At 38.1% G+C, this 227,828-nt stretch overlaps 10 protein-coding genes and 1 pseudogene across 15 annotated transcripts; 4 read left to right on the top strand and 7 right to left on the bottom strand.

Annotated features, from left to right (window-relative positions):
• Positions 1-21,434: 21,434 nt before the first annotated feature.
• LOC114462073 (TSC22 domain family protein 4-like) lies at positions 21,435-56,853 on the top strand (annotated as a pseudogene).
• Positions 56,854-67,803: 10,950 nt separating this feature from the next.
• rubcn (rubicon autophagy regulator) lies at positions 67,804-88,561 on the top strand. Of its 2 annotated transcripts, XM_028444312.1 has the most exons (21): positions 67,804-67,993; positions 69,853-70,006; positions 70,608-70,691; positions 72,028-72,187; positions 72,329-72,435; positions 73,690-73,912; positions 75,194-75,628; positions 76,597-76,692; positions 78,112-78,227; positions 78,358-78,556; positions 79,228-79,335; positions 79,897-79,971; positions 82,164-82,224; positions 82,334-82,472; positions 82,672-82,817; positions 83,080-83,144; positions 83,472-83,710; positions 83,956-84,017; positions 84,110-84,263; positions 84,341-84,434; positions 86,599-88,561. In XM_028444312.1, the coding sequence occupies exons 1-21, from the start codon at positions 67,962-67,964 to the stop codon at positions 86,733-86,735; spliced, it is 2,886 nt and encodes a 961-aa protein (XP_028300113.1). In that variant the 5' UTR covers positions 67,804-67,961; the 3' UTR covers positions 86,736-88,561. The 2 variants fall into 2 exon arrangements, with proteins under 2 accessions (XP_028300113.1, XP_028300114.1); XM_028444313.1 differs by lacking the exon at positions 79,897-79,971.
• Positions 88,562-89,658: 1,097 nt separating this feature from the next.
• LOC114461695 (5-hydroxytryptamine receptor 3A-like) lies at positions 89,659-95,701 on the bottom strand. The gene is made up of 9 exons (XM_028443981.1): positions 95,647-95,701; positions 93,888-94,048; positions 93,756-93,800; positions 93,479-93,585; positions 92,528-92,697; positions 92,252-92,412; positions 90,913-91,123; positions 90,064-90,273; positions 89,659-89,984 (listed from the first exon to the last, which is right to left on the bottom strand). The coding sequence occupies exons 1-9, from the start codon at positions 95,699-95,701 to the stop codon at positions 89,659-89,661; spliced, it is 1,446 nt and encodes a 481-aa protein (XP_028299782.1).
• A 1,808-nt stretch (positions 95,702-97,509) lies between these two features.
• On the bottom strand, positions 97,510-105,846 carry LOC114461694 (5-hydroxytryptamine receptor 3A). Its single transcript, XM_028443980.1, has 9 exons — positions 105,801-105,846; positions 104,883-105,046; positions 104,741-104,785; positions 104,538-104,647; positions 101,552-101,721; positions 101,229-101,389; positions 100,394-100,604; positions 98,880-99,170; positions 97,510-97,761 (listed from the first exon to the last, which is right to left on the bottom strand). The coding sequence occupies exons 1-9, from the start codon at positions 105,844-105,846 to the stop codon at positions 97,544-97,546; spliced, it is 1,416 nt and encodes a 471-aa protein (XP_028299781.1). The 3' UTR covers positions 97,510-97,543.
• Positions 105,847-115,499: 9,653 nt separating this feature from the next.
• On the bottom strand, positions 115,500-148,282 carry LOC114462541 (5-hydroxytryptamine receptor 3A-like). Of its 3 annotated transcripts, XM_028445450.1 has the most exons (13): positions 148,264-148,282; positions 147,405-147,410; positions 144,516-144,544; positions 141,738-141,747; positions 131,862-131,916; positions 129,767-129,927; positions 129,143-129,187; positions 122,515-122,621; positions 122,241-122,410; positions 118,447-118,607; positions 118,152-118,362; positions 117,153-117,362; positions 115,500-115,905 (listed from the first exon to the last, which is right to left on the bottom strand). In XM_028445450.1, the coding sequence occupies exons 5-13, from the start codon at positions 131,902-131,904 to the stop codon at positions 115,604-115,606; spliced, it is 1,410 nt and encodes a 469-aa protein (XP_028301251.1). In that variant the 5' UTR covers positions 131,905-131,916; positions 141,738-141,747; positions 144,516-144,544; positions 147,405-147,410; positions 148,264-148,282; the 3' UTR covers positions 115,500-115,603. The 3 variants fall into 3 exon arrangements, with proteins under 3 accessions (XP_028301251.1, XP_028301249.1, XP_028301252.1); XM_028445448.1 differs by lacking the exons at positions 141,738-141,747; positions 144,516-144,544; positions 147,405-147,410; positions 148,264-148,282 and having other exon boundaries at positions 131,862-132,000; XM_028445451.1 differs by lacking the exons at positions 131,862-131,916; positions 141,738-141,747; positions 144,516-144,544; positions 147,405-147,410; positions 148,264-148,282 and having other exon boundaries at positions 129,709-129,824.
• On the bottom strand, positions 132,644-148,330 carry LOC114462540 (5-hydroxytryptamine receptor 3C-like). The gene is made up of 10 exons (XM_028445447.1): positions 148,233-148,330; positions 144,482-144,566; positions 141,694-141,854; positions 140,813-140,857; positions 139,849-139,955; positions 139,575-139,744; positions 135,845-136,005; positions 135,550-135,760; positions 134,886-135,095; positions 132,644-133,073 (listed from the first exon to the last, which is right to left on the bottom strand). Exons 2-10 carry the CDS (start codon positions 144,522-144,524, stop codon positions 132,772-132,774), a joined length of 1,410 nt encoding a protein of 469 aa, XP_028301248.1. The 5' UTR covers positions 144,525-144,566; positions 148,233-148,330; the 3' UTR covers positions 132,644-132,771.
• A 457-nt stretch (positions 148,331-148,787) lies between these two features.
• Positions 148,788-159,398, bottom strand: LOC114462539 (5-hydroxytryptamine receptor 3A-like). Of its 2 annotated transcripts, XM_028445445.1 has the most exons (20): positions 159,324-159,398; positions 159,160-159,220; positions 159,027-159,078; positions 157,940-158,103; positions 157,550-157,594; positions 157,365-157,471; positions 156,658-156,827; positions 156,383-156,537; positions 155,980-156,190; positions 154,645-154,830; positions 154,348-154,517; positions 152,275-152,338; positions 151,686-151,852; positions 151,077-151,121; positions 150,883-150,989; positions 150,562-150,731; positions 150,309-150,472; positions 150,008-150,218; positions 149,204-149,410; positions 148,788-149,118 (listed from the first exon to the last, which is right to left on the bottom strand). In XM_028445445.1, exons 1-20 carry the CDS (start codon positions 159,335-159,337, stop codon positions 148,835-148,837), a joined length of 2,754 nt encoding a protein of 917 aa, XP_028301246.1. In that variant the 5' UTR covers positions 159,338-159,398; the 3' UTR covers positions 148,788-148,834. The 2 variants fall into 2 exon arrangements, with proteins under 2 accessions (XP_028301246.1, XP_028301247.1); XM_028445446.1 differs by lacking the exon at positions 159,324-159,398 and having other exon boundaries at positions 159,160-159,243.
• A 2,100-nt stretch (positions 159,399-161,498) lies between these two features.
• Positions 161,499-163,302, bottom strand: LOC114462298 (receptor-transporting protein 3-like). The gene is made up of 2 exons (XM_028445024.1): positions 163,064-163,302; positions 161,499-162,011 (listed from the first exon to the last, which is right to left on the bottom strand). Exons 1-2 carry the CDS (start codon positions 163,228-163,230, stop codon positions 161,681-161,683), a joined length of 498 nt encoding a protein of 165 aa, XP_028300825.1. The 5' UTR covers positions 163,231-163,302; the 3' UTR covers positions 161,499-161,680.
• A 3,015-nt stretch (positions 163,303-166,317) lies between these two features.
• Positions 166,318-178,412, top strand: dynlt2b (dynein light chain Tctex-type 2B). Of its 2 annotated transcripts, none has more exons than XM_028445043.1 (5): positions 166,318-166,452; positions 168,693-168,826; positions 169,600-169,669; positions 177,657-177,720; positions 177,817-178,412. In XM_028445043.1, the coding sequence occupies exons 1-5, from the start codon at positions 166,406-166,408 to the stop codon at positions 177,892-177,894; spliced, it is 393 nt and encodes a 130-aa protein (XP_028300844.1). In that variant the 5' UTR covers positions 166,318-166,405; the 3' UTR covers positions 177,895-178,412. The 2 variants fall into 2 exon arrangements, with proteins under 2 accessions (XP_028300844.1, XP_028300845.1); XM_028445044.1 differs by having other exon boundaries at positions 177,812-178,412.
• A 10,109-nt stretch (positions 178,413-188,521) lies between these two features.
• On the bottom strand, positions 188,522-196,528 carry nmur1a (neuromedin U receptor 1a). The gene is made up of 3 exons (XM_028444986.1): positions 196,434-196,528; positions 190,586-191,517; positions 188,522-189,569 (listed from the first exon to the last, which is right to left on the bottom strand). The coding sequence occupies exons 2-3, from the start codon at positions 191,493-191,495 to the stop codon at positions 189,178-189,180; spliced, it is 1,302 nt and encodes a 433-aa protein (XP_028300787.1). The 5' UTR covers positions 191,496-191,517; positions 196,434-196,528; the 3' UTR covers positions 188,522-189,177.
• Positions 196,529-208,700: 12,172 nt separating this feature from the next.
• Positions 208,701-214,483, top strand: hykk.2 (hydroxylysine kinase, tandem duplicate 2). The gene is made up of 5 exons (XM_028444968.1): positions 208,701-208,835; positions 210,764-211,072; positions 211,908-212,050; positions 212,163-212,343; positions 213,974-214,483. The coding sequence occupies exons 2-5, from the start codon at positions 210,769-210,771 to the stop codon at positions 214,423-214,425; spliced, it is 1,080 nt and encodes a 359-aa protein (XP_028300769.1). The 5' UTR covers positions 208,701-208,835; positions 210,764-210,768; the 3' UTR covers positions 214,426-214,483.
• The last annotated feature ends 13,345 nt before the right edge of the window (positions 214,484-227,828 follow it).

Raw genomic sequence — 227,828 nt, 5'->3', positions numbered from 1 at the left:
CATTTAAAAAGCCTATTTTCAATCAAAGCACAGTCATGCAGTGATTAGTTCATCTGACTCACACCATGAAGGCCTTCTCACTCCTCACCATCTCCGGATGCTCCCTTTCGTATTTTTGTGTGGAGTTTGCATTTTCTCCATACTTGTGTAGGTTTATTTTCACGCCCAAAAATATATCTTAAACATGGGCGATATTATCGGCCAATATTTCTATACTTTATCAAACTAATGAGCTTGATACTCCTCTCAGGGTGCACAAAAACAACTAAGATAACACTAGCACTTAGAGAAAAGTTACTTATCACACTTTTGCACATACCTGATGAGATTACTTGTTTCAAAAGTGTCTCATAAGCTTAGTCAGACAAACTTTAACCCCTGATTTATCTGGGTTATTATTTTGGGCTCTATTTTCATCCCAAAGTAAAACAGAATTAAATTATGCTGAGCAAAGCAGCAGCTGTTGGTCAGGTGTACATTAACCTGGTTACATCAGATTGAGTCACTACAGTTGAGAAAAAATGGTATCAAGAGTGTACATTGGTTCATATTATACTGCCTAATGACAGTTGACTTACTTGATGTAATGTATTATGTCACAAATGTAATTCTACTACATTTATTTGTGAAACAGATCTAATGTTGATTATTTTAAACTTTGTCCTCTATTTAAAAAAATAAAATAAAATTTATGATCAAGTTAAATCAGTCAAACGTAATGTTTTCACTGTGTATTGGTGACTCATACACACAGTCCTTGTTCAGAGCTTCTTCTTTTTTTAACCAACAGCAATAAACAAAAATGAAGTATTTTTTAATCTCTACAACCTGATCCTTTAGCTCTTGCAGAGGAATGACAGCAGAGTTACTAATTCACCAGGAAATGCAAAAAAAAAAAAAAAAAAAAAAAAAAAAGGCGGGACGCTCAGCCAACCACACTCAGTTACAGCTCTCCTATTGGTTTATGACAGTTTCCATGGCCACTTGTGTTTACTGCTTTGTTTTGAGCCTTTAACAAATAGTGTCCCTACCTGGTTTGCCTTCGGGAAAGTCTGGTTTTATTTATGTGAAGCTACAAGTAGCACTTTGTATTTTGTCCTGTACATGAAATATATACGTTCATTATTTTATGCCAGTGTTTGGGATTGCCTGAAAAGTCAAGCTGCAGCTTTAATTTAATGTTTACTCTTTATGACTGTCTTGTGTACATGTGTTTGTATAACTGGTCATCTATCTATAAAGCAAGGAATATCTGTATGTCTGTCTGTCTGTGTGTGTGTGGGTTCCTCAAATATCTCAGTGGACCAGGATCAGACTGCTATGAGACTTTCAACATGGCTGCTGCTTGGTTCAAGGGTGTGCAACATCAGATTTGTTTGGACTGCAATGATACAGTTAATAAATTATTTCATAAATTGTCCACCGGGGCAGAGCTACCACAGTCACGTCATCAGTCCTACCTCAACAGTGATGATATCATCAGTCCTACCTCAACAGTGATGATGTCATCAGTCCTACCTCTACAGTGATGATATCATCAGTCCTACCTCTACAGTGATGATGTCATCAGTCCTACATCCACAGTGATGATGTCATCAGTCCTACCTCTAAGCAAGGAATCTCTGTCTGTCTGTCTGTCTGTCTTTCTCCGTGTGTGTGTGTTCCTCAAATATCTCTGCAGATCAGGATCAGACTGACCTGAAAGTTTCAACATGGCTGCTGCTTGGTTCAAGGTTGTGCGACGTCAGATTTGTTTGGACTGCAACGATACAGTTAATAAATTATTTCATAAACGCTTTACAAATTACTTGTGCATCTAAACTGATTGTTGTGGAATAATGACACAAAACGACCGAATGTGTTCTGGTCTGAGGACATCCGGATCCGCAAGGACAGTACACTGGAATTGAAATAGATGGGGTTCCACTCCCTACAGTGTCCTTGTTAAAAGCCAAACAGTACAAAAACACAATAGTTATCACTCGACACATTTCACAACAAAGCTAAATGTCCCTGACGTCCCACCTTCAAACACAACCTCATTTGGCCACCAATGAAAAAGCTACTCAACCTCCCACTTTTCTATAGCAATACATACTTCCTACGGGCACTGCACTGCACTAGTATTACAAAAGGTGGTAAAACTAGTCTGAGTTGTCCTTGCTGGTAGTTTAACTCTCATTTAGTAGACTTTCTCACTGATAAATTGGAGTTCACGTAAATAACGTTATATTATCATATTGTAATATCATGCTATATTGATGTTATATTGCATACAATATGTTTAATATTTGACTGGAAAATTTTTCATAATTTCCAAATTTTGCACACTAAGATTCTTCTTAGACTGAAAAAATAAAATAAAATAAAAATTGTGATTATACTGAACATGTACAGGCTTACATACTGTATCACATTTATAAAATTGAAATCAAAATTCCATATTTTCCTTAACTAAAGTGGTTTTAAACAAGCCATTTTATATTCTCCTTTTATCAAATCTGAACTGCAGATAGATATCTTCACTAAACATACAATTATAATGAAACTTACGCAATTCCAACACAAGTGCCTCAATTCAGCACTTATATATTTATAAATGTTTACTGATACTTCCACGAGAAGCTGCCAGTTATACAGACTGTGTTTTGTTTTGTAACTATTGTTTCGCTGTTATTTGCTCATAAGGGAAAACCATTTCCAACCTGGGCTAAATCCTCTCAACACATGTTGGCCCCACAGCCTAGTATATTGGCTTTGATTTCCTTCATTAACTTATTTGTCCTTAATAGCCTACTTTGTTCATAGAAATAAAGGGTGAAATGCTTTCTAAAGTAAGTAGCTGACATTTTTTTGTGAAAGTTCATGTTGTGTGATTTATTGTGCGTTATCAGCTACTGTTGTCCATTATTTCACTAAACACTGTTGTGAAACACTTAACTATACGACGAAAAATGTCTTTTACACATTTATTAATAGATTTTTTAATTGATACACATCCTCATCACATCACAAAGTCTGTGCGAATCTACTCTTCATCACTGCAGTGGCTCGGATCACTGTTAAGGTCAAATTTTCTTTCTTTTTTTTGAAATCCCTATCAGACTGAATTATTTATTCATGATCTCAGTTCGCTCTTTGCCAGGCAGGGAAGTGGAAGATAACCTATTTTTAAACCACGGTGAAACAGACTGTGGGCTGGAACGTTTCTCATTTTCTACAAAAATCTATGGCTGAAAAAATAATTTGTTCCTCCCCATTGCTCATGATTGCTCAACTTTGTAGTTTTTATGGTCAAAACACAACATAGTGGTGTGTGTTTTTACCTCCCAGATTTTTTTTTGTGTATGATACAATCTCAGTTACACAGTTAGTGTTACAAGCCCAACAGCTGACAGATATTGCCCCAGTCAAGTTTTCATGCAGCACCGACGACTGAGATGATTACGACCTTTGACCTTTGGAATTTATAATGATTTTCACTTCCTTAAATTGTTAAGATAGACTTTGTGTGTGTTTCTTCCTGTAAGTGATAGGCTAGCTGATATAATGTTTTGTGACATGATGACGTTGATGATTTGGAACTTTCCGGTTTCTAATGCAATGCTTAAAATATTATCCAGCAGCAGGTGGGAGTGACGGTGAAACACTTTTTCCAAAAAAAAAAAAAATGTGTGGTCTTTGCTCACCTGTGTTCCTTTGTGTTCACAGACAAAGGGAATCAATACCAGCCCTGCATGGGAGGGAAAGAGTCAGAGCCAGACTAAAAGACAAGCTTTGATGGAACAGGGTTCTATTGTCACAGGAAAAAAAAATATCCTACAAACTTACATATAGAATCAGAAGTACTAAAGTGCATTATGAAAAAAATTTATTATTATTTTTTATTATATCTCAGCAAAACCTCCGTCAGATGAAAAGGCCTCACTTGTCAAACCAAATGCCTCAGGACGTAAAACACGACATGCAGTTGTATTTTGAAGAAACCAAAAATACACGTCATCATCAATATGTGCTGCTTTGGTTACGAGTTGAAAACTGTTATTTTCTATTTATTTCTAAAGATTAAGATATATCAACGTTTCATTAAAAAAAAAAAATGTATTAATCAAACAATATGTTAATATATCCATCCATCCATCCATCCATTTCCTGACCTGCTTGTTCCTGTTTTCAGGGTTGCGGCGGTCTGCTGGTGCCGATCTCCACACAGACAAACAACCACTTATATTCCCATTCACTACATTGATATATCTTAACTTTTTTCTTTTAAAACAAGTTCTAATGAACTATGGCTGGGCCTGCGGAATGTCTCCATGCCGAATAGCACGTACCATGTTCCCGAGAATTCAGTGAAATGACTCGGCTCCACCGAGTAAAACAAATTAAATTGTGTGACGTAAAATCATAATATACATTGAATTGCCTTTGAAACGATACATCACACGACTATCTTCCGATAAAGTTAAAAATGACCGGGAAAGGAGGTGGGCCCCCATCCCCCCCTATCAAAAAGGTCTCCGAGAGGCTCTTGACATCCACTCATAGAATATACATGTCATATTACAGCCCGATTCAATGAGCATTAACAGAGGAGTATTCATTTGGCGCCTCCGTGGAACATACAGAGTAAATTACCGATAATCGGGGTGGGCCCCTGGGCCCCCTACCCCATTTCAAAAAAAGGCTCCAAGCATCTCATATTCTTTCATAGAGTATTCATACAAAACTGCATTCCGATCTAACAAGAACTAACGGAGGAGTAGTCGTTTTAAAAATGGGTCCCCCTGGTGTCCCCCTGGCACCACGTACAGGGTAATGAGCTCCATTTATACATTGGTATAAGCCAATGATTTGGTACCACCAAGCATTGTAGTATAGACTCGCAAATAAATGAGAAATCGACTTTTGTTTTTTTCTTTTCTTTTAGGGCCCCTTGGGACCTCCCTGGGCCCAAAAGTGAAAATCAGGCTCTGAGCGTCAATGCGTACACATCCATAGATTATACCAAATTTCAGCCTGATCAGTTCACAAATAACAGAGAAGTAGCAATTTTAACTAGTGTACACAAGAAGAAGAAGAAGAAAAAAAACAAAGTGAGTGGCGTTTTGAGTCCGGAAGCCCAGTGTCATGTACTGAGTGTGCATCGTACTGAGAATGTATATGTGCATGCGCGAACATGCGCACTACCGGTAAATTAATTTTTGTTAAAAAAATAATAATTCATTTTTGTTTTAAAAGTGAACAGACACGTTTTATTTGTTTATTGGATTAGGGTTAGGGTTAGGGTTAGGTTAGGGTTATAATCTCAGTATGGAGGTAAACTCAGTACGTGACACCGGCCCAAAAAGGAAAGAACGACTTTTCCACTTCTTCTTATGAACTTCCGGTTCCTTCAAAACAGACAGCCATGTTGTGTTTTACGGACTTAGGAGACTTTTATTCTGAAGTCTGAGTCTGTCTCATATGACGGCGTTTCATCTGTCAGAGGTTTTGCTGAGAAATGAGTGCGTTTGTTCTGATAAATGAAATTCTCCTAACACCTGATATCTCACTCTGAGACCTGAGGATGTCCTCAAATGTACACCGTAATATTGTCTTTGGACAACAAATTGAGTGAATAGTGTCAACCCAAAGGAAATTCAAAGGGAAATGAATCGTAAGCCTGTGACCCATTTTATGTTCCAACCCACAGGTAGAAAAACACAGTTCATGGCGAAGGTAAACAATTATGTTGCAACAGAAAACACACTTGATTACATCAGCAACATGCTTGCTTGGCTGTAATAGATTTTCACTCAGAGGTACAGATACAAAGATTAAAGGGAGTTAGACATTGTAACACATGAAGAGCCAAGCTAGAGACCTCCACTACTTAACTTAGCTGGTCCTGACTGAATCCATTCCTGGTCATACATACAAATTCCTTCTGAAAAGCACTCACATGCCCACAAACATTACTTTTATTCTTTTGAATACAGCAGTTTCTATGAACACCTAAAGCATACTTCTATGTTAAATATAAAGACAGATATAACCCTAAAAGCACTGGAGAGCATTGAAGCCGCCCTGCTTAGTTTAATTCCTGCTCCTCCTTTGGGATGAAAATGATCATTTTCTCTCTCTATAAAAATTCTTAAAGTATGTGAATCATCCAACACCCACTTTATTTTCTTCCTGGAGAACATACTCAGCACTATACAAAGAAGTAAATATTTGTTGACCAAAAGTGAAACATTATCTTTTAATCACACAGGTGTTGTTCTGGGTCACTGCATTTCCAGTCCATTCTTCACTAATACAGTGGAATGAGAAAGTAGAGGCTTCTGGTGATAGAGAACCACTGTTTACAGTATGATTCAAGAAGAAAGATGAAGTGAGACTTATTCTGGAAGCACATTTTTAATGCTGAGTTCAGTTCCCTGTTTCACTGCGTTTTTGAATACATTTATTCAAGCCATTACTGGAACCTAGCAACTAGATAACCATTATTAAGTCACCGACACTTTTCTAGTCCAATGTTCAAATCCTAAGAAATAGAGATGGCGTTGTCAGGAAAGAGATGTTTAAAAGATGAACCTCAGTAATCCTGCTAAACGTAACGTACTTGACATGTTAGCAGAGCTTATTTTAGCACACTTTTCTCTGAACTCTACAGATCCATTCCAGGACCATGACTGTAAGCTGGTGTGCAAACACTGTGAGCGACTTTGGTCAGTGCTGTGGCATGCATGTGGTCATCGATGGGGTGTAAATTCTTCTGTTTATTCCCCAGCTCCCGCGGTTAAATGCTCAGTGGGGGTTTGCACGTGCATATTTATGGAAGAAAAACAATTTATTTTTTTAAATTTTTTTATTTGTATAGTCATCTTAAAGATGTAAATCCTTGTTTTAATCAGGAATAAAAATGAGTTAAAAGTGACCAAAAATGGCGGAAAAGGAGGAGAAATGGGATTTTAAAAACCACAGAAATTGGTTCAAAGTTGCAAATAAGAGTGGCCAAAGTGTCAATATTGGCTTACTTAATTTAAAATGTACGAACAATTGGTTTGTACTGGCAAATAATGGACATGACAAATCGTGAATGTGGGTAAGTTGGCAAAAATAAAAATAAAATATGGTAAATAGAGGTTAAAAGTGACAATGAAAAATGGTGGAAGGGGTTTATACGTGCTGAAAATGTCTTGAAAGTGGAAAAAATGTGATGGAGAAATGGCAGGAATGAGAGTAATGTTGCAAAAGGGCATGAAAAGGAGCAAAAATATGGCATGAAAAAGTGATGAAAAAAGGTTAAAATATGGCAAGTTTGGTGTACTGTAGTTGCAAAAAAAGGGTGTTTTGCAAATAGTCCTCGTTTCTTGAATGCATCTGGCGACCCCCTTGCAGTGTCTCGCGACTTCAAATGGGGTCCTGACCCCAAGGTTGAGAACCCTGCTTTAAATAATCGAAAAGTTTTGTCTCACCTAACAATTGCACACCAGAAATGAAAGAAATAACAAACTAGTCATTTTGAGAGCTGCCTAAACTAAATCCTGAATGAGATAAAAAAAAATATTAAGAGAAGCTCTAAGTCATTCTGTATGTATGTGTGCGCAGTTTTATAGTTTTGTTTGCTGAAAAACAGGATATAGCAAGGAATAGTTTGACAAATTTTGTGCTACAGAGGAGCTGCAGGACATTTGCTCAGCTGTCTCTGTAAACTTTAAAGTTTCTGTTGCCAAAAGAAGTGAAAGAGCAGGTATTCGGCTTCACACACCCTTTTCTTTTGAAACTTTCTCTCTTTTACCCCCACCCAACAGGTGGAATTGTAGCAAACCGTATGAAAACATGTGATACGAGCACTCATCTTATAAAGTAGCCAAGTGCAGCGCAGAACAGGACACTTTTGGACAATTTTAATGAATAATTTTGAAGCAAGTTTGGAGTAGACACATACAGTGGTGTTCCTGATTGAATTACAACAATTTTGTAAAGATGAGTGGGCCAAAATTCCCCCACAGCGTTGTAAAAGACTCATTGCAAGTGATCGTAAACACTTGATTGCAGTAGTTGCTGCTAATGATGTCCTAACCACTTATTAGATTTAGGGGGCAAACACTTTTTCACACAGGGCCGAGTAGCTTTTGATTTTTTTCTTCCGCATTAATAAAACCCTTCATTTAAAAACTGCATTTTATGTTTACTTGTGTTATCTCTGACTAATGTTTACATTTGTTTGATGATCTGAAACATTTAAGAGTGAAAAACATGCAAAAAAGTAAGAAATCAGGAAGGGGACAAACACTTTTTCACAACACTGTATATAAGGTCAATACAAATAGCATCAAAGTTGGTTTTCTTTTTCATTTGACTAGTAAACATACCATACACAGATTCTAACACCCCATGTGCTGTGATCATCATTAGGAATGAACAGCCTCCAGCAGGTTCGAGTCAGCATTTCAAAAAATCAAACTCTATAATTGCCATACCCGTTGACAAGGAAACATTCTTCCAGGTCATGTAATGAAACACCTTCAGTAAAACCCATCTCCTTAAATGAATGGAGGTCATTTGCAAATCAAATGATTGTGCATCAGCATTACGCAACATGTGCATTTTTGCATTAGTTTGTTTGGCACGAAAGACCTTTTATTTCATTTGCATGTGTGCGTTAAGTGTTTTATTGAAATATTAAGATGTGGACTCAACAGATTGGATTATGTTAGCTTATGTCTTTGTTGTTTGGTAGAGCACATTATCCTGGCAGAGGAAACACAAAGCTGTATTTTTATACATCTAGGAAGGAGGGCAAGGGTTAATTAGGGGGTCAACATGGACTACAACTGGCAAACTGCATTGATTTGAAGTATTTTTTAAAGCTAAACGATAGAACACATAAGTAATCTAAAGGTCTGTTTATGAATGACAACATCTATTCTAGTTGCTCTTCTTGAACAACACAATTTAATAGTGGATGGATACTCAATATTTTTTTATTTCTATATTTAATCCTTATTTAATTAACTGTATTTTATTTAATTATGTATGTTTTTCTTTTTTCTTTCTTTCTTTGTTTAGTGCTTTTTCTTTTCAGTTGTAATTTTCTTGAGCCTCCGTAACAAAATAATTTCCCCCGGGATAAAAAAAAAAGTAATTCTTATTCTGATTTTAATGACTCTAATGAGGAACTTTTCTCAGCGGGGGACAATAATGGTCCAGCGATTAGGCCACAGCGATTAGCTTGATTTCTTCCCATTGTACATTTTGTTAGGTTTCTCAGGTATGGTAAAATTATTTTAAAAAGTATTGATGTGAGGGAAGAAAAAGAAAATTTGTATTTTAATCTTTTTTTAAAAAAATATATAGGATATTTCTCTTACTAAATGTAACTTTAAGCATAGATGAACCATATGTGCCTGTTAAGTGTGTCCAATGCCAAAAATCAGTTACATTAAGTCCCAGTTCAAATACACTTTAACTATTGTTGTTTCACTTCACCTGCCAATGCTTAGTTAAAAAAAAAAAAAAAAAAAAAAAAATACTGATAATACTTGTTTATTTATTTATTTATTTCTTTTCTTTATCTTTTTTTAAATTCTGGACTAAGAGTCTGCAAAAAAGATTGATGACTTACATGGGTGATTTTAATTTGAGCAAATAATGACAAAATTAACTGACTAAGTTATTATTGTCAGTAAACTGTTTGAATGACAAAACTTTAAATATCCCAGTTTAAAAACATCATTAGGTAACTTGTCATTTGTATCAAAGGTTCATTAAGTTGCACTTTTTGACCAATTTCTTTGGAGTTTCTGAATGAAACAGTTGAGGAGCCTCACCAACAAAACTCACAAAATTATTGTATTATTCCCTGTCAAACTGCACTTTATAAATCAACAGTTTGGATACATTTATGTTTTGTTATCATTGTGTTCTATATCAATACTAAAAATCAATAATCTATAAATATATGTAGCCTAATCTTTCTGCGTTTTAATGACATAATCTTCTTCACTGATGTTTTTAGTGAAAGTGTGTTTTCCTGGTTTTCTCTTTGCGCACTGCTGCCACCTTGTGGTTAAACGGTGTATCACAGCTATGGTGCGTTAATAACCGCAGTGAAACACAGGTGGTGCTCTAAAGTCGTTGATGAGGAAAAATATGGCAGATTAAGAGAGGAAATAATCCTCAGGCCCCAGAGAATAGGACTCTGAGTCAGACAGTTAATACAGGTTATATTAAAATGTGTGACAGGTAGATAGGAATTAGGGAAAAGTCATTGTGTCAGAGCTGGAAAAGTGTGTCCTTCACAAAGCCGGTGCAGAAATACACTTATCACCTCTAAAAACGCATATTTGCTGTTTTCTAATCATATAAACATTGATTTCTGGTCATTTCAAAATATTCAATATGGCATCTTCCTTAAAAGTAAAAAAAAAAACATAAATTTTTGATCAATAATTCAATTATAATAACAAATAACCATATACACAAATGCAGATTTGCTAAATGCCTCCCGTCATGGTCTGCTTTAACACAGGAGAAATCATTGTTTCAAAGATTATTTGATGAAATTGAAAATTGAACATTTTATGATTTGATACTGAAATTAAATGTATTTATATATTTATTTATTTTTAAAAACCTTGTACAGTGTTGAACTGCATTTGGTGGTGCATTTAGTACATGTTTGTAAATCTTGTTCATTGATGTATAACTGAGGAAGATATTGCATGTAATCCTGTTTGTTAACTAAGGAAAAAAAAAAAAAAAAATCCTCTAAAAACACATTTATTTAATTAAATGAACACATTGTGTGGTCAGAGGTCATTCAGTGGCAAAAACAACCGAGTCATCCAACTGCAGAACAAATAAGCTCTGAGATAACTTAAAATAAAAAGGTTTATCAAGTCTACTGCCATTTGAAATCTGTGTATGGCTCTTATTTACTTGTAAACCCAAAACCACAACAGACAGTCCTCATAGTCCTCCCTCCACCCACCTTTACTTGGTTTGTGATTGGTTGATCTGAGCAGATTCGTAATGGACCCGAAAAATCCCTGAGACTCCAATGAGACAACATAATCTCCTCCAAGCCTGGTGATTAAAAAGTAAATCTCTCAGGATTAGAAATACAATAAGAAATTGACATGATTAAACAATACTATAGAAGCACATGGTATAAAGTGAATGGCTGTTGTGTCAAAGGTCACAGGAAGTCATTAGGTTAATGGAATGGAAGGAAGCTTAAATAAAGCATCTCTGACATGGACTTCACGATATCTGCTGTTTTGGATTATTGGGTTAGACTAAAAAAAATAAACAACTATTATATTTTTTCTCCAGCATAAAAGGTTATGTTTTTATTCATCATTCTGAAAATATGCACTTTGACAAACTTGATTCATTCTCTATAACAAGCCACTGTTTGATATTATTGACATTCTGGGTTTTTGAACATATGGTTCGGCAGCCAGATCAGGTCCATCATAGTTAGGATTGTTGTGGTGAATTATAAAGTGAGCAATAATCTTTAAGTAAATCCTTGGAGACTGTTTATAACTCAATAAGTCTGTGTCACATGTTTGACCAATACAACATCCACTTGGCACCAGAATGATAAACATCTTTTGATGCATACCATACATTAAAATCCTCGAAATCCCTTCCTTATATATAACACATTATAATTCTATAATTTTATTTCAATTATTTTATTTCATCATCTTTTGATCAATGTTAGAAAAAATTTGAAGGATTTTGAAGACGTTCAAAGATGTGAGGTTCAGTGTCTCTGTGTGGACCCCAACCTCTATGACACTTTTTTTTTGTCTGCATATGTTGCATATGCAATCTTTTTGTGACAGCTATGCATGTTCTTTTCTCATGAAAAATTGAATAAACACATTCATTAATTGCTTATAAAGCACAATTTTATTAGAGGGGCAAAATACAATTCTAAATATATTATGTTGTGTAGAACTTTGACAGCATGCACAGACAATAATTACAATATATTTAATATTTACTATATATTAAGTTATTGTAAAAAAGACAAGGCAGTGTTACACCCAATGAGGGGGGAGAAACAAGGGAGAGAGAGTTAGGGGGGGACATTAAGGAAGAAAATAGAAAGAAGCCATTTTTGGTTTGTGCTATCGGTATAATCTGATGTTACTATGATAGTTCTAAGTCTTTGTTGATAGTTACACTGTGACACTCCTTTAAGAAACAGGTTAAACGTCAGCTCATGTTGAGAGGGATAATGACCTACAATCATTAAGAGAGGTACTCAATGTGAAGCACTCTCTTCAGTTGCATTGTAATTTGTCGCTGCCGGCGTTGTGGGTTCCCATAAGGTACACTGAGAGACGACACAGTGTGTCATTAGCACAAACGGAAGACACATCATAAATCGTTCAGTTAACGTGTAAAGGTGTCCAAGCTTTTTTACTCTCTCAATGAAAAGGTTTTGATTTTGAATGTTTGCTGGTCTGCGCGTTGGCTGTCCTAGTTTCTGTAATAGTCAAGTCTCAACCAAAAGCTTTTTAATTAAAATATAGATTCATTCAAACTTGCTTGAAATTTGCATTTACAGAGGGTTTTTATATATTTGTTTAAGTTGTGTAACAAAAAAGTCACTCATTCATACCTGTGTCTATGTTTGGAGATATATGCTGGTTTTTGCAGAGCAGTCGACTGAATTAATGGAAAGCACAAATAATTACACATTCGGGCAAAACAACAAACTGCCGTCTTGGGAAAAGACATATTATTACTGTCAAAACACGTTGAGTAAAATGAGTCAATTGAAAGATCTAGAGTACAAATATGAGTATGGACATATTGGCTCGCAGAGTTTACCCAATCCACAGATTCCTGTTTACACTCGTTTGAATTCTGCGAATCGCTGCTCTGTGACACATCTTTGCCGCCCTCACTTCAGATGACTTTTCATTCCGTTTTGTTATTGGATCAGCGTGGCTCTGCCCTCCTGACTTTCCCATCAAAACATACACAAGATGGGTGTGTGATAGTCTATTGTTCCCATGCTCTGGCACACATTTCCACATTCAGGAATCACAGTGTTCCAGCCTCATGGATCCACTGGGAATCCCTCAGGCCAAGAGATCTCTGCTGTTCTTTCAACAAACCAATGTTGAAGTCACTTTTAGGATTATAGACATAAATCGGGCTTTTTTGGAAATGTTTCGCCAGTTTTTTTCTCAATAATTTTACAGTTTTCAGGCCATCAGGCACAGACAAGAATAATGAAAATTAAATCTGCACCTTCCTTTCAATCAATATCCGTACGCAGCGCCCCTATTTGGCCAGTTTAGGTCATGTGACTAAGACTAAACCTAACCCTAACCCAAACCCTAACCCTAACACTAAAAATTGTTGGAATTTGGGTTAAAACCTAACCCTAACCCTAAACCTAACCCTAATCATAACCCTAACCCTAAGACGCTACGTGTACTTCGGTAAACGTACCTGGGTTGTCCGTACGGAAACCATACAAATAGACACTTTCTTTGTCGTAAGTGGACCGCAGATTTTAGGCAAGAAAATTAGTAATTTATTCATTATATTTCTCTAGTTTGCACTTCCATGTATAAATATAATATAAAATATGTACGGCACTGATAATATCAAAGCAATAAGTGACAGATCAGTTCCTGCAGGATCTTTATTTTTAATTTATTAGATTTTGTGACCATTTTTTTTTATGTATTTTGGGGAAATCTTGTGTAATAATTTGTAGAAAATTGCAGAATTTGGAAAAAATGAAGAGTTCTTTTAACAATTTCAGTTTAAAATTGACTGTCATCGTGTGATATAAGCACTTTTCAGTGATTTTGTGTATTAATTTGGAGATATCTAGCTAAGATATCTAAAACTGAATTAGTTGGGAGTTCACACAATGATTCATGGTTTCTCTGACTTTCTTGCTTTCTGCTGAGGCAGAACCAAGACACAAACATAGGACAAGGAAAGAATGGTGAAGGTGGTGCTTATAGTTCCCCAAGTGATGGAAATCAAAATAGGAACAAGCTGCATATGTTGAAATATCTCAGCATGATCATAATCAGGTAATTTACTCAGCACTTACATGATACATGACCTATAGGCCTCATTGCAGCTGTTTTCATCCTCATCTAAAGAGCTGCTAACTGCTGGTAAATGGGCCTACTTCTGGTTAATAATGTCATTTTTTCTTTGTATGTCTGTAAGGCTAGTTGAATGGGCCGTGGAAGGCTATTCTGCATTTTGAATCTCATGTTTTCAGATTTGAATCTGTGGAGATTGCATGTGCTCCCACTGCAACACATTTTTTTTCTTTTTAAAGTCTGATTTCCCTCCACAGTCACGATGAATCAGTTGGAAGCATCGCAGTTTAGTTATTTTTTTTACCAGTGGTTCTCTAACTTTTGAATCCAAGTGTCCCCATTGTCCGACAACCACATTTTGTTCAGAATTCTGTGAAAAAACAACTATACAATGAATAAGTGATAACACATTTTCAGGAATCTCATTTTGTAATTAAATGGAAATGAAACATTATTTAGTGCTTCCTGAATAGATTTATTCCTATAGTTTTGATCATTTCCGGTCATCCCCCTTATGTGGACCAAGACTGACTCTTGTATTTTCAGTACATGTTCTAGTGAAGATCATTTCTATCATCATTCTGTGTGTTTTTGGTCATTTTGTGTATTTTGTTGTTGTTTCATTATTCATTATATTCTTATCTTATTTTGTGTGTTGTTGGTATTATTGAAGTTGTTCCCTCTCAGTGTGTGTTTTTGGTGTCGTTGGTTATTTCTTATCTTGTTTTCTACGTTTCTCTGTTATTTTTGTGTATTTTGTAGTAATCTTGTGTATTTTTCCCTCATTTACTATGTCTTGTTGTCGTTTGTGGTTGCTGGTAATAGTATGGATTTTTCTTTGTTAGTGCATGTGTTTTTGGTGTCATTTTATGTATTTTGTTGTTGTTTGTCTGTTCGTTTTATTATTCAGTGCATATCTCTCTTATTTTGTGTGTTTTTGTTGACGTTTTGTGAGTTGCTGGTAATACTTATTATGATTATAATTTTTAACTAAAAATAAACACTATAAAACCCCTATTTTTGCTCCATTTTCTGCTTTCATTTGTTAATTCTCTTTCTCTCTCTCAAATACCCCCTGTAGTGCCATCACTTACCCCTAGGGGTACATGTACCCCCATTTGAGAAACACTGGTTTATACTGAAGTCTAACAGTATGAAAGCAATGGGTTTTAATGCAGCCACGGGTAAACACATCCGGACCTTTCTTTAGGGATTTTGCAGGTTTTCGCTGAGCTTCTGTGGGGTTTTTCCGCATAATAGGGGTTATAGAAAGTCAAATATATTTACTTCTCCAAGAACAAGCTTCAGAGAAGACAAAATTAAATGTAAAAGTTTATATTTACGCACTGTGTCAGCTCAAAGCCCCAAAAGGCACCACTAAAGGTGGTTAATGCAGTAGTTACAGTGAATCCCAACCTGGTATTAAGAGCCTACAGCAGATTCCTCTCTAATTTTGGCAAAATAAAGCAACACTGCACTGAAACTGACTTTGTTTTTAAATTTCCATTCCATCAAATTAATGTTACACAAGCAGATGTTTCAGAAATTATCCCAGAATGACGCCACACTGACTTACTTGTCTGTTTATGTTGTATTAATCAGAGTACTCTTTGGTTCTCTACGTTGCAGAGCCAAAGGCCTCCCTGTGGTTTGTAATGAAAAGAAGTTACAAAACATGTATTTGTACCAGTGTTTCAAAATGGGTTACAAACTCTTTCCCCTTAAACGTTTGTAGCCTACATTGTCATACTGTCTTTCAGTGCATCATTACAATTTACTCACATTCAACATTATATAATGTCAGTCTTGTGTAATAACCCGGCTCTAAGTCCTCCAATGAAGTTTTCCTAAAAGAAACCATGAGGTAGTGAAAAGTGATGACTGTGCGCAGCTTACCTCAATAGAAAGCTTCAAGATACAATCTCAGAATCTGAACTTGTTTTGTGAATGAGGCGCTTATTGCTTCTGGCAGCCAAAAGTACTGAAAAGAGTTCAACTGAAGTAAACTCTTACATCGGTTTAACCACTCCCTCATGTGTTTGGATCTCTTAGATGGCATTAGCTGTTATCTGATGTACAATGTCAGTCATTTAAAACTGCTTGTATTTGAAAGCCATGACCACTTTTAAAGAGAATAACAAAACTGAACAAAACTCGTGTCCATTTAAAGTCTTATTTCATCAAGTCGTCCTGGACTAAATGCTTGTATAGGAAACCTTTTTGGTCCCTTTATAACAGAATTAGACAACTTTTATCATAGCGGGGTCCACAAACATGTGAATATATATAATTCATGGGCCACACATCAACATTTATATGAGCATTTCGAATAATGACGAGAAAACTAGAAAACCAGTCAGTATCTGGTGTGACCACCATTTGCCTCACGTAGTGCAACACATCTCCTTAGCATAGAGTTGATCAGGTTGTTGATTGTGGCCTGTGGAATGTTGGTCCACTCATCTTCAATGGGTGTGAGAAGTTACTGGATATTGGCAGGAACTGGAACACACTGTACGCCGATCAAGAGCACCCCAAACATGGTCAATGGATGACATGTCCTGTGAGTATGCTGGCCATTCAAGAAATGGGATGTTTTCAGCTTCCAGGAATTGTGTACAGATACTTGCAACATGGGGGTGTGCATTATCATGCTGCAACATGAGGTGATGGTCGTGGATGAATGGCACAAAAATGGTCCTCAAAATCTCGTCACAGTATCTCTGTGTATCAAAAATGCCATCAATTAAATGCCTGTTATTGTTGTCCATAACATACGCCTGCCCATGTCATAACCCCATCGCCACCACTCCATCCACAATGTTGACATCAGCAAATCGCTCACCCAAACAACACCACACACGCTGTCTGCCATCTGCCCTGAACAGTGAAAACCGGGATTCATTTGTGAAGAGAACACCTCTCCAACGTGCCAGACGCCATCAAATGTGAGCATTTGCCCACTCAAGTCGGTTACGACGACAAACTGCAGTCAAGTCGAGACCCCGATGAGGACGACGAGCATGCAGATGAGCTTACCTGAGACGGCTTCTGACAGTTTGTGCAGAAATTCTTTGGTTGTGCAAACCAATTGTTGCAGCAGCTGTCCGGGTGGCTGGTCTCAGACGACCATAGAGGTGAACATGCTGGATGTGGAGGTCCTGGGCTGGTGTGATTACACGAGGTCTGCAGTTGTATGTACTGCCAAATTCTCTGAAATGCCTATGGAGATGACTTATGGGAGGGAAATGAACATTCATTTCACAGCTAATAGCTCTGGTGGACATTCCTGCTGTTAGCATTCAAATTGGACGCTCCCTCAGAACTTACATCATCTGTGGCATTGTGTTGTGTGATTAAACTCAACATTTTTAGAGTGGCCTTTTATTGTGGCCAGCCTTAGGCACATCTTGATATGCCATACCTGTGAGTTTGGATGGGTTATCTCTACAAAGGAGAAGTTCTCATTAACACAGATTTAGACAGATTTGTGAACAATATTTGTGAGAAATAGGTGTGATTTGATCTAAAACATTTTCTATATACACAAAATCAAAAACAAAAGTGTTGCTTTTATATTTTTGATCAGTATATATATTTTTCTCCAATTGATTTTTGGAGTCATTTTATGCATTTACTTTGGTGACCACACGACAATAGACTAAGGGCCGCAAGTTGCCCATGTCTGCTGTATACCAATTGTCTTCTGTCTCACAGTACTACTACCTATGCCCAAAGGTGTCCTCCAGGTTGAGCTGCTGCTGAAAGTGAATGCAGACCAGGACCTCACACCCGAAAATACAGGAGACACAACGCCTGGCTTGTTAACGTGGTAGTGCGCTGAAAGTGGACCCTGCATGCAGGGCTGTGACGCACCGCAGCACAGCATGGTAGTCTTTGCCCTGAGACCAAAGCAAATAAACATAACCAGCTAAGCAAACATTCAGGGCTGGAGCTGGGTGAGCCTACAGCAAAGCCAGCTACTAAAGGAAGGCGTCCAAGTATAGTACGCTTTTAGGGCTGATGTTGCAACACTGTTTTTACAAGGAGTTGTTTCCATGGCCATTTAGAGAAGAGTAAAAGGAAATGTTTACAATGAAAAACATTTTTAATCCCAACAAAATTTGAGGGCCTCTGATGATTGAGCTCAGTGTAAATCACAGACAAATTACATTAAAAAGTCTACTTTGAATCCACGTGGCCATCATGTTACCACCAGGTTTAACTCATATACAACAATTGACTTGTGTTGTTAACAAAAATCAAGCCTTGATATTTTGGCACACTGACAGTTTTTCTGCCCTGTACAGTAGTGCATCCCACTCCCTTTGAATCAACCCTTGTTTCGAGTTGTTTTCTTCACCTCCTCAAGCTTATGTGAGAACAGCATGAAATTGTTTTTGTCAGATAGACCTTGTGAGTTTGAGTTTGTTTCATTATGTAACTGTGTAATTCAATGATTAGTCAGTCAGGGCCGTGTTGAAGCAAAGGGATCTTTTCAACTTCTCTGTGGATGGTTGAAGGCCAAGGGATGGTGGATTACTAGGATTAGTAACACTGCCCTGTCTCTTAGCTTTATGCATTGTACAACAAAGTTGATGCAAATAAAATAAAAGTCACTTTTCAGCTTGATTACATTTATACAACTTTTATGGGAGAAAACTGACAAATGAATGTATTTATTATTATTACATATATCATGTAAATAGAGATGTTTGATATTAGCTTTTTGTCAATACCGATTTGCCAATAATGTATTACACTTCTTTTTTTTTTTTTTTGGTGTGGGGGGGTTTGAGGTTTTTCCTTTTAATAAAATCTAATGAACCTTTCCTAGGGTCACAATTAAGCAAAAGAATAGATGTATTATTACCTTTGTTTTTTTATTAGTATTTTATTTATTTATTTTTTGACAAGAACAAAACATGCTTGATGTCATAAAAAGTTGAATTCATTCTGTAAAAAGAAGATCCTCTTCAGTATATTTTCTCCTGTTTTTTATTATTCATATATATGTATTATACATATAGGGCACATATCTGTAGGAAAAAAGATTCTGCGTTATACTTAGGGATGGTGAAATTAGGCCATGCTTATTCTTTTAGACAATTCTAGCTAAACTATGGTGCAAATGTCAAAAACTAAGTGTGCCTTAAACCTGCTAAGAGGTTATTTAAAGCACAAATTAAAGTAGAAAGCTATTATAAGGATGTAAAGTACAAACTTCAGTTTTCGGTTGAATTAATTGATACATTTCATGTCCCCAATTTCTTATCTACTTTATCAAGCCCTGTATTAGATAAGACTGTGTAATAAGGATAAACCAAATCAGAAAGTAAAGAGAGAAGGTTCTCTGCCTGCCAGGAAAACAAGGGTTTATTTTGTCACATCTGAAAAATCAATATCAGCCCACTTTCCCCTGCTTAAACATTTGCTGCATTTATTGCAAAAATAAAACAAAGATGCTCGCCCATTTTTTCTGCTTCTTGACACAATTTTCTGCTGCCTGATAGAAACACCCCACACACTAACACATACTATGAAAAGAGACAACCAATGTTCATTTCACCTGTCACTGGTGTTGATTCAGTGTGTACACCAGTGGGCGACTACCTCTCTATGTGACAACTTGTAAAATATTTTTTAAAAATAACCCAAAAAAAACAATAATAATTGTAAACATGTTCTTATCTTTTTTTTGTGGTTGTGGGTTACGTGCGTTCAGACACTTTCTGGCATCAAATGAATGAAGCCAGTAACAAAATGTATAAACAACCTTATCGTTGGACTTTGCTTTGTTTGTTGACATGTTTTTTTTTTTAATACTTAACCAATAATGTCATTCACTTTCCTGTTTTACCTCTACAACATTAAGGTCATTTTAAAAGATAATGTGTCATAATAATGATAATTAAAAAAAACTATTCTCTGTGTGAGAAAACAACATAAACTTAGTGACTCAAACTCGGGATTGTCTGATTTCCCTTTGTATCATGAGTTGATCTTGTGACAAACTGCCAAGCAGCTGATCCTCTGACAGCACTGATGCAATGACCTCTAAATATCACTGCGTAAGGGTCATGATCAGCAAATTTAGTCTGTCATTTTTGCAGTAATACCATTAAATCAATTTGTTGTGTGAAACCACAGTTATAACAATTCCAAAAAAAGTCACCATAGCTTCATAGGTGTGGAAGACTTTGGAGCTTGTGCTGCCTGAATGAAAGTCACTGTTATCTCAGAGTATATGATTGTCTTTATTTTTATATGGTGCCTGAATAATTAATGTGCTTTTAATTGGAAAAAATGAATGGATAAATTAATTTGCTGCTTTGCAATTGAGAAATAGGTTTGTTGCTAAGGTTGACGACAAGAAAGGCAATTATATAACACTGAAAAAACTTACAAAACGATACAAAAAAGAGGCTTACAATGTACAGGGATATTTAGATGAGTAAACACTTATTATTTTCCACTTTTCCACTATTTCTACAAAGAAACAACAAAAAGCTCAACACATGGATGCTTTGAACAGATAACATATGAACAGATAATAAGCACTCAAAAAATTCCTAAAATCCCATTGTCTGGGTATTTGTCAGTTTTTATTGAAACTAGTTGGTGTAACAAATGTTTAAACTATTTATTTGACAAAATGGAAATTAATCTCGGTGGACAATCCTTTACTTTTTTTAATAAATACTTTGAGACTTTCTTTGAAAATTAAACTTCAGACTATTTTTTAAAAAATGTATTATTTCCCCCTTTTTATTCTGCTTTGTTTTACACCTCTGGTAAAACGTTTTGTGCCAAACAGTCTCTGTCTAGTAGTAGTTTTACTATGTGTCAGATGTACTGCATGAATATTTTCTCTAACTGTACATTGGCCAAAGTGTGTTTAAACAATTAAAAAAGCACTGTAACAAATACAAGCAAAAACAAATAATACACACAAGTGTACACTATAAAGATACAGAAAGGAGACGCGCAGCAAGAACATACATATATAATTTAAAGAAGACCAAATATGTATACCTGGATCAATCTTATTCTTCCCAAGTTCACAATATTGCTGTATTTGTCACAGTCTGATCTGCTGCTTGGTTGCATGATAGGGACAGTCGTGTTATATTCTTAAATCACCTAAAAAAAAGCTTCCTCCCACCCTAACCCAGCAGATGACGCTTGGTCAACCGGAAGTGCGTAAAACCTTGCACAATAATGAAGTTTTTAAAGGTTTAAAACATATGTGTTGCAAGTTTGTTGAAGTTTGAGATAGTAAAAACATGTAGTACGTTTTTATTGATATAAATTAGTGTTTTTTTCTGACACGAAGTAGGTTTGACCTCGTTACCCAGGATGCACTCGGCTCTATGCCATCTTGTACAGTTAGCATAGCAGTCGTTAGCACAGAGCGTCTGTGGTGAGCAGTGATGTGTCAGCCTGCTGCTGAAACCTCAACAGCCTGCTGAGTTAAAGCGGAGTTAAAGGTGGATTTCCTCATTCTGCTGTTGGATTAGGAGTTTGTTATTGTGCTGCTTATTGACGTTGTTTACATCAAGATGTGGCACATGCAGGAGCAGAGGGACTGGACTCACGGCTAACGTGTTGCTAAACGGCTAAACAGCGAGAGAGAGAGGGGGCTGAGACCGGGTTCGCCTCAGACTCCAAACACCGGTGGCAGCTGCTCTTTAACCACCGTGACAAGGGCCTGGCAACAACTACTTCCACCACCAGGGACACCTTAAAGACAGGGGCAGCTGTCAGGGAGAGACGGGGAGAAAGAGGCTGGGCTCAGCCTGTGGAGCTACGCGGCGCTCGGAGAGATTTGTCCGGGGTTTCTGACACTTCTCGGAACGACATCGTCAAAGTTGAGCGGTATGGAACTGTCCTGTGACGTGTCTCTTACATGTGATCTGAAGCTGTAAAGAAACCAGAACGGCGGATCGTCTTCCGCAGATATATCCATCATGTCTAAAATGCCAGCTAAGAAGAAGAGTTGTTTCCAGATCACCAGCGTGACGCAGGCTCAGGTGGCGGCGAACAGCATCGCGGACGGCACCCAGAGCCTGGACGACCCGGACGTGTCCCGGGCCGAGATCGGTGGCTGTGACACTCTGAACAACGTGGGTGACCCGCACGAGGGTATTGTGAACGGGGGACTGTTGTATAGTAAAGGGAGTGGTGGTCGTATAACGCCTCACAGTGCTGGAGGAAGTGTGTCTGCTGCCGCCGCTGTGGCTCACACGAGCTGCGGCTCCCGTTTCCGGGTCATTAAACTAGACCATGGGACCGGAGAGCCCTTCAGGAGGGGCCGGTGGTCTTGTACTGAGTTTTATGAGAAAGATTCGGAATCAAATGTGAGTCGGACTGTGGACACTAGTATAAAGCCTGCTGCTGCAACCTTTGATCCCAGCACAGAAAGAGACAGTGGATTGGGGGCCAACAATGGTAATTCAGTGGTCACCAGCAGTGCGTTTTCTATACAGGTTTCAGAGAACAGTGCTGATAGTGGGTATTCTGTCTCTGCTGAGGCTCAGCATCAAGGCTATAGCTTGCCTCCTCAGATCGGCAGCGGAGCAAGTGCCTTCCAACCCGCAGGTTTTATGTCAGCATTGCAACAGGCTCAGGTCAGCGTGCACCCTGCTGGGCCACAAACGTTCCTCACCAACAGCCTCAATGGTATGCACCAAGTTGCCATGTCTCCCATCATAGCGGCGGTCACACAGCCCCAGCAGCTAGGCTACTCCACACAGGCTCACACAGACTATCATCAGCATCACTTTGGCTCCAGCATCCAGAACCCTCCCATGGCTTCTCTCACTGTGGGATCTCCTCCAGCCAACCAGATGCCCTCACCTGCAATCACCCCAGGTGCTGCTCCAGGAGTGCAAGGATTGAATGGTGATGCAGCCCAGCCTCACATTCTCCAAGTTGGAAATTCACCAGCTGTAACCCCAGTCCCAGGAATAGTACAACATCAGCCTTCAGGAGGGTCTAGCATCACCACAGCATCATCCATCAGCGCCATTACAGCCCAGAGTGGCAGTCAGAGTGTGCCTGCTAAAGTGCCCAGTACATCCAGCCCCCCCACAGGCCTGCTGAGTCAGGTACCTGCACATTAGGAGCCCTCGTCCAAGCGCAGGGTGCCCACGGAGGACCCGCAACTGTCACCCCAGCAACCAACCAGGAGGACGGTCGGCTAAAAATCAACGCCTTAACTCAACAAGTGCGGCTATTGTATCAGCAAGAGATGAGTGAAGCCTCTGCTCTGCTCTGATGGCCTCAGCCTGCCCACTCCTGCTGTCACAGCTTGTTTGGCATCCTATATTACCATGAATGTGGATGATGACAGGTAGAGAGTTTACAGTTTGACCAGCAGTAAATAATGCAGTGTACATATTTGGAGCTGGGCGACATATCGAGATTTGAGATATATTGCATTTTCTATTTTGGGGATATAAAAAAATGACAATTTCGCCTATATCAATATATATATATATATTATATATATATATATATTTTATATCTTTATTTTGTTTTACAATATTTGTTTTAGGAGTTGCTGCTTTCACTACTTCTCAGAACAGCATAAAAGCACAGTTTCATGGATTGCTGATTGCGTTGTATCCCAGGACCTTCCCCTAAACAAGCCACAATACAAAACTCACTCACACGTGCTGTCCCTTAGAGGAAATAAAGACTTAAGTGTCTCATATTGTGCAACTGTTCGTTGATAAATGTGCCTGTGTGGTGTTTTGCATAGTTTAATTTTATCCAGAATTGTCTTTCTAGTCAGACTTCATTTGAAATAAAATATTGAGGTTTATATTGTATATCACTATTTTGAGGAAAAAGTAGAGTTTTGGTCCATATTGCCCAGCTTTAGTACATATTAGTAAAAAACGCAGTTTGCCACTGATGATTAGGAGTATGTAATTGGGAAGTTTAATTTTGGTCACGTGCACTGACTTCATATATACATAGCCCTCAAATAATGATAAAAAAACAACAAAAAAACCCCCAGATCTGATGCATAAATCAAAGAGCAGCCTTATCTCTTGCCCGTGCTTTGATAAGTAAAGTTTAGAAGATGAGACAGAAGGGTGTGACACAAAAAAGTTTAAAGAACAAATCCAGGTAACAGGTAAGAGGAATTACTGAGATTGTTTTATATTAGAGGTGTCCCGATACGATATCGGTCCGATATCAGCCATAAGAAGAATATCGGATTTTATCGGACTGCATCTAAAATCACCGACATAAGCGCTCCAATAACATTTTCTGCGCCAGCTCTTCTATCCATAGGTGACTGTGGTTCACACTCCAACAAAGTAACCTACTGTTGCTGACTATTGTTCTCTGTTTGAGTAACAAAACTTGATCAAGCCTTTTCTAACATTCCACACTACAAAATAAGTAATAAAAGTATGTAAGATTTGTGCTGATATCGCATCGGATCAATATCGGTATTGGCTGATACGCAAGGCTGCAATATTGGTATCATAGCGGAAGTGAAAAAGTTGTATCGGGACATCCCTACTTAATATTGGGCATCTGAAAAGATACTGGATTAACACACTCTGCTATTCTGTCTGATTTTCATTCACTTACAGACTAGACCTGGGCAAGATATTGAGATTCAAGATATATTGAGTTTTCTATTTCTGCAATATAGAAAATTACCGTATCGCCTATATTGATGTATTTTTTATTTTATAACTTATTTGGGATTAAATTACTCATTTTAGGACTCGTTACTTTCACTCCTTCTCAGAACAGCATGAAAAGCACAGTTAGATGGATTTATGAGTGTGTTCTAACCCAGACCTTCCCCTAAACAAGCCACACTACAGAACTCACAGTGCTGTCCCTTAGAGGAGAAAAAGCTAAAAGTGGCACATAATGTGCAGCAATTTGTTAATAAATGCATCTGTATGGCTTTTTTTATCAGCAAATTTCACCCAAAAGGTTCTTTCTGGTGAAACTTTATGGAGTTAAAAATATGAAGATATATATCGTATATCACCATTTTGAGAAAAAGATATAGAGATATGAATTTTGGTCCATATCGCCCAGCCCTGTTACAGACTATATTTGGGTTTGGGGGTGTTATGTGTCTCAGTATGTTACATCATATGCAATTTCAGGTTTCGTGTAAATTTGCTTAGAGCTGCTTTCCAGTCCAGAGTGCTTGGATTTTATGCCTTTGGCTGTCTATCAGAGAATTTTGGCATACGTGTTTTTTTTTTGGCAGTTTTGTTAGTATCTCAACTCGAGCACATTTAAATAGACTTTTCACTTGTCTGAAGTTCCCTTTTAATGTTTACAGTCCATTTTAGGGTCTGTGTAGTGAGCAATGATGTGGCTGAACTGGAGATATTGCCATTCTTTTTCATTTCCAAGTAATCAGTGCTGCGTGGTGAGCAGTTAAAGCCAACAATAACTGAGCATGTACTATAGCAGCATACACTTGCCCACGTGTGCTGTTTGTGTCCTGAATTTATCTACTAGGCCTTAGTGTTTATCAGTGTGCTGCTTTTTGTTCATCCTGCACTGATGACAAATGATAAAATAAGAGTTTGTGTGTTTTGTTTTTGGAGAAGAAGTCTCGCTTTTTAGTTATCACTGGAGTCAGGGTGATTATGGAGCAGTTTGTTTACAAAGACACTTTATTCCAGCACCATCAAACATGTTGATAACATTCAAAGCACACTATTTGCTTCACCGATTTTCATTGTGTGTGTCGTGTGTGTGGTGTGTGTCGTGTATGTGTGTGTGTGTCTGTGGAAAGAGGTAGAATGACATCAGTAGAGGTCTGTGTAGTTATAGTGATGATGCCAGCAGGACAGGACAGGATATGTCAGAGAATCAGGAGGGACACAAACACACACTTGTAGCAAAGACTCCAGACATTTTCTGCACCATGTTTTAGATTGTTAGCACTTGTGTTATACCGATTGCTTTTCTTTATGTGTTGCCAAGATAGTACGCACATTTTTTTGTGTTCGATATGCTGGGTCGTGATGGCACCCTTCCCAAAAGTAGGTAATGCTTCCACTTCCCATAATGCATCATCATTTAAGGTGACTCCAAGCCTGCATCTGTATTAACTTACTTCCAATAAACCAGACACTTGGGAAAAAAAAAAAAAGAAGTGCGATTATTGCGAGTTAACATTATTATTATTGGCGTTAATAAGATAATGCGTTAACACAATAAAAATGTAATATTTGCCAGCAATATTTTATAAGCCATTAAAAAAAAACACAGAGCAAATCTACACTGGTAGAATTTATTAAAAAGTGAAGCTAGTGCACCAAAATGGGTGGAGTTTTAGGAAATAGATAGCATTGCAAAATGACACCAATGAGGTCCAGGTTTGAAACCCAGTGTTGCGCACGTCCTGTGCGGAACACTGGGTTTAGTTAACTAATGTTAGTGTTTAGTTAACTAATGCCTCTTTATTGATCTGAAAATAATTGTGTGTTGGCCCTGTCATAAAGGACCTTGTTGTCTCAAAAGTAATTCAGAGTGAAAAATAGTAGACATGGACATATATTTAGGTAACATGTAGTTTCTACTTTGTTTCAATAAATTCAATTTTTTTAATGGTTGATTTAAAGCCTGCTGCTGTTATCAGCAAATAAGTCGATAAACTTAGTTTATCTAGAGAGAAATAAACCAGCTGCCAGATTTATTGACCTCCATTGAACCTAACCTAAATTTGCCATTGGATCAAATGCTAATGAAAGGTTATTATAAGTCAGTAGTTCCCAAACCTTTTCTGCTGCGCCCCCCTTTGAAGCCAACCATCGTGACTGATTTAAAAAAAAAAGGGTAAAAAAAGACATTTTTAGAAAAAAGAAAAACATTTTGACAATTTTCCTACAAATCTCATAAAACATTTTCAATCACATATTTTAGAACAGTAGTAAAGCTCTTTAATTAAATAGTGCAAAGAAATAAAATGTTTCCAATGTTTCATGCTAAAGATTTAGCAAGGCCATTCTAGCTAAGGGAGAGTTTAGCATGTTTTTCATCATGGTTCTCAGCTGAATTGGTTGTGTGGGATATCATTTTTGCTGTCAACCAAAGGCCGAGAAGAGCTTATTATTTTATATTTTTTTTTCCTCAGGATTCCCTTCATAGTGTATCTCAGTTCTCTGAGGATTATAGATGCAAAGTAATCTGAGTTTGATTATTCTATTGTTCATTACATTTATTTAGTTTTAACATTCAGTCTTTCCCTTTACCTTTCAAACCCACAGTGTTTTGTATAGTCTTTGTGCAGTATTTGTTATTTATGGTAGTCTGGTAGGCTTTACACAAACAGGGTTTTTGGACCAATCACGGATCAGTGAGTTTAAAAAAAAAATATATATATATATATTACCGATCCGATCATATGAATTCAGGTTGTTTTCTTTAGGTACCATCCAAATTCCTTCAGTAGTACCTGATACAGATTCACGAAAAAAATAAAACGGTATCATTCTTCTGGACTTAACAGCAGCCTTGTGACTGTGAAGGAGTGGAAGAGTTGAAGAATTTCCAAGCAGGACATGAACATAACATTTGTTGCCGGTGTGTGTGGGGGTGTGCGTGACCCTTTGACTGCGAATTAATGTGCTGGTCGCTCGACCATGTGCGGAGTGAGGGAGCGCGTGTGAACGGAGCAGATCGATTATAAGCTGAATGCTGTTTTTAGTGATTGGCAAAATAAACATTGCTGCTGTTACATTAAACCGGAGTCCCATATCATACTCAATGACTGCTGTGAAGCAACTATAAGAGAGTTGGAGATGAAGCTGTGGAGGCAGACCAAACTGGAACTGCGTGAAGCCTCCATTAGCTTTAAGAGCAAATACGTATTTACTGACTGAAACAGACAGAAGTGTCCGCTATGAAAGCGAAAGTAAAGGAGAGGCATCACTCTGCTTTAAATCTTTCACTTTTAACATGCTCGGGCTGAATAAACAAAACAAACGTGCACACACACACAGGCGCTAACAGCAGACGCTGCCCCCACTTTCAGAGCTGGTAGACTGGGGAAGAAGTTCGGTGCTCCAACCGAGATACATTTTTGCCGTTCACTCATAGGTTTTCACTTTTGTGCACAAATGTGAGTGAAATAAAGCCGTGTTACGTAAAGCAAACAACTCTTTGGCGTAAATGAGATGATAAAACAATGAAAAGGGAGGATCGACAGAAAGTTTCATCACAACAATGACGTCATTGATCGGATCGGCAAATTAAGACATTAAAGCTGATCACATTAATTGCATAAATTGGAAAATAATGGCCGATTCGATATAGCCGATCATATCGGTGTAAAGCCTGCTATCTGATCTTCTTTGGGTATTGGAAGGAATTTCCTGAACTTGAGTATTTGAATAATTTCTGTTATTTTAATGGGGTTTTAATTGGGTGACCAACCTCTCTAAACATGTTAATTAAATTGTTTTAAGGCGTTTCGTCAATCCTGAGATTTTGTGCCTGTTCAGTGCTTGTACTAACAAGCTCCCTCTTAACTTTGCCACCAGCAGTTTGACAATCTTTACAGCAACTGTTGAGTTTGACAACAGGCCCTGGTCTGACATGGTTTAACTGTGTCTATGTGAGGCTGTGAGCTTGTATGTTGGTTTTAAGTTGTGTTTCAGTTCCGCCTGTTCACAAATCTGCAGCTAGTACCAAGAGCCAGCTTACCCATGTGGACCTCTACAAGTAACTGTTTCCAGACGTCCTGCATTACTGTAGTTGTTATGGGATGCCCCAGGCCACATTGGCTCTGTTTTTGTTGTGGACCTCTGACACTGTTATGGCCGTTCTGTCCTTCTCCTGCCATTCAGACTCTATTTTACTGAACTGATTTTCTATCCAGGAATTAAGCATTTTTGAAACTGTTCTTTCACAATTCATACATGTATTACCAAATGTTGAAGGGAACTTTAAAATTTTCTTTCCCATTTGTTAATATTTTGGAAGAGACAATTGATGGATGACTTGGCAGAGCAGTATTAACCCTGTAATCTGAGCTTGATGTGGTTAGGAGATCCCTTTCAAATTGAATGGATCTGCCAAAGGAAGTGGGTCCAGTACTCCCACTGGGGTTCAGCCCTGTGCAGAGCATGCTGCAGGCTGTTCCAGGAGTTAACACAATGCATGCAAATCGTGTGTTAGCTTTTCCTAAAAGATCTCACTACAGAACAGGTCGGACCCCATTTTGGAGTGGTTACAGTATGTTAAATATGTACACTCAGGCTTTTTTCTAAGAACGGCCTCTGAGCAAAGGGACAGTCTGTTGACAGATCCTTGTTACCAATCTGTTTTTGCGACATGCACGAGTAGGACACGGCTAGGATTAGGGTTTGTGTAATGATCTGCGCGTGATGCCATAACTTTAGGTTGGACGGCATTAAATAAAGATAGTCTAAATATCTAATAGTTTATGTATTATTCTGTGTCCTTTATATTGTCTTCATAATTTCTTGAAAAGTAATTAGGATTCTGTTGAAGCTTTAAATTTATAGCCGCTCGACAAATCCTATTTGTCTGAGCTATGAGTCATAATTTATCATTCTATATGACAACTTTAAATGACAGTAGCTGCTTTAAAACAAGCACCTCTTTCTCCTTTTATGAGGAATGATGTCATCACAACGTATCATTGAAACTCAGTGATTGACAATCACAAGAAATAGACAGTCAAAGGGAAGTTGTTACCTTCTAAACAGAAACGTGATCCAAAATACAAGACGATGATCATCATTCATAGAAATGCTGAAATAAATAAATGAAATTGGATGTATGATTTTGTTTTTCTTTTTTTGGTTTGTGGAATAAAGTTGTAGAATTCAAGGAAAATCATTCATGGATTAGATGCTAAATATACTTGCCAGTTAAAAATACTGATGCTCCAGCAGTAGAATATGGGAAAACAGTTATTTGCTTGTTTGTGTTCTGTGCAAACCAGCCTGTTTGAATTAAAAAGGTTTTTTTTTTTAGTAAAGTTGCCATTTTTTGTTGGTAACTGCAAATAATTTGTTTAAACAGGGTTTAAATGCTCTCAATATGTTCATATGTTAATATTTTGCCTGTGTGTGCAGTTTCTTGCTAACTCTGCCGGTAGTTCGTCCTCTCAGGTTTCCTCTTTTGTTGTTTCTGCCTGTTAGTTTACTGTAAACACAAATGTTCTGACAAAAATAGAAGAAAGTGGAAAAAGTAAGCTACTTTTAAAGACTGTGTATATGTTTTTTTGTAGCATGTGTGAAATAATTGAAGGCAAACTGCAGAAGTTGTATTTTAGTTTCAAACACTTGTGATATTATTGCTCATAAAGAGCTTTTGTTGTTCAGTTTGTGGGGGGGTGGGGGCTGGTGGAATCTTCAAGCTCACGGTTTGGGGTAATGTGGCGCAGTGATTCAGCAGTCTGAAGACAATGCCTCCTTGTAGAGCAGCACTTTTGAGGCTCACCACAGATCTGAGAGCTTAGCTAGAAAATAATGGAGAATATTCACATGCATGTTTGTGTGCCTTCCATGTCTTAGCTCTTAACAAGTGAACCAGTTGCTATAGGAAACCATACACAATGCGTGGTGTCATTTAGCTCAGAATGAGAAGCTGGGTTGAACAAGGGGTTTTTTAGTTCCGAGAGCCCTTCAGAGCCCAAGTTGTCTGCCTCACTGAGTAATGAGGATGTGTGGAAAGCATGGCAGGCAGCTGCCTTTTTTGTCATCCATCCTCTCTCAGTGCTATTTCTGACTTCCACCATGATTAAGTTCACTTATGCTCCTGGCAAATCAACTGTTTACCAGTGTTGTTGCTTGTGTGTTCTATGTTAGTACGGAATGAGATCTCCTAATAAAGACAATTACAGGGGAGTGTTCATGCTTAGCTTTTAACCAGTTTCAAGGGCCAGGAAGCAGTAATAGACCACAGTCAAATTATTTAGTTCAGGTTTTTTTTAACGTTTCTTTGTGAATCCCTCAAATTTACTTGTGGGGTATAAATTAGTTGGACACAATCAAGTGGAAATAGCAATACAACAACGATTACACTCACGCGTGCAACGCTTTGGGACAAAACCACACACATACGCTATTTTACCCCGTAAATGGTGTGTGGTTGAATGTGTCGAACAGATGGAAACGTCATATCTTGCTACAAAAGCTCACGATGTGACACACTTGACAAGAATTAAACCCTCACCTACATGTTTTGGAGCAATCTCACATTAGGGTCTTTTGATCCAATATTAATATCTGATATCAGCTCGAGATCAATAAAAAATTCAAGTATGGGAATGTATCGACCTGCATCTAATATCTCTGATATAATGTATGTTTTTATTAGATTTATTGAGATTATTTTCCAGGGTCTTTGAATTCATTTTCATTTAATTGTAGAATATTCTTACATTTAACTTACATTAGTTAATTTATTCCTAATACCTCCTTTGCTGACTATTGTTCTCTTGTTGAGCAATATCACTTGATCTAAAGTTTCCTAACATTCCACACTACAAAATAAGTAGGTATGGTTTGTGCTGACATCGGATTCATATCGATTAATACTCAAGGCTGCAATATCATAATCATATCGGAAGTGAAAAAGTTGTATCGGAACACCCTTAATTAATATCACACATTTTCTCATTATTTCTCCCCTTAAAACTGATTGCTGAATGTTTAGCAAGTGGAGCAACCGGAAGAGCATCTTAAATCTCGCACCAAATCTCATGCAATGCAAACTTGTGGGATTTCAGTGCATGATTTTAGCACATGATTAAATTGCTTTTACATTTTCAATGTCAGCCTTAATTTTTTGACCTAATGAACTGTAGTGACTGATAGTATAACTTTAATTTTGTATTTATCAATGTAAACTGATATATTTTATAAGTTTGCTATTCACTGCATTATCACAAAAACTTTCTAAGGGGTTTCACTTTGTCTTCCTCTTGCAGCGCTAAGTAAAGCTCAGCGCATCTTGCTCGGAACGAGAACTGTGGTCACATCTTGTCAGAATGATGAAGTTAAAATTTAGTGTCATATACAGCTTCCTTGACTGCTTTCATATCCTCCTTTACAGTTTGTCAAGCTCTCTCTGTCTCTCGTTCAGCTTTGTCTTTTTAAATTAATCTTGAGTGCATTCTCCTCTTTCTTCCATTTTGCAGCCTTTAGCAATGAAAGGGGTCTGAGGCATTTTGCCAGCATTGTGACATCTAGGGTTGTTTTTTTTAATGTATTATTCATTCAAACTATATAGTGTAGATTTGTAGTCAGAGTTTGTTCTAGTAATTGATTGTTCTGTCATTATATGCATTATTATTACTCAATCAGAATTTTAAAAATTAGGTTTTTATCTTATCCCATAACTAACAGATTAACATAGCACAAAAATCCTATTAGCAACACTAATTAAACAGTACATCAATTACTTCTTAATCAGTTCATTTGGTTTAATTGACAAATCGTTTCGGTCCTAAAAAGATTAATGCTGATATTTTTTACTTTATTCAGTTTTAAAAAGTATCTGAATATTATCATGTGCTAATTGGGGATGTTAATGTTCCATTTTGTAGCTGCAAGTTATCAGCACCACAAGACAGTTTAATTGTGCATCACAAATACCTATTCAGGCTTAAAACAGAATCTAATCAGAATTTATCAGTAGACTTTGAGAAAGTTTTATCTATTGAATTACTCAGCTTGATTTAGCCATTTACAGTATCAGCTGTTAATGGCCTCTTAATAAAATAGAGTAGCTAGACAACTATACAACTAGCTCATCAAGCCACAGTATCTGTAAGTAAATAAAAATACTTAAGATTATCTTACTTTGAAAACCTTAATGAAATTTAATATTACCCAATTGCTCAGTGAATTACTTGTAACTGCAATTGCTTTAATTAGTAATTTACTCAATTTACACCAATCTGGTTGTATTGTGTGTATGTATTTTGTTTATTCAGAAGATGCATTCACCCAACTGGAGACCACGCTGGCCTCCTGGTCAGCACTTGGGTGTTGAGGGATGACTAGTCTATAATGAACTTTCACACCACCCTGGCTCTGGACCTTTCATCTGAGTCAGCATCTATGATTAACATGTTCAAATACGTCACCCACATTCTTAACTACCAATGAGCTGTGAAGTATGATCGTGCCTTAAAAGCAAAATAAGCACGTTGCATATATGTTTTCAGATGTCACAGTACAAATATTTTTAAATAGAGAAACAATAAATGTTTTTGAATTGATACCAAGCTGGTGATACAGTGACATAAAATTATATATTTTTTAAAACTGAACGACATACACACACTACTTCACTGTTGCTTGGCTTGTTAGTTCGGTCTCCCGACAAGGGCAGCCGAGAAACAAGCACTAAACAATGGAAATTATTCAATCGTCGCCTCCAGTATTGTGAGTGTGGGGACTTCATCTTACAGGGAGCAGCTGAGACCTGTTAAGAAAGCAGTTTCTCACATCTAATTACTGAAATGTTTATTTCATGAGGGTGCAAAATCTTCAGAGAGGGTGTACAGTACAATTGAGCCTGTGTAGAATAGAACATATTTGTATGATATTAAAACTGTTTGGATTCATTTGAATTTAGTGATCCAATAATCTTGCAGTTTTGTAACTAATTTGTATGCAGTAAAATAGCCATTTTAATAAAATGGTTATAGAAAATAGAACATAATGTGTTCTATAATTCCTAATCCTGTCCATGGTCTCTTTAGGGTCTGGGAGCCTTTCCCAGCTTACTTTAGGCAGTAGACAAAGAACATTGTGAACTTGTTGCCTGTCTACGGCATGCCATCATAAATGCATATGTTAATTTCATGGGGAAAAGTGACATTCATAAAGAACATATGGGCTCCATATCAATGATTGGGGTGTGGCCACTGAGATTGACCTTTTAGATTGTAGACAGGAAAGCTAACCAGCTTTTCATTAATTGTCCAATGGTGAAATATTATTTCCCATTTAGGTTTTGAATTTAGTTATCCTAATGCCACTTTAAGGTTAATGACATCCAATTGTCACCAATAAAACTACATGCAAGGAAAAGTTCACGTTAGGGTATTTAAAGTAATGACCATTAGAGCCCGACTGGGATATGGGATTTCTAGGGCCTATACTGATTCTGTTTCACTGATAAGTGATGTTTGCCGATGTAGGGAATATGTTTGATCATCTCCAGAGATGGCAAGTAACAAAGTACAAATACTCCAGTACAAATTACTGTACTTAAGTAGATATTTCAGGTACTTTGTACTTTTAGAAGTATTTATTTCTCTGAGGACTTTTTACTTTTACTCCGTTACATTTTCAACATCAATATCGGTGCTTTCTACTCCTTACAATAACCAATAAGGCTCGTTACTTTACAGGTATACCATAAGCCTATATATATATATATATATATATATATATATATTTTTTTTTTTGGCACTGCGATACCAATGCGCATCAACTTTTTTGGGATTTGAAAGAAGCTGGAGAAGGCTGTCTGTGTGTGTGCGCGTGCGTGCAAGCGTGCGCGTGTGGTATGTGTCTCAGAGTAGGTCTGCCACTACGCCCACACCTGTTACACCACCAACGTGACCAGGGCAGCGCTGCACATACCATAAGCTCGTGCTCAGAGATGGAGAGGGGGGGTCTAGTATGTGTTGTGTATAGTAGGTGAGTTACTTATCCAAGGAGCACAAGAATTGTCTTTAATTTGAAGGGTTTGTCATTGAGCTTCACTGAATGCACAGTGTGCAACTTTTTCTTTTTTCCATTATTAATTTATTTGGCAGGGACATTGCACAGTGTTTATTGTACCAGGTAATAGCTAGAGAAGCTTAGTTATTTTCATCTGTAGTGCCTGGGTGTGCCACTCACAACACACTTGTAGAGTTAAACAATTGTTGCCTGAAGTGTTATTACATTTTTTTGATTAAGAGTTGGGAACTTTGAGAACCTGCTTCATTTTGTATTAATTTAATTTTACTTTTAAAAGTACTTTTGAGTACATTTCAGTCTTTACTTTCACTTTAGTAGATATTTGGATCAGTACTTTTTACTATTACTCAAGTCATTTTTTTACATAGGTATTTTATTTCTACTCAAGTAAGGAATCTGGATACTTTTGCCATTTCTGATCATCTCTGAAGAAGTATTAGAAGGTTGGTTTTAGTGAGCTTGTGTCAGTAATAGGGTTGTAACTAATAACTTTTTTCATAGTCAACTAGTAATTGATTATTAAAACGATTAATCGATCTCAGGGACTCATCCCTACCGCTGTCTGTATTACTTGCATTTTCAAATCAGGATGGTTAAATAATTATTTTAGATTGCTGAGAGTTTTCAGCCCATGCTGTCTCAGCAGCTAACAAGCTGAGGCAGAGATAGAGCCGAAGGCCAGTGTGGCAGAGTTCACTAGGCCAGCTTCACGCTCTAGGAGCCAATTCCACACTTTATTTAACCAGAGTCAAACTTATGAACTCGAGCAATTGGAAGTGAATTTGAGCAGATAGGGCGGATATATAGCTTCAAGGCAAGGCTATCAGGAGCTACACAACTGAATAAATCACATCACATTATGAATTATACTGGCTCATTGCCGCTTATGGTAACAATTATGTGGAACCAAATAAGTAATGAACACTCTGTGCTTAAGAGAGTGCTCATATCAGTGTGACATACTTTGAGTTATCTCTCCCTGACTGTACATGTTTGCCCATTTTTGCTAAAGTATCACAGTGTGCCTTTAGGATGTTGTGGTTTGTTCTCAGTGCTTGTCTACATTGAGTCAGAGATGCCCCACAGATGCCACAAAATCTTGCTTAACATCCTGGATATTGGAGCGTCTTGAAGGAGAGTGGGCGTGTTTGTGTCGTTGGCAGAGGTTATCTGCACAGCTGGGATTCTTATGAGACTGGGACCAGTGCAAAGAGTCACGTCCCCGTTCTGCTGCTAAGCCTTTTCCCTTGTTTCCCACAGCTCCCCCGAATCATCTCATATTAAGAAGATCTGCTCCAAGTGCTCAGTCAAGTCTCATCCTCGCCTAGAGTTTATTCAGTTAGATAATCAGGAGAAGTTAGCATTATTTGCATAATATTGACACCAAGAAAATCCCAAGTTGTATGTTCAGGGTTGTAATTTCCTGCAAAGCAACAGCAGCACAACAGTGGTTGGTTCAAACTTCAGTGTTTTCTCACGATATTGTATTGTGTTTTATTGAAAGATAAATAGACTGAAGAGTTTTGAAAGGGAAAAATGTTTTAGTGTCAATATTGAGTTTTTCTGCAACAATCGGTGGCTGAAATAAGTTATTTCTTTTATATAATTTCAAAAGAAGACGTAACAAAAATGTTTTAAATAACAGCAAAGATTATCAAAAGATTCCATGTATTCCGTTTTATTTTTATTTTGCAGAAATGCTGAACTAGAATAAACTTAACGGTAGTATAACCAACTTAGCATCTGCATTGCTTCACCCCATGGAATTCAATTCAGAGGGGCCAGCTCTTAAAGTGGGGTTTCCTAACCCTCTTCCCCTGGTCAGGGGTCTGCAACCTCTCAAAGGAGACATTTTGCCTCATCACACCTGGATTAAAGTCCTCCCGGAGCCGAAAAAAATACCTTCTCAATGAAGACAATACAGTGTATTCAATTCTATACAGTTAGAATTATATAGAATAACGTTTGATTTAATTTGATTTCATTTATATTTATCATGTAAATGGCACCTTAAAAACAGTTTAAAAAAGTAAATTGATATCAAGAAATAATAAAACAGTATCTTGCATCTTCAAATTCTTACACATCTCAGTTTACATGAACACAATGTTATATAAAGAATATTTTTGTTGTTAATGTATTTGAAGGGCCACAAAAAGTAACTTGAAGTTTGATAATACATGATCATGTGGTCAACAAATGTTAATGGCTAATTTCTTGCTAAACATAAAGCATGCCTATTTAATCTGTCCCCACACAATTAAAATCTCTATTTTCTTCCAGAATAGTGTTTTTGTTGGTTTAGTTATCTTACCAGGGATTTAAAACTTAAGGTTTGCCACAGGTGCAAGGAAAGTTACCCCTGCCCTGGGAGAACCACAGCTGAACATCTGGTCTGGCATCATAGTCCATCAGTTCTGGCCCCTCAATGCTGATTCTGATGAGGTCGTTCACAGTATCAGTGTGAAGACTGGCCCTCATATCTGACTTCATCCGAATTTGTGTTTAGAAGCCTCTCTCACAGACTGCCCCACCCCAAGTCCGATAAACGCGCCCCACACGCGCTCCGTCACACCGCTCGGTGTGCTCAGCGATTTTATCGCGATATTACATGACCCGATTTCGAAATCGCGGAGGCACGCAATTTTGATTTGCCGTTTGGTAGATTTTTTTTTTTTTTCAATCTTTGTTAGACAGCAATGCATTTTTTTTTTAATTTTTTGTTATTGCAATTAAATAAATTGCATTATTTTAATTGCACCCATTCAATCCATTCAATACATTTGTGACCACACACAGCCTGTCCGCCAGATGGCGGTAATGCGCCCGCATCAGGATTTTACTTTAAAAGTAATATTTTATTTAAACAAAAAGATAGATATATATATATATATTTTATTTATATTTCCAGTGCTTCTGATATTTATTCTTTGATAGCACTTGAACAGTCACGCAGACGCATCTATTGTAGTTCTAAGGCACAATTCCACTGCAATACTTTTTGATCAAGTAGAATAAGACAGTTTAATAATAATGCAAACCTTGTGCGCACCCACATAGATTGAGCTCTGGGCGGTCGCCCACATTGGACAGCAAAAACCGTCCCTGGCTGTACCACATATTTTTCAATTCTTCATTCTTTGTGGTGAGATTGTCCCTATACAGAGCTCCGTTTTGCCTGCTTCATCATTGCTGCAAACTGGCCGCCGTGTTGCCACGCTCCCAGCTGTAGCACTTTGAGATTTGTGTTCAAATGTAAACTGCATTCTGAATAAGATTTGTTAATAATATTTATCCCTAATTGAAAGCAGATTTTGATCATGTTAATCAAAAGTCTGAGATCTTTTCCTACTTGCGCCAGCAGTGTCCTGTGCATTGTCCAGTTTCATTTGCTTTGTAGATTCATACCTCCTTAACACGCCAAACAAACTGTAAAACTCCTTATATAATAACTGTATGACAGCTTCTGTTAGTTTTAATTGCTTTGTTGTGCACCTTCAGGGCGCAACATTACCTTTCAAAGGCCACTTGTCATGTAGGGAAAGTAGGGCATCCAATCAAATTGCTGCATGGCAAGTTAAGGTTTTGTTTAGAAAACCAAACTACTAATGCCTGAGGCAACTGGTTAACCATCCAGTTATCAACCACAAAAGTGGCCCGTGACGCATAAAGTTGAGGACCACCGCTTTAGTTCAAAGTATGTTTGCCAGTGTACTCTCAATTATCGCCTGACTGCAATGGCCAAATTAAAGGAAATATTAGAAGTATTAGTAATACATAGAAGTACTAGTAATATGATCAATGTGATCAAGAATCCCATTAAATGATTGCAACTGTACAAAAGGCAACAAAATCAGTCATCAGAAAACCTCTCAAAATGTTTATTTTCAAGCTTCATATTTAGCATCAACTAGGTGAGGAAACATCTGGTTGATGCCTCCATAATCATTTTTCAGACCATGATCATCAACAGCTCTATCAGGTGTTCACAAAAACCCAAAAAGGCATCACTTGTTCATGGAAACACATTTGGTTGACTAACTTGGAAGCGAAATTGATTGCCCTATATTGACACAGGTTATTTTGTCTATTATTGAAGATTTGTTTCCCAACCTGAGCTATTTAGCTGTCATGAACCTATGAGAACATAAACTAGGGCAACCTGCAAACTGCTTTAAAAAGTCCCGGGTCTATCCAAAAACTTTAGCACAAGGCTTTCTTGCCCTTAGGCCAAAGTGCTACCCAATACACTTCTATGTTTCGTTGTTTGATTCTTAATATTAGAATAAAGTGCATTTTTACAGAGCGTCACACACACAAAATGTGACTTTTCCAGGCTTTAATGAGAGCAGCATATTATTACCACAACTAAATACAGCATCACAACAGAAATAATAAAACTAGAAACTGGTTCTGGGTTTTTTTCCCCCAGTGTTTCCAAGAACTCAGTTTAGTACCCTGTAGTAAAAGAGCAACTAAACCCAAGTGTTGGGGTGACCTTTACAGTACTGGGGTCTGAATACGACCAGGCTGTAAAAACAACAAGGATTTACTGCCTGTAGTCCATTGACGGATGGCAACATGAAATCAGTCTCAGCTTACTTTGTCTCGTCTTTGCTGACTTGCATTACTGACTGTTGCCTAAACCTCTTTCAATGGTTTTGCTTATCTCATTCATTACATGATTGTGTGACCTCCTTTTCAAAATTCTCTTTTCCCAATAAAGTTAAACTCTTTGGTTCACTCACAGAGTTTAAGTCCCATGTGCCCACTTGAGAAATGGCGTTTCTGAGCTCTTTAAACTTCTGGTTTCTAAATACCTCTGCAATGCTTCAGGAAATGTGAAGGACCCAAGCTTGCTGTTTGAGGGGTGTGTCAGCATTGCGATAAATCTGTCAGGGCTCAGATGTAACCGTAAATCAGGTTTGACGATTTTCAGTTGAGTGGATTGAAATTTAACTTTACTTTTCTGGGGTTGGAACTTGGGATTTCTATCTCAACTCACTGCTAGCTTTTATTCTCTTGTCCTTCAGGGTTGTAAAATAGTTCCATTTACAGTTTGTCAGCCCACCTGCTTTTACTGTCAAACGAGGCTCCTGTGGAGCATTAATGCAATGTTTGCAGACGGCAGGGTGGGCGACCTGATCTTTAACCCTGCTTTAGCATGTTGTTAATGCAGATTCTTAAAGCTAACATCACGTTTCCACTATTTGTGCCACTGAAAGTTGTTTTTTATGTTCTATGATTTACCTTAAAATGTAATTTGTAAAACATTTTTGGGACTTGAATACATGTCTCTTTACTTCCGCTTTCCTTTTTTTTTTTTTTTACTGCAGTCTTTAGTTAAATGAAAAAAAAAAACATTAACCACAATTTTTATCACCACGGGCAGGTAGATTAATGTCTCTGCACATCTTTTTGTTATAGTACCTGTTGTTGGCATTTATGGTGAGGAATTATTATTTAGTGCCTAAGGTTGATGCGTGACAGGATTTAAGTCGGTAAAACTGATGTTATGCCACTTTGTTAACTATTCTCCAATATTTATTGTTAAATGACTGTAAGGCACATTTATCTTTTCATCAAAGCCAACTGAATTAGAATGGCTTTTAATTTAAAGAAAAACAAACAAACCCCAATACAAATGACCATGTTCTGTTAATTCACACTTTTTCTAGTTATAGCCTGTTTAAATTAGGGGTCTTCCGTTTTGGCTTTTAAAGGCAATCATCTGATGAAATTGGATTTCCTGGACTTTGCAAACAAGCCCGACTAGAATTTCCAATTTTGTGTAACCAAAGCAAATGTGTACCTCCTTTCCTCTGCGGCCTGAAATTGATATCTTGCAACAGTCGAGTGAAAAGATTTTACTAATCTACTGATAAACTGAGCAGAGGTTTGTCTGCTGTGCTGAACAGAACAACCAGTGGACAAGATATAACCTTTTCCTCTCATCTCTGTCTGGGTCAAACTGCTTCTCTTATCATTTCCTTTCTCCCCATGTTCTCTCCAATGTTGGTTTCTTTCAGCTTTTATTTATGTTTTCTTTCCCTCTTTTAGCTTAGCTGGAAACACAAATGCAAACCATTTGCTACTCCGGTGACAAAAAAAGGTTTCTTGAATATTGAAACCAAGAAAAGTCTTATTGTTTCATGTCTTGGTGAGGAAATATCAAAAATTTTTTCAGTCAAGGTACATCTTTTAATTTGAAAAAATCCAAAGGCACACCACCAACCAAAAATGTAAAAAAAAAAAAAAAAAAAAACTTTGTAGCCTATATTAACAATATACAGTCATTCTTATACAGTAAGTGTTTTTATTAGGAATCAAATGAACCACAACAAAAAAGTACAATTAACAATGTCATCATATATTTGATATATAAATTTATTATTATTATTATTGTTATTGTTATTATTATTATTATTATTATTATTATTATTATTATTATTATTATTAATAATAATAATAATAATACATATGTATAATTTAATTTGATGTTATGGATTGATGTGATGTTCAAGAATGAATCAAATCTAATTTATTAACATGAACGATGAGAATTGAGTGGCAGTTGTGTGCCGTTATTTTTCATTATTTGAAGAATGTTTTTTAGACTAATTAGGTGAAATTAAATAATTTCCCACGGCACACCTGACTATCTTTCATGGCACACAAGTGTGCTGCAGCCCAGGGGTTGAAAAACCCTGATTTACTTTAAAGTTTTATGTAGAAATGTTCCTGCTTCTTCTCAGTAGAAAGCACAGTAATAAGAATTAAAAAAAAAAAAAAAAAAATCCAATATTAAATGTGGTTCTCTAAGAATTCTAAATAATAAGTCACAGAATGTGTAAGCTTCCTTATTATTGGTTCTTGATTGTTCTAAAACATGTTGCTACCTGTTTAGTGACATCTGTCCCACAGGAAAAGAAATTTAACTGTGCTTTCTCGGGAACATTAAGGCGTCTGTGGTTTGCATTACTCACAAACCATCTTTGTTCCCTTGCGCTCTCTCATGGAGACTGCCAACAATCACTGGCAAACAAACTTTGAAGTGAAGGTGTATCAATTCATTCAGGTTCTTGATGTGAAACATGTGCCTGACTCATCATGTCATGAACGCTCTACCCCTGCCTTTTCCCAGTTTGTTTAAGGTCACTAAACGGAATCTTAAGCATGTGCAAACTAGTGATTTTCATTAAAGCTTTTATATAAAAAGCCAAACTAAGTGCAAATATTTACCCTGTACTCTCCATCGAGCTGCATTTCTGAAGCTAAAGGACTCTTATGATTTGATTAGATGTCACATGGCTTCAACTTTTTGTTAGATTATTCTCCCTCTGCTCCTCTAAGACAAATAATGCTAGTAAAGGTTGCATTTATAACAATTATGCCAGTGGTTATTTTTTGGATATATCAAATGATGAAAAGAAAAGAAATGGAATTTATTTTGAAACCAGTGAAGTGATTGTTTTTATATTTCATGATTTTTTTTTAGCTGTCTGACATTCATATATCAAACCTTTAAAATAAAACAAAGCAGAAAAAAGAAAAAGTATGAATATTTTTAAAAAATGCAATTTATTCACTATTTCCATTGGTAAAAACATTATGTGACACGAGAATAAAGCTGTTGATTCAGTTGTTTTGGCTTTGCTGTGAGGCTTCTCTTTGGACTGATTTCACCAAACGTGAACCTCGCCATGCGATGTGATGGCTCTCCTTCAGTGAGCACTAGGGTAGGGTAGGCAGGGCGTTCCAAATCGAGACCACCAATGACAATTTCATATGTTTCTGCGAGCAAGTGTTAATTCAATTTATTTCAATTCAACTTTATTTGTATAGCGCAATTTACAACAAAGTCATCTCAATGCGTTTATCAAAATAAAAAATTCATAATAAAGAAAAAATTCATAATAAAGAAAAAACTCCACAAAATCCACATGAACAAGCATTTAGCCATCTAACAAAATCAACATCGTAAAGCACCATTTAAAAAACAAACAATTATTTAATATAGCCTCCATACTCTCCCAAGATATATCTCATGACACGGCAGCGCATCCGTTGTTTGTGTTGGAAACACAGAAACACGGAGAAAATGACAACAACATGGAACAGCCTCAGTGAGGAGCATCCACAAAGTCGATCCTTCCTTTTGTACCATTTACTGTAGAAAATACCAACAGTTTTCTGACTTTACCTTTGCTGAAGGTCTGGTAGCTCAGGTGTCGGTCTCCCATCTTTTAAAAGCTGTAATTTTTCCTCGAAAAAAAGTTTCTTTATCGTCTCTAGCACCGTCATCCTGCCTGTAGTGTTATCCCGCCCACTAGCTAGAGAACATAGCAGCAGCGGTCACGTGATATCAATTCACTAATGCACTGTGAACCTACGTATAACATTTAGCATAGCGCAGTTACGTCCAAAGGCAGCGTAGAGAGCTGCCTTTTTACGTAAATGGTTGTCATCTTGGGGAACTGACTGCGCATGGGCAAACACATAAAAACACGCTATGGGAACAGAGGCAGATCAGCAACGTGCCTTTGAGAAGGGGTGTGGCCTCCTCCTGCCTTACAGCGGTTAGGAAATAGCGATGTTTAGCGATTTGGGTTGGGAAAAGCACCAAATGCTGACACTTTCAAACTTATAGGTATCGTAGTCAATTGGAAATTGAAAAATAAATCATTTATAAATATATTATAATTAAAACAAATAATCAAAATATCAATTCAGCCTTGAGTAGGCACTGCCTTCCTTGCCTACCCTGACTGCACGTCACTGCTCTCCTTTGACCTCAGGTTGTTCAGACTAACAGTGGCTGTTTGTTAAAGGTATTATGTGGCTACTCTTAGCATTCTGTGTGCCCAATGTTGCTTAACTTGATTTGCCATTGTGTCGTAGAACAGTGCTAAATTCAGGCTCGCTTTGTGAAATCTTTTTGGTTACAAACTCATTCTCAGCACTTAACCATCAAAGTTATTGACTTTGAAACATGCGTTTATGCGTTTGTCCTGTAAATGGGACAGAAATCAAAGTTATGCCATTTTTCTACTATGTTTTCTCGGTTTTCCACGTGATATTGGAATTAAGTAAAAACACTTAGGCATCAGTTTCCTAGACTTTACATTCCGCAATGAAATACTTGAAAATGTCAACAAACGGAATGATTATGGTGGAGATAAAAAACAACTTTCCCTTCTTTTTGGACTTCTATGAGGCCTATACTATGATTTTATCTTATTAAATAATAATCTGTAGTAGTGGCTTTAAATGATTGATGTATGTAGGTTAGTGAGCCACAGCACTCATAAATCTAAGAAAATCACTATATGCAAATTTCCTAACATTCCGATGCTGCGTGCTGCTGTTAGGTCCTGGGGCTCTTTAATATGGTATCAGTTAACTTCACAGTTAAAAGTCAACGTGTACAGTATGTGTATAGTCAGGTACCCTCGGGGTAGGAGCTCGTGTTTGAGAATCTTTCGGCTTTGGAGCAACAGTGAAAATTTTCTAACCACAGATAAGCCTTATAAGACTCCTCGTTCCTTCTTCATTGTCACAAGACATTGCCCCTGCAAGGTGGGACTTGTTGGAGGTGAGGGAGGAGGGTTTTTTCTTACGACAGTTATGGGTAGAAATTAGCATTCCTGGAAATGTTTGCTTCAGGAAGTCTCAATGTAGTCATTGTGCCTCATCACTAGAGGTATTTACTATGGCGTTGAGAAACTCCCATTATACATTGGATATTTTCAGTAATTGAGGATTAGCATGATGATTGATACACTTTTCTGCCTAATGTATCATTCTTTTCAAGTTCTAAGTTTGATTTAAACATGTTTTTAAATCTTGCATAATTCTTAAAATACTGCTGTCTTTAAGACTACATGGATAAGTTAATTTTACCCTCACTGCATTACGTCGTACACTTTGTCAACATTATGCGAGAGTGACTATGTTGATTGGCTGGATAATTTCAGCACAAGCCACTGCAGTGGAGCAGCAACCCTTTTACGGCCCTTTTCCACAATGAATTACTTTATGATTGAGGACAATAAAGATTAGACAGAGTTATGTCTGGCCTTGTTCACCTGACCTGTGGTCACAGGCAGAACTGTTACACAGCTTTATTTAAGCCTGACCAGATTTTTTGACCGCTGTTTATAGCACTGAAGCAAACATGTATTATTATGATGAGAAAGACAAGGAACAAACATTTCATCATGAGAAAGCTCCCAGTTAAAACCCAATTATTTTTCATTTACTTTTAAGTATCTTAGCAGCTATCAATCTTTATTTATATCGTGCAGATTACAACAAAGGTCATCTCATAGCGTTTTCAAAATATAAACTTTATAATAATAAGGGAAAAAACCCAACACGATCCACATGAACAAGCATTTAGCGACAGTGAGAAGAAAAAAGTTCCTTTTAACAGGCAGAAATCTCCAGCAGAACCAGGTTCAGAGGTGGCAACCATCTGCTTTGACTGGTTGGGCTTAGTAGACATGGTGAACCGAACGGGATAGAGAGATAGACCATCAGAGTGTCCCAGACTAGTTGGGCTGTGAACCATTGATCAGGAACTGTCAACTCCAGCTTCAAGACGCCTGAAACAGAGAAGAGAGAGACACAGACAACCACACACAGGAAGATATTGTAATTTGTATCAGCTTGTCTGGTACATCCTCAGTGGACTTGGCGTCTTTTCATTCAGTAAGTACACAATTTTGAGAGGATTACTCAGTAGTGGTATCACCCCTCTCTCACTCCTGTGGTTAGATGGGTATGACATAACGTGAAGCTGTGCAGTGCAAACTTAACTTGCCCCCTAAATTGCTGGAAAGGATTGATGGATGGTCATCATAATGATTGAAGACATTTACCAGTTGCATAACCAGCCGATGTCTCAATGATATTACTGTTCAGTGGTAATTTTTCCCACTTGTTGTTAACTTTATCTTTGGAAACTGGGCTGAAATCTGACCTGTTTTTTTATCCAGGAAAGGTTTGCTAAGTGCACACAGGATTTTTCCAAACTGGCATCATATCAAAACATTTCACCTGAGACATAATGACTATATTCATTCACTGGCCTCTACTCTTCATCAGTAAACTTCTATCAACAATTGCCACAGCACTATCCAAGCTGAGAAATGGGGAAAATATTAAAGACTGCAGCTTTGGAAATCTCTGATATTGTACAAATATTTTACTACAAAGGGTTTAAAGAAGCTGGTCATAATGAACTTTTAATTACAAATACAAGAGTCCTCTTTTTTTTAAGATTAAAACTTGCATAATAGTGACTGAAAAAATTAAATCTCCTATTTTAAAGTATTTTTTCCTTTCAGCTGTTCTGGCACAGTTTTTGCTTCTCCCTTTAAATCATGCCCTGCAATGTGGCTACATTTCAAGAGTCATTGTTCATTATCATATTATGTTTTGTAACTTTATCAAAAAGTCGGATGTGCGTTTGGCACCATTTGTACAGCCAACACTAATCTTTAGAAAGATATCTTACACGAGACAAAGCCTGTGATCGATTGACAAATGCTACACATCATACGGAGGCCTGTTAACTCGAAGGTGCCAGGGTTATGCTTCCGAAAGTGCTGTTATACTAATGCCTCTGTGTACGGATGCAGGAATTTTAACACATATTGAGGATCTGGCTGTTGTTGGGGTGATTATTTAAGCTGAGGGGACTCTTGCCCTGTTAGCACCACAGTGTTTCCATGTGGTGTGTCATGGTAGTGCTGGACTGAGGCTCTCTTTATCGCTGCTACTGTTGCTCAACAACCTCTGTCAACAGTTATTTTAGTCCGTAGAGAGGCCAAAATAACCTTCCATAAACCTCTGAAATTATCAGTGATGAATAAAGTTCATCTGCTGTCTGTAGAATTCAGATCCTATTCCTGCGAGAGTTTAAGCCCCCAGAGGACTCCAATTGCTTCTCATGCTCCCTCTCATCCGGGTTATACACAAAGATGCCGATTTTAATTGCCCATGTCTTTGGGGAGGTTGTGCGGACATGCTGGATTAGAAGTTGCTTGTGCACCAGTCTAGTAGTTACGTAACAACAGATGAGGGTGTGAATGGACCAGTTCTTTTAGTTTGTTTATGAGGAAGCCCAGTAGCAACAGACGCACCTACTCATGGCTTTGATTTAGTGCTGGAAAAGTTCAACTTCCCATTTCCCCTAAGTTTTGTCTTATTTTGTTTAGTTTCCATTGTGTCTCTGTTTGCCCTCAATCGTCCCAGTAACACCACTTCAGAAATCCCACCGTGTGCAGACAAACATGAACTTCAAGCATCCTGTGATTATCAACGTTGTTTGAAACAGTGCAGTACAGTAAATAAGAAGGAATATGCTTATAATAATGATTGAAGGGGAGGGAGTGAGTGTCTTGTTTGTGTGTGTTGTCGGTGCTTAGATTTTATTATTATCATTATTATTATTACATAATAGGGCCAAATATTGAATTCATTATTTTTTCTGTAGTTGACCACGATAGAAAAATTAATTATGATAAAATCAGTTGTTTATATTGCATTAACTACATAAAGTAGGATTGTAACGATTAATCGTAAGGCAGTTAAAAATCGATTCATAGGTATCATAGTTCACATTGATTATCTGAAAACTGAATTGCAGTACTTTTTTTAAACAGCAGAGGCACTATATATTTATCCTCTTGTCCATAGGACAAGAGGATACTACTTTCTTTCTGGCCGCTTTCTACTCTTAAACATGTTCATAAATGATTCCTTACCACTTTAGCAGTGAAAGAATATCTGCAATATTACGTGAATATCTGTAAAAGTCACGTTTTTCTATTAGCTCTGTCTGCTAACGCATAGCATCTCTTCTTCACTGCAAGAATCTGCATGCCAACTGACCACTGGGTTACTAGTGCCCTCTGCTGGTCCAAACAAATATCTGATGTAAATACAATGCCATGACTGTTTTTTTTTTTTTTTAAAGTCCAAAAAGAAAAATAACTATTATGCAGTTTTCCATTGTTTACTATAGAACCCGAATTTAAATTAATAGGCTTCTTCTTCATTTGTATTATTCCTTTATTTATTTAATTCAAGATTTATTTTTAGTTAAATTGCATTGTTTTAAATAGTTTATCAAGGGATTCTTCTGCCAATGAAAAATAAAAGGAAAATGGTACATTATTGTCTAGTTTTTTTTCCCCCAAAAAAATAAAGGAATATTTTTCAGTCATCATTTGTCTACAGTCCCATTTTGTAAAATAAATTGTGAGAGAATTGTATCGTGAACCCAGTATCGTGAATCGAATCGTATCGGGAGTTGAGTGAATCGTTACTTCCCTAACATAAAGTAACTGAAATTAGACAGACTGAGGTTAGTTTGGCCACAACCCTTTTCTGTAGATATTGAAAAAAATCAACTGGATTTTTCTGACTGATAACTACCACAAGGAAACTCACTGTTAAAAGCTGATATCCAGAGTTTCTGAGAAATCTATGTTTATGTATGATTCTTTTGAAATGCGAAAAAATATGTAACTAGTTTTTTACTATGGTCTACTGCCGGTGGTCTTTCAATTACATTAATGTATATAAGTACCTCCTTTGTCCTTTAGACCCTTATACAAAATGAAAGAATCGCCGAGTGCGCCCAACGAATAGGCTTTGACTTCCTGTTTTTGAGACTGTCAATCAAAGTGAATGCGGAACTGTGCACGGAAACAAGGCCGCGCGTCACAACAGCAAACAGGTAAATATGATTTTGGCTCTTACCTGACCCATAGACCTATATCAATGCGACTGGAAGCAACCTTGTTATCTTCCACGATGCGCATGCAGAAAAGTAGAGGTGTGGCTTCAGGTAGTTTGGCAGAGGCAAGGGTATGAAGTGAGGACGTTAAGGGCGGGACATCGAGACGTTTCTCAGAAACTCCGGATAGCAGCTTTAAGATACTAGTTTCTTTGTTTTCAAAGGTTTATCAATAGTGGAGCATAGTGTTGTGAAGCCTAGTTTTTGTACCGCGTCTGTTCTTGTTTTTGTTTTTTTTTTTCATCTTTTCAAAAACACCTACACTATTCAGTATTGCAACGAGCTGAGAGAGACATAACTGTGAACAAAAAGTCAATGTTTTCATTGGAGAGATTTTTTGTAGCTTTTGTTTTGAAATGTTCAGTGTTGGTTGCTATAAATATAAACAAGCAAAAGTCATTATGGTTTCTGACTAACATCTGCATAATGAAATATTACTTTCTTTGGGCTTAACGTGCACTTGAAAATCTGTATTCAAACACAACAAATTTGCTTATTTTTGCACACCCATGTGATGAACCAGCAATAATTGAAGGGATGATGACAATAATTTTAACAATTCTAGTGTAAAAGGCAGGAAAGTACAATAATGGGTACAATGCAACACATTAAATGTTAATTACATTTGATAGCTAACTGTTTTAGGAATGCCTTCCACAAGATTATATTCAGATGTTTTCATTTCCTTCTGTTGTTAATGAAATCAACTTCTGGTACCAAAAGCATGCAGACCGCTTCTTTTATTTTTTAATACCCTTAAAAGCTCAGCAAATTCTACTTTAGTACCATTAAAGCAGAACTAAGTAACTTTCACTTAGCGCTCCCCTGAAGGTCCCTTTTGGTTATGTGACTGTTGTAAACAGTTTCCCCAAATTGTTCACATGATCAGGCTGTACACCCGACTGCTCTGTTTTAGATGCGTATATTTTCTCATATCTTCACATATTACACATCTTTACTGGTAAGTTACCAGTGACATGACGGCTCTGAGCGCTCACAGATGGAGACGGAGCGGAGTCATCTCTGTGTTTATGTAGCGCATTAGCGCAGGTTGTGGCATTGTGTGATTGTGGGCTATTTTTAATTATTATTATTGACTTTTCTGCAGTGATTGTTTTAGGATTTCCTTTGGAAAACATAGGAAGGGAGACCAAATATAGGAAGTGACGGTGCGACTGTCAGTCTTGACTAGGAAGCGGCACATCGAAGTTTTTTTCAATACTAAAAATTCTTTCATTAACTGAGGTCTTAACAAAGTGGAATCGGCGACAACAGCAACTTGACCCCAAAGAGTTTGACAAGGCCACAGACTTTCTATCATAGTAGAGACTTCAGGTTAGCCCAGTGCTAAGATCTGTACAGCATTCATTGGTTTCTCTTGAAGATTCATTGGCTGTAGACGTGTAAAGCAAGCATGCTCCCACTTGACTCTAGAGCACAGATGTGGTGTTGGGTTGTTCTTATGTACTGGTACTTGGCCCTTGGTCTATTGTAAGAAACGTTTTGTGCTTCAGCGACAATGTTGTGCTCCTAATTCTCACTGGTTTAACATTTCATTACATAGAAAAAGTCAAACATAGATGAACAAGTTAAGGGTGGAGAAACCTAACTGGCACCCTAATACATTTGGTAAAGTGGGGAGTCTTTAAAAAGCAGGTGAGTCAAAGTAGAAAAATGTATCATTTGATCTCATAATAATGAACACATTAAGTTCTTAAACTAACGTCATGACTGAGCTGCTTCTGTATTAATGTGCATTTCACTTTTTATTTCTATCACAGGTCATGGGGGGTCTCTGCTCTCACCTGGTGGTTTAGCAGTGAAACTACGTGTCGTAAAATGAGCTCCTTGAACCAAACTCCAGAGAATAACAGTGAGCTAATTCATTTGTGGTTTCAGCCCCCTTCGGATTTCTATTGTTTGGAGCTCCACAAATTACAGTGGGGTGGGGGGGTTTAACACTGCTGGACTGAGGTTGATTTATTCAGCTGTCTCTCACTCAGTGAATGTTTGTATTCTTTTGGAGGGGAACGTGTGCCTGTGCATCTGTGTCCTGATGGGGAACACATTGGATTTGTGTTTCCGTGAGTCTACGAGTTAATCACTTGTAGGAAAAGAACCATACTTTGCTGATTCATGTGTTTGATAGTAAGCAGACCTTTATAGAAAATGGAGCTTGTATGCATCCCGTCGACGAGCTCTGGCTGTCTTTCTAGAGTTGGTGGTAGAAGAGCTGATGGAGCTGCTGTAAAACCTATAAAGCCTGGCCCCTGTGTTTATGGAACCTCAGAGCCTGGGCCTCTGTGGTGGCCCAGCATAAAGGTGGCTCTGACACATATCCGGGTACTGATGCTCCGGCCTCGGGGCCCAGAGGTGGAATTCGTCCCCTATTGGCCTATTGGCCATGTGTAGGAGGGTGGGAGCATCTGTGGACTGCTGCAGTCTGAGTGGGACGGCATAGAGGTGAACTCTGTCAGTGGTCCTTATATAAACCACCACGTGTCCCCCTCCTCGAATGAAATGTGCAGTTTGCTTTGTTTTCTTTGGATACTGAATGTCAACAACTGCAGTCACTCTGGCAGATCAAGCAGTAACTCAACAAGCTTATTTGATTCAACCTGCGTGACTCTTGTTTTTTTGTTTTGTACAAAAAACCACATTCCAACCAAAGCTTGCGTCCTTTCCTCTGACTGTACCAGATGTGTTGAGCTTCAAAGTGATGAATGTTCTCTCATTATCAGTGTTAGAATCACACATGTGAGCGAGATATGCAGCTCCTTTATTTAGCTGTCATCACATGCACGTGGATTTGTCGAGCTATACATAACGTCCAGTTTCAAAACATAAAATCTAAGTGCAAGGGCAATTTAGCTTTGCATGGTTTATAGGTCTTATAGTCATAAGAAAGATACTGAGAAAGGATTGTAATGCAATTTTGGAGGGAAACCATCTGCTGTCCATGACTGCCTTAAGTGTACACGCTTGGATTTTTACTCCTGTCAGACGCTCTGCCAAACTGTACTGAAGCTGCGTTGAGTTGCTGTTTGTTTTTGTGGCTTCTATTTTGTCTTCACCAAGTGGAAAATGGTGTTGGTATTTGTCTGAGATATTTATATTTTATACTTTGTATGCTTTTTCTGTTGAAGTCCATGTTCAGACTTCTTTTTTGATGTGATTGGTTTAAATTCAGGCACTGTAACAGGAACTCCAGACTGTTGTTTGTTTTCTCTTTTTTTTTGATTTGTTACAATAACAAGGGAATCAGCAGAGAAATATGAGGATTCCTTTTTCCCCTTATTTTATTCATAAAAGAACAATACGTATTACCTATTATTTAACTGCGTTTTAAATTTCAGGGAGTAAGTCAACAATGTCTAGCTTTACATCAGTGTGCTTTCTTAACATCAGGATTGCTTAAGGTGTGAATGAATAGAACGTGTCGATAACCCATTGAAAAGGTAATCTCCTTGTGTTATCACAAGGGCATGAAGTACAAGAATGAATTGAGTAGGTTCAATTTGAACTAACAGGTTACACACAGAAAAAGACTTTAGCAGCCAGCAAAGGTTTATATTAAAATCATTGTTGTGCTCAAGGGAAGAGATTCAACAGAAAACAAATTAAGCCTAAAAGGGAACAAAAAATTGCAAAGAAATCCGACTTCAGGATTCAAAAACACTTTGTCTTTTGAGTTCTAAATTTTAAAATTTCGATACTTCAAAAATGCTTTTTGAACTATTTAAAATGACTAAATACTGTGTGAGTGCTGGCTTAGAGTTTAAGCCAGAGGTTTCTTATCTTTTTTCGTGCCGCGACTCCATTTTGATATCACAAATGTCCGGTGACCCCCAGAGACATTTTTTCTCTGTCTTAGAATTAGTTTTTGATCAAGTTTATTCAAGTGTGTAGCCACCTACAGCTATTTTTATACTGCATTTTATTTGAACTAGATTTATACTTGAGAAAGTTTAGGATACAGTTATTGATATTTATTGGTGTGTGACGTGTGTATGAAAAAAATATTTTTTTAAAGGAAAATATATAATATAAATCCATTTTTTTAACCTGTTATTATTATTATTATTTATTTATTTATTTATTTTTATTATGTTTTTAAGGTTGAAAAACACTGGTTTCATCAGTAAATATAATCCCAACTTTTTTTGGGTCGTGATCCCATTTTGATAGCACAAATGTCCGGTCACCCCAAAGACTCGTAGAATTATAGAGTAGTCACCTCAGATATTTTTATACTGCATTTTATTTAAACTAGATTTGTACTTGAGAAAGTTTAGGATACCGGTATTTGATATTTATTGTGTGATATGTATTTGATTTTTTTTTTTTAAAGGCAAATATATACCTTTATTTTTTTATTTTTAAATGTTTTTAGGGTTGAAAAACACTGGTTTTGAGCAGTAAAACCTGGGTCAGTCAGTCTTTTTTTTTTAATTAGTGTCTGCTTTGAATTACCGACCAGCTTTTGTTAAATAAGTCTGACAATTCTCTGGAGCTTCTCAGCACAATTCTCTGCAGTCACAGTGAATAGTTGAAGTTGCGCAACACCGTGGGTTTCCGCCGAGTAGAGACTGTGTCGTGTGAGGGGAGGAGGACGGAGAAGAACCCTCCTCCTCCTCCTCACTATGTGATCAAACTGACAGTTGTTGGAAACGCTCAGTCACTTGTTGAACAGGAGTCACTGGTGTGTTTACGCTTGGTGATCCAGTCAGTGAGTGAGAGCAACTTTAGATACTTTAAAAAAACAAAACAAAAAAACAACAACAACCATGCGCAGCAAAATGAGCTACAGCCTGCCGTGCTCCCCGGGGTGCTCACGACCTACCCAGGACGACTGATGGCTTACAGAGCCAAGATGCAGCAGGTAATGACGCTTATAATATATCACTTGTAGCATATGTAGTATTTCTGAGTGTATGCGCGCGCTTCGACTGTGTAACTTTAACTTTTAACACATTTGGTGCATCCACTGTGTAGCAGCCTATGGATCACCAGCTGCTGCTAATCAGTGTAAATACATACATCCCCCCCTGCACGTGTCTGCGTATACGTACTGTACATGTGCGAATGAATGTGTGCGCGTGTAGGACGTGGTTGTGTGGTACGTGCATCCCGGGGGCTCCGCGCCGTACGTGCGTTTTGACACGCTTCCATGTAAATAAAGGGGAGCCTCCAACACGTGGTTGGATCCAGTGTGCTGACATCAGGATATTTACAAATTACACAGACACACACAAAACGTTATTCCAAAGAATCAATAATGCTTTTTAAATGTATGCATTATATATATAGTTAATGTAAACAACAAGTCTTCCGTTTTAAGCAGTGGCCACTCACGAGGCTCCGGAGTGTGTGCTCCACAGGGATACAGCGCTATCTATCGGACAGAAGTGGCGGTGTTTAGTCTTAGTCTATGTGTAAAGAGTACAAATATATCCTATTCAAGTAGAAGCACTGTTATTTGACTGAAATTGCGTTCAAGTACAAGTAAGTCCTACATAAAATGCTTAAGTACAAGTACAAAGGAACTCTGAAACTGAGAACATACCCAATACCCTGCTACTCAGCTGATGGTGGTGTTTGATTATTACACATAAAAGTTCCTCTTGATCAAAGTTTAGCAGATAAATCAAAGTTCCCACTGGGCTGTTTTAACAGGGTTTATTTTCCAGCTGGTTTGTTGCCACTGCTGCTGTCCTAACATCTCTATTGTTGTTGTTTTATCTGTGCGACTGCTTAATGATGACATTTGGTATCATCTGTGACGTTTAAGGAGCATTAACGCGTGAAATTTTATAGTGCCACAACATGCTGGTTGTGTGATGTCAAAACGGAGCACATGAGTGAATATGTGGGTCTCTATGCTGCTGGTGTCCTGTATATAGTATATGGTAGCTAGCTGTGTTAGCTTAGCTGCTGCTCTGTTCTATCATAATGTTGACTTTTTCAGCTCCGTGTAGCTGCACTATTTATAGGCAATATTCATTAAGTACACAAAACAACACAATGTCAGATTTACCTATTAGTAAACATAAGGTTATCTGCATAAGAAATAAACTTACTGTGACTGTATGTTGGAGTCAGATTTAGCTCACATTAGGTTTTGTTCACATTTCTCACTTTTCTACTGTGCTTTGTCTTTTTTTTTTTTTTTTTAATGAGAAGCAGCATTATATGTGACAAACACAGGTTTGCTGTGTGATTGTGTATGGTGTTTGAACCTGTTTATTCTCACTAATCTATTTGTTAAAAGTATCTCACGTTGATGATTGTGTTTCTTTTCCTCCACAGTGCTTCTGGGGCCAGTGTGGTTGCCATCGATAACAAGATTGAGCAAGCTATGGTAAGCATTTTTATTTATTTTTTAATTCCTTTATATTTTTGATGATTACCAAAGTCACAGACGTTGCTCCACCATGTTCTTGTGACATTCAGGACTCCACTTTGTGTGACTCGTGCACTTACGACACGTGTTGTTTTTTTACTTGATTGACTGCACCACTTAACTCAGGGACGTCAATGTCATTTTAGTTTAGGGGCCAAATATTGGCTGATTTATTCTCAATTGCGCTGATTTTATGTAGGAAAATGAAAAAATTAACACAATTGTGCCCGAGTTTCTAATTTCAGTTCCTGCCAGATCTTCACTTCAAAAAGATTTGATTTTGTAACCAATTTTTGTGTAATTAAGAGGAATTTTGTGGAATTGTTTGTGAGAAATTGCAAGAATTGTGGAAGAATTGAGAGTTCTTTCCACAATTTGCAATAAAAACAAATGACTGCCTTCATGTGAAATAAACAAGAAAAAACTGCAGGCCCCTAAAAATGTCTTAGTTCCATTAAATTGGTGAATTTGAGATATCTACAACTGGATTATTTAGTAATTTACACAATAACTCATGTTTTCCCTGTAATTTTTACTGTCTCCTGCAAGCGGAATTGGATGCTCTAAAGCAGTGTTTCTCATATGTGGGTGCGTGTACCCTTAGTGGTACGCGCTGGCACTACAGGGGATGCGTAGGAGAGAGAGAGAGGAAAATTAACAAATGAAAGCATTAAAATATGGGGATTTATGATGTTTTATTTTTAATAAAAAATATAACAAGCAACTCACAAAACGACAATAAAAACACACAAAATAAGAGAAAAATATACTGAATAATAAAAAGAACAGACAAACAATAACAAAGCACACAAAATGGCACCAAAAACACACACTAAGAGAGAAACATACTATTACCAGCAACACATGTAATGACAACAAAGACACACTAAATAAGAGAAAAATACACAAAATACACAAAAATAGAGAAACATACAAAATGACATAAGAAACAACCAAATAACTGTAAAAACTTACACGAAAACAACAACAAAAACACACAAAATTAGAGAATAATTTACTGAATCATAAAAGGAACAGACAAACAACAACAAAATACACAAAATGACAAAGAAAACACACAAAATGATGATAGAAATGATCTTGATTAGAACATGAACTGAAAATACAAGGATACGTCTTGGTCCCACATCATAAATACAGTTTCATTTCACAAAATGAGATTCTTTCGTTATCACTCATTCATTCCATCATTATGTTCTATAGTTTTTTTTTCATAGTATATTGAGCAAAATGCAGTAGTCGGACAAAGGGGGTACTTGGATTCAAAAGTAAGATGAAGGGGGACTTAAGCCAAAACTGTTTGAGAACCACTGCTCTAAAGGGCCGGTTTTGGCCCCCGGGCCTTGAGTTTGACACCTGAGACTTACAGTAACTGAAACGTGTTGCAGAAATATGTCGTCTTATCTCTTCATCCTCTCGTGTTCTGTCTGTGAGGAAAGTATGTAGGTTATGAGTGGTGCTAATTTGAGTCTTTGGTGTTTTTTCAGGACTTGGTGAAGAGCCATCTGATGTACGCTGTCCGTGAGGAGGTGGAGGTGATGAAGGAGCAGATCAAGGAGCTGTATGAGAGGAACTCGGTGCTGGAGCGTGAGAACGCCGTGCTAAAATCACTGGCCAACTCCGAGCAGCTCAACCAGTTATCCTCCCAGCTCAGTCACGGCAGCACGTCGCCCCCCCCTGCAGCTCCTCCAGCACCCGTTCCTCGCTACCAACATGGGCGCTCTGACTCACCAGGAAAGTGGACAGCAGAGCATCCCTCATCAGCCCAACATCACCTCAGCGTGATGCATTCAAACAAACACACACACACACAAATACACACGCACACACACCTCCCACAGACAGGAGCGGAGGATCCTGTTTGCGACTACCGTCCCCCCTCCACAGCATTAACCCGAAAAGGCTCTGCATGCTCCCGCTGAGGGAGGGGGCCGTTACCGCAACATCAAGGGACACTTTGTGAAGTCTTATCTAGCCTGCTGCTTGGCTGTGACGCTGCAAAGAGGAAGAAAAAAGAAAGCAGGAGAGCCAAAAGCACATCAAGAAGTGGAAGATGCTGCTTTCACCCTGTGAGGGACCAACGAGGTAACGACGGCCATGTAAACACCTGCAACAGGCCGTTCTCCTCACGTCCAAAACCTCCAGAGACACAGGAGGGGTCGTGGGTCGGGGGTGCAGCGATCAGCAGGTTGGAGGAGCTGCTCTCCCTGAGTGGAGGAGTTCAAAATCAGAGCCTTGCCTTTTTTTTTTTTAAAGAAAAAAAAAAGCTGCACCAGACGCTTGTGATGTAATTTTTCTGTTTGTTTTTCTTTCTCAAAGCCAACAAATGTTGATATAAATCAGAATAAATTGACATTAGTTCAGTTTTAGTATTTGCATTTATTTATTTCAGGGCTGCTATTTTCACCATGTAAATGAACAATGTCATGGAGATACTGAAAAAGACAAAAAAATACACTTCTGTTTTTTGGTATTTTAGAAACTTTCAGGTATTTTTTTTTTTCTTTATCTTTTTGCGGAAAGTAGACCTCATTAAGTTGGCAATAAATTCTATAAATTGTCTTTCTACTCATGCAGATAGTGCAAACACTAAAGCCGAGCTTATATTAGGTGAACTTCAGGTTGAATGTATATTTTGTAAAGTATTACGATCGGGGAGGGTTTGTACGCCTGTTGAGACGGATGAAATGTGACGTGGGTATTTTGATAAACAGAAATATTAAGTATCTTTTTTGAGACTTTTGTCAAAAAAAAAAGGAAGAACTCGATTGAACTGGGAGGGGAGGAGGGGGTTTCCTGGTTTGGGGGATAAAAAGCTGTGAAAGTTGTTTGACCTACTTTATAACCAAAGACACAAAGCTGTGTAAAAGTCTTTTTTCCCTTTTTTTAAACGCACACTTCTTTTCTACTCTGTCCTTTGCTTGAATATGATTTTCTGTTGTTGCTCTTTTGCATGACCTTATTATCCAACCACTTTCTTACCTCATGTTTTTAAACCAGCATTCTTATTTTTCCATTGGTTTGTGAGCGATGTGCAAGAGAGCAGAGAAGGTGGCAGATACGGTCGAGAAACAGGGTTTAAACTAAGAATTGAATGATTTGTGTACGTCGGCCTTATTCATTTTCATGTATTAATTCAATCTCATGTAGAGAAAAGGGGTTTATCTCAGAGTTTGCACTTGAATGCATCATTCAGGCTGTAAATGTCATGTGTCTGTATTCCGCTTGCAAGAAAAACACCTAGACATGTGCAACAAATGACCTGCAACTAGTTTCTAAAGCTGTTGATTTTGTAGGAGCGTATCATGGCATGTCTTGTTTGTGTCACATCCTGGTGCCTCTTGTGCAGTCCGGCTGTTCTCTCGATTACAACCAAATGACTTGGAAATCATACAATCTACATTGTCATGATTGTTTTCATTCTGTGATTTCAAACGGGCGTTTGTTTTTCTTTCCCCTCTATTGTTTCTGTTATTCATATTGAAGGAGATGCTGCGTACATGCCAAATGTACTGTGTGAACGTGATCACTGAGCCTTGCGGAAAATATCTTAACGATGCCCTTGTAATGTGCTGTTCAGACAATTTTAGTTTTCAGTCAAAAATAAATTACTGTTTTATTATGACATACGTGTGTTTTCTCTCTGCACATTCACTCCTTTCTTAAAGCACAATGACAAACACCAGGATGTTCTAAACCCTCACTTACGTCATAGTGTTGAGCTGAATGAATTGGGAAGAAAAGCAGAACGTGAATACAATGAAATAAGGACATCTGAGATTAAATTATGACCCGACCAGTGGAAATGGGCAGAAGGAGCCAGTAAAAGTGATTATACACCAATTTCTTTGTTTGATTTCAGGCTACTGTACACCCTAGCCTCACTGTGTGATGCCTGAAGCATGTATAATATTACTATACTCACTATAGGAAAACTAAGCTCCACGTAATTCCCTAAAAAAGGGTTTTTCAACTTTGGGGTCACCTGGAAATAAATAAGAGCACCTGAAATGTCCAAATTAAAAAAAAAATTGCTGATTATATATATTTTAGAATTTTATTGTATTTATTGCTCAAATCAATTTTAAAAATAAAATGGCACACAATCTCAAACAACTGTATTCTATACTACCATTTTCTCAAATATAAATTTAGTTCAAATAAAATGCAGCATAAAAATGTCTGAGCTGTCTCTTATTGTTACTTTGTGAACATTTGAAACAAATTTGATTTAAAAAAAATATGCAACCACTGCCATTAACAAATATCAGTCGATTATTAAAATTGTTTTGGGACTAAATTATTTTTCGTCAATATAGATAAAATATGTCTCACAAACAGCAGAACTGTATAGTTCATGTGTGTATTTGATATTTTTAAAGCCTCAAAGGCTTAAATTATGAAATTTTCTCTTCATGTTAAGGGCAGGAAGGCAAAAATCTAAATCCAGTCCTTCTTTGCTGAAAAAATGAAAGAAAAAAAGTGCACATTTGCATCTAAAAATGTAAACATAATAGTCTCTCAAAGATCAAGTCCTTTTTTGTCAAAAATGGTAAAGGAAAAAGTGTGCGTTTGCTTGTAAAAGAAAAACGCACGTCTTTGTAACAAAAAATTAACAACTACATAAAGGTAATGATAATGCAATTGAGCACACAAACAATTTACTGTAAATTTTTAAACTACAGCACTATATGATCTTGAACATGTAAGTTTATAACGGGTAGTACGTCAAAGCAAACGTGTGTAATTAAAAACATTTTTATTCTACTAAATTAAATGTAAGCACAAGTCAATGACTTGACCTTATTATGTACTTTGATCAATATATACAAAATATTAGTACTTTGTGGCAGAAAGAAGTAGAAAAAAAAGTACACTAATGTACAAGTACAATCTTTAGTATTAAAGTGTAAGTGTAAGTCTAAGCATTTATGATGAATATGAATAAACTGGTTTTTGCTAATGGATCATTTCAGTCAATAAATCTATTGAGTATTTAATCAACTATTAACCTGAGTCATCAGTTTTACTCTGAAATTAAACATTTCAACATCGATACTAACTCAGCTCCTCCTCATTTCTAAGGATGTGATTGGACATCAGCCAGAACAGGAAGTTCTGTCTGTTCTGCATCTTTTGACATCTATAATAACACATCAATGGAGTTTTTTTTTTTTCCCCTGCAGGCGGAGGGTGAATGACGTCACCTCGTGAGTGAGTGTGTGTGAAATCCAAGATGACACATTCCTTATCTGTTGCTTCAGTGCTGATTCAGAAAGGATTTATGGTTCATTACAGCCAAGACTAAAAATGCACAAAGACTGAGACAAGTAAAGAACTTTTACCAACTGTGTTTGTGTATTTTAATCTAATTGATGAATTAGTTAAACTTTACATTTTATATTGTTTTATAGCTTTTGAATCTGTAAAAGAGACACTGTGCAAGATTTGAAGCTCCATGTGTCTGATTTGGCTCCAAATGTGTGTGAACAAACACATTTAAATAGAATGAGGTCCTGGATCTCTCCTGAATCTTCTAAATCATCTCACCTGAAGCTGTTTAGTCCAAACCATTTGATTACATTTTGCCCTTCCAATACAAATTAAATACAGATCATTATCACATTTAAAGTGCCACAGAACTATGTATCAAATGCCCTTTTTAAACAGCTGAGTCTTTGGCTTTGAACAGGGGCAGGTCTTTGATGGGACGTAACTCAGGCGACAACGAGTTCCAGAGTTTTGGAGCTGCCACAGCAAAAGCACAATCACCCCACTGTTTGTGACGTGATCTGGGCACCTCGAGCAGGTAGTGTTGGGCAGAACGTAGGGCTCTGCTCGTCTGGTGAGGGGTCAAAGTTTCACATAAATACACTGGTGCAAGGCCATGGATGGAACTGAAAACAACCTAAAGACCTAAAATGGAACCCTGTGGCACACCAGAGGACAGAGAGGCTGTGGAGGACGTAAGGCAAGGCAAGGCAAGGCAAATTTATTTGTATAGCGCATTTCATACTCAAGGCAACTCAATGTGCTTTACATGATAAAACATTCAATTGTTTAAAATCAATAAGAACATTTAAAATCATCAGTAAAATCAATTAAAATCATCAGTAAAATCAATTAAAACCATCAGTAAAATCATCATTACATCAACAACATGACCAAAAATCTCTCTCTCAATCATATGCAGTAGAGAAAAAAAGTGCCTTTAACTTTGATTTAAAAATACTCACATTGGATGCTGACTTCAGCTCTGCTGGCAGTTTGTTCCACTTCTTTGCAGCATAACAACTAAAAGCAGCATCACCATGTTTACTGTGAACTCTGGGCTCCACTATCTGATCTGTGTCCATAGATCTGAGAGACCTGCTGGGTTCATACCTGACTAACATGTCACTGATGTATTCTGGACCAAACCCATTCACAGATTAATACACCAGCAGCAGAACTTTAAAGTCTATTCTGAGGCTGACTGGGAGCCAGTGTAAAGACTTTAAAACTGGAGTAATGTGCTCTGACCTCTTTGTTCTGGTTAAGACCCGAGCTGCAGCGTTCTGAACCAGCTGTAGCTGTTTGATGCTCTTTTGGGGGATTCCTGTCAGAAGACCATTACAATAGTCCAGTTTGCTGGAGATAAAAGCATGGACCAGTTTCTCCTGATCTTTCTGAGTCATTAAACCTTTCACTCTGGAGATGTTCTTTAGGTGGTAGAAGGCTGTTTTTGTGATAGATTTGATCTGACTGCTGAATGTAAGATCTGAGTCAATCAGAACACCAAGGTTTTTGACTTGGTCTTTAGCTTTTAAAGATCTAGACTCAAGATACTTGCTGACAGCAGTCCTCTTTTCCTTGTTACCAAAGACAATCACCTCCATCTTGTCATGGTTTAGTTGAAGGAAGTTTTCACTCATCCAGCAGTTTACTTTTTCTAAACAGTCACACAACACCTCAATGGGACCATAGTCATCTGGGTTCAGTGATAGATATAGTTGTGTGTCATCTGCATAGCTCTGATAATCAACCTTACAGTTCTGTAAAATTTGTCCTAAAGGAAGCATATAAAGGCTAAACAGAAGAGGTCCAAGAACAGATCCCTGAGGAACCCCACAGGACATTGGTAATCTGTCAGATTCAAAGTTTCCAATGCTTACAAAATAGCTTCGCTCCTCCAAGTATGACTTAAACCATGTAAAGTCATAGATCACTACAGAAAAAGATCTGTCCGTTAGGTAGGATTTGAACCACTGCAGCACAGGTCCCTGAAGGCCCACCTGCTGGGCCAGGTGGGTCAGGAGGATGGAGTGGTCCACTGTATAGAATGCTGCAGTGAGGTCCAGCATTTCCTACAACACTGGTTTTTTAAAGTCCAGAGACAACACGATGTCATTTTGCACTTTCAGTAGGGCAGACTCAGTGCTGTGGCGTGTGTTGATTGATGCAAAGATCAGACAATAAAACTGATTTTATCTCACTTTAAGGGACACCTAACCTTTTCCTTGACAGGCTGAGATAATGTCCTCAAAATAAGATGAACAGAAGGAACCCTAAACCCAATAGCTAGACTAGGGCTCGGCGATTTTGCGTAAAAAAAAATCTCAGATTTTTAAAGAAACATTTTAGTTTTGATTCAATTTTTTATTTTTATTTTTTCAATGCATTTAAAAATGACTGCAGACATCAGAAATATTGTCAGAAGTGCATTTCAATTAAAAAAATAATAAACTCTTCCCTTCTCTAAAAAATGAAAGCCACTCAAAGGGTAAACAAATGTAAACAAAGAGGGTGCTGCCTCACATCGCACTACGGTAACCCACAAAGACGGAATGCAAAAAAGTCCAAAAAAACTGAGGTGGGAAATAAACAAATAAATAAACAAATTATTATTATTATTATTTTAAACTTGAATTTGCAAAATAAAAATTTTTATCTACAAATTTGATAAATCGATTTTTTTTTTGCACAGCCCTAACTTAAGCCAATTTAACTTGATGCATTTAATGCTGAGGAGCAGCAACTCTACTTTGTGCTCCTCCAAAATGACTAAACCAATCAGCTGTAGCCAGGTCACCCCGGTCGCTCCCTAACTCTTAGCAAAGCTAATGTTATCTTGACACATTTAGACTCCATGTCAAACTGCTTCATTTAACTTATTTTTTCTATAATAAAATGTCTCCTCGATTCACGTTTTTAGGTTGGAGAAAGCTATTGTTATTGCTCAAATATGAAATGTAATGACAGAAAGTATCCTACTGTATATAAGCTTGAAAACTTACCTCCTTTCTTTATAAAACAATTTATTTCATCTGCATTTCTTTTTAAATCCTGTCAACCAACAACGGGAATGTTTTCCTCGACACAGAATGTGTGCAGTCACTTTAGTGTGTGTGCACGCTGATTCACCTTTGTTTCTAAGCTGACACTAAATCTACCATGTGTCAAAAATCTTCTCTACATTTTTTTTTTTGTTTTTTGGTCTGCCTTCAGGTGAGTGTCCCTTTTCTGTGAAAAAGCAATACATTTCATCAGCAGAGGAGCTTCAAGACACTATTTCTTTATGAAGAAGTTGTTGTTCAATAGTATGCATATGTATGCAGTTTATTGTATTGGTTGCTTAATCTATTCATTCATAAATAAAAATAAAACGAATAATTAAAAGAAAATGCTTATTTACCTAATTAAAGTTTTTTTTTCTGATAAAAAAATATGACTAATAAACAGTATTCTTATATTCATTCTCTGAACAAGCCTTTTAGCTGCAGGAAAGCTGGTCAGACTTGCTACATGCACGGTTCTCCTGCAGCAGCATGTTTTAGCTGTGACTCATAGACACACATTAGGGGCCGTGTTAAGAGATGGGTGTGTTTTCCATGAATCACATAAAGTGAACATTCATATTCTTTGTAATTAACTCGTCATCCTGCACTGGCAGGTTCAAATCTTGTCATAAGATACAATGACTATAATCATGACTCAAATAAAACATCACACACCTCACTCCTTTGCTAAGTGAAGGTTAACCAGTACAAATCAATTTATTCTAATACAATAATTTCATGGCAACTGCTGTGGTATGAAAAGTGGAGAAGAATATTCAAGACACTTTGCTTTTTCCGTCTTTGTTTGTGCTAAAAAAAAACCTCACAGTTTAGCTCGTAGTAAGTCCATCAGACTAAACACAGGTCCCAGGATTACTTGTTATATAGTATTTGTAAAATAACCCCTGAAAAGTATCAGTTACTTCTACAGGATTACTAATGGAAGTAGAAATATTCCCAAAGGCTTCTGCATTGTGGCTTCTCTCATGGAAACAGTGTACACTTGATGTTATGTAACTATATCTAGTAAAATACACATTTCAAAATGCTGAGCCAGAGAAAATCCAGTTCATATTTTATTTTCAGGTAAATCACATGTGTCAAACCCATGGCCCTTTAGAGTACCCAATTCGGCCCGCAGGAGAAAGTGACAGAAAACATGAATTATTGAGTAAATGAAACTCAACAGTATTTGAAGGGACTCACAATTTTCCCAGTTCTTATATCGCATGATTACAGTCATTTTTAATGTTAAACAGTTGAAGAAACTCAAAATTCTTATTATTCATTAAATAGAAAATGGTCAAAAAATCTAGGAAATTTAAAGTGATGATTCTGCAGGGACTGATATTTATCACTTATTGCTTGGATATTGACAGTTTCTTACATATTTTGTATTGTATCTATTCGTAGAAGTGCAAACTAGGCACAATAATGTTGAAATGACTTGTTTACCCGCATAAAAATCTCTGGCCCACTAGAGATTAAACAGATCTGTATTTGGCCCATGAACTAAAATGAATTTGGCACACTGGGATCTATCAATTGTAAACATGCAATGACAAGACTTAAAAAAAAAAAAAAAATCTAATACAAATAAAAACAAGCAAATATGCTAAGAAACTCTAAAAAAAAAAAAAAAAAAAAAGACAACAATTACTTATTCTTGTCATTATTGTGCTACTACTACACAATCCTTGTGTGCATGTGTCCTTTTGATTATTTAACATGTTTCTTGATGCAATAAAAACATTCTGACAGATTTTTCTTCCTGTCAGCAAAACATTCCATAATGAGGATGATGAACCAGGGAACTTAATTTTCCTCTAATGTCCCACAGCACGAAGGAAGGAAGGAAGTGTTATGTACAGTAATTCCACTTCTCTCAATGTGTATAGGATGCAATTGTGTTTGTGTGTTTGTGTGTGTGCTATACGGAAGGACAATTACTCACTCAAAATCTGAATAAATGAAACCGTAACATATTATTTTAAGTTGATCAGCTATTACTCCCCAATAACAATTAAATCCATCACACTAAGTTCAGTGAACCAGTGTTTGAACTCTTAACCTGTTTATAATCATATAAATATGTATAACCAATACTATCTCACGGTGTAAAGTTGGACAGATTCCAACCATTTCAATAAAAGATTTAGAAAGAATTTAGTCCAAGGACACACCATTTTATTTTTTTGCAATACAATATCAACTATAATATATCAAAATATTTTCCAAAAACGTGCTAAATGATGTAACACTACGCAAACCCCACTTTTATAATCCAAACCCAAACTTTTTCTCAGCCCAATGAGCAGTGTACATTTTGTTGACTAAAATGTTTCTTCATAGTTTTCTTCAAACTGTAGTTTTTAAGTAACAATAACTAGACCACGACTAATGACAAAAAAAATCAAGATGTATTGTTATATTTGTTGACTAATAAAAACTAATCTATAATGTTCACATGGATCCAATCACAACTAAGCAACTAAGTTTATTTTTTTGGAAATCAAAAATGTGTTTTGATTTATATTGAAGTAACTAAAAAAAAGCATAAACTCTATAGATTTTGGAGGAGACTGTGGAGGCTAGAAATGTCTTGTTGTGTGTTTGGGTGCCATAATAGGAGGAATAACGTTAGTGGACGTAAATTAAAGTTGTATAGGATTCCAGCGGACTCTCGTGCTCAGAAAAAAACGAAGAAAATTGTGGTTTTTTCGTCCAGGCTAAGCTCCGCCCAACAGAACACGTCACAATGTTTACAAACGATCAAAAGATCTATGCTTTATATTTTAGCTGACTATATCTGTAACAGATTTGGTCGACTAAAATCTTAATAACATTTAGTTGACTAAAACTAGACAAAATTAACACTGCGAACGTGGTCAAAAGAAGCCCAATTGGGAGGAAAGCCGTCTAACCTGGCAACACAGCTTCTGACTCAACACCGCCCCCTCGTGAAAAGTCTATGATCAGCCTTATATTAGGTTAAAGCTGTCTACTGAGACTATAGCGACACCATGTGGCATAAAAGTGTAATTACTGGCAAGTATAATTCAGCATTGATCAATTTTGATATATTACCTCCATATTTACGCACCACAATAACTACTTAGATATGTTCGACTACATATGAAGTAATTCTACTGACATTTAAACTGAATGGAATGCAAATTGCAAAGTGCTCATTTGATTTCCTGGTAAATGGAATAATTGCAACATGAAACCCTCAAATATCTGCCTCACAGCCTGGAGTTGGAAGTATACCGTGAAAGTGTGTCTTTGTGGAAGATATTGAAAGGCTGGGATTTTGGATAATGTTTTTACATCAGTCCAGAGGTGAAATATCTCTATTTGTGAAGTGAAATATCTTCACTTATAACTGATGAAGTTTAAGAAAATTAACGAGATACTTCAGTACAAAAATGCGGTATGGAGTTAGATTTATTGTGTCTTTATTATTCAATAGAAAAAAACAACAACTTTTAACTCAAAATAAATAAATAAATAAATCACTTCAATAATTAAAGAAAAAAGTGTTCAAATGCAAAAAAATAAATAAATATTTGAGACCAAATGAAATGCATTTCTTTGATTGAAAAGTTTTGTTTTTTATGGAAGCGATTTTTTTTTTAATTGAAGTTTTTCTGTTTATTGAAGTGATTGTTTTTAATTGAAAATTTTTGATTGAATAATAAAGACACAAATCTACCTCCATAAAAAGGGCCACATTAAGTCATGACAGCATTTAGAATAATGACCTATCTGAGCATTAATACGAGGAAAAAAACTAATGGTTTTTGTGGTTGTTCTTTTTGGACTTATTGTGTGCATTTACATTGGGGGCTGCACAGAATTAGATCGAGGGCCGCATATAACCCTCGGGCCGCCATTTGCCCATGTCTGAAATAGTGGAAGGCTGTGTTTATGAAAAAGAGGGTGTGACTGGCACAGAGAGAACATGCTCTTAAAAAAACAAGACCCACTACAGTTCAATTCAATTCAATTCTACTTTATTTGTATAGTGCAAGTTACAACAAAGTCATCTCAATGCGCTTATCAAAATATAAAATTCATAATAAGAAAGAAAAAAACCCCCCAACAACATCTACATGAACAATCATTTAAAACAGTGAGAAGAAACAACTCTCTTTAAACAGGAAGAGCTGCAGTACTATTTTTCACCAACAGGGGAGCATTAATCAGAGTCGTGGATATCTAATCATTTATTTTGCTTTATTTGTCATCTTAGAGTTGCTTCTAGCTTGAATAAAAGGAAACCCCAAATTATATACAGATTAGTGGTAAAAAAAAAAAAAACAAATTAAAAAAAAAAGACTTCGTTTAGCAGCAGTGTAAATGTTGTGGTTAAATAGTGGGCGGAGCTGTTCACACCCTCTCACTGACAGCTGGGCTCAGAGAAGCAGCCACTGAGGCCAGGCGGGCGGGGACGAGATGGCGGAAGCCAGGCGTTGGCGAGCAGCATTGCTGCGCTGATATTACACTCCGGTGTGCGTGGAGAACCAGGGAAAGCTGGCGGCTTTGTGCGGTGCTTGGTCCGGCCCCGAGGACATGGAGGCGGAGGGAGAGGCGCTGGAGCGCAGGTAAGTGACTGTAGCTAACGGGCTAATCGCTCGGTGTTCCGCTTCTCCTCGCGTCCCAGCTATCCGATGACTCACTTGTGACTGCGTCAGGTTATGTGCAGTTTTAATTACATAAAAATGAAATAAACATCAGTAATCCATGAATAGTAAATAATATGAACATGTATAGCATGATTTAAACTCGTTGGTTTATCACTAGCTGCACATTGATAGCTTAATGAAGCTACCGAGCTATGCTATGCTAATCGGACATGTTCAGGGTTGACAGCTTCATCACATGGGCTTTAGTTTTTATTTGCCTGTCAAAAGTCAACAAGCTGCAAATAAATCAGTAACAAAAGCTATTTAGTGTTACAAGACAGTTCACTCCCTGTCTATTTATTTATTTATTTATTTATTTATTGTTTTCGAGCATTACTGGTGAATCTGACTGTGTGGGAATTAGCAGCTAATGCTAGCTAATTTTTGAGGTTTACCATGTAAACACTGGATGCACAACATAGTGTTGTAACCCCAACCTTTAAGTAATTTAAATTAGTTACATTTCATGCGTAGTTCACCACATGACTGTTATCTCATCTCAGAAGCAGAAAGTTATTTTAATCCTTTAATGGGACATCATTGTGTAAAGTCCCTCATTTATCCAATAGCTCTTCTATGTGGTTAATGTTTGGACATGAAATAATAATAATAATAATAATAATAATAATAATAATAATAATAATAATAATAATGATGCTTCCTCACAAACATGTCTTGTCATATCTTTGTAGACCTTGTTTTATGCGTTTATATGTTCTAACAGAAGGGAGTCATGTTCTTTAGTTACTAAACTGTTTTTACATAGTTGGGTGTAATTGTTTTGCTAACCAAGCTTTTAAAGGGTTTATTTAACTGCAAATCATGGCTCATTCTACAGATTGTTTGAGTTACTCTCTAACCTCATTAAACCCTTCATGATTAACAAACAAGCATACACACACAGAGGCATAGCACATCTACACACAGCACAGATGTAATCAACCTAACATGCTCTGCAGAATGTAAAGAATGTTCTTTTCAATGTTGACTTCATTAATTTGCACGTGGTGCCTCAACTCGTGACGCTTTTGCACAATAAAAAAAGCTTATTCGGTACTTTTTGTTTTATTACTTAAACCATTTATTTAATTAATTACTTGTTTTTGTGGAAGTGTGCTTTACATGATGCTAGTATCCTATAGCCACACACTTTATGGTTAGAAATGGCTCTAAGGATCTCTTTTGGTGCCGTTGTTATAATACAGGGTTGATAAGTGTTTCTGTTTTTTGCTACTGTTTTTAGGAATAACAAGGAAGTTGTGGATGTGAGCCAGCACATTTTATCTGTGTGGGAAAGAGACTTGATATGTTTCTGTTCAGCATAATACTCCTCTCACTACTGTGTTGTACACTGCCAATCTTGAGTTTTCAAGTCATGGGAATTCATAGCCAGTGGGTTCAAAACAAGCTTTTAAACACAGTGTAAACATGGATGCCCAGATAAATCAACTGGCTTCATCAGAGTTTAGACCTTTAGTTCATCATATTTTAATTTATTTAATATCTGACTGAGATCAGGTTTAAGACCAGTCTACAGTCCTACATTATTGTTGGCAAGATACTTTTTTTTCCCTCAAATGATTTTGTGGTGCCGTGGTAAGTTTATGTCATTGAGTCACCTGATGTTCAGAGGTCACTGGAAGCTCAACCTGTAAAGAGCCTCAGCAGATTTTATTTCTGTGAAAATAGTTTTACTGACACCAGTAAAACATGTCATCCTCTCTCCTCAGATGTTCCACTTCCTCTCTCACTTCTCTGTGATTACTCTTGTCTTTCAGAAAGGAGCACTGGAAGCTTCTATCCAGCCTAAAGACCACGGTGGAGGGTTTGGTTTCTACCAACAACCCCAATGTGTGGTCCAGATATGGCGGTCTGCAGCGGCTCCACAAGGACATGAACAACATCCTGAGCCACAGACTGAAACATGAGCAGGTGAAAAAACCCAACTCATTTCAAGTTCCTGTTCAATGGATTTTATTGATTATTGTCCTGTCAGATGTGGATGGAAATCATGACCAATCACTTTTATTTCAAGCAAGATTTGTTACTCAAAACAAGGGTAAAGTACTTAATTTATCCCAAAAGCTTACGTGTCTTTTTTTAAAATTGACTTGCTTACATTGTTTATGAATGGACTTTTTTTTTTTTTTGTAAATCTCAGTTTTTTTTTTAGGTGGACTACAGATTTCTATATTTAAAACGGGATTTATGGACACTCAGTATCATATATTTCCAAAATCTCACATCATCTATAACCGTTAAGAGTCCTACTTCAAATAAAAAAAGAGCCATGTAGGTCATGTAGAAGCTTTGAAAAACATTATTTGTTATGGGTACCGGTATGTGACTTTTGGAGAAAAGAGGCTGGTGGTTAACAGGTTGAAGGACTTGATGATATGGCATTTTTTAAAATCACTTAAATCCTCAAAAATAATTCCATCAATAAAGTTTAGCTGAGGAGAACATGTTTGGAGGATAATGTTGGTTAATAAAGCTGACATTGTGTAAGCAGGTCATTGGTTTTATGTTGCAGGTCTACTACAAGCAGAGAGACTATTGGCGCTTTGTTTGGTACGTTCGTTACATCTGCCCTCACCTCGCCTTGCACGTCGAACAGGTTTGTCCTTACAATTGGTGTTTCTACTATTTTTAAGTAAAATATTTTTTTTTCTTCCCAACAATTGTTTTATTGTAGAACTTGGTGTGTAGTAATTTGCTATGTTCTCTTAATTTCTGTTTGTGTCACTAAACTGTTCACCTCTCAGCCTCACTCCACTCAACCACATATTAACAGGATTACACAACCGCAATAGGATTCAAAGGAGTTGGAAACTAATTATCTGGATTACTCTCTTTGCTAGTGATGCGCAGACATTACTCCCCACTCAGCCATGACATAACCATCATGTGACTGAAGTGTTTTCTCTTATCTCTCATTTCTCACTTTGTGCAGGCTGACAAATCTGCTTTGTTCATCGCAAAGGGTCAGAATTATCTGATAGCTGTGGTATTGAGCTTTTGGAAAGCTGCAGATAGAGGAAAGTGATTGTCATCATGTGACAACTGGATGATGAGCACAGAAACAAAGTTGACGGAATGATTCTTGTGGCAACATTTTCTTTTTTGTTTGCAGTAACTAGAAGTTAATGTTGGTATATGTGCAAAGAGCTTGTTCTTGGTAAAGAAAGCTACTCTGATATAGGCCATTTTTTACATTTTCACAACCAATCACCAATGCCATCATTTGCACCTTTGTTAGATTCAGGGGCCTCGCTCCTAAAACTGTGCCTAGGTAAGCACACTTCAGCTGGCGTATGCTAAAAACCAGGAAGTGCATACGCAAAAAAAAAAAACTGTCAGACTTGGTGTTCGCACGTGAGGAAACACCTTGCTCCGCCCATACGGTGCCTATAAAAGGTCAGGTGAACGCCCTTAATGAATATTCACTGACACAAATTTCACGGTGGACCGAGGGGTAAAACGAGTAGATGAAACACTAACCCCAACCAGTCGCAGCAGATGACTGTCACCTCTGAACCTGGTTCTGCTGGAGATTTCTTCCTGTTAAAAGAAACTATGAAAAGGGAGTTTTTTTCTTCCCACTGTCGCTTATGCTTGCTCATATAGTTTTCCTTTGTATTCTGAATTTTATATTTTGATAGCACTTTGAGATGACCTTTGTCGTAATTAGCACTTTATAAATAAAGTTGAATTGAATCATGCGGTGAAATCCTTGGATAAGTCATTGAAGCCAGGATTAGTGACAATCTGTTCCAGCTCAGATATTTTTTTAACTACATTTCATTATAGATATTAACAAATATGGTCAGTTGTGAGTGGGTCTGATTACAAAAAATGTCAACACAATGACTAACAGAACTTCTGGCAATAATTTCTTCAGTGTTTCAAAGGCTCTGGTAAGTGTTGTCTGATGTTCTGATGTCTGTGTTCAGTTCGCTCACCTGGAGCCAGTGGTGAGCAGTGGCGTACAGAGCGCAGGTGAAAGCCACAAAGCAGAGCGCTGGCTGCTCCACAGCTTACAGGTTCACGCCCTCTCCGCTCAGCTCCGACCACTCCTCAGGCATCCGGACAACACTCGGAAATATTACAATGGTGAGTTTCATCAAGCCAAACATCAATGTGCAGTTTAGAGATATGTAGTGAACACATAACTGCAGTGTCTCACTTTTGATTTTGACTTATTTCCGGTGGCAAATCATGCCCCAAACATCTGTATCTTTCTTCTTCTTTTAGACGACGCCTTCCTGTTGAGCAATCCTCACGTGACGGCCATGTTTCAGTGTCTCGAAGCTGTGGAGCAAAATAACCCCAAACTTCTGGCTCTGGTGGACACTGTCGAGGTCGGTTATGTCACTTTAACACACACATCACAGTAGTGCATTCCTTTAGAACAGTGATTCCCAAATACTGGTTCGAGTACCCCTAGGGTAGAGGTTCCTAGCCTTTTACGGGTCGTGACCCCATTTAGAGATCACAATTGTGCGTTGATCCCAGGGACATTTTTTCCCCCCCGAGAAATAGTTTTTGATCATGTTTATTAAAGTGTGTTACAAATACAGAGTAGCCAGGATTAGTGCACAAAGTGACAAGTGCGTCACCTCAGATATTTTTATACTGCATTTTATTTTAACTAGATTAATATTTGATAAAGTTTAGGATGCAATTATTTAATCTTCATTGTGTGTGATGTGTATTTGAAATATAATAATTCAAAAAATTATTAAAAATGGAATTTTAGTCTGTTTTTGCCTACTTTTTAAATTTTTTTTAAACCAATTACTAGACATTTCAGGCAATCCCACAAGGTGTAAAAACACTGCCTTAGGGGTACAGTAGCACATTGTGGGTTTTTTTCAGAAATATTTCTCAACTAAAAATAATAGAAAAAATGTTCCTCATTCCTTTTTAGCTCATTTTTTTATTATTTAAAATACATTTAAAAATAATATTAAAATGCAGTCTATTCTTGTCATTTATTGAACTAGGATTATTTCATGTTGTAGAGCAGTGGTTCTCAAACTTTTTTGGCTCTAGTACCCCCTTTCTCTTAATTCTGAATCTAAGTATCCCCTTTGTCCGACTACAACATTTTGCTCAGAATACTGTGAAAAAACAACTATAAAGCCTAATGATAGAATAAACGAGCGATCAGATTTTTTTAAAAGTATTTCATTTTGTAAATGAGTGGAATTAAATGGTATTTAGTGCCTGCTGAATAGATTTATTTCTATAGTTTTTATCATTTTCGGTCATCGCTCACCTGGTTTGCGACCAAGACTGACTTTTGTATTTTCAGTTCATGTTCTAATCAAGATCATGTCCATCGTCATTATTATGATTATTTTTAACCAAAAATAAACAATTTAAAACCCCATATTTTTAATGCTTGTTAATTTTCCTCTCTTTCTCGCTCTCTCTTTCTCAAGTACCCCATGTAATGTCATTGCGTACCCCTCGGGGTACACGTACCCCCATTTGAGAAACTGATGGTTTTTTTTTTTCTGAACAGAAGCACTGATGGTGTTTAGTAACTTAAATGTCAGGGGAACTTGTAAGATGATGCACTCATTTTCCAACTTGTGTTCACCTTCCAGCTGTCTCCATTGAAGAACTCTCCTTGTCTGGGCCTGTTCAAAGCCCAGAGTATGTACGCACTGCCGGGGGCCAGTGGGATCTGGAGAAGTGCTGACTCGGTTCCTTGTAGGCAAACTTTAAACCGGCGCCTGACGACCTCCAACTGCTGCCTTGGTGAGACCATGAAATGCAGTGATGAGAGGGCAACAGGGACAGGATCTCAAAACAGGACAAATGCCAGAGGTGAGAAAACACTTAATGCAGTGTTTTTCAACCTTGGGGTCAGGACCCCATGTGGGGTTGCCTGGAATTTAAAATGTGATAGCATGAAAGGTCTAGTACCGTAATTGATACACCAAAATAATAATTACTAAAAAACAATAATATTTAAACAATTATTTTTCCAAATAAATCACAACACAATATTTTTTTAAACTTTGAGTATTTATATGTTGACAGGAATAAACAAACAAAATACAAAATGAACATATGAGGTCATGGGATGAAAGAAATTTAGCATCTTTAAGATGTAATGTCACACAGTGAAGTTAAATATCTGTCTCATTGGCTAAATAAATACATTTTTTCCACCTTTTTTTTCCCCCAATTCTTTTTGGAGTCGTATGGAGTGGGTGTTTAACAATATTAAAAAAAGGTTAGCAGCAGTAGGACTGGTTTTCTGTGGCCAGCATTTTGTAATGGCCTTTTTACTCGCAGCCAGCAAAATCTTCAAGAGGTAAATGTCATCTTTACTCAGTCCATCAGGAATATGAGCAAGATAAAGAGATGTGAAGGTTGAGCTGAAACTAAAACCCAGTATATTTGAGGTTATTGTTCCTACGTCCTTCCAGAAGGTCTGAATAGAGGGACAGGACCAGAAAACATGGGCATGATCCGCCATCATTTCTCCACATTCCCTACAGCAAGTTGACAACACACAATCTTAAACAATTTTATATTTTCACGTTTTAAAAAAGTAAGTAAAATAAATTAACAAATATATGGATAAAATGCAGTAAAATAAATATTTGCATGTTGTCACTTTATACACTCATCCTGGCTACTCTGTATTTGAAACACAACATCACAAACATGATCAGAAACTATTTCTAAAAGAAGAGAAAAATTCTGGGGGAAAAAAATCAAAATGGGGTCACGATCCAAAAACACGTTGGGAACCACGGACTTAATGAAAAATAAAAGTGCTGGTTTCCCTGGTTTTCAATTAGTGTCCTTTTATATAAAGCTGTTTCGATGAGTGCATTTCACTTGTTATTAACTACCCATTAAACAATGAAACTTGAAACACTATATTTTTATTTACTGCTCATTAAATAGAAGAAAATGATTGTTTTCTAACCAATGCAGTGATGATCTGGGATGGTTATGATCTAAAATATAGGACAACTACTAGAATGTGAATAGACGGATTTTATACAAAGCATGTTGTGAAGTTGTATAATTTTTTATTTGGATAATAATCTTCATAAAAGTGTCCTATATATTTTTCCTCTTATCTTCCAGTGGACTCCCCTTCCTCAGCCAGCAGTCTTGGATCCCCCTGGGTGTGGGTGACCAGGCCAGGGGAGAAGGAGCCAGGGACAACTCCTCCTCCTGGCACATTGCCAGTCCCTGGCATATCTCTAACAGAGGCGCCCTCGTCCTCTCCAACGCAACCTGAGGGTGGAGACTCTGGAGACGCTGATTCTGATGATGGACCAGAGTACCTGGCCATTGGTAATCGGGGCCAACGCAGTCGGCGAGACTCGCGAAGCTCCACCCACAGCAGCGAGCGAGGCAACTCCACAGACCACATGGTGCAGCGGACCTCCCTGGCAACGGGGCCGGCTCCGTTTAGGCGCTCCTCTTTCTCAGAGGGACAAAGGGGGCAGAATAGGGGGCTTCGGGGGCATATCCGCTCCTTTTCTGACACAGGGCTCAATCAAAAACTCAGGAATGGTGAGTCAGTCTAGACATACTGTAGCTGCTATAATAATTAACAATATGGCTCGTTTGATAAGGTTGACCATTAAATAACTGGTACGACTGTAAAGTAATGGTAATTGATCAAACCAAACTTTAAAGCCGGTGTGAACCCATTCAACATGTTCAAATGCATATTTAACCTCTGTTTTTACGCAGACTGCTTCCTCCTCTTGGATATTAGTTAATATTCTCCTTATCTGCTCTGTTTTTGTCATCTCTTCTGTGTACTGCTAATGCAAAGGCGGCGGCCAAAGAAAAATCACCATAATAATAGAAGATCCAGTAGCAGGTTGGCGGTGCAGTTTCACTGTACTCCATCACTCGAACCCCCCCCTTCTTGTTTGACTCTGCATGATGAAGAGCGCATTCCTCACGTCTTTCATTTTCATTCCTGCTTGATTTTAAACCTTTTCAGTTTTATTTTAGTCACATTTATGTTATGAAGTCGTAATTTATTTATTTTTGTCATGCTACAGTATTGATGATCTTCAGCTGCCGTTTGGTTACAACATCGTTACTGATGTTCTGATATAAGTTGTTAATTCCCTTAAAAAATGTGTATTCAACTTTTTCCAGTACAACATGTATGAGGGAGGTATGCAGAATTTATGCACCCAGTTTAAACACGCATGTATATTGTAATCTGTGATTAAAGCCACACTTTTGTCCACTCTCTGCGCAATAACAAATCAGCGGAATAATGCAGACATTCAAATTTTATTGTCCTAAGCCCCCAGTGTATAAAGTGTTGGTTATGCCTCATCGACGACTGTGAGAAGTGAATAGGTTTTATCCATTGAAACATTAAATAATCGTCTCATCAATGTTTTTTCTCATTTCAACACATCAATTTTTATTCTAAAAACATTCATCAGTGAGTTGAAAATATATATTTTTTGTTGACGATTTGCTGTTTACATGTAATGTTTTCTGTGTTTCAGAATCTGCCGGCAGCAATTGCTCTGTGGACAAATATGGTTCTTTCTCACCTCAGCGCAGCGACTCCAGCACTCCTGGCTCTCTTTACATGGAGTCCAGTGAGTTTAAATTCTGCCTGTCTCAATGAATTTTTCAGGATGAACCCGGTGGTGACAGAAATTTGGCCACTGTATAACATATAGGTTTTTATCTAGTAGTTTAAGAGAGGATGAGCTGCTATTTGTCAAAGCAGAGTTTGTTAATTTTATGGGAGATTTGTCAAAGCAAGCAAGGTTAGAGAATGGATCTGGATCTGAGGACAACGTGCTGGCTGGCAGAGAAGTATTGATTTATTGAATTTGTAGATCAAAACAATTTTTATTTTGCAAATTTGAGTTAAAAAAAATATATTTTAATTATAATGTTTTTCTCACCACAGTTTTTTCGGACCTTTTTGTATTTTATCATGGGTTATCGTAGCGCGATGTGAGCCAGCCCCCTCTTTGTTTACATTTGTTTACCCATTAAGAAGGCTATATGTGTGCCACAGGCATGTTTAATTGTGGGATGCTAAGGAAAAAGTTCATTTTTTTAATTGTAATGTTATAAAATATGTAGTTATCTGATTTCTTAATCAGAAAATTTAAGCTACTGTGACGTTGCTGTTGCACTTTTGCTTAAACCTGGGTTAAAGCTTGAAATTGTTGAATGACAGAGCCTCATTTACTTTTTGTTTTGGGATTGTTCTATGCATTTTAACTCTTGAGGACAATCACAGCAATAAAGTTGCACTTTTGACAATATATCTGCATTCATTTTTAAGGGCATTGAAAAAAAATAAAAAAGCGAATCAAACTTTTTTTTTTTTTTTTTTTTAAATCTGAGATTTTTTTTTTTCAGGCTAAATCACCCAGCCCTAACATAACCACTTTTACCAGTCAGGGAGCTTTGGACCTGCTAAGTATGTTCTAGCAACATGTTTCCTTCCTGACTTTTTGATTTCAGTGTAAGAATTTTGTCTGAAAAGCTGAAAAGCAAGAATCAAGCTCCTCCCAATGTTGCTGTTGTTTTTTCCCCCAAAAGTGTTTTATTGAGGTTAGTAGTTATTGAGTGACCAATTGTTTGGGATTTTAAAACAATTTGTTCCCATAAACATTTGTTTCATTGTCTGAAGTGCCAGCTGACACCTAAACATTTTTATTTTTTTATTTTTTGGACTTTCAACATGAAGTAGCTGTTTAGCTACGTTTGTGTTGCAAAATGTTTTGATCGAAGTGTGAGGGTCAAAGCTCACCTAAGTTAAGAAATCCTGTTTGTTAAAAACACGTTTAATACATCTGGAACAGCTACAACGCCAGTATCCTACTTTCACTTTTACTCATTGGTAAAAGTAACGGAGTTAAAAGTTGTGTTTAGACACTCATTGTACAGAAAATTGTTATTGTGAAATCTGTAACCGAGCATATTTAAATCACAAGTGGCTTTTTCACAGTATTGGTTTCTGTGCTGATGTTTAGTTGTGTGTGTGTTCTGTTTAGATGGGTCTCAGTATAGCAGCGTGCCAGACGGGATGTTCAGGAAGCCATCTGAAGGGCAGAGCCTCATCAGCTACCTGTCAGAGCAGGACTTTGGCAGCTGTGCTGATCTGGAAAAGGTCAGAACAAGTCTTCACATACTACTGTTACTAAGAAACTTACTTTAGGAGATAGGTCAAGCTTAAGATTGGGACATTGTGATGAGTAATTTGTCTTCTCCTGATTCATAATCGCTTCTGTGCTGTGCAGGAAAATGCTCATTTCAGCATCTCCGAATCCCTGATTGCTGCTCTCGAGCTGATGAAATACAACCTGCAGCGTCAAGAGGAAGGCGGAGAGGAGGAAGGAGACAGCGACACTGAGATTCAGCAGCTTAAGCAGAAGATTCGACTTCGAAGGCAGCAAATCCGTCGTAGCCGACTTCCACCATGCTTGTCCTCCCAGCACAGTAAGTACCAATAGATGTTTGTCTGCTTGTGCTTTTAAGTACAGTACATTAAGTTTTTCAAACAAAACGTAATATCTTTGCTTTTAAGGTGTTTCAGTTACTGGAGACAGTTGTGTTTTTGTCTTTTTTTAAATTTTTTATTTATACCACCTTGTCTACACATGCTGTCAGAGGTCAACACTATATGTAGTTCAATATTTTCACAACGGCTATGCATGTTTTATTATTGTAATTAGATACTCTTATTTTATTGCATAATTGTGACCATCACCACCACCCCAAGTAAGGGTGAAAACAACGTTATTTAAAGGAGAATATAAAAAGAGAGGGCAGTGTTACACCTTAGTGATGGGGAAAGGAACAGGGAAGAGGGAGTCAGGGTCGGACAATGGAATGGGTTGGGAAGTTTTTTCTTTTTTCTTAACATATAAACATCTTTAATTTACATCGAGCAGCTTGAGAGAAATCTACCTAGAGTTGGCTTCAGAAATTACTGTTTAACATAAATCTCTTTGAAAACTGGATGTTTTTGTGACATTATACTGGTTATATTTGGTTCTCAAGCTCATTTTAAGACACAAAGCAAGTGCTGCATATATTTCTAAGCAAATAGTAAATATACAAAGTATGAATTTATTCATTTCTCACTTTCTTTCTTCCTTTGGGTACAGTTTTTCACTCTACGGACAGCGGAGGGTCCAGGAGGAGCTCTCAGGACTCGTGCCATGGTCTGTCTGATTCTGGTTCGGCGGAGGAGGTGGAGGAGTGTGAGCTACGAGGTAGAGAGAGGGAAGAAGAGACCAATAGGGGCAGAAGTTAGATTATCAGAGACATGTATGACAACATTTGGAGGTCAAACAATCTTTGGGTTCTATGAGGATATATAATAGGTGTTGATGACATTGCTTCCAATCATACCTTCTTTTGTTTCGCATATTTCAGTTTATAAGATGTTTGTTTTTTTTTCCAAGTTAAAATTCAAACATTTCACACATTTTGTAATTTCTTTTCATTGTTAATTCGATCATTTCTTTGTCTAAAGTCCATTTCCATCCTGGATGTTCATCCCCTCACATTGTGTTACGGACTAACATGTTGATCTGGGAGCAAAGATGGTCTTTTCATTTTGTTTGATGTTAGACTGGGCTTGTCATATGACCCCTCCTCTTTAAATTCCTCAGAGCATGTGTTTGATACTTTAAACAAGGACTTTCTGTTATAAGGTCAGAGTACGTGTGTGTATCGAGATCAGCCACACATGCGCACTCTGCTTTGTGGAGTGTTTTTAACGTTGGTATTTGAGGTCTCGGGTGTGTTCAGTCCTAGTTTGTGTCTCTCAGATGGCTGTGAGGGTCGATCCCTGCTGGCGGTGTCTCAGAATGGCCTCTCGTTGTCTCTTGCCTCCCTTTTCTCAGGTATCTTCAGGTTTTATGGCCGACTGTTGCTCCAGGCGATGCACTCAGTTCACTGCGCTGCTTTAGATGAAGAGAAAGCTGGTGGCTCTGCTCCAAACTGACGTACCCTAGATTTTTCTATTTTAGGTTTCAAAAGCTTATTAGTTTGAGCTAACCTGCGCACACACACAGACAGACAGACGGGAATACACTCGTAGCATAGATGTCTGTAGATACACACACAGCTTATTGAACCCTTTGATTAGCCCAGAAACTGCTCTTTATAGAAGCACAGGGTCACAAACATCACCACAATGATGCATGCAGCATTAGAGTTCCCAAATAAAAACTGTCAATCAATGCTCACTGAGGGCTGTGATTGGAGGAAACCCTCCTCCCTCCTCTCAGCTTTTAAAGGAGGGGCGGGGTCAACAGTGAAAGCGATGACGTAGGGGAATCTAAAGAATCCGTTTCAGCCAATAGCAAAATTTAATTATAATTGCTGCCGTTTAACCCTTAGTGGCCAGTATATGTGACATTTTACAACTAAATATGCAAAATTAAAATACTTTCACTAAAATGTGAAGAGTGGGACTAGGGTTACTAAACATCACTACTAATACCCAAATGCATATATATTCAGCTGAAAATTTTGGCATTTAGTTACTCTTTAAAATGAGAGTAAACTGAAATAAAGCTACTCAACGCTGCCAGTATTTTGGGTTTGTCACTTCATTTAATTAAGTGATATTCTTCCTGACTGAGCACAAAAGTAATACAAAACATAAAATACCACAGGGTGGAGGTTTATTACAGTGCCAAAATTTTAATTTGTATTTGTCAAAGACTATTAATGTAGAATACAAGAATGATGGAGAAGAGCAGCGTTCTTTTCATCTTAAGCGTTAACCAAACTTGAGGCCACTTTAGGTGTAGAACTTTTTTTAGTCTTTTCCAATTAGCTGTTAATATTATAAGCATGATTATTCATGTCCCTTTTGACTTGAACTTCATACTTGATACTTCCTACTTTCAGGGCTTTAGTATTTAATCTTGCTACAAGTAAAAGCCACTCCCTCTGAGTTTGGAGACCATCCAGCTGCTGCTGCTGCTCTTCATGTGAACTGTGTGCTTGTCTAGTTGTGTTGTTGCTTGTTGTGCGGTACTTGGTAGCGTTTTGGCTGTGCAGGAGAACGTTGTGTCTTGAGCTCTAGGGTTTAGATGAAGATCAATCATTAAGGATTGACATGTCCCTTGGCTGAAATTGCTTCACGGATAAAGTTTAGATTTTTAAGTGAATTGAGTACTGGTACTTTATACTATACAACACAAAACAACGTATACACACACACACACACACACACACACACATAGCAAAAGCCTCCGTAATGCCCAGCTTGTCCAACAATACAGGGAATGAAATGCATGCTCATCTTTCATCTCATAATCATTGTGTACAACAGCAGTGTCACCATTGTTCTGGGCCCTTTCACCTCATTATTCCATTGTTATCTTTAAATTGAGCTAATATCTGGAGATTGTCAAACTCAATATTCATAGCAGGACCATGTTGACAAGTGATTAAAGGCCTGCCATTCTTCTTCAAATATGCTTGAGTCTCTGATTACTCTTCTTTTTTCTAAGTCCGACCAATATTTCAAGCAGAATCAATAAATCGACCTTCCTTGATTTTTTTAAAAGACTCCTTATGTGACATCATTATCTAACAGAAAGAATGTAAACATGATTCTTCATTTGCATTCAATCTTTTCTCTCATGACACCATTTACTGACTTTAATTTAAATTGTAATTCACACTATAAAAATGAAATCCAGTACATAATCAGGTTCATCCTTTTATTTTTTATTTATTTTTTTGCCACGCTCTCCTGATCTGCCAAACCGTTGCTGCTTGTGTCACTTTTGTCTGCTTAAGTTTTAGGATTTTAACATTTGTTTAAATTTGCTTGCTTTTGCTGCCTTGCATTGAGATGCTTTCAAATGTTTTAATCTGTCACATTTGATTGTTTTTCATTTTTTATACTAAACACTGCTTTGCTCTAACACTGTTAATCGTCATAAACCTGTTTGTCTTTACCTCTTTAGGAGACAAATATGAACTAACTTGTAAATTATCAATCCTAAATGTGACATTATGTATGCATTTGAATCAAATAGTAGAGAAAGTAATAATATTTAACTTTTTCTTTTAGATGCTGATATCAAGCGCAGTGTGAGTTCCAGTGGAAGATCCTTCCTTAGCACAGAGTCATTGTGAGGCTTTTTTCTTCTGTATTCATTGGGTTGACATGTAACAGATTGAGGATCAAATGTTGCCATGGATTGTGTACTTGGTAAAACTTTGCCACTTTGTGCGTTTCAGCACTCCCTCCTACCAGACATACCAGTCCAACTCAGCAGAGTCGGTGGCCATGGGTTTGCTCCGGCAGTTTGAGGGCATGCAGCTTCCTGCAGCCTCTGAGCTCGACTGGCTGGTTCCAGAGCATGAAGCTCCACAGAAGGTAAAACACCCTCCATCCATTTTCTGACCCGCTTTTTCCTTTTCTGGGCCACGGGGAAGGTACGATACATCTTTAGGAAATGAAATTTTCGCAAATCGTACTTCACTTGTGCAGAGTAATGGTGGTTAAGAAGAAATAGAATTTCCAAAAATACAAAATAATCCAAGATAATGTGACCATTGATCTCTCTGTCTCCCAGCTGCTTCCCATTCCTGACTCACTGCCAATCTCTCCTGATGACGGCGAACACGCGGACATTTACAAGTTGAGGATTCGGGTTCGAGGCAACCTTGAGTGGGCGCCGCCACGTCCACAAATCATCTTTAACATTCACCCTGCTCCAAAGTGAGTCCTCCTCATGTTTAACTTTTCTAGACTTCCATTGTGTGTGAAGGTCCTCAGTCAGCCAGACCAAAAAGCTCTTAAACTCTTAGAGAACAACAGGTCAGTGTGAGCTCTAAAATTCCTCTATCACAACAATAAAACTGTCAAACACAGTAGAGCGAGGTTTTTGAGTCCCAATGAGATAATTGGGTCACCCTGCTGCCTGCTGTTGGTTATTTATAAACAATAAATTGAGTCTTGTTTTTTTATTTTTATTTTTCAGGAGAAAGATAGTTGTGTCAAAACAAAACTACCGCTGCGCCGGCTGTGGTACACGCATTGACCCAGGTATGACCAAATTGCATTAAAAACTATTCTAGCTTCTTCCAACTGTGTTACAAGATCAGGTAATTGACTTAGACTACCCCATTGAAGTACCCATGTAAATTTTTAAAAGCCTATCAGTTCAGCCTAATGAAAAAAAAAAAAGCAATATGGGAGAAAAATTGATGCTGGAAAATGGACAAGCCAGAGTGATGCTATTGAAAATTTTATTATAAGAGCAGCCATTTGCATAAACCTATTAATCTCTGTCAAGTGTGGAAAAATTCATACATTTATTTTTTTACACACTCATTCTCACGTCTGTGTTTAAATGTTCTGCCCCGACCTCAGATTACATCAAGCGACTACGTTACTGCGAATACCTCGGACGCTACTTCTGCCAGTGTTGCCATGAGAATGCCCAAGCTGTGGTTCCAGGCAGAGTGCTGAGAAAATGGGACTTCAGCAAGTATTATGTCAGCAACTTTGCCCGCGACCTGCTGAACAAGATCGCAGGCGATCCACTGTTTAATCCCAACGACATAAACAATGGCCTCTACAAGAAGGTCAAAGCACTGAGCAGCGTCAGGGTGAGTGTGCAAACACTTTTTAGACTATTTGGTGTTACTTAATGTCCGGGTTGGTGTCAATTATAATTTTAATTGCGCAATTGTTAATAAATTGGAAATTTGGGGAAAAATGCCAGTCAGCGTAATTGTAGTTCAGTTGTAATTAAACATGGATAATTAAAGACTTAATTGTAATTTTAAAATGTAATTGACCCAGACCCTGCATAATGTTGACTAAAATGAACATTTTCCACGTGTCCTTCTAGGATTTGAGGGTGCAGCTGTTTCACATGAAGAACCTCTTAAAGACGTGTCGCTTTGCTAAAGAGTAAGATGCACGCGTTCTGTTTTGTGTTTCACATTTGTTTTGGTAACTTTGAGGAATCGATGGGTCATCAGTTTGTTTCGTTTTGATTTCAGGGTGTTGGAGAAGTTTGACACCGTGCCAGGTCACCTGACCGAGGATCTTCACATCTTCTCTCTGAATGACCTCTCTGCTGTACGCAGCGGGGAGCTCGTACCCCGTCTGAAGGAGCTGCTTAAAGTGGGCACTCTGCACGTAGCTGGCTGCGTGGTGAGTTGGAGCATTTGTTTGCATCGTTCTTCTCTCGGGTTTGGTTCACCACCATCTTCTCTCTCTCTGTCCCTCAGCTATGCCAGGCCAAAGGTTTTGTGTGCGAGTTCTGTGGCAACGACAAAGACATCATCTTCCCCTTCCAGCTGAACAAGTGCCAGCGCTGCGAAGGTGAGCCTTCTGTGCTGGGCGGCCACAGAGCCCCCACCAAACCACTCCCCTGGAGAGAGTGGAAGTTCTCTAATCCTCGCAGGCTCGCGAGGGACCTTTCCAAGGGACAACAAGAGGGGGAGGGGGGAGAGGAAGAGGAGGAGGAGCAGAGGTGGGGTGACCTAGAGGAGGAGTCTGTTGCAGGAGCTGATAAAAAGGGAAAATTCCATAGTTTTTCTGCTGGAAAATTTGCTAAGATCTTTTCAATGAATGTGACTGAACCGAAGGTAGAGGAGAGGATGAAAGGGGAGCAGGTGTGTAACAAAGAAGGACAGGAAACAGGAAGTAGTAGTGTAAATGCTGAAGAACACACCAGAAAAGAAAAGTTTAACTTATTGAAAGCTCTTCACCTAAACCGATTTCAGAGGAATGTATTAAAACGACAGGACAGCGACGTGGAAACAGGCAGCAGCATGGAAAGCTTGGATGAAGTGGGTCAGGATGGCAGCGAGAGTGGGAAGGTGTCAGGGTTTGCCAGTTGGGTGAAGGTTTCCTCCAGCACAGAGGCGGAGGAAGTAAAGAAAACGGAACCGGAAGGGGAAGAAAAGTTAACACAAGCGTCGCTAAATAAAGAAGAAACAATTGAGAAGAAAGACCTTGATAAACCCCAGTCGTCTTCTGAAAGATATAAAAAACATCCACTTCTGAAAATCCTAAAACCTCCACAGCTGGTGGCTGCTTCTTCTAAAGCGACGGGCAAAGGACCAGAAGATCACGGGAGTGGAGAGAGTGAGGGAAACACAGAAGCACAAACTGAGGACCAGGAAACCATTGTTCAGACTAACTGGAGGGCTCGTAAAACTCGCAAAGCCAGAAGAGTCAGCAGAGGCAGAAGAATCCAGCAAAAACAGAACCGGAGTGGAAATAGTGAAAGGCTGGAAGATCTGACTAAGGAATGTAAAGTTGTTGAAACTTAATTATAAAGGAATAAGATAATTTAAGATTTTTTTTAGATTCCTTTAGGCAACTCATTAAAACACAAGGAATCTGAAACATGGAATCTGCTGCACATAAGAAGTGAGGCCTCAATTTTTTTTAATGTATTTATTTTTTGCAGGCTAAAATAACACATTATACAATTATTGGTTTGATTTCTCCCTACTCCGACACACTTGAAGCTAAAACAAGCAGAACAGTGGCTCTCCAGGACCAGTAACAAGTATTGAGGTTGATCTAAACATGTGTGACCTCTAATAAAGAGCTGCTGAATAGGATGAGACAGCATTATTAAAACATTATGTTCATGTTTACTTGATCAAAACAGAAATCAACTCCATAAAGTAGCGTCACATGCTTATCAGAGCATGATAAAGAGAGACAACAGGTCTTAGACATTTGAACGGACATTTAGTTTTAAAGTCTTATGTGGCGTAGTTTTGTGTTGTCTTTCCCTCCGGCGCTGACTCAGCACTAAGGTTGTGATGTCTGGCACTTGGTGAAGGCTTCATGTTTTTGGTTGTGTTTAGTGGGTGGCGTGTTTGGTGATCTTTGCACTGCTGGTGATCATCTCTGGGCGATAGACTGGTGTAGAGTTTAATGTCGTACTTTGGAGTTAGATTGTAACCTGAACGTGGACTACAAACTCCAAAGATCGATCTTTCTTTGTACCGCTGACTCATTAAATGTCTCACCTCAGTTCAGAGGAAGCATCAGTCTGTATCTATTGTCATAAAACTGAGTTTGTTTGATTCCTATTGTACCGCTGAGCCTGTAAATATGCTTTTTTTAATCTGAATTTTACACATTTCAATAAAGTCTTTATTTTTATTTGAGTGATTGCTTTGTCACCTCTTGAGTACATCAGTTTTGATTGTTGAAGATGGATCATAGATGGTGTTTCTTTCTGCTTTAGAGGACTGTGTGTGAGAGTGTGTTCTCAATGCTAAACAACAAGTTGAGTCGCGTAACGCTCCGTCCTGCTCTGTGCCCAGCAGACTCCACTCCTCCACCTTTTATATCCTCCTCCCACCTCACCTGCTCCTCTCAGCTCTCCTTGTGATTGGCTGTTTTCTCTTCATATCTATAAACTGGTCTGACTGGTTGGCTCTGCTCTCCAGTGTTTGGTTTGGGTGCAGCGTCCTGTGACTTGTTTCTTATTTGCTGACTCGCGTTCTTTGTTTTTCAGATTGCCATGCTTGTTTCCACCGAAACTGCTTCAGGACAGGTAACGACTGCCCCCGGTGTCGGCGGCTGGCGGAGAGGCGAGAGAGGATGGCGCGTAGAAACATGGAGGAGCAAGAGGACGAGGGAGGTGGGACGTAGCGATGGGATCAGAGGAAAGGGCACAAGGCGACCATGATTGTAGTCACTGACTATTTCTGTCTATTCTGATCCGTCCTGGAGTCCAACATGTTGGAAGAAAAACTGCTGCTACTTCGTTTTGTTTTGTTTTCACAACGTGCACTTTATCCTGTGACAGCATCCGAAAAGAAGGTTGGGTAGACGTTGCATACATTTCACCTTATTGTCTCCATTAAGAGGCTAATGATGACTTCTACTTAATAATCCACACAAGTGTTTGGTAATGTGGTGATCTTCTAAAGCAGCAGGCGTCTTAGGCAGACATTGGTTTTTAACTTTTTTTTTTTTTTTTTCATTTGCTTCATGATGATAATATTTCAGTTTTTTTTTTTTACCTCATAACAGAAAAGTCCTTTTTGCTAATTTTCCATCTTTCTTGACTGTTCCTCAGCAGCTCTGTGTGTGTAAATGTGTGAAGGATGAAACCTGCCTTACTGATATCTGACGTTGTTCTTTTTGCAGCTTCAGCCAAAAGTCAGATCTCTGTTCCTGCTCGTACTGTTTAAAAAGCTTGATCCACCTTCTGTGGTTTGATTGATGAATTAACCCATAAGTATTTATAGTGGGATCAATCAATCAGTTTGATTCACTGCAGATGCTGCGTTTAGAGAGTCCTGTTAATAACGTTATTTTGATCCTTTTTTTTTTGTTTCTTTTAGTGTTTTAGTCACGTTTCTGTGCCTCTAGGACCAAATGAGACGGAGAATGACCCAAATTAGGAAAGGATTATTCCATTTTCCAACGCGGGTGTTAGAAATGTTTTAAATGAAAGCACAAATGATCCTTATTCGTTTTGCTCTGTAAAGGAAGCTGTTAGTGTGTGTGTAGCTTTAAGAGAATGAAGAAGTCTTAACTGGTGCATGCAGTGGTTTGCACTGGCCTGTTTCAGCACTTGATTAAGTTTAATATGAGGTTTCTTAAGTTAATTTGCACTGATTCTGTGTGTGTGTGTGTGTGTGTGTGTGTGTGCGCGCGAGTGTTGTTAAAGGGTGAATTTGGGTGAGTGAGTGAGTGTCAGTTTGACCAATGAAGCTACTGAGGGCGTGGCAGCACAGTATTCCATTCACTGCAGCTGAGGCGTGATTGGACTTTTCCTTTTTACACATGGAGTTTGTGCCTCAAAGGCAGTTCCACCACCTAACAAAAAAAACATTTTTCCATTTTAACATGTTTATATTTTGAGACTGTTTAGTTTGCTTTCATAAGGTCTGGAAAATTAAGTAAATCTATTTCTATCCCTTTAATACAAATGCACTCCTTGCTGTATTTTCTGCTACTGTTTTTGTCCCAGGTTCAGATTGTTAATTTAAACTTCTACAGTCTCAACTAGAACTCCAACGCTTTGACCTTTTAGCTTTGTAACCTACTGTGTACTACAGAGTGGAGACACCATACAGTTAAAGTTGCTGCAGCCTTTTTAAACAGTGTCATTTATTAAGAACTTTGTCTAATCTAATGATCTTCAAAGCAATAAATCTGCTCCATGCATCCCCGAGTCCTCACCACCTGCTACTAACTTTGGGCAGACCAAGTGCAGCCGCTCGTCTCAGGTTCTGCTCAGGTTGTTTAAAACTGAATTCCTCTAGCGCAGTGACCACAAACACAGAAAAACATCCTCCACTGGCTGAAGGTTTACATTGCAGCTGCTTTAACATGAAGAAAGGAGGCTTTTTGTATGTGCACGACATGTTTCTTTCATTAAAATTTTAATGATCGTTGAGATTGTAACACACTGTTTCCGTTCTGTATTTATATTGATAATAAATGAATGGCTAGACTGTTGGAAAGCGTAACTGTTTTTCTTTTTTAAAAAAAAAAAAAAAAAAAAAAAAATCTAATTCAAAGAAATTGTTTTGACACCTAAAGGATTTAAAATTTTTTTTTTTTTACTTCAAATAAATTTTAGTGGCATTTAAGACCCGGGTGTAACAAATGGTGCAAATTACAATAGCTGTCAAATTTGAAGATTTTATGAAGTTCAGGTCAGCTCTCTTTTGCCACCCAGTGGAGAAGAGATGAAAAATACCAAGGATCAATCTCAGCTTTTCATAAGTTACTACTATTCTAATAAAGGGCTACTACTATTAATAACAATACAATATTTATTTTAATAGCATCTTTGGTACAAGTTTGTAATTTACAGGACTTTACTTAACTGCACAGAGAAGATACTGGTTAAAAATAAATGCACTGTTAAAAAAAGATGATGGAACAAATAAGATGTACACACTAAACAAAAGTAAAGTAAAAAAGCAATGTTCATATGATGATCTGATGTAGTTACTGGAAAAGAGAAACACAAAGAAGAGGCTCTCATTTGGTTCTTTTTAAAGGCACACCGCAGACTTTTTGACCTAAAGAGACAATGTGTGTAACATATACAGTAACATACAATATCAACAAGATCGTTTGCTTTACCTTTGTGCCTCACATCAGAACAAGAGTTAGAGAGATGTAGGCTGTAGCCTTGAAAGGAAGACGATGGTCACATAATTTGAGTGCCACAAAATAAGTTTTTTTAAAATAAATTAATTTATACATATTTTGTACAGTCACTGTTTTATGGTGCTTAAAATATTCGTATATTATGTACATTACATTAATGGTTGCATTTTTCTATGAATTTGGGAAAACTGTAAAGAAAACTTTTGGCCACTGGTGGGGGCAATGCTGCCCTCGCAAACTGTATATGACGATGTCGTCCATGAAGAGCTAGATTTATTTCTGTACAACACAGAAGAACTATTTTCTGCTACTTTGTTGTATTTTGGTTAACAACTGAACATTTCAGTGGGCTGTGAAACCAGCCAACTATTCGTGTGCTTGTCCTGTTGTGCCTTTAGGTCTAGAAGAAGATAAATCCAATGTCCAAGACGCCTTAGCCTCATGCCTTGTGTGAGTTGCTCCAAATGCAAATGATGGCGATGAAGCTGGTGAGGATGAAGATGATGTACAAGCAGAAGAGCAGACGGTCCACCACAATGCCTATCATTTGCCACTCCTGTGACGTGTTGCTACTCTGGAAATGTTTGTCCACCTGAGATCTGATGGCGGTAAGATCTCTGCTCAGTTTCTTCAGTAGATCCACAGACATCTCCTGAGGGTTGACCTGGGGAGGGGTCAAAGGTGGTTTTTCTGGCTTGAGTTGATCTAAGCTGCTCTGAGGGAAACCCTCCGAGGAGTTTGTGGTGCTGATGTTTTTTGCCCGATCTAGAAAGAAGACAAAGAATCCACTACTAAATATTATGATCTATGGTTGAATGAGTACGTATAAATAACGCAGCCTCACCTTCAGTCGAAGGCTTAATGCAGATGGTGAGGCGACTGGTCTTTTTCTTTCGAGGCAGACAAACGACGACAGCGACATAATTCAGAATCAGTACGCTGAGCCAACGGGGCACTGCGCTGTACTGACTGGAGCTGAACTGGATGTTGGTGATGAAAATAGTTTCCAGCAAGCTGGTCACCATCAGAGCCAGACTGATGGAGAAGAAGATGTCTGGAAGGAGAATTCAGGAGAGTTCTTAGATCCGGCAGCCATGAGGCCGCATGCAGCCCTTGAACTGATATTGTGCCGCCTCCAAAGTAAATGCACAAAATGAACCCCAAAGACATAGATTACTGAAAAATACACAAGATGACTCCCAAGACACACAAAATGGCAGCACAATCACACAATACATGTTCTTCTACACAAAATGACAACAAAATACAAAAAATTACTCCAAAATCATACAAAACAAAAAAAATATATGCAAATAAATGACAACCACAAAATGGCTGTTGTTTCCCTGTAATAATGCTGATTATTCTAAATTCTGACATGACGATGTGTCCCTCAGATCAATCACATTGTACTTAGGTATTATCATTGATCATACATAAGCACTGATGCGATGCATTGGTGGAGTTTACATTTAGTCTGTAGAGCTGCTGGAAGATGGAGGGAATGTTACATCATCCATCATTATCAAATCAATGACCAGCAGAATTTACTGCAGAAACTGTCATCAAATTCATCATGATTGGAATTTTTAAAAAAATCTTTACCAACACATTTGATAACTCAGTTAAGAGTGTTACTCTATATTGCAGGAAAAGCTCTTTTTAGGTTTGAACTTTTAAACTGAATGCTCACTTATGAGGGGTGTCGTCTCTCCAGTGACTGGCAGCAGGTCGTTCATGATGAGCAGGAAGACGGTGTACCCCAGGATGAGGGTCATCTTAAAAGAGGAGCGGTCCACGCTGTGAGGAGGAAGCAGGAAGCTGACGAGGTCCACAGTGACGAGGAAGCAGCTTGGAATCAGCAGGTTCACCACGTACAGGGTCGGTCTGCGTCTGAGAGTCAACTGAGGAAAAGACATAAAGGTTCTCAGTTCACTCACACTTAAGTCCATGTGTTTCAAACACAGGGCCACATTCAGCCCTGCATAGGGGCTCCGACTGTAAAGCTGCGTATGCTAAAATAAAAAGCAACTTTTTGCAACGTTTAACAAAAAACCATGTTACTTTTGGCCAGATTTACAGTAATACTTGTGAAATGTGATATTTATTTTCTCGTAAAGATATGTCAATGTTAAAACTCAATGTTAAAACTAAATGTTAAATCTAAATGTTAATATTAAATCTAAATCTAAATGTTACATTTAAATCTAAATCTAAGTGTTACATTTAAATCTAAATGTTAAATCTGAATGTTAAATCTAAATGTTAAATGTTAGATCTAAATGTTAAACGTTAAATCTAAATGTCACAACGGAAATAGAGCTTGTTCGTGTCAATTAGCTTTTATTTTGGTACTTACGGTGAATTTGCATATTAACTAAATATTTAGTTTCACTCGTGACATTTAGATTTAACATTTAGATTCAACATTTAGATTGAGATTTAACATTTAGATTTAACAATTAGATTTAGATTTAACAATTAGATTTAGATTTAACGTTTAACATTTAAGAATTAGATTTAACATTTATATTTATATTTGACATTTAGCATTTATATTTAACATTTATATATATATTTAATATTTAGATTTAACATTGACGTTATTTTTTTACGAGTTAAAAAAATATTACAAATATTGTTGTAAATCTGGTCAAAAGTAACTTTACCATAAGATATGATCAAATAAATGAAAATTTATTAGAATTTAAACAATAGTAACAGTTTTACAGTAAGAATTCCTTTTGTAAATTTTACACGTACTTCTACTTTTAATAGTCAAACACATGAAATTGCGGCTCCTATAAAGCAGAAGTGGAAAAATAGAGATGTGATCCATTGGTGACTTTTACTTGAAACAAAGTCCTTTTCTATTGTCTTTTTCCAAGTTTGTATACAGTCTTGTTTAATTGTTACAAATATGGCACATTGATGGTGAGGTTTTACTATTTGTAAGACAGAAGTCTAGGTTTTCTAGTATAGACTTCACTCCTGTGATAGCCTGAGTATGTTAAGAAGAAACTCATGCTCACAAAGTATTTGATCTCAGAGTAGTCTCCATCTAACAAGTGCAGCGTGGTTTCTGCTACACTTATCCCGACGAGCTCCCACTCCCCATTGGACGTTTGCACTTTTTTGGATTCAATCAGGATTTCCTCAGGCGTACTGTCCGGAAGCATCCGAATGTCATCAGCTGTTAAAGGACAGATTTATGTTAGTCATATAGTCTCATTCGATAAATGATCTAAAAGTCAGAAAACGTTGTTTCCTTATGTGATGGAAAGACAAGGACTTTCTCACAGCCTCACCAAAGTGAAGGTACGACCCAAAGGTCAGGGAGCAATTTTGGATGTCAAAAGGGAAAGTGTAGATCACAAGCTTGCAAGAGCTGACCACACTGATGGGTTGGTCATCATACACGTGGCCGGTGTTGTACAGGTAGGTGTGGGTAGTTTTAGGTGATTTGTCCTCACCCGTGCTGGAAGAGAAACCATTGAAGCAGTCAATGATCAACTGAAGTTACACCAACTGTGGGTGTAGATCACCTTGATTACCATGGAGATTTAAAATACAATCAAAGTTTCCAGATTTCCTGAGATGCATTGGATGTAAATTGTTTTGTTTTGTGGCTTATTTCACAGTTCACAAGATCTATAGTTCTTTCACCAGTTCATTATTTCACTATTAGTTTGACACTGGCTGTGTTGGAAATGACTCCATATATGCACTACAAACTCACTTAGTATACAATGTCTACTGTATGCTATATCTATGGTTTGGAGGATTTGGAGAAGCATTTTAAGCGAGCGAGTGACCAAGTACAATATCAAAATGTGGTCGTTTGAGCCATAAAACCCTCAGAGTCCGGCCGTTGTGCTACTGACTCAACTTCCGGTTAACTTCAAAATAAGAGCCCTATTTACAAAAGCGTTAAAAACAAATGAGAGACAAGAAGAGATGCTTTTGTTTTAAAAAGAGGATGTTTGATTTTTAGTTTGAAGCCGATCCAGGGACGTTTTTACATTTGGCTCGCATTGCATCATGGGGCGGTTGAAGATGACCCACTGTGCATTCTTCAAAAATGTCCCGATATAACATACAGTATATCCGGGTGTTTCTTGCGTACTAAATCTTTCCATATTACAATGTGAATGCACTACATACTCATTTTGGCCTCAGTAGTCGTAGTAGTAAGTTAGTGTGCCATTTTGAACACAGCCATTTTCTCTGACCAAACCAATGCATGGCTTTGAACTTACGCCTCAGCGATGAAGATATCTGGGGTCCAGAGCTGGTCCCGAGGCACAGACACCCGTTTGACTCCACATCGCTGTTGCTCCCAGCTTAACCCATAAATGTCCCACTCCTGCATATGAAAACACCAACCACATACATAATGACATGTAAAATGATAAACATCTATAGAAAGTCAAATTACATGTGTAAACACTGTTTTCTTTTTAAATGCTTCAAGTTCACATGTCACGTGTATACATTACATACAGTTGTATGTTATATGTAGTTTTAAGGACATACCAGGACTTGCCATAAAACTGAACTCAGGGTTTGAGTTTTTTCATCCTGCAGGTGAGGAGTCAAACAGGTCATGAGGAGTGAGTCACCTTAAATATAAGACGTGTCGGTAAACATGTACATGTGAGGACTCACCACTCCTAAAATTCCCACCACTGTGATTCCAAGGGACACGTTGAGTGGGTTGTTGTTACTATTTGAGGGTCGCACCAGCTTTTCTGAGAATAAATGCTTTTGCAGCTCTTTGAACAGGGACGAAGGCGTCGGACTGGAGCAGTTTAATGGTGCCGCGAAACCTGGCAACGCAGAGTGAAACAGACTCAATGTGAAGTGAAGTTTATTTTAAAACTGTATGCAAAGTCAACATTTAGGATTACAATTTGAAGGTTGTGGTCTGGGTTCAATAAAAAGATATTGATGAGGATATTTTGGGATCACTGCACTCTTTGTTAGATGTTTGATTATCTCATTTTGATTTAAATAGTCAAGAAAAAAAAAAACCCAGAAAAAAAACCCAATGTTTTAATAAATCTAAGGGACTCTAAAATAATAACATTCCTATTTGTAACATGCTGTTTATATGATCAACAACAACGAAAAGAAAAGAGCAATCTACCAAAAACTGAAATACATTAAATTTAGACATTGGAGGGCGGCATGTTGGTGTAATTTGCATGTTCTCCCTGTCTTTGCATGGGTTTGCTCCCGTACTCCAGGTTTCCTCTACAATCCAAAATCCTGTATGTTAAGGTCATTTAAGTTAGAGAAATGTCCCATAGGAGTCAAAGAGTGTGAATGATTGTCTGTCTGTAAATGTATAAACTTGTTTAAATATGTTTAAATAAGATACAAATAGACTCTCGTTCCCTTCATATGATTGCAGCAAAAAGCCCATTGACTTGTTACATTACGACACAGGCCGTATGTTTTATATCAATGAAGAGTAAAGCAAAGGTTTGTAGTTTTTAAAGTCATTTCTGCTTTTAACGTCTGTGGGATGAAGGAAAAGTTTGTACTTCAATAACAAGCAACACTGTAAAAAATAATTATATAACATGTGATATATAAAGAAGCACTTCTAAATCAGTGTAAAAAACAAGGTAGTGACAAAGCAATAGTGAACATTTAAGTTTCAGTATTTTGTGAAACATAGTCCCCGTGACAAGTTGTTCCCAAAGTCTGTATTTGCAGTTCAGGAACAGTAATTACATACACTTTGGCTACATACGCCTGGAAAATGATAGAATTTTGTCTAAAACACTGCGACAGCTAGTTTTTAGTTTAGTTCTTATTGTTAAGATAGAAAAGGACTAACATAGTAAATTTAACCTTTCCCAAACTTTTAATAAAGACACAGAAATATACAAAAATGAAATAAAGTCACCAAAACATAAAGGTTTAAAAATCAGACTTAATATTATGCACCTGAACAATCACATAAATAACTTGGATAAAAGTTGCAGAACAAAAGACAAAAGCTTTAAAAAAAAAAACAAAAAAAAACTAAAGTCTCTCAAGCACCTGATGTGTCCGATTTTAATCAACACAACCTGAACCCAATATTTATTTTGAAATGGTAAAACTACTGGTACTACTGTCAGTAACATTAAAGTTTATTCAAAATGTACTTGGTGGTGGTTTAGTTTGGTTTATGTGTTTTTTTGTGTGTGTGCAAATTACACATTTCAACACCTTTAAAAGCTGACTTTCATGCAGTGTTTTCTCATCCCAGCTTTTTTTCCTCTGATTTAAAAAATTTCTATTAGAAAATGTGCCTTTTTTTTTTTTTAAGTTTATCGTGATGAAATGCATCAATATAGGGTTCTGGAATAAGAGATTTTTGTGGGTGTTGAAAGTTCCTAACTCATCAGTTCTTGATATTTGACTATCTTACCTTGCAGCAAGAGGAAGCTGATGAAGATGATCATCATAAGCGTGACTTGTCCCATTGTATGCCTGAACTATGAGTAAAAAAATGTCAACAATGATCTTCTTCCAATGGAAACACTGTAGAGCAGTGATCAATTCAAAGTGAAATATATGTTCTCTTCTTGAAGCTAATAGTGATTCTGTGCTGTAGCGTGACTGTTTGAGATGCCTGCAGACACACACACACACACACACACACACACACCCCAGGACTGTATTTACAGAGCGAGTGTTCTCGGAAGGTCCCTGAATCCTTTAAAGAAGAATTCATGACAGTTGAGAGCAAAACAAACACAACAGCCTACAAATGGCTGCCTTGCTTTACCTTTAAGTGTTGTACAGTATTCCTCTAACTCTACCTTGAATATCATGGAAAAGAAGGAGAAGAAGGACTGGACTGTTGGCCAGCTGTCCAAGGTCCTCTTTTCCGATGAAAGTGAAGTGTGCCTTTCATTCGGGAATCAAGTTCCAAGTTTTTAGAGGAAGACGGCTTTTACTTTCATCGTAAAAGACGAGCTTGGACCACTGGCCAACAGTCCAGTCCTTCTTCTCCTCTTTTTTTTTTTCTGCAAAAATTGAAAAGTAAATGGTGATTTCTTCACAATAATTTTTTGAAATCCTGTTTTTGTGGGTTTCATGAGCTGGAAGCTCAAATTATGTAAAAATAAACAAATCAATACTTGAAATTGTTTAAATTGTGGGCCCTGAATCTATAATCTCTGAAATATTAACTTTTTAAATGGAATTATGGAAATGAAATAACTTTTCTATGATATTGTATTTTTTTTTTGGAAAGGGTCTGGATATATATACATATATATGGAAGATTTTGACGCAATGGAAGATTTGACTAAATTTAGGAAAGGATGTTGATCAATATACTGATTTTGGATCTTGGTTTGAATATCAAAAAATGCCAGTGAAATGTGGTGAAATTTCAAGAATCTTTATCTCATCGCGTAATCAATCGATCTTTATGAAATTTGATTTACAATTATGTCGAGTTGGTTCCTGAAATATCCCATCAAGTTTCAGCCAGATCCAGATTGTGCATTTTAATGCAATTTTCTGAAAAAAATGGGGGTGCCCATACATTTGGACCAACTGTATTGCTATTGTAATGATCAGAATCACTGATCCAGGATATTTGCAGCTTTAAGGTTTAATCTCTCGAATGCTTTTGTTTTATTCTCTTTTTGTTGTTGTTTCATGCGTTGCTGTTGTGTGAACAATGTGGCGTTTTATGTAAACTGTCAAGCATCTCCAATTTTATTTTCAAAATACTCATACAGATCACTTTTATTCAGTTTCACGTGGACAAATACATAAAAGCAAAAATCTAAATACACGTTTTTAGACAGACTTTACAAATTCCAATCAAAAACAATTTTTTCACATGATCTGAAAAAGATCTTAAATCTCATTCATATTTTTGAAAAAAACTTGAGTCTTTCTAAGACTCAAGTTTTGGACTCCGGGAATTAGTTATAGCAGTTGATTACTAACATGACAAGTATATACATATATTTTAATATACACTACCGATCAAAAGTTTAGAACACTCTAATTATTTGTGTTATTTATTGCAATTCAAGTCGTGCAAGTCCAGTGAATAGCCTGAAATGGTACAAAGGTAAGTACTAAACAGTCAGAGGTTGAAAATAAAAAAAGGTGTGATTTCCCAAAACTGAAAAATAATGTTCATTTCAGAAATATACAAATAGGACTTTTTCGGGGAACACAAAGTTGGGAGGTTAGGCAGTATTTACTACATACACACAATGGTTGACAGTGCCATTAAAACTACACCACTCCGTTTCAGGGAGTTTCCTCGACTTGTGATTGAACTCTCCCGTGAGCGACTAAGTCTGACTGATCCAGATGCACCACATGGAGATGATGACGAGGGCGTAGCAGGTGATGAGCAGCAGGTAGATGCGAAAGAGCAGGAAGTCGAGGACGTATCCCACATGGCACCACTGCTCATGCAGCTCGCCCTCCTTCTGCAGTGAGACCAGGTGAGTGCGCAGGTCGCTGAGGTGCTGGCAGATCTGCTGCAGCTCGGGAACCGCACACACACCTGATGAAAGGGAATGAAATTACCCTGAAGTCAAACCAGCCACTGTATACTTAATAAACGTGGATGAGATTTAGACACAGAGTTGCACGACTGAGAGCTAATGTTGGTTTTCATATAGCAAATAATACTTTGATAAACAAATATGAATGATGAAATCACTGAAATAATATCTAAATGGAAGATTCTACTGCATTATCACAATAACCCAGAAAAATGCTGCAGGCGGCTTTGGTCTGTGGTCATTTCTCAGGTGGAGGTGCAAGTTAGAATCCTGACTTTTGCAGAGTTTTTGCAACTGGCTCTTAACATATAATTATTTAACCCTTCGACTGTGCAGTTGGTCTTAAAGACTGTAGTTTGTGATGGATTCAAGCTGTTGACCTTTTTTGGGATAGGAAAAGTATAGGAGATTGAAAATTTTTTTTATTTGAAGTTTATACATAAGGTTCGTATTACGCGGTCATAATCTGTCATTAGCATGAATAAGGTGTAATCCGACAAATTATGACACCTTTGGAGCTATGTTGGCATTTTTGGGGTTAGGTGGAGGGATCTAGTGGTGTTAGGTAGGAATTGGGCTAAGGTTAGGGTTAGTGCAATGAATGACACTTAATGACAATCATTTGTCTGAATCTGTTAAGCACCTTTGGCAAAATCCTGCTAACAGACAAACAAATCATTAAAGAGTTTCAAAATAAAACATCACCAAAGTTTCAAATATGAGACTTATTACATATGATTTTGGATTCACTTTTTAAAGAAAACTACCTGTTATTACAGTTTAAAACCACTTCAGGGTTATAGTACGAGACACCATAGTGTGACCTAATAAGATTCAAGACGATCTGATGTGTAATTTCAAATTAAAAGCCTGTCAAAGTTTCAATTTTGAGACTTATTACATATGATTTTAAAGAAACCGCCCTGTTATTACAGTGCCAGGGATAAGTTTATGCTGCTATAGTATTTTATTCGATTCACTATCACAAGATACAGAATTTAAACTTCAAATAAAAAAGAGAAAATAAATAATCATTATCCAAAACTTAAATTAATTTTATCCCTGTTTTGTTTTGAATAAATATTATTCTCATATTATTGACTTTTAGTTTGCTTACCTGTGGTACTGGCCTGGTCGTGGTTGGGGGTTTGGCGTTCCGGTTGAATAACTCGTGGAGTTACGCCATCATTTAATGCTTCGGGTTTAATTCTCTCCATGGCTGACGGAGGATGGACCTCCTCTGGCCAGCGGTAACAGATGAGTCTGGCAATGTGTTTGAGAACAACCACCCTGACCCAGTTTGGGACCTGCCGGTACTTCATGGAGTTGTTGTGGAGGACGTTTGTGATGATGACGGTCTCCAGTAGACTGATCACCATGAGTGCCAGACACACAGAGAAGTAGATTCCTGAAGGCAAGAAAGGAATGCTTCAATTCTTCTTCTTTTTGTTTATATTTGTTATGTCAAATCTATCCCTATAGGCTGTTAACTCCTGGGTGAGTAAACACAAACGTCTACATGTGATCCTTTACTGTCATCTGCTTCTTTACATCAGTGCTTTAGAACAGACATTACGCATTCATGTCAACCCCAGACCACAACACATAATCAAACACAACTAATCCTTATTCGCTAACCACACGAACAACTTGAAAAATATTCTCCTGACCTGTGCAATCTAACAGCACTTCAGTACACTTTACTTTCAACCACCTTGAGATTCACAGTTTTCGTAACAAATTGCCAAAGTTCGATGCCTTTTCTTTCACCAAATTTAGATATAAAATTTTCCATCTCATATTGCCGATACTGAAACTTTCACATCTCGATTGCAAACAGATTGAACCTCGTTCCATGTCGAGGAGAGCAGGGGTTGTTTGCCCTTGAGTGCTATAGTGTCTGTGGGGTTGTGTGTGCGCGGGTGAACTTCACGTCGTGCTTATGTGTGTGTGATTGTAGTAGTTTACCACAGCTCAGCTGTCAATGCGCAGCGCTGTGTGCTGCCTTACTGGGCGTGTCTTAGCTGCATCAGAAGTAACGCTCATAATCAAGGCATTTTTTTTTATTTCAGCCCCTGGTGGCAGGTCAGCAGAAAGCAGAGGTTTGGGTACTCTAAGAATGTTGGATAAAATGCTGGAAGGCTGCTTGTTTCATTGGCAGGCCGAGGAGTCGAATCAAATAAATGGGCAAAGACATACTGTAGATGACTTTAGTCATCCGGATAATAGTTTAACGAGTAAAATTGTCAACATCCTGTATGTCGCCTGACATCAGAAACATCGATACCTTACCCCTTTTCAAATCTAAACTCAAAAACCATCTCTTCCAATCTGCCCAATCTCTTTAATTCTTATTCCTAATTTCATCTTCTTTTTTTCTTTACTGTTCTTCTTTGTAATATTCTGTTTTGAATATATTGCACTGCTTTTATTCTGTTTTTATCAAAAAAGTGTCCTTGGGTGGCCCAAAAGGCGCTTTTAAATAAAACGAATTATTATTATTATTATCATGTATCCTATTACACGTCTCAGAGTTTCTCTAAATAAAGTAGAGATGTGATAGAATCCTCATCACATAGTCACAGCAGTGGCTGTAAATCAGCAGGACAAGACACATCACATCTCTCTGACCTATGATGGGAGTGCCGTTTGCTGTGCTGGGCAGCAGGTCGTTCATGATGAGCAGGAAGACGGTGTATCCCAGGATGAGGGTCATCTTAAAAGATGCACGATCGACGCTGTGCGGAGGAAGGTAGAAGGACAGGATGTCGATGAGCATGAGGAAGGAGCTGGGAATCAGCAGGTTGACCACATAGAGGACCGGACGCCGCTTTATCACCACCTGGGAATAAGGAAAGGACTTTTACACAGTCTATTTGTAGAGAGAGACTTTATGAAAATGTGTCTGAAAATCTACAGACAAGCACCAGGAAGAATATAAAACCGGAATCTTCTGACAAGGAGCACCATTAACTGCGTACTCCTCTATAATGACTCGTCTGTGCTAGACCGTTTGATTGTATTTAGACGGTAATTCTAATGATCTTATTCCTTTACTTGCTTAAATGTGTAAACTTTTGATTTTTTTTTCAAAGAAGAAAATATTTGTACTCACTTTACTTTAATAAATGCAGTCCTTATTTAATGTTTTTTTTTTGTTGTTTTCTGCTGCCTCATGTCCCCACACATTCACAAAGCAATTTTAAAAGCTGCCAAACAACCAAATCAGTTTTCACAACTTCTTTTTTATTCATCTATTTCTATTCAGTTTCATTTAGTTTAATGTTCCTTATTTTCTTACTTGGGGTTCGGTCAAGACTTGAGTACTAAATTTATGCACCAAATTAATGTGTGAAGGGACACACAATGTCTACAAAGAGTTTCTAGTGTGTGTGTGATGGGATCTGTCCTTGTTTCTCCTGTTAAATAAAGTTGTAAAATCAAAGAAAGCCCTATATTATCTGACCCAGAAGGTGATGATGTCCCACTCGTCGATTCCAAACTGGAGGATGGATGTTTCTCCCAGTATGTCCACCAGCTCCCACTCTCCACTGGCTTCCAGGTACAGCTTTGAGTTTAGAGACATTTCGTGAAAAGTCAGAGCCGGACTGATCCGAACATCCCGAACTGTGAAAGAGTAAAAGAGCACCGTGAGTGAGAGCATTACTTTTTGATTTTAAATGTGTGTGTAAGAGATTATTAGATGAAAAATAAAGGCATTATTATGATCGTTAATTTATTAATGGTCGCTGCTGTCCCTTTATAGATGCCAAAGTAGCTCTTCCTCACTGGTGTGCATGTAGGAGCCAAAGGTGAAAGTGCAGTTCTGCACGTCAAAGGGAAAATTGAAGATCTCCAAGTTGCAGGCGGAGACGAGTCGCAGCATCCTGTCCCAGCGGATGTGACCTGTGTGGTTGATGTAGACGTAAGGACACGCCTGCGAAACATCATCGTCCACACTGCCAGTAAGACAGAACAGAGTGAGTCACTGAGCATAATTAATAAAAAAATAAAAAAATAAATACACAAAAATGTGTAGCCCAGTTTAAAGTTGTCAATTTAGACTAATTAACTTATTATTATTATTATTATTATTATTTTTAAATAAATAGTTTAAAAAAAACAAAAAAGAAGTATAAGTTTACACAAGGTTTTCTTTTTCTTTTCCTTTTTTGTAAAATGCTGTACGCCTGCGTTTGTTTGAGTTATACTGGAAAAAACGTGGACTGAGTAGTTTGGTTGTCAGTCATGGATTTTATTTTTTGGAATTGGTCAAGTTTAAGTTATTGTCCAATCAGATGTCGAGAGGCGGGACTTAGGTGTGCGCATGTTTACAGTCCTGTCATACTGTCAGATGTTGATGTAGCACTGGACAGTATTTTGTATATTTATCTGCTGATACGGAATGTTGAAGCATAAACTGCATGCGAAGCCTAATCGTCGTTAGCATGTTAGCATTGCTCGCTATTAGCCGTTCTGTATGCTAAGTAATGGAGCTTTGGCTGGTTACACGAGTTAATATATATTTTTTTAATGTGCAGTGGACCATGAAAGAGAGACTTTCTGCTGAAGATAGTTATTCTGAGGTTCCCACTACTGTGGAGCTGTTTCCACCTGCTGGTTCTACTGGTGTAGGCCGCAGCCTGCCGTCGAGTTGTTTTTTTTTTTTTTGTCTGCTAAGGACGCACCCAAAGCCTTTTTCGCCTGCTCGAGGTTCTGTAAGTACTGAAAACACTTGCCCTTTTTTGTGAGCTTGCACTGGCAAGTAAATAGGTTTAGGTTTGTATGGTCACAACAATCCCAATTTTAAAATGGGATACTGTGTATACTACTTCTGTTTTTTTTTTTTTTTAAGGATAATCAGAAATGATATTTAAGAAAATACTTGGTAGAATAAAAGTAACCATTATTTTTCTTACTAAGTTTGAGGCACCATCATCAAAGAGTTAATTCAGTAATGTTGTTATTTCACTGTTTCTCCAGTTTACCGTTAAAATTCAGTATTAATGCACCAAATCGCTCATCGTACATCATCGTGATAAAAGAGCTTTATTAATTTAGTGACGTGAGACGGGCGCTGCAAACGTAATAAATGGGTTATTGCCCAACGTTTTTCCACCTTAAACAACCTCATTACGAAATGAACAGAGTATGACTAAAATTAGGATAGGGTTATTTATAATATTAGTTTCATAATTAATCTGTCCTATTAAAAAATGTTTGACAATTTTTAAGTTAGATAAATTACGTTAACCCCATCTTATTCAATATGAATAATTTCCCTAATTGGGTTAAAAATTCTCGTCCAATCAACGCTTCATTGAGAGTGTCAAACTACAAAGTGCTGGTGTTGCATCTGCTTGCAGATGCAACACCGTCTTGCAGATGCAACAGCTTGCAGATGCAACAGCTTGCAGATGCAACACCAGCATCGCTGTAAGCTCAGGAAGCTGCAACACTTAGGGTTCAGAGCATCTGCAGGTGTCATTTGAGTCCCCCGAGTTTGTTATTGTGTTGATGATTACATCAAAACTACCTTCAGGACTTTAAACTGGTCCCGTCCCTGTTAGCAGCTTGGCCGCAGGTGTGATTGCCACCTGTGTGCGTATGAGTGTGTGTTGCAGCTTTACATGTTTTTTTTTTGCTTGTTTGATGAAGTTGAATAAATCTATTTAATTGTAAAGCAACAACCTCTCTCACAAGTGTTTTGATCTTTCACATTTCTAGTTTACTTCAATGATTAAACCTTATATACATTTTCTCTCTAAAAAGGCACATTTTCTGTTAATAGTGTGACCATATCTAGGGATGTAACAATTAATCGTAAATAGATTCATATGTATCACGGTTCACATCGATACTGTGAATATTGAATCGCAGTACTTTTTTAAAACAGCAGAGGGCTATATATATTCATCCTTCTCTTGTCCAGAAGTGTTGGCGGCGGGCGGAATCTGCTACTACTTTCTTTCTGGCCGCCTTCTACTCTTAAACATGTTCATGAATGATTCCTTACCCCTTTAGCACCGAAAGAATACCTGTAATATTACGTGAATATCTGTAAAAGTCAGGTTTTTCTATTAGCTCTGTCTGCTCGTGCATAGCATCTCTTCTTCACTGCACAGAATATCTGCATGCCAACCGACCACTGGGTTACCAGCGCAATCTGCTGGTCCAAACAAATATCTGACCTAAATACAATGAAATTACTCGTTTTTTTTAAAGTCCAATTGTTAATTCACAAAATACATTTTCATTGCACTTTTAAAAAGAAAAATAACTATTATGTAGTTTTGCATTGTTTACTATAGAACCAGAATTTAAATTAATAGGCTTCTTCTTCATTTATATTATTCCTTTATTTATTTCATTCAAGATTTATTTTTAGTTAAATTGCATTGTTTTGAATAGTTTATCAAGGGATTCTTTTGACAATGAAAAATAAAACGAAAAATAGTACAGTATTTTCTATTTTTTCCCCCCGAAAAAACAAAGGAGTATTTTTCAGTCATCATTTGTCTACATCATTTTGTAAAATAAACCGTGAGAGAATCGTATCGTGAATCGAATCGTATCAGGAGTTGAGAGAATCGTTACATCCCTAACCATATCTCATAAGAGGATTTCTGTGTGTTGTAAAACAATACATTGTTTAATCCATCACCATAGAACAAACTTATGGTTTATTTCAACAGAAGTTGGTGAGTTATTGTGTAAACGTTTAGCTCATAACTCAGATTTTTTGTGTGTGCTTGTTTTCTGTTATAAAACTTACAACTCATAGACAATGATGTCTGGAGTCCAGAGCTCCTTCACAGGGAGGGAAATCCGAGTGACTCCGTCACACTCCTCAGGGTCCCAAACCAAAAACTCATGATGCCAATACTGCCACAAATTCATAGGAGAAACGGTTCATCTTCAACTTGTGTCCACATTTGTTTAAAATATCAAACTACATTTTTTTTATGCATTTCTCACCAGCCTTAGCCACAGGAAAGTGGTAAGTATTTGGGTTTTCTCATTCTGTAATACATAAAACATTTTTACCGTTTCTGAAAACTTAAAATGTGGTATTTTATAGTAAAAATCTATCTTTGATTGAGTTGTTGTTGAGACTCACCACCCCGAGGACAGCATACAGGGTGAAGGAGATGTTAGCGATGGTGGGGTTACTCAGGTTCACCGCTGGCCTGAAGGGCTTCAGGTCGAACACAGCCTGCATGGACTCATGTGTTGGACCGCTGTGGCCTTCTTCACATGATAGTTTACCACAGCAAGCATACACTGATCACAGAGAGAGACAAGGCAACAAAATTCCACGACACCACATCACTCTCCAATTCTCAATTATCAAACCACAACCCAAAGCAAGGAAACCATTCAACTTTTCAAGGTTTGATATCGTGAAAAGATCCTGACCCAAAAGGTGTTTTTTTTTTTTTTTAAACCCACTGTCAGAATTCAGTTGCAAAAGCAGAAAATTCTGAATTTGTACATTTTCAGAAAATGAGTTTTTTTTTTTTTTCCATACTTTTTTTATTTAGGGGATATATGTCAAAGTTGAGTGGCTTTGACCACGGTGAGGATATCACCACTCAAAAGCCACTGAACTTTGATATGATTCAAATCACCTGAACTAAATTATGAAAAAACTCACTGAACATTTATAAAAAAAAAATGTATGCATTTGCATCACGTGCACTAATTAATTATTTCTTAATTAAATGTTAGGCGAAATCAGAAAAATGTTAACAGATCAACAAGTTTTATATTTACTTAACTTAAATTTACTTTACCAAATTGTACTTTGAATGAAAATAATACAAAATAATTGCCTAATGTGATAATCAATTAAAAATAGGTTAAGAAAAGTATCTAAGAAAAAAAAAAAATGTCTATGCTTGGTGCATGACTATGGCATCAATATTATTACACACCTTATATATCTGACATTCAATTAAATGTGAATCAATCTCCTTTTTTATCCAACCAAACTTCCCTTTAAGACAACTGTTTAAAAAAAGCAGGTTGTGGTTACCTGATATCAGAAGTATTCCTGCGATGAAGATGTTGTTCGGAGTCATGTTGTATAATAAAGATGAACTGCTCCTCATGCAGGTGCAAACACACTGGCTTGTTTTTGTTAAAGCTAGAAGGTCATTATAATGATGCCTATATATTCTCTAAGGAGACGCCCCATCATCAACCACTAGATGAACTTCAATGGAAATACTACCCAAAGCAAATTCCTCAAATATTGCAGAGGCCAGTCCAGTTTACAGGCCATTATAATGTTAAAGCAGTCAAAGCATTACTTTTGAATGTAGAGCATTGAATCAGAAAGTTAGAAACTGTAGTTAAATTAAACACTGAAGTGTATTATATTTGATTCATTAAAAAAAAACATGTATAACTTTACATTCAATTGGCCAAAAACATTGTGCAGTATATTATTAATAGAACTTTATAAACCAATGTGAAACTCATTAAAGTTGTGCAGATGGATCACAAATGAACACAGGATAACACCGAACTTGTTTTTTTCACACCTGTACAGTTTTTTTTATTATTTAACACCTTCTCCTGTGGGATATGTTTGTTTCTTCTGTTTTTTGTTTCATTACTTGCTCCAAGCGCCTGCATTGATTGCTGTGCAGTTTTGCAAAATTTTGTAGCACAAAAGCAAGATTTCAAAGTGTTACTTTGAACTTTAGTTAAACAGGGAGCTGATGTCAAGGGTCATGTTATACTGACCCAACAGCAGCCCTGTATTTTATTTCCTTCCACAACGCTGAATACATTTCTACCCAAGTATCAGGGTTTTTTTTTTTTACAAATTCTTCAGATTAAACATGTTTTTATTCAGCCTAAAATGTGTTGCATTTAGTATAATATGCTTCACATCCACATTTACAAAATAAGACAGAAAATCAGCATCAAATTGGGAATTATTGGTTTGCATAATGTTACGGCAGAATTTACGGTTGACCTCATTTGAGACATGATTCATTGCTCTGGTTGAATGATGGAATCCAGGAGGAGCATTGATGATTTTATATAAAAAAATGTTTATTCTAAACTAAGAAAAAAGGTACAAAATGGAACAAAGTGAAACAAAATTAGCGTCCGTCCAGGCGGACGTCCGAAGGAAGTGCCGCGCCCCGCCCCAACAGTTTCAAAGCTTAAGCTTTTTATACAGATAAGAAAAGGTCCCAACAGTGAGAGACAAAAGGGAGGGAGTCAGATGCCCATAGTGGCAATGTTGGAGGATGATGAAGATGTTATGAGAAGGTTTGGCTCCAGTCTTTATCTGTCTTGATAAGTGTGTACGTCAGTGTATGTCCTTGGCAGAGACTGTGCTGCACTGAGAATAATACTGTTCAAAAGTGTAAAGATTAATGGAGTCGTCATGTATTAAAACATGACAAATTGTACACATGAACATACATTTGAGGATATGATGATGAATATAAAATTTGCCATGACATTCCCCACTTTTGGTCGCCTCAACGACCAAATCAAGAAACAAAATTATTATATTCCACCTTTGCTGTCTGTCAGGGTTAACCATTAGCATCGTTATTGTCATACATTGGATATATTCTTCTTTTGTGAGGCACGGATATAGACATATCAAGAAAAATGTGGAAATAAACCTTAAAAAAAACTTCATCATTATTATCAATGGCATGAATCATCAAAAATCATCCTTTATTACATCTAGATAAGCAAAAATCATCATTTGCATCAAGGACATCACTCGTCTTCATCGGCTGAGTTCAGTGGTAACTGGGGTAACCAATAGCATCATGAGTGAAGAACCTTGAGTATTTTCCTCAATCGTAGCAGAAGGGTTTATGACTGTATTCCTGCAGCTAGGTGTGAGCTTGTCCTCCCTCAACCTAGCTATGAGCATTTGGTGTGGCTTATAAACAAAGCTAGGCCCTTGTTCTAGAGAGTTTTCTTGTGTGTGTGTCTCAGTGGCCTTGTCGGTTCCCCCTTCATTGTTCGGTCAGCCTCCGTCTCAGCATCAGCTGGTGTCGGCAATCATCTTGGATCCATGTTGCCTGCTCCGCGACCTTCACTGCTGTGTGGGTCGTTCCGGTCGGCGTTGTAGATGATTGGTTGTTGTCTGAGGAAGGGTAGTCTCCACACACCTGGCAACCTCTCTTGGGATCGGAAGGTACCTGAACAGAAGAGGGGGAAAAACACCGAAACAGAACTCTTGGGATTGGCTGGTACCTGAACACATGCGCGATCCCACTACTGAGGCTTTAGCTGGTACCTGGTACCTGGTAGGCTTTAGCTGGTACCTGGACAGAAGAAAAAGGGGGTGGGGGGGAAAAACACTCACCCAAAATAAAATAAAATAAAATAAAAAATAAAATAAAATAAAAAATAAAATAAAATAAAAAATAAAATAAAATAAAATAAAAAATAAAATAAAATAAAATAAAATAAAATAAAATAAAAAATAAAATAAAATAAAATAAAATAAAATAAAATAAAATAAAATAAAATAAAATAAAATAAAATAAAATAAAATAAAATAAAATAAAATAAAAGTTTAGGGGTGTTAGGTTTAGTTAACTAACTAAATGAATAGTTAGTATGGCCAGGAAGGCAGAGACAGGTCAGAGGTCAGGATCTGAGAGCTTTTCAGATCCTAAAAGGTGCACAATCACACAATGGTTAGGTGTGGGTTAGTGAGCTTTTAGCCATGCTAGCTCAATGTTATCTGTAGCATTCGCACGTGAGTGGGAAAATATGAGGCTGAAAGAAAAGCAGGAAGTATTAATTCGATTTTCTTTTCCTGGAGTAAGAAGAAGCATAGCTGGAGTTACAGTGATTATCTGTGGTACATCTACTTACCTGGTGAGAAGCAACAATTTGAGAACCACTGTTTACAAGGACATGCAAGTCGGACGGAGAAGGACATGCAAGTCAGACGGAGAAGTGTGGAGTGTGATTACATGTCTTCTCAAGATGAATACATACAATTGGGAGACATGGAGATGTGAGAAAGCTAAATGAGTTTAACCAAATAAATAAATGATGTTATTTATTTATTTAAATTGTTTGTTTATTTTCTTTGCTATCTCTTATTTGTGAAGGAGAAATCTTATTCTATCCTTTATTTATTCTGAATAATGTTAACACTCCACACCTATTTACATAGCCTAATTCTTTTATAGAGCTGAATTTGTCAGTTCATTTATTTCATTCATTTCCCTCATAATTATTATTTGAGATGTAATTTACTTAATTTTGAAGGTCAATTGGTGGCAAAAGTGTCTCCTATTCTGTGTCTGAACCAGAGTTTAGCAAGATTATTGGCCCTTTAAGGTTAGACAGAATTAAAGTTAAGTTGAGTCGAACAATCATATTGTCTTTTGCTCTCTGTATTTATCCCATTCGTGGGGGTGACGAGCCCCAGCACGGTTTGGAGAGCTTCCTTAAATGCTTGGAAGTTACTCAACTTTAAACTATCTCTTATTTCAATCAATTATCAAGAATTTCAGGAGGACCCTTTTTTAAATCTCAGGCGACCCAGATTGGGCCACCAACCCAATGTTGAGAACACTTAATTTTTCCCTTAAAAGTGTCTAAACCCAGTGAAGGTGTTTTATGGTCTTGCACGCTAAGTGCTGGTGGAACAAGAAGAAAATAGTTGGAGGGTTTGAGGTATATTTTCCTATGATAAAATATAAATCAAGAATCAGAGGGACGTTGGCCCCTCCCTTCCCTTTTTTTACATAAGAATACATTTGGATTCTTAAAACCATATGATAAATATCATTGGAAAATTACTTATCTGATCATTTTGGATGTGTCTCCGTTTTCCTCTCTCTTGTGTCCGCCTGCCTTTGTGCCCTTCAACCTCCTCGACCTCCTTCTCCTCAGCCATAAAGGTCAAAGCCAGGGTCAACTGTACGCTCCTTTTGGAAATTTGAAGATCTGTCCCCACTTTCGCAGTTGGATTGGAAGTCTCTGTAGTCTCTGGAATAGATATTATGTTAGAACATCCACAATATGTCATATTGTCACGTGTCTATTTCAATCTATTTCCCCTTTGTTTCCCAGTTACAGTTATGGACAATACTTCCCTTTAATTCTCATCCTTCATCATAACAAGCAGTGACCAGGCATGGCGGCTGGAGGAAGGATCGGAGTCGAGAAGGCGGTGGCATTCTGTTAGGAAACACTCAGAAACAGAAAGAGAGGAAACCATTAAGACTTAACTGGATAATTTAAAATATCTCTTTTCTTTAGTTGGATCTGATTCGTCTCCTTACAGCGACCTGTATTTTGGAAAAAGCTACATAATAACAACAACTAAGACGAAGACATAGACAAGTGCACACCACAACGAGTATACACATATAACAACAACAAACATGGACACTGAACATGTAAGGTCAGTCAAGGTCAAAGCCAGTCATTCCACTGAAAGTGGTATCATATATAAAAAATGTCGTTTGGTGTTTTTAAACACCCAGAAAAAACCCTTTAAAACCTGGTAAACTTTTAGAAGGCCCAAGGCCTAAAACCTTAATTTTTAACAAGCAGCAGTGTTTTCTGAACACCCCACTACATAATTGGCAAAAACAGGGAGAAGATCAAGTGCATCAAAACCCAGGAGGAAAAGAAGGTGAAACAGAGGAACATGTGTGGTCAAACAGCCATTCATCGGTCAATCACTCAATGACACGTCCACGGCACATTCGCACTCACAACGCGGTTCTCTCAGGCATACGTAACGTGTCATCATTCAGTCATTCATGCACCGCACACGTTCATGCCTCAATTTTCACGTCCATGCATTCACAAGGTTCTGCTGCAGTGTCTAAGTGGAATATAGGTCTCATCTAACCCACCAATGGCGACAGCCAGTCCACCTCGTCTCTCGGGGTCAATGAGCTCTTATTGCCCCCCCATGCTTGGCAACCTTTTAGTGTTAATTAATTGCTTTTTACTGGTATCGTCTGATTACTAAGAGGTACGCTCCTTTTTACTTCCGCCTTGGCGGAGTCTACACTTAGAGTATTGTCCCTTGCAGTACTGACAGTCTACTAGCTGCTGATCAGGCAGCAATCGCACGGCCATGCACAATAACCAAACTCAACCCCGGTCCGCGGGGGAAACTCAACCGCTGTCCATCACCAGAAATGTAAAAAAGAATCTCTGAATCAGCAGGAAACTCAACCACCGCTCTTGAAAAATAAGAGTTTGGGAATAACTCAACCACCATAAACTCCAGAAGTCTAAGAAAAAAAACCTCTGAATCGGCAGTCTACTCAACCGCCACTCTTGAAGAATAAGAGTTTGGGAATAACTCAACCACCATAAACTCCAGAAGTCTAAGAAAAAAACCTCTGAATCGGCAGTCTACTCAACCTCGGTCTGCAACCTGAGGGAAACTCAACTGTCAGAACTTTCTGGGCACCTCTAATATCACTCAACATTGAACGGAGCACGCAACCTCTAATAACCCTCACTCTAAGGGAACGTAGAAATTTGTTCAGAACGGTACTCGGTTACCAAGCATGTATCAAATCAGGTGGACCGCTATCCCCCGAAGAGTGCTTTCCCTAGCAAGGTTTATCCTTTTTCTGCACATTAAACCAGGACTTCTTGTTTGAAAAGTAATTGCCTATGTACTCATAGCAACTAATGGGACATTTTTTCTCAGGAAAAATTTGGTACCCCCCCCCTGCTGTCGAGTGGCTTTGGGCCGGCCAGACAGTCCGACGCGGTAAGGGGGAAGCGCGCAAAATGAAAACAATGAATGTTGAACTAGGCTGTCTGTCGCAAGCAGCTTCAAAAAGGGTAAGGTACAGATTGTTTACGAGGGTATCGGTCAAAAAAATGTCAAAATTTAAACTTGTTGAGGCTGCAGTCCTCAATCTCTGTCTCAATTTTCCTGAAATTGAGTAAAAACCAAAGAGAAAAAGAAGAATCGTTCAGAAATAACAAAGGAGAAAAACGTGTGAGCTCAAAAAAAAATCATGGCCAATAAAAATTAAAACTTCAGCTCCAAAAGCTGAGGCAACAGAGGGCTCTGTCTTCAGCGGATGTAACCATATCTTGCATTGTGGGGGCCCTCCCCTCAATCAAGAAAATAAATGAAAGAAAAGCCTTATCAGTAACACTATTTTCTTCCCCTTTGTTTGTTGTTTTCTCATAAAGGCCAAAGCAGTGTAAATAAATGAGCAACATAATGAATAAAAGCAAAGATAAATGATGGGCACACTTGATCTCATGTGGCAAACAGAAGGGTTCTGTGTGAAGTTCTGTGTTTCTCATAGTTATGAATGTGGGTGTGTGACTGTATGTCTGGTCTGTCTGCGTGTGAGAGAATAAATGAAAACAAAATAATCTAGTGCACAGTCAGAAGATAGAGGGGTTAGTATTGTGCGAAGGAGAAGCTTGTTGGCTATTTGCTAGTTGTCCCCCTCCATGCCAAAGTTCAAGGCTAAAGTGATTTAGCTCTACCACCAAAGGCTGTGGTGGACTTCTTGTTGCTTGGTATCCTTGTGGCTTTTGAAACAGTGTCTTTTTGGTGAAGATTTCCAGCAGACGTGTGACCAGTCTGCAGTTGCTGCCCATCATTCAGGCAGTAGTCGTGGCATTTAACTCGCAACTCATTGGTGGGGGAGTGTCCAACCACTCCGACGCCCACAGGTTCTCAGTCTTTGATGATGGGGCAGGATGTGTTAATCCAGCATTGGCATGCGGCCCATTCATAGACGATGAAGAGTTGACTTGGGACTGAGCGAGTTATTTCAGCATTGCTTTGCTGAATGGGAGTTGAGTCCTTGAGTCCTGAAAGGTCACACACCTTTGATTGTCCATTTCCTTCTGATGCTTGGTCCTTTGAATGATGTTGACATTCCATTAGCGTAAGAGTTGAAGGTGATTTCATTCTTTCATTGAAGATGTCGTTTCTTCAGGGGACAACCACAAAGCCAACAGAAACTAACAATTTAAATAATAAAAAATGATAATGATGGTAACAGTAATATTAAAATAAAATAAAATGAAATACTGTATTCATCTGTGTGTGTGTGTGTGTGTTGCCCATCAAACATGAAATCAAAATAAAATTTAAAATAAAAATAAAAATAGTGTCTGTGTGTAATGGCACTATTCTATCGGCAGGGGAGAAGTGAGAAATCACAATGTTGTGTCACAAGTGTGTAGTGCACTAAACTGGCCAGTGAGGAGCGCCACCTCTCTCTCTCTCTCTCTGTTGGGTGTGGCTCTCTGTGCGTGCGCGTGCCTGTGCGTGTGCGTGCGCCCGTGCGCGTGCCTGTGTGTGTGCTCTCTCTCTCTCCCTTTCTCTCTCTCTGTACGTGTGTGTGTGTGTGTGTGTGTGGTCACACGTCCAAAAAAAGAAAAACACAGCAGCGACGTGTGTGTGTGTTTGGCTCTCTGTATTTCTCTCCCTTTCAAAAGCTGACACTCGTCAAATGAAAGCATTAAAGCCAAGCCAAAGGGAGAAATCTGATTCCACGTTTAAACAAAATAAAAACAAAGATAAAAAAAAAGTAAAACTCGCCTGAAAGCATGATCTGAGTTCACATCATACCAAGATTGTATATGCGTATGCATACATTATTTGTTTATTGGGTTGTTCATCTGTTTGATTCACAGAAACACAATTTAGGTTAGATTCGGGGTTTTAATCTATTTTGCTTTCGGTACAGAGGTGAACTCAGATCATGGCACCGCTGGGATGTTTTGGAAACTTTGGTTGCCCGTCTATCTATGGTCAGGACCTCACAGGCTGTGGGTGTCCGAACAAAACAAAGTAAATAATGACCAGCCGTATTTTATGCCTAAACAAAATATCCGAGCCCGAAGAAAACCAGAGAGAACCTACAGCATTAAAAAGCATAGAACCTCAACCATTTGAGCCCTTCTCATGGCTATTCACTGCGTCAAAACACAGAACAGCTGAGGATCAAAATCAAAGCTCAAAGCTGAAAATCAATACAATGCTTGACTGGTTCCAAAAAAAAAATCAATACAGAGCGAATATATATATATGTAAATGAAAATTTATACATATATGTTTATAAAGGCAGCTTTACCTTAGTCCGAATTGGTGTTTGAGGTTCAACCGATGGTTCGTGCTCCAGTCTCTGTCCGAGGGCGGACCACCGCGGGCCAGCCCCGGGGCTTCAAATGTGTCGACCCAGTGCTGGTCCACGATCGACGCCCCACAGAGCAGAAGATGGATTCAGTTCGTCGACGCCAATTGTTACGGCAGAATTTACGGTTGACCTCATTTGAGACATGATTCATTGCTCTGGTTGAATGATGGAATCCAGGAGGAGCATTGATGATTTTATATAAAAAAATGTTTATTCTAAACTAAGAAAAAAGGTACAAAATGGAACAAAGTGAAACAAAATTAGCGTCCGTCCAGGCGGACGTCCGAAGGAAGTGCCGCGCCCCGCCCCAACAGTTTCAAAGCTTAAGCTTTTTATACAGATAAGAAAAGGTCCCAACAGTGAGAGACAAAAGGGAGGGAGTCAGATGCCCATAGTGGCAATGTTGGAGGATGATGAAGATGTTATGAGAAGGTTTGGCTCCAGTCTTTATCTGTCTTGATAAGTGTGTACGTCAGTGTATGTCCTTGGCAGAGACTGTGCTGCACTGAGAATAATACTGTTCAAAAGTGTAAAGATTAATGGAGTCGTCATGTATTAAAACATGACAAATTGTACACATGAACATACATTTGAGGATATGATGATGAATATAAAATTTGCCATGACAATAACAAAAGTAAGTCTAAAGCAGTAAGAATGAGAACTTTGCTTGTTTCTGTTCAGAGACACGGGTCTGTTGGTGTCTATCTCCAGTTGAGCTCAAAGGGCGCAAGTAGGAAGGTTACATGCTAGACCAGGGTTGGCCAATCCTGGTCCTCAAGAGCCACTATCCAGCATGTTTTAGATGTTTCCCTCTTCCAACACACCTGATTGAAATTACCAGGATTGCTATCAGGCTTCTGCAGAGCTTGATGATAAGTTAATCATTTGAATCAGGTGTGTTGGAAGAGGGAAACATCTAAAATATGCTGGATGGTGGCTCTTGAGGACCAGAATTGGCCACCCCTGCTCCAGACAGAGACACAGACAACCACACCCATTCACAATACAGCAAAGAAATGTGTTTGGATGGTGGGAGAAGACCAACACATGCACAATGTGCAAACTCCACACAGAATTGACCATTCAAGGACACAATTTCAGTGAAGCTGTGTGTTCGGTTACATCTCAATTTAACTGTCGTTCAATAGTCCATGGTCAAGCTCTTCTACTTTATATTATTGGTGACCCAGATAATGACAACAATGAGGAAGCTGATGGTGAACAAGTTAAACAATGGGCTTAGTTTATGGTGCTCAACTGGTTTTTTGTATTTTTACAATTTATGAGAGTTTAGACTGTCACGTGTGTAGCATTCATTATTTGTGAGGGGGTATCTCTTAATTCAAAAAGGAGAAAAACAAAAAAACTCCAATAAGCATAGCATCACATTTAAAGAGTAACTAAGCCCAAACCACTTTTTTCTGCTGTAAACAATATATTTGAGTTTGAAGTAGTGTTGTTGATTGATTCTTCTCAAACTTTTGACATTTTAGTTGTAAAAATGTATGAGTCATAAGGGGAAAAATCCAACTTTTGGAGGTCACAATTTACAAAATGTGGAATAGCAAGGGAAGGAGGAAACAGAAGTTTTTTAACTTAGGCCCTCTGAATGAGCTGTGTTCTTTTTTGTTCGTCTCAATGTAACTGTGTAGTTCAGTAGCCCATAGTCAAGCTGATTCTACTTTATATTATTGGTGACCCAGATAATGACAACAATGAGGAAGCTGATGGTGATGAAGATAATATAAATGCCAAAAAGCAGCCGGTCGATTATAACCCCAATCATTTGCCATTCTCTGGAAGTCCGAGTCCCTTCGAAGTGTCTGTCGAGGTGTTGACGAATGACTGCCACCCCTTTGCTCAGCTTCCTGAGTTCTTCCACGGTTGGGTCTGGATGGAGTTTCTCTGACTGAATGTTGCTGCAGACACTATGAAGGTCTCTGGATGAGATGATGCTGGGATCAAGTTCTGGTTGTAGTACTAAGAAAAAGACAATAGCAAAGTGATTAGAATTTTTCTTTGACAGATAATAAATTTGTAAGCCTACCTTTTTACAATTACAATTGAAAAATGTTAACATGTAAAATTTTTCTTTTAAATCTAAAAGACATCATCAAATTGGGGTTGAATAAATCACTATTTCTTTTCTGCTGTATGTGAACTAATGAAGAGACATCTGCATGGTAAACTAATCCACAAAATAAATTGATGAAAAACTCTTTTGTCTAACAAATTCTCTTACAAGCCATAAAGATGTCAACTTGAAGATTGACCAGAGACTGTAGAGGAGTGGATGTGAGCCCCTTCAACTTTTCCAAAGCTGCTTTCCCTGAGACCTTTGGACTGTGATGCCTTTTCCTTGCATCTTACCAGCCCCCAACGCAGCACTGAGCAGTAAACACAATTTTCTCTTCGAATGACAAAGAGGAAACTAAATATGCTATCAATGTTCATTTTCATTGGCAAATGAATTCTTCACGTTCTCTCCACCTTGAATATGCGTCTATTAGGTTTACACACAATGTATCACATCTGTTATCACTTTCCCTCTGACACCAGTATGTGGGGAAGACTACACGTGGCCACTGACCTCCACGGAGGTCTGCTTGCTTTGTCGTGTAACCGTTGTGCCTAACGCCGCCATTGTACTTTACTACAGAGTACATGAACGTGCATCCAATTTAGTCAGCCAGCCAATAGTAAAATCCCAAAGCAGCACTGTGGTTGAAGCAAAAAAAAAAAAGTACATTCTGCAGCTTTAACAAACAACAAATCTGTTTTCCCTGTGATGAATAGCGTGCATGTAAAAGGTTGCTAATTCAAAGTGTTCCTTGCATGGAACTGGCAGTTATTTGACTGTTATTTTACCAAAGATATTTTATCAACATTTCTGCAATTGGATGATTAATAAACGAACTGCCTTGCGGACGTCTAAGCGGGCTCTGCGTGGACCGCTCCGCGTACGTTTTGCCCAAATATGATTGGACCTTTAGACTAGTATTGGCAACAGTGGAAGCAAAGGATTGGTGCAATGAATATGAATTTGTTCAGTAATTCTTGGCAGAACAGATGTTATTTTTTATCTTCTTTAACACTTTAACCTGTAATGGCTCACAGTCTTCTACATGAGCTGATCCCAGCTAAAAACAATGTGCTCCCTCGACCTTATTTTAGTCCATTTAAAGGGCCAACATAAGGAGACGGACAAACACACACACACGTCATACCTTTAGGCTCTGGTGAAAGAGAGACTGTGAGGCGGGTGCTCCTCCTTTTTTGAGGTAAACAAACAATGGCAGCGAGGTATCTTAAAACCAGGACGCTGAGCCAGTGAGGCACTGGGATGTAGTTGTCAGACCTAAATTGGATGTTAGTGATACAAATAGTCTCCAGAAGGCTGGCCACCATCAGAGCCAGACTAATTGAGAAGAAAACATCTGGAATAGAAATGAATAGAGTCAGACATGCAATAACATGTTCTTAGGGGTAAGTACATTATTTTATAAACTTTGATCAGAACACATTGGATCAGTGTTAACTTGACACCTGATTTGGATTTAGTTTTAGTCATAGTCTTTTGACTTAAATTCAACTTAGATTTAGTTAAAATAAAGTTATTGCATCTAGTAATCAACTAAATGACATTAAGTTGTCAACTAAATCTGTAACATATTTACTTGACTAAAAACTTAATATCAACTAAATCTGTTACAAATTACAATATACATAGTTACGAATTAAAATATAAAGCATAAGTGTATGTATATCCCAGAGATTCAATTACCGTTTATTACCTGATATGGGATTGTATTAATGTTTGTAAACACACAGACAAATTTGACGTGATCATTACATAAAACCACATGGGCCGTTTTTGTCTATAAATGCAATTAGTTTTAGGTCATGTGTATTTTTTTTTTAAAAATTCGTCATAGTTGTCATTATTGTCACTTAAAAAACTTTAATCAACAACATACATTTTTAGTTAACAAAATGACCACTGCATTTAATTTTCATTGCAAGGTCACAAACAGACTTGCTGTTATACATCCATCCAAACATCCATCATGCAAAAACAAACAAAATGTTGTTTGGGATGTGGACACAGTGGAAACCACTTCTGATTTCTGATTTTATGTTAAACTGATCACTTCAACCTCTCAGATGTTCCTTTCATTGTAACTAAACTTCGTTTAATATGTGCTTTTATTATTGGTGGCACTCACTTAACAGCGGCGTTCCATGTCCAGTGACTGGCAGCAGGTCGTTCATAGTGAGCAGAAAGACAGTGTATCCCAGGATGAGTGTCATCTTAAATGCAGAGCGATCTGTAGTAGCCGGAGGTAGGAGGAAGCTGAACAGGTCCAACGTGATGAGGAAACAGCTTGGAAGCAGCAGGTTCACCACGTACAGGATCGGTCTGCGTCTCAGGATGAACTTATTGTGAGAAAAAGAAAATCAGGATACTATTAACTGAATGTCAGTTTATGTAAATGTTTTTTAAAGTAATAAATCATGTACATAGTATTTAATCTCAGAGTAGTTTCCATGAGCTATTTCCAAAATTGATGCAGTAATGAGTATATTTTTGAGCTCCCACTCTCCTTTAGTCAGAAGCACTTCTCTGGATTCTTGCAGGCTCAGTTCAGCACTGTGGCCTTGGATCATCAGGATTTCATCGGCTGTAAGAGATTTAACCGTTTTGAAAATGTTGTGGATTGTACAGGAATCAGAACAAAAACAATTACTCCAAGGATTCTGTTTTGATGGAACAAAATGTGATATGGAGCTGGAGAGAAAGCCTAAATGTGTTAGATTCAAATACAGAATCTGTGATCTTAGAGGCCCTTGCTGATGAGCTTTTATATTTGGTCAGTGTGGCAGCATTGTCAGCATTTAACTGTGTTGATTTTGACTTTACTGCAGATTAATGATTTATCAATAACAAGGAGTTCAACGATTGCAATTTTATAGCCGGTGTTATGGCAATTTATATATTAATCATCAAATGTCTGTTCATGTGTACAAGTTGTCATGTTTTAATACACGATGACTGCATTACTCTTTGCACTTTTGAACAGCTGAGTCATGTTAGCACACAGATAAGACACCAGCCTGAACCTTCAAGGTCAAACTCAAACTCTCACTCACTCACTCACTCACTCACTCACTCACTCACTCACTCACTCACTCACTCACTCACTCACTCACTCACATTCACATCACATACACACACACCAACTGACGCAGATATCAGTGGCGCCAGCCTTCCTCAATACATTCACCTCTTCATCATTCTCCAACGTCTCCACTGACCCCCTCCTTTTCTTCTCATCAGGGTGGAACTTTTTTCTCTATCTGTATAAAGCTTAAGCTGTGGAACTTTCCCAGTTAGTTGCTGGCTGCTTGCCCTCCCTCCAGAATGGAAGCTTTTTTGTACTCTTTTTCATTTAGTTCATAATAAATCATTTTTTATAAAATCCTCATGCTTTGACTGGACATCATCATTCAACCAGGGAACAAATCATGTCTCCAAATTAGGTCAACCGTTTTTTTTTTTTTTTTTAAAAGCCTGACCTGCCAATCCCGCTTTTTTTTTTTTTTTTTTTTAAAGAGCATACACCTTGAATATTCCAATTTTATTTTATTGTAAAACATTGAACAATATCCAAAAAACTATACAAACTTGTTGTTTTAACTGCACATGAGGTAGTTATCTCAAATATAAATTATAACTTTAGAACAAAGCAGTTATGATGTTTGAGGGTTGCAGTGATAAAAGGGAGATCAGAGTGTTTAATATGTATGCAGTCTATCTGTTCTATTTCTAGCCAGGTATTGTGGTATTCTTTTGGTTTTAGCCATTCTGTTAAATATTATATTTGGTATGCTATGTGATAATGCATGAAATTAGGGGCTTCTAAACCACCCTCGCTTTTATTTTTTTGAAGGCTTATTTTGTGTTTTTTTATTCCTAGCATAGAATTTTGTAATTGCAGAATCTAATCTTTTGAACCATTGCGTTGGTGGTTTCAGTGGGATCGTAGAGAACAGATAGTTTATTTTAGGTAAGATTTTCATTTTAACTGAGGCTATTCTGCCAAGGAGTGAGATGGGGAGATTGTTCCATCTCTGCTGATCTTCTGTGACTTTATCCAACAGCGGATCTAGGTTCAGTTTAAATAATTAATTTAAGTTCGATGATATATTTAAGCCTAGATATTTAATTGTATTTGTGGGGGAGGGGTATTGTGGGTTTTGGCTTGCCGGGTTCCATGAATTTTTTTGTTAATGGAAAGATTGATGATTTTGACCAGTTAATGGAATAGTCTGATAATTTAGAGGAGCTGTTTATTAGTTTAAATCTTCTAATGGGGATTGGGGTTCTTCCAGATAGAGTAAAATATAATCTGCATAAAGATTAATTTTGTGTTCTGAAATGGATGAGTGGATTCCTTTAATAACAGTATTCTGATGTACAGGTGCTGCAAGAGGTTCAACAAATATTCCAAAGGTGAGAGTGGGCAGCCTTGTCTGGTTCCCCTCTGCAGTGTGAAGCTTTGGGATGTTATTTTGTTTGTGGTTACTGAGGCCTTAGGTTTAGTATACAGGGTGGAGATCCATTGTATGAGTGATTGTCCCTAGCCAAATTTGCCAACGACAGCAAGGAGGAATGACCAGTTGACTCTATCGAATGCTTTTTCTGCGTTGAGTGTCAAGATTATTGTTTTCTTTTTAGAGTTCTGTGCCATGTTCATCAAATTAAACAGTCTTCTAACATTGTCTGAGGAGTGTCTATTTTTAATAAATCCTTTCTGGTCTTGGCACAGTATATAATTGACTATACTACTTTCTCTAACCTGGAAGTGAGTGCTTTGGAAATAATTTTTATGTCTGTGTTAATAAGTGAGATGGGACGGTAGCTTGAGGGTAACATGGGGTTTTTGTCTGGTTTAAGTAATAATTTAATGCTCGCTGTATTCATGTGGCCTCCTACGTCACCTTTATTTTTAATCTCTGTCACTACTCTAAAAAAAAGCGGAGCCAGCATTGACCAGAAATGTTTTAGGAATTCAGCAGGGAACCCATCTGGACCGGGTGCTTTGCCTGTTGACATGCTATCCAAAGCATTTTGTAGTTCTTGTAAGGTTAATGGTGAGTCTAAGGTGGTTTTCTGATCTATGGTGAGCTGTGATAGGTTTAAGTTATTGAGGAAGGTTTGAATATCTTCACGGTCAGGGTTTAAGTTTGATGAGTATAGGTTTTGATAATAATCATGAAAAACCTTATTAATGTCCTGAGGTAAGTTTAAAGTTTGACCTGAATTATCAGAAATTGCCGCTATAAAATAATTTTTTTTGTTGTGTTTAAGCTGATTTGGTAAGTATTTGCCTGATTTACTATTGTAGTCAAAGTTTTTGTTCCGTAATTGCTGCAAAATAAAGTAAGTTTTTTTTTTTTTTTTTTAGATAAAATGATGTCCAGATTAAGTTTTGTATTTTGTGGTTTTTTTCCATAAAAGTTCAGATAGGTTAGCTGCGTATTCTCCCGTAAGTTTCTTATTTTTTTCTTCAATCGTTTTTTCTGCTCTCTGTTCCTGTTTTTTCTCGTAAGAAGAGTATGATATAATCTTCCCTCTGATGACAGCCTTGCCGGTTTCCCAGAGTGACACACCCCGGTGACACCGGGGAGTTGTTTGTTAATAAAAAGTCCTCCCATTCTTTTCTTATAATTTTTCATTACATTAATTAAGTAATGAAGTATTAAAGCACCATAGAGAGGATAATTTTTGATTTGTCACACTGCAGGGTGAGGCATATTGGCGCATGATCGCTAATGATTGTAGGATGTATTTTAGAGGAAATCTTATGTGCGATGGAATTATTTGAGAGAAAGAAGTCAATTCGGGAGAAGGATTTATGCACAGGGGAGAAGGTGTATTCTTTTTTAGTTGGGTTGTTCAGTCTCCATACATCTCCTATTCCTAGATCTTCCATGTAATTCATTAATACTTTTGCAGATTGAGACAGTTTTGTATTTGGGGCACTTACTGGATCTGTCTAATGATGTGTTGAGTGCCAGATTGAAGTCACCTCCAATGATTAAAGATGAGTCTGCAGATAGGTCTGATAACTGACCGACTTTAAGATGTTTGGGAAGGTCGAAATAATTGGCGGAAAAGATCGTTTTCATATGCAAGGATTGGCCAATCGCCGATCCCCCAAAATAAGGGAAATCGGCCGGCCAATCGCAGTAACTGAGTACAATAAATCTCAATTTTTCCAAATCTGTTTATTATTGTTGTACAGACTTACCAGTATGGAGATATGGTCCAAAGGTCATAGTGCAGTTTTGAATATCAAAGGGAAAGGTGTAGATATCCAATTTGCAGAAACTAGCCACTCTGACGGGTTTATCATCAGTAACCTGACCATGGTTGTTCAAGTAGGCGTAAAAGGTTTTAGGGGATTTATCCTCTTCCATACTGAAAGAGACACAGGTAGACTGGTTAGAAATCATGTCATGGTTGGTTTTCAAAGACAAAAATACCTAAATAAATGTCGACTGAACTACAGAGGATAAACTTACAATTCAGAAATACTGATATCAGGTATCCAAAGCTTTTCCCGAGAGATGGAAACCTTTGAAGTTCCACATTCCTTCTCATCCCAGCTCAGTCCCTGTATGTTCCATTTCTTGAACACACAGACAAAATATTCCAGTAAACAAACAAACAGCTCTAACAAAAAAAACTATCATTAAAATTATTCTGCTGCAACAAACAAAAGAAAGCAATCGCCTTTTTTTTTAAATTATCAAGCACTTAATCAATTACACCTACAACAGTGTGTCCAAATTAAGCCTGAAAGGTTTTGTTCATCCCCGTTCTCAAACACGCTAAACAGAATCAATGTGTCTACAATCTGCAGGATTGCGGCCCTTGATGACCCTGACTGACTGAATAAAATAAAGAATGCTGCAACAATTGAGCAGAAATGTGGGTAGATTATATGTGCAAAGATGCCTCTGAGACGGTCCAGCACATAGTGACAATGTGTAAGATCCAGGCAAGACTTGCATGTTGACACAAAGGCATTTGTTTTGGGATAGTGTACAGAAACATTTGTATCCAGTATGGACTCAACGCTCCCAAATCCCCATGTGACACACTACCAAAGGTGGTTGAGATCAATAGGACTAAGAACCTTTGAGACTTCAGCTACCAGAATGACAAACAGCTGATGGCTAACCAAGCAGACATGCTGGTTGACAAATATTAGCATAGGGGAGTGGAGAACAGGAAAAAGTATATCAAGAAGGGTTAAAAGAATACTTGTAGCAGATTTGGAAGGTCAAAGCGTAAGGTGTTCCGATGGTAGTGAAACACTTGAGGCAGTGACCCCCAAAGTGGGAGAACGAAATGTTATGTCTATAACTTCTGTTCCCTGAAGGAGAGGAACGAGGTACAACACATATAGTATGGGATATCACGCCCCTGCGTGGCCTACTGAAGAAAACCTCTAATCACGCCTTGAAGGCAGATCTGTGATGACGTAAATGAGGCTCCGCCTGCCTCATAAATACGCTGTAATCACAGTCATCCTTCAGTTCAGTAGCCGCTCTTCACCGAGCCCATCTGTGTAGCGGGGCAAAGAAGTGTTGTACCTCGTTCCTCTCCTTCAGGGAACAGAAGTTATAGACATAACATTTCGTTCCCTTTCAGTCGATTCACTCGGTACAACACATATAGTATGGGACATGTATAAACGCCCCGCAGAGCAGCTATGAACCGGAAGCCAACCTCCAGCACCTCTAGTGCATGCTAGACCCAGTGGAAAGAACCGAATGGGCCACCGAAGGGGCCGTTACATCCAGACGGTAAAACCGAACAAAAGTGTGTGGTGATGACCAACTGGCAGCACGACAGATCTCACCCAAAGATACCCCCCTAAACAAAGCTCACGATGTACATACGCCCCTGGTCGAATGTGCTCTCACACCCTGAGGTAACTGAAGACCCCTGCTGTTGTAGGCCAGGGAGATAGCCTCCACAATCCAGTGAGAAAGCCGCTGTTTAGACAGGGCTTTACCCTTAGCTGGATTAGCAAAACACACAAACAGCTGGTCACATAAACGCACACTCCTAGTGCGGTCTATGTATTCACGTAGAGCACGTACAGGACACAAGGAATGTAACCTCCTTTGCTCCTCAGATGCAAAAGGAGGAGGGCAAAAACTCTTTAGCTCAAAAATCATGGAGCTATGAGCTGAAGGGATGATCTTAGGCACATATGCCATGTTTGGGCGTAATGTGACCTTAGAACCATCTGAAGTGAACTGGATACAAGAAGGATACACTGATAAAGCATGAAGATCGCCCACTCGCTTAGCAGAGGTCAAAGCGAGAAGTAGTGCAGTCTTATATGACAGAAATTTCATATCTGCTGACTCCATAGGCTCAAAAGGGGGGCCACAGAGAGCATCCAGCACTACAGTTAAATCCCATGAGGGGATGATGGATTTCACCACAGGCCTCAGCCGGCGAATTCCCTTTAAAAAACGCATGGCCAGCGGATGCGCACCTGGCGTCACTCCATTGAAACCAACATGGCAGGCAGATATAGCCGCCAAATAAACCTTAATAGTGGAAAAGGACAGACCTTTATCCAACAATTCCTGAAGAAAAGTCAAAACCTCCACAATTGAACACTGAAATGGGAGTACATCTCAGTCCCGACACCACTGCTCGAATGCTCGCCATTTATAAGCATATAAGCCACGAGTGGATGATGCCCTAGCACTCTGGATTGTTGCCACCACACTTGGGGGCAGACCCTGAGCCATTAAATTTGACCGTTCAACAGGTAGGCATGTAGCTGCCACAATTCCGGACGTGGATAAACCACTTCTCCACCTGCCTGCGAAAGGAGGTCCCTGCGTAGAGGAAGCTGCCACGGCTCCGCTGCCAGTAGATTGATTATCTCGGCATACCATGATTTCGCAGGCCACCGAGGGGCCACCAGAATCAGGGACAGACCCTGACGACGCACTTTCTCCAACACAGGCAGTATCATTTCTACTGGGGGAAACGCATACAGGAGCATGTTGGGCCATGGGTGCGCTAGCGCATCCATCCCCAGAGGTGCATTCTGGTCTGTTATGGAAAAGAACAGGGGGCAGTGGGCGTTTGCCCTGGAAGCAAAGAGGTCCACCTCCGCCCTGCCAAATCGAACCCATATCTGAGCCACTACCAAAGGGTGTAATCTCCACTCTCTCACAAGGGGACCCCCTCTGGAGAGAAGGTCTGCACCCAGGTTCTGGCTCTCAGAGACAGAAAATGAACACTGCCCCACATCAACAGAGAGTGAGTTAGTTTTATCAGGGGAAGTGATCGTGTACCCCCTTGCTTGTTTGTGTACGAGACCACTGTAGTGTTGTCCGTCCTGATCAGAACATGTTGGTCTGATAGCACAGAGCGAAAAATACTTCAGGGCCAAGAAAGCTGCCAGCAGCTCCAGATAATTTATGTGAAGCCTGATCTGTACTGAGGTCCAGAGTCCTCTCACTGCTGCTCCGTTGCACAGAACCCCCCATCCCATCAGGGAGGCATCTGTGGTCACCACTTTGCGAAAGCACACCCTCCCTACCGGGGAGCCCTGGCTTAGTAACCCGGGATCCCTCCAAGGGTGGAGAGCCATCATACAAGACGGAGTTATTATCAACATCCGCTGGAGGTGACGCTGTGGACACAGCCGGTGTGAGCGAGACCAGCGCTGAAAAGCGCGCATCTTTAACAGTCCGAGCGGCACTACAGCAATCATAGACGCCATCATGCCCAAAAGCTGCAGGACCAATCGGAAACGTAGTTTGCGTCCCAGTTGAAAATGAGCGAGGCAGCGGTGGAACGCGGCCACCCTGCCTTCCGACAGACGCGCTCGGCCGGTTGAAGAGCATATCTCCAGACCAAGGAAAGAAAACTGCTGACTCGTGGTCAGCGAGATCTTTTTCATGTTCACTGAAAAGCCCAGAGCTTGGATATGGGACAGAACAAGAGACAGATCTGCTGCTGACTGCTCTCTCGAACCCGCTAACAGAGCCCAGTCGTCCAGATAGGCTAAGACACGCACGCCTTTCTCCCGCATAGGAGCTAACGCCGCCTCGACACATTTGGTAAAGGTGCGAGGGGCGAGCGACAAACCGAACGGAAGCACAAGGTATTCGTAGGCTACACCTTCGAATGCAAACCTTAGAAACTGCCTGTGGTCCGGGTGTATTGCCACATGAAAATAAGCGTCCGTGAGATCTATAGTTGTGAACCAATCCCCCGGATGGATAGCGCTCAGTAGCTGTCTGAGTGTTAGCATCTTGAACCTGTACGTCCGCAGATATCTGTTCAACACTCGCAGGTCTAATATAGGACGGAGTCCCCCCCCTTTCTTTGGAATAATGAAATAACGGCTGTAACAACCTCTTTTCATCTCCGAAGCGGGCACTACTCTCACCGCTTTCTTGCTCAAAAGCGTGTGTATTTCCTCCCTCATTACCGCTGCAGCCTCTTTCTTTACCACTGTGTTTATTACAGAAGTGAAGCGTGGGGGTCTGACCCGGAACTGTAACCGGTAGCCCATAGCAACGGTCCTCTCTACCCAAGGGGTGAGTGCGCAGCGAGCGGACTGACCTGTAGCACTGTGGGTGGAGTGCTGCTGCCCTCTAGCGTGCTGGGGGGTAGCAGCCTCACCTGACCGACCAGGTTTACATGAGTTGGAGCTTGTTTTGTTTTTCTTTGTTTTTTTATACAAAATGCACTTTTTATTGAGTGCCACATGGGCATATTTGCAGTAGGCACAGAGTGAACCTTTAAAGGGGCACCGAGAAAGTGACGAACATTGCAAAACTTTACAGTTACCTGAGAAACATTCAACACCCCCAAACTGGGGTTTATAAACAGAGGTAACAGATGTGCATTTGTGTGCATGGGGGATTTGTGCTTGGGAGACTGTGTTAGGCGAGAACAATGCCTTTTGGGATTGGGCCCCTGAACAGAACTTGGCCGGCACCTTTTCGGCAGCAACAAAATAGGGACAGCAGCGTCTCCCTGCTGCTGAAGTCCCTCTCCACTCAGTCCCACTGCTAGGAGGTGTGTGGCTTCTTCCGCCTATGCGCTGGGCCCTTTTGGAAGCCCTGCAGCGGACCTTTGCTCCAAGCCGAGTGGTGTGGAGCATGACGAAGAACCTGCGGCACAGGAGGCTGCACCTTCCCCGGTTGTCCAAAACCTGACGGAGGTGTAGCCTTCTTGTAGGGCAGCGGAGGTGGCGCTGCAGGCCTGCGTGCACCTACCGATTGTTTGGGCTTAGCGTCACGCCTGGGTATGATGCTGCGCTGGGCTTCAGCTTGTTTCTTCCCTAACTCAAAACGGGCCTGAATGGCGTCAAGAGATTGCCCGAACAAACCCATGGGAGATACCGGCTCGTCCAAATAAACGGCCCGGTCTCTCTCTGGAACATCCGATAGAGTCAGCCACAGGTGTCTCTGTGACACCACGGTAGACGCCATTCCTCTGCCGAGGGAGAGCGCTGCACAGCGGGACACCCGGAGGATATAATCCGTGGCGACTCTCACCTCGTTAAGGAGAGGAGCCAGAAAGCTGTCGGGGGGAAGCAGCGAACTGAGCTCAGCCAGCCGCATAGCCTGATAGGTCTGCAGCATGGTGACAGAGCTCAGTGCACGAGCGGTGCCGGCCTGCGCTCTGTAGATTTTATCCAGCTGCGAGGAGGAAAATCTACAGTGCTTGGAAGGAAGCGATGTGGGGCCGCTCACGCCATGGTTGTGAGATGGCGCCAGATACGCAGCCAGAGAAGGCTCCATAGGTGGGTTGACTAAGCCAGCCTTTTCCACTCCATCCAAATCCAAAAACTGTCCATAGCCGGGCACCGTGACGCGTGTAGACAGTGGTTTGTTCCATGTCGATGTCAACTCCGAGATAAAATCCGGGAACATGGGCAGGCTATTCTTAACCATCCTAAGCTCGGGAGGGAGAAAAAATCCCGCAAACCGTGACGGTTTTTGAACCGGGGGAGGAGAGGGCCACTCCACTTCCAGTCCCTCAGCTGCACGGCGGCACAGAGAGTAGAAAGATGTGTCGTCCTGGTTAACCGGCGCAGTAGCGGCGGCACATTCCCCAGGTGACAACGCATCTAGCTCATCGTCCGACAAACCATGAACGTCCAGACCGATGTCCAGCAAGTCATCGTCCTCACGGTCGGCTTCTAGTCCTACCAGAGGCAGATTAGAACCTTCAGAGAACTCCGGCTCGACCTCGGCCAACCCGTGCATGTACTCCATGTGGTCAGCCCAGCTAGTAGCGGGGACTTCGACCACAGGTTCCTCATCATCAGACTCGGACGAAGCCGGGTCCCTAGACTCGGATAGGAGAGGGTCGTGCCGTGCGACCGCAGCTTTTCCCAGAACCTTCTCCACGAAAGCGACCCGCCTTTCCAAGGTTGAACGCCGAAGCTGGCGACAAAATGCACAGGACTCGGGCTGTGTCAACGCTCTCCTGGCGTGGATTATTCCCAGGCAGACGGGACATGCTTCGTGCTGGTCCTTATCGTGTAAGGAGAAGCCGCACCCCTGAGGACAGGGGCGAACAGAAAACTTCTTCTTTGCTTTAGCATTCGTGCTCATTTTGATACACCGAAGCTTGTTAATAGAATTAGCGCTCCGCGGGCAGCAGCAGCAGCTGCTAACACCAACAGGGGTAGTTAAATTAATTCTAAGTAGGCAGTAGCCAAGGCAGGGACAGAGCTAACTAGCAGCAGCTTGTTAGCTCCACTCGGTAGAGGTGTTCTTAGCGAGGTGAAGAGCGTAAGAACTGAAGGAGGACTGTGATGACAGTGTTTTTATGAGGCAGGCAGAGCCTCATTTACGTCATCACAGATCATCTGCCTTCAAGGCGTGATTAGAGGTTTTCTTCAGTAGGCCACGCGGGGGCGTGATATCCCATACTATAAGTGTTGTACCGAGTGAATCGACTGAAAGGGAACTTGTGGCTCTAACAGATTCCAGAAACAAATATTAAGCTTTAGTCCAAATTTCTGTAGTGATAAGCTAAGATAACACACCATGTAAAACACTAAATCTAAGAACAGAATTACTAAATACTCTGGAACACGGATATATTTTCTATTCATTTTGCATTTTTATCACAAAAACTTACCTGTGCGAGCCAAATGAATGTAGCCAAGGATTGGGATTTTTCATTCTATGGAGGAAACGTTTCTATTAAAAGGAAGAAAAGTTAAAGAATATAGTATATTCTGAAAAAAAAATAGCTTTTTGATTATTTATATTCAGATCCTAAAGAAAAAAAGACTGCTGCTTGTTGTCACATGTCTGTCATTGTTATTGTTGTTGCTATGTTTCATTTGTATTTAAACCCCCCCCCCCCAAAAAAAAAAAAAACGAAAAAACATAGTTTTGTACATAATCCCCTTACTTTCTTCCTTTATTTCAAAATGGTGAGTATGTATTTTTAAGTAATTTCTTTGTAAGTTAATCTTCTCTATTGTAAATGTTTGTAACAGTTGATGGTATTGACCAGACAGACAGGAAGGCCCGTAATTACATTTTGATTCAAGCATTAAAAAACAAAATCCTCACGTTTAAGAATGTTTTCCTGATGTGTAAGCTTTTCATTGTTCTGGCCTTGTGAGCTTTATTTAATAGGATAGTGATTAAAGCAGCTAACTTGTGGTTGATTTAGGAGACATTAAAAGTCCAAACCTGGAGATAGAGGTGTCTGCAGAGGCAGAGGGATTGGTTGTGCATGGCACGCACTTACCACTCCTAGAATCCCAACTAACGTGGCTTCCAGGGTGACTTTCAGTGTCTCTGAAAAGCTTTTCACCGGTCGTAGGAGTTTCTTTGAAAACACTTCCTTCTCCAACGAATCAAACAAGGCTTCTGGGGTCGGACTACTGCAGTTTAGCGTATCACCAAGTCCTGAGCAAGACAAAGTTAGATGCTGATATATGTATATACACAGTATGCATCTACAGCCATATTTCTTTGAAAAATGTGAAAAGGAAAAGATTACAACAGGTAATAAAAGGACATGTATGGTTTCTGTAGCAGCCAATGGAAGAGAAGAAAGGCGAGAAAGCCGATTGTAGAAAGACATATTAAAACAACAGATTACTGCTGCTCGGTGCATCAGAGAAGGTCCCCCATCAACGTAGAGAGCAGCATAAAGAAAAAAAGCTCAGGATTACTGGAACCAGCCCTAATTAAGCTAATTGAGCTTTTTATGCTAACAGAGGAATTTCAAACTTTCAAGATTTTACAGGAATCCAATGAAGAGAATCCATTACTGGAGAAATATGCTGTCACCTGCTTGTACCCATTAGTTACTCAATTACTCTAAACTGGAGCCTTTTCTTCATCTGTTATGTTTTCTGTCTACAGTTACTGCAGTTGCTTGTCAGTCGTAGTATAAACTATGACAGCAAGCAGTTCCAGATTTCATGAATCGCATTGCTCCCCCTGCATACATTTTTTTGCATTTCGTCCTCCCATATTTTTGTTCCCCCTGGGAGATCCGCCTACTATGCATATTAATTAAGGGGAAACACGCTAAATTGATTGAGGGCGCATTGGGCAGCGCAGTGGCAGCACACTCCTGATTTCCTGGGCTTTGTATTCCTTGTTAGCACTTGAAGTGACGTTAGCGCACATTTTAATACTACTAAACTTTTAGTGCTCTATTCTCCTGTCTGTACTTATGCACTTTTTTGTGCATCTGCTGTTACGCGCTTCTCTCCTACGCGTATTCTCTGGTCCAGGCTCCTGACACACCCACCGCACATAAGTAGAGCAAAACCGCATAGTCTGTGAATGAAGGCGGGCTGAAAGAAAGGAGGCGGTGATATCATTTTTTTGGGCTGTCTCGAAATCATGGAACATGGAGTTTTCCCAATCCTTGTAAATGTCTTTGAAATCAGTGAGAATGATGACGTTCACTTTTAATTTGTAATGCCTTCATTGATAAACAATGTAACAGGTTGATTTGATCAGATCATTGATCAGATTATTGCAGTGTGACTGAGGATCGGCCACATTGTTCTGTCTGAGTCACAGTTAAAATCCCTCTCCTTGTTCATCATCATCTCTGTAAAGTGTGACCGAGTTAGATGCACTGTAGATATGAGGAAATAAAGCGTCCGCAGAGCGTCCTGCTTTAATTCTGAGGAATGTTTGCAGTGAAAGAGAACTATTGGCTTCCATAATACGCAGTTTTAAATATAAATTGTTTAAAGCAACCTGAGCTGAGCCTCATTAAAATATGTGTTGGAACAGTTAATGCTCCATCCACATCCACATATGACAGCTTGTTTGACTCTGTAGTGGATCACTACTGTGACTTTAAGTTGGACATAGTATGAAAATAGTTGAACTGTGACCAACGTGGACAGAAGTCTGCGTTTGTCAGAGTTGATCACAGCTGCTGCTGCCTGACGCACGAGTCAGTGTGGCTTCAAATGTAACTAAGTCCATATTTCTAGTGCAATATAATGTTTCACCTGCGCTGTACTTATTCCAGGGTTAGACGCACGTAAGAGGAAAAAGACTTGAGCGTAAAGCCAGATTTTAATGGGAACACCCGCATTTCAGGGCTGCTCCACCCACAGTGCGTAACTGTGATGAAGATGCACAGCGATTGACTTAAGTGGGTAGAATAGCGCACAGCATAAAACAGCGCCGCTGCGTGGCTTTTTGGACTCACGCATGGGAGAATAGAGTCCATAGTGAATCCGCTCCTGAATCACTAATATTTGCTTAAAAAGGTTTTTTTAGAGCATATCATAGTTTAAAATCAATGTATGACATTAAATATGGCTCCTGCTTAAGCTCGGTGTGATAGCAGCTGTTTTTCTTACCTGGAAGCAACGAACAGAAGAAGAGAATCCAGGGTGTCTTCATTGTGTCTCTGTCACTCCGTTTTCAGTTGTTTCCACCATGAGACTGTGAGTGAATTCAGATCATACAAGGACTAAACTGGCTCCCTTCACTCTACAAACCATTTGCGTACTGCACATTAAACTAAAAACTTACCACGCAGGAGTGTTTGCAGTTATCTATGTACACAGTGACAACCATAACTGCGGGTGTAACTTATGTCTGTTTTTTCCTGTTAAATAAACTGCAGCACAAATTGTGCATCACATGTTTGACAAAATTTGACAAACAACACAAATCTAAAGAAAAGAGCAAAATATGTGTACGGCAATCTTTATTGAGAAGAAGTGCTGACCTAGTTTCTGTTTGTCATAGATTCTCAAATGTCAAAAACAAAACACAAATGTACAGCAGTACTGTATTCTATTTACTGTTTAAAATTTTAAACAATGGGCTTAGTTTATGGTGCTCAACTGGTTTTTTGTATTTTTACAATATATGAGAGTTTAGACTGTCACGTGTGTAGCATTCATTATTTGTGAGGGGATATCTCTTAATTCAAAAAGGAGAAAAACAAAAAAACTCCAATAAGCATAGCATCACATTTAAAGAGTAACTAAGCCCAAACCACTTTTTTCTGCTGTAAACAATAGATTTGAGTTTGAAGTAGTGTTGTTGATTGATTCTTCTCAAACTTTTGACATTTTAGTTGTAAAAATGTATGAGTCATAAGGGGAAAAATCCAACTTTTGGAGCTCACATTTTACAAAATGTGGAATAGCAAGGGAGGGAGGAAACATAACTTTTTAAACTTAGGCCCTCTGAATGAGCTGTGTTTTTTGTTCGTCTCAATGTAACTGTGTAGTTCAGTAGTCCATAGTCAAGCTGATTCTACTTTATATTATTGGTGACCCAGATAATGACAACAATGAGGAAGCTGATGGTGATGAAGATAATATAAAGGCCAAAAAGCAGCCGGTCGATTATAATCCCAATCATTTGCCATTCTCTGGAAGTCCGAGTCCCTTCGAAGTGTCTGTCGAGGTGTTGACGAATGACTGCCACCCCTTTGCTCAGCTTCCTGAGTTCTTCCATGCTTGCGTCTGGATTGATTTGTTCTGACTGAATGTTGCTGCAGACACTATGAAGGTCTTTGGATGAGATGATGCTGGGATTGAGTTCTGGGTATAGTACTAAGAAAAAGACAATTGCAAAGTGATAAGTATTTTATGTTTTTATTGGTACATTTCAGAATATACCATTGAAGAATTTCAACATATGTAATTTTTTTTCAGGCGGGATGTGATAAAGGCATGAATTAGAGTTTCAGCGGCGGGGAAGGAAAGTGAAGGGCGGAGACGAGAGATGTTTTTGAGGTGAAAAAAAGCGGTTTTCATGATTTGTTTGATGTGGTGGTCGAAGGAAAGGTTATTATCAAAAATGATACCAAGGTTAAGGCACTGAGAGGCGGGACACAGGGTAGAGTTATCAATGGTGAGGTGAAAGTCTGAGGCTGTCTGGGTGAGGGAGTTTTGACCAATGAGGATTATGTCTGATTTGTTACTGTCTAAGATCAGGAAGTTTTCTCGGAGCCATCTAAACCGTCCTCTGAGTCCCGGAGTGTGGCTATCGCTTAAAGGGGACATATCATGCTAAATCCACTTTTTTAGCCCTTAAATGCATTTTGTTTTATATTTAAAGTGTTTAGAAGTACAGAAAAGTTGAAATTAGTCTCTTCAGGTGCTCCGTTGATATCTTTATATTCTGTTTTGGTCATATTTTGCAATCTTTTTCGATTTTTCTATTCTCTATTACGTTTTTTGAACAATAACGTCACAGTATTTGCAGCGGAACTGCCAAATTAGGACATCGACTCCAGGCCCAACACTTCGAGCAATCCGCCATTTTTATTTCTCGCTTTTATTTTGTAGTCCAAGCTCAAGGATGCCGAAGTTATGAGAGGACAAGTCAAAATGTTCGGTTGTTGGATGTAGTAACCCACACGCTTCATTACACCGTCTCCCAGCATCAGAACCTTTTCGAAGTGCCTGGTTGAGTTTTATTTTTCACGGAAATGTACCCACATCTGTGGGTAAGGTCATTTTTGTGTGCGCGAAGCATTTCAAGGATGACTGTTTCAGCAACCTCTGCCAGTATAAAGAAAGATTTGCTGAAAGACTTTGTCTGATTGAGGGGTCAATTCCTTCTATCTTTGGAGACGACGAACGGAGCACTTCGGTAAGCTGTAAATAACGATAAAAAAGTGTGATAAGACGTCCCTGTTATTGTTTTGTTAGCATTAGCAGTTGCACCGTCTTCATATGTCAGCGGTGTGTGCTCGTTTTAGATCCTTGATCATATGGCCTACGTGATTTAATTTAAGTCTAAAGTTTTCATTAGTCATTTCATTTTGCCGTTTTTGTCTCCGAAAAGACTGTATTAAAATGCATTTTGTGACGTTAGCTTGGCACTAGTGTTAGCTTGGCGCTAGCGTTAGCTTGGCGCTAGCGTTAGCTTGGCGCTAGCGTTAGCTTGGCGCTTGTGTTAGCTCACTTGTTAACAAACTACAAAAATGGCCGAACAGGGTGGAGTTGAACCGAGTGCCACCTCTGCAACCTGAAGAGGGGGCGGGGTATGAAGTGTCTCATTTTCTCGTCTCATTTAAAGAGACGAGTTGCTCTCAGAAGCACATCAGAAAAGGGGCCTGTGGAGCTATAATAATGAGGAATTCAGACCCAAGCTTTGCAGTTCCGCTTTATATAGACCATAACTGTATGATTTATATGTAAAAAGGGAGGATTTAAAGGCATGATATCTCCTTTAACTGCCTGAAGCAGAACCCTGTTACAAGATGTTAATTCATCTTCTTTAATACTTTAACCTGTAATGGCTCACAGTCTTCTACATGAGCTGATCCCAGCTAAAAACAATGTGCTCCTCAACCTTATTTTAACCCATCTAAAGGGCCAACATAAGGAGACAGACAAGAAACACACACGTCATACCTTTAGGCTCTGGTGAAAGAGAGACTGTGAGGCGGGTGCTCCTCCTTTTTCGAGGTAAACAAACAATGGCAGCGAGGTATCTTAATACCAGGACGCTGAGCCAGTGAGGCACTGGGACGTAGTTGTCAGACCTAAATTGGATGTTAGTGATAAAAATAGTCTCCAGAAGGCTGGCCACCATCAGAGCCAGACTAATTGAGAAGAAAACATCTGGAATGGAGATGATTAATGAATAGAGAGTTAGTCATTACAGTTTAATTGTAATTATTTAACAAAAATATCAATATATTTTTAATATAGCTTTTGTGCATGTGTATTTCTTTTTTTAAATAGTCATAGTTGTCACTGTCACTTAAAAAAACTAATCAACTACATACATTTTTAATCAACAAAATGACCACTGCATTTAATCCTCATTGCAAGGTCACAAACAGGCTTGCTGTTTAGATAGGTAAAACTGAACTCTGATTTAGCATCCATCCATCTAACCATCCATCCAAACATCCATCATGCAAAAACAAAGTGTTGTTTGGGATGTGGACACAGTGGAAACCACTTCTGCTTTCTGATTTCATGTTAATCTGATCACTTCAACTTCTTAGATGTTCCTTTCGTTCTAACTAAACTTCGTTTAATATACGCTTTTAATATTAGTGGCACTCACTTAACAGCGGCGTCCCGTGTCCAGTGACTGGCAGCAGGTCATTCATAATAAGCAGAAAGACAGTGTATCCCAGGATGAGTGTCATCTTGAAGGCAGAGCGATCCGTAGTAGCCGGAGGTAGGAGGAAGCTGAACAGGTCCAACGTGATAAGGAAACAGCTTGGAAGCAGCAGGTTCACCACGTACAGGATCGGTCTGCGTCTCAGGATGAACTTATTGTGAGAAAAAGAAAATCAGGATACTATTAACTGAATGTCAGTTTATGTAAATGTTTTTTTAAGTAATAAATCATGTACATAGTATTTAATCTCAGAGTAGTTTCCATGAGGTATTTCCAAAATTGATGCAGTAACTTGTATATTTTTGAGCTCCCACTCTCCTTTAGTCCAAAGCACTTCTCTGGATTCTTGCAGGGTCAGTTCAGCACTGTGGCCTTGGATCATCAGGATTTCATCGGCTGTAAGAGATTTAAGCTTTTTGAAAATGTTGTGGATTGTGCAAGAATCAGAACAAAAACAATTACTCCAAGGATTCTGTTTTGATGGAACGAAATGTCATATGGAGCCAGAGAGAAAGCCTAAATGTGTTAGAATAAAATACAGAATCTGTGATCTTAGAGGCCCTTTCTGATGATCTTTTATATTTGGTCAGTGTGGCAGCATTGTCAGCATTAAAATGTGTTGATTTTGACTTTACTGCAGATTAATGATTTATCAAGGGGTGCACCAATTGCAATTTTCTGACCGATCACCTATTTTTTAATTTTTTTTAAATTTTTTTAAAGCCTGACCTGCCGATACCGATTTTGGCCAATCCTGGTTTTTTTTAAATTTTTTTTATAAAGAGCATACACCTTGAATATTTCAATCTTATTTTATTGTAAAACATTTAAAAATATCCACAAAATTATACAAACTTGTTGTTTTAACTGCACATGAGGTAGTTATCTGAAATATAAATTAAAAGTTTAGAACATTGCTGTCCAAAATACTAAATTATATCGCTTTCTTTAGTCTTTCATTTTTCACATAAAAAAAACAAAAAACTAGTTCATTAGGTTCCACTGCAGACCTGTTTACAGCTCTTTACAAAGTGCACAGCAGTATTTTGGTAAAACAAATAAAGAAAATCACAGGGTTTGGGGTAGATGATAAAATAATCTACAGGACAAACTAAAAAAACATCTTAAACCACCAATAAAGTGTCCTGAGTTTTAGGTTTCCTTGTAGTGCAAAAATTGAAAAAATGGCCAAATGCTGCAGCTTTGTGGATATTTAAATGTAAAAAATATCAATCTAAAAACAATCTGCAACAGTTTACAAGATAAAAAGCTCCTAAAATTCAAACATTCTGCAGAACTAATAAAGTGCAGCATGTGTAACATTTTCACAAGTCAACTCGTCTTTTTTACAGTCTATGGCAGTGGTTCCCAAACTTTTTGTGCCCAAGACACACCAAAGGACAAGTAAAAATCTGAAGGCAAAAAAGCAACATAGCTTTTATAACACGTGTTATCACTCATATCATGTACAATATCTGTAAATGTGCATAATTATGTACTCATAGAATGTGACAAAGACAACTATATTACTCATGAATTATTTATTAACAAAATATTAAAAAAAAAATGTAGGTATAGAGTTTGCCTCTGTAAAAATTATTTTTCTATAGTTGTATATTGCAATGTAAGCTTGTCACAAAATCTCACGGCACACCCTTTGGGAACCCCTGGTTTATGGTAATGACAGAATGAACATGGCACAATTTAGTTGTTCTCACACTTATTCCAGTCACTTGGTCATTAGTGGAAGCTTTTTATTCATGTACAAAGCCATGAACCCCATTGTTTTCTTTGTAGTCGCTTTGCTCTTTTCCCTCCTAAGCTCCAACAGCCGCCCACTGGCTGTTTGCTCCATTAGCTTTAGCATTAGCTTGATTTCTAGCTTCAAATGCTCCACACTCAGCGGTGTTGCAGTGTCTTATGGTGAATGAAGTAGCGTTTTGTTTGCAGTTCCACCAGGACTTATTTCCGCGTTACAGGAATTATAAATTGCGATCTTTTGCTCCCTTTTTTTGTGTACTACTGCGGACATGCTAAGCTAACCGTGCCTCCAACCCTCCATGACTGTTGTTTTTATCCTGTGTAGCAGAGGCATGCGCAGCACGCACATGCACACATGCCCTGTGGGCGGGTCTGTCAGTCATCTCACAGCAGAAGAGGACAGTGGCTGACTTTATGACTGACTTTATGACCGACTTTAAGACGTTTGCGGAGGTAGAATAAATTGGCAGAAAAGATCGGTTTCATATGCAAGGATTGGCCAATCGCCGATCCCCCAAAATAAGGGAAATCGGCGCAGATCGGCCAGCCGATCGCAGTAACTGTGTACAATGAATTGTCAATTGTCTCTGGTCTTTGGAGAGAGCAGACGTGTTTTCATTCGCTCCGATAACACGACCTTGGCTACAGCTGGCTACAGCTGAACAGCCTGAAAATTTGGGCCCAAGACTGAAGGAAAATGGTGAAAAAACCGCAGGGAGGCCCTTCAGAACCCAATTCGGGTTTGGAAGAGGTCAAGGAGATGATACGCGAGGGTCTACGAAACCTATCTGCCAAGATAAAGTCGTTGGAAAAGACGCTGGAAAACTCACTGAAAGAAAAGAATGAAAGAAATGCTGAAGAGATAAAATTGTTGAACGCCAGGGTTGAACAGCTGGAACAAAAGGAAAGAGAGAAAGATGTCATCATCACAGGCCTAAAGATAAAACCCAGGAGTTACGCGAGTGACGAAGAAATAAAATCGATTGAACAACAGGTCATTGACTACCTGGAGTCGAAGGACATTGTCCTGAACCCTGACAACATCAACTCCTGCCATCTCCTGCCAAAGAAAAATGATAACAGAGCTGTAAAAATAACCTTCACGAATATGAAATTCAAAGGAGAACTACTGAAGCAAGGAAATAAACTGAAGGTAACGAAGGTGTACATCAATGAAAACCTGACGAAACAAAATGCAAGCATTGCATCGAAGGCACGCCAAATAAAAAAAGGAGGAAAAATTGTGAGGACGTGGACAAGAAACTGCAGGATTTACATCACACCACTGGGAGAAGAGAACGGAAAACCAATCCTCATCAAAACGATGGAAGACTTGGGAAAATACGAAGGATCCACCTAAACAACAACATTACTGATGGTAATCATGGATATGGACCCAGATCTATATAAACACTGGAAACAAAACTCAGACTGTGATTATTTTACGGAGACTGAATTAAATGTGGAAACCAAGAGTAAAAAAGGTCTGTCATTTATTCATTTCAATTGCTAGGTCTTGGGGTGATTAAGGATTACATTAAATTTAAATTCAAACTGTTTATTGTCATATGTGCAGTTAGAAACACGTTTTCCTGTACAATGAAATTACTACCTTGCTTATGAACTAAGATATAATAATGTGTTTATACAAGTTAAATCTAACAGTGGAAAATACAACACTGCCAATAGAACTAACAACAGCTGGATTAACCTTGATGTAGAGACAAAACAAGCTGCAAACTTGTGTGTCCAAAAGAGACATTCCCGAGTGGTGACATTATGGATGAAAAGGGAAAAAAAAACTTCCAAACACCTTCGAAAGAGGAACTATTCTTGCACTGGAGGAATGCTAACAACGTCTGGCAGGGAACAAGGCCAACACGAACAACGATAGAGAGGAGGAGGAAAAAAAAAAGAAAAAAAAAGACAACACTGACTACAGATGAGAATACACAAAAAAGGACTGTTCAGAACAACTCAAGAATGTTTGACCAGAGAGACATGTAAACCCATGTAAATTTGCGATGGTAAAACAGGGGACGGGACCCAGATAAGCAAACTGCTTCTCTCGTCTCCTTTTTCGGCATGTACAAAAAAAAAAAAAAAAAGTGAATGTAACCATGGCGGAAATAAACTGAATAAATAAAATAAATAAAAAAAAAAAAAAAAATTCCAAATCTTTTATCATTGTTGTACAGACTTACCAGTATGGAGATATGGTCCAAAGGTCATAGTGCAGTTTTGAATATCAAAGGGAAAGGTGTAGATATCCAATTTGCAGAAACTATCCACTCTGACGGGTTTATCATCAGTAACCTGACCATGGTTGTTCAAGTGGACGTAAAAGGTTTTAGGGGATTTATCCTCTTCCATACTGAAAGAGACACAGGTAGACTGGTTAGAAATCATGTCATGGTTGGTTTTCAAAGACAAAAATACCTAAATAAATGTTGACTGAACTACAGAGGATAAACTTACAATTCAGAAATACTGATATCAGGTATCCAAAGCTTTTCCCGAGAGATGGAAACCTTTGAAGTTCCACATTCCTTCTCATCCCAGCTCAGTCCCTGTATGTTCCACTTCTTGAACACGCAGACAAAGACAAAATATTCCAGTAAACAAACAGCTCTAACAATGAAACTATCATTAAAATTATTCTGCTGCAATAAACAAAAGAAAGCAATCACCTTTTTTTTTTATTAAGCACTTAATTAATTACACCTACAATAGTGTGTTCTCAAACATGCTAAACAGAATCATTGTGTCATCATACAGCTCAGATAAAAAATTGGACACGCCTGATCTACAACCTGCAGGATTGCGGTCCTCGATGACCCTGACTGACTGAATAAAATAAAGAGTACTGCAACAATTGAGCAGAAATGTGGGTAGATTATATGTGCAAAGATGCCTCTGAGACGGTCCAGCACATAGTGACAATGTGTAAGATCCAGGCAGGACTTGCATGTTGACACAAAGGCATTCGTTTCTGGGATAGTGTACAGAAACATTTGCATCCAGTATGGACTCAACGCAGGCAATAAGAACCTTCGAGACTTCAGCTTCCAGAATGACAAATAGCTGCTGGCTAACCAAGCAGACATGCCGGTTGACAAATATTAGCATAGGTAGGAGAGTGGAGAACAGGAAAAATGTCTTATCAAGAAGGGTTAAAAGAACAATTGTAGTAGATTTGGAAGGTCAAAGCGTACAGTGTTCCGATGGTAGTGAAACACTTGAGGCAGTGACCCCCAAAGTGGGAGAACTGGTGGCTCTAACAGATTTCAGAAACAAATCTTAAGCTTTAGTCCAAATTTTTGTAGTGATCAGCTAAGATAGCACACCATGTAAAACACTAAATCTAAGAACAGAATTACTGAATACTCTGGAACACGGATATATTTTCTATTCATTTTGCATTTTTATCACAAAAACTTACCTGTGAGAGCCAAATGATTGTAGTCAAGGATTGGGATTTTTCATTCTATGGAGGAAACATTTCTATTAAAAGGAAGAAAAGTTAAAGAATATAGTATATTCTGAAAAAAAAATAAAGCTTTTTGATTATTTATATTCAGACCCTAAAGAAAAAAAAGACTGCTGCTTGTTGGTAGAAGGTAAGTAAAACCAAACCAATTTTAATGGACATTATTCAGGGAAACTTTCTGACTTGTAATAATAAATGATGCTTATTTTTTTGTTCCGTTTGTTTCAGATTTTTGGTGCCTTGTGTCCTTTTTTTCATTTGGATTGTTTTTCCTTTAGTTAAAGTTTAACACTTATATTGAGAGGCATTCCCTTCAAGCCTATTGAACGAGTTTTGGGTTTTCCCTGGCAGGCCTTTTTAAATTTACATCACATGTCTGTCATTGTTATTGTTGTTGCCACATTTCATTTGTATTTAACCCTCCCCCCAAAAAACAAAAACAAAAAAACAAAACAAAAAACTTAGTTTTGTACATAATCCCCTTACTTTCTTCCTTTATTTCAAAATGGTGAGTATGTATTTTAAGTAATTTCTTTCTAAGTTAATCTTCTCTATTGTAAATGTTTGTAACAGTTGATGGTATTGACCAGACAGACAGGAAGGCCCGTAATTACATTTTGATTCAAGCATTAAAAAACAAAATCTTCAAGTTCAAGAAAGTTTTCCTGATTTTTAAGCTTTTCATTTTCCTGGCCTTGTGATCTTTATTTAATAGAATAGTGATTAAAGCAGCTAACTTGTGGTTGATTTAGGAGACATCATTAAAAGTCCAAACCTGGAGATAGAGGTGTAAGCAGAGGCAGAGGGATTGGTTGTGCATGGCACGCACTTACCACTCCTAGAATCCCAGCTAACTTGGCTTCCAGGGTGACTTTTAGTGTCTCTGAAAAGCTTTTCACCGGTCGTAGGAGTTTCTTTGAAAACAATTCCTTCTCCAACGAATCAAACAAGGCTTCTGGGGTCGGACTACTGCAGTTTAGCGTATCACCAAGTCCTGAGCAAGACAAAGTTAGATGCTGATATATATATATATATATATATATATATATATATATATATACACACACATACCGTATGCATCAACAGCCAGATTTCTTTGAAATATGTGAAAAGGAAAAGGTTACAACAGGTAATAAAAGGACATGTATATTTTTCCTAGCAGCCAATGGAAGAGAAGAAAGGAGAGAAAGCCACCGATTGTAGAAAGAAACATTAAAGCAACAGATTACAGCTGCTCGGTGCACCAGAAAAGGTCCCCCATCAACGTAGAGAGCAGCATAAAGAAAAAATACTTAGGATTACTGGAACCAGACGTAATTAAACACTTTGGTAAATCTAACAGCCTGTTCTGCTGGGAGCTTTTTATGCTAACAGAGAAATTTTAAACTTTCAAGATTTTACAGGAATCCAATGAAGATAATCCATTACTGGAGAAATATTTCACCTGCTTGTACCCATTTGTTACTCAATTACTCTAAACTAGTCCTGATGTAACAAATGCATGCATTAGTGTCTCAGTGTCACTCTAAGCTAAGATGTTCCTGATCGCGCGCGCGTGTGTGTGTGAGAGAGAAAGTGACCCTCGGAGAAGAGATGGACACACGTCCAGCTTTTTCTCACAGACACACACACACAACTGGAGCCTTTTCTTCATCTGTTATGTTTTCTGTCTACAGTTACAGCAGCGATGATCTCTGCGTGTGTTTGCACCTGCTTGTCAGTCGTAGTATAAACCGTCACTGCAAACAGTTCCAGAGTTTATTAATTGCATTGCTCCCCCTGCATACATCTATTCGTCCTCCCATATTTTTGTTCCCCCTTGGTGGGAGGAAGAAACAGGAACGAGTGAGCTTTTGGTGCTACAGAGTGATATTGTGACGTATCCAGCAGCTCACAGCTCCACATACTAACACTGAACATGTATGGACATGAGTACATTATTGATAATGTTGAGATAAAACCATCAACTAACCGGGCCAAACGGGTCATCCCTGCGTGTGGGGGGCACACTTGACTAGAGCATGTGTTTTACTCATTGATAGTGTGGCGATGGTGAGATAAAATGATAAAAAGAACGGGGAACGCAGTGACTCTCTGCATGTCCGGGAGGAAGAGGAAGTTGCGTGTGTGCAGACTGATGGGAGAGAAACTTGGAGGAACGCCAAAATACAGTAAGAATTCCATTCAACTCTAACCTAGATAGATAAATAATAATAGTTTTTTCCATCAAAAGCCTGGTCTCAGTGTCTTGTTTTTGTTTTGTTTTATATAAGGAAACAATTTTCAGATGTTAGAGTTGTAACTAAAGCAAAAGAGCTTTTTTTCTCAGCTTTTTGCTCTGAAACTGAAGATTTCTGTAAAACTTGCTCTATTCAATGGCTGATTACAAAAGAACGAGACGAGCCAGAAACAAATTATTTTTTTTGATGAAAGTAGAGGCTTCAATCTTTCAGATTTCAGATAGTCATAGTAGAAATTACTCTGTGGGTTTTTAAAATCAGTCAAAATGCTTAAAAACGGCTGGGTAGAAAATCTGAAAATGGCTGGCATTGAATGAGTTAAAATCTGTGAGAATGATAAAGTTCACTTTTAATTTGTAATGCCTTCATTTATAAACAATGTAACAGGTTGATTTGATCAGATCATTGATCAGATTATTGCAGTGTGACTGAGGATCAGCCGCATTGTTCTGTCTGAGTCACAGTTAAAATCCCTCTCCTTGTTCATCATCATTGCTGTAAAGTGTGACCGAGTTAGATGCACTGTAGATATGAGGAAATAAAGCGGTCGCAGAGCGTCCTGCTTTAATTCTGAGGAATGTTTGCAGTGAAACAGAACTATTGGTTTCCATAATACGCAGCTTTAAATACAAGTTGTTTAAAGCAACCTGAGCTGAGACTAAATAAAATATGTGTGGGAACAGCTTATGCTCCATCCTCATCTGCATATGACAGCTTGATTCACTCTGTAGTGGATCAAACTGTGACTTTAAGTTGGACATGATATGAAAATAGTTGAATAACTGTGACCAACATGGACAGAAGTCTGCATTTGTCAGAGTTTTAATTAATTGCGCAGCTGAGTGATCACAGCTGCTGCTGCCCGACGCACGAGTTTGTGTAGCTTCAAATGTAACTAAATCTATATTTCTGGTGCAATATAATGTTTCACCTGCGCTGCACTTATTCCAGGGTTAGAAGTGCGTAAGAAGAAAAGGGCTTTCGCACACCGGAGAATGCGCGTAAAGCCAGATTTGAATGGGAACACCCACACTTCAGGGCTTCTCCACCCACAGTGCGTAACTGGGATGAAGGCGCACAGCGATTGACTTAAGTACAGGGGGAGAATAGCGCACAGCATAAAACAGCACCGCTGCGCGGCTTTTTGGACTTACGCGCATGGGAGAATAGAGTCCATAGTGAATCCGCTCCTGAATCACTAATACTCGCTTAACAAGGTTATTTTAGAGCAAATCATAGTTTAAAATTAATGTTGGCTCATGTATGACATTAAATATGGCTCCACCTTAAGCTCTGTTTGATAGCAGCTGTTGTCTTTCTTGTTATCTCATTCATGTAATCAACTTTGTTCCTATTTTCATGAACTTCCAGGATTTCTTACCTGGAAGCAACGAACAGAAGAAGAGAATCCAGGGTGTCTTCATTGTGTCTCTGTCACTCTGTTTTCAGTTGTTTCCACCATGAGACTGTGTGAGTGAATTCAGATCATACAAGGACGAAATTGGCTCCCTTCACTCTACAAGTTGTTTGCGTACTGCACATTAAACTAAAAACTTAACACACAGGAGTGTTTGCAGTTATCTATGTACACAGTGACAACCATAACTGCGGTCATAACTTTAGTCTGTTTTTTCCTGTTAAATAAACTGAAGCACAAATTGTGCGTCACGTTGGACAAAATGTAACAAACAACACAAATGAGTCATAAGGGGAAAATCCAACTTTTGGAGCTCACATTTTACAAAATGTGGAATAGCAAGGGAGGGAGGAAACATAACTTTTTAAACTTAGGCCCTCTGAATGAGCTGTGTTCTTTTTTGTTTGTCTCAATGTAACTGTGTAGTTCAGTAGTCCATAGTCAAGCTGATTCTACTTTATATTACTTTTGACCCAGATAATGACAACAATGAGGAAACTGATGGTGATGAAGATAATATAAAGGTCAAAAAGCAGCCGGTCGATTATAATCCCAATCATTTGCCATTCTCGGGAAGTCTGAGTCCCTTCGAAGTGTCTGTCAAGTTGTTGACAAATGACTGCCACCCCTTTGCTCAGCTTCCTGAGTTCTTCCACGGTTGGATGGATTTGTTCTGACTGAATGTCGCTGCAGACACTATGGAGGTCTCTACATTTCAGAATATACAATTGAAGAACGTCAACATTTGTAATTTTTTTTCTCTTTTATATCTAACAGTGACATCTGTCAGAAAACCCAAAAAAAAATTTAAATTGGGGTTGAACGTATCTCCATATCTTTTCTGCTTTTTTGTTTATTTTTCCCCTATTGGTTAAAGCTGCAGTATGTAGAATTGTGAGACTTGTATAGAAACAACCACGCTCCCCCCTCCCCTGCCTGTTTCGAAACCTTTCATCCCTTACCGGTATCCTCATGAACAACTGTGGAGCTCTTAGTGACTTTATTCTCAATAGAGACTTTTGATAAATGTAGGGACTTTATGTTGTGTTATTGGATAGTTTTCTGATGTTTTAAACTGAGACTCTGACATGCGTGCAGTCGTAAAATTTAACCTTTGAGCTCACTGGCCTTGTGGACTTTTGCAAGCTCTGTGTGGATCGCTATGTGTACATTCTGCCCTAGTATGTTTGGGCCTTTAGACTAACATTTGCAACAGTGGAAGCAAAGGATTCAAGCAATGAATGTTAATTAATTTACTCATTCTTGGCAGAACAGATGTGTGGGGTGTGTGTTGGTGGACTGGGAGGGGCAGAGGAAGTGGTGTGTGGGAATGGCTCTTGTGAATGGTTGAACGCAGGTGTGGCGGGGCGTTTTAATCCCTCTACCTGTATTTAAAAGCAGTGAGCAGCTGGGAAACAGAGAGCACACAGTGACAGATGTGGTGACAGCGAGAAGCAGCAGGACGAGCTGCTCAACCTGACCAAATACAGTATATGTGCTCTAATTGTGGGTGCACTCATTAAAAACATCTAAACTGTCCTCTGAGTCCCCGAGTGCGGCTATCGCCCAACCGCCTGAAGCAGAACCCTGTTACAAGATGTTAATTCATCTTCTTTAACACTTCAACCTGTAATGGCTCATGATCTTCATGAGCCAATTACAGTTAAAAACAAAGTGATCCCTCGACCTTATTTTAGTCCATCTAAAGGGCGAACATAATTGTCAATCAATTATAATTATTTTCATTATATATTATATATTATTATAATCAATTGTAATTATTTAACAAAATATCAATATATTTTAGTTTTCGTTCATGTATATTTCCTTTTTTTTTTAAATTGTCATAGTTGTCTTTATTGTCACTTAAAAAACTAATTAACATACATTTTTAGTCAACTGAATGACCACTGCATTTAATCCTCATTGCAAGGTCACAAACATCTGACCATCAATCCAAGCAGCCATCATGCAAAAACTAACAAAATTTTGTTTTGGATGTGGACACAGTGGAAACCACTTCTGCTTTCTGATTTTATGTTAATCTGAGCACTTCAACCTCTCAGATGTTGACAGTGTATCCCAGGATGAGTGTCATCTTGAAGGCAGAGCGATCCGTAGTAGCCGGAGGTAGGAGGAAGCTGAACAGGTCCAACGTGATGAGGAAACAGCTTGGAAGCAGCATGTTCACCACGTACAGGATCAGAACACTATTATTCACACCAAAATCAATTTTCTTACCATGAACAAACAAGCCAAATTTCACATATGCTACAGTGATTATATTAAGTTGAATCCCTTTAGATAGAAACCAATTCTGAACATCACTCCAAAAACTCTGCACTTTGTCACACAAAAAAGAAATATGGTCCAAATTCTCAGTGCCGATTTCACAAAATACACAGTAACCAACATCCAAATTAAATCTCTGCCTCAATAATACGTTTGTAGGGTAAACACCATTAAATCAAAACTGAATGAACTTATTTACATCTTATCTTCTTTCTTTCATACATTTTAAAATATTTGAGGATGTAATCTCTTTTAGCAGAGTTAATGGAACAGGAACTCAAAAAAACATTTTTATGTGTTGTTTCCCTTAAGGTTACAACATTCAACATCACTGACATACAGCTGTCTTAATTTGATAACTTTGGAATGTATTATATCTTGTTTAATCACATTCTTAAATGACAGTGGAATAGCCTTCACAATCTTGTACAAATGATCTGAATATATTCACCACAATATATCTATTGTTCCAGATTGGAGTGTTGTGTGGTGTGAAATTGTGTTTGAAAGTAAGTTTCTAATAAAGAAGCTCTTGTTTATAAAAATCTGAGAGTTTGACTAAAAAACAAAATCCTAAAATTTATGGAGGGTTTTTCCTGATTTGTAAGCTTTCCAATTTCCTGGTCTTGTGATCTTTATTTAATAGGATAGTGATTAAAGTAGCTAACTTGTGGTTGATTTAGGAGACATCATAAAAGTCCAAACCTGGAGATAGAGGTGTCTGCAGAGGCAGAGGGATTGGTCGTGCATGGCACGCACTTACCACTCCTAGAATCCCAGCTAACGTGGCTTCCAGGGTGACTTTTAGTGTCTCTGAAAAACTTTTCACCGGTCGTAGGAGTTTCTTTGAAAACACTTCCTTCTCCAGCGAATCAAACAAGGCTTCTGGGGTTGGACTGCTGCAGTTTAGCATATCACCAAGTTTGATGCTGATATATTTATATATGAATCTGATTCCGATGTTCATCAATGTTGCATTTATGTTCAGGGCAGTTCATGTTCAGAAGAACCCATTTAAATTAAAGAATTGTTAGTAATGGCATTTATGAAGATTTAATTTTTTTACCAAAGTTGTTTGTGGAATACCTGAAATTAAAGCTTCGGGCTGGCGATTTTCTCCAGATACACTTTTTAAGTTTTGGGTTGAAATTGTCTTTATGTCCTGACAGAAATTAAGATCTTACATGCACTGAAAAAGGAACGAAGAAAATCTGCCTACTGTAGCCCCCAGGTAATTTGAGTTTGAGACCCCTGGCGTAGAGTGACGTTTGCTCACGTTTTAATACCCCTAAACCTTTAGTGAATCCACCCCGAAATACCGCTCCTGTTTAAGCTCTGTTTCACACCAGCTGTTGTCTTTCTTATCATCACATTTATGTAATCAACTTTGTTCCTAATCTCATAAATTTGCAGGATTTCTTACCTGAAAGCAATGAACAGATTAAGAGAATCCAGTCTTCATTGTGTCTCTGTCACTCCGTTTTCAGTTGCTTCCACCATGAGACTGTGAGTGAATTCAGGTCATACGAGGACTGAACTGGCTTCCTTCACTTAACAAATAATTTGCATACTGCATATCAAATCGAAAACTTATCATGTAGGAGTGTTTGCAGTTGTTTATTTACACAGTGACAAGCAAAACTGTCGGTGATCATAACTTTTTTCCTGTTAAGTATGCTGCAGCACAAACTGTGCATCACATGTTCAACAAAATGTAACAAAAAAAAACTCACACAATGCAAAATATGTCCTCAGACAATCTTTATTATAGGAGTGAAAGTGCTGACAGTTTCTTTGTTTGTCAAAGATTCTCGAATGTCAAAAACAAAGCACAAATGTACAGCAGTACTGTGTTCTATTTACTGTAACTAACAAAATGAACAGGAATTTAAAAGGTTTTATGATGCTCAACTGGTTTTTTAGTATAGACTGAAGACGCTATAAGTTAAATGAACATTTTCTTATATATATTCCCGACATTAAACCTTATTTATGTTATTCCAAGTGGAAATTAAATCAACCAATTTATTCTTTATGTGAGTAGTTGTCGGATGTCACCCACAAGGTAATGATGGTGATGAAGCTGACTGTTATGAAGAGGATGTAAAGGATGAAGAGCAGGCGGTCAATGATGAGGCCGACCTGCACCCACTCCTCTGTGCTCTTGCTGCTGTTCAGATGCTTCTCCAGCTGGAGGCGGATGGCCGCCAGGTCAGAGGTCAGGGTCCTCAGCTCCTGCAGAGGCTCGTCCTCATTCAGCAGCTCCTTTGAAGCATCCCTGTCCTCCACTGGTGTGGAAACAATCATTTCTATCTCAGAAAAGACAAGACATAAAGATGATCCACTTGTCACTTTTTTTATTGGCTTGACGTAACATGTTTTGTTTGTAGATACCTTGCGCATCAACGTTCTGAATCACAATGTCTTCTCCATCTCTGGCCTTAAAAGGAAGATGCACAAGTGGGCCAAGAAAGTGAAACACCACTTTGACCCAGCGCGATGGAGACTGATACTGAACCGACCCACGGAGCAGGTTAGTAACAATGATCGTTTCCAGCAGACTCGCCACCATCAGAGCCAGACAGAGACACAAAAACACATCTGGAACAGCAAGACAGAAATGAAAAATGAAGCTCTTCCATCTTTATAATTTAAAATCATTACAGATATAACAACCATTAATATATAGTTAGATTCATAGTTTTACATTAATAACACTCACACAGAGAAATCGATATATGCTGTGTTGTTTTGCAGCTTTTTTTTTTTTTTTCATTATTATTTGGTTTACCCGTTCATTATATTTAAAAACCAAATTCCATTGTAGTTTGTTTTCTTCTTCTTTTCAAAATATGTTTAGATTAATCATTAACATTATAATAGTAAAAAAAAAATAATCTAAATTTTATGAGAAAAAAAGACATTGGCAGATACAGAGAACATGCAAGCTATACAGAGAAAAAACCACGACTTAAAATGCTTCATAAATTATATTTTTGTGCTTTCTTCATGTTTACTTTTGCAAAGGAGTGCTGAAGAAGATGCAAGTGTAATACCACTTTTCTGTCTTGCGTATTATTATTTTTCTTTTGTTTTATCCATCATTCATGTTGGTTGTGCTGTGTGCTCACACAGAAGTGTATTCTGTGTGAGCTCAGCAACCGTCATTAAGAATAAATTAAGCGGTCATTTACTGACTTATGAGAGGGATGGTGTTTCCAGTGACGGGCAGGAGGTCATTCATCATGAGCAGGAAGACGGTGTAGCCCAGGATCAGGGTCATCTTAAACAAGGATCGGTCCACACTCTTGGGTGGTAAGATGAAGCTGAAGAGGTCCAGAGAGATGAGGAAGCAGCTCGGCAGCAGCAGGTTCACAACATACAGGGTGGAGCGGCGCCGCACTGAAATCTGCAGCAGAGTCAACAGACATAGGTATCAGTATGGTAATATTATGTGTTAATATTGTTGAATATTGAATAGTTGTGATCAAATACTTACAAAGAATCTAAGCTCTTCGTAAATTTGTCCATACCCAGACACAAAATTGTATGATTTCGTTTTGATTCCAGTCAGTTCCCATTCTCCCATCGTAGCCATGATAGCTTTTGAATTTAAATACATGGATTCTACAGAATATTCGACCGCCAAATCAATCCCAGCCTCTGAAAGAGAGACAAGCTGAGTTTAGTTGTGTCAAAGCTTTTTGTGCAGTGATTTAATCCAAATATAAGCAGGTAAACCTGTTGCTTACTTGCGTGTATGTAGGAGTTGAAGCTGAAAGTGCAATTTTGAATGTCAAAAGGGAAAAGGTAGATGTCGAGTCTGCAGGAGCTGACGACTCTGACGGGCTGCTGATCCATTACAATGCCGTTAGAAAGCAGGTAAACGTAGGGGACGGAAGGAGCTGAGTTTTTTTCCATGCTGCACAACAAGTCACTAACTTTAAAATGCCCACATACAGCACAGGTGTGCCTCACAACGTCATGGTGTGGTCATCAAGGATTACTAAAATCAATTTAAAGTGTATTTCTACTGCTTCTCTTGTGCGTCTCAGTGTGAAGGTTGGACTTACAATTCATTGATGACAACATCTGGGACCCAGATTTTGTTCCTTGGAATGCTGATGCTTTCACAGCCGCATTCTTCCGGGTCCCAAGCCACAAACTCATTATGCCAAAGCTGGGGTATGATAGAAAAACAATGAATTTAAGTAGTGTTTCTAAGGAGCTAGTGAAATCATTAGTTGGTGAAGTAGATTGCACTCACCGTAGTCAGCCAGATATAAGTAGTTAGGAGTTGGGCCTTTTCATCCTGAAATATTTAAATATTTATTTTGATAGTTGAAAAAACAAAACAAAAAATAAACTTTGCACTTTGCCTTGAAATTAATATCAGCTTTAATAAAATGTCCTAATATTAGGGTGTCATCATTTGTTGCACCTATGTACTTAGTAGGTAATTACATTGTTTATGTTGAATTGGTATCTGTGCTAGAATTAAAGTTTGGAGCAAAAATCAACAAATGAGAAAGATACGAAGATTATTAAAACAGAGAGGAGGAGAGAGTCAACTTTCAATATTTGTAAAACTCAAATGAACAGAAGTACATCCTTGATATTTAAAACTGTTGACCTTAAAAAACCACTAACACTTGTAATGCTCAACAAATTGTAAACAGGTTTGTGTAAGCAAAGACTAACTGCGTAGGTGTGAAATGTAATGCATCTTGAGTAGCACTTCTATTCACTCTTTAGTACTTGTTTATTCAAGTTTGTTAGATACATGTTGTGAATATGACATATCTGTTTTGTTGCATGAAAAAAAAAAAGAAGAATTCAGATTATTGGATTTGGAGTTTTGCACAGTGTTTCTTACCACCCCTAAAATGCCATACATCACAAAGTCCGTGGTGACATTGAGAGGGGTTGAATAGAGTCTGACAGGTCGGATGGCGCTCAGCTCAAACACAGGCTGGAGGGCAACAAGCAGCGACATTGGACTCGGATCAGTGCAGTGCAGCATGGCAGAAGTGGATGGAGGTACTGATGAAAGGTTGTGTTTATGAAAAAGTGGTTAAAAAGAACACAGACCTTTTCCATAAACCTGTGTAAATAGTAATACCAAAACCTTGTTTAAACATTTCAGTGTGTGTCATTGTTTAATGAAGCTTGTGGGAATGCTAATTATTCTGGGTTAGCATTCAGAGCTACCCAAACTTCACCTGTTTATTGCCAGTCGAAGTTGGAATTTTCTACAAATATCTGAATAGAGCTTTCCCTCTCAACCTTTAAATATGAGACAAAACTGATCAAATCAAAACATAAAACGAGCGCCACAGTTCAGTGGCCACAGACAAAACTTTCCTGAATCTTTCAAACATTTCACATATTTTCATGTAGAATAGGTTTTAGGCTTTATCTGACAATGATTGCAAAAACTGAGGATGTTCTTTGGTTGCACTTACCACAGAGGAGCAAAGTGATGGAGAGGAACAGAAACATTGAAGGCTTTACTTTTGGTGGCCGGCACTAAAAACATTAGTTAAATATGGTTAGTCTCAGCAGTGTGCTTATGAAGAAAGCAGACCCTGTAAACACATTGATATTAATTTTTTATTTTGCACGGACACTGTCAGGAAAGGTTTGGGTTCATGGAATTACCAATACAGTGAAAATGTTAGGGGAACAGTGCTCAAAGAGTTATAAAAGGAAAAAGTCTATATGTATTTAATTGTGAGTAAAATACAGTGTAAAGTACTGTAGCCATTAAAACAGTAACTAATAAATTCAAAGGAACGATTTTAATTTTTTATTTTTTTTTATAAGTGATCAAATTTGTAATTTGACAGATCTGAGAAAATCATTACCTGTCTATATACTTATGATCTAAAACCAATTTTTTTAAGCTCTACATCCTGTGACGGCTCCTAATTACTTTGCTACTCTTTTCTAATGAACACATTTATAAGCCTCTGTTTGTTTTTGAGTGTCCTGAAGTAGACTGAGAGTCCTGGATCTGCACAGTTCTACAATCTGGATAATTTCTCGAGATTTATCAGCCATAGCATTAAGACCACCTGATTGTGATTGGGAAGAGGTCATGATTGATACCAAAACAACTTGTACAATCCAATGCAAGGACTCTACAAAACCTCTGAAGGTGTGCCGTGGTCTCTGGCACTAAGACAATAAAGGAATGTCCAGCACTCCTCAAAGATGTTTATTAGGATTGCGATATTGGGAATTTTGAGGCCATGTTCAACTTGGAGGGGTTTGTGCTATTTTGGCTTGTTAAAGCTTTCATTCTCTTGATGAAAACCATTGCTATCCCTGCCAATATGATCAGATAAACTCTACACAGGGTCTATAAGAACTCATTCATTTTCAAGTAACAAGCATTTCATTGTTGGAAGAATCCAAGTTTTCCCAGCTGGACATTGTACAAAAATCAATTTTCTAACTGCTTTGACCTCTTCAATTAGCCTACATGTGAAACTTTTGGTCCCACAGAGCATTTAATTCAGCCCTTGAGATGGTCATACACAAAATAGAAATGACAGGGAAAACCAAGATTATAATTATTATCTAAAACACTGCTTTGTTCAGTTCCAGCTGTTTGGGACAGATTTCTTTGTACTGAGTGAATTCTCTCCTAACTGCACGTACTGATTAATTAGAGCACTAAGAGCACAATCTAGGGATACAGACGGATTCATTTGTTTTAGAAAAATGGTGGATTAAAGTCCCAATTACGGTCATACTGGACCAAGTGGCCCCAAAACTATATAAGAATCCCTTGTAATTTGGCGTGGTGTGTTCTGTAGGTAAGCGCTGCTCGATACCCACTTATCCAATTCGAAACAAAATTTATGAAACATGCAACCTACCACATTTCAGGGGTCCATTATTGTCATTATTACCAGTGGAAAGATGTCAACACGTCTACCCCAACTGAATAATAAAGAAATTAGTGTTATTTATGTCACCTTTCATTGATCATAATGTTATGGCTGATAAGAATCATGCTCACCTTAATTTACAAGGCATGGGATGCAAATTTTAGGCATTTGTTAAGATTGGCTTCGAATACTAGCTTTCATATTTAAAATGAGTCAATCAAAAGCCATGTTAAATTGATCAAGATTTTTTTTATTTGGATTTACAAATGTTTTCTTTGATTTAAAACTACACAGAAAAAAAAAGAAAGTGTTCATGACTGCTTTGTTTGTAGTCAGCATGTGTAGGTACAATAATGAAAACTACATCTAATATTAATAGAAACACAGAAAATTCGAATGATCAAAAGCCGTTGTTACAAATCTGAACAATGAGCGTATGGTATAATGTGCTGACTCCACAATTTACACACTGCAATTGAACAAAAAGCCACAAGATACAAAAGTGGAGCCGTTTAAGCACAGACAGCACTTCTGTCTCTAGCCGTACGAGTTCACCCAGACAACAGTGATGGTAATGAAGCTGACCGTGATGAAGAAGATGTAGAAGCCAAACAGCAGGCGGTCTAGGATGAAACCCACCTGGAGCCAGTCCTCCGAGTCGGGATTGCTGCTGCCAAGCTGTTGCTCCACCTGAACCCGGATGGCCTGGATGTGTTTTCCCACCTTCTTCAGCTCCTGCACAGCTTTGCTCTCCACAGCTTGACTCTTTATCTCGTCTGGACCTTTTGTTGCCTCGGTTGTTTGCGGGCCTATTTCAAATCAACAAAACATTCAAAGCAGGAACGAGATCAAAAGGCTGAGGTTTCATTTATTTCCCTGGAGTTTGTTCTTTTCCATCATTAAAAATAGCCAATATTTCTTCCCATGTCCACGTACCAGCATGCTGTGACTTCTTGATTTTTCGTGGAATGAAGACAATAGGGCCAATAATTTGAAGCACAAGGACTTGGATCCAACGCGGAACCGAACAGAAGTTAACAGCGTTGAAGAGCAGATTAGTGATGAGGATAGTTTCCACCAGACTGGCCACCATCAGAGTCAGGCAGAGAGAGAGGAAGACGTCTGTGGCAAAGAAAGGAAGTGATGACTTTTCAGATTCAGGGAGACAATTCAATGGTGAACGTATTGTCATTGCCATGTATCCCATGGAGGATTACAGATATATTTTTGTTGACCAGGGCTGAGCGTATTAGCATTGAGGCTGCACTTTATCCACTACTTTTATCATTACCTTTGTATTTTTAAACTGTTTCCTGATCATTTTTTATAAATATTGTCTGGTTTATGTAAATCAATTTTAAGGAAATTTGAAGGATGTGTAGATACGGAAGTTAAGCTCGAGGGCTTGTAATCGGAGGGTCACCGGTTCAGATCCAACCTGGGCCATCACTGTGGGATGTTGAGCAAGTCCCTTAACCCTAACTGCTCATATTATATGTAAATACAATGTACTTTGATATCCTGTGAATGTGAGGACTGCATGTTGACACTATCCCTCAGAATCGCTTTGCTCTTTAGACCTGTGCAATAAGCAGATTGAATGGCAGGTCATAGGGGCGATTATTACCGCCATCAAGGTGGTAATATAGTCAAAGGTGTTTACTTGTTTGTCTGTAACAGGACAAAGTACTTAATAATGAATTTTGACAAACTTTTAATCAAAGATAGACCTTCAGCCATTAGGCCTACAAATATTCCAGTAAATTTTAAAGGGGATCCTGGTCATTATACTGATTCTAGTTCAGTTTAAAAAATCCCTATCTCACCTCATTGGCGAAAATTCATACCTCAGTTCGTAATTGTCTGAAATGTAACTGTTATGTCAGGTTGGCACCTCAATTATCTCACTGAGTTGTATTGGTACCAGACAGTGCATTTCATTGCGATTATTTTAAAAAAATTAGGGTGCCCATACATTTTTACCTACTGTATAGTTATTGATGTTGATAAAAATGTCTTAAGTATGAATGATCATGGTATCAGGATCACTGATCCAGATAACTGCCAATATTTGGCAAAGATGATAAATGGGGCTTGGCGGAGGTTTGTGCTCTCTGAGTGCGCTTGTTCTTGTTGCTACCTTTGCTGGTATCAATTTTGCATTGCACAAATCTGACCTCATCCTATGTCCACCTGCTCTGTATTTTGCGGGCCCATGCCTTGGATGCAATAGCTTCTTATCATCCAGAAACACAAGAGCCTGTTACTTACTTATGAGCGGTATGCTATTTCCAGTGATTGGCAGCAGGTCGTTCATTATGAGCAGAAAGACAGTGTATCCCAGAATGAGTGTCATTTTAAAAGAGGATCTGTCGATAGTCTGAGGAGGCAGGAGGAAACTGAAGAGGTCCACCGTGATGAGGAAAATGCTGGGAATCAACAAGTTCACCACATAAAGGGTCGCACGGCGTCTCAATCTGATCTAAAGAAAAGAAAAGAAGCAGAAGAGACCGATGAAAAAAGTGATGAAGCATTCTTTACTGTGAAGTGATGCAACTTTAATCTAAATAGGAAAAAAACACTACTCAGGTGTTTTTTCAGAAATCTGGGCTGGAATGTGTCAAACCTTATTGTCACACGATACAGTTTATAAAAAGATACAGATTCAACCTACATGAAATGCGATTTCGTCTATAGAGTATTCATCGACATTAAAGTCGTGGAAAGTAATATCAAGGAGCTCCCATTCCCCCAGTGTAGTCATTACACGTTTGGAGCGTTCTGTAATGTTTTTCACAGGGACACCAAGCATAATCTTGATGTCTCTTGCTGGAGAAAAAAATAAATGCGGTGATAACATTTGGAATGGTCATAATAGCAAACTTGATGAATGCCAAATGAACATCTATTTAAAATGAATAAAAATATAAATAATAAAAAAGTACCTACCATGGTGAATGTATGAGTTGAAAGTAAAAGTGCAGTTCTGTATGTCGAATGGGAAGGTGTAGATATCGAGGTTGCAGGAGCTGACAACTTTGACTGGGTGAGCATCTTTAACCCAGCCGTCATAGTCCAGGTAAACATATGGGACAGATGGTGCTGAATTTTCATTCATGCTGCAGGAATAAAACAACCACCAAAGGTTAGGTATGAAATTTCAGACTGGTATTTTATTTTTTATTTTTACTAAAGTGCTGATAAAAAAATATAATTTGCATTTCAGGAGTCTTGGAAAAGTCATAATGCGGAAAAAAAAGGAAATTGTTGCTAATAGATCACTGATACTCAAGCTTGTTCTTCACAGAATCTAAAAATCATGTTAAGTGATTCAACATTATTTTATCCGCAACACACATTTGTGTATCACTACAGAATACTTACCAATGCACTAATAAAGGATATCAGCTCTCTAATATATGCCATATCAGTCCTGTTTGAAACAATGTCTAATAACTGAAGTAGGCTTTAACTGAAGTAGTTCTTTAATGTAGAAAATAAATGAATTAATCAATCACAAAAGGGCATCCAACATTTTTCAAGTTGTGTTTTACCTTTCTCAATAAACAGGATGCTTATGTGACACCTGTTAACAATACAAATATAAAAGGCAAGGTTTGGTATAGCTAATAATGAACAAACATAATATAACTCACAATTCGTTGATTACAATATCTGGAACCCAGAATTTCTCTTTGGGTAGAGAAATTTTGTCGGTACCACACTCGATTGGATCCCAGCTGATAAACTCGTTGTGCCACCACTAAAATAGAGACAAAGATGACAGCGCGCTGAGAATAAACGCAGTGATATTCACAGCTTTTCTCCCTGTTCTACTTACATATTGTAACCAGATGTAAGTGTTCAAAAGCTGAGCCTTTTCATCCTGAGAGAAGAGAAAAGCATGGGTTTAAGTAAAAACAAAAACTAAAATAAGGGTTGCTGTAAAATCTTATATTCTAGTTTTGGTTTTTAAGGTGATTTTTTTTCTTTTAGCATCATTGGGTCTAAAAGGGAACAACTAAAATTAAATTATAATGAATGTGTCATTTATTAAAAACTCATTGTGTAGTGTACAGGATAAATACTTGCCAAGTGAGAAGTCTGTGCTATTTTTGTAACTAAACACCAATGAGTCATGACTTTGTTAACTTTCTTGACACTCCCTGTGTTCATTGTATTAATGCTCATCACAATGCTGAGTGTACTGTCAGCTATGAGCTAAACGTACCACTCCGAGAATCCCAAACAAGGTGAAAGTGACGCTGATGTTTGTGGTGGTGGAAGAGTTCTTCACAGGCCGTATGGAGCTCAGGTTAAAGACTGGAGTCAGAGCCTCAAGCAGAGCGGGATGAGTTGGCTCAGAACAGTTCATCTCAAAGCTGCTACACAGAGCTGATAGAAGGAATTAGAATATAGAAAGTACAACATGTCACTAAGCCATGAGTAATGATTTATTTATTAATAATGGTAATAAAACAAACCAAGCACACAGGGTGAAAGATGCTTCAGTCAACTCAGGTTACACGTCATTCTCTGTCCCTTGTTAATTAAACTTAGGCAAGGCAAGGCCAAATTATTTGTGTAGTGCATTTAATACACAAGGCAATTCAATGTGCTTTACATGATCAAAAAGCACAAACGAAAACATTCAACAGCTTAAAAATAAATAAGAACATTAAAATCAGCACTAAAACATTAAATAAACAATAACATGAACAAAACTCTCCCTCTGAATCATGCACAGTAGAAAAAAAAAGTGCCTATTAACTTTGACTTAACAATGTTCACATTGGATGCTGACTTCAGCTCTGCTGGTAGTTTGTTCCACTTCTTTGCAGCATAACAACTAAAAGCAGCATCACCATGTTTACCGTGAACTCTGGGCACCTCTGACCTGTGTCCATAGACACAGATTTATACACCAGCAGCGGAACTTTGAAATCTATTCTGAGTCTGACTGGGAGCCAGTGTAAAGACTTTAAAACTGGAGTAATGTGTTCTGACCTCTTTGCTCTGGTTCAGACCTGAGCTGTAACTGTTTGATGCTCTTTTGGGGGATTCCTGTCAGAAGACCATTACAACAGTCCAGTCTGCTGGAGATAAAAGCATGGACCAGTTTCTCCTGATCGTTCTGAGTCATTAAATCTTTCACTCTGGAAATGTTCTTTAGGTGGTAGAAGCTGTTTTTGTAATTGATTTAATCTGATTGCTGAATTTCAGATCTGAGTCAATCAGAACACCAAGGTTTCGGACATGGTCATCAGCTTTTGAAGATAAAGAATCCAGGTGCTCGCTGCCAACTTATGTAAACTTACCTGTGATGAAAACGATCAGAAGTAAAATGGGCATGGATGTAGTAGGGAGCTCCTGGGATTTGAAAGAAAAAAATATTAAAATTAATCAAAGAATGACTATTTTGAAACACGTGCAAAGAGAAATGAGGCTCACCTTCATTGTAGTATTCTTCAGTTCTATAATATTGACTGACAATGATTTATCCGCAATATTTCTTTAATTTTTTGTGGATGAGATAATAATTAAAAAAAAAAAAAAGATAATAATTAAAAAAAAGATTTCTCTGAATGTTCAGTAAATGAAATGCCAGTGCTCACCTCCTCCACTTCATGCAAGACTGAACTTAGCTGTTGGAGAGAAGAAATACATAATGCCAACTTGACCAAAGCGTGACGTGGACAAATCCTCTACCAAATGATGTGGGACGGTGAAATCTCAGCACAGTCGGGTGTGTTTTCATGCAAAGCCAAAGCAAACCACAGTTTTTGCAGTCGACCTCAGTGTGTGACTCACAGATAGAGTGGGACGGCCACAGTGATGTCTGTGTTGGTCACAGGCAAATGTTGAAGGCAACAAACTTGGGTCATGGTGTCCATGAGGACAATGCATGTGGAGAAAAAAACTGATAAATAATGTTGCAAAAATGCATCATTTTAAAGTCAAAGTTATGAGTTTTGGCACCATTCTGATGGATCATATGGCTAATGTTACTTGAAATATTATTTTGTAGGATCATTTTTTATCCCTCCCTGCAGCATGAATTGAGAAATCCATTAAAAGTGGAATTTAGTTTGAATATATAGTTGCATTCTGCGTTGTGGATATTTTGTCTGCTGGGATTTTCCAGTCTTTGTATTATTTATTTATTTTTATTTATTTTTTTCTTCATTTTATTGATTTGTTTCAGTCATGTCAAAGCTTTTGCATGTAAAACATACAGATGGAGAAAAACATATTAATAAAATAGTATTTTATGGACTATATGTTGGATTATTCAGTACATGCCTCTATCAGTAGGTGCTGCCTACCTTTGACCGCTGCATTAGCATGCTGACGTACTATTTGTGTGTGTGGCCGACCTCTTTGCCCTCAGGAAAAACCACTGCTTTAAAAATGAAATAAAAAAAAAACATCATCAAAGAGTGAACACACCCAAAGCACTGTCTGTTAGATCTGCTTTCCTAAACCAGAAGATAAATAGACATTAAAACAAAAACCATAGGTGAAAATACAAGTTTTTATCTTGGAAAAATTACAGCAATAAATGCCACTCGGTAATGATAGTAATAAATGTTTTATAGTGACTGTTTTGCTAGAGAAATAAAGTTGCAGACAACAATGCTAATGAAGTGTCTTGAAAACTGAGATAGCCTTTGGAGATGGAAAGACATTTATTTCTTCTTAGTTCCAAACTTTTTTTTTTTTTTTACCTGATTAAAAACGAGTCTCTGAGACAAAAATGATATTTTCATGCAAACTGATAATAATGCCTCTATGCCAGTGATGTTGATGGGTTTTCAATGTAGTGATTACCTGGGACCCACAGGTGGTGATTTGAGTGGGTCCCTTGGAAATTCAATGGGACCCCAAAAAAAAAAAAAAATTATTTCTTTTTATTTTTTATATTGTTCTATCTCTTAAATTGTAGTGTTAAACTCTCTTAATGGTGGTATGATATGTCTATAATTAGCAGATATATGTATGTCATGTATGTCCAAAATGTATTTGAAATTAAACAAATAGAATTCCAAATCTGAAAAGTATATTCTGTCACAGTGGCAGGTTAAATTGCACTTTTGTACCAACATAAAAGAGCTCCAAAATAAATGACTAAAGTTCAAATGAAAACACAATGGTGTCTGGAGAACAAAAATAAATTATCAATAAAAGTGCTGATTTTAACACAAATTCCATCATCATGACAGAGTCAAAAAATAAATTGTCATCAAAATAAGACCAAAATCTTCTTGTCTGAACATCAACTAAATCAAGTGAACTGAGTCAGTCACTATGAAACTTATGGCACAAAAATTTAACTAACAGTGCAAAGTCTGTTAAGAAAAATAAAATGATGCAGATATGTTTGTGGTGTATTGTAAGTAGCTAGTTAACTGGCTAGTTGTTGTTGTAGCAGCTAAACTAGAATGTACTCAAGGTGATCATGTCTGCGCTGAGTTAATGCGTAAAAGGGGTCCGCTGACGCCTAGGTTTTTTTTTTTTTTTGCTAGTTACTGTAATTTTAAACATAAGTTGTTGTTCACAATGTGTCGTTTTTCATGAGAAAAAATAGGTGCGTCTCTGGGACGCATGGATAGTGGATTTAATGCGTCCTTTCAGTATTTCATGCGTCAGGGACGCGTACCTAGAAACATCACTGCTCTATGCCACATGGTATCTTGTTAATCAGATGTTTCTGAAGTGTTATGAATATCTGTGAGGGTGATGTATTGACAGTCAATTATCAGTCAGAGGAATGCACACACATACAGAAGTTAAGAGAAGCTGGTTAATTTTATTTACCGTACATAGAACCAAATACAAGTCTTCTCACGTTAGACTGAAATAAATTATCAGGATAATTCCATGCTTCATCATGCAAAATCCTGGTTAAAATCAATGTGTTTAAACTCAAACCATGAAATACAGAATAAAGGGTGAGTTTACAACACAAAGCTCATTCTTTTTCGGAGCAGATGCCACGGATACAGCCCTCACAATGTGTGGGCTCATGGGGGCTTTTGACTGCAAATGTTTTACCTCCAGGGTTTTCATCAGTCTGTGGTTCATTGTAGCATTTTATTTTGATCTTCTTGACCAGGTTTCTCATGAGGTTCGTAATGTTTTCGTCGCTAATTTCAGGAAGCAACATCGGGGCGTTTGTGCACCTCTTGCAATTTTGACAGAAAGGCCTCACTTTGACGATGCCGCTTTTTGCCAAGCGCATGTGGAAAAGCACCTTCACCTGGTTGGACGGCCACCATCGTTTACATCCAGTGCAATGAAAGCTACAGAGGACAGAAGGTTCAGATTCTTCAAACTGCAGCAACTATGGATGACTACAATCAAGAGGACCACTCCTTTCTTTTAATATAGGGTACAAGCACATTTAGATTTTAATGAAAGAAATTCAAAAACTCATCTAAATTGCCTTATTTATTCAAAGTATACCTCCTAGACAGATAATTAATAGTTCATGTAAACTCTTTAGTCACAGATACCAACAGGCTTCTCAGAGGTGGTGTAGGCTCACACCCACTTAAGTGAAGATCTGACCTGGTCAATAAACTCAACCCAACTCATCAAATAAAGCCCATACCAGAGTTTACTTTCTAAAGAAACTCAGGAAATTTTGGAATGCGCTCCAAGATCTTCAGTAAAATCTACTGAGCTATAGTACCAGAGAGAATTGTCACCAGATCCATCACAGTGTGGCATGTAAGCGTGTCCTAAAAGCTGCCCAGAACAATAGTGGAGCAGTCTCGCCATCTAGTCTCTACAGGACATTTAAAACCTGCGTGTCATGAGGAGGGCCCAAATTATCATAAGGGACACTGCACAGTGCACACCCCCAACATTCACCATTTTCTTCCCACTGGGAGGCACCACCGGAGCATCAAATCTAGAACCACAAGAATCACTAACAGTTTTTCCCCTTCAGGCCATCTGGCTTTTGAAGAAATCGAACCGTCCGCAAACTGCAGCCACTAAATCAATTTTTTTCAACCTTGGGGTAGGGACCCCATTTGGGGTCGACCTGAGTTTCGTCTGAAATTTAAGATTTATTTTTTTTTTAATGTTTTTAATATATATTTTTTCCAATTAAAACAACAGTGAATGCAATATTAATACTAAAAGGCAGTAAAAAAATAAATATCTGCGCTCAAACATGATCAAAAACTAATTCTAGTAAAAAAAAAAAAGGGCTTTGATATTGATATCAAAATAGGGTCACGATCCAAAATCTTACATTCAAATGAAACGTTATTCAATTTGATACTTTAGAATAACAGAGTCTGTGGATGACTTTGCATAGTCAACTATTGTTGAGATTGCTAACCTGGCAGATGTGTTCCTGATGTACTTCTTCCAACCCTGACTGGGATTGTGAGGGTCAATGTTTAAATCAAACTCCAGATTCCATATGTCTCGTGCTCTGATATCTTGAGCTTCATCCTGGAAGATCCTTGTCCATCTGTCCAGGTCAAGCTGGTATGCCATTGCCATCCTGTTGATGCTTGAAGAGAAAAGCAGCAACTGAAGATTCACAAGCCTTACTGCTGATCTACAGTCAGCTACAGTGGGAATGATGTCATAGTCACAGAGATTAGAAAACGAAACCTAAAGCAAAGTTTCATTTCATAGTAAGAACACATCCAGGATCGGCTTCACAAAACTTAGAAAATATATAAAAACTTGAGTAAATGGCATAAATGTGTAGCTACAAGGCCACAGCACTATGAGCTACATATTTAGAAGCAAATGACTTGAAATTTAATGGAAAAACTGATTATTTTAATTGGAGGACAAAAGGAAAAAATTAATAGAATTTAATTAGAGAAAAGAAGAAACTGCATTTGTTCCAGTAAACTTCTAAGTAAAAATTATTATTTTTGAAAATAATATTACAGTTTTGCTAAATTTGTCATACAATGTATTTTAAAGCAGCGTGATTTGTATTTTAAAGTCTCAAAAGAAAAAGAAAAAAACGTTACCATACTATGAAAAAAGAAACATTTGTGTTTAAAATATCATTTTTTTTTTTTTTTGGCCCGATTAACATCATTGAAGATTTAATCTTAAAAATAGAGCAAGATGTGTCACTACATTATAAACAAAAACATAAACTGGTTGGAGCTGTTTGTGCTTTTGTTTCTCACTACACACCCAAAAAACAGTGAACACAATAATTCCTAACATTTATCAAATCATATGCAATATTAGTAAATTGGGAACAGTACTACTTAGTATCATTTCATTGATCTCAGGTGTTTATTATTTTACCACTATGAATAATTCAGTGCAAACAATTCTTTTCTTTTTTATTCTTTAGTTTTTGACTGTTCAAGACTATGGAGCACATATAACAATAAGATAAAACAATAACGATGGATACAAAACGGTTTAAAAATGATGATTCAGCAACACAATGATCTTTTGCATCTCGGTCAGACCAGCAGTGAATGATAAAATCAATCCAGTGAGACCTCAATGTCAATGTGTAGTTCATAGTTGTTTTTTTCACTTTGAGTTGAACAACATACCTCTCGTGACCTTGTTTTCATTGCCTCCAATGTCGACACGCCCAATATGTTTGTCACAATCATACCAGTAACAGGCGTGACCAGTATGGCAACAGGATGAGACAAAACAGAAACAAAAACATGTTTCCCTTCGTCTCTGTTTCAGTACTTTTACTGCGACACTGAAGCTGCGTTTCAGGCAATTCGGAATTCTACAATTCTCAGTTGAAATTTCAGCGAAAGCAGGGTAACATTATGTAGCATATTTCAGCAGCAAGGCATTCAAAGGGATTTGTGTAAGACATTTAAACGATGATACAAGGCTGAAGTTCAAAAAAACCCCAAAACATTTAAAAATCATTAAAACAGCAAATTTAAAATCTAAAGCAAGTAACATAAATAAAGCCTGCAGCATTACATTGTTCCACAACAGCAGTAAATTATTTTAGAAAGTAGTGAATATTGTATATTATGTAATGATGTTTTTACCACTGATGTGGTTCACAGGGTTTACAGGAAGTCTGATCACCATAAGAGCTCCTACATGATGAGGTTTTAATCAAAGCTTTCCTTGGGCTGGTTATTGGATGAGCAGCACCTGGGTGGCTTGGGGGTGTCATAAGAAGCAAAAACAGACAGTTGAATGCAGAGGTTCCCAACCAACGGGCTACGGACCGGTACTGATTCATGGATCATTTGCTACCAGGCCACAAAGAAAATAAAAAAAATATATATTTTATTTAATTTGTTTGTGTGTACTGCTATTTTAATTTGGGAAAATAGTCACTTCCACTTTTGTGCCTACATCTTCACTTGACTGCATTTGATCAGACTTGTTACCAGGAAGCCTATGAGAGACTTTAAGCACCCGCCAATTTTGTGACCGCTAAGGCACTCGGAAAATGCTCTTGGTCTCGCAATTTGAGACTTGAGACGTAGTTTTAAAGCAGTGGCTATCCGTACGGCTGCCGTATCCGTATACCGTCATTCTGTCCGTACGCAGCACCCCTCATTGGCCAGTTTAGGTCATGTGACTATGACTAAACCTAACCCTAAAAATTGTTGCGATATTGGGTTACAACCTCACCCTAAGACGCTCCGTACTAGTACTTCGGTAACCGTACCAATAGCACCAGGGGTTGTCCGTACAGCAACCTTACCAATAGACACATTCTAGTTTTAATGTGGCCTGCTGTGGCAGCATGATCTACAACAGTGGTCTATTCCTTACAACATAATGTGATGTCATTTATATTGTAGCCCTACAGTGATATTTGTCCCTGAATTTTACCTGTCCTGTTGAGGAATAATATAGAATAAATAATAATATAAATCTGTAAGCACACAAGATATATTATTCAGAATTATCACTTGTTTTAATTAATTAATTAGCCTATGTGAGTTATAAACCAATATTTTTGTTTTGGAAATAGAAATCCACCAAACATTAGTTGATTGAACATATAGCAGTAATACAATATATTCATCACCTTGAAGCTGTAAAATATAACTCACTACAATGAGAAGGATGGGGGTGCGAGGATGAACAGAACTCTGCAATGTTTTGTTGAATTTAATATTTTTGAGGAGATTGTTTCTCTGTCTGAGGCTGCATGAAGCAAGGCTGCTCTGCATGTGTCATTTGTGGCAATGCATGGAGGCTCCTGACGGCTGGTCGATTTACATTCGAGTTTCCAATGTTGTCACGCTAATTTCTATTCTTGTACCCTTAATGACAATTTGCGTACTCCACTTTGGGGAACCCCCCTCATTTTTGCTATAACATGCAGTTCAGGGAGTAAATTAAATGATATGTATGGCATGAAATGTTAACAATTAATGTTGGCACACCATACATTAGGGTAGAGTGAGGGAATTATTCAAAAATATGTATTATTTATGCCTTAAAACATTTGAAATCAATAAGCTTTTGGTTATAAGTAGTAAAAACATTCTTAGCATTGATAAATTAATAATTTAAAATATAAATAACTATAACTGTATTTAAAAGTTATAGTCTAAAACATTTTTGTTTCATGCTCTTATTTTGAAACCGGAAACCACTTCCAGGTGTCGTTATAGCAACGCATATGACTCCGAATAAGCCTGTTAGCAACTATTAGCTTTATTTCCTCAGCAAACACTTTCCCGCATAACAAATGGATACATCCGATGCATATATAATTCGGCCTAACCACCGACACAAGTAAGTCCATACTTCATTACACTTCTATTACTATCTCGTTTCGTCAACAAATAGTTCATATTAGCCTAAAAACCAGCTCATTAGCGCACCACTGTTTTGGTTCAAATGGTATCCAGTTTAACTGGTGACTACATTGAATGGGGTCGTTCGTTGCTACGAGTAACAGAAGGTGATAAAGAAAAAAGCAGAATGCTGCACTTTAGTCACCTAATGTTTAATTATATACATAACAGTTTGATGAATAAAATTATCTGTCACTGTATCTTTTTTATTTTATTTATTTATTTTTTTAACGTGGCGTCTGAAACCAGGAAGTAGAACTGGACAACGTCTTTCTCGTGCTGTGAAGTAGCAAATAACAAACAAAAATCCTGTTTGCTTTGAGTTTAAGCATGTTTGACTGATATTGGCGAGAATCTGACGTTTTTAAAGGCGTAACGATAACGGAAACGGAAGTTTGCCATAAGATAAAATGGATACAAGTTGACCCAAAACGCACACTTTCTGACCTGATCTCCAACCCTAACCGAGCTTTATTACTGTATACGGCTTTAAACAATGTTAGGGTAGCAATGGGATTGATGTTGGCTCCAATCTATTCTTATTACTGCCATTACACATTGTAGTTTAATTAGAAATGATTGAGGAGATTTCATAAACTATGGATCCCATTACTATGCACTCTGATAAGCTATAACACCATGTACGTATCATCCAGTAGATCTAATAATGTAAAGGGAATAAACGTAAAAATCTAAATATTAGATTAGCTTTGGAATTAACTGATTATATTTTGGCAACTACAACAATGAATCAGTAACTAATCACCCATTATGTGTTTCAAAGCCCAATTAGAATAGAGGAATTAACAAGCTTTACCGATTTTTATTTAAAGGGATGAGGTTTCAGAAGGTTTCTATTAAGGCCGTGGATAAGGGTACGTTAAACGTATCCGTAGATTTCCACTCTATGGATACGCAGTAGGGATGTAACGATTAATCGTAAGGCGGTTAAAAATCGATTCATAGGGATCACGGTACACATCGATGCTCTGAAACTGTAATCGCAGTACTTTTTTTAAACAGCAGCGGGCGCTATATATTTATCCTCATCCAAAAGTGTAGGCGGTGGGCGGAATCTGCTGCTACTTTCTTTCTGGCCGTCTTCTAGTCTTAAACATGTTCATAAATTATTCTTTACCCCTTTAGCACCAAAAGAATATCTGTAATATTACGTGAATATCTGTAAAAGTCACGTTTCTCTATTAGCTCTGTCTGCTAGCATAGCATCTCTTCTTCACTGCATTAATATCTGCATGCCAACCGACCACTGGGTTACCAGCGCCCTCTGCTGGTTCAAACAAATATCTGACGTAAATACAGTGCAGACTGTTTTTTTTTTTTTTTTAAAGTCCAATTGTGAAGGCACAAAATACATTTTCAGTTGCACTTTTGAAAAGAAAAGGAACTATTATGTAGTTTTGCATTGTTTATTATAGAACCAGAATTTAAATGAATAGGCTTCTTCTTCATTTTTATTATTCCTTTATTTATTTCATTCAAGATTTATTTTTAGTTAAATTGCATTGTTTTGAATAGTTTATCAAGGGATTCTTTTGACAATGAAACATAAAAGGAAAATAGTACAGTATTTTTTCCCAGTCATCATTTGTCTACAGTCCCATTTTGTAAAATAAATCAGGAGAAAATCGTATCGTGAATCGAATCGTATCGGGAGTTGAGTGAATCGTTACATCCCTAATACGCAGCGCCCCTCATTGGCCAGTTTGGATCACGTGATAGGTGCACGATGTGACTTAAAGTTCTGTCATTTGTATTTTAACTCATATTTATTTTTAGCTACCCCGCTAACCCTTTTATTTTAGCCCTAACCCTAAACCTAACTGTGACTCTATCCTTAACCCTATCCCTAAACCTTACTCTAACCCTAACCCTAAAATGTTTATTTTTGTCGGAAATGTATTTAAAGGTGGAATTTGTGTGTTAAATATGCAAAACCCACTTTAGCAGTGAGTGCAGCACCTTAGATCACTCGACTATCCAGAGGCACATTGCGCTTATGTAGAAAAGCTCCAGAAACGTACCTTCAGACACTTTCTTCTATTGCAAAAGTAACACCTAATTCCATTTGTTTTTATTTCATCATCCAGTGTTTGGATATTATCATACCTGTTGTATGTATACTGTGTTTAATGTATTTTTCAATTGTTTTTCCTCTAGGTTTAAGCCTGCTGTTGTGAGGGAGTGCATCCGAGAAATTGTGCGGGAACGACTTTCAGCGGCAAAATACGACCCTAAGGAAGTGTCTGAGCAGTCCCGTTCCCTGGCAGACTGCGTCAGGGACAAAGTCAAGTGTGAGTGATCCACAGCCAGTGTGTTTAATATACCATTTACAGTAGAAAGAAATGATTTCAAAAGTGTTTGTCTCACTAGGAAATCACATCTTTTTGGTTCCTCTTTTGTAAATTAATGAGGATTAATGTCATTAAGCAGTAAATTCAGTACATTAGAGCAGTGTTTCTCAAATGAGAGTACGTGATGGCACTACAGGGGGTACTTGAGAAAGAGAGCGGGAAATTAACAAATGAAAGCATTACAAATATGGGGTTTTATAATGTTTATTTTTAGCTAAAAATGATAATCATACTAAATATTACAAGCAACTCACAAAATGACAACAAAAACACACAAAATAAGAGAAAAATATACTGATAATAAAAATAACAGACAGACAACAACAAACTACATAAAATGACACCAAAAACACACAGAATTGATGATAGAAATGATCTTGATAAGAACATGAACTGAAAATAAAAGAGTCAGTCTTGGTCCAACACCAGGTGGGAGATGACCGTAAATGATAAAAACGATAGAAATAAATCTATTCAGGAGGCACTAAGTATTGTTTCATTCCACTTAATTACTAAATGAGATTCTTTAAAATGTGTTATCACTCATTAATTCCAGCATTATGCTCTAAAGTCTAAAGTTATTTTTCCACAGAATTATTAGCAAAATGTTCTAGTCGGACAAACGTTGTACTTGAGCCCAAAACGTTTGAGAACCACTGCATTAGAGTAAACGTTTCATTTTTAAGCTCACACAAATCCATCTCTTTTCACAGGTGCAGGATTTGATCGATATAAGCTTGTTGTGCAGGTGGTTATTGGAGAACAAAGAGGCCAAGGAGTAAAGTGAGTGATCATTTGATAGAAAAACAAGTGTTATGGTCATTTTTATATTCATCATCATATCCTCAAATGTATGTTCATGTGTACAATTTGTCATGTTTTAATACATGACGACTCCATTAATCTTTACACTTTTGAACAGCTGAATCATGATTAAACAGTACAGATCGTATTATTCTCAGTGCAGCACAGTCTCTGGCAAGGCCAGAATCTCTGCTCACATGCAGACATACACTGACGCACACACTTATCAAGACAGATAAAGACTGGAGCCAAACCTTCTCATAACATCTTCATCATCCTCCAACATTGCCACTATGGGCATCTGACTCCCTCCCTTTTGTCTCTCACTGTTGGGACCTTTTCTTATCTGTATAAAAAGCTTAAGCTTTGAAACTGTTGGAGCGGGGCGCGGCACTTCCTTCGGACGTCCGCCTGGACGGACGCTAATTTTGTTTCATTTTGTTCCATCTTGTACCTTTTTTCTTAGTTTAGAATAAACATTTTTTATATAAAATCATCAATGCTTCTCCTGGATTCCATCATTCAACCAGAGCAATGAATCATGTCACTAAATGAGGTCAACCGTAAATTCTGCCGTAACAATTGGCGTCGACGAACTGAATCCATCTTCTGCTCTGTGGGGCGTCGATCGTGGACCAGCACTGGGTCGACACATTTGAAGCCCCGGGGCTGGCCCGCGGTGGTCCGCCCTCGGACAGAGACTGGAGCACGAACCATCGGTTGAACCTCAAACACCAATTCGGACTAAGGTAAAGCTGCCTTTATAAACATATATGTATAAATTTTCATTTACATATATATTTGCTCTGTGTTGATTTTTTTTGGAACCAGTCAAGCATTGTATTGATTTTCAGCTTTGAGCTTTGATTTTGATCCTCAGCTGTTCTGTGTTTTGACGCAGTGAATAGCCATGAGAAGGGCTCAAATGGTTGCTTTTTAATGCTGTAGGTTCTCTCTGGTTTTCTTCGGGCTCGGATATTTTGTTTAGGCATAAAATACGGCTGGTCATTATTTACTTTGGTTTTGTTCGGACACCCACAGCCTGTGAGGTCCTGACCATAGATAGACGGGCAACAAGGTTTCCAAAACATCCCAGCGGTGCCATGATCTGAGTTCACCTCTGTACCGAAAGATTAAAACCCCGAATCTAACCTAAATTGTGTTTCTGTGAATCAAACAGATGAACAACCCAATAAACAAATAATATATGCATACGCATATACAATCTTGGTATGATGTGAACTCAGATCATGCTTCAGTGAGTTTTACTTTTTTTTTTTTTATCTTTGTTTTTATTTTGTTTAAACGTGGAATCAGATTTCTCCCTTTGGCTTGGCTTTAATGCTTTCATTTGGACGAGTGTCAGCTTTTGAGAAAGGGAGAGAAAGACAGAGAGCCAAACACACACACGTCGCTGCTGTGTTTTTCTTTTTTTTGGACGTGTGACCACACACACACACACACACACACACACACACACACACACACACACACACACACACACACACACACACACACACACACACACACACACACGTACAGAGAGAGAAAGGGAGAGAGAGAGAGCACACACACAAACACGCGCACGCACAGCGCACGCACAGGCACGCGCACGGGCGCACGCACACGCACAGCCACACCCATCCCAAGAGAGAGAGGTGGCGCCCCTCACTGGCCAGTTTAGTGCACTACACACTTGTGACAGAATAGTGCCATTACACACAGACACTATTTTTATTTTAATTTTAAATTTTATTTTGATTTCATGTTTGATGGGCAACACACACTCAAACACACACACACAGATGAATACAGTATTTCATTTTATTTTATTTTAATATTACTGTTACCATCATTATCATTTTTTATTATTTAAATTGTTAGTTTCTGTTGGCTTTGTGGTTGTCCCCTGAAGAAACGACATCTTCAATGAAAGAATGAAATCACCTTCAACTCTTACGCTAATGGAATGTCAACATCATTCAAAGGACCAAGCATCAGAAGGAAATGGACAATCAAAGGTGTGTGACCTTTCAGGACTCAAGGACTCAACTCCCATTCAGCAAAGCAATGCTGAAATAACTCGCTCAGTCCCAAGTCAACTCTTCATCGTCTATGAATGGGCCGCATGCCAATGCCCCATCATCAAAGACTGAGAACCTGTGGGCGTCGGAGTGGACACTCCCCCCACCAATGAGTTGCGAGTTAAACGCCACGACTACTGCCTGAATGATGGGCAGCAACTGCAGACTGGTCACACGTCTGCTGGAAATCTTCACCAAAAAGACACTGTTTCAAAAGCCACAAGGATACCAAGCAACAAGAAGTCCACCACAGCCTTTGGTGGTAGTGCTAAATCACTTTAGCCTTGAACTTTGGCATGGAGGGGGACAACTAGCAAATAGCCAACTAGCTTCTCCTTCGCACAATACTAACCCCTCTATCTTCTGACTGTGCACTAGATTATTTTGTTTTCATTTATTCTCTCACACGCAGACAGACCAGACATACAGTCACACACCCACATTCATAACTATGAGAACTTCACACAGAACCCTTCTGTTTGCCACATGAGATCAAGTGTGCCCATCATTTATCTTTGCTTTTATTCATTATGTTGCTCATTTATTTACACTGCTTTGGCCTTTATGAGAAAACAACAAACAAAGGGGAAGAAAATAGTGTTACTGATAAGGTTGTTTTTGTTTGCTTTTCTTTCATTTATTTTCTTGATTGAGGGGAGGCCCCCCACAATGCAAGATATGGTTACATCCGCTGAAGACAGAGCCCTCTGTTGCCTCAGCTTTTGGAGCTGAAGTTTTAATTTTTATTGGCCATGATTTTTTTTGAGCTCACACGTTTTTCTCCTTTGTTATTTCTGAACGATTCTTCTTTTTCTCTTTTGTTTTTACTCAATTTCAGGAAAATTGAGACAGAGATTGAGGACTGCAGCCTCAACAAGTTTAAATTTTGACATTTTTTTGACCGATACCCTCGTAAACAATCTGTACCTTACCCTTTTTGAAGCTGCTTGCGACAGACAGCCTAGTTCAACATTCATTGTTTTCATTTTGCGCGCCTCCCCCTTAACCGCGTCGGACTGTCTGGCCGGCCCAAAGCCACTCGACAGCAGGGGGGGGTACCAAATTTTTCCTGAGAAAAAAAAAAAAAAAAAAAAAAAATGTCCCAATAGTTGCTATGAGTACATAGGCAATTACTTTTCAAACAAGAAGTCCTGGTTTAATGTGCAGAAAAAGGATAAACCTTGCTAGGGAAAGCGCTCTTTGGGGGATAGCGGTCCACCTGATTTGATGCATGCTTGGTAACCGAATACCGTTCTGAACAAATTTCTACGTTCCCTTAGAGTGAGGGTTATTAGAGGTTGCGTGCTCCGTTCAATCTTAAGAAGTGCCCAAAGGAAAGTCCTGACAGTCTGCGTTGGTTTATAATTCTCCTGCTAATTCGGAGGGTTTTTTTAATCTCCGGAGTAACGAGTGGTTGAGTTGGAAATTCTCCCTAGCTTTATATTTTAAATAAAGACACAGGTCGAGAGGTTACCCTTCCCCCATACTCCTCCCAACTTTATATTTTTCATAAAGTCAGAAGTTGGTAGGTTCCCTGGAAATTCTCCCTACTTTATATTTTCATAAGGCCAGGTTGAGAGGGTCTCCGGCTAATTCAGATATTTGTTTTAAGTTTCTGGAATTTGCAGCTGTTGAGAGTTTCCCGCGGTTTGGTACCGCGGTTGAGTTTGGTTATTGTGCATGGCCGTGCGATTTCTGCCTGATCAGCAGCTAGTAGACTGTCAGTACTGCAAGGGACAATACTCTAAGTGTAGACTCCGCCAAGGCGGAAGTAAAAAGGAGCGTACCTCTTAGTAATCAGACAATACCAGTAAAAAGCAATTAATTAACACTAAAAGGTTGCCAAGCATGGGGGGGCAATAAGAGCTCATTGACCCCGAGAGACGAGGTGGACTGGCTATCGCCGCTGGTGGGTTAGATGAGACCTATATTCTACTTAGACACTATGCAGCAAAACCTTGTGAATGCATGGACGTGAAAATTGAGGCATGAACGTGTGCGGTGTATGAATGACTGAATGATGACACGTTACGTATGCCTGAGAGAACCGTGTTGTGAGTGCGAATGTGCCGTGGACGTGTCATTGAGTGATTGACCGATGAATGGCTGTTTGACTACACACGTTCCTCTGTTTCACCTTCTTTTCCTCCTGGGTTCTGATGCACTAGATCTTCTCCCTGTTTTTGCCAATTATGTAGTGGGGTGTTCAGAAAACACTGCTGCTTGTTAAAAAATTATGGTTTTAGGCCTTGGGCCTTCTAAAAAGTTACCAGGATTTAAAGGTTTTTTCTGGGTGTTTAAAAACACCAAACGACGTTTTTTATATATGATACCACTTTCAGTGGAATGACTGGCTTTGACCTTGACTGACCTTACTGTTCATGTTCAGTGTCCATGTTTTTGTTGTTATATGTGTATACTCGTTGTGGTGTGCACTTGTCTACGTCTTCGTCTTAGTTGTTGTTATTATGTAGCTTTTTCCAAAATACAGGTCGCTGTAAGGAGACGAATCAGATCCAACTAAAGAAAAGAGATATTTTAAATTATCCAGTTAAGTCTTAATGGTTTCCTCTCTTTCTGTTTCTGAGTGTTTCCTAACAGAATGCCACCGCCTTCTCGACTCCGATCCTTCCTCTTCGCCGCCATGCCTGGTCACTGCTTCTTATGATGAAGGATGAGAATTAAAGGGAAGTATTGTCCATAACTGTAACTGGGAAGCAAAGGGGAAATAGATTGAAATAGACACGTGACAATATGACATATTGTGGATGTTCTAACATAATATCTATTCCAGAGACTTCAGCGACTTCCAATCCAACTGCAAAAGTGGGGACAGATCTTCAAATTTCCAAAAGGAGCGTACAGTTGACCCTGGCTTTGACCTTTATGGCTGAGGAGAAGGAGGTCGAGGAGGTTGGAGGGCACAAAGGCAGGCGGACACAAGAGAGAGGAAAACGGAGACACATCCAAAATGATCAGATAAGTGATTTTCCAATGATATTTATCATATGGTTTTAAGAATCCAAATGTATTCTTATGTAAAAAAGGGAAGGGAGGGGCCAACGTCCCTCTGATTTTTGATTTATATTTTATCATAGGAAAATAATATACCCCAAAACCCTCCAACCATTTTCTTCTTGTTCCAACAGCACTTAGCGTGCAAGACCATAAAACACCTTCACTGGGTTTAGACACTTTTAAGGGAAAAATTAAGTGTTCTCAACATTGGGTTGGTGGCCCAATCTGGGTCGCCTGAGATTTAAAAAGGGTCCTCCTGAAATTCTTGATAATTGATTGAAATAAGAGATAGTTTAAAGTTAAGTAACTTCCAAGCATTTAAGGAAGCTCTCCAAACCGTGCTGGGGCTCGTCACGCCTACGAATGGGATAAATACAGAGAGCAAAAGACAATATGATTGTTCGACTCAACTTAACTTTAATTCTGTCTAACCTTAAAGGGCCAATAATCTTGCTAAACTCTGGTTCAGACACAGAATAGGAGACGCTTTTGCCACCAATTGACCTTCAAAATTAAGTAAATTACATCTCAAATAATAATTATGAGGGAAAATAATGAAATAAATGAACTGACAAATTCAGCTCTATAAAAGAATTAGGCTATGTAATTAGGTGTGGAGTGTTAACATTATTCAGAATAAATAAAGGATAGAATAAGATTTCTCCTTCACAAATAAGAGATAGCAAAGAAAATAAACAAACAATTTAAATAAATAAATAACATTATTTATTTATTTGGTTAAACTCAGTTAGCTTTCTCACATCTCCATGTCTCCCAATTGTATGTATTCATCTTGAGAAGACATGTAATCACACTCCACACTTCTCCGTCTGACTTGCATGTCCTTCTCCGTCCGACTTGCATGTCCTTGTAAACAGTGGTTCTCAAATTGTTGCTTCTCACCAGGTAAGTAGACGTACCACAGATAATCACTGCAACTCCAGCTATGCTTCTTCTTACTCCAGGAAAAGAAAATCGAATTAATACTTCCTGCTTTTCTTTCAGCCTCATATTTTCCCACTCGCGTGCGAATGGGCTACAGAGCTAGCATGGCTAAAAGCTCACTAACCCACACCTAACCATTGTGTGATTGTGCAGCAGCACCTTTTAGGATCTGAAAAGCTCTCAGATCCTGACCTCTGACCTGTCTCTGCCTTTCTGGCCATACTAACTATTCATTTAGTTAGTTAACTAAACCTAACACCCCTAAAACTTTTATTCTGTTCTGTTCTGTTCTATTCTATTCTATTCTATTCTACTCTATTCTGTTCTGTTCTGTTTTGTTTTGGGTGAGTTTTGTTTTGGTGTTTCCTCCCCCCCCCCCTTTTTTTTCTGTCCAGGTACCAGGTACAAGCTAAAGCCTCAGTAGTGGGATCGCGCCTGTGTTCAGGTACCAGCCAATCCCAAGAGTTTTGTTTTGGTGTTTTTTCCCCCCTTCTGTTCAGGTACCAGCCGATCCCAAGAGAGGTTGCCAGGTGTGTGGAGACTACCCTTCCTCAGACAACAACCAATCATCTACAACGCCGACCGAAATGAACGACCCACACGGCAGTGAAGGTCGCACAGCGGGCGACATGGATCCAAGATGATTGCCGAGACCAGCTGATGCTGAGACGGAGGCTGACCGAACAATGAAGGGGGAACCGACAAGGCCACTGAGACACACACAAGAAAACGCTCTAGAACAAGGGCCTAGCTTTGTTTATAAGCCACACCAAATGCTCATAGCTAGGTTGAGGGAGGACAACCTCACACCTAGCTGCAGGAATACAGTCATAAACCCTTCTGCTACGATTGAGGAAAATACTCAAGGTTCTTCACTCATGATGCTATTGGTTACCCCAGTTACCACTGAACTCAGCCGATGAAGACGAGTGATGTCCTTGATGCAAATGATGATTTTTGCTTATCTAGATGTAATAAAGGATGATTTTTGATGATTCATGCCATTGATAATAATGATGAAGTTTTTTTTAAGGTTTATTTCCACATTTTTCTTGATATATCTGTGCCTCACAAAAGAAGAATATATCCAATGTATGACAATAACGATGCTAATGGTTAACCCTGACAGACAGCAAAGGTGGAATATAATAATTTTGTTTCTTGATTTGGTCGTTGAGGCGACCAAAAGTGGGGAATGTTATGGTCATTTTTATATTCATCATCATATCCTCAAATGTATGTTCATGTGTACAATTTGTCATGTTTTAATACATGACGACTCCATTAATCTTTACACTTTTGAACAGCTGAATCATGATTAAACAGTACAGATCGTATTATTCTCAGTGCAGCACAGTCTCTGCCAAGGCCAGAATCTCTGCTCACATGCAGACATACACTGACGCACACACTTATCAAGACAGATAAAGACTGGAGCCAAACCTTCTCATAACATCTTCATCATCCTCCAACATTGCCACTATGGGCATCTGACTCCCTCCCTTTTGTCTCTCACTGTTGGGACCTTTTCTTATCTGTATAAAAAGCTTAAGCTTTGAAACTGTTGGAGCGGGGCGCGGCACTTCCTTCGGACGTCCGCCTGGACGGACGCTAATTTTGTTTCATTTTGTTCCATCTTGTACCTTTTTTCTTAGTTTAGAATAAACATTTTTTATATAAAATCATCAATGCTTCTCCTGGATTCCATCATTCAACCAGAGCAATGAATCATGTCACTAAATGAGGTCAACCGTAAATTCTGCCGTAACACAAGGCAGAAATATTTTTTTTAACATTTTGTACAATAACGGTACACAATTTGTACTCATACACATAAGTTTATACCTAATAAGTTACAGATATACTGACAGAATGACAGTATTAGCTCTGGTCTTTGTTTCTCTCTCTCTCCCTTCCAGAATGATGTCCAGATGTTTGTGGGATGCCGACACAGACAATTATGCAGAGGATGTTTTTTTTAATGTGAGTATTCAAATCAGACACAAGTGGAATGGAAATAAATGTAAAGACCAAAGTATAATTGTCGTCAAGTAATCATTGTTTTCTTCCTCAGGACAGTTTGTTCTGTGTGGTGACTGTTTTTGGAATTTATTACTACTGAGGATCAGAAGATACAGTATAAGGGATGAAAGATGAATCCAGATAAAGCGTTGGAGGTTTGGGGGTGTCACTTTTTAAAAAGAGTAAACTTCCAAATGTTGTTATTGCACACAGATACAAAATACATTGTGTTGTAACTGCAATCCCTAATTTAAAGGAGGTGTGGCAGTTAAGGCAGCTCATTTGTTGTTTTGTTGTTGAAGAATGGGATCATTATACATCTAAAGATCATTTATTTTTTCCTCTGAATTATCATTGTCTGCATTTTGTCCTTTTGTGCAATCTGTTATCTTCTTATTTACAATCGGAGATCAACGCAAAGGTGACGTTAACACTGAAAATGAATACATTGGAATATACCTTTTCTGCCTCCACTTTCAGCTGTGTCCTTTAACTAAACACTCGACAGAAGTTTTCAAGACTGATCTAACTTTTTAACCTCAAAAATTAAAATTGAGAAGTATCTTTTACTGCTTCTGAAATGTTTGTAATTACTGTAAATAGCAGCAATATTTTTCCTTATAAAATGAGCATTAAAGTATATTTAACCAGTTGATGAAGTGGCTTGATTTTCAAATGACAACTGAATAAAGGAAAGAAAAAAAATACTTTAAAAGTTAATGAAATCCATATTCCACATTTTGATCATCGTACAAGGGAATTTAGTCACACTCGAGTACTTTTGGGCGTTAATGGGTCGTTGTGTAGGAGTTTGCTGCTCATTTCCTTTGGGATGGATTTTATTCATGCTGTAATTTAAAAAGCTGTGACGGGCTTTGATGTCAGTTGAATGAGTGTATAAAAACCAGCAGCACAGTCACCACTGCTGCACGTATAGAGTGCCTGCTTTGTTACATCAGAAGGAATCACTGCTAACATTAAACATTAAACCTAGTAAAAGGAGTGATTTGGGGTTAAAGTAAAACTCCCATTGTTTTTTCTTCTAAAATGTTCCTTATAATCGGACATTTTTTATTATATTTTCATTATTTGTATTGTTATGGGGTGACCATGACTCAGGAGTCAGAGGGGTCATCTTCTGATCGAAAAGTTGGGGGCTCTATCCCAGTCTATACCTGTCTATGTATTGAAGTGTCCATGGGCAAGACGCTTAACCCAATTGCTCCCAATTGTCGGCTAGCGCCTTGCATGGCAGCTCAGGTCCATTGGTGTGTGAATGTGAGTGTGAATGGGTGAATGAGCTGATATTGTAAAGCACTTTGAGACTACTTCAGTGTAGGGATAAAGCGCTATATAAATCAAGTTAATTTACCATTGTTATTATCATACCGATAAGTCTCTAAGCATCAGTTAACAACTTACCACAGCAGTGTATAATGTATTCGTCCTGTTTGATATTATACGTTGTGTTTGTACTTAAGATGGTAATAACTCACTCCAGAGACAAAAATTGAGCATTTCTTTAGTTCAGGCATGGAAGTCAAGCTAATCCACACCAATCGTCTGACAGTAGTTGTCAACATCTGGCAGCTTCTATCCCCTAATTCAGTTAAGCATCCAGCTGATCATGTTCCATGCTTCTCATTGGTTAGAGTTAGTCTCAGGGCTACATTTGAATGACAGCAACACACATACTTCCGCACGCTTGCATAAGCAGAGAGAGTGGTCCTGCTGACCGCTCTCTCTGTTTATGCCTCTTCATGTAGCTCATGGAAGAGCGAGTGAGAGCTCCCTTTGCTTTGGGCTTTCCACGCAGCTGCGGGGAAGAGTAGAGAGGTCCCAGAACAGCCTAACCGCCACATCTAAACTGCATGCTAAATAAAATAATTTCGCTACAGTGATCTTGACTGAAATGCATATCAAAATCTGCCGCAAGCCAATAATAATAGGAAATTGAAATTCAAAAACGCCTTGATTATGGGCGGGGCTCCTGGAGCAGTTAAGACAGTCTATATTATAAAATCTCCAAAGAACAATCTATGCAATGCTAACTAACTACATACTTTCTATTCACAATTATTTCAATCCAATTTACTCACCACAGATTGCAGAGAGCACAGGTGCTATTTTTTTTATAGAAAGGGGCGGGGCTAACAGTGATGTAAATAGCCACCAAAATGTCACAAACCATCATTCTCAGCCAATAGCAAAATATGATTGTAATAGCCTGGTTTCAACCCATTGAGGGCAGTCACTCTGACATTTTTACAACATATGTCAAATTGAAATACTTTGACTAAAATGTCAGAGTTCAACAAGAATCAATCAACAACACTACTTAAGACCCAATTGTATTTGTTTTTAATAGAAATAAAAGTGGTTTTCGGGTTTAGTTACTCTTTAAAGCAGCACTGATCATATATTGACATGATGATGATATATTGATATTAAGTTGGGGGTTCGATCCCAGTCTATATCTGTCTATGTGTCGAAGTGTCCTTGGGCAAGACACTGAACGCTAAGTTGCTCCCAGTGGTCAACTAGCGCCTGGCTCAGTCCTATTGATGCGTCGGTGTGAATGAGTGAGTAAGATGATATTGTAAAGCACTTTGAGACTACCTTTGTGTAGGGAGTCCATTTACCATTTGCTATTTAAATATAAAGGTATATTTGTTATTGTCATATTTGACTTCGGAGAAAGGACTTCAGGACTCAGCTAGGCTGCGTTGAACTTCAATGTCTATTTTAACAAACATCTTGAGTTTTCAGTCTCCATTCTTCTTCACAGCATACAGTAAAATCAGTCTCGAAAGGTATATTCATGGAAGCATGAATAATGTGGGCAGAGTAAAGGTAGAATCTTTCTCTGTTCTATGTGTTCAGTGTCTTTACAGGATCTTTCTCTGTCAGCTCTTCTCTCTCCGACACAATGACTCAATGACCACTTTCTCCTCTAAACTCTTTTTTTCTGGGGCGTTTTTGAGCTGTGTCATGTAACGCACCAACACATAGGCTTTACTTAAAGGGCAGAGGCTCTCTTAATGTCACACCTGTCAAATATGATGGAACACCAACAGCTGAGCTAATGTCAAGGGAGCCTTTTTAAACAAGGAAGGAGGAAAATCTACTCTTAAATATACCACATTATCACTATTGATCTTAGAAGATGATTGAAAAGAGGTGTCTTCTTTAAATTAAGTCTAATGGTATAGCATTAGTGCAGATTCAGGCCATGGTTCTGCTATGTGAGGACAGTTTGTATGTTCTTCCTCCAACAGTCTAGGGCACTATAGAAGACAATGAACGAATAACTGCCCTTCTTATGAATGGGCTCGACTCATGTTTTGTCTTATAACTAAAGAGATTTACGTCATCAACCACTTTCACCAATAAGCACGTCAGCATAGTGTATGTACACACAGACTTCCACACACTGTGTCAGGGCCCATGTTTGTTTCTGACCTTCCTATGGTGAGTCTCATTCATGCACGACTTGGGTAATTTCCGCTGCTTATCGTGCAACCTTGGGTTTAGCTTTGTTTACTTTTACACACATATATGATCTACTTTACTTCCATATGTATGTAATTAAAAAAAAAAAAAAAAACTTGCTTATCGAGCTTAGATCTATCATCTTTTGACATGAATGCACAGCCTTTAGAGTTAAAGCCTATTTATTCATGTCAATCCAGCATGGCTAACCTAGTTTAGATGAGAGACCCAATATAAAAAGTGGCGGGGATTCGTTAGGAATTTGGTTCTTTTCACTGATGTGTAAATCTCAAGCATGTTATGTTAATCCATTAGGATTTTTTGGACTTTATCTTTCATAGCGCCATTTAACTGAATGTTCCCATAAAAATCACCCGTCTCTAAATAATTGGAGAAAAGAAAGCGTTAGGTTGTGTTTTGGGAGTTCTGTATCCATTTCTTAGTGAAACACAGTGCGTGTATTAGCATATCTTCCTTTCATTCTGGAGGCAAACATTATATATACTGTATATGGCCATGGTCCGTTTTTGATGTTGAGACTTACTTTTATCAGGGAGCCAAGCCCATGATTTAAAGGTCATTCATGGAAGACAGAGAACAAATGCCACCAGACTTTGCCTCCTTGTTTTTATTTTTAATTTATTTTTAAAGGAAATGATCTGGACGACGCCTTCTTTTGATGATAATGATGTGCTCTGTCCCACTGGTGATACCCTGGCAACCATAAAAGGTTATGCACGTGACTGCTGATGATGTAGGACGTGTGATATTTATTTATGTATTCATATTGGCTTGTTTATCAGGTAATTGGCAAATAAGACTAAGAGTATACCGTTCAATGTTAAATATTTTAACATAATTTAAAGTGGTGTGCACTTTACAAAGGTAACATAAAACTTGTCTTAGAGTGCATGTGCTCAGCCTTGGTTGACTAATGCCTCATCTCGTTTCTATAGCAACCTTATCCAACATTGCACACGCATAATAGACACAATATGTGAATGGGAGGTGGTTGAGTGCAATGTTATGTGTCATAACCTTTATTGGAGGTGTTGACTCTCTTGAGCTAAGTCTCATAAATTAAATTGTTTTCCTTCCCTATTAGTGTAAAGCAGCAATTTTATTTTTCTGCTGTCCTCGTTTAAAATTAACATCATGGTTTTGCAACATCATTACACATAACATGCTTTGGTTTTACCCTGGATTTGAAGTCATCTTCAAGATGAGAAACCTCATTACTACTCACCTGACTTTAGTAAGTGTGCTTTCCGAATGACTACTAACAACTTCTCTTTTCACATCTTTTTGTATGTGATTTTTTTCTGTCACTTTACTTTTTACATACATGCAAAGTACGTTCCATTGGGACACGTTCAGCTGTTTTTTTGTTGTTGTTTTTGTTGAAACAATCTTGTCTGCAAAATAAAATATCAAACAGAGACCAACATATTTTTGTTCATAATATCTCTATTTCATATATCTCTAAGTTAGGCACTGATATTTTCCTATATTCTATGTTCATTATGCAAAATGAATGTACAAAATAAGTTTGTAGCAGTCGAAATAGACATCAGGCACAAGGAAGTAGTTTACTATTGATACAAAAAAAAAAGTTTTATTTTATTTTTTTTAATTTACATACTGACAACTACTTTGCTGCCAAACACCACATTAACCAAACATAAGATTATGGTGTTCTTCCCTACTGGCCAATGGTTCAGCTCAATTTCAGTGGAGCATTTCAGGATGCTGTTTAAATAAGATTAAAATAAGATTTCATCATAAAAGAGGTGAGACCAAGCTGAAACTCCATGTCCTGCAGGTATGAGTGAAACACTCATTTTCCACCTGAAAGCTGCTCTTCACATCCTAATGGCCTTCTAAGATGGAACAGATGTGCCTTTCTATATGCATCATGCCTGTTGAGATGTCGGATGGTGAATTACTGATGTAGGTCTATTGCACATCAAGTAGCAGTTAGAAGAATACATTATTGCTCTAGCGTCAAAGCAGATTTGTTTCCTTCAGGTTGGATGTTTCTTCTTTCTTCTGATTTCATTAGCCGTCTAACTTCTAGCACAAGCTAGAGTTGAGGTTTGTGTTTTTACCACGATCATGGACATTAGGCAGAATAATATAGAAAACATCACAAATGCAAAGTTAAAGCTACAGCACAGCGTATGGACCTGCAGCTCTTCATCACACACACAGTCAGACTAAAGTTCAAGTTCCGGAATTTAAAGTTCTTAAATTCAAATTCTAAAGTTCCAAAGTTTAAGTTCTAAAGCAGGGTTTTTCAACCTTGGGGTCACCTTCGAAAAAAACTGGTATTGCCTGAAAATTACTGATTTCAATTGTTTTTTAATTTTACATTTTTGTTAAATTGTATTTATTTGTTTAAGCCATTTTGCACAAATAACAAAGCAATACATAATATCACAGAAATAGACATACAGTACTGGAAGAGGCAGAAAGCTCAAAGAGCTTACCGTAAATACGTATTATTCTTTTTCAAATTAAAACACCACACACAATTGTACAACTGTATTCTATACGTTTCCTCTCTCAAATATACATCTAGTTCAAAATAAAATGCAGTATAAAAGAAATGAAAAAGGTTGGCAACCACTGTTCTAAAGTGAGAGGAGAGTTGGAAAGGGATGTGCCAACCACAGTTAGTTTGTTCAGCCATCTCACAAAGTGCAAGTGCGCCCCATGGCACCCGCTGTGCGTATCATGCCACCGTGTGTGCATGATCTGTGAGCATCTCATGCCTGAGGTGGTGGAACTGTGTGTTCTCTGTGTTGTGTAGCGCTGGGTGTGTGCTGTGGAGGGCAGCTGTGTGTTTCCGTGAGTGCAGTGTGGGGTGTGGGTGTGAGTGCGTAGGGCAGGGGTCTGCAACCTGTGGCTCTGGAGCCTCATGTGGCTCTTTGACTCTTTTGCAATGGCTCCCTATAGCTTTAAAAGAATAAAAAATAATGAATTGTTATTTTTCTTACAGAGGGTATAGATGATTGATGACATTAACTTCAAATACAATTATGATAAAACAATTTGTTAAGCTAAAAAATAAATCAGATTGTGCAATAACTCTGCCACCTTCCTACTTAATCAACCAACAACTTTCCTGCACCTGTGGATAACCATAAATTTTAAGATAACTAAACTAACAAAAACACTATTCTGGAAGAAAATAGAGATTTTTTTTGTTTGGGGAAAAATTTATTTTATTGCCAACATGTCGGCTTGATGTGTTGCAAGAAATGAGCAATTAGCATGTGACATCACATGATCATGTGTTATCAAATTCAAGTTATTTTTTGTAACCCTTTCAATCCATTAACTCACAACATTATTCTATACTATTTTAAGTGTTCAGAATTTTAAACACTATATTTTCTTCATTGAGAAGGTATTTTTTCGGCTTCAGAAGGATTTTAATCCAGGTGAGATTAGACAAAATGGCTCCTTTCAGAGTAAAGGTTGCAGACCCCTGGCGTAGGGTCTGTGCGTATCTTTCTGATTTGGCTTGACTCGGCCACGAACCTGGGGAATGGTACCGTCTCAGGAAACGTTGGTGCCTGTGATGTTGACTGTCAAGCAATAACATTTCCTTTACGTTGTCTCCTCACATTCACGTCTGTGAGCTCTGACACACAAGCTGCTGCAGCTGTCACGTGTAAACTTAACAAAATCCTTTAAGACATGTCATTTTGATTCTGTGAACATCAGCTAAGAGGAGAAGTTTTTCTTGGACACAACATGCTGACCCAGCTGAGCCACACACATACTGCACCGTGTACTATTACGAGCCCTCTGTGTGGTAAAACGCAGATATTTCAAAACCTGTTTTGCAGGTGAACACTAGCATTGTGTCTGCAATCTGCACCAGAACCTGCCTTTGATGTAAAACACCTTCTTCCATGGAGAGCAGTCTGAGTGTAATGCTGTAGTGATTTTTGCGCCGTGCTGCAAAATCTCTATTCCACACCTGATTTTTATAGACATGCCTAATAGCACAGGGAGCAAAGCACTAGTCTGACAAATTATGCACTGATGCATGATGGAGCACAAAGTTGATTCTCTTTTTTTTTCTTTTTTACCCTTTAGCGATTCATAATCCTGTTAAAATCAATAAAATGAGCTTCAGAAACTACATAGCTACAGGAAATTACATTCTTAATTCTGTACCTTTAGGTATTGACCCATGCACAAATAATTCTTCATTTTAAACTCTATATCAGTGGTACACATCTACCGGTCCGGTACTGATTCTTGGACAATTTGGTGCTGTGCCGCAAGGAACAAATGAGGTGTAAAAAATCTTGTGTATTTAATTTCAAGGTGTTTTATTTTGAAAAATACTTATCATAAGTGACTTTTGGCTGTTTTTTTTGTAAAGTCATTTGTAAATCTTTTTAGCTGAGGGTTGCATATTTTTTCTTGTTTTCTTAAAGCTGCAATAAGGGTTTTATGGCCTCATTTAGTCAAGAATCCATGATAATCTTTGAGCATATTGTAATTCAAAGTGTTCTGAGAGGACACTGGATCTCTGTGCCTTAGATGCAATCCAACAGACTACTAATATTTACTGTTTAACTAATCAAATCAATTTATTAAATGTTTATTATTGAGTCCTTTGAGCCTGTGTTCCTCCTCTTTTGGCTACTGCTCCTCAGCCCATCTCAGTTTAATCTAAATTGAAAAATCCATCTTTATGTAAAAAAGCAAAGCTTAAACAGATATGCACGGGCATACGCATTCATAGCTTGAGTCAAATGTTGATGTTTTTTTTTCCACAGCAGTGTATTCCAGTCATGACAGCATGTTTCATACAGTATGACGTGTGTGCTCTGCGCCATATGGGTAAACAAGTTTCGGGTTGTGTGTCTGCATTTTTATTGATGCACTCGTTGGCACATTGTGTCAGTGCATTTATTAGCCTCTTCTCTTTTTTGCAGCATAACAAGTCGTTGACTTTTTAGTCATAAGCACGCATTGATCTTACTGAAGAAAACGTCAACATAATGTATCAACAGGAGCATCACTTCTGAAAATGTCAGCCAGCTTATTTTTGGCAGGCGGTGCACTTTGCTTTGCTAACGTATCGCTAAACCAATATCATATCACCCGTGTGTGTGGGATTGTGCAGTTGGTGTTTTAAAAAGAAACTGGGGTGGGGATTGTTGACTGCATTGGATTAATCTAAGCCTTTAAATGTGTTTTTGAAAAGCTAAAAGTAATTTGAAAAGCAATATGCTCTTACCGACCTTAAATACTGTATATAATCTTTGCCCCTTGATCAACAACCGCTCACAACAAATGATGCCTTGTATTGTATTTTGATGTTTGGTTTTCAATTCAAACCACGTTAGTTTTTCTTTTAAATGTAAATTAAGATAACCTTTTTTTTTTTTTATTATTATTATTATCTAAGTCTAAAACGAGTTTTTACAATGATCTGCAGATGAAAGGCTTTTACCATCTGTTTGATCAGCAGGAAAATAGCCATACATAGTCTTTTCAAGGAGGCTTTTTTGACATGCAAATAACAATAATCTACCATGATAGATGTATATTTTTTTTTCTTTTACCAGTTTGCCATTTGCGGGCAGATCTTAAATTAGATTTGCATGAGGGGTGTGCGACGGCTCTTAGAGAAGACTTGAAAGGTTTTCAATAAGGTGTCGTCTCACACTCGCCTACATCTAAAAACATATTTTTCCAACAGAGTATAAACGATTAGGATGGTTTGATTTTCTTCTTTGCCAAATCAATTTCAACATGTAACTTTGTTATAAATGGATGGATGGATGGATGGATGGATGGATGGAGGGTTTCATTCTAAAATGCTCTTGTTTTGAAAGAAATTCTGACGTATTCAAATGCTGTGGAATTTGAGTTGTCTTTCTGGTAGGTAACATCTTTAATGATCGCTATTTTACTTTTCCCAGGATTAAATTACTTTCAAATGTACGGCTCAGTGCAATAATTTCATCCTCTTGGTTAATCGAATTGATTTGGATTTCCAACCATCCATTTTCTGACCCGCTTGCTCATTTTTTCAGGCTCGCAGGCATAATAGTAATACTTTTTATTTAAAAGTGATTTTCAAGAAACTCAAAGACACTTTACAAGTTAAAACAAGTTTCTGCTAATAAAGCGATGGAGACTTTACTCTCACACCTACTTTAAACCCAGTTACACAAAGTAGGTATTAGGTAAAAAGAAAAACAAACAAAAAGAAAAACAAAGCATGTAAGTTAGTGTTCACGGCTTTAAATATGAAAAAAAAAAACAAAACAAAAAAAAACACTGACTAATGATTTAAATAAAACCTCAACTGTGGGTTTTTCTTTTTTATGTCACCATGATTTTATTAGACACGGCAAGGACTAACTAGTATGTGATGCTGAAACCTGTGCTTCAGCTCATCTACATATCTTAATATTTTTTTTTAATTTAACAATAGTGATTTGGTACTGCTTCTATACATATTCTTTTTAAAGTATTTTTTTTCTCTATTCCCTTTCTTAAAGCAGGGTATTGTCACTTTTTTAATGTCACCATTGTGGGCCTTATGGTATCCAACGTAGATATTTATTTAAGTACCGGTAGGTGAGCTTAATAAGTAGTCAGAGGGTCATTATAATATGCATACATACTCATAAATCACCAGTCTACACTAAAGATTAAAGGGTTTTTATTAGTTTTTAGTACACAAATAATCAAACACAAGACAACAACAAAGTCACATGTTAAACACGACTAAAACAGTATCAGCAACACGACCCTTGGAACAACAGATACAAAATGATCATGCAAACAATTCATAAACAACATTTAAAATGTAAAACACTTAAACAGTATAACTTTCCATTCTTTTCTTTAAGCAGCAGCACAAAATAATAAAAAACAACCACAGGTCACGTTGGTCACGTTGTGTATTCAATTGATTGATGGTTCAGTTCACATTCATATTTATTCATAATTTCAATATCATGGAGAAGACAATGAAGCCCTCTAATAACCATCTATAAGTTTGTTTGGGCTACTTAAACCACAGAAATGGAAACAAACAAATATACAAATGCAAGCAAAGACAAGCACATACACACTTTAGATCACACACAGTAGACACCATCATCCATTATTTTGAATACCAATATACAGCTTTTTTCTTCTTCTTTTTTCATCTCATGCACTTGCAGCAGAGCAACATTGTACAGCTATTGTGTGGCCTAATGGCCAGCATTTTAATCTGGGGTTATGAAAATAATGCAGCGTTTACCATATGATATTCCCACACTCTAATTTTGGGGTTCTAGCCCCATCCCCCATCCCCTGTGATGCTGTAGGAAAGATTGCAGCGTTGGCTAAACTCAGGCACACTTGATGTATAGGTTCTCCAATTCTTTATCAAATTTATGCTAGACTTCTCAACATAAGACCCTACTTATACACATGATACGACTGTTGTTAAAAAACACAAAAGTTGAATGTGTAATTGTAATGATATCAATTCCAACAGTAAATTATTACTTTACTATATTTACAGGGTTAGGTTTAGGGTTAACCCGATTCATACATGTAAATATGGTAGATATGCACCTGCTTGGGTTATTTTTTGTTCTCTTGTGCTCTCAGTTAAACACATCCCTGCGTGCGTGAATTACCTGTACGACCCATGTCCTGAAAAACTCTCTCTCTATATATTACACACTTACAAACTAGATTTTAATTGTTATATATATAATTTTTTTTTTTTTAATGTTATATATTACATTATATATATGAAATATTTTTATTACGAAGGTTCAGTGGATCAGCATGTGCAAAATGAATGCTGAAGGCATGAATTCAGAGTGAGCCTTTAATTAACAAAGGCCTGGCTCACTCTAAGCACATGCTAAGGAGACGTTTCTGTTAAATTTTCATTTTAGGTGAAAAACTGGTCTCGTCTTTGAGTTCTCCTCCATCTACCTTCACTTCAACTACAACTGGGCCGTTACTAAGTGGTGTGTCACTCAAGGTGCTGCGGAGCGTTCCGCGCGTGACACTGAGTGAGTGCTTCCTCGGATTTGTCTGATGCTCTCTGTGGCACATCACTTCCTTGAACATTTCTCGAAAACGTGTGGACATGAGGTTGTACAAAACTGGGTTGACTGCGGAGCTGAAGTAGAAGAACGCGCCTGAAATGATGTGCACGTACTCAAAGATTTCCCGGTGAAAATCAGTCCAGTCGCTGATGAAGCTCCACATGAGGCGGTCGGTGTGAAAAGGAGCCCAGCAGATCCCAAACACCACAACTAGGACGACTAAGAGAGTTAAGATGGCAGGACAGAGAAAAAAAAAACAGAATGTGGAATTAGCAAAGCAAATCTAAAGTAAATTAAAAAAAAAACTATTATTCATAGTATGTATGATTATCATGAATATTATTTTGTTAGAATGACGTTTAACATGAGCTGTTTGTGATGTAGAAATTAAAAACAACCATTGGTTGATGAAGGCAGAAATCAAGCTGTAATAACCTGGAATATTAATCTAAAGAGTTTTACTTAAATACTACACTTCTTTATAAAGGCAATGTGATCTAAAACACCTGTGTGGTCATGTGACAAAGATAAACACACTGCAACACATGATATATAATTAATATTGTTAAATTCATGTAATGTATATAGAACCACAAGATTACAAAAAAAATAAGAAATGAAAATTATAGATATGTTACATATTTTTCTGAATTTCTGCTTTGTTTGACAAGGGTTTCCTTCCTTTTGTTATTTGTCATGGTTGTGTGTGTGACTAAATAGAGTCAGTATTGTTGCTTTTAGATTTACTGTAAAATTAATACTTTTTTCTTTTCATTTTTCTTTGTCACATGACCACACAGGTGTTTTAGATCGAAAGCGTCTATTTGTTGTACGGACAATCCCCAAAGAACACCTACGGAGCGTCTTAGTGTTATGATTAGGATTAGGGTTAGGGTTAGGGTCAGGTTTAGTCTTAGTCACGTGACCTAAACTGGCCAAAGAGGGGAGCTGCGTATGGATAGAATGTCGGTATATTGATCCGGCAATCGTAAGGATAGCCACTGCTTTTTAGATCACAATACCTTTATAAGGAAGTGTACCCATTGTTTGTGCTTTGTCTGATGAAGGACTGGAGCCCAAAACATTACAATTTTTTATTAAACCAGGTCTTTGGAGCTATATTTGGTGTGCGGACTCACTTTTGCTATTTTTGTCAAGGTGTAAACATTACACTATAAAGTATTGATGATGCCTTGACAGACATTAGTCTTTTGCTTGGGAATAATCATACTTACACAACATTTTCGTGACTTGTCTGCGCCGTACTTTCTGCTGCTTCGTACAAACATTACACACACTGTCCTGCCCAAAACTCGAGTTATTCTCAAGAGCCTGGCAGATTTTCTCCCGTTTCAGCTGGAGCCCAATGAGCAGGTACAAAACGCTGATTGTGAGCATTGGCAAAATAAAAAAAAGAAGAGTGGTCACCTGAATGATCAGATTGTACATCCAGCGTGGTCTTACCAGAGTACAAATGGCTGAGTCAGGAATTTCCACCTTTGTATGACCAGCAGGACCACTGGAATCCCTGTGGAGGGTGATAATCCCATGAAGGCTTGTGTTGGGAACTGAGCACAGCACTGAAACACTCCACACAGTGAGAATTACCCGCTTGGCATGGGTACGTGTCACAACATACTTTGCTCGCAGTGGGTGTACAACAGCAATGTATCGCTCTATGCTCAGCGCGGTCACATTGAGGATAGATGCCAAGCAGACCATTTCAAAAAGGAAAATCTTGAAGTAGCATCCTGCCTTGCCCAGGAGAAATGGGTAGTTATGCCAAAGCTCATACAACTCTAAAGGCATGCCGAGCAGGAGCACCAGCAGGTCAGATACGGCCAAGCTGAACAGGTAATAGTTTGTTGGCGTCCACATGACTTTGTTGCATGCAATGACAGTGCACGTCAGCACATTTCCCACAATGCCTACCAAAAAGATAACCACATAGATGAAGCATATGGGTAAGAAGACAGAAGACCGACGAGGGCCCACGTATTTTTCCAGATACTCCTCCTCGGTTAGACATGCGTCGCTGATGTAGCCAATCTTCTCCAAGGTCACATTGGTACAATTTTCAACTTGAGGACAGAACCACTCTGTATATTCTGCCGTCACGTTAATGGAGCAGTTGTGAGCCGACATCTTGTTGAAGTATTTGAAGTAACTGAGGGGACAAAATAACAACATTATTAAAAATGGTAAATGGACTTGATTTTATATAGCGCTTTATCACCACACTGAAGCAGTCTCAAAGCGCTTTACATATCAGCTCATTCACCCAATCACTCTCACATTCACACACCAGTGGGACGGGACTGCCATGCAAGGAGCTAGTCGACCACTGGGAGCAACTTAGGGTTCAGTGTCTTGCCAAAGGACACTTCGACACATAGTCAGGTACTGGGATCGAACCCCCAACCTCTCGATCAGAAGACGACCCACTACCACCTGAGCCACGGTCGCTGGCAATTTTACAAATCTTTATGACACAATCATTCAAGGCAATTAGAGTGTGTCTCTGGCTGTCTTTATGTTCCTAAAATTATCTTTTTAAACACTTTGAATATACTTCCTGATTTTTGATAGTCAAGTTATTGTACAGTACATAATATATGTTTAGTCTTAATTGATCATTAAACAGCAATAAAAAGACAAGAGGTAGTGCATGCAGTACTCTGGGCACCTGTAGGAGATGCTAATGAGCCCAAATGTTCTTCCTCTACAATAAACATCAATCTGTACAATCTTAGTTTACCAAAGGCAAAAGGCCATTTATTTTTTGTAACAGAAATTTGTGTCCTAATGGAATCGGCGTATGGACTTCAATTCAAATTCACAATCATCCCATAAAAATGCATTTGTAATATTTTGAAAATAAAACCAATACAATGGTTAATAAACTTCTATGTTGTGTTCATGTATTTTTAAATCTGATTCTGAAAAAAATAATGCTTTATTAATCATGAACCTCATTGCACATCACTGGCATCTATTTTTATTTATTTTATTTATTTATTCAGTTTATTTTCGACATGGTTACATTCACTTTTTTTTTTTTTTTTTACATTTTTTTTTGTACATGCCGAAAAAGGAGACGAGAGAAGCAGTTTGCTTATCTGGGTCCCGTCCCCTGTTTTACCATCGCAAATTTACATGGGTTCACATGTCTCTCTGGTCAAACATTCTTGAGTTGTTCTGAACAGTCCTTTTTTATGTATTCTCATCTGTAGTCAGTGTTGTCTTTTTTTTTTTTTTTCCTCCTCCTCTCAATCGTTGTTTGTGTTGGCCTTGTTCCCTGCCAGACATTGTTAGCATTCCTCCAGTGCAAGAATAGTTCCTCTTTCGAAGGCGTTTGGGATTTTTTTTCCCTTTTCATCCATAGTGTCACCACTCGGGAATGTCTCTTTTGGACACACAAGTTTGCAGCTTGCTTTGTCTCTACATCAAGGTTAATCCAACTGTTGTTAGTTCTATTGGCAGTGTTGTATTTTCCACTGTTAGATTTAACTTGTATAAACATTACTATATCTTAGTTCATAAGCAAGGTAGTAATTTCATTGTACAGGAAAACGTGTTTCTTACTGCACATATGACAATAAACACTTTGAATTTAAATTTAATGTAATTCTTAATCACCCCACCACCTAGCAATTGAAATGAATAAATGACAGACCTTTTTTACTCTTGGTTTCCACATTTAATTCAGTCTTTCCTCCTTTTTTTATTTGGCGTGCCTTCCATGCGATGCTTGCTTTTTTTTTTGTCAGGCTTTCATTTATAAAAACCTTCGTTTCCTTCAGCTTTCTTCCTTGCTTCAGTAGTTCTCCTTTGAATTTCATATTCGTGAAGGTTATTTTTACAGCTCTGTTATCATTTCTCTTTGTCAGGAGATGGCAGGAGTTGATGTTGTCAGGGTTCAGGACAATGTCCTTCGACTCCAGGTAGTCAATGACCTGTTGTTCAATCGATTTTGTTTCTTCGTCACTCGTGTAACTCCTGGGTTTTATCTTTAGGCCTGTGATGGTGACATCTTTCTCTCTTTCCTTTTGTTCCAGCTGTTCAACCCTGGCGTTCAACAATTTTATCTCTTCAGCATTTCTTTCATTCTTTTCTTTCAGTACCTTTGCTTCGCTTTGTAGGTTTTCCAGTGAGTTTTCCAGCGTCTTTTCCAACGACTTTATCTCGGCAGATAGGTTTCGTAGACCCTCGCGTATCATCTCCTTGACCTCTTCCAAACCCGAATTGGGTTCTGAAGGGCCTCCCTGCGGTTTTTTCACCATTTTCCTTCAGTCTTGGGCCCAATTTTTCAGGCTGTTCAGCTGTAGCCAGCTGTAGCCAGCTGTAGCCAAGGTCGTGTTATCGGAGCGAATGATAACACGTCTGCTCTCTCCAAAGACCAGAGATACAATGATATACCACTAGTAAATAGTACATTTTCTTGACAAGCTTTGATGCTGGAGCATCAATAAATACACGTGATTATAATATGGAAGAAAACAACTCACCTCACAACAAGATAAGTAATTTTTTAAAGCTCAAATGTACCAAAAAGTCCTAAAAAATGTATCTATCTATCTATCTATCTATCTATCTATCTATCTATCTATCTATCTATCTATCTATCTATCTATCTATCTATCTATCTATTAAATAAAAGCTATAAAAAGTTAAAATCTATTAGTAATTGTCTAGCTATTGCTCTAAAGGCAACACTGCCTTAAGAGTCCTGATTTCCATATATTTCCTCCATGAACCACCACCTTAATGTGATGAAATGGATTTGAGTACCCAAATGATCCTGGAAGCTATGTTGTTGGGCTTAATGCTCCTGGTAGGGTCTCCCAAGGCAAACAGGTCCAGGTGACTGGCCAGACCAAGAGCAGTTCAAAAGCCACATATGTCAATAAAACAACAAAGGAAGAGCTCGTCGCCTGGATTGGCACTACAGGGGCCCCACCCTGGAGCCAGGCCTGTGGTTGGGGCTCAAAGCCGAGCTCCTTGTAGCCAGATCTCTGTCCATGGGACCTGGCTGGGCATAGCCCACAAGGGTGACGTGGGCCATCCTCCCTTGGCCTCAACACCCACAGAAGGGATTGTATGGGGCCGGCACATTGTGAATTTGGCAGTAGTCCAATATTGGAGCTGATCCCTGACTACGGAATCTGGCAGGGAAGGAGCCCAAGTTGATGCGTGAGGTTATGAAGTTCCTACTAGATCGAGTCACCTCACCTTGACCAAGAGCAAAGTCTCTAGAGCCAGTCTTCTCGAGATGGGTTGGAATCTCTTCCACACTGGAGTTGCCACAGATGAGAGGCCGGGAAGGGGTACCAATACTTATTGCCCCCGACTCAGAGCCTGTGCGTTGGTGTTTACTCAGGTAGACAGGAGGGAAGCCTTCCTCCGCCTTCAGGTGGGCAGAACAGAGTTCTGCTTGGGGACTTCAACGATCGCATTAGCAACAACAGTGAGACCTGGAGGGGCATGTCACTGATTGTCCATAACTAACATTATGTTTGTCCATATGTGCACTTGGCACTAGGACAACCTAGGCTGCGGTTCATAGATCAACTTCATGGTTGTGTCGTCAGATATGCGGCCGCATGTCTGGGACACTTGGGTGAAGAGAGGGATTGAAAAGCTCCTCAGTAGCAGGGACCCGAGTGTGGATTTCCACCCTGAGTGGGGTTCTCGTGGTCCAACATCACGTTGGGGACAGGTTCTCGACTGGTAAAGGGTGGAGTGCCATCTCCGAGTTGGAGATGAGATCCTGCCCCAAGTGGAGGAATTCCAGTATTTCAGGGTTTTGTTCAAAAGTGAGGGAAGGATGGAGTGAGAGATCAACAGGCGGTTTGGTGGGGCATCTGCAGTGATGCGGAGTTTGCACTGGTCTGTCGTGGTAAAGAGAGAGTTGAGTCCAAAGTCAAAGCTCTTGATATACTGGTCGATCTTTCTTCCTATCCTGATCTATGGTTATGAGCTTTGGGTCATGACGAAGAGGTCAGGGAGATGAAAGTCTGGGCTTCCCTGCTAAAGATGCTGCCTCTTTGAACTGACAAAGGATAAATAGGGAAAAGATGGATGGATGGATTCTCCATATACTTTACTTAAAGAGGAAAACAATGACATCGGTGCAGACAGTGCATCAGAAATAAACACAATACTGATTTGTCTTCTTTTAACTGTTTCTCTCTTTTCTTTGTCTGTTTCCTGAATAAATCAAGGAATATATCTTTAAAGAACTGACATGAATTAGCCTTTAAATCCAAATTATTACTCGGAATCTACGATAAGTGTTGTGCATTTCAACATCTTTTCTTGTTTACCGAAGAAAAATCACACAAACTGTCATTCAGTTGCTCTCCACTTCTCACTTCATTTGGAAAATGAATTACTCAATCACTTCAATCCAAAAGACTCATTTTTTTCCCTCATCAGTGACGGCTTTTTAACAAAGGTACTCAGTTTTTCACAGAGCAGAGAGAAGCTTAGTGGTAATAAATATAGCACAATCTTGAGACTTATATATAGGGTGTGTGTGTGTGTGCGCGTGTGTGCGTGCACATGTGCGTGTGTGCGTGCGTGTGCTATTACAAACAAGTATAGAAATTAGATTAGCACGGAATTATACTGATGCCTTTCTTATTCAATCCTGTTATGCAGAATTTGTATTTGACATCACTTAGGCACATGAAGGTGAAAGACAGATTTACTTGTTTTCTTACTGTTAGTGACCATGAAAAGTCAAAGCACAGTTTAATATGAAATATCTGGTACAAGCATTCAGATGAGGGTCATTTACATAGCCAGTGCTTTTTGCTTAAGATGGTACTTAAGCTATAATAACATTCCCAATATCATTTTAGTGCCTATATAATTAGTTATATACTTAAATTGCCTTTATCAATAGAAAGCTTCACAGAAAGAAATATGATCTGTTCATTACGTGACAAGACACAGGGACCATATCAATTTCTATACATTCTTTAAACAAGTGATGCACTTTTTTTGTGCAAACAAACAAACAAAAAAATCCCCACAATTTTAGAAGTAAATGATTATATTTTATCTGTAATAGCTTACCTTTCAGAAGCTCAGAGAGGTTTATTCCTTAGTGGGCTTGGCTTTATGCTGCTCTTGTTGGCTGCGCTGTCGCTCTGCTCCAGCTTCACTTGATTTCCTGCACTCCCCATACTCATTCTTTCTCTCTTTCCCTCTATGTGTGTGTGTGTGTGTGTGTGTGTGTGTGTGTTAATAGAAACAGAATAAATTAAATAAAAGATTGGAAACTTAGTGCATTAATACTGTAATAAACTATTGTTGGCGCGTGTCACAGCGAGATGACAATAACTGCACTTCATTAAGACAGAGGACCAGGGTTGGGGTTCAATTACATTTTTCAGTTACAATTATGTTTTCAATTACTCATGTTCAAGTACTATTCAATTGTGATTACAGTGACCAGCATTTTTTTTCCAATCACTGTTAAATTACAATTATTTTGTATCCTCAGAAAGACAATTAAAATGAAGTTCTCAATTAATAAAGTTTAATTACAATTAATCACAATTACTGAGAGTGAAATAAATAACCAAATGAAAGTTAACCTTATGTTGATGGGTCCTAAATCATCTGTAAAATACACTAAAATACACTATTTTTTTTGTTGCTATCCATTGGTTACCTTTTTAGGCTTCCTAATCAATGAAAATATAGGTTTTCATATTTTTGGTGTGGGCGTCTGAGCCTATTTTGTGTCATTATCGCCCTAGATTTCAATCTTTTTTTAAAGGTAAAATGTGAGAAAGCTTGATAGATATGAAACATATTCCAATATTTGTTAACTACATATGTGTAGAACTGTAACCCAGTTTTGAATTAAATTATAATTGACAATTTTTTATTCAATTTTCATGGCAATTACAATTACAAAGTCAATTATCTGAACTCAATAACAGTTTGATTATGATTACGACGGAAACATATATTTTAAATTACAATTACAATTATGCCAAAATTATAATTAATTATCATTTACAATTATAAATGACCCCAACCCTGCAGAGGACCATAACATAGTTTTATTTTTGTTCAAGTCATCTCATATGTATGCACCAGTTTTAGCAGAAAGCTAATCTGTTGTTCAATACATTCTTATATACTAAAGCTAAAGTTGTGAACCTGGGTCCTAACCAAACAAGTGCTTTTAGAGGGTAATCAAATCCTAAGTATACCACACACCATATTAGAGTAATAATCACATGTCGTGCCATAACTCCCTGCGCCCCCCAAAAAACATGATGCTTGTTGTGAGGATAGGCTTTCTTTTCTTTTCCTTATTGCAATTTTTTTTTTTTTTAGTTTGTCCTGATTCAAATAATGAAGACAAATACTAGGGCCCAGCAAATCATTATTCCCCCCTCCAAAAAAAAAAAAAAAAAATATATATATATATATATATATATATATATACAGAAGCTAATCAATGGCTCTGACCCAGAAAGGTTGCATTTCAATGAATAAATCATGCTGAGCCAATCAGAAATTCTTTTTGCCAGAGGGCCCTGTGTCCGCATGTCACTATAGGTGAAGGTTTGTTAAGGCATTATCTCTAAATTCGGTAGGATAGATGCATTACTGTGTTCGGATGGCAGAAAAAATAACATTTAAAAATGATGGAAACTAAACTAAACAAACACCTCCTTTCAGTTTTAAAGGGCACCCGGCAGACTAAAGACAAATGATGCAAATCTATCACAAGGGCAGACAGAGAGACGGGCTGAATAATGAAAAAAGACGTGTATAATACATATGCAACAAGTTTTCAGCACAAAGTGTTATACCACGTCCTTGTCTCTTGTAAATAATAATAATAATAAAAATAAAAACACAGGGAAAAAAATCTCAGTTTAAGCCACTGTTATGTTTTCTAATTCCTGCATACAACAGATTTCCAGGTCCATTGACACAGACACAGGGAACTATTTTGAGCAACGCAGCACAGCTCACATGGCACACAGAGGCAGAGTTGTGTAATTATTGAATGTCTGGATAGAAGATGTGTTCTCCCTGGAGAAGAGGGGGTGGAGTACCATCCTCATTCACTATCCAGGGCAATAACCATACGTGGACCGTGCTGGTCTGTTACACCTTCTTTCATGGAGCTAATTTTGTTTTCTAATCCCTTATCATAGCCCATGGTGCGCCGTGCTGTCCTCCAACTGGACTAAACACCAACATGACGTCTCTAGGTCTGATTTTTAGCGACACGCCAAAAACAGGGCAGCGAGCAAAACACTACTCTGAGAAATCAGGTGTTGTGATCAAAATGCAGCGCAAAGCTGTGCTTTAGGTCAGTGGTTCTCAAACTATGGTGGGAGCAGAACAAGATGGATTCTGGTGTTTGTGAACACCATGAATTCATCTTGCAGGCAAGGTTAGTCATCTCCTGCCTGGTGTGGAAACAAGAGTGAATATTGTATTTTCAGTTCACATTCTGATCATTTCCATTATCCATAATCATTTTTAACATAAATAAATAAATAAATAAAAATTAAAACCTATGTTTTTAACACTTTCATTTGTTTGGGAAAAGGGGGCCGCAGCCAGGCCAGCCGAAAGAGTGAGGGCCAGGGAGCCCTATGCCACCCCCCAACGGCCGAGCAGTGCCCCCCACCAAAAAAAAAAAAAAAGAAGTCCTTCAGAGTGAATGTAATAGAAGAGTGTACATCATCTATGTCCCGGGCGACGAGGTATGTGTTTACGCGGAGGTTTGTTGTTTTCGGAATAAAACTCTTTTGCGCGAGTGTACAGAACCCGGAAGTGACTAGTGTAGCAACAGAGACACTACAAACAGAGCACAGAGGACAGCACAGCTGCGGGTGGAGGACGTGGATTCTCCGCGGTGGACAGCAAACAACTATATGGTAGAAGGAGCTTCACTTGGCGCTAGCATAAACACTATATATAGACCTGGAGGAGTTCATCGTTACGTATATGCAACCGTTACGCGGAATTGATAGACAAGCAAACAAACGATTCCTAGGAACTGGATTCGATTCCCATCCCTACTGGGATTTTATTAATTCCAGGTTTAACCTGAGATTCCGGCTCAGTCAAAGCGGGATTTACCTGGAATAGTCGATTCATCAATTTATCATATTCTGTGTTCATGTTGGGCGTAGGTAGGGTCTACATACAGTTCCAGTTTCCTGCATTTGCCAAATCATCCCTACATCCTTCACACACAATCATTGAGAGTCAAGACAATGGCAGCCTGTTACATCACTGATGTCACATCTAATCCAACTCTCAACTATCATCACAGCTTCAATAAGTTACATATAAACTAGAATAAAAAAATAATTCAAAGGTTTTTCAAATGTAACTGTTTTTCCTCTAAATATACAAAATTTCCCAGTGCTAAAGAGAAAAACATGAAATGACTGACACAGGGGTAACATATTACATGAATTAGTTATTATTGTGGTGTCCTTCAAGTCCAAGACGTGAGGGAATTATAGTTGAACCTCCAGGTATTAAAAAATGTGTTTTCTCATCACATCCGAGGTCATGTTAATATTGATATTAATCATATCAGGAGGAACTACTTGAAGCCAGGGGCAGCATCTTCCTCTGAGATAAACACCAGTCATTGTGTTTTGTGTATTCACCTTTACAATATTGATTAATGAACTTATCGATCGACAGTCATCCTGAAGGTAAGTAAACTGGCCACTCTCTATTTGGCCTTCGAAAGCCATTTCTCAAATCTAATGATAAAGGATTACCTCTATATATAAGCAAATCATACTACTATATAGTGCTGTGCTATATGGAGAAAATGTCATATCACGATATACTGTATGTAGATTCATATCCTAACAATGATATATATCCCAATATGGTATTTCTTTGTTAAAATTACATGAAATTAATGGAAAATTGCTATTCATTATAGGTTTTTTTAATGTATGAAAATAGACTAAAATAAAAATATTCCAAAATAAATGGTACTTCTTTAAGAATCTTCTCAATGAAGGAATATTTGTGACATTTTCTACATATACTGTTATCACATGTGTTCTGATTTGCAAATTTGTATGTGGAAATGCCACCAGGGGCGCAAAAACCAACAAAAATGGCCACTGCTATCATTTTAAACTGTACCTGTAGTGAAGTGTACTTACAAATTCCATTAAAGATCATATGTGATAGTAGAAGTTTCATTAAAAGTCTCATTACATTAAAATTAACACTTCCATTTCTATTTTGCTTGGAAGAGTCTTCTTCTTCTTCTTCTTCTTCTTCTTCTTCTTCTTCTTCTTCTTCTTCTTCTTCTTCATTTATTTTCCATGCAATAGTTGTATTATCTCTTTTTTGTCTTAATCGCTGAATTTGAAGCTGTTTGAAAGCCGCTGTCTTGCCTTGCCTAAAATTGCCTGGCCCTGACCATTGCTGTGCAGCAGCTATAAGTGGACTTTTGTTTGCTCACCATAGAGGTCTTCTTCTGTAATCAAAACTACTCATCTTGCACAATGCTTTTTTTTTTTTTTTAAAAAAAAAGCAAGGATAGTACAGTGGCACAGAAAATACAACTTATGAACACCGATCTGAAAAGGATGAGAGCGGTCGAGCGAAACTACAGCGAGATCACTTATAAAAATGCATCAGTTTCGTACAGGGTAGATGAACAATGAATAATTAAAACTAGAAAATGCCATGTGATATTGTGTTTTGTTGAATTATTCACACTTTGCATATGCCTCTGCTATACCTGAAACCAGGAGCATATGGCTTCTATTTTAAAAGGAAAAAAGTATTTACTGCTGTGGACATCAGATTGTCACATATCTACATAGACATATGCCTTTGCCATTTGCCTGTGATCTATAGACTTCACAGAGGAAACTTTACATACGATAGGCAAAATTGATGATTGAATGCCAAAGAAAATGTCACACTGACGTAATACAATGTATTGTAAACAAAAATATAAAAGAAAAATACAAACCTTGAGCTCATAGAAAAATGGAAAAGCTCCTAGTGTGACCTGAATCTAGAACATCTTAAATAAAAGGGTAGTGATTGAAGTTTGCATCACAGTCACAGCAGAAGAAGATCTGACAGATTAAGTAATACACTGCTACTAATATTTGGAAAACTCACACCTATTAAAAACTCTCTTTTATTATTATTATTGTTATTAATATTTGAATTTGAAGTTTATTTCGGCATTCGACAACAAACAACACTCAATTGTCTTAATTTTCAGCCGAAATTGTTTAGGTCAAAGCAAAGCTTATAACCACCAACCCCATCATAATAAAACAAAACAAAACAAAACAAGGTTCTTTACATGATTTCACACACAAAAACATATTTAACTTATTTAATTATTTTCTCAAGAATGTACATGACATGTACATAATATTAGTATTATACTATATCTATGACACAAATTTCATCAATTATATTTAGAGTGGTTATATTTAGATTAACAAACACCTTTTAATATGTTTAAGTATTAATATATTTTATACCGTTATATACATATCATATGTTATTGCTGTCCTAGGTAAAATTGTTGCTCTTCTTTCTTACACTTACTAACGATATATGATTTAAAAAGCTGTTTAAACTGGTTTATGTTGGTGCTTTGTTTTATTTCATCCTTTATACAGCTATATAATTTAACCCCTGCTATTGTCTTAAATTATATTCCCCATCTCTCTCTAAAAATCTTTTCTGCAACCCTGTTGGAAGTGAACCTTTACTTGTTTTATGAATCATTTGGACAGTTTGGAGTTGGATGAGATCTGGGAGTTTTAAATCTGGTGTTTTTAAGAATATTCCATTTGTGTGTTCTCTATATCATGCGGTATGTATCAGTCTGATGGCTCTTTTTTTGCATTATGAATAACGATTGGATGTTATTAGTCATGTATGTATTTCTCCAAACTTCTAGACAATAACTGAAATGGTAAAACAAGTGTACAATAAAGAGTGTGCAATGTTTTTTGATTAAAAAAGAGCCTTGTTTTACAGCAATACTCCTCACCAACTTCGCTTTAATGTGTGACTTCCAGCAGATCCTGTGGTCCAAGATTTGTTCACTCTTTCTATGTTAACATTGACTATATCTACTTTTACATCTATATTTTTCCTCTGGTTTCCAAATAACATAACATTTGTTTTATTTAGGTTTAATGATCATTTATTAAGATCAACCCATTTTTGTTTTTTTGTTTGCACATCTCCATAGTGACTATCCTCAAGAACTGCTGCAAGTCCACATCAGTGCAAAGCATACTGGTATCATCTGCAAAGAACACATATTTTAGTTTTCATTATTATTATTATTACTATTATGAGCACCTTTGATTTGACGTATAATTATGAGTAATTTTTTTTTTTTTTGAAAAGGATCACATTTTTCTTGTGTTTAGAATGTTATAGAAAGAGGTTGAGAAACAAACATGCATACACTATGGAAGGTCTTGTTTCAGGTGGTGTAATAACACTAGTTTATAACAGCATGATAGCTTTTCCTTAAAGAAAAAAAAAAAAAAAAAACATCATTAGTGCGCCAAGAACTCCAAGAACCTTTTTCCCTGGATGTAAATAGGTCTTTTTCCAATGATGTGGTACAAACGTATACAGCTCTACATTGATTCAGTCGCACTTACTTATAGCTTCACACCATTAGTTAATAAGAATAGGATGACCTTTAGGCTCTTGCTACGCTGCTAAGCAGTGTGTCTGCATAACTATTCATCTCATTCCCTCACTAACAAGCTGAAATGTCTGTTAGCGCAGCCCGATTTTGATGAGTCACAGTGAGCGTTACCAAGCTGTTCTGGTGTTACTTGCAGCAATAATCTATGTCTTGAAATGACTTTTTTTCTTTAGCTCCTGTAAACAATTCATATTAAGGCAAAAGAGCTTCTGTATCTAATCTTAATCTGCAATACATATTTTCAGGGACAGGACACATCATTGAGTCATTTAGATGGAATCAAATCAAAGCTAGTGTTGGTGTACTCATATCTTTTTCACTAAAATGTCCCCTGTTCACGCCCCAGTGTGCAATCAGATCCTGATGGGAGGAAACACAAGGATTATTGTGTTGTACTAATAGCTAACTTAACTTTGATATGAATTTCAGGAGTCTTCTTCTGCAACTACCCAACAGTTGTACAATACATACCCCACATGTCTGACTTGGTTCACATTTCCAATAAGTTAATTTCAAAAAGTATTTCACCAACACTACAGTTTAATTAGATATGGGACCGCTAGTCTCCAAACTATCATTTATAATCAAGGGAGGATTCAAGATAAATTGCAAATAAGTTTCCTAAAGATGGCAATACCTAATGTACCTAATTTTTTTGTGATTTTGTTGCGATTTCCAATAAGGACTCATCTCTTTGTTATGACACACCATGCTACAGAAAACTATATTTATTAGAAAGAAATGAGGCTGCAGCATTATTTGTAAGGCCTAACAAGTGATCCATTCTATTACATTTAAATCTTTTTTTTGGCTTAAGTACCCCCTTTCTCCTACCGCTGACTGAATCCAACCCCCTTTGTCTGACTATAACTTTTTGCTCGAAATACTATGAAAAAACAGTTGAATGTCAATCAGTTGGTATCTTCCTTTGATCAGAGCATTAAACATGGTATTCAATCTCCAAATAATCAACATAATGAGTACCGATTAAAAAAAAAAAAACGTTCTTCATTTGAGGATTGACACGTGACTCGCCTCATTCTCGAGTTTGCATGTTCTCCCTCGTTTGCATGGGTTCTTCTTCAGGTACTCCAAATTCTCCTCACAGTCCAAAAACATGTACAGTATTTAACATTAATGTAAGATTGTAAATGGGCTTTGGTGGTGAATGGGAGTGAGTGACGTCCAGCATATTTCCCTCTTTGCACCTGACATTTCTATCTGTTTCAAAGAAACAGATAATAATGTTCTATCTGTCGAAATGTTCAATCTATCTAAACCAGTTCATTGAACTGGCAATGACTGTCAGAGCACCACTGACACTTCTAGAAAGAAAATCAATCTGGAATGAATCATCGTGACATTCCCTGGAAATTTTTTTTACATCATCAGTGATCAGCATGTGATCATGCATGCCACTGATAGAGCTTTGAGATGACTTTTGCTGTAATTTGCACTGTATAAATAAAGTTGAATTGAATTTGACTCCATAACCTGCAGACAATGGGTGGGAAAAGGAGAGATGAGTTTTATCTTCCAGGACAAAGTCGTCAGTTTTTCTTTGTGTGAAATGTAAAGATGTCACTCAAATTATTCTTATCATTGCCTCAGACTAAACAATCCATCAGTGAAACAGATGCTGTGCTGGTATATACGCATTCACATTTTCATTTCCAATTGGATCTGAATTTGCAATATATAAAATTCAACATATTTTTTTCTATGCAGAAGCAAATCCAACACAGTTATCTCACGGCCCTACATTTTCAAAGGTATAATTTAAATAAAAATTGGTATTTTCAGATGAGCAAGCACAAGAAATGATATGAAAGGAAAAACTCAGTCTAAATCTCTATAGCAGAAACTGACTCGGCTGGTTTGGGTTAATGGGAAGATAGAAAGGAGAGATAATGTCACGATCCAACCAAACTACACAAACTTCAACATCTTTTGCATGGTCCACCTGTATTTGACATGTTATACAGAAGAAAAGTGCTTACCATATCCTAAAGGCTTGTAAGAAATGTATATACGCCATTAATAACCAGTGGTCGCTGGTGCATTTTTCTCCAGGGGGGGCTATAACTCCAAAATAGACATACATCAAAAATAGGGTTTGTGTAAATTTGAACAAATAAGAAGGAAAATTGCAGTTATAGGACTGCTTTCAAACGCACTATTGCCACGGAACCCATAAACAAGCAAGAACAAACGTAGTATTTACAATGGAGTGAGTGAGTGTGTGTCAAGGTTATTATACTTCTTGAAATTCAATTTGTTTTGTTTTTTATTTTGTTTTTCAGATTTTCTTATTTATGTTTTATTTTTACTTAGTTTAAGTAATTAAATAAAAACGGGGTGACAAAGGAAGTGGTAAATGAATATACATAATTTAAGACCTGAAAAAATATAATTTAAGACCTAGTTTCCAAAATATGGACATATTCAAGATTTGAAATCATCAAATTTAGTTTGTTTTTAGTTTGTTCATTTTTCTTTGCCTTTTATGAAAAGTGCTTTAAATCACTCATACCTGTCTTTATCCATGCTGGGTCTGATCCTGTCTTTTCAAAAAGGAGGCAGGGAAAGCAGAATAATTGAATTTATTTCACCAATTACCAATCAGACACAGATGAATGAAACAACTTTACTCAAAATCATTATCTATATCATAGAATTATTTTGATATCTAAATACAGATATACATTTGTTTCGTAGCACGTCTTACTCAAACAAACGTGGTGAGTGTTGGGCCTATATTGGCCAGCCGTCACTGTTAATAACGATAGGTATGGGCACCCCCATTTAAATAAAAAAATAAAATGAGATGGAATGCACAATTCAGATCCGATCCAGATGAAACTCACCGGGTTAACTGAGGAACCAACTTGACATAATTGAGTCAAATTTCATGAAGATCGGTCCATTACGGACAAAGATCTGAATATACTGATCCAGAATCAGTATTTTAAAATAGATTAACATTAAACTAGTTCTCCTCCTCATGTCTGAGGATCAACCTCACATTCATTCAGTGATAACATCATTTGCACATTTTGAACAGCCATGTTCATATTCATCTCCATGTCATTATGTGGCAAGAGAATAATCTAAATTTATTATAAAAACCGACCTATTACTGTCACCAAATGGTGGAAAACTGATTGAAACATTTAATATATATCATTGTGGTATTTATCTTCATTGTTTTTAATTAGTTAGGGACCTACAGTATGTGATCCCATGGTCCAGCAGTGCAAGAGTTTAGCACGACTCTGGGCTCGATAGTGAAGAAGATACAAATGTAAATACAGTAGGATATGTTTTCTTTACAGCGGCTGCAGTCAACAATTAATTTACTATTTTTGCAATAAAGAAAAAATGTGTACGCACTCTGCTGATGGCGTGTACTGTATCCATTTCACAAAGCAAGACACCAGGTGTGTTGTTGGTGTCAAATCTGATCCCATCATGAACATCAAACGCAATGAATGTTGATGCGCCACACAGCACATCTCATAAACATGGAAATAACAGCAGATGGAGACCAAACCTCTGTTACATTTTAATTTCTGCTTCGTTTTCCTTTCCTCCCCTCGTGCTGCATTTAAACAGCAGCTCTCAGGTCAAGTCACCTTTTCTCATTTTATACATTTATTATGAAAATCCTTCCTCCACAGAACATAATCAATGCTTTGAATGAATGTCACTCGTTGAGCCAAACTATTAATGTTTACTCAAATTTCAAGACCTCACACCTATTGCCATAGTCAGGATCTATTTTATTCCACTGAAAGCTGCTTCGTCTGCTCACAACTCCATATAAATGATGTAATGAATCTCAATTTCATTGGAAATAAAATTAACCTGATTTCATAAATCCAAGGCCTTTTGTCATAGACATAACAATGATAACACAATTATTTTTGAAATATAAGACACTAATTTTTGCTCCATTTTAACCCATGGGCTCTAATTAGGTTTATTTTAGACCCTTTACAAACATTGCAATTGTTCTGCATGAGGACGTTATATTGAGACAAGAAGGATTTCTGTAATCTAATAATCTAATAAAATAATTCCATGAATTTAAAGACAATTTAAAATCATACAGGGAATACGAAACTTAGGTAAGATTAACATGCAATTACATATTATGGATTTCAGTGTTCATTTTGTCTTTAGTTATTATAATTATTTAAATGAAACCAGAAACAGGATTTTCCCTGCCGGCAAAGTAAAGTCATGAAGATCTCCATCATCGTGGAGAATAAATGCAATTTATTTGAGTGACACTAACTGCAAAAGGTCAATCATATAATTATAGCAACACAAAAAATACCTCCAATTATATATATATATATATATATATATATATATATATATATATATCAGCTAAATTAATGATGAATCCCCCTGGTTGATATAATTGTTTTTTAATCAACCTTGAGGCTTCTTACAAATTCCAACGTCAGACTTGTCTTTTAAACTACTGCAGCCCCCTCTAGTGGCCATTATTTATAATAATTTCTAATGCATCTGACTCCTCAAATCTGTAGGATTGTGTTGTGCTGAATATCAATACCGGATGATTTATTTTTTATTTATTTTTTTGTATTTTATAAGGAGATGATTTATATTCAGACGAAATGTATAATAATACACACATATGCACTGTATATAAAAAGAAAATAAACAGTAATATATTACTGAAACAAAATACACCAACATATAGTGAAATTAATATATGAATATGATTGAAACAAATGTTTCAATCCCAATATGATTGATCACTTATGAAGTACCAAGCATAATCAGCATTAAAATGTCTACTTGGAATTACAACAACATGTCAAAATTGAATTATAAATATCTAAAATAATGTAGTTACTAATTAAAATTATGTAATTCCCTCGGCTGATTATATGTAAAAAAAAAAAAAAAAGGGGGGGGGGGGGGGGGCGGAGGTGGGGCGGCCGTAACTGTAGATAACTGTAATTTATACAACTAGTCAAAATGCACCACTGACTTCCATTCATATTTAATTACATATATCTATAATTCATTTTTGACATGTTATATTTGTGTCAATGCAAATTTGACTAGTTGCAATTCAAATTAATTATATCCACAAATCTATTCTTACTAGTCACAATGTTAGTTGTTTATATATATATATATATATATATATATATATATATATATATTGTGGAGCCGAAGAAAAGGAGTCGGAGGTGGAGTGTTCAGCATAGAACTCCAATCTTTATTTTCCATTTGAATAAGCTCTTATTCACCTCTCTATCACACAGGGGAGAGAGCATGAGTAGCACCAAAATACTTCCCCGTGGAAACACCCTTTACAGCACAATAAGTTCCCCCCCCCCCCCCGGAACTCCTCAGTTATTGGGTGAATTATGAACATGAAAACATGAGCACCACAATATATGACTATAATTAAATGTTATTCCTACATGTGAAAATATATTTGTCACTTTTTACATTCACTTTGGCCATCATGATGACACGTGTGTAGGGCAAGTGTGTAAGAAGGGGTGGTTTGGTATTGGGCAGAAGTATTATTTTGAAAGAACAAACCGGAAATAGTCGTGCATTCCTGGTGCAGACGTTCCGTCACGATGCTGAATTTGAATCGTCCACCGCACTTTGAACAGGTTTGAACTTGTTCAAACTTTGAACAGTCGTGGTTATGGATAACGTCTTCTTGTTTTGTGGCAGCACAGACTGAAGTAAGTTTCCACACACAAACACACTAACGTGTTATTTAGTGAGCCATGCTTAATCATTGCGTGCTGGCCTTGTCCTGAACTTCTCATCTTTAAATTAATCATTAATCTAATTTAATGTGTGGATGGAGTTATTATTATGTTGCACATTTAAAAACCGATGGAAGCAGCTCAGCAGCTGTATTGAAACATGGCCAGTCTCCGAGCTTTTCCTGACTTTTGAAATTGTTTTAACAACTTTGAAGTAGAGATGTAACGATTCACTCAACTCCCGATACGATTCGATTCACGATACTGGATTCACGATATGATTCTCTCACGATTTTTTCATTTACAAAATGGGACTGTAGACAATTTTTTTTTTGGGAAAAAAACTAGAAAATACTGTATTATTTTCCTTTTATTTTTCATTGTCAAAAGAATTCCTTAATAAACTATTCAAAACAATGCAATTTAACTAAAAAATAAATCTTGAATTAAATAAATAAAGGAATAATACAAATGAAAATGAAGCCTATTAATTTAAATTCTGGTTTTATAATAAACAATGCAAAACTGCATAATAGTTCTTTTTCTTTTAAAAGTGCAACTGAAAATGTATTTTGTGCCTTAACAATTTGACTTTAAAAAAAAAAAAAAAAACACGTCATTGCACTGATTTACGTCATATTTGTTTGGACCAGCAGAGGTCGCTGGTAACCCAGTGGTCGGTTGGCATGCAGATATCTTGCAGTGAAGAAGAGAAGCTATGCTAGCAGACAGAGCTAATAGAAAAACGTGACTTTTACAGATATTCAAGTAATATTACAGATATTCTTTCGGTGCTACAGGGGTAATGAATCATTTATTAATATATGTAAGAGTAGAAGGCAGCCAGAAACAAAGCAGATTCCGCCCGTCGCCAACACTTCCGGATAGATAGATAAAATAAAATGTATCATTATTATTGGTGGGACAAGGCAGATTTACGAGTGTGAAAAGGACAGTATGAGTTCTCACTTTGAAAAGGTACATTTATGAGGTACACCATTCACTAATCCAGGTCCAGGATTATTTTTATTAAGCTAATATTTTAATTCAATTTACAAATTTGAAGGAAGTGCACAAGGTGGACAGGTCGATAAGTGAACTGGAGTAACGCCATCAGCTGAAACAATTAAAAAATTTAGAAAAAAACTGAATTTTCAGCTCGTAACTCGGTCTTTCTGCCTCGAGGACCTATATTACGTTTATGCAAAATATCTTTCAAGGAATCAATGCTTCAACGCACAAAATAATCTCTAAATCTCTGTCAGAATCAGTTTCTACATTGTCAACCATGTCAAGTATATCTTGACCTTTGACCTAATGCAGAAGAACTGAACCAGAGCGAGAGTGTGATATTAATAATCAGTAAATAAAAACTTTACATTAATTTGTTGTCACTTTTCCCATTTTCCTTTTTAAATTATCGTATCGTAAACACAATAGTGTTTTGTACCAAGAACAAAACAAGGGCAATGGTGGCGTAAGGGTTAAGCAAAAGGGCTTAAAATTATTTAGAGGAGGGTCACTGGTTCAAATCTAACCTGGGCCGTCACTGTGGGATGTTGAGCAAGTCCCTTAACCCTAACCGCTTGTGTTGTTTGGATAAAAGCATCTGCTAAATGAAGTTGAAATTTGTAACGCGGTGCATTGTCCCACCCCATACACTTGCCGCTAATGTAAGTGAGGGGATTCCTCACTCTTTAAAATGATAGAGAAGTTTTAGGTATTATTTTTTTCATTGCCTGGCGCCTCAGCAGAAACCTTGCTGATGATTCAGCAGTTTACCTTATCTTGAAACCACTTACACAGCTGGTTTGGGGGGTATTCTCTCATATGGTGGCTATTTTGTAAATACAGATAGACATTTTGAAATGATTTTGTCGTGCAATAAATGTTTTTTGCAGCTCAAATGGCAGCGAAACACATCAAACCCAAATTCAGCCAATCTCAGGTGACTGAGATAGTGAAGAGGCTCTTCAGTTTGACTCCGTCAGAAGTTCGTTCTCTGCCAAGCTATGACGACCAAAACTTCTTTGTTGCGACTGTGGACGATGGCGAGTATGTTTTGAAGATCATGAACTCGGCGGACAGTGAGAACCTCACGCTGATCGAGGTACAGACGTATACAATGGCCTATCTTCAACAGAATGGACTGCCTGCACAAACAGCAAGGCCAACCACCAGCGGAAAACTCATGAGCCTGGAGGAAATGGGTAGGAGATTTTGTCTCTGTATTTACCTGTGAGATTAAACTAGATTTTTGTAAAAAATTTAAAAGTAAAATAAACTGCATCAATAGAGATAAAACTCTACATCATTTTTTTAACCTAGAATTCACTTTTTTTTAGCTTACATCTAATGCATTAAGAGTAATCCAAATGTTACGAGGATTTATTGGTCGACAGTGACTCAGGTGATAGAGGGGTCGTCTTCTGATGGAGAGATGGGAGGTTTGTTCCCAAGGTTATTCCTATTCATGTCTTGAATTGTCCTTGGGCAAGACACTGAACCCTCTTAAGTTACGACCCATGGTAGATTAGCTTTGCATCTGTTGTCATTGGTGTGTGAATGTGGCTCCAGGGATACTTCAGTGATCAAGTGAATTTACCAGTTACCAATTCTCAGTCTTTTACTGTTTGGCAGCTGCTTCAAAGATGATTTCAATGTTTTTGCAGGAAAAATGTATTTAAACATTAAGGAATTACATTAATAATCATCCACGTGGATGAAAAAAACAATAGTCATCGTCAGAATATTTTTCTCTTCATTGGAGTATTTTCTCGTTTCCTATTTGACTGATGACTAAATTTTGACTAAAACTAATTTGCTTGTCTGGCAAAAGACTGAGTAAAACTGAATAAAAATTACCACTGGATTTAGTGTTAATCTTACTAAAGAGATATGTTGCATTTATTGCTCACAATCTCAATGTATTTCATAGTAAAGTCATCTTCCTCTGTCTCTACTTCAAAAACAAAGACATGTTATGTTGATATGCTTCTTTAGGATTCATGTGGTCATTATGAGTGGCTTTTTTTTTTTTGGCAGATTTTGGTTATGGTTGTCAGAAGTACCTGGTTCGACTCTTGACCTATTTACCTGGGACAACCATCTCCAAGGTTCCATTAACACCACAGCTCTTGTATGAAACAGGGAAGACTGCAGCCACCATGGACAAACTCCTCCAAGAGGTACATGTCATTCACCTTCGTTAAACTTAACACTGCATGCAATCAAACATATTAAAGGCTATAAATTGTTTGGAATTTATTCTACTTGGGTCTGTTTTTGCTTTTTTACCAGATGAAACATCCTCAGCTCAGCATTCTGGAGAGGGGAAACTTTATTTGGAGTTTGTCTAACGTTTGCCTACTGGAAGGATATCTACCTGTATTAAATGGAGATCCTCTTCAGGAGGTGGTCAAGTCTGTCATTCAGCAATACAAGTGGACTGTGGAACCCAAACGCTCCAATTTTCGCAAATGTAAGATATACTTTACTGTACTTTAATGCTGCGTTAACACTGAATGCGTCTTCTGCGGTCCCGGACGCATCTGCCGCACGAAACGTTCAGCAGGATAAAAAAATGTCCCCATTTGCTTCATATGTACGTTTGAAGCCCACCAGCGACACATCCAACTCGGTGAGTTGCACTGCCTGCTGAAGCGAGGAGCTGCGCTCCTTTTTCTCCTCTCATAAACATAAACCACCTGTGAATAAAGCCGGTGTGATTAGCGGCTAATGCTATCCTAGCTCAGTGCCGACTTTACAAGATGAAAACTACAGAGAGAACTTTTACCTGCTACTACCACCTCCTCGCTGATTCTCCTCCAATCTAAATCCTTCCTGGTCTGGTCTTGGTTATAAAGGTGGTGTCAAACAGCTAGCTCCAGGTGGTCACACACAGCTTCTGCTCCATGGTTGAATGGGTGAGCAGACCGGTGTCCGTGTTGACGGACTGACATTAGACTCTGAATGGCTTTCGTCATTTGAAACAGTCGCAGGAGTTCAATATTTTTAACTCTTGCGAAAATGACGAAAAATCGGACCGCACCGCTGCACAGGAAAGATTTGAGATCTGGGACACGTCTATCCATTGACTTTGTATGTAATCTGATTGCATAAACATGTTGGGACACATTCGGTGTGAACGCAGCAGCATAAGACTGTCCCCTGTATAGATACTGCATGCTATGTTTCCAGATTGGATCTGTTTTGTTAAATTATTAGTTTCTCTGCAGTTACAATTACAGAGAACAATGTTTGAGCAACTAAGGATATTTCAGCTCTTCTCATGGTTGCATCTTTATATGATGTGCACATTATTTTTAGTTTAGCTTTACAAAGGTTATTCTCTGTTTCTGGAGTGTTTTCTGATAGCAGGTTTGCAATCTCGACCAGTTTTTTAAAAGCAAAAATATCCCAGTCTCTCATCATTTGCGAAATTTAAAAAATTCACATCTCTTTTTATAATTGACCATTGCTCATGAAATTTGACTCAAACATGTAGAATTGGTTCCTCTGTCACCCCACCAAGTTTAATCCGCATCTTGAAGAAAACCACCATTATGGATAAACTGATTTTCCTTAATACAATGCACTATGGTGACTGCTATGGCACATGTTTTCTAAATTGATTTGTAGTTCTTCTACCTATTTTTAATGGACTTTTAGTAAGAGTGGGGAATTTTGAACGTGTAAGATAAAATGTGTAAAATTCTTCTGAATCCAACTTTTCTCTTTTGTGAAATCTCATTTCAAAAAGCAAATATTACAGGAAAAGTCCATTTTTTTCAAAAGGTTGTTCAATCAATTATCTCAACCTCCATTTAAACATTCATTAGCCACTCAGTCTTTACTACAAGCCTTTAGCTAGTAAAATACATTCACAATGTCTCAACAGACCATTGCCTGAAGTGGAGCTATTATGCATTCTACACACCTTCTGTGCAGGTGGTTTTGTTATGTAATGATTTGTTAGACAGTATTTAATTAAACACAAATGAAATATTTACATAAGTTTCAGAAGCTGTAACACATTGTTTGTGTGTTGTAATGGCTCACTCAATTATTCTTGTTTTCATTAATCAGGACTGTTTACCTTTTTTCCTCAGGCATCAACCATGGCGACTTCAATGACCTCAATGTACTCGTTCAACCTGACAACAATAACGGCCATACCATCTCTGGCATCCTTGACTTTGGTGACATGCACAGCGGCTTCTTCATCCATGAGCTCGCCATTACCATCATGTATATGATGACGGAGCACCCTGAGCCCATTGAGGTGGGTGGGCCAGTCCTAGCTGGCTGGGAGAGTGTCTTTCCGCTCAACGAGGCTGAGAAAGATTGCCTCTACATGCTGGTGTTGTCTCGCTTCTGCCAGTCTCTGGTGTTGGCTCGACACTCGGTGAAGTTGCAACCGGAAAACGCAGAGTATTTGATGATATCGTCAAAAAAAGGCGTCCACATTCTCAGTAATCTGTGGAAGCTTGGGAAGGAACACGTGGAGAAGGTGTGGTTTGAAAGAGCTGCTCAGCTCAGTGAGCAATATCAAAAGAAATGAGAGCTCTATGTAGAGATGGAGAAAAATGAGATATAATTAATAAAATGTGTTTAATAAATTCATAGTTTTCTTTATTTGCATGATACAGTAGTGCTGCCAAAGCAGGCAGTTGGCTGTTTATTGGGAGCTGCTTGGGGTTTGGCGTCATGCACCAAAGAAACTTTAACACAACTCTAATTGGCAAATCAAGGCAACTTTTTGTTAGCATTTAATACCAGAGGAACCAAAACAATTAACAGTGCATGAGAATGTTAAAAACACAAAAAAAGGAAAATCAAGTGAATAACAGGATAAAAGCTAAGCAGCATAAAAGACAAAAGATAACAAAATCTGTACACAATGCATTAAAACTACTGATCTCAGTTTTATCTTTCCTCTTGATAAGTTGTCTACAATAAATGATAGTAGAGTTTAATATTTCCAGAAAGCCCAAAGCAGAGAGAGACAGGATAATGACTCTGAGTAAATGTCTCTCTTCAACAGTAGGAAAAAAAAAAAAACCCACTCCCCTCAAGGTTATAAATCATAGTCGATGAATCTTACTGTTGTAATAGAAAGCACACAAGTCCAAATTATCTAGTAAATCAGTGTCTGTTTATGGCTTTAGGCGCAATTGCATTGGTTTGTTATTGTGGTGCAGTGGTGTGCTTTTTTTCTAACCTTGGGCTGGTCATGAAGGGAGTATTATGACGCATATTGTTCTGCAAAGTTAGTGCTGTCAAATTGTCTGCCCACTGCTTCTGCAGAAAACACTTGTGGGTTAAAGCTAAAAAGTACCACAGAACAGAACCCGTAGGGCAGTGCATCCGGTCCAGCCAATGTTACGATTTTCCACATACTGGAAAGTTTTCTTTTGACAAAGAAGCTGTAAAATGTCATGAACTATGAAGAGTAAATATGCACTTTGTATTAAAAGGTTATTACTTAGATCTTACGTTTGGAGTTTTATGCTTTTAACAGGTTTGTGGGTGTGGCTCCTACAATGAAACGAGTTGACATCCCTGTGTTTGGATTGAGATACATTGCATGCATGTTTTCAACTATAGGAGGAAACTGTACTTTAATATTTATAGGTTACAGGGTAAACACAAACTGTGGGTGGATTCAAAATGCTGAGATGCCATGTTTACTTCCCTTTGCTCCACAAAACAGCACAAATATACACACTACGGACACCATTTAAGCCATGAAAGACTTTTGTATGGCATCTCATATTTTCAGGGAGTATTTTTCATCATTTGATTTAACAGACTTCTAAGATTCTCCAGTCGATTCAAATTTTAATCAATATTATAAAACTGCTTTCCTGTCACTTCAGACACTAGATGGAGACATCAGTCCACTCATTCACTGCTTTTCACTCATGGCTGGGTTGCTATTGTTGAGAGGTAAAGACTTTAAGGTCTTTTTGATCTCTTATTGTCTGTTTGCCAGTTTGGAATAATTTCCCATAGTTCTCAGGTGTGCTAACATTTCAGCAAAGGTCTTCTAAGGTTTTCATAATCCAAACTCACTTAAACTCAGACCACGTTGACAGGTTAATAAACCAAAGACCATAACTCACACTGTAAAAATACAGTGAATAACTAAGCAAAATAACAGAAACCGCACCTAAATCTTGTCTGAAAATGATAGAATACTTGGTACACAATGGGCTTGACAGGGTAAAAAAAACAGGATCCAAATCCCGACACCTGAAGTGACGGGCAGTGATTTTAAAACCATAATTTATTGTAAAACCTATGAACTGAAGTAAATTGAGCAGTCTTTAATGAAGCACAAAACCCTCAGAGTGTAATGCTCTTGGCAGTTTTAAACTTCATGTTCTTGTCATCAAAATATGATGATCTATTCCATCAAAAATAACCTGCTTCTCACGTTCCCCCAAAAAAAGCTCAATTCAGAGACATAACATTGCATGCTGACTGAAGATGAATATTTATTTTGAGTCGAAGGACTGAACATGTTTTCAGTCTGAAATTTGGAGACGTGCCTAAGAGTTGGATTTTTATTTGTCAGTTTTATAGTCATTAAAAAAAAAGAAATATCAAATACCTGTCTCCCAATTTATTGCATTTTACATAATGTTTTTTGTGTCATGTTTACATGAGATTGGATTTCGTCCCATGTGACAAAATCACAGTTTGATTTTTATTAGTCAATTTAATCTTAATATTTTTAGAGATAGTTTTTGTTAGCATGTATTTTTTTTTTTAATTTGTCATAGTTGAGTTATTGTCACTATTGTAAAAATTAGTTGACAAAATTAACATTTTTAGTCAACACAATGAACACTGCTACTTATAGCCAACACCTATGTTCACTATCTGACCTTGAAGCAGAACTAAATAACGTTTTCACCTTAATAAATCCTTCTCGTAGTCCCTGTGAGGGTAATACAAGTGTTTATGGGGTGATTGGGGGGTCTTTCATCCCCCCTGCTGTCTCTGGCCAGAAAACCGCACTTGCAACTTTACTGCCTCCGGCCCGGTGACAAGACATACTGCTTTACGGCAGCCCAATACAAACTAATGCTAGATTATGACCAGCCCAGTTCTGTACACAGTTGTCTACAAATTCACTTTTCTCTGACTTATATCATGGCGGAGCCAGCAAAAAAAAAGGCGGAGAAGACCTTTGTCCGAGAAATGGAGCGACTCCATGCAGTGACAGCTCAGCAGTGGCACACAGCAATCACATACACTGTCGTTGCGGCAACAGGCACATGCACACACTCGCAACCCAGTGCTCCATCAGGCAGCACACACACACAAATATCCATCCATCCATCCATCCATCTATCCTTTTTCAGAGCCGCTTTGTCAGCGCACAAAAAAACATCACACACATTTCCACACTCCCTTTCGTATTACTCCCACATCATTCATTTATTTTACTTGTCTCTCTTCCTCATACTGTTCACATGGTCACATGGGACTATATGTGTGAAAGCACCCTTAGTGTCACTGTTGTATTAGGATTTTTCAGTGATCGGTTGCTACCGTTTTGGGAAAGCAAAGGTGAGCTTGTAGCTGTGGGGTGGGGCAGGCGGCGGGGGGTGCGTAGTGCAGTAACATAAACAAAAGGGACCTTTAGGGAGAGCGCTAAGCGCAAGTTACTTAGATCTGCATAAATCTGCATGTTGACTCACTTTAAAAAAGCATACATTTAATATCAGTCAATTTTGTCACAATGAATAAAATGATGCGATCACCTTTGTGCTCCAATAGTCAAAGACCAAAATTCCTCTTCTCTCCTGATTTCTGTCCTTTACCCTTTGTCTTTGTCATACTTCAAATCCACTTTTCGCAAATTAAAGTTCTGGAACAGAAATGGCAACACTCAAAGGACTTAGCCAAATACACTGTTCACACTTATCAGCACCATTAATCCTCTTGGCATTTCAAATCAGAGAACAGGGTCTGTGCTTTACATTTTTTTTTTCACAGCCGAGGATTTCACTGACGTTTCAAATACCACCGGTCTGGAGGCTTTAAGAGGCAGGATACACAGTTTCAAAATATGTTGTGCTTCCTGTCAGCTTTCACCAATGCATTTTACCCATGTAGTTTAAACGGCTTTTCATTCACTAGAAAATATTTTTGTAGTTTTTAAATGAAATAAATATTTTAAAATGTACAACAAATGTTTTTCGACAAAGCTTTTAAAGAAAGGTAATTAATTTTCTTGTGATCCATGTTTCTATCCACACGGTAACAGAGTTCCATCCTTGTTCCTTTTGTAGTCACAGAGAGCAATGTGATGCACAGATGATGACAGTTGGCAGTAATCTTCAAAAACTGTTTACTCTTCAGAGGAGACACATCGTTGCCCTATTTTTTGTCACAAACATTTGCATAAATTGTTCATGTAAAGTCTCATGAATGTGTTGATGGAGTTTACTGCAATGTTTAATAATGTATAATTTCTAAGCCTGCAGCCGAACAGGAAGTTATTTATTTTTGACTAACACAAAAGGGCAAAACAGGACTCAGTGAAATGCTTTGCATTACTTAATTGGATGACACATTTCACAGAGTTGCACCAGGACAGTGATGTATAAAAACTATACTGTATAATTATAAGAAGGAAGTGTAAAATAATTACGTCAGTATTAGTAGCTACTCGATTATCGTGACCTGGATTTTTGACATGCAGGCATGTCAAAATTTTTGACATGTTGGACATTTTGTGTCCAACAATCCGGATTTAGAATTGAATAAGTAAAGGAATCTTCTAAATACAACCATAAAATCAGTCAACTGGTGGATTGTGTGGCTAGTCAGAGGTGACCAAAGTCTTAGAGAAACAGAACTCTTGATGCCACTACAGGGTGGTGTGGTATAAAAAATGTAAGAAAGCACACGCCAGGTTTGCAAGACTGTACAGAGTACAGCAATAAAAATACCAAAGAAGAAATTACATCTCATGTCTGCATGTGGTCCCTTACATTCAGATGTTTATTGAAAACAACCCGTTGTCTTTGCCAAGCTGTTTCGTCTGCCAAGCAGACCTGTTTGGACTAATTGACTTCATGGATCTCAGACAGGGATTTTCTGTAATGCATTTTAACTTCACAGCCAGATGATCTATGGTGCCACAATGCCATTGTTGACACAAACCTAATCGCTCTCTTTAGCCTTACAATGTTGGCAGGGTCCTGAACTGGCAAGGCTTACACAATAATGTGCTTCCATCACTTATGTTTCACTTTAAGTAAGCAATTCATTAACAAACATTTATTGATTAGCTCAGCTTTGGTTCACCTCCAATTCTGCCAACAACATGCATTACTGCATTACACTAATTACTTTGTTTATGTACCCTGAACTTAGAAAGTGACATTTTTATTTGCGTAGAACGAAGGCGCAATCCAGGGACAAAGTCATTGTGACTTGTGTAGGATGAGATAAGATATTTCTTTATTCGTCCCACAAGCTACGAAGGAGGAGGTTCTTTACAGTCAGATGCCGTTTTCTACCATCATATTTACGCGATCAAGGAAAGAAAGAAAGAAATGGAACTCATGCGAACGTCAACTCCCTACACTTACATATTGTCACTTGTTGCCTTTTATTGAATGTAGTTGCCATGCTAGCTTTTATGGCTGCCTATCATCACCAAACAGGTGGGGTGCACAGCTCAAACATTGGGGCGGTGCATAGAGACGGGTGACTAATCAATTGGCTTGACTGGATCTGCTGAGCCAAAGGGGGAGAACAGAGAGAGAAAGTATCAAAGTGTGTGTCAGTGGAAAAGAAGGAGTTGAAGGGCATGATGGATACCTAAAATCTCAAACTTTTTGCTTGAGTAATCAATTTTCTCTCTTAGCGTGAACATCTTTTTAGAAATGTACATTTTGGGTTGATCAAGTCCTTTTATTCTGTGGAGGAATGAATGGTCTTGGTTGTCTGTCTATCCTGTGATATATCAAACTAAAGTCCATGCTGTTTCCTGCATTTTGTCTTGCATAAAATGTGACACTGAGTTGGATTAGCAGATATGGTGTGTCATAGTAATTTCCACACTCTAATTTCTTTCAAAAAACATAAATATTTGGCTTATTTGGAGTTTCTGAAATTGCCTATAGCTAGATGGGTGTGAAAATTGGTTTGTCTGACTCTATGGCGCCAGACTCAGGGTGTATTCCAATCTTGTGCTGGATGTGAGCGAGATATTTCTTCCTATTTTCAGATTCCAAATCGTCTTTTGTCCTTAAACTAACTGTTGGATTATACTCATGCAGCACAATTTAACTGAGAAATAACAGAAACTCTGGCCAAGTTGGGGAGCATTTTTGGCTCCTTTGGGGCACTCTTGTAGTTCAGCAAAGAAACACTTTTTATTCAAATTGTTTAATTTGCAAAAGTTAGTGAAACTACAGAGCCAAAAGTCAAGTGTTTGATGTTTAAGTGACCGGAATTCTTAATCATTGGCACACTGAGAATTTGGAGCATGCAACAGCAATCTACATTGTTAGATTATCTCATTACTTCTACTGCATGAGTGGATGAGTTATTTTAAGCATCTCGTCTCACATAAATGGGACCAGTTTGACATTTCAAATTTTATCGAAAGAAATTGGGAAGAAGAATAATATTTACTCAACCAGCTTGAACCGTTTGAGTGCATAATTTATTCTTTTATACAGATAATTTCGCAAAAAAATTGTTAGTGCTCTTGAACTGGGAAAATGAAAATGCTGACCTCTAAAGGTATCATTATTTTGACAAGTTAAACTCCAAATATTTCTGAAATGCAAAGGACCCACAAGTGTTGTCTCGCATGTAAACATTTTATCTTTGAAGTCTGACTAATGTAGACTTTTGATGGCCACTGACCACTGCAGACTAATAACATCTCACAATTAACAGCTTTGGAAAGGCTTTGACTGAGCTGTTTAGTCGTCAGGCATTGTATTTATTTTGGTGCTTGGTAACCGCTCTTAAGCTTGTTTATCTGAAGCTTGTAAAGAGACATTTCTTTTGTCTGTCGTCTGTCTTTTTTTTTTACCCTTTTATTTTATAGGTGATGTATTGATAGTTTATCGGAATGTATAATGGACACAATGTATTATACCAAAAGCGGAACCTGATAAAACTATACGTGTTATAGCTAAGTACTGGCTTTAGCCATCAAATATAGCAAAACATTAGAACAAAACTTTTCAGGAGTAGCTTTTAAAGGCTGTTGAGATATTCCAGTACACTTCATTCTTGTAGCAGCAACTCTCCAACTTTAGCCTTGTCTGACTGCACAATGTTGTAAGTTGTTCCACCCCCACACAGAAACTATATATGTGAACCCACAACACCTTATATGAATGACACAGACTAAACACCCACACCAGCCCTCAGAGCTGAAGTGGACCCACAATTCAGATGACCTCTGCCACTTGCATAAACTGCTAAAAATCAAATACTTTAGTTTACAATACTTTATGGAGTACTGTTAGATTTACTAAACTTTTTTATTTTTTACACACATGCACAAGGGAAGATTTAGACTTAACAAATGGTCGCTATTCAAGAGATACACAAAGAGTGTAAGAGTTTGAAGGATTAACGCTAATTGTTGTAATTAGAGTAAAAGGCCAGTTTGTTAAGAGCTTTCAGCTATGTTTATGAAATTTCTTGATCAGTTTACATCAGGGGTTTATATTCTGGCTTGTAATGTTCTTTCTATCTCATTGTTAGTGATGGCATGAATGTAAAATCTCTGAGGTAGGCCTAAATCTCTTTGATTTGCATACTGCTTACAGATGTTTCCCCACATCTGCTGAACATGGCTGAATTGAAAAAGGTGAAAAAGGGATTAATTAAGTTTTCTTAAACGGAGGTTGAGAAGCCTTTCTCATTTTGACCATTAAAGCATCACTACTTTTTCATTTGCTGCAAATCTACGTGTCCACTTACCTTGAGTTGAAGTAATATGTAATGCCTCCCTTTGGGTCTAAACAGCATCGTTATAGAGAAAGTAAACTCTTTATCACTATGTAGAGTCTATAATTGCTGTTGGGTGTTTCATTGGAGAAGACTGCAGGAGTCGAGCACAGTTCATCAACCTCGTATGAATGGAGTTTATAAAGGAAAAGAACTGCTGTCTGGAAAAGTTCACAAACAATGCAAATGTTGAAATTCTCCCTTTTACTGTTGTAAATGTGCCTTTCTTATCACAGTTTTTTATCAATTCATTCCAATAAATGGGAAGTTGGAACCTGAAAGGAAAACTAAAGAAAGAAAAAGCTTTTCTTTAGAAACAATAGAAAAATGTATCCATGTGTTTGTGTGTGAAAGGGACTTTATGTATTTTCCCAGACTCCCTGCTTTAAGGATAAATACTTTTCTAATTCAGCTTGTAATTTTCTATAATTCCGGAAAATGTTCTCCGTCTTTGAGGGGGGAAATTGGGGTGAGAACGGCTTGATGTGTTTCCCAGTTGTTATTACAATGCAAAAGCAGAATGGTCATTTAGTTTTTTTTCTCATTCATTTGTCATTCAGCACTCATAATGAAGATAACATTGTTTTGAATCTCCTCAGGATTCATTTTGGGAAACAAGCATGACCAAGCCAGGACATGTGTTGGTGTGATGCATTTGTAAGTGTGATGTTGGTCTCTGTAGATCTGTAATTATGGACAAATATGTGTTTGTGTTCATTTGCTGAAACAACAAAAGGCTTGGAGTAGATAACCATAGGGACAACAATGGAAAGTATTCTCCACCAGTGGGAGAAGAGATGACAAGTTGTGGAGAGAGTGTGTCTGAGGTGTAGACATAAAGTGAGTCATAAAACTTTCCCACCCATCTACATAGTTCAAATCTCCTCAGATGTCTATTGTTTGCTTTCGTCACCCATAAATCAAGTTAGCATTCAAGAATGTTTCATACCCATGAGGCTTTGCTGTAAAATATAGCCCAGATCAGTCAGTGTAGGCTCAGCCAGCACCTTCTGAACACACTAATAGCCTGAATCATAAACAGAGATCTGATTCTGCAGTTTTCATTTTTAGGATTCTTTTCTACATGTGAATGAAAACAGATGGAGACATGATCTGTGACACAGGTTAAGGTTTGATAAGATAGAACCCACAATTTTCAGTTTCAAAATGTCCCCAAATTCGTTTCTGTCAGTCAACACATTTCCGTTTCCTTTCTGTTTCATCAAACTTCCCAAAATCGTGCCAAACATGCTTATTACGGTTAAAGGAGTTAACTATAGTTGTTAAAGGTGCAGTCTGCAACTCTTATAAAAGTTACTTTTTGTCATATTTGCTAAAGCAGTCACTATGTAAGTACAGCCTTACATGAAACTAGTAGTTTGTGTGAAAAAAAAACAGACTCATTGAGTCCCCCCCTGCTGCTCCTGCAGCTTTTGGCAGATTACCACAATGCACCACGACCGAGCAAAAAGAACCAATCAGAGCCAGAATTGTGTTTGATGGACTGTCTGAAAGCTTTTGCTCACAGGCCCCGCCTCTTTCCCGGAGCTAGAGAGCCGTCTTTTATTTTTTTTTTACAGTGTATGGTCTGGAGGAGTCGAAGATGGAATTGGTAACATTTCTGCTTGAAAGGTAATTACTGCTGCTTGATTTACATTGTTTGATTTGTAATTATTACACTACAACTCTGTAGTGCATGTGTTGTTCAGGTGTGTGCGCAGCAGCCTCCGTGTGGCTGCTGTAAGTGACACTGTGTTGTTGTTGCTGCTGCTGCTGAGGTGTGTGCACATTGAGAGAGAGAGAAGCGCTGCAGTAATATGCTTTTAACAGAGCATGTTATATTACTGTGATGTTGCTGTCGGACAGCTTGTTAGCTCCTCTGAGGGAAGGACTTAGGAAAGTTTGGAGCCAGGGCAAGAGAGCAGCGGGGAGGGAAGGAGAGAGAGGGATCTGAGAGTAGCGGACTGCACCTTTTATTTCATATTCATAAAATGAGCCAAAACAAGCACATGCTGCTATTACGCAAGACTTAACACAAGATCTGACAACTAGCTGTTCACTAGACGTTAGACCACCTGTTTTATATTTTGTAAAATACTGCTTTATATTTTATAAAATATTGTAGATATTGTCTCCAAACATGTGAGTTAGGGTTTAGTCCATGTCATACTGTAGCTATACTCCATTTCAGAAAATGAAGTCCATCATATTACGTTGGTCTTTATGCGAGAATTGAAACCTTAATAAAAAACATTAATTAATTATTTTTCTACTTAATCCTGCCTTAGAAAGTTATAAATGATTACCATTACATTGATTATTTTTCAACAAGAACTTCAAACGGTTATCATTAAGGGAGATTCAATGGATTGAACCTTCTCTGGGTCCCATGGGCTCCCACGGGGGCACTGTAGGTGTTTGGCGGGTGCCTATGTGTGGCCTGTGCTCTATGGTACGTCTGGGGGGTGGTTCAGACTTTATTGGGTCTTCTCGGTGGTAGCCCTCCTGGCTGGTCTTGTGGGCTTGGGGTGGCGTGATGACATTTAAAAGCTGCTTTTACACTAACATCTGTTAGACGCACATAGGCTGGAGCTTTAGGATGGCTCTCATGACCAATCTCCTGTCCAATATCCGCTCCAAAATGGCGGCTCTACATAGTTGTTGTCCGACGATATGAATTTGTTCTAAAAAGCCTTTTTAATGTGTTTTTTTTACTAAAAGGTGCACATACTTTTTTTTATTTGTGATACATAAAACACATTTTTCGTTACATACATTTTCACTACAGGTTCCCTTTAACTTAAGTGTTAGCTTCCGACAGATTGCTCTGTAACACTTGTAAGCACACATCCACTCCCTCTGTTCACGCTTATCTTTTTAGTATTTGAGCATCGGGATGTTTCCCTGTATTATTCGCTCTACATTTTACATTGGCACAGCAGATTTAACTCCTCTGCACAATATTTGCAACAGATTATTCCAACAGCATTTTGTCCTCTGTCCTGTCCTCCATTACTTCTTTACCCTTGTCATTCCCCCACTCACTCAGGTAAAACACTGCCTTCTCTTTTTATATATATCCCCATAATAAAGTCTAATTTACCCATCCTTATGCAATATAATGCATGTATAGTTTCATTTTTCAAGAAAAAAAAAAAAAAAACATGCATAGTTGTTGCAAAAAGCTAGCACTACATTTAGTACAACTTATGACAAATGCAGACATGTTAAAAAATAAATAAATAAAAGAAAAAGCTATTAGCCTTTTTACAGAAAACTTTAGTCACCACATACATGTGTTTATGAATTCACATTAAAGTGGCTAGTGTGTCACTCAGTGACATCATCATGCTAACTAATAAGCAGAACATTAGTGACTTATTTAAAGTTGACTTCAAAGATTAACTATTCAATATCACCTTCATATCCACCAAAAGCAGCCTATAGACTTTGGTCCAGTAATTATCTTTATTACACCTGCTTACTCTGTAACCTGTCAAATAATACATGTACACTGATATGTTAATAGCCTATATAGGCAAGCCTTTAAATCCCTTTGCCAAAATGTCTCTGTTGTTTTTTGGCAGCGTTGGCTCAGATCTTTCCAGACCTGTTCCTTTCCAGTACCTGGCTTGATTTCCTCCTTTTATGAGATCAAACTCCGTGGTGTGGGTTTTCCTCCAATTCCTGCTGCCAATAACATCGGAACAAGGGTAATCTAACTCCCTTGCAATGCAAGTGTGTTTCTGCAAAGTCTGTTTCTATTTTTTGTGATTGAATTTGGCTCTTTGAGTTTTGGTCACCTTTTCTCACTTTACTCCTTGTTTTTAATTCCACTAATGTCACGTTTCACAGTTAGAATTTTTGTTATCTTGACCCTTATACATGCTCCTAGTTCATCTCTGCCTTGTTTAGAATATCCATCACGTATCTGTTTATCATTTACAATAGATGTGATTTATGACAGCAGGATGTTTAAGACTTTTATCCTCTCACACACTCGTAAAAGGCCAAATCAATTGTCTTAGGCTCGTTTAAACTCCCAGCCTTACTTAATATGCTGCCATGCATACATTTATTTTCTGCCCATCCAGCACCAAAGTTTGCAGACACGTCCTCCAGCATCTTTTTTTGCAAGCAGCGCCACGACTACAGTACAAAGGTCTTCCACTAATGCACTACTGGGCTCTGTACTCAGCATCGTCAGTTCATAGGAAAAATAGGTCAGTGTTGATTTTTTGGCTGCGTGGTGCAGCAGCACGATGAAAGAAGATTCAGTTTTGTTGAGAGTAGGACATCGAGAAGTCTTTGAAGAATTACAACTGTGTGTGTGTGTCTGAGTGAGTTAGGGCGAGAGAGAGAAATGCAGAGAAAAAGAGATCCTCTCTTTTTTGCTGAAATATGGTTGTTTGTATACAAGCTTTTTTTTAACGCTCCCAAAAGGAATCATTAAATCTCTGACTAATTTTTTAGTACAGTGTGCGAGTTTGTAAGATCCTTTTGGTCGCTTTAAATAACATGTATCCCATTCCAGTAGTTAAAAAAATAAAACTGCATTTGTTTGTTGGGGGTACTTTTTTTTTTCTAAAGGATTAAAAAAATAATGTATAAACAACCAAGATATAGCAACAGCCTCTCAATGTGTGTCAATGCATCAGTGCTGTGTGTAATGGTGTGGTTGTCACAGGGCGTAATAACTAAAGCATAGTAATCGAAACATTTCTAATTCTATTCTCAGAGAGCCACAAACCTTGCACGAACACACCTGAATTTAACGAGTGTGTAATCACCTAATGCTGCAGGAGACCTGATAACAAGCTACTTATCATATTCAGGTGTGATAAAGCATAGGTAATAGGACAGTATGTGGCTGCATTCGAAATTGCATACTAATGTACTACTCACGTTAAGTCTGACGTCAAAATGAGTACGTAGTGCGTTCACATTTGATAGTATCGATAAATTGAGAAATACCTGGATGTAAACTACATCGGGACATTTTTGAAGTATGCACAGTTGGTACACTAGTCACCTCCACTATGCATTGCGACGGAAAAATCGTAAAATCGTCCTGGGAAGAGCTTCACTGACACTGAAATACTCCCTTGTTGCCTTCGATTTGTTTTTAACACTTTTGTAAATAGGGCTCTTATTTTGAAGTTAACCAAAGGTTTTGTCCGTCGCACAATAGCGGGTCTCGTAAAATCTCCTAAATGTCAGCATGAAATGTGTTTCCCTGAGTTTTATGGATCAAATGACCACATGTTGATAATCGACTCGGTCGCTTTCTTGCTTAAAGCTGATATTCGGATTTTCTGAGAGGAAGTCTCGATGTCCCGCCCTTTACTTCACTTCCTCCCCCTGCCTCTGCAATCTACCAGAAGCCACACCTCTACTTTCCTGCACGTGCATCGCGGAACATAACAGGGTCGCATTAATATAGGTCTATGGTTCAGGTCAGAGCCAAAATCATATTTACCTGTTTGCTGTTGTGACGCGCGGCCTTGTTTCCGTCCACAGTTCCGCATTCACTTTGATTGACAGTCTCAAAAACAGGAAGTTAAAGCCTATGGGCTGGGTGCACTCGGTGATAGTTTCCATTTGTATAGGGGTCTATAGGACGAAGGAGGAACTTACATACATTAATGTATATGAATGACCACCAGCAGTAGACCATAGTAAAAGACTAGTTAGGTTTTTTTTTCACATTTCAAAAGAATCATACATAAACATAGATTTCTCAGAAACTCCGGATATCAACTTTAAGATGCTTTCAGAACTTTCAAAGGTGGCAAATTAACAGAGATATTAAGATGCATACTTCCGCTTTTTGTTGTTGTAGGTTCCAAATGCATCTTGGGAAACTTGGAAGTATACGTCAGTGTGAATGGTCTAATCATACTAATAGTGTATAGACAGTATATACCCATTGAGTTTGTAGTGCATAGTACAGTGTGTCAT

This window comes from Gouania willdenowi, chromosome 4 (assembly GCF_900634775.1).
Source record: "Gouania willdenowi chromosome 4, fGouWil2.1, whole genome shotgun sequence".
Classification (NCBI taxonomy): domain Eukaryota; kingdom Metazoa; phylum Chordata; class Actinopteri; order Blenniiformes; family Gobiesocidae; genus Gouania; species Gouania willdenowi.
The sequence above is the reverse complement of the archived record's forward strand: the minus strand, read 5'-3'. Positions and strand labels throughout refer to the sequence as shown.

Bases quoted from the DNA above. Each gene is read 5' to 3' on its own strand.
- rubcn (XM_028444312.1), top strand. From the start codon at position 67,962: ATGGAGGCGGAGGGAGAGGCGCTGGAGCGCAG. The intron at 83,711-83,955 runs GTGAGTGTGCAA...GTGTCCTTCTAG, and splicing joins AAGCACTGAGCAGCGTCAGG to GATTTGAGGGTGCAGCTGTT. The intron at 84,018-84,109 runs GTAAGATGCACG...TTTTGATTTCAG, and splicing joins ACGTGTCGCTTTGCTAAAGA to GGTGTTGGAGAAGTTTGACA.
- LOC114461695 (XM_028443981.1), bottom strand. From the start codon at position 95,701: ATGGGACAAGTCACGCTTATGATGATCATCTTCATCAGCTTCCTCTTG. The intron at 91,124-92,251 runs GTGAGCATGAGT...TCTTTTCCTCAG, and splicing joins ACTCTGAGATCAAATACTTT to TTGACTCTCAGACGCAGACC. The intron at 90,274-90,912 runs GTGAGCATTCAG...TTCTCCTTCCAG, and splicing joins AGAGACGACACCCCTCATAA to ACATCTTCTTCTCCATCAGT.
- LOC114461694 (XM_028443980.1), bottom strand. From the start codon at position 105,846: ATGACTCCGAACAACATCTTCATCGCAGGAATACTTCTGATATCAG. The intron at 101,722-104,537 runs GTAAGTTTTATA...TCTTACTGGCAG, and splicing joins GACATCATTGTCTATGAGTT to TGTGGACGATGATGTTTCGC. The intron at 97,762-98,879 runs GTAAGCAAACTA...CCCTTTCATCAG, and splicing joins CGACCAGGCCAGTACCACAG to GTGTGTGTGCGGTTCCCGAG.
- LOC114462541 (XM_028445450.1), bottom strand. From the start codon at position 131,904: ATGAAGACACCCTGGATTCTCTTCTTCTGTTCGTTGCTTCCAG. The intron at 129,928-131,861 runs GTAAGAAAAACA...TGTCTTGCTCAG, and splicing joins CTTCTGTTCGTTGCTTCCAG to GACTTGGTGATACGCTAAAC. The intron at 122,411-122,514 runs GTAAGTTTATCC...TGTCTCTTTCAG, and splicing joins GATATCAGTATTTCTGAATT to TATGGAAGAGGATAAATCCC.
- LOC114462540 (XM_028445447.1), bottom strand. From the start codon at position 144,524: ATGAAGACACCCTGGATTCTCTTCTTCTGTTCGTTGCTTCCAG. The intron at 139,745-139,848 runs GTAAGTTTATCC...TGTCTCTTTCAG, and splicing joins GATATCAGTATTTCTGAATT to TATGGAAGAGGATAAATCCC. The intron at 135,761-135,844 runs GTACATGATTTA...TCTCACAATAAG, and splicing joins ACTCTGAGATTAAATACTAT to TTCATCCTGAGACGCAGACC.
- LOC114462539 (XM_028445445.1), bottom strand. The intron at 159,079-159,159 runs GTGAGCCTCATT...TTCAAATCCCAG, and splicing joins TGAAGAATACTACAATGAAG to GAGCTCCCTACTACATCCAT. The intron at 151,122-151,685 runs GTAAGAAACACT...TAAATATTTCAG, and splicing joins TGTATGGCATTTTAGGGGTG to GATGAAAAGGCCCAACTCCT.
- LOC114462298 (XM_028445024.1), bottom strand. From the start codon at position 163,230: ATGGCAATGGCATACCAGCTTGACCTGGACAGATGGACAAGGATCTTC. The intron at 162,012-163,063 runs GTTAGCAATCTC...TGTCCTCTGTAG, and splicing joins ATCAGGAACACATCTGCCAG to CTTTCATTGCACTGGATGTA.
- dynlt2b (XM_028445043.1), top strand. From the start codon at position 166,406: ATGGATACATCCGATGCATATATAATTCGGCCTAACCACCGACACAA. The intron at 166,453-168,692 runs GTAAGTCCATAC...TTTTTCCTCTAG, and splicing joins CGGCCTAACCACCGACACAA to GTTTAAGCCTGCTGTTGTGA. The intron at 168,827-169,599 runs GTGAGTGATCCA...CTCTTTTCACAG, and splicing joins CGTCAGGGACAAAGTCAAGT to GTGCAGGATTTGATCGATAT.
- nmur1a (XM_028444986.1), bottom strand. From the start codon at position 191,495: ATGTCGGCTCACAACTGCTCCATTAACGTGACGGCAGAATATACAGAG. The intron at 189,570-190,585 runs GTAAGTATGATT...TAACTCTCTTAG, and splicing joins ACAAGTCACGAAAATGTTGT to TCGTCCTAGTTGTGGTGTTT.
- hykk.2 (XM_028444968.1), top strand. From the start codon at position 210,769: ATGGCAGCGAAACACATCAAACCCAAATTCAGCCAATCTCAGGTGACT. The intron at 211,073-211,907 runs GTAGGAGATTTT...TTTTTTTGGCAG, and splicing joins CATGAGCCTGGAGGAAATGG to ATTTTGGTTATGGTTGTCAG. The intron at 212,344-213,973 runs GTAAGATATACT...TTTTTTCCTCAG, and splicing joins ACGCTCCAATTTTCGCAAAT to GCATCAACCATGGCGACTTC.